Genomic DNA, 229198 nt, shown 5'->3' on the forward strand with positions numbered 1-229198 from the left:
CAAAGTTTTTCATCTCCTGAATCCGCAGTTTTTCACATCAATAATTTACAGGGCTCCAGGGAGATTACATTTACCCTTAGAGTACAGTGAGAAGGAATAAACTGAGCAAGGCAACCCCGTTTGATGCAGAGCACAACCACCCCCTACATAAAAACGTGCCACAATAGGTTGTCAGAGACCAAAGATGCTGGGCTAAAATTCTGTCATTACACATCAGAGCTAGGACCCAGCATACCCATGTAGTGAAGGAGTGAGAAGCACCACCTACAAGTACACGGTGCATCTTCCTGGGAGGAGGGGAGCCTGTCTACAGCACCCATTTAGTCCTACATAGACTGAAATAAACAAACAAACAAACAAAACAGACAGTTCATTTCCCTTTAGGAGACGGGGTGGTGATGTCTGTGTGTGATGATAACCATGTCCTGTTAGTAGGCAGTGTAGTATGACACCGGCTGGTAAAGAGAACCAGCTTCTGTTCTCAGATGTGCTGCTGGCTTACCTGGAGGCCACAGGGAAATCTCAAAGGAGGCTGTTTTCTTCCTTCATACTTTCAGTCCTTTTCTTTTTTAATTACTTTTCAGGGTAGGATTGTATCTCACTATGGGTTCAGCACAGCTCACCACCCAGTACTCAGTGTGCCAGACTAGGCAGGGCAACTGTTGACACAGCTGAATAGAAATTACACAGAAACCCAGCTGCATAGAGGGCAGATTTCCCAGGTAAACAGGACACAGAAAAACAAAAGTTTAGGCCTGAATTGAAAGAAGCCACCATAAACCATCAGTACAACCCTCTTAATTCCAAAAGAGAACAAGGTAACTAAATTCCTTTGCAGATCTAAACCTTCCCGATGTTTTGCAACTATCACACCATAGTCTTTTTGTTTCCCCAGAAAGCTTGTCTAGTATTTTAAACGTGTTGTTCTGGAGTTAAAAGTCCCTGCATCACCATGCTTGCAATACTGCAGAGCCAGGACCAAAGCCTTGGTACTGAGGAACACTACTGGGAACACCCTCCCTCAATGCCTGACAGACCTTCAGTAGAAAATGCAAAACTTTCAAATGTTTTCCCTCAAAATTTGCAACTAATTTAAACAATAAGGAAGAAACTATAAACTTAAGGCCATTAGTCGAGTGGAAAACTTAAATTCTTCCAGCTAGCATTGCTGTTGACAATCCCACATTTTAAACGTTACAACACAACAAAACACGGAAACAGAACATCTCCATCTCGATAATTGGGTACCACTGGCTCAAAGTTTAGGGGAAACTGTAGCTGGGCAACGTATTCCTAGAAACACATGTCACACTTAGCTGAAGATAGTGTTAGGTCTGCAGAAAAGGGCTGTCCTGATGCCCTGCAGATGGGATGTGGACTGTGAGCATACTGATGTGGCCTTTATATACTTGCCATAAAAAAATAAATGCAATTTGTTTAAAGTCAGAATAACAGAATTATCCCTGTGCCCATGAGACTCCAATTCTCTGCAGGTGCAGCACAGATTTAACATAATTGTTAAGACTATGCTTTCCAGAAATACTTTTACTCCTTTCAGTGGGAAGGCCTGAAAAGTCTTGTGCAGAAACGCTGAATTCTAAAAACATGCATTGGACAATCATGCACTCCTCTTTGTCTTCAGTTATGACAACACACACAGTAGTTCTTATGTGGAAAAGAATCACTCATTTTTCCCAGATAATTATAACTGATTATTTTATTTCACAAACTCAGCCTGAGCACCTGCATGTTTCCATAGAAACTGCACAAGACTTCAAGGGATTACTTCAGAATTCCACTGTGGTTTGGGTCTCCAAAGTTATTCAGATTTTCTGGGTAAAATCTGTTTCCTGATATAAATTGAAATTATCGCTACCACATATTTAATGAGCTATACCAGTCTGTTATCTTAAGAAACTGAAAACATTTTTGCAGTTTTCTACACAAAAACATGCAATATGGTGATCCTGTAATTAATTAGTGTTACAGCCATTAGGAACTCAGGACTGGAAGCAGCCCCAGATGTCTTGCAGGGGATCACACAAATGCAAGGGGCAGATGGGGGACTAATTCCCATAAATCCTTCTGGCCACCTCATCCCCAAAAGACCCCTTGGAAAAGAATAGGCAGGTGTAAGTACCTTCATGCACTCCAGTACATACATGCTCATTCATTTCACATGCATGTGCATCACCTCTCCCATCTGTGGGTATTAATGAAAAATGTAAAGCAGCAGATTTATTAGAATGGATAATAACTAAAATAAAAAAATGTGTACACTGGAAGCCTTAAATCTAGACAGTGCCCTGTCAGGCTGCTAGAAACGTGCAAGCCTCCCTCTGTGTATGTGCTTGTTATGTACAAATGCAAGCATGCAGATGAGACAGGATCTCCTCCCAAACCTTCTTTGCTACCTTTTTTCCAAGTCAGATCAGTTCCTCTACTTCCTTCCACCTGCATATCCTGTGCTGTGTTACCCCATTTGTTTGCTCTCTGCTATTCACAGTACTCACAGAGAAAAGAGGAATTTCTTCAATTCTCTGAAGGCCCTTGGTGCAGATGAACCCAGGACTGACTTCCTGCACTGATGTCTCTGCATTATTTGCCTGTGCTAAATAAAACAGATTCTGGTACAAGAAAGAAAAAGCGTGAAGGTGAAAAGAATGACAAATCTACGTGGAAAGATGGAAGGAAATAAAAATAATGTTTATGTCCTTTCTGACCATCTTTTTATTCATGCAAAGATGATTTCAGGTTCTGAAAGAAAAAGGAGAAAAAAACAAACAACAAAACACCACCTTACTTACCTCTCTAACCTCTGGAAATCCTGTTATCCATGTGCTTCACACAGCAACATTTCAGTCTGCTCTGTAGTATAAACAGGACTGCTTTCTGCCAGCTAGAAAGCTAGATGCACCTTTCTTGCCAATTTTAGATGAATACTATTTGCTGACATTTTTTCAAGAGTATAGAAAGTTGTTTTTTTCCTAATTCCTTCGAGAACAGGAAAGGAACAAGTACCACTCCCCTTCTTCACCAGCCCAGAACACCAATGTTAGAACCAGCAGTGCTCAGACATACAATGACTGAAAGATGCTCACTGTCTGAAAACTGTTCTGCTCCAGTAAAGGGTAACAGCTTAGAAATGAAAGGCGAATTTAGATGATGCATGAGAATTGCATGGCAGGCATCTGAAAGGTACTGCATACTAAACAAGAACCACACAGTGTTAAAGCATTGCCTCTGTTTGTAAGAAAAGAGGGAAGAAAAGGAAGTCCAGAAGTGAGGTTACTCATTAAATATATACAGGCAACATATCCATAGCTGCAGTCACTGGGAAGTAAACCACTTTTCTTTCTTAGATCGTCTGAGAGCAACGTTTGTCTGTGACTTGCACCCAACAGAACGCACCAAAGCCTGTTTAAAGACTGCTTTGCAGCTTTAGCCAGTGAGGCACCAGATTTCAAAGCTTGTATCACCTTTAATAAAAACACCGCCAGAGCTCCAAGTAAGTGATTTGCAGATATCTTAACCAGTGCATTCCTAAGTGCCTGAAATTTATCAGACTTTCTTCTGGCTTGGATGCTGGCTGTGAACTAGCAGTGCAGTAATACATTTCAGTAAAACCCAGCCTTGGAAAAATCACTAAGCTGAGATCATCTGACATCCATCTCTGAGACTGAGTGGCATCTACCCTTAAAGTTTCACTTGGAAAGCAAACAGAAGAAAAAGCATTCCTGCCTGCAAAACAAATCGTAACCTTTCTCCCAGTACAGGGACGTAAGACCCTGGTACATTGTGCATTCAGCAGACAATGACTGCAGCCAGCCCTACACGCAGTGGGTTTAATCTGGCGTGGCGTGTGACAATCAGGTGTATGGCTACACACCCCAGCAGGCTTCAGCCAGGCCTTACAGTCATGTGAGGGTGCCTTTGAAGACTGACAAGATTGGATACAGCTTTGAATCTGTCTCAGAGCAGATAAGCTTCTGCAGTCATAAAGCCTAACCCAGGCCTCATAAATGCTAACCTCTGTAGAAGTATTAACAGGAATTTTCTCATTATTGAACCTCAAAACTAAGGAAAATGTTGGCAAATGCAACAAATTGACCTTTAAGGCAATTTCTCTAGATAAAGTCTAGGTATGGGTGAGCCAGCTCTAGGGCAATCCAAACCACAACATTAAGGCATCACACTTGATTAAGGCTTATAGCACTACAAGCTATCTGGTATCCAGAAAAAAAAAAAAAGAAAGGAAAAAGTCTGCTCCTTGGTCCCTTCTCTGCACCCCAATAAATTTAATGCTTGTTCAAGGTAGGATATACACCACTTAGGGGAGTAAAAAAAAAAAAAAGGAAGCTCAGTGGGAACTGATGCATCTCCAGAGATCAGATGGTGCTGCAGCTATGCCTACAGCTCACCATTCTCCTATTTTGCAACATGCAAAAAAAGTTCCAAGCTCTGCTGGTCGGAACTTGGAAAAAGGATCCGACTGGTCTGCTGCAGTTCCACGTTTGTTACTCAGACTCCTAAGGAGCATACAAAGGTATGCAAACTCACCCCTCCCAACCTCCAACATGCAGAGGAAAGACATTTGTCCTTGCTAAGCCTCTCTTAGCAATCTAGTTTTCAGATTTGGCTCTCCTACTGTAACGAACAGCTTGTATGCATCTAACACATGCATGCGGTGAAGACATAAAAATAGACAGCCCGTTTCTGTGTAACAAAACCCAGACATCATCTTCCTCTTAAGCACAGCTATTGTGCTGAGCTTATCAGCTAGATGTTCCCCTTACATTTTCTCCCCATACTGTATTGCTATTTATATCCTGTCCAGAGAGGACAGATTAATACTAAGCATTTCTACAGGACCTCCCTCTGAAGAACCCTGGGTATATTTTACCATTTGAATCACGCTTTCAAAGGTTTCCATTGTACCATTACCTAGTAGCTGACAGTCACTACCTTGAGCAACTTGAAGCTTAATATACAAGACAGAAAAATGGGAAACAGGGAACTGAAGAAGACAGAAGGATCTCTGAAAGTGTACTGCAAAATTAGAGGAGATTCAGCAGACAGCAAGCACAATTAAGGCCCTGGAAAAGCAAAGACAGTGAATTGGTACCACAAAAAAAAAAAAAAAAAAGGAGTAAGAAGAGATGCAATACATAGAACAAATTGAATTATTTAGGAGACACTGTTCATGCTTTCTCACAGCAGTAGACCAAATTAATTTCAATTAAAAAATGGCAGGAAAGTAAAAACTGCAGTGAAAGAAAATGCTATTCACAGTACACACAATTAGTACTAAGATTCAAAGATTGTTTTGGATTTTTATAGACCTCCAAATTAATATCATACTGCAGATATAGACAGTAAATTCTTCACCAGCCACTAGCACAGGAGATTAAGATCCAGTGTTGAAAACAGGTTCCTGAACATTAGTTACTGAAGAATTCTTGCACCTTCTTCTGAAGGTGTCTGTTAGCTCTTATTCCTGGAGACATGTGCTGGACCGATCTCAAGCCAATCCAACTTATTTTGGTAAGTCCTATGTTTCCACTGAAGCAAACTACCTGGGATGATCGGCAAGACCAGCAACAGCAATGCTAGGAAGAAATCCTGTCACTCAACTCTCAATCACATGTAAAATCAAAGATATTTCATTACAAATCCCTGTACTGTAACGTTGCATTGGCCAGCACAGGAGTTTAAGCAAACCATTGTGGCCCATTACAGGCAACGGTTCTAGAACTTGACATTAACTATAAAATAGGTTCATGCCAAATAAATCTAAAATCTGGTGGTGTTCAAACAACTTCTTTTCAAGTAAAAAACAAAACAAAACAAAACACAACTGTCTGCACAAAGTTTATGGAGATAAAAAAGCTTTTTTTTTTTATTTTAAGTTGTAATTAATAAAACAAGGGAGAAAGAAAAGGGTGTTTTGAAGCCCTTGATTATTTTTTTTTTGAAAAACTTTATTGGTTTTATTTCCAACTCATTAACCCTCTTAATGATAAACCATGTAAATCATACTATTTTAGTGATTAGGTATTGTTTTAAATTTCTGATGCCAGCTAGAATGCCTTATTTCAGTAACAATTCACCATCTAGTTGCAATCAGAATGCATAATCCTTATCTAAAGATACATAGTCATCAACCCTACAGAAGACTGGTTTAAAAAGGATTGAAAACAACCTGAAAGTGTGGATTAGGAATAAATTCTTGTTGCTGAAGACCTGTAAAATTTCTTGAATTGCAAAGGCAGAAATGACAAGCAGCAAGAGACAGTCAGAGCTTGTTTGACCTGTTATTGGCGTACACTCCTCACATACCACTGAATTTATTCTTTCATATTCTCATTCTGTATCCATAAGACAACAATATTTGTCTCCTTGCAGTATGAAATTATGGGCACAGTTAATATTTTTTACTATGTATACAGCATCCAGTATGACTTAGCTAGTAGACACTGCTGAAATACACATTTGCGTGGTTAGTAGGGAGGAACAGAGGAAACCTCTCTATTCTGCAGTATACTAAAATTAGGTAATAGTTTTCGTCATAAGAAAAACTTAGTGTTCAAGCATATTTTTGTGTCATTCTTCTGTTCTTTTCAAAGCTTTTTGAAACACTTCAGAATTAGGCAAGGTACCCTCCTCAGGTCTGTTCAGAGTGGGCTGAATAAGGGTCATAAAGAACTGCTGTCTTATCTATGGTTTTCTATTGCAGAACTCATGGGATAAAACCAAAAATTTCTCCCATTCTTAAATCCTCCGCTGCCCCCTGGTGTCTTCTTCCTGCAGCTTCATACAGAAAGTTAACACCTCACATAGTTCTTTGCCAGAAAGGCTGTATTCCAGAGGAAAGTTACGCTGCAAAACAGTGGACCACACTTTTAGACACTTTTTTTTTTTTTGGCATGATTATAATAATTTCTAAAAAAGATAAAATTACTAAGCAAGCTTCATTCTAATAAGGTACTGAAGAACAAACAAAACCAAAATGTCCTATGCTGAACATTTCCAGACCAAATTACTCCAAATTAGCTGGAGTCCCAATAGACTAACCCGGACTGCACTGAAGATGACTTAAGAGTAAGCTGGGAAATAGCTGGTTTCCTCTTTTCTGAAAACTTCTGCAGACATGCTATTAAATTGCTGCTGATGCAAGCATATGTTTTCTTGGCTAAAGAACTGTTAAATGGGAAGCTTGAAGCAATGACAAACTATTTTCCATAACAGATGCACAAGATAGCCCTAAAAATAGAGGAAAAAAATATACAAGGCTGCATTGACAAGAGTGATAAAGAAACCCAAACATACTGGCTTATTTATGGACTTGCTATAATTTAAAAGATTGAGATGATGTTTGAAATACAGAAGAGCTGAAAACACAAAACTTCCATGTCACCAAGAGTATCATGGCTGAGAGAAGGAATGGCTGGAATAGACAGAACCTACCTAAGCCACAGAGTTTCACGTATTGGTACAGGATTATGCACATTGGATTCTGTAGGTTTCTTAAATGGTGCATTCTTTTTTTGATCCACATGTGGGATTACATGGCTATTTCTCTTTTGAGAGAAATACACATAAAATCTGGCATGTCAATCTTTAAAGACTGGAAAGGCTTTAAGTGTAGCTTGTTCTTTAACTGCACAACTTTCTTAGTGGAACTCTTATTGGATGGAAAGATTCATCAGGAATAACCCTACAAGATCTCAGGAGGTCCCCAAAGCTAACAACTACAGTAGAGGACCTGCTTCTTTAACCCACGGCTGTAAACTGACAAAAAGGGAGTGGTGGACTTCCCTCAAGAGGAAAAAATAAGGCAAGCATCCACCCTACTGTAAACAGAGCAAGGAGAGGAAGATAAAAAAACAGCTTGCTAAAATACTTGGCCCAAGAAGGTCACCTGACAAATAAAAGAATCTAAGCTTCACTGATGAGGAAATAAAGATAGGCTATGAACATAAAATAGGTCAAAATAGCAAACACCTAAGCATTATTAGAAATACCTGGTTCTGTCCAATTCTGAAGGTATGTTTGAATAGTTTATTCTGAACCTGCTCAAACTGGCATCTCCTCTGACACCTAGGGGCTTTGCATGACATTCCTTAGTAGAAACACAACCCTTGTTATCTTTTCAAGCAATTGTTATTTTTTGGATTAACGGGTGGAAAAGCATTTCTGACTAGCAGTAAAGTTTTGCATGCAACATTGTTCATTCTGTATTTGCTCAGCGTGTAGGGAAAAGCGGAATTGAAACTAATACTGCAAAAAGGAATATCCCTCCCTTCACTCATGTACAGATATGCTTGTAATACTCAATGGTATTCTCAAGTAACCTTAGGAACATAAAATATAAAACAGGAATTGAAAACAGCTAAACAGGAGACTGTTTTGGGAAACTTCATCTGAGAACATGAAAAAATTACAGTTCTGTGTATTAAAAACCAAACATTACTACCAAAAAAATCACAATGGCTCTAAACACATTTGCTTCACAAGGAAAATCCTAGAGTTCATCTTTCTATTGAGCACATCTTGTGACTTTAATAGGCAATAATCTTAAACAGGACAACAACCACACAAAGGAAATTGCTTTTTTTCATTGCTTTCTCTCCAACACTCCATCCACTGCAAACATTGCAAGCTCACCCCAAACTAAAATCAGGTTAAGAACTACAGCATTCAGAAGCAGCGGAAGCTCACACAACTATTCCATAGCTGCAAATGTCTGTCTTAGTCACAAGAACGTTCTCACATGAGTAACTGTGACTCAGCACTAACATAAATGCCAGAGAAAACAAGAAATGCATTTCAAGATGAATCTGAGTTACATAAAAAAGAAAAACCTGACCAACACAAAGGCTGTAGATGAAAGCAAATTCCTGGAGGTAGAAGCTACTCCAAACCCACAGTTTATACCCAGGAGACAGTGCCCCACTACAGAAGTTGAAAGTGCTTGAAAAGAATTCGAATTCCTCATGTGTAAAAGTGCTAGAAAGACTTCATTTGGATAATGAAAAGCATTAACAATTCCAGCCTTGTCTATGACAAGTTTGTTAGTGCAAGGCATCAGTGCAATTACATCTCAAGGGAATGCCAGCTGAGTAGAGATGGGAATTGCAAGCAGGCAGAGTTTTATCACCACAGGAGATTTCAGAGAAAGGAAATCTTTCATCCAAAAGCACTTCTGACACCTCTGTAGAACCTAGTAATTCGACACAAGAATCTCGAAAGTCATTCAACAAGAGACAAGCCTGGTTATGCCTTAAAGGTCCTCACATTAAAAGAAAAAACAATACAAAAGGAAAGTAGAGGAGCACACAAAGTCATTATCAAACTCCCGCTGTATAAAAGCCTTATGATACAATCTAGTTACATGAACAAGTACACAGAAACCAAATGGTTGTCTACAGCAGATGCACAGCACCTCGGAGCACTGACTAATGTTCAGAAAACCAAACCATTTAGGCAAGTTTACACAGTAAACAGTAATTAATCCATAGCACAGTTCAGTACAGGATTTGGTAAAACCTGACATCATAGATTAGCAACTAAAACATTAATTACAAATGTTAGTGCTCTTAGGGCTGTTCTACTGGTTGGAAATAAGGACTGCCTATAACATAGTATTGTTGAGCAGGCTCAAGAAAAGCCTTTATCATTTCTATTGTACCCCATTTTAATTATACCTGATAAGAGGCTACAAACACAGTATTTACACATTATTACTACACTATATTTTCTGAAAAGTACGGTTACGCATTTCAGAATGTCATTATGCATATGCAGAAAGAGTCACAACCAAGACTTTATTCATACTTTCTGATACAAATCTTAATTGTACACTCTTTGTAAAAATTTGAGTGTGGCCATTCTAATACACTGCAGAAAAAAAAATATCCTGCCATTATACTTGAACAATATCAGATTAAGTTTAAGTGATAACAGCCTACATTATTTTAATTCTACTTCCTACCAGAATTTGTACTTTATCTACAAGAGAACAATACTGCTGTCTTAAAGATGCTGAGCCACAAGTAACAAATTGCTAGGAAAACAATACATTTGCCCAGTTTCCTATTCTTTTCCTCCAGCATGAAGTATTATCCTGCGTTGGAAAGAAGAAAAACTATATGCAGTTCTCCGCACTCAGTGCAGCTTTTTCTAGTAAGAAAAAAGAAACCCAGGGATCACACACAGAATGACCATTTTACCTTGTAACTGTTCAGAAGAATGAATTTGAAAATTGTGTTCCAAGGACCTCACTTACTGAAAATTCCAAAGGAAGAAGTTACAGGTGGAGAACATGTAAAGGAATTTCTCCAAGGATGAGAATTCTTCCAGTTACTTCTCTTTCAATCTACTTTTCTTTATTGGCCAAACTTTTAACAGCTGTGCTCATCGGATCAGCTGCTGTTCGACTATAAAGCAGCATAGACCATTTTAAAACCCCAAACAACCAAATTGCTGAGGAAACTTTTAAGAAAGGGACCGTGACATTTAAGTGTCTAGATACGACGTGGAGGTACATGTGTGTTCATACTATAACACCTTGGGCAACGTAAGCTTATAAAGACTCCAGACATGTAAAGTGAATGAAAGAGGACAAGCTTTAGGTTGGGCTTTCAGCAGGTATGGCTCTAAACACCACTTGCTAAAGTGGCTAAATGCTCATTAGAGGTGCCTCATGCAAGTAAGTACTGAACTGCCTTTTGTACAGTATCAGCAGGAGGTGATAAATTCTCAAGATTAAAATATGCCATTTGTTGAACACCCGTTTTTCCTTTGCTACCACATCCAGGAGGTTTATTTAATTTATTTAAAGCACACAATGTTGGTCACATTGTTTCTAATGAAGTAGGTGGGAATTTTTGACCAACTTCAGTGGGAACAGAGATGAGCTGGTGCTTCTGAAAAATACAGATGTAAAAATATCCCCTTCTCCCCAGCCCCAAAACAAAGCCCAACTTTTAATTTAGGCATGTGTTTTGAAATAGGAAGACTTATTTTGTGCATCTATAAGATCATAAACCAGAATAAAATTTAATATTTATTAGAATTTCTTCCAGTAACAGCATTCGACATCTTAACAAACCAGGCTGTGAAATCTTAAAAAAATCTAGGATTACAAAAAAAGTTAAAATAAGTTGTTCCTTATATTTAATGTCAACAAAGGGGAAGATTTTCTATTTAAAAACAAATCTGTCATATAAACAGTATTATTTTAAGAAAACGTGATTAACATGATATGTTATTTTCAGAATGGATACACAGTGTATGAATACCAATCTGAATGGAATAGGGGGCAGAATACACTACCACCTCAGATATCTCAAAACAGGCTCTTTGAAGAAAGGGGAGGGAGGAGGATCTTTCTAGTGAAATAACTTAGATACCACGCAATGGACAAAAAACGCAGGAGTACAGAAGACATTACATGACACCCTCATTACAACACCCCCTCAAGTCTGGTTATACAGTAAATGAAGTTAGTAAAGTGCATCTTTTAAAGACTTGTCTAGTGAAATAGCTTTTCCAAATATAAAACACAACACAAGACGTGCAGTAACAGTTAATTCATAGTGTAAGTTTTTAAAAACTATCTTTAACTTTTCATTCACCAAAGAGGAAAAGTTTTAACTGCAGTAGTGTTCACATTATTCTTCAATAGGATGCATCCTCATGTGCTTTTGTTACTTGGCAAATCTTTAGATATCGAGCATGGCAAAATTATGCAGTTTAAGCAAGTGCTTCTCTCAATGTAATAATTCTTCAATGGCAGAACGGCCACATGCAGCACAACCATGTTAGATTTTGGGAAGCTTTGGTGCACTAACGACGGGATTGGTCTCTTGCAAATACCTTCTCCCTGCACTCTTATAGTCGTAGGTGCAGGTGTGAGCCTCTGCATAGCGGTGAGTTGCACAGAAGTTGTTTCCACATCTGAAGAATCAAGAATATTAGAAGTTACAAGCTTTTAGAAGCTTTTAACTCTCTGACATTCTGGGAACCCTTTGCCTTAACCATGTCTTGTTTCTTTGTCATAACTGCTTAGATTCCAATCATCCTTGACTGCTAACATTAACTGGTAATCAAAATGACATTGTCGTCACTGAATGCTGCAGTTTTAACCCAACAATCTCTTCAGCTTGTAAATTAAGCCATAGCAGTATACCAGGAATCAACTAGCAAGGATCACAAACACATAAATTAAGAATGATGGGCTCTCATTTATTTTCCTTCTTTTCTTTTTAAGGACCTCACACAACATCAGTAGGTAGACTTAGGAGGACAAAAACGTGGAACTAACATAATTGCATTAGGTGAAAGCCGCAATGCATTTCAATTAAAAAACACCACATCACTGAGACCACCAAAATAGATGTTTAGTTCACCATGATTTCTGCCTGGCATAAGCTCAGATTAGTAATTACCAATTTAGTCAGCTGTAAAGATGACAGATGGACTAACTATAGGGAACATAGCTTTCTATATGATCGGCTAAGCATGCATCATTCCAGAATCAGTTGCAAATTGAATGACTTAATATGATAATTTTGCTTTGACAGCTCACCAGCGAAGACTCTTAACAGGAAAAATGATACTATATATGCTGTACCTAATCCGAGCTTGGAAATCAATATTAGTGTCCTGTCGCCTGACGTACTTGACTATATTACTTCTTGACAGTAAAGCAATGACATCATCCAAAATCAGAATGCTCTTTAAACAGACTGAACATTACTTATCCACCTTAACATAACACACTATTAGACTGTACTTCTCTATCTGTCTGCGTTCACAATAAACTTCGCATCTGTTCCTGAGGCTTGTGTGCGTGGTAACAAATTTATTTTTCTTTGGTTCTTGGTCCTGTAATCACCAGTTCTCTCATATGACTGTATTCTCCATTTGGTTGATGTTCCATTCTAGTAAGAGGTCACATGGCTGGAGATGTACTTCATTTTTAACCTTAAGCAAGCTGCTTAGTTATTTCTAGAAGAGCTTATATCTATTTGCTCAGTAGAAAGTTTTATACTGTCCAAAACTGTTTCAAAAATAAAAACTGAAGAGTCTGTAAGAAGGTACTTCCTCACCCTGAAGGTCACCATCACAATTCCAAATCTCATCACGTTGTCTACAAACCATGACTTGGGGGAGCAGCACTCTCATATTCTGCTTTTGAGGTGCTTACTGAATTTTCACAAGAATTTGAACACAATCAATTTTCAAGTTGTAAAATAGAAATTTGTAAGAGGCAAACTGTGCAGATGTGTTACAGTAGGGTCAAATCAGAGGTAGATTTTGTTAAATTGTTAAAAAAAAGTTTTTCCTCAAGTTGTTAATAATTATTGTTGATAAACTTTTTGAAGAACATAAGTCTGTAGGAAGTTCTCCCCTCACCAGTCTTCTGTATTATATGATCACCAAAAAAAAGAACCATGACATGTTCATAATTTTCATTATTTCCTGATAACTTGCATTTCTTGATTTTCCTTGAAGAATGTACACCTCAACAGCAGAACAAGTACAACATTCCTGAGCTTTATTTCTTGCAGTTTTTGCTGAACTGAGAATTGCAAACAATTCTATCAACTTCTTTTGTAAATTCTCTTTTGATTTCCTATGTTCAAGGAGTATCATGCAGCCCAGAAAACCTTTTGGTTTACCCAGCTATCCATTTTAAACAACAGCTGGTTATATACTCAGCCTACCTGCACTCATAGCTGGTTGCCAATCCAGTTTTCTTGCCACAAAGAAAGCAATGCTTTGCAATTTTCTTTTTTGCTTGAACTGAGCCATTCACAGGTGGAAGATGGGTTGCTTCACCTGCTTTCAGAAGTAGAGAGACAGCAAAGACATTTTAATTTTATTTATTCCTGACCACAAACTAATTAAATGTTCTTTTGAAATCCAGATTCATTCTGCATTTCTTAGGATACTTCAGATGGGACCCCCAAGCCTAAACATTGAACAAAAACACAAAAGCCAGAACAGTGAACACACCTCAAGCCTATGAACTTTCGGAAAAGGCAGTGTAATGCAGGAGTCCAACGCATATTTTTGTAATATGTTAAAAGTTCACATAAGCAAAACGTTACAGAAGAAGTCAAACAACTCCTAATACTATTCTCAAATGCAAAAAAAAAAATAAAATACATAATGCAATCGGGAAAATATCCCACACAACAGCTTTCCAAAGAATCAACTGGACATTTAAGTATGCAGCATCTAGCATATGCAGTAACTAATAATTCAAGTTTATCAAATAAATAACAGTAACATTTTAAAACATTGCTGGTACTTCATAATTGCAACAAAAGTGCATTATTAGACTACAGATCTCCATTTAGCTTTGTGATTTCATAACACACTTTGTGGATGTTCCTTAGACTTCTGTACTTAGAAGCTTATTTTACTCTTTCTGTCCTATAATTCTTGGCTGTTGCTTCAGAACTGGTGAGCACAGAAAGAAAAAGCATCTTTCTTCCATCTGCAGAAGCAGCTCTTACTCATGCATGCTTACCATATGCTAGGATAATGAAAACGAGCAACAGTCTCTCAAACATTTTTCAGTACTTGAATCAATATATTGTCAGGATGCTGCTCAAAAAAATGACCTCATGAGCTGAGAAGTGGTCCTTGTGCCGTGCACCTTCATCCCAACAGTCATTTCTCAGCTGAGGTGCAGCAGCTGCATGCAACAATTGACACCAGGTAGTCACTACACATTGCAGTCCTATTTACCAACAGTGCTATCGTCCCACTGCTATCCGTTATAGAAATTTCCAGGCAACGTTTGTCAGTGCCATCTACTTCATCATCTAAAAGCATACTGTTCCAGAAGCATGTTAGCCCAGTTTGTGAGAAAGAGAGAGCTTGAAAGACAGTCCTCATGGTGAACCATACCTAAACAGAAAAACGCTACACCTGTTCTCTAATTTACAGTCCCCACAGCAGTTATAACAAGAAGTAGCTAATCAAGGCCTTAAGATAACAACCTGAATCTGTCCTTTGGCCAGTCATGTAAGTGATTACTACCAATAACCTTTCTCCCAAGAGCATGCATGATATTGAATCACAGAATCATTTACGTTGGAAAAGACCTCTGAGATCACCTAGTCCAACCATAAACCTAGCACTGCCCAGTCCACTACGTGTCTTTTAAATACCTTCAGGGACACTGACTCAACTACTCCCCTGGGCAGCCTGTTCCTGTCACAACCATTTCAGTGAAGACATTTTTCCTAATATCTAATCTAAACCTCCCATGGCGCATCTTGAGGCCATTTTCTCATCGCTTGTTGCTTGGGAGAAGAGTCTGATCCCCACCTCACTGTAGCCTCCTTTATGATAACTAGAGAGCGATAAGGTCTTCCCCGAGCCTCCTTTTCTCCTGGCCGAACAACCCCGGCTCCCTCTGCTAATCCTCACAGGACTGGTGTTCCAGGCCCTTCACCAGACACGCTCCAGCACCTCGATGTCCTTCTTGTAGCAAGGGGCCCAAAACTGAACACAGTACTCAAAGTGTGGCCTCACCAGAGCTGGGCACAGGGGAACAATCACTTCCCTGCTGGCCACACTGTTTCTGACACAAGCCAGGATGATGTCGGCCTTCCTGGCCACCTGAGCATACTGCTGGCTTGTATTCAGCCAGCTGTCGACCGATCCCCCCAGGTCCCTTTCCACTGGACATAATGACACCCACTTAGTCTTTCATGTGCCTGAAACCTTTCGGAAAATACACTTTTGTCTGACAAAATAGACCAGAGTAGTCTCTTCATTACAGTTCTATCCAAAATGGAGCTAGTGACAAAAAGGTAGGCTTCCCCATACTGCAGATGTGCCTGATGTGGGCATCACCTCTTTGGCCACGGAGAATTTATGGACAGATGTTTATTAATGTTGACTGCAGAAGATGTGGAAGCAAACCACTGCATTTACCAATTTAACATATGCATAGGGAGAAGATAAACACCACAGGATTCAGCAAGTACAGTTTTACCTACATAGGCATTTGTACACACCCAGGACAATTATTTTCTTGGCCAAGTATTTTTCCACAGAGAAGTCAGGAGATACAACCCTTGAATTGGTTTACACTCCTAAAGAGATAATATGGTCTAGGCTCACGACCATTCTTCTACCCCAGACATATAGCCTGGTTGCTTCAGCCTAGAGACCAACTCATATGGATTAAGAGTTTTCAAGTGCTCCTCTAGACAACTTTATTCCTCCTGAGAGAACTGATCACATAAGTTCATATTTAGGCAAATAATATCCTTTTTCAGTAGATGGTAAGCATTAAACACAATACAGTTAACAAGACTAGGGTAGAAAGAACAAAATTACAAAAAAAAAATCAGCATGATATCAACAGCCTTCAGTATCCATGTCCTCCCCGCTTTCCTTCGCGGAATTATTTTGCCAAGGCTGTAGTCCTAGAGCAAATGCTACCAATGAATGTAGTCTCTCTGGTTCTAGTATACTCAGAAGTATTCATAGAACTGGTCTTTTGGAAACTTCAGAGCAGTAAGTCATGTTTTAGTTCTAAAGACGACAAGCATTAAGTATTAAAAAAAATGCTAGGGAAGTCACAGCCATATCTACCCAAGATCAGAATGACATCTGTATATCAAATAATTGCTTAAAATGTTTAAGGGTATACCATGCTACAGAAGTGTAACACAGCAAGGACTTTCAAAGATGTATGCCTTACAAAAATATGATTCTTGCCCTCTAAATATGTAATAAATCAGGAATTATCAGTGTGTCGTCTTTAATTATTAAGTCACATTACTTACCTACTCTTTTCCCTACAGCTGCGTTAATTCCATTCATTCCAAGCGCATGAGCAGACTAAAAAAAAATTCCACAATGAAATTACTAGCAGATGGAAATTACATGAAAGATTAGGCAGTCTGATATCAGATTGTTTGAAACCAATGCTGTATCAATCAATATACCTACAAAAACAGTCCAAGACTTCCATATGAAGAAATTAAAATTCTACAATATAAAGCCTTACTCAAATTAATAGTCTCCTGTACTTCACAACATACAAAACAAAGTACATAAGAAATCTGAAGCTAGCAACATATGGTGCTAGTCACAGGGAAAACTTTAGATTAAGTGACAATTAGTGAGCAGCAGAATTAAGATGACACTTCAAACAGTCGTAATTTTATCTTTACAATAACTAATAATTTTAGTTGTGAACTAAACAACCACTTTAATTCTTAAGAAAAATTACTTCTAGGATCCATTTAGATAAGCATGCAGTTAATATACCAACAGGAATTCAGAAAACAGTTTTAGACTAGTAGAGATTTATGTATACACCCCACCCCATCTGCATTCCCTGAAAAGACACACAGACATACACAAAATACAGCTTTCATAATGCCAACACCAGAAGAGACAGGAAAACCCCAACTCCTTTGGGGGTATTAGTACTCACTAGAATATATTCAGCAGCTTCGTTTGGTGGAGTAGTTTTCCTAAAGCTTTCTTCCTGAAAATGCTGAAGATTTGTAGGTAGTACAATACCAGAAGTCCGAAACCTGCCTGTCCCACAGGAACTCTGTAAACTTTCCCTGTTTGCGCTTCGGGCCAGCGAAGCTAGAAATCCTAAGTTATTTACAGAACTCACAGGTTCTTTGGATGCCTTGTTAGTCACATCTGTGATGTCCCTAGCTTCTGCTTTAGCAGTTACATCAGGTCTCTTGCCAAGTGAATCTACTTTCATGCTATGAAATCTAGTAGTCCTAGAAAAAGAGGAATCTGCTAAACTACGGACTTCCAAAGATCGAAGCACATTTGGGGAGGCTGTAGATCTCAAGTTATCAGCCTCAAAGCATTTGGGTTGTGTTTGTGGTTTCAGAGAACTGTGATGTGCCACTTGTGCTGAATAACGAAGAGGTGACAAAACTGTATTTTTCCGAGGACTTAGTTCACGAGTACTGAGAAGTCCTGTCCCCATTGCTGCAGTGCTCAGCACTTTACTAATAGGTTTTCTATGCTGTTCTAAAACCTTAGATTCTTCATCTCCATCAGACAGTTCAAGTTCTGGGTTCACCTTTCCTATATCATATATCTCACTACACTGCTCTGTGGTGCTTGCTTCTGTTAACAAAGCGAAAGTATCTGCTTCAGATAAAAGTTTTTCTTCTGTTCCATACAGTTCTACATTTGTTAGATTCGGATACAAAACAGAATCCTCTTCATTTGCTGAGGTCACATTTTCAGACACTTTTTCCAAGTTTGCAGACAGAGATGAAACAGGAGTCAGAATACTATTTGTAGGTACTTTTGCATTTTCTAGTTCAACACGAGATATTTTCGGTGGTAACCTGATGCTACTAACCGAATGAGACCAAGAGGCACTCTGCCAAGTGTCATCTTCCTTAAGAAAGTCATTAGTTGTGGATGGCATTGTTCTACCAGCAGTGGCCAAAGAAGCCAAAGCTGAAAGTGCATTTTGGGAAGACTCCAAAGGATATGAATTCCCAGGAGGAGGTAGGCAGGACTGTCCAATATGGGGGAGCACTCTTAAAAACCGGTGACGAGCAGCAGCTGCTGAGCCACTAGATGGTCGAGGAGCTGTTGGAGGACGAGGTTTCACTTTGACAGTTTTTTTAGGCTATTAAAAAACAACAAGAAAAAAAAAACAGTTAGCATTTGAATTATGGAAACATTCAGAGTCCTTGCTGAAATCATATTCTCAGGAATTCTGACAGTATATGGCCAGAAATGACCACCAAACCATTCACTCTACTCCACCATGTATTGCTAACCACCAAAATTTCACACCACCATCAGAATATTAAAATCAAAGATTACAATCTGAAAAGGCTGTACATCATAGGGATTAGAAAATGGAAAGCAGAATGCCGAAGTTATCCAGAAGAGCTTAGGGTCTCAGCCAAGAACAACCATGAAAGAAAAAGCATAACATTTTCATCTAGCATCTAGGGAAGCGAGACAGACATTAAATAATTTTATTAATCCAGATCTCCTGAACACCATCTGTATGTTTTATCTGCTACACAATCTCATCCTTGTATTTAACGTTATAGGTCTTTTAGTTACAGTATTTCTAATCCCATTTAAAAATTAAGTTCCACTTAAGAGCAAGTCCAGAATTTCCATTTAAGAGAAACACTGTTTTGTACCAGAGGACTGATGCAAAATAACACTACTTAATGCATCAGAGGAAGAAGGAAAAAACAAACAAACAAACACACAAATCCAGGACCCATAGAGAATTCTTCGAATACTGACAGGTCAATCCAGGTAAAGCCTATGCCCCACAACAGAAGAACATAAATAAAATAGCATTCATCTTTCTTAAATGGATATTAAATCATATACCCTTTATCACTCTACTTCCCAAGACAGTAAAGCATCTGACCTGTTTTCTAGAAAAGCCAGTATTGGGAAAGTGCAAACTACTTGATTATAAAAGAATTGAAATCACAGCTTTACCTTTTTACTTAGATTCATGTTTTCCATCTTTGCCTTGAGCAGTTTCATTTTATTCATAGTAATTGAATTCTCAATAATCTGTTGGCCAGAAGGTGATGCCTCCGTCTCATCTTCATCATCGGCATATAAGTTATACACCGAACCACCACTGAAAATAATAAAAGAAAAATTGTTTTCACCCTCTAAGCAATTTAATTATGTTTTCAATGTAGAGTATTCTGACAACTAGAAAGTCAAATCCGTAGGTGATCTGTTGACAAAGCATTACGTAAAACTGTATGCAGAGACATTTCAAATCCATTTATTTTAGAAAATAAGCATTCCTTATTAGAGTGCTCACACAAAGTGCTGATGCTGAAACCAGAACATAGCCCCACTTCTGGGAAGTTGTTATACCATATACAGTTGGTTCACACTCACTATATATTTTTCCCACAGAGGGAATATCCAGTTCCACAAGTCTCCTGAAGGTATGGCCAAAGCTGTTAACAGTGTGATTCAGACAACAAGCTGATCAGTTTTCCAATTAACCAGACACTGGCATGGAAGGAAAGTCCAAATTTCTATCCATCCTGAGGGGTGTTCTCACCATAAATGGAAATGGAGGGGTCACCCATGTGGATGTGATATTCTATTTTCTCCTTTTCAAAATAAAAACAAAAAATAAAAAAGGATCAGTTTAGGTTTCCAAAAAGTCTCACACTTGGAAAAAAATTATACAGATTAGAATTGCTAGACCTAAGACAAAATATTTTAACTCAAGTAGTCACTGGAAATTTATAGCATCACATTGAAGTTTTGCATTCTGTTAGAATACAGAATGGAAAAAGACAATGTTTTAACGCCATTATCTGGATTGTTTTTCCTATGAAGCATTAATCACCAACACACATCCAACATTTGACAGAGAAATAAAAGAACCATTAGGAGTGTCTATTCACTACAAATTGATGCATTTTCAACACTGTATATAGAACATTTTAGAATGTTTTAATTCTTCCATTAGGCTGTCAACATCTAGAAATGGTGACAATCAGGCAATTCCCTTGTGTTCATACAAATGTCTTAGTAGATATGACAAAAGTTTCTTCTCTCCAAATAAGACCAAGGAAGAATTAAAGGTTGTGGGAAAGTCAGTACCAAAAAACTATTTTTCACTAATTAAAGCTGGCATCTTACCTTATTCTTGGAAATACTCTGCTGGCTTTAGTCAAGAGCCAGTGTTTTTGTACTGACACTCCCAATCCATTTCCTAAAATGTAGCAAAATTCAGAAGGCAACACAGCTGGGAGACAGATTTTTAAAAACAAGATGGCAGCAGAACAGTTCAGTCATTTCTTACCAGAAACTGAACAGCTCTGTATGGGAATGGTCAGTACAAATATTACATACCTCTCCTGGTAAAGAACCAACACTACAGAATTATTTCAGAATTTTAAATCTGCAAAGACTTCAGTTATCAACTCAAACACATTCTTTGAACTCCCCTTCATTCAAGAAAAGGATAGAAAGAAAAGGGATGCAACAGTCATGTCTCCTTTCTTCCCCTTTATGCAAAAAGAACTGTTACTCTTTTTCTTGCATTTTCTGACTAAATAAGAGAAAAAACACCAAAGAAGGGCTAATAAAGGAGGTTTTGCTTTAACATGATTGTAAAGTTATGAGAGTTGGGACAGGGATCTTTGCTCTTGATGATACTTATAGTCCATTTTTTAACTGACTTTGTCCACAGGTATCAATGTTCCTGAGATCTTGCTCGTAAAATGTGTGCTTCAAAGATGATCCATATCTTGTTAAAACACTTTTTTCTTGCCATCAGTGCTCTACCACAATTTCAGGTATTTTATTTTAACCCAGAGACAGTAATCATTGTATGTATTTACACCTTGTCAAGTTTTAACTGTTAACTCAATTGCAGGCAAAGTAAAATGATCTGGAGAACTATAAAACAAAACCATTTATAAATTGTAGTCACTGAATTCTGCTAATGTGAGACAAACTGACCTTGCTTTCTTTGCTTTCAAACGGGAGCAAGAAGAGTTACTTAAAACATTGCAAGCCTTGGACATGGAGAAAATGCGGATAGTCCCTACAACAGTACAACTCCTTTTCTTGCACCCGTACAAATATTACGTTCTTCAGGAGATTAAAAAACCTGACCAAAAGCTGCACTATAAAAACAGCCTAGTATTTCTCCAATAGATTTTATCAATTTTGGTAGCTTCAGTAAGAAACAGACTAGCAGTCTGTTTACTGTAACACGGTAGCATACGTGACAGTCATTCATTTGATTATATCAGTACTTCAATTCCGAGACAAGTTTGAGGTCTCAACTGCAACTTATCTAAGGTCTAGTTACGTCCAAGGGCCAGCTCTATTAGTAATCATTTAAGTATACATAAAAACAAGTGAAAAATAAAAACAGCTTTTCTGAAACTTCAGGCCAACCCTGTCAGGACTTTGCACTGCTTATCAGTTATCTTCCTGACTAAATATTTGGTCAAGCCATATCCATATGGAAAAGAAGATTTACCCCATGAACAGAGAAATCTATACAATACTAAATAAATATCTTAAGATGTAAAAGTTTTTTTTTATAGCTTTTTTTTTGATTTTCAAAAGTTTTTAATATCCCTATTGCCAAGTTGACTCTCTTATGTAAAGTTCTCTTTGAGAAGGGGCTAGAATTGCCTCAAGCACAAGGTCAGCATTACCTCACTTTACTGACACACACAAATAGACAACAGTTAGCATGACCACTGACCATAAAGTCCTACTGTACAGTTAGGCCACTCAGTTACAGCAATTTGGTAGCCCTTAGGCCACCATTCTTCCAAAATTCCAGATATTCTTTTGACAAAGTCAACACAGCATCCCCATCTTGATGAATAACAGTAAGATTAAAACCAACTTTACCTCAAAGATTCAGATAATGGTGTTAAAGTGCCATCTCCCCGGTCCACCACACGGAAGAAATTCAGCTGATCTCCTTCTCGATATACTAAGAAGGTGACTTGTTTGTTAGATGGCCCTTTCTCCCAGATCTCATCTCTACCAGGATCCATGTATTCAGCCATTTCCCTTACAGGGTCTTCTACAGGAACTACAGAGAAAAACAGAATAAGAACAAATTATTGCACCTTTGAAGTCCCATATTTCTGGCAAACCCCTCACATTTTCAGACCATGCCTAAAGTCAACTGTAGTTATGACACAAAAGCATTTTAACAGGCCTTTCCCCTGGAAAACAACAGCAATAAGATTCAACTTGAAATAGTCAGTTTCAATCATTCTTGCTGATCTGTAAGTGTCATTCTCTAGATTCAAGTTAGATGCTTAAATATGTACACACAAAACATCTGGCTCAGGTCTCTCTCTGCCAGTTTTGCAGCTCTACACTGCAGTAAACTGTTTATTAGCAAACGGAGACTAAGAAACAACAAAGAAGTCTTTGTAAATAAACTAGTTTAGAATATAACTACTAGTCCAATTGTTTTAATAATCCATCCTCTGAAAACTTCTTTCTGTTCAATCACCTAACTATAATTTATTCCGTTCCATAGGTACTCTAACTGTCCTACTCTCACCTCTTCTGACAGATACAAGAGGAAAAATGTAGCAGCACCTACCAAACCATACAGAGAAGTAACAGAAGACCTTACTATGACCACACATATTCTGGAGAGTGCTTGGGAGGTATTTTTACATCCCATATGCAGGAGGCTGGCTGAATTGGTGAATACAAATCTGGACTTTGGAATTAAAGTAGTCTGGCTCATCTTGAATGTTAAATTAGCTGTTCCTCCTTACCATCACATTACCACAATCTTTTCTTGTTCCATTAATGTATAGGATGCCACTTCACAAAAAGCTGTCCCACCAACACTGAGATGTGTGAAAGAAAGGAAGGAATAGACTAAGAAATCAGCTCAAGTTACTGAATAGCTGGCCCAGTAAGATCATCACAATATGCCTCTCCCTGATTTCCAAGAGCTGAAAGGAGAAATTCTTTCTATATTGGCGATTACAGAATACATCTTTAAGCATCTCTCTCAAGCTGTACTGTAGATAAATAGGATATGGGAAGTATGACACAAAACAGCTTGGAAGACTTCTAGTTCATTAAATATAAGGTACAATTATAGTTGCATAACCCAAAGATATCAAGTTAAGTAGAAGCAGTAACATAGGAGGCAGGCCAGCCCCTCCCACAAATAATTTTAAAACATTTTAGAGGTAAGTTTATTTCATGGTCAGAAGAATGGATCTAAAATAAAGTTACTGGAATCACTTTTTTTTTTTTTCCTGTAAAGAGCCTCATTTTGGGTAATTCTCTCACTGCAGAATAAAATAAAACATAATTTAGTTCAATCATTTTAATTTTACATGGAAACAAGTGTATCCCTGTATTCTTTTATTAGCACTAAGGACTCCTAACGGGATGTTTTTCAAGAAGAACAGCTAAACATTTTCAGAAAACTTTTCACAGCCGGAATTATCCTACTGTCAACTGCTGCTAGATGACAATCAGTCCTTTCATGGTACTGACTTCTCTTGAAGCAAAGATTAATGTAGTTCTCCTGCAATAATACAACTAAAAATTCTAATTCAGTTAAGCGTACAATTTAAATATGCCTTGTTTTACAAAATCTACCTGTGGTAAACTACACTGAGAGCAATATCACAACTGAGGCTTCATTCCATTAAAGCACTCAAACGTTAGGCACAACGTTTTGATTGTCTTTGAGAGCTCAGCTCAGTTTACAAGTGGATTTACCAACCTGAAAGTTACGCTGAGTGCTTTCCAAGTAAAAACACATCAAGGAGATTTCTTCACTTTCAGCTTTCACTTCTCAATGGATGATTCACTTAACCAAGACTAAATCAATGTCTGATTCTTACTAACTAAATTTTAAAATGTAATCATATGATGACATTAAAGGAGCATTTTTTTCAGAGGAAGGATTGCTGACGCTGTACATACGAAGATATTTCTTAAACTAAGGGCAAACAAAACGAAAGAGATGGTGCACTTGTTATGCTGAAGAAGAAAAGATGGTAAAAACATCCCTCTGTTTTTGTCAAGTATTTTCCAATTAATTTGGAACTGAACCTGCTTGTTTGAAATACTTAGCTGCAAGAAGCCATTTACAGTTATGTTACAAGAAAACCATAATTTTTAACCAAGTTAACACATACCTCTTCTAGTGTTAATAGGTCCACCTCGCATAGCCAGAACTAACTTCAGAGTGCAGCCTTCTGAAATGCTGTAAATAACAATAAATACATTTTTATAACATTTTCCATTGCCTATACTAACAATCATATAGAAACATTCATTGCAATTTTATTCTATACTTACTTATAATCATTCAAACAATAGTCATCCTTCAGTTCCATATTATTCCAGATTAAGTGCTGCTGAGAGACAGGAATACCTAAAGGGGGAAAAGAGATTAAAATTAGAGTTTGATGGGAGGGTTTTGGGGGAGTTTTGCTTTTGGAAGAAACAGGGGTATATAGAAAAGAAGCGAGAAAGGGGATCACAAGAGAAGGAATGAAGCAGGACAAGGACATGCACTTGGACAGCAGCCCTCAGTCATGATGTCCAACCTACTGAATAATTATTAAGAACAAAGTTAAGGTTTTCAGTAAGCTTGTGCTTGCACGTGGAGCTCAATCACTTGGCTCAGGAGGTCTGTAGAAGCATTCGGTTACTTCAGATTTATTGAATACCTGCTCTTTTCCAGACATGGGTCAAGGAAGGGTTGGTTTGTGTTCTTCCCATACAAACGTTAATCTGCACCTCAGTTTCTTGGTTTCTGACAGGAAAAATGGGATAAAATTTCTAACTACAGAGCTGCTGAATAATTTATCTGGCTGACATTCTGTGTTACGGTAAAGACAAGGACACATTAAGTAACTGGTGGCAGCTCAGTTAACAGCTCAGGTGTTGAAGGTGTTTTTATCACTGTTTGACTTGGAACCTGAAAGTTCACATGTACAATACAGTAAACTTCATACTAGACAACTTTTACTTGCTTTAAGTGTTCATTTAAGCCATCAGAATGCTTTATTGTTTATATCCAGTAATACTCATTTCCAGCTCAAGTTCTGGGACAGATTTAGAATGACTTTTGTTAAAAAGAGGCAAGCATACAAAATATTTGTTCCTTATTAAGGATCTACAGTCTACACAATGACTATTTGTTTCCTCTTGCCTATACAGTCAAGTAATTTAAATACAGACCTAACACACATTAAAGAGAATAAGCACAAGCAGGTAGAACCCAAGGTCTTCACACAGTTTTATTGAAATGCTGCCACCTTCCACATTTTGAATTGAGTACCAGCCAGGATAGTTATGAAAGGATCAGACATCTCTGACCACCAAAAAGCATGAAGGCTACTGAGAAGAAGAATAGCTTTTTCTGCCTTTGAAAAAAAAAATATAAATCTTCCCTTCAGCATCAAAAGGAAGTAAATTCTGTTTAGCCTACCTAGTGAAACCCAGGTAATTAAGATTTCACTGTGCATTCCTGAAAAAATTTAATTAAATTGGAATCTATAGAGGCCAAGAACTATTTGTTGAAAATGGTCTAAACACCACTCCACAGATTAAGCACCAAAAGTTATATTTTCCAAAAGGTTACATTAAAGTAATCACACACTTTCATCTTGGACAGTACAGTGTCAGATCGTGCCATTCACTGCTTAGTTGCATGCTCAGATACTTAAAAGGAGATGTAAGTAGCAGTACTACACGGACTTCTCAAAATATACCTGGGGAAAAGAGAATGCAAAGATCAGTCTTCCAGTTGTTTTGCCAAAAACCTCTCAGCTTCCCGAGGCTTGCAACAGCAAGAGGCCAGTTAAGTAGCCCCTTCTAACACTGGAGAAAGGGCACCAACGCCCATCACCAGCAAGGATGAAAAGGGGAAAAGGGGGCCAAATTCTGGTGAAAATCCAAGCAGATTCAACAGACAAGCAGGAAACCTGTTAAGTGGACACCCCTGTGGAAAACACAGATTGCATTTTGGTGCAACTACCAGAGTTTTTAGTAAGTTTTAGAGCAGATCACAATGTCCTTTTCTCACCGCAGCTAGCATCTAGATTTTGTCCTTTATGAATGACCGATACATTACCGCACTTTGACGGCAGTCAGAACGAGTCTCGCATTCTCCAAAGTACACAAGACTTTTATGAGGGGAATGTGTTCATATAGTAGACTAGCATAATAGCTGTTACCCTGCCAGCTATTGAATAACTGGTTATTGGTTATGTTTCAAGTCTGCAGCATAAGCAAAACAAGAACACGCTGGCAAGAGCCAGCAAGTCTGCAGTGAAGTTCTTTTCTTTGTTGTTTTGTAGTCCTCTGATTACAAACAGTCATTACTGTCTGCATTTGTTATGGTTTCAGCAGCCTCCAAGGAGCAATTTCCAATTACTTTGATAAACTGAGAGAGTCTATGTTAAAAAGGCTGCCTTGCAACTGGCAGTGCTGCAGTGAAGCATGGTTTTGTTCATCCAACAATGACAATGTAATTTTGATGAACAGATGAAAACACTATACTCTGGTGTAATGGGAAACAGATGAGTCTTTATTACTAATTCCATTTTATGCTGCTTTCTAAGAATTCTGTACTTATGCACAAATGAAACGGGATGTGCTTTACAGGTTCAAGTGCAAGAAAATATGCATCAGCTGTTCCTTTTCTGAATTATAGTAAGCCTTTCTTGAAGAGACATTTGCACAGGGGATCAGTACATGGAATTGGCAACCATAATGACAACTGCAAGATACTCATCTGCTATCCCCTCCTCCCTAAGCAGCACATGACTGTATCACTAGTCTGCTCTAAATTGGTCCAGAGCAGAAAGGAAAACGAGGCAAAAAGCTAAAGCTCAACGCTCGAATGGAAGGGGGCAAGCCAACTGATGCTGTGGGAGAAAAGAAGTTTCTTCAGGCTGTTAGCACATCTGCAGCCATTTCAATAGACAACACAACCTACTAAAATGGTGGCAAGGGGGGCAACACACCCTTAAGGTTCACTCCTTTGCTTTTCTTTCTGGCACACCAAGTAAGCTCATAGAAATGGATGTTGGTTGACACCCAGAGAAACCCACAGATTTCAGAGTAAGCTTGATTTTATGTTGTGGGTACAAGGTTACTATGTTTAAAAACACAAATATTTCAAAGTCAAAGTTCAAACTTGGTACTTATCTTTCATCTAGTGTTGAAATTGCTGGAGACTTTCTTAAACATTTACTTTGTGTTCCTGCTTACAGCCAGGCTGGGCCCACAGTCTTGATTTTGCCCCATTACCTAGCTACATTATGGAAGAGCTGCAAAGATTCCCAACAACTAACAGCAGCAGGTACTGGTTTTATAATTGTCAAAATCCCCAGATGCCACTTGCATGACAGTAACCTACATTAGCGTACATATTTCCTGGTATTATCTACAATTAATTTACAGATCAAAAAATTAATCACTACTAGGTGTGTGCTGTCTAAATGCTCCTTCCTAAAATTCAATATAATGTCTTTCTGAATGAAGAATACTAAACCTTGCCCAGCCCAGCAGCCACAAAGACTTGTGCAATGGAGGAAGCAAGAAGAGATCACTTGAGGGAGTGACCAAAGCATTTATTCTAAGTAAGAAGTAATTTCCTCTTCTAGTGAGCTCCTGTTATTTTTAACCTTGACTTCTATGTTATGTCTCAGACTCTCACAACACCTTGAAACCCAGGTAGCATCCAACCTACGATCATCAACACATGGCCACGATTTAAAATACTAAGTAGAGCCAAGGGAGCAAGCAGCACTGCTCACAATACCACATCCTGCTGCTGGCTGAGTATTCTGGCTTTTATGCCACCAGCAGAGACAAAGGGAGCTAGCTCTGCTCTAGCACACCACCTAAAAAGGCTCATTCAGTGAATGTGAGACTTGACGTGACAGGTAGCTCCGAAGTCATCATTGTAACAAACCAAAGTTTTGCTAACTGAGCGCTTACTTTGCATGGAATGTATCTGAGACAAATGCCTGCAGGGGATCCAAATACACACAATGGATCTGCTTTAACTCCAATTTACACGTTGATTTGCACTGAAGTTTCAGATGTGCTAGAACCCATAGATGCATTTTTACCCATATTCACCCGCTAAAACCAACTGGAATGAGACAGACAAAGGAGCTCTGTTTTAGTAGGATACCAATGTCTACTGCAGCGCTCTAAACAAACCCTTTCCCATCAGATCATTAAAGAGGTACTGAGAATGACAAATGTTATCAGAAGTATTGAAGATTCCTTACATGACACCCATACTATCCATTCTTATTGCTGTCCACAGCTATTGATATTCCAGTTGTTGACAGAGGTCACTTCTTCTAAGTTAGTTTTAGTATTAGCCTCCTACAATTAGAGGCGCTGATGACAACTGAACAAATCTGTTAACTTCTGATATGATTCAAAATTTTGTGCTTGGAGACGTTAGCAACACTAATCATTTTCCAGAACTTATTTTGCATGCTTTTCTACCATCCTCCTCGCACATATATCAGTCCATGGAGACAACACGCACGCTCAGGGCCCCGTAGTGTCTCCTAGCAGTGTACGTAGGAGGAATTCTGCAGGCAGATATGCCTGGGGAGGTTCACACCCCATGAATGTTGAAACGATACAATAATAATAAGTGAAAAATCGCTGCTGCAACAGGAACAGAAGTAAGCATTCCACTTCCCCTGCTAGACCACAACCACAAAATTACTTCAGGATTTTCCCTTCACATGGGTGATTCATTGTTTCAACTTGTACATTGCAGCAGAAACTTCAATACTGAGAAGCTGTTGTGTTTTTTGTTTGTTTTTTAAAATCATGCACTGGTAGCTTCAAATGCAACATAAAATGGATTTATCATAGCCTCTGTTCCCTTCACACTTACGCACACAACCAGTTTTTTTCTGCCTTCTCCCCTCCAAGTTATAGTGAATTATGACTTGGGAAGTTGCAGATCTTTTAACTATGTTCTGGAGTATTAAGTATTTCATCTGATTTCTAACAATTCAGTGGTAAGCACCAGCAAGCTCTTCTGTGTTTTAATGAAATTTACTTATTAATAATTAATTCAACACAGCAGGCAGCTAAGCCACTAACTGCTTTATCATCCTGAGAACTACAACGTGTAAACCAAATTCCTAATAAACAATGCTATAACCTTAGTACTGATCACATGTAATTATGATGCCTTTTTAAGCTAGGCTCACCCAGCCCCCAACAATAGGCTGTAGATATAGTTCAGTGTGCCAGTTTGCAGTCTCCTGTTTTGAACTACAAGAAATTCAAATTCTTCTCTCACATTTCCCACTGGTCTCTTCATGCATCCTTTCAGGCTCTTTCCTTTATCTGTATTGTCTATATAGACTGCCTTCTCCTGTACTCTATTGCCTATACTCCCTTTCAATTTACTTGTAGCATTGTATCACGTATCTGCTCACACCTCTCCTACTGTTCAATCAACCAGAGAAGAAAAAAACAACACCTTTCCTTGTCCTGTTCCACCTCTAGCCTCCAGGAGTTCCTCAACACGTTCTCTGACTCATGTTTAATTACAGCCTTGTCCACAGGAAACAAAAGCACGTCCACATGGCTATCCTAATGTAAACTCTGGTTATAGAATAGAGCAGAAGAGAATCATTTAGGTTGGACAAGACCTCTGAAATCACCTAGTCCAACCATAAACCTAACCCAGCACTTCCAAGTCCACCACTAAACCATGTCACTAAGCACATCTATGTGTCTTTTAAATACCTTCGGGGACACTGACTCAGCTACTCCCCTGGGCAGCCTGTTCCAATGCTTTACAACCCGCTTGGTGAAGAAAATTTCCCTAATATGTAACCTAAAACTCCTCTGGCGCAACCTGAGGCCATTTCCTCATCTTATCACTTGGTGCTTGGGAGAAGAGACTGATCCCGACCTCTCTGTAGCCTCCTTTAAGGTAACTACAGAGATAAGATCACCCCTGAGCCTCATTTTTCTCCAGCCTGAACAACCCCAGCTCCCTCAGCTGCTTCTCATCGGACTTGTTCTCCAGGCCCTTCACCAGACACACTCCAGCACCTCGACGTCCTTCTTGTATTGAGGAGCCCAAAACTGAACACAGTGCTCGAGGTGTTGCCTCATCAGAGCTGGGCACAGGGAAACAATCACTTCCCTGCAGGTTTCTGACACAAGCCAGGATGCTGTTGGCCTTCTTGGCCACCTGAGCACACTGCTGGCTCACATTCAGCCAGCTGTCGACCAATCCCCCCAGGTCCCTTTCCTCCAGGCAGCTTTCCAGCCACTCTTCCCCCAGTCTGTAGGGTTGTTGTGTCCCAGCAGGACCCAGCACTTGGCCTTGTTGAACCATGTAAAGTTAGCGTTACTTGCATATTGGAGCTTCTAGTATGTGATCTCTCTAGCAAAATATCACCCTTATTGTTGCAACTCTTATGTTTCAGCTCGTTAGCACAGATTTCCATAAAAGAAGGAGAATATCCTCAATTTAAGTCTAAAGCATCATATTTACATCTCCCAAAAGGTGGCTTCTACAGACAGAAGCATTATAAAACCCATGGACGAGCAGACTGAGTAAACAGGATCCCTTGTCTTGAAATAAGCAACTGTCAGCTCGCGCAGAGTTCTGTTAGGCTTACAAAGTGAGAAGATGCAATCATGTTCTTCCATGCAGGATGAGAAAGGGGTGACAGAAGACTAATCCAACACATATTTTCTGCTTTCATTAGCCAGATCAACAGACCAGACTCATAAACTAAAGGAGGTTATCGCTTTACAAGATGCCTGCCAAGTTCATCACACTAAGAGCAGTACTCAGCCAGACTCCTGCCAGCAACACATCAGCCACCTGAACAAGACTCAAATCAGGAACTTCAAGCTGTCTTGGTAGCTGGCCTGCACAGCAGTTGCTCTTGGGACTATGGTATCACGGACAATCCAAACTACCACAAACCAACGAACCTAAGAAGCGACAGCTACAGCACTAAGTTTTAAGTGTCCTCGGAGCTGCGGTAAAGACACACTGAGAGACTCAAGCTTATAACCTCTGTTTTGAGAGCCCTTGCTGGTTAACAAGCAAATTTTGTGTCACATAATCCACTGAACAACACAAAGATTACACGCCAAATAACATCAAGACAATTCATGATTTGTTATGAATTTCTTATGCTTTATCTAACTAACAACACACACAAAAAGAGGAAAAAATGGGAAAACACCCACTCCAATGAGCCTAAGATATGAGCTGATAGGAAAACAAAAGAAACAATAGCAAAAAAAAAAAAATCCATTTAAACCGAAGCCATAAAACGAGCACCTTGCTTATGCCTATTACTGAATGAGTCACTTAAATTTTCTGCTTTGATTTTAGGAATTATCATTTGTAGAACAAGACTTCCTCTAAAGTGGTAAAGTTTAAGCTCAAATAAAAGATAAGGGTACCTTCCAGTCTTTGAATTTTCGCTTTCACAGAAATAACTGTTTCAAAGGGAGAAACTCGCAGCTCGAAGCAGGTTCCCGTGAGCGTTTCGATGAAGAGCTCCATAGTTTCGTAGAAAGGAAGTTTGTAGTGAAACGGCCCCATGTTATCCTCGTTGAAAAAGGGAGGCTCCTTCTTGTTGGCCATCACAAAGGATTTACAACTTCCTCGCCAGCCGATCCGCCGGGAAACCGCGCTGCGCTTGCAGCCAGGGCAGCCCGGGGGACAGGTGCGGTGTGTCGCTGCTCATGGTTGGGCTCCTCCACCTACAACGGGACGGGCACAGCTCTAACAGCGCCCGGCCGCAGCCGTCCCGGTCCAACCGGGAAGGAAACCCGAGCAGCCGGCGGTCGGTCAGCCAGCACCTGGGTGGCGCCGGCCACCGGGCACCTCCCGGGCTGCGCCGCCAGGGCCGGGCCGCGAACAAAGGAGGGCAGCGGCCGCCCGCCCCCGCCGCCCCTCACCTCAGCTCGGCCTCTCCCCGGGCCCCGCCGCTCTCCCGGGGCAGCAGGGCGGGGCCCGCTCCCTGCCCACCTACCTGCGGCCGCCGCCGGGCCCTCGGAGGGGTGGCGGCCCGGCCCCTCTCCCCCCGCGCTGCTCGCCCGGCGGCTGCGCGCGGAGCGGCGCCGCCACGGACCCGCCGCCGCCGAGGGGTGGCAGCCGGCAGCCAGCAGCCCCCCGCCCCAACACCGCCCGCCCGCCGCCCGACAGCCCCCGCGCCGCCTGGGCGCAGCCTTTATGACCTCCCCCGGGCAGCTGCCGGCCAATGAGGAGGCCGCTCGGCGGCGGCTCGCCCAATCGGCTCCCTCCGGGGGCGGTGCTCCCGGTGCCGCCGGGGAGGGCGGGGCCGAGAGCGTTCGGGGCGCTTGTTGTGGTCGTTAAGGGGCGGGGCGGGCGCGGGAAGGGCCCGGATGCAGCGGCTCCGCTGGGGGCGGAGGGCACGTGACAGGGAGGCCGCAGAGGCTCCTGGGTAGTGTAGTCCCACGCCTCAGGGATGCCTCAGGGATGCCCCAGGCTGGGGGTAGGACAGGTTGGAGCTGGGCTGTGGCGCCAGGCTTCACGAAGGGTTCCTCTCCACTGAAGCCTCAAGCCCCTGCCGTGCGTGTTTTTACCTCCTACTCCACCTCCTCCTAGCCCCTGGGGTGTTCAGCTCGTGAGCATCAGGCTCTACCAGACTCGTGTCAATTATTAATGCAAAGGGAGCAAAAATAAAAAAGGAGGATGGAGAAAAGAAGAAGAATCCCCCATCTTTCTCCTTCCCCCCCCCCCCCCCCCCCGCTGTCGTTCAGTCTGCTTTAAGCACAAAAGAAAGGAGTAAAGAGGATGTCCAAACATATGCATGAGGCATGTATGAGGCATATGCAACAGATGCAGTGCCTATAAATAAATTGTGAGCGCTTTCACTGTAGGCACCCGTTTGCAGACATCTCCCCCCTTCTCCTCCAAGCTGCTACTCCCAGCTTACCCCCACTTAATGTGAGTCAGTACCAGGCCCACCTATGTTGCAAGTCGATACGTGATAGTTCTCTGTTCTTACCCCTTCCACCCTTTCCTTCTGCTTTACCCTCATTAATGCTAGATGCTCCGTCTGGTGTAGTTTCTGTGCCCTTGAAGTAAGGGCAGATGGAAGCAGGTGTCCCAGAACAAGGGCTTCAGTGACAGCAGGAATTGCTCTTAAAGAGATCCTCTGAGCACCTGCTTTAAACTCACAGCAAATAGAACAGGCTAAGAGCTAAGGTAGGACATTCCTATCATAAAAACAGCACACCTAGTTTAAAAGTTAGAAATTCAGGCAGTCACTACTAAAATTTATACATTCGCTCTGCTTGGACATGAAATATGGTTAATCACATCCTTTCCACAAGGATAATCTAGAAAATAAGGAAACCAAGAAGGTTAAGCCAAATACAGTAGAGAGTTAGAGAGCTTACACAAAATAACAAGTTCCTGTAAACAGCCTATGATGTGTTACAGATATGAAAGAAAAGCCGGCAGTAAGAGGTGATCCAAGCCTTTGCCACAAGTGAGCCGCTGCATTAAGGAATGCACATAAGCTTGTCAACGCTGAAGTGACAAGCATGCTCAGTATAGATGGACTGCTGGGGAAGTGTTATTTGCAAAGCTTTGACAAATCCAAGCAGGCTGAAGTCTCATTTAGTGGCTTACAACTTGAATAGAAGACAACGTTAGGTTTCTATTGTTCTCATAGAACACTAGGTACTCTTCTATAACACACAATGGCAGAGAAGTTTTAAGCATTTATTTTTATAGACCGTATTAGCTGCCGGTATGAAATAACTGGTCTCTACCTGGTATCAATTCCTGCTCCAAGTGCTTGATTAGATATATCTAAGAGCTATACCTAATAACAGACAGAATCCTGCCTTACGCTAACTTTAGCTCAGGAGACTGACAGCAGGCTTAGATAAAGCATGGCAGTAGTTTGGGTTATTTTCCAGGCACAATGTAGATGTCCTTAACAAGTAGTAAAGTAGAAAGCAAAACGTACAGACGGATCTAATTTAACAGACTCCATTTACTATTTAACAATATCAATGATTTTCTCTATAGCTCTGTTCAATAAAACAAACTATACTTTGTATAATAGATTACTTCGTCGCAGGTATTGCACAGGCTATATTCATCTGGCCACCATAGAAAAAAATAGCAGGTTACCATCCTTTTTTAATATATCATTAAGAGTAATTAAACCCAGTACAAGAGCATACTAACTATTTATAATGGGTAATCTGTCATTTACATATCCACAGCTCTCATTTCAGCTCTACTGGATTAGGGAATCCAGTGTATGAGACAGAGCATAAGGAAGGCCTCCTCTGTGCAACACATTCCTCTTGGCTACTGGCCTCCAAAGGCATTCAGTGGGTCATCAAATGTGCTCAGTGCCTTGCTTTCAGACTTCACTTCCGAGGCTGTCTGGGAAGATCTACTTTTGGGAGTGGGTATCTTGGTTTGGCTGCTAGAGAAGATATCATCTAGAGGGGAAGAAAAAAAAAAAAGATGCTTTTAATGGGAATTAACTGCTAAACAGAAGTAACATTGTACAGAAAAGTCCCCAGCACACAACAGGGACTGCCAAGGACATTCTGTGATAAACAAATGCTTTCCTGCTGCTTGCAATTCTACATCTATTTGTAAGGACATACGTGGGAGCTGTTAGCTGTAAGTCAAATCAAGAACATTTTTTCTTCTCGGTAAAGCAGAATAATACTTGTATTTTATAACGTCTGAACTCTCAGAAGCATTTGAGAAATACTAATAAATTAAACCTCCACAATAAGTTTCATCGTGCAAGTTCCAGATAACCTTCCACTTATCTAGAACATTGGTGTCTGAAGAACTTGAGAGACTCCAGGAGTAGCCAAGACTGGTGTCAAAGAAGATCACAAGAGAAAACCAGTACTTGCTAGGAGCTATTGTGGCATCTGCTAGCCATAAGAGAGAATCTTTAACCTATGGCAGAATAAAAACACAGCATACATCACTTGAGAATAGGGCACAGCTAAGATGCAAGGAGGCAGACTGCTCTGACTGCTATCCTGAAGGACAACAGGTAAGAGGAAACCCTCCAACATAGATACCCTGTATCAGCAGCAGAACCCATAGACCTGCAGTTCTTGCTGGGGCTAGGGCTGCTCGTATGTGGCTATACTCCTGGAAGAAGACAGTTTCTACAGTATAAACACTGAAGTGACTAGTGAGTCAGATACCTCACAGCAATTCACAAGGCTAGTCATGAATCCCTATTTAGAAAACACACCTTACACTGAGGTTCATAGCTATTTACTGGTCCAGAGGATGAATGCCAATATTCCAGGCTTCAACATATATCTTAACCATGAGCAGAGGCCAAGCAAGAAGTAGCCTATCACAGCACACTCACCTGTCTGTCCTCACTGCTTCTTCCTCTCCGGTACGTTTGCTGTTGTGCTTATCATAAAGGATTACACAGGAATAATCCAGGAAAGCATCTCAGCACAAGAGCAGTTTAGAACAGCAGTAAAATAAAGTAATCCCTTACTGGCATCATTCCAGAGCAAAAACCTATCACATGGATTAGATTCACAGCCAGCTGGGAAGTACAGTGAGTGACATCAGCAGTAAGAGGCATCACTCACATTTTATAACAAGGTTTAGGAAAGAGGAGAGAGAGTTTTGGTCATGGAAAACAGCATTTGTCAACGCACAAAAAAATGCTCAATCTCCATTTTTCTTGGACTGTCCCAGATGGGCAGTGATGGCTGTTGATTAAGCTGTTTGTGTCATCAGCCATAAGGTCACTGAGGAGGCTAGAATAAAGATGTGAAATACAAATTCCTCCTAATGTGCAACCACAAGGTTACCACAAATGTACCAAATAATGACACAAAGCTGCAGTAGGACAAAGAAAGCAAGCAGCTTGCCTCCTCCACCCTACCAAACTGCATCCAGCTATTTGCACTAGAAAGGATTTTCTAGGACAGCAACATTCAGCCTAAATAAAGTGCTACCACAATCCCTGAAGCAAATCCTTAACCTACATGGTAGGAAAGTGCCAGTTCTACTAGCCTACAGCCAAGAGAGCATCCTCACTATCAACTATCTTCCCTATGCTCCTGTTGGCCTTCTGAAACTCCATAGCTTTGGGCACTAAAAAGCTGCATACCTATAGCTGCACCACAAAACAGCCAATGTTCTAGAGGAAAACAAAGTCTATCAGATAACAAGATGCTGTAGCTGTTTGTAGGCATCAACATCACATGTAAGAGACAACAAGCTCTAGGACCAGAGTAGATGTCAAAAGCAGAAGCACAAACTGACTCTGTTGTGACTAATTTTCCAAGTTCCTTTCAAGTGACACTCTTGAATTGTTTTTCAACGTGAGGTTCTGATTTTTTGTGCAAAACTATTTAGAAGGGATAGCTGTTTCAGAAGTCCTTTTGTTTGATATAGGCTACATATAGCAAAAAAAACAGACAAATATTTTTGTTGATCCTATCCATATTTCAAATAACACTTACAGATTTGCAAGTAAGATATTTTTTATATCAATTCAGAAGATTTTTAAATCTCAATGTTTTCATTCTCTGGCAAGTTTTCTAACATCTTTAGAGACTTCAGCCAGGTCATTCCATCACGTTTGCGTGCTTAAGAGTAGCACAAGCAAAACTGTGATAAATCAGATTCAATCTGAATAGTCAGAACAGAATGAAGGACAGCTGACAGGAATCAAAGCTAGAGGTGAAGGGACTTCTTTTTCTTCCTGTTAGAGGAAAAGAAATAAGTGCAATCCCAAAGGAGAGCTGTAAATACGAAGACTCTGAGAACAGATGCAGTCAGGGATCAAATGACTTCTGATACCTCCACTGACAGAATAAGAAAGGAGCATGCTTTGCTTAATTTTGTATTACTGTATGTTGCTTTATCAACTAATTATACAGGGCAATCTTTGCTTTTAGGTGTAGAATATGCAAAAATGTTCTGGGTACACACAGACATAAACAAAATCTTATGGGCTCTAAGAAAGTCTGTACAATACTGAAGGGGGCTGAGGTAGGATGTGAGGAAAGATGCCGATCTCTTCACATCATTAGTGATTCATCTGAAAACAGGATACAAGAAGCTGTGCAAATTAAACAGAGAGCTTATCTCTTAGTGCTTTAACAGGATGAGATTAGTCTCTTACTCCAAAGGAGAAATTTTCTAATTCCCACAGATGAGAAAATCTCTACAGAAATTAAATTATTCCTCATTTCAAAAGAGGACTTTTATACGCTTTCCTAAAGCATTTAGATCCCGTGCTGTTTCTACAGATCTAAGAAGTTCTCATCCAGGGGTAAAATCCAAATATATCCAGAGACTTGAGAGCAGCTCATAGTTAAGGACAGCAAAGGGTTCTAAAACATCTCTGGAAAACACAACTCTGGACAGTATTATGAGATTAGTAACAAGACATGAGACACTTACCCATATCATCATCAAATATGGATTTTTGTTCCACCTTTTTCTTGGCGTTCCTTTCTTTTGGTTTTATGGTGAGATCCGCAAAGATATCAATGTTATCATCAAACAGGTTAGTCTCTGGCATCTTCTCTTTTGTTTTTGTCATTGGTTTAATTGCCTCAGTAGCAAATATATCATCCTTAGAGCAAAGTACAGAGAGATCATCAATACACACTACACTTCAAAAGAATAGTCATTACCTGTACACAGCAGCTAAGATGTTTAGAAGACTGACAGCATTGACAAACCTGAGAATTTTCAGTCCCTTGTCCCCACGGGCAAGTGCCCTAGTGTGGGATTGTGCACAGGTCAAGTACAATACAGAGATGCTTGTATCACCTCTCCAGTCTGCCAAATTCATTCCTCCTTTAAAGATCTATTTGAGCTAACGTGCATTGAACAGGCAAGTAACAAAAAGGAACAAAATACTTCACTACTTTGAAAATGGTCATAAACACAGGGATGTCATCACAGCACATTCATTGATGTATCTGCTCTGTGTTAAGAATCCACCTTTTAATCCACATTTGCTAATAAACAGATGAACATCCAAATAAAGGGTTTCTGTTGCCCAATATCAAAGTATAATTGACAACTTAACTTCACTCATTCTCCTGCACACCCCCAGTCCTACAACAGCCACCATTCAGAATATGTTTAAGTAGAAACTTCTGCATAAGACCCTGGGGATCAAAAAGGCCTACATGGCAGGCTTTCCACCCTACTCTTTCCAGCAAGCTTCAACCATTACCTCAAAGATGTCTTGTGCAGTAGGGTCAACAGCTTGCCGGACAGAAGATCTCAACTCCTTCTTTCCAGTTTTCTGACTGGTGAAAAGAGAATCTTCCTCCTCCTCCTCCAAAAAGGGTATAGGGCTGCTTTTCGATGATGATTTTTTCTGTACAGACTGGAAGAGATCATTGCTGTTCTGATTACCCAGAACAGACAGATCAGGCTTTTTCTCTCTGCCCTTAATGGGTACGTTAGCCACATTGTCTGGAATTTCCTTCTTCAGCTTTGACTGTGCACCTGTTCTGGATGCTGAGCTGCTTGCAAAAAGGTCTTCTGATTCAAATATATCATCTCCTTCATCTGTGGATTCTGGAGGAAGGATTTTGTTTGTCCCAGCAGAAAGAACGCTGCCATGAGCCGGTAGTGACAAGCCAGACAGAAAGCCATTTTCCTTGGACTCTCCTTCAGTAACAAGAGGCTCCTTTATGTTCTCTATTGGTGACTTCTGTTTTGGTAGTGAGAATTGCAGTTCTTTAGCACTGTTCACCTCCTCTCTCTCACCAGACTCTTGTGCAGCTAGACGGCGGGCCATTCTGCTAGGAGGTCTTCGTTTTCCTGTAACCTTGATCCTGGTCTGCAAGAAAAGAGCAGGGTTATATATAAAGGAAACAAACCAAAACAAACAAACAAACAAACAAAAAAACACCAATAACAATAAATTTATGAAAGAGACGTTAGGATTCACATTTTGTTCCCTTATAACATTTTCTGCCTTCATAACATCTCCAATTAACACAGTACCCATTTCATACTAGCACATGGAAACCAAATTAACTCCAAGTTTTGCTTAAAATGCTGGTTTAAGTAACTTCAGCAGCTACCTGTACACTTAAGCAAGTGTTCAGTTGTGAATTCTGAGCAAGGAATGATGAAACTAAATCATTATCTGCTCAGAGAGAGAAGCAGCAAGAACCATCATCATCTCAGCATTATCCACCCTCCCTATTTTGCAGGAAGGAATCTGGACATTCAAGCTCGGAGTAGCTTGCAGAAAGAAAATATTCAGAAAATAACTCAGGACTTTTGATTTGCTAGTCATTCCACAGCAGGTAGAACGGGGGTGCAAAAGCAATAGGACTTGAAAGAAGAGAGTAACAACACAGGTCAGCAAATCACACTAACCCTCTGACTTTAGGCACTACTTTAATCAGACACTTTGCTAATCCAGAAACTTCTGTGGTGCACAGTTAGTCTAGGTCATGACTAATTACATTTTCCATTTAATTTCATTGCTTTTTATGAAAACACATCCTCCTGCAAGTTTCCATTATAGCATCTATGATATACCACATGGGCACACAAGTAGTAAATATCAGTTCAACCTCATCTTCCCTGTTATTAACACCCAGACCAAGTCTTAACTGTATGATTCAAGATTTTTTTTAAAGAACCATTAAATCCTCAAGTAGAATGTCTCTTGCAGTCCATTAAGAAAAAGGTAGGAATAAAAAACAAGTGAGCCAGGAGACAGATCTACCATTTCAAAAGCTGTAACTTCTTTGTTTGTGGCTGGGCTTATTTTGTTTGTTTTTTGGTTTGCATGTTTTTTGTTTGTTTAGGGGGGTTGCATGGTATTTTTTTGTTGTTGTTTTGTTTTCTTTTGAGTTTTGTCTTTGAGGGGTTTTTTTGAACTTTTGTCTGAAAAAGAATTATGACTGACAGTTCAGGACAGCACGACATGTTTATCCACAGAGGGGATAAAGCTCAACCTCCAGTAGTAACATGTCCTTGACATCTTGCTACAGCAGCTGTCTATAATGTATTTTATAGTTAGCCTAGAGAAATGCCTTATGTTTTTCATGCTGGCACCCTTCAAGACAGTACAAGGTGTTAGACTAAAATACCTTCAACCTATAGGGAACAACAATGTGTTTGGGTGCTGTAAGCATGTGCCTTAAAAAGGGACTGAATTGGGCATATGTGTAAGTCCCTTACAGAGCTAAGAATGCTGTAAACTTGTGCTTTTCTTCATTGGCCTCGTACAGTGGATTAGATTTCCACACCTTTATTCAGATAGACTACACTGATAGCAGAATTTGCATGGCAAAACATAGGTTTCCGAAAGAGAACAGCCTGTTTTTAATCCCCTTTTCTATCCTGTTAAATACCAAGGTTACCTTATTGGCACTGTGCAAGGTATCCGCTTGCATAGGCTGATCAAAGCTTACACCCAGTTCCTCATTGTTTCCTGCAGCAGGGAAGGCTTCGCTGTTCTGTACATCGCTGGGTTCATTCAGTGGAGTGTCCAAAACTGGCAAGGGGGGCTTTATGTTGGAGACCTTAGGCATTGCACCAGGAAGTAAGGCTGCAGGGTTAATAGCTAAGTTAGCCTACAAAATAGAGAAAAAACATACAAACACACACAAAGAAATCATGTTAATATTGCTCAAGAGCAGGCATGGCTCCAGAGAAGCAGCAAGCGTGCTTAGGCATTCAAGTTCTACTCCTAAGAGTACCTGGCCTCTCTCTCACATCTACTCACTTCTGCATTTCCCATGTCATCTGTCTCACTAAATCTGTTGAGTGCTCAACACTATTATCCTGTATAAAGCTCCAAGAACAGCGTGGCCACTCTATATCAGGCAAAAATCTATGTGCCTCAGTATCCTGTGTGAGGAAAAGACTGGCTCTGACATTAGTGATACAGTAATATAGATAGTTATTAGATTTTTCATATCAGAGAGGGAAGCAACCAAAACTCAAAACCCCCAAAAGTCTCTGAACATACTTAAAGTAGTGCTGAGTAGATTAGCAGGCCAACAAGCAGCCCACCCTCTGCCCCCAAATAGAGTTAAATAGCATTGCTCATAGTCAGCTCTGAAAGGTGAGAAGGGGGAAATAATGTTAAACATGCAATACAGGAAAAAAAAGTAACAATATAGAACGTAATCTGAAAAAAAATTGCAAGAGTAAGGTAGGGAAGTAAAAAGATTTTGTTTCAGGGAGAGCCATCAGTAAGGCAAGGAAGATTTTTTAAAATTTTTTTTTTGAAAGTCAAAATGCCAATAAAGTAATTACTTGTAACTTTCCAATCCGAGATGAGGGCTCTTTGGTTTTAATGGGAACAGGACCTGTAGATTTCTGCACAAAATTACACTGGATTAAACAACAGCTGGACAAGTTAATATCAACATCTTCAACCAGATCACAGCTTACATTTTAATATATCTAAATAAAGGAACCAGCTCACTGCTTACCAGCTTCTTCTGGAATACCTTGTTATCGAGGCATCTCATTACATCCCAGTACCACAGCTACAGTCATTCAGTTTTCAACTTCTCAGTTCCCAACATCATAGCCCTATGTTCATTATGGCATCTTTGTTCCACCCTCTTTGAATCTGATATTATGCTTTACCATAGTAACTCTACAACTTCCATCTTCTCCATGTCATACATGACTCTTATCAAATCAAATTCTGACAGCCACTGTTCCTCCTTGCTTGTTCCCTCCCCTAAGATCCTCTGAGGCCATGCTGTCAGATCATGATATAATGAACTTGTCTTCTCTTTGTAACCAGCTATAATAGGGCCACAGACTTTAATGCAGCACACATAGAATCGAAGAGGGTTACAGAATAAAACCTCTTAGCTCACAAAGAAAACAGCTTCTGAGAAGGGAGTGCTCCTCTACAGAAGGCAGACCATCAGTACCAGAAATAAGACCAGCAGACTAAATGAGCAAGAGCAGCTTTGTGGTCTGAAGATTTGAATCAATTCTAGGACCTGGGGATAAACCAGATCAACAGAGGTATTTGTCCAGGGTTTGCTCGCTACAAGTGTCTGATCTAACTGGTTTTATGAGCTGGGCCATACTGCCATTGGTGTGACTGGTCACTGAGGGTTTGGACACTGTTTTGGGGGACTTGATAGCATGACAGAAGAACCCTGCTGCCTGAAATTATTCTCCGTTTAAATGCACATGGGATTTGGCTGAACCTTACACAGGTTCCTTACACAGGAACCTTACCAATAGCTACAAAAAAAGGCCTGACAAGTGTGGTTCTCCACGTCAAGGAGTACTTCACCAAAAGGGAAGACAGGCTTGCTCTGTGTTCCTCAACCCAGGAGGCAAAAAACAGCCACCCCCCTTCCCGGAAGATGAAAAGCTTGTTTCCTACAGCTGGAAATCAAACAAGCAGCTCTGATGAGACAAGACAGACTTGAGATCCAGACTGCCTCTCTGTGATATGCTGTTTCTGCAAGATTAAGAACAGGAGTAGGAGTCTCGTTTGCTCCTCATAAAGCCTCCAAGAAAAGATTCTCAACAGCCACAGATTTGTGCCATATGCCATAATCTCCTTTCTGAGGAAGCCTACCTGTACTTTAAAGATAACATTCACTCCATCAGACACTGGCAATTCAAAGAATGACTAAGTGATCAAATCACACATTTTTCTATCAAACTGCACCTGAAGCCTAGTTCTTCACCGCCCTGCACTTTGCCCTCATAAGCATGTGGGTAACGAATAAAAAACTGTCAACAGCATTTCAGCTTCTAGCAGTTAACTTAAATTTATGCTATCAACAGTGCTGCTGTCGATAAGCAGAGATAAGTATGGCCATGCATTACTGCATTTCTGCAGCTTTGTAGCCAGTGAATTCAGGCATTAGTTTTGATCTTTTCAGGAGACTTTAAAACATCTCCTTATCCTGCGCATATTGTTCAAGACACAAGATTTCAGTACTTGCCTCTGTAGTAACTGTCTTCAGAGCTTCATCTTGTTTGGCACTTAAAGCATCTTCCAAGGGAGGGCTCGAACTGGCTTTAACTGTTTTCTTCTCCACTGCTTTCTGAAAACATTAAGCGCACAAACCCACATGAATTGGTAAAAACCACAATCAGCAGAACAACGAAACAAGCAAAGATTTTTCCAATCTCATTTTCATTTGCAAAGAAAACTACCACCATCTTTTGAGTCTGCAATGCACAGGCATTGCTTTTTGGTCACAATAGCAAGGGCCTTCCACTCTACCATACTTTTAACCTACCCATGCCTTTGTTGTCTATACTAAAAAATAAAGTGAGTTTGGATATGCTTCTGAATGCATACATATGCTGTCCTCATAGACAGGACAGTGGGGAAAATAAAGGTACAAAGATAGCTAAGCAACACTGCTATTTTTATAGTTTCAAGCAAGCAGGCTCTGTACATAGCTGCCAAGCACTGATTAACTAAGACCACCCCTTTTACAGTCCTCAGAGAAACAGTTTCCAGGAAATATTGCCAGTTTTCCAGCCTAACTTTCAGCTAACAACCTGAAAATAGATTAAATTAAACTGTAAATACATTTAGAGTAGCAGTTTAGAACGCATGTTAGGACTTTGACCTCAAACCACCTGTAATGCAGCCCAGTTCATTACTGCAGCTGCTTGAACTCTAAAAACAATCCAGTGATCAAGAACATTTTAACACATTCATTACCTTAAATTAAACCAATCTGTAGACTTTAACAGCATAAGTTATCAAGTAAGGCTCAGTCATGCATGAATCACAGGGAAGAAAGTGAGACTTCAGTTGCTAATATTACAAGTTGGCAAGAATATCATTGGGTAGACAAACACAATGAAAGATGGAAAAGTAGAGATCTAGTTTTGTTCTGTAAATGGCCTGTTTCTAAAACCAGAGCATTTGCAGTAGTTACTGAATGTGGGTTCTTGCACTTAATAGACAAAACAGTAAAGATAGAAAGGAACAAATGAGCTCTCTACAGTCTGTATTCTTCAGGGTAGGAAAGTCAGCTTATTTTTTTCCCCAGAACAATGCTGCCAGGCAGCTATGGTTTAAGATCAACAATCTGCCACTGTACTAATGATCTGTGGTTCCTGTACTAGATATTCAATCATGATTTCTTATCCAAACTGTTATGCCTATTGAAAAGAAAAACATAATCATGACTATTCTTTCGCATTTAAAAGGTTATTTTGAAGTAACAGATGTTTCCCCTTGTTACCTTTATAAGGTTAGTAAACCCCCTTAGTTCTAAACTCTATCAGAAACTAACAAAAAATTAAGTCTACTCAAAGAGACCTCTCAGTGATATGTAAGTATGTGAATCTCAATAGTTTTTGCTGAAAGTGTAGCTATTCCTTGAAGAAGCTGGTCACAGGAAGATAGACCAGAATAAGGTTACAGCCCTTACCCATCTAAAAGGGTAACTACACAGTTAGTCCACTACAGTGCAAATTAAAACAGGTTCATCTGAACTACTATAGAAGTGGTTCAAGCTGCTTCTTATTGCAGTGACAAATCAGGTGTCATACAAATAGCGAATGCCTCAGGGAAGGAAGTGTAATTTTTTAATCTGTTTTCCACAGCTTGGTTGTGAAGCTATATCTGTAGGCAATCTGTAACCTGGAAAGGCAGATTTGAGTCTGGCCATCTGTGCTAGCTCTCCCACAAAGCATGCTGAGCCTAAAGAACCTCGTTGCCCTTTGGAGCAGAGAAGGTGTAAGCTGAAGTTCTACCACCTCACTACCTGTTAAACCAGTCAGACCCTGAGTAATACAAACATAACTCCACTACGATTTCTGCTCAGGTATATTCTCTAACACCTAAGCCCATCCCACTGTCATGCAAAGAGGAAAATAATCCACTCCTCACATCCCAATTTTGGGAGATTTGCTGCATCTATTTGTTACTTAGGTCTTCAGGGTCACAGGAGACATTTCTATTCTCTTAAAAAAGATTAATTCATTACATTTCTCGTGGAAACACACATGGAAAAAATCCCTTCTATACACGTCTTTCCAAAGTCTTTTACAAAAGTCATTTATAATAGAGGACCAGATACCGGAGGGTTTGTTTTAGCAGTACTGAAGAGATCATCTTCATCATCATCCCCAAAAAGCCCTCCTCCAGATGATGGTTTCAGGATACAGTTTGCAGACTGAAGAGAGAGATGATAAAAATAAATAAATAACAGTGTCACTGATCAAAAGCATGTCTCCTTCTGCCTGTGATGCCTGAACTGATTTTATCATTTGGCCGTCCCTGGAGATCAGGGACTTTTAAGTTACGTACAAACAAGCAACACTGGTTGCGTGTTGTAGGTTGCACACTTCAAAGACCATTTTTAAGTAGAAGGTTTAGAGGAGGGCTTTGAACTCACCACCGACTTCTTGGGGCTGGCAAAGAGGTCAACGTCTGGATCATTGTCCTTCTGAAGTTTGTGACTGAAAAGAAGCTCTTCATCTTGAAAGACTCCAGTGCTTTTGGGACGAGTGCTTTTCTTGGAAGGCTGAAAGGAAGAGAAAGGTCCGCACAATGAAAAAAACCCTCCCTACGGAGGGCATCTAGTTCATGGGTTTACTTGCCTAGTAGTAAGACAGGTTATAATTCACCCGAGGCTGCACTACAGCCTTAGCAACAAAAATACGTTAACTATCAGTTGCATTTCTCACTGACTAAATTTGCAAAACCTACAAAGTAAATACATGTATTAATAGTTCATTTTTATGAGAAGACATTAACCAAAATGTACCTGTCTGCTGACCTGAAAGCCAGCTTCTATTCCTTACTCATTACATGTCCCTAGGAGGAGGAAAAGTTTTTCAGTATGGTATCATGAGTGTACAGGAAGGTTTATATCTTAGCAAGACACTTTTGTGCCTTGAATTGTTCAGATGAAGGTGCAGGACAGAAGTGAAAAGAAGAGAATCTGGGTAATTATTTTTTCTGAGCTACCTTTAATAAAAGGAGAAGAAAGACAAAAGATAAAGCTGTTCTGGTTGACAGAGTTCCCATTCTCCTCCCTTTAAAGCAAAAGCACCCCCATCATGAAGAAAATGATATAACATCTGCCTTTCAACTTCGCTGCTGAGTGGTAGGGAAGGTTGACAGTCAAATAGAACACCCTATCAGCCCTCCATGATCTGGCAAGCCAATTGGTATCAGCTGCTATCTAAGCAGCTTCCAGCATATCATATTTGGTCCACTCTTCCTGTTCTACATTTTTTATAACTGCTCCATTCTCAGCCTTTCCATGCATCAGCTTTAACTTTACATCAAAAGCCAGGTCAAATTTTTAGAGACCTAGATGTGCTGTGTATGCCTAGACATATGTAGACCTGATACAGGTCTAGTAGCATCCATACACAAACACATGCTAGACTGAGACAAGCACTCAAAACAGTCACACCTTTCAGATTTCCCTGATAAAAAGATTAGGTTCCTAAATCATCTATTGTGGTTTTTGCATGATTATGCATTTCAGCACCTTAATCACTCCATGGATGTTAGATGCAGACTGCTGAATGCTTTCCAGGAAAGCTTTGAGAGATTTGGGATCATAGGGAAGCATAGGAATCATTTATCATCCAAGAATTTGGAAGTTTAAAATTTGAAAGAGATTGAACTTCACGACTTGCAGAGAAGGGAGGGTAAAAACAAAACCTTGCCTATAATAGGAGAGGTATAGAGGCAGATATATTATTTCTCTGTTCAAGAACGTCTCTAGACTCACCACACCAATTTCTTTCTGTGCATTTTTGGTGCCATCATCTTCCAGTCTCTCCTCTTCCTCCTCATCAAACAAGCTTAACACTTTCTTAGCTTGGGTCTTGACATCTTTCTCCAGAGCTGGTGGTGATGTTGCAAACAAATCTGAATTGCTCTCTGGCTCCAAAGATGTTGCTGCAAAAGGCTCCACCAAAATAAATAAATACATCAAGTTTTATTTAGTTCAGGTTTGCCCCCTCAAACCACTACTTTACTGTTTAAATGCCAGCAGTGGTCAGAGTTCTGTAATCTGGTATCATAGCAGACTACTAAATTCAATTCATTTTTCCTAAACAGACAGAATAGCTAAACGCAGATTACCAAGATAGATTTCAATATAAAGAACACGCTTTATGGCTCTGAAAGGAACAAAGGCTTCCTCCTGGTACCCTTAACACCACAGTGCTGTTGATAAGCAGCTTTCTGCATAAGGTTTCCTCCCCATCTATAAGTCAGGCTGTCTCTGCTCCACGAGGCTGCATACAACAGTTTTGATATTATCTATGAGGCACCGAGTTCACACAACTTGAGATTCCTTGGAGTAGGCAGCACTACCTGAACACTGAATGTGATCAGGAAAAACAAAGTGTGATAATAGCACCCTGGAAATCCATCAGCTGCTAATACTCCAACAATCACTCAGTAGGAGAATACCCAAGAGTAAGTTCTGCTGAAGCTTCTTCAATAATGCACTAAAATCTCATTTTGTAAACAATGGAACCCAGGAGAAACTCACGATCCCAAGAGACAGATTTCTACTGCTACCAAAACCATTTATAATTCACCAAACAGTATGCTCAAACAATAAAGTTACTGAGCTTTACAAAGCCTATGCATTAGTATAGGCTGCTTTTTGGAAAGGAGAGCTCTATGAATGTGAATAAAGATTGCCTTGTCCAGTATGGAGGGGGGAAAAAAAACAAACCCCAAATAGAAACTTCTCATGCATGCCAGCTGGAAAACAAATTTAAAAGTCATTTACTCAATTTTTGGTCAGTTTGATCAAGTAATTCTGCTAAAGAAAGATTGAATTACTCTCTCTTTAGCAATAGCAGACACAATCCAGAAAACTAATTCTGTCCTGAAGCAGCGCCACTGAACTTTGAAACTGAACCTTTGCCAAGCTTCATATTAATGTAAGAAAATCGCTTACTTTTTCCTTTGTATGCTGCCCTGCAACATCTGTTCCTCTAGACACGGGAACTGCTCCAGGCTCTTCTAAAGACCACAAGGTATCTTCTACTTGGTTAGACTTTGCCTTATCTGGCAGATCTTCCTTTTCCTCCTTTTCTTCGTCACTAAACAAAGGTGGTGCTTGTGCTGGTTTTACTTTCTCCTGCAAAATTAAGAGAACGTTATTGACACAAAATTGCTTGGTGTACAGGAAGCACTTATTGCTGTGGGATAGCAGACTCCCAGTGTGCTATCCGCAGGGGTCTATGTGGACACTGGTAACATGCTTGACATCTCTTACTTTGCTCCCATGGGGCTTTCTGATTTGTGACTTTTGATTTCTATTGCTATAGGCTCTTAAGACTGAATGAAGAGTGCCAGGAAGCAGCTGCAAGCTTAGAGCAGATGCTGTGGGAAACCCGTTTAATTACTGCACTGGTTCCTGAGACTTCCAGCAGCCAGACCATGGCTTGCCTGTTTTTTTTGTTTTGTTTTTTTTTCTATTCCCAAGCCTATGCTGAACCCAAACTGAAAAAGACAGGGCCTTTAATTATAATTATGTTCATGGCAACTGTTTTCCTGGTAACCAGAAAAGCAAAATTGGGGAGCAGGGGCACACAAGTTCAGGGAGTCCTACAGATACAGCTGAATTCAACTTCTGCAATTCCTACTTAATATTTCAAAGCACAACCAGACAGACAGCACACTGTGGGTTAAGCTGACAAGACAGAGGATAGCATAAGAGCCCTCCACAGAGGGTCAGTCAGCTTGGGCCAAGGTGGCACAAAGGATGAAATCCCAGCTTCGCAGTCAGCAGTAAGCCATTTGTTCCTGTTAGCGGTACCTTTCAGCTGAAAGCTCTTAACACACGCACACGCATTTAACATAAATTAAACAAGTGTAGGGTTGGTGATCAAGACAATTTTGAAATCTTTTAGGCTGATGTTAGAAATTTTACATGTATGAATTCAGCCTACCCTGATCCACTTCCAAGTTTGCTAGAACTACTATTGTCTAGAACAGTTTGGGTTTACATTATCTATCAAGGAAGATATCCTATGAAAACACTGTGCAAGTGTTCTGTATTATTTTTAAAAGAAAGAGAAGGTACCACTGTGGCCTTTGAAGCTGAAGGAAGCAGTGTTGATTGGGAACTGAAGAGTGACTCTCCATTAACAGCATCATCTTCAAACAGCAGTGATACCTTCTGTGGCTTTCTTTGGCTGCAGGTGAGGAAGAGAAAAGTTGAAGATCAATGCAAAAGTTTCAGGGCCCATGTACTGCATCTGTTTAAGTATAACTTCATTTGCAGGGTCTGGTCTCAGATCTAGGACTATGTTTCCTCACCATATCAACAATTGTACCACCACCCCTCTCATCCGCACAGCTTTCTTGTGAAGAGAAGGGAGTATCAAAAGGTATCAAAGGCAGGAAAATGGATTGCCCAGTGCAGTGGTAGGGAGGAAAGCAATCCATCATAGACATAAAAGCGGTGAAAGAGCCCGGCCCAGCCCACTCAAGCATCTCCACTTCCTCCTCAATAACACTAACAGGAGACAACACTCAATATGTCTGACTCTGTCAGGTTTTGAGGACAGTGTTGAATTGTTCTGAAAAAGCATTCCCGTTTCATCCCAAAGGATTTTCACCTCTCTTTAGTGATTGCAAATAAATCCTCCTCATCTTCTTCCTCAAAGAGGCTCGTCTTCTTCACAGCTTTAGCTTGACTGATGGTGCTAGCTGATTTTGTAGGTCCCTCTTTTCGGTTATCTTCTGAAGGAGGAAGTTTAGGAGGCTTGGAGATATTCCAGTGTTCCTGAAAAATAAGGAACATTTAAGTTTCTTTTGTCTTGGTCAAAGCCACTTTCACATCTTCTCTACAAACAGAAACAGTCAACATCTTGGCAGTCCTTGCATCTCTCTACCAGTTTCTTTTCCTGCCTTTGTGTTAGCTACTGACATTGTTCAGGCTTTGCAGAGGGCCCAGCCACCTTTTGGCATATAGTATTTGCCAGCACAACAGTGTACACATACTTTGCTATTATATTTAGTTCTTCAACTTTAGTTCAACTTCTTGAGAGTTGCTCTCAGGAAGTGAGATCAGTGCAAACTGCAGTCATACTACTCATGTGAGTAAATTCAGAGGCTTTCCAGACCATTTTTTAGTTATTAGTGCCTCTGATTTTCAATTAAGTCGTAGGACACCACTTAAGAGTGCTGGTCATTTATGTTTCATTTTTCCCATCCCCACACTTGAAAAAACAAACAAACAAACAAACACCCTGACTATCTAGAACTGTTAAACTTTCCTCACAGAAATTAAGGCAGTAAGTGGAAGCAAACCCACTTTTTCCTCTTTCAATATTTTAAAGTCAGGTTTGTTGGCAGCAGCCTCCTCCATTTATTATTGACCTTTCTATAAATTACATTGAAAATAATGATACTCTCTTCCACATAACTTCTGTTACCCAGATCCAGAGTTAATTTGAGCCAAGAATCAGCTTCCTTGGCTGCAAACAAGTCAGAGGAATGAGGTAGCCATGGCACATGAACACAATCAGAGTCTGGCTGTGGTTCCTATCTCAACAGTTTTATGCTTTGTCCATTAATAAAACCAAGTAACTCCTTTCACCCAAATCTCACTCTTCATTACCTCTTCATCACTGCTGAACAGTAAGCTGGAAGCTTTCTTGAGTGGCTCTGACTGTTTTGCTTTCTCTTCCAGAGGCTTTTCCTGTTGCTTCTTGGCAGGTACCACACCAAAGAGATCCTTAAAAGAAATTAAAAAACAAAGCCATGATGGAAAGCTCACTGAGAAGTCATTAGCATGCAAGACACTGTTGCCACCTACTTCTCATATGAAAGACAAACATCTTTTTCATGAACCCTTTCTGAAGGCTTTCTCAAGCACGTTAACAGTATATTGTAGTTAAGGGAATTCTGTGCACACAGCATTTGATAGACAGTTTCTACATCTATGCAGTGGTATGGAGAATGAATCCCATTTACAAGGATAGGCAATGGGCAAGCTGAACCACTACCACTGAGCAAGAACTGCAACTTTCACCTGAAGACATGCACGCCAATTATTATACAAATATCAGAATACACAAAAACAGATGCTGACTTTGCTACATAACACTCAGTTATGATTTGCCCCATTCAGCCTGAACATCAGTTCCATAGTGGAACCTTCCCGGCAGAGACAACTGCATTAGAAAGTGTTTCACTACCCTGCCAGTTACTTCTGCAAACAGCCCCTAGTCAGAAAGGAAGTGAGTTGGAAGCAGCCCCTTCCAGAACAGGAGACCATTAACTCAAGTTTGCAGACATTCCTGGTCTTACAGCTCTGAACATGGCTCCTGTTTGCCTCATGTTAAAACTATATAGTAACCTTAAGTCACCATGAAGGCTGCAGGTCCAGAGTTGAAATCTCTCTGGAGAGCGTTTGTGAGGGAGAAGAGGGTACAAAAGGTAAGGAAAACACACACTAATCCAGATTTGAAAAGCTTCTTGCACAAACTGTGCTCTCATCTCAGTCTCTACACTAGCAGCCACAATTTTTACATACTGAAAAGAAAGAAGAAAAAAAAAAAAAGCCACAACAAACAGGAAGCAAGAAGTCCCTATGTGGTTAGCTACCACAGGCCAGGATAAAGCAGCTTCTCCAAGTTCTTATCAGTTCTCTATATCTCAGTGCTCCTTAGCCACACAAGAGCGGCAGTATCCTTAGTGTTTAGGTCCAGAAACTATATGCAGTGACTAAAATACTAAGAACCCAAGAGAGTACTTGCTCAATTCTCCTCCTTGATGCTGTCCGCATGCACAGAACTGTTACACAATGTAAGATGACCAATTTGGTGCTCCAAATTTAGCATTTTTAAACACCTGTTTCCTGCTGCATTTGCAAGGCTGGTCAGGAGGATTCCCATACACAGACTGGATCAGGAAGTGGCACTTACCTCTTCATCATCATCAAATAAAGAGAGTGGAGTTTTTGTCATGGACTTGCTGGTGGGGAGAGATGGAGCTTTAGGCTTCACAGTTTTACTTGATGAAAACAAGTCCTAAACAAAAACATCACAAAGAAACATCACTTTGTAAAGCCATGCTATACACTTAAGAACTCTAAAAAGGACATTTACGTTCTTCCTTAAAAAAATGTTTAGTATTCCTGTGAAGTCAGGAAAGACTGTTTCTCAGGCATGCCAATGACCTAAAACTCCATGGGGATTTCCTTCAGCCTTGCAGATTAATTGCTAGCTGGAAGTCCAGGACACAAGGGTAAACACATGCAGTCTTTCATGATTCTTGCTCTTGACTTGCTGCTCCCCCTGCCCCCATCAGACTTTTAATTTATACCTGTTTGTACCACACAAGTTCAGGTTTCCAGTGTTGGGGAACAAAGCCTGTCAGATTTCACCCTTGGAGCAAAAGTGAACTTTCACAAAGACCAGGAATAGATGCACAGATGTCCTCAACCTTATGGGTAAACAAGGAGTCCCCTAGATACCAGTGAACTGAAGTTAGCGTGACCCAGATCCCAAGGATTTCTGTAGTGATTTAAGAGATACTCACTTCAGAATCCTCCTCATCAGAGAAGAGGCCCCTCTGTTTCCTTTGAGGTGCTTCAGATAAAGGCTTGAAGTCATCACCTGAAGACGGCTGACTCTTTAAGACAAAAAAAGAGAAACTCCATCTGCACGCATTTAAGGTCAGTAAGGACAGGCACCCTGTATGTCCCTTTCTACAGGATGGCATCCCAGCAGTCAAAGGGACACAAGCTTGCCATCCTAGAGCTCAAGTCCCATGTGCTATGTGAACAGCTCTTCCTCAGCCAGAACTATGCAAAGGTGAAAAGCAGATCTTGACATAGGCCTGCTCTCCCACCACCTTACTTCTCAGCAGAGAATGCATGCAGCAACTCATATCAGGCCACATTGTGCGTTAAAGGGAAAAATATTTTTTAAAGCCATATTCAGCAAAGAAAGAGGGCAGTTTCTGCCAACCATCATTTCCCTTATTAGCAGTGTGCAGCCCAAGCCTGCCACCAGCTATATTGCCATTAAAGTCAGAATGATTCCAGACCCAAACACTACTGTCAACAAGGCTGGAAGATAAAATAGCCCTTGCTTCCTGACAGTGCTGCTGAATCAGTTGTCATGCTCTCCCCCAGGAAAGCGAAGTGCCATGAGATCTGAGCAATGGCTATGGATGACCTCCCATCATTGCTCCTGCTCCACTGACCATGGATACTTTTGCAATGCACCAGAAACAGAAGCTGGCTTTGGGCCTTGTGCTCAAGTGCTTTTTATAAGGCTGCATGGAGAGAGTCCTACAGCAATTTGCATCACACACGCCTAGCTCTGTATACTTCTCAGTGTGGAGGGGAGAAGAGTCACTGTAGCTCATTATGTTCGTGTACTGCTTAGACAGTCAGCATGAACACATACAGTTTGTTACAGAAACAAAGAGCATTACCGCTTTTCTCAAGACACTGCTCTGAAAAGGAAAGTAGAGTGTGAATTAGGAAGGTCTTAAAATTCCATACATGTGTCCTCAGGACAGCATTTAAGGCTTTCTAAAACTTACAGTTTTCAGCTGAAAAGTAGCTTTTTGAACACTCAAAGTTTTGTATATGCTTCAGTAAAACTGTGACACCCACACTCCTATTCTAAAATATATACAAGCAACAGGTTACCAGTAAAGTTCCTGTCTGTGGTCTGTATAAGTGCAAACACAGTTTCTACACAGAACCATGACACCAAAGGTTCTTAAGTCAGGCTGGCTTTTTTTCCAGCCATGAACTTCATAAACTGTTTTTGTCATTGTTTTGTTCTTAAACTGAGACTTCTCATTTTGCTCTCACTTCAGTTCTGCTTTAACAATATTCTTCTAACCATTGTCCGCCCTGCAAACAACCTAAATAAACCCAAAATCTGAGAAGCAAAAGTCATTTATGGACACTTGAAGCACTTTGGTCACAGAAGACCCTATGAACATAGTTCTGCTTCACAAACATGGCATTTCGATATCATTTTACATGGAAAGATGACTTCAGCTGCAGTAATAACTTCTTCCTCAAACCCTGAGGATATGATCCATTTATATTCCATTACCTTTTTTGCCGTGACCGTCTCCCTGTGACTTTCTATTTCTTTAGTTGTGCTGGCAGCCCCAGGAGAAATGGCAGGTTTTTCTTTGAACAAGTCACCCTCATCATCATCATCAAATAGGTCAGCTGTAGACTTGACTGCATTAAGAGACAAAACAAAAAGGGAATGAATAGAACAGAATAGCCACTACTGAAAAAGAGGAGAGAGCAGTTGTAAAAGATACCATGCTCCCTTTTTAAAGCTGACCAATACCAGAGATCTTGAAGAGAAAAAAACTAGGCATGCTCTCAAAATCAAACATCATTTACCTGAGAGCACTAGTAACAGACAATGCAGTCAACATCCATTGAGCTGGAGTCAGCAGGCACCTCTAAATTCCTGAATGCAGTGTTTTGCATTAGCTTGGCACCTCTAAAGGCCTAGAGCCTGCTAACAAGTAGTGCTGAGCACAGGAGCTAAGCACTGAACTCATTGGGTTCCTATCAGTTTGAATTTTGATGACCCTTAATGTTTAACCTGCCACCGCACACATACAGAGGTACCTGGATCTGGAGGCTTTTTACTTGCTCCCCCAAAGAAGTCATCGTCATCATCATCAAACAGAACAACTTTCCCAGGCTGCTTAGTAGATTTCTCTGTACTCCTTGCTGCAGGTTTCTTGTTTTTTTCCACAGTTACAGGGGAACTAAAGACGTCACTCCCTCCTGCAGGTCAGATGGGAGAAAAAACACACACAATTATTACCAGAGTTACTGAAAAGCTTCCTAAGTGAAGCCAGGCTGATAGTTTCCATCACAGCAACTTTTGATGCATTCCTGCAACAATGTCTCATCAAAAAGCATTAACTAGAAATTTCATGGTAAAATCAAGTTGCAGACTGATGGCCTCTCTCTCACACTGCAAGCACTTCTTTCTAATACCTGCTTATCTCCCCTAAAACAACAGTCAGCTCCTGTGTTAAAAGTAGCAAACCCATCAGTCCCACTGTGTTTTCTACATGGAATTCCCAAACCAGAATAGTATTTAACAAACTAGTAAGCTGAACAAATAGAAGTGATAAGGTACCTGGGGAGAGGGAAGGTAGATGACTGAGCTCTTCCAAGGAGCAGATCTTGTCATGCAAAAATCACTGATACCACTACCACTGTTTGAGTTTGGTCCCAAGATTCCTGAATACTTTAGACAGATAGTCTGCAAACACTTTTAGCCTTTCTGGTAAAATAAGCAGTCTGGTTCTAAGTCATCTTTTTGCTCCTTATATATAGATACTTGGAAACAGTGAAGAAAAGAGACTAATTGAAAGCCTGGTAGAAAGAGTAGAACTGCTATCTGGTTAGAACTCTGCTGATTGCATGAATTTAGAATCACAGCAGCAGTTCATCATTTAAAAAAATAAATATCACAACTAGAAAATGCCACAGGATTTACAGGAATACAGTCAGGGAACCTGTCTAGATAGTTATTATACATTCTTCTGTTCCTAAACGGGTTGTTCACTGGGAGTGCGTTCATGAAGTGATTTTGAAGAGCAAATGAGCTGGTGACTTTAGCCTGTCTACAAGGTACTGAAAAGATGCGACAGAACACTTTGAATAAATGCTGCATAGAACTTAATGAACAGAACCTGATTAGAATGATGGCAAATTCACTGCTTATGCAATGGTACCTCCAAGAAAGAGCAAAGGATAAAGAAAATTGCTATTTGCTGTTTTGAGCTTTGCTATCAAGTCTTACAATTATGTAGAATGACCAGTGCTGACATGTACCTTTGATCTTGGAGTAAAAAGGCTGTATTTGCATATTTCCTACTCTAATGTGTGCTGAAGGCTCAGTTCGCTAAAGTTGTTTAGCTGTATTAAACCAGGCCTTTATTAATAACGGGAAAAATTAAAGCTGAGTTAACTCAGGCAAAGACCCTGCACAGAGACAGTAACTCAGTTAATTCAGAAAGACTGAGGACATGCTGCTTCTTTTCATGGCTCAGACTGAAGTTGTATATGCAACACACACCTTAGCCGTTTGTTGTTGTATTTTTTGTTATTTTTGTTTGTTTGTTTGATTGTTTTTGGAAAGCTCTAAGTTACAGATTTGCTCCTTCTCCATGTATGCAGATCCTCATAATCAAAATGGAAGAAACATGAGTGGTTTTATTTACTTGTGTCACAAAAAGAGGAACTTGAATACTGTATTTATAATCTCAGGGAATATGATCTAGTCTGAAATATCAAAATGCATTTCCTTCACAAAGTATAAAGGGAAGGTGTAACTGTGTACCGCAGATTTAAACAGTATATTACTAGTTAAAGCAACACACATCTTTAAGAGTAAGCTAGCATAGCAGCAGCTGTCAGCTTCCAAAGTTATCTCCCATCATTGACACCTACCTTCAGAGCTCCTACAGAATCTTGATTAAACAAAGCATGCTGCAAGTTAGGCTTAGCATGGTAGAAGCGCCTGTATTGGTCATTAAGCACATGATCAAGCAATGCAGTGTTGCTGTATTTTCGCAGCTTTCTTCTTTAAAAGCTCTCCAGTATGGTTTAAAGAAAAGAGCATTTTGTGCATGAAGGAATATGCTATTGAACAGGTCATACCTGGGAACAGAGACACTGCACCTGCTGGAACTTTCTTTAAGGACTTTGTAGAGGATGCTGAAATCATAGGAAGTACAATACAAATGGATGTACTTGCTTTACAATGTCAAAGCCTTTAGAACTCTACCACAGAAATAGGAATCTGAGAAGTCTTCTGAGCTCCAGTTTTTGCTCAGTGGCACAGAAGTCTTTAGACATTCTCCTTGAACCTCTTTCTTTTTGCAGATACATATAAGAACAGTCTAGCTTTCTATGGTCCATTAAAACTTGCCTATGAAACCAAAGCTTACAAATATGGAACACATCTACACACAGCAGTATTTACAAGGGTTGACATTCACATATTTGAAACTACTTCAACACAATGTGCCTAAACCAAAATGTCTTAGTCTCCAAAGCCATATATGAAATTTCAACTAATACAATGCTTCAACAAAAGCCACTGCAGTACAGAATGCATCAGATTCCTGAAGAATCTGGCTATATAGCTAATGTGAAACTTACGCATTCATCAAGCTGTGAGGATCAATCTTGACCCCACTCAAACCCACCACCAGACACTGCAAAGTACTCTTCAGCAACAGGAACCCATTGTATGCAGCTCTGCCAATACCAGCAAAGATCTCATTTTTAGCTCCAAAAGAACAGTTATGTGTAAAGGATCACAGTGAACAAATGTGTAAAATTCGAAGAAAACATAGCTGTTCTCTATCAAGATTGGGGAAGAGAGCTGCCAACAATTGCTACTTCAGACTTCCCAATTCAGAAAGAACAACACACTACCCGCTAGCTGTGATAAATCCCAGCATAGACAGGACTGCAGAGTTGGTTCTTACCTTCATTTATCATGACTTGTTCCTCTTGCTGTTTTGATTCTTCTCCTTGTGGTACCTCAGCAAAAAGATCACTCTAGTAATAGACAAAAATGAATCGTGAATTTGTCTGTTATAGAAGACAGATGTCAACTTTTCCACACAGAATATCCCCTTCTGAGCCAAGACAGAGGTAACCACCACTCCCTTCCCAATGGTATGTCTGCACATACATACTTAAACCCAGCTACTCAAGAGTTAACCTGAGCACAGACATTCAGAAAGGTAGCTTTTTCTAAAGTTGAATTTACACTGCAATTCACTCTGATTATCAGTCTGTTTACCAAAGAGAAAGAATGAACTTTCATTTGCACCTCTTCAAGGGCTTACACTAATTAAACTACAGCTGTTTAGGTCCTGGTTACATTTCCTCCAAGCTTTCCTATTAAGGCTTACATAGTAAGGTTTAAAGGAAGAATTCAGGTCAGAACACACATAAAAATACTCCTGAATTTCATGTGCATAAGATGAATGATTTATATTGTTGCCAATGAGTCTCCAAAACACTAATTTGGTGCAGATATATACGTTATAGCTCAAGAACATTGCAAGACCCTCGCATAAGAGTCTTTGAGGAGCAGCACACACAGGTCACTCCCCTTCGCTTCACAACCCAGGGTAGCAAACTCTTACAGCACACAGAACAGCAGTTAAACAGAAACAAACCCATTTTTAGTACATCCAAACCCAGAAGAAACCTGTGTCTGCCTTCTGGTTCAGTAAGGCCTCCTCCACTGCATAAGGTAAATGAAGATATGTTACCCTTCCTAGATGATTTTTCAGCTAACAGAAAAATACTATGTATATGTGGGCAGGCAACACTCAGAGACGTCTGCTTGGCTGTCCTGTATCTAGCAGGATAAGGAAAACTGCTTGATAATAAGTAAGCAATAGAGTTTAACGATACCTTCATCTGAATTTGCACTGACATAAAGCTGGCTAACAGTACCAGATTTTATTTTTTTTTAAAGCTGTTAGCTGCCACTTAAAAAGAAAGCCTGCTAGTTGTGTTTTGTTTTGTTTTGGTAATTTTCCTCCAAATAATGGCCACACCTGAGTGGAAAGCATTGCACAGAACTATCCTCTTCCCATCACACAACACCCTTGACCAGTGCATGTTGGATATATTCCAGCAGATTGGCACAGTAAGCTTTAAGTCAGGTGTACATGAGGTCTCCTCCCAAATTCAGTCCAATAGCCTCCTTGGCTCCAAGGAAAATATAATTTTTGTTCCTCTAGTTATAACTAGAAATATAACACCCTGCAAATGCAGTGATTTACCTACCATTTTGGACAAAGCTGAAGTGTTAGTAGTATCAGCTGCAATAATTTATTTTACACAGCTTTACAGTAAGATTCTTAAACCTTATTAATTTTAATATAAATCCTTTGTTTTAAGATGAACAAACCGTATGGTGTTCGGTTTACCTCCACAGACAGAAGTGAGGTACTGAGCATACTCTGCTGGAATCAGAACCACTCTAGCGTAATGCCAGGACAACATTTGAATTTCTATCAGCACCACTGCAGAAGAGAGGGCTTTGCGCCAAGAGAAACACAAGCATCTTACTTGTGTGGTTTTCTTTCTCCACTGGAAAGATAACACTGTCCTATTATGCCTGAATGTTACCAAGCAACAAAATGTTGCTTCGTCTCACTGCTGTCCAGAGATGGGGTTCTGAGGTTGTGTTTTTTTTGTAAGACACACACACATCGCTATTTCTATCCTCTCTTGCATTCTCACCTCATCATCATCGAAGAGACCTGTCCCACCACTGAAGAGTCCACCCCTTGAACCAAATGGTGTGAAGTCTTCATCTGTCAGCTTAGGAGGCTTGAAGATGTCATCATCATCATCTAGAAAGCACAAGAACCAAGAGCTGTGAATAATTTGAGGAAATGGGATAAAGGGACAGCCAAAACAAGAACTAGTATAATTCCAGCCCCTCCCTCTTGTAAAGATGATACATACAGAGAAGGTGCTGTAGATGGATCAGGTTGTACATGGTTACTCCACAATGCCCCATTTAAGAAACTCTCACTAGGCCTATTTCTGGCCCTGTTTGGCACATGCAGCACAACCTAGATTTGTGTACACACTCACCCTGAAGGATGTTCACTGATATCCCACCCAGTTTCTACTGCAGATAACACATTTTCTAAAGCAGTGTCTTACAATCCAGCCAATGACTGAAAAACAAGAGGAAATCCTACCATCTGATGGAACTCTAGCTTCCTTCTTCTCTTTTGGGATTTTCCTTGTTTTAGTCTCTGGTGACAGGGCTTTATGAAGAAAAGTTCAAAATAATGAAATGTTACTTGTAACCTGTGCTCAACCTATAGTAAAAAGAACCTTAAAAAAGTAATATAATCAAGCTGGATTATATGTCTTCACGTATGTATAATCAACCCACTGAAGCAGTTCTATAAGGTACAGATTCTAAAATACACACTTAAAATCATAATGGCATCGTTCTGGCAGACGCTATAGGTTCAACATGGTTGCCCACACACTGACTAGCATCACCCAAGACGGCAGAGAGCAATGCAGCATTACAGATGGTACAGCTCCCACACAGGGCATACAGAACCTTTGAGCACCTCAAATGGCTCCAGACATATGTCATGCCATGATTCAGTTACAAATCCATAAGTTTTATTCCCTCTCTCTCATCACTCAACAAGGTTATTTCAATAAACAGAAGACTTGCCTGTAACTCAGTAAGAAGCTACTCTGATAGCTTTTAGTACTCCAACATCCAAAATCCTAGCTAGACTGCTTGAACCAAGTAAGAACAATTACATATAGAGACCAAAAGACTGTAAAGACCACAGAGACCAAAAGACCGTAGAGACTATAAACACGAAAACACTACAGAGACCGTAGAGACCATATACACCAAAAAAAGACTATAGAGAATATAGAAAACAAAAGACTATAGAGACCACAGAGACCACAGAGACCAAGAGACGATAGACACCACAGAGGCCAAAAAAAAGACAATAGAGGCCAAATAAAAAGACCAAAGAAGAGACCAAAAAAAGAGATCAAAAAAGAGGCCAAATAAGGTCCAAAGAGACCAAAAGACTTTAGTGACTATAGAGACCAAAGACCACAGAGACTATTGACACCAAGAGACCACAGAGACTATAGAGACTATGGAGACCATGGAGACCATAAAAATACCATAGAGATCACAGAGTAGAAAGACCACAGAGACCATAGAGGCCAAAAAAGACCATAGAGACCAACAGGAGACCAAAAGCCTGTACAGACTGTAGAGACCATAGAGACCAAAAGCCTGTAGAGACCATAGAGACCAAAAAAACACTATAGAGACCATAGAGACCAAAAAAAGACTACAGAGACCACAGAGACCAAAAAAAGGCCATAGAGACCAAAAGAGTGTACAGACTGCAGAGACTATAGAGACCAAAGACCAAAGAGACAATAGACACCAAGAGACCACAGAGACTATAGAGACTATGGAGACCATGGAGACCATAAAAATACCATAGAGACCACAGAGTAGAAAGACCACAGAGACCACAGAGGCCATAGAGGCCAAAAAAGACCATAGAGACCAAAAAGAGACCAAAAGCCTGTACAGACTGTAGAGACCATAGAGACCAAAAGCCTGTAGACACCATAGAGACAAAAAAAACACTATAGAGACCAAAGAGACCAAAAAGAGACTACAGAGACCACAGAGACCAAAAAAAGGTCATAGAGACCAAAAGCCTGTACAGAATGCAGAGACTATAGAGACCAAAGACCACAGAGACTAGAGACACCAAGAGACCACAGAGACTATAGAGACTATGGAGACCATGGAGACCATAAAAATACCATAGAGATCACAGAGTAGAAAGACCACAGAGGCCATAGAGGCCAAAAAAGACCATAAAGACCAAAAGGAGACCAAAAGCCTGTACAGACTGCAGAGACCATAGAGACCAAAAGCCTGTAGAGACCATAGAGAAGAAAAGCCTGTAGAAACCATAGAGACCAAAAGCCTGTAGAGACCATAGAGACCAAAAAACCTCTATAGAGATGATAGAGACCAAAAAGAGACTACAGAGACCACAAAGACCAAAAAAAGGCCAGAGACCAAAAGCCTGTACAGACTGCAGAGACTATAGAGACCAAAGACCACAGAGACTATAGACACCAAGAGACCACAGAGACTATAGAGACTATAGAGACAATGGAGACCATGGAGACCATAAAAATACCATAGAGATCACAGAGTAGAAAGACCACAGAGACCATAGAGGCCAAAAAAGACCATAGAGACCATAGAGGCCAAAAAAGACCATAGAGACCAAAAGGAGACCAAAAGCCTGTACAGACTGTAGAGACCATAGAGACCAAAAGCCTGCAGAGACCATAGAGACCAGAAAACCACTATAGAGACCATAGAGACCAAAAAGAGACTAAAGAGACCACAGAGACCAAAAAAAGGCCATAGAGACCAAAAGAGTGTACAGACTGCAGAGACTATAGAGACCAAAGACCACAGAGACTATAGACACCAAGAGACCACAGAGACTATAGAGACTATAGAGACTATGGAGACCATGGAGACCATAAAAATACCATAGAGATCACAGAGGAGAAAGACCACAGAGACCATAGAGGCCAAAAAAGACCATAGAGACCAAAAGGAGACCAAAAGCCTGTACAGACTGTAGAGACCATAGAGACCAAAGACCACAGATACTATAGACACCAAGAGACCACAGAGACTACAGAGATTATGGAGAGCATGGAGACCATAAAAATACCATAGAGATCACAGAGTAGAAAGACCATAGAGACCATAGAAGCCAAAAAAGACCATAGAGACCAAAAGGAGACCAAAAGCCTGTACAGACTGTAGAGACCATAGAGACCAAAGACCACAGAGACTAGAGACACCAAGAGACCACAGAGACTATAGAGACTATGGAGACCATGGAGACCATAAAAATACCATAGAGATCTCAGAGTAGAAAGACCACAGAGACCATAGAGGCCAAAAAAGACCATAGAGACCAAAAGGAGACCAAAAGCCTGTACAGACTGTAGAGACCATAGAGACCAAAGACCACAGAGACTATATAGACTATAGAGACTATGGAGACCATGGAGACCATAAAAATACCATAGAGATCACAGAGTAGAAAGACCACAGAGACCATAGAGGCCAAAAAAGACCATAGAGGCCAAAAAAGACCATAGAGGCCAAAAGGAGACCAAAAGCCTGTACAGACTGTAGAGACCATAGAGACCAAAAGCCTGTAGAGACCATACAGACCAAAAAACCACTATAGAGACCACAGAGACCAAAAAGAGACTACAGAGACCACAGAGACCAAAAAAAGGCCATAGAGACCAAAAGCCTGTACAGACTGCAGAGACTATAGAGACCAAAGACCACAGAGACTAGAGACACCAAGAGACCACAGAGACTATAGAGACTATGGAGACCATGAAGACCATAAAAATACCATAGAGATCACAGAGTAGAAAGACCATAGAGACCATAGAGGCCAAAAAAGACCATAGAGACCAAAAGGAGACCAAAAGCCTGTACAGACTGTAGAGACCATAGAGACCAAAGACACCAACAGACCACAGAGACTATAGAGACTATACAGACTATGGAGACCATGGAGACCATCAAAATACCATAGAGATCACAGAGTAGAAAGACCACAGAGACCATAGAGGCCAAAAAAGACCATAGAGACCAAAAGGAGACCAAAAGCCTGTACAGACTGTAGAGACCATAGAGACCAAAGACCACAGAGACTAGAGACACCAAGAGACCACAGAGACTATAGAGACTATGGAGACCATGGAGACCATAAAATAACCATAGAGATCACAGAGTAGAAAGACCACAGAGACCATAGAGGCCAAAAAAGACCATAGAGGCCAAAAAAGACCATAGAGGCCAAAAGGAGACCAAAAGCCTGTACAGACTGTAGAGACCGTAGAGACCAAAAGCCTGTAGAGACCATACAGACGAAAAAAACACTATAGAGACCAAAGTACCAAAAAGAGACAACAGAGACCACAGAGACCAAAAAAAGGCCATAGAGACCAAAAGCCTGTACAGACTGCAGAGACTATAGAGACCAAAGACCACAGAGACTAGAGACACCAACAGACCACAGAGACTATAGAGACTATAGAGACTATGGAGAGCATGGAGACCATAAAAATACCATAGAGATCACAGAGTAGAAAGACCACAGAGACCATAGAGGCCAAAAAAGACCATAGAGACCAAAAGGAGACCAAAAGCCTGTACAGACTGTAGAGACTATAGAGACCAAAGACACCAACAGACCACAGAGACTATAGAGACTATACAGACTATGGAGACCATGGAGACCATCAAAATACCATAGAGATCACAGAGTAGAAAGACCACAGAGACCATAGAGGCCAAAAAAGACCATAGAGACCAAAAGGAGACCAAAAGCCTGTACAGACTGTAGAGACCATAGAGACCAAAGACCACAGAGACTAGAGACACCAAGAGACCACAGAGAATATAGAGACTATAGAGACTATGGAGACCATAAAAATACCATAGAGATCACAGAGTAGAAAGACCATAGAGACCATAGAGGCCAAAAAAGACCATAGAGACCAAAAGGAGACCAAAAGCCTGTACAGACTGTAGAGACCATAGAGAGCAAAGACCACAGAGACTATAGACACCAAGAGACCACAGAAACTATAGAGACTATAGAGACTATGGAGACCATAAAAATACCATAGAGATCACAGAGTAGAAAGACCACAGAGACCATAGAGACCAAAAGGAGACCAAAAGCCTGTACAGACTGTAGAGACCATAGAGACCAAAAGCCTGTAGAGACCATAGAGACAAAAAAAACACTATAGAGACCACAGAGACCAAAAAGAGACTACAGAGACCACAGAGACCAAAAAAAGGCCATAGAGACCAAAAGCCTGTACAGACTGCAGAGACTATAGAGACCAAAGACCACAGAGACTATAGACACCAAGAGACCACAGACACTATAGAGACTATGGAGACCAGAAAAATACCATAGAGATCACAGAGTAGAAAGACCACAGAGACCATAGAGGCCAAAAAAGACCATAGAGACCAAAAGGAGACCAAAAGCCTGTACAGACTGTAGAGACCATAGAGACCAAAGACCACAGAGACTATAGAGACTATGGAGACCATGGAGACCATAAAAATACCATAGAGATCACAGAGTAGAAAGACCACAGAGACCATAGAGGCCAAAAAAGACCACAGAGACGAAAAGGAGACCAAAAGCCTGTACAGACTGTAGAGACCATAGAGACCAAAAGCCTGTACACACCATAGAGACCAAAAAACCACTATAGAGACCACAGAGACCAAAAAGAGACTACAGAGACCACAGAGACGAAAAAAAGGCCATAGAGACCAAAAGCCTGTACAGACTGCAGAGACTATAGAGACCAAAGACCACAGAGACTAGAGACACCAAGAGACCACAGAGACTATAGAGACTATAGAGACTATGGAGAGCATGGAGACCATAAAAATACCATAGAGATCACAGAGTAGAAAGACCACAGAAGCCATAGAGGCCAAAAAAGACCATAGAGACCAAAAGGAGACCAAAAGCCTGTACAGACTGTAGAGACCATAGAGACCGAAAGCCTGTAGAGACCATAGAAACCAAAAGTCTGCAGAGACCACAGAGACCAAAAAACCACTATAGAGACCATAGAGACCAAAAAGAGACTACAGAGACCACAGAGACCAAAAAAAGGCCATAGAGACCAAAAGAGTGTACATACTGCAGAGACTATAGAGACCAAAGACCACAGAGACTATAGACACCAAGAGACCACAGAGACTGTAGAGACTATGGAGACCATGGAGACCATAAAATAACCATAGAGATCACAGAGTAGAAAGACCACAGAGACCATAGAGGCCAAAAAAGAGCATAGAGGCCAAAAAAGACCATAGAGGCCAAAAGGAGACCAAAAGCCTGTACAGACTGTAGAGACCATAGAGACCAAAAGCCTGTAGAGACCATACAGACCAAAAAACCACTATAGAGACCAAAGTACCAAAAAGAGACTACAGAGACCACAGAGACCAAAAAAAGGCCATAGAGACCAAAAGCCTGTACAGACTGTACAGACCATAGAGACCAAAGACCACAGAGACTAGAGACACCAAGAGACAACAGAGACTATAGAGACTATAGAGACTATAGAGACTATGGAGACTATGGAGACCATAAAAATACCATAGAGATCGTAGAGTAGAAAGACCACAGAAGCCATAGAGGCCAAAAAAGACCATAGAGACCAAAAGGAGACCAAAAGCCTGTACAGACTGTAGAGACCATAGAGACCGAAAGCCTGTAGAGACCATACAGACCAAAAAACCACTATAGAGACCAAAGTACCAAAAAGAGACTACAGAGACCACAGAGACCAAAAAAAGGCCATAGAGACCAAAAGAGTGTACATACTGCAGAGACTATAGAGACCAAAGACCACAGAGACTATAGACACCAAGAGACCACAGAGACTGTAGAGACTATGGAGACCATGGAGACCATAAAATAACCATAGAGATCACAGAGTAGAAAGACCACAGAGACCATAGAGGCCAAAAAAGAGCATAGAGGCCAAAAAAGACCATAGAGGCCAAAAGGAGACCAAAAGCCTGTACAGACTGTAGAGACCATAGAGACCAAAAGCCTGTAGAGACCATACAGACCAAAAAACCACTATAGAGACCAAAGTACCAAAAAGAGACTACAGAGACCACAGAGACCAAAAAAAGGCCATAGAGACCAAAAGCCTGTACAGACTGTACAGACCATAGAGACCAAAGACCACAGAGACTAGAGACACCAAGAGACCACAGAGACTATAGAGACTATAGAGACTATAGAGACTATGGAGACTATGGAGACCATAAAAATACCATAGAGATCGTAGAGTAGAAAGACCACAGAGACCATAGAGGCGAAAAAAGACCATAGAGACCAAAAGGAGACCAAAAGCCTGTACAGACTGTAGAGACCATAGAGACCAAAGACCACAGAGACTAGAGACACCAAGAGACCACAGAGACTATAGAGACTATAGAGACTATGGAGACCATGGAGACCATCAAAATACCATAGAGATCACAGAGTAGAAAGACCACAGAGACCATAGAGGCCAAAAACGACCATAGAGACCAAAAGGAGACCAAAAGCCTGTACAGACTGTAGAGACCATAGAGACCAAAAGCCTGTAGAGACCATAGAAACCAAAAAACAACTATAAAGACCATAGAGACCAAAAAGAGACTACAGAGACCACAGAGACCAAAAAAAGGCCATAGAGACCAAAAGCCTGTACAGAATGCAGAGACCATAGAGACCAAAGACCACAGAGACTAGAGACACCAAGAGACCACAGAGACTATAGAGACTATAGAGACTATGGAGACCATGGAGACCATAAAAATACCATAGAGATCACAGAGTAGAAAGACCACAGAGACCATAGAGGCCAAAAAAGACCATAGAGACCAAAAGGAGACCAAAAGCCTGTACAGACTGTAGAGACCATAGAGACCAAAGACCACAGAGACTAGAGACACCAAGAGACCACAGAGACTATAGAGACTATGGAGACCATAAAAATACCATAGAGATCACAGAGTAGAAAGACCATAGAGACCATAGAGGCCAAAAAAGACCATAGAGACCAAAAGGAGACCAAAAGCCTGTACAGACTGTAGAGACCATAGAGACCAAAAGCCTGTACACACCATAGAGACCAAAAAAGCACTATAGAGATCACAGAGACCAAAAAGAGACTACAGAGACCACAGAGACGAAAAAAAGGCCATAGAGACCAAAAGAGTGTACAGACTGCAGAGACTATAGAGACCACAGACACAATAGAGACTATAGAGACTATGGAGAGCATGGAGACCATAAAAATACCATAGAGATCACAGAGTAGAAAGACCACAGAGACCATAAAGGCCAAAAAAGACCACAGAGACCAAAAGGAGACCAAAAGCCTGTACAGACTGTAGAGACCATAGAGACCAAAGACCACAGAGACTAGAGACACCAAGAGACCACAGAGACTATAGAGACTATAGAGACTATGGAGACCATAAAAATACCATAGAGATCGTAGAGTAGAAAGACCACAGAGACCATAGAGGCGAAAAAAGACCATAGAGACCAAAAGGAGACCAAAAGCCTGTACAGACTGTAGAGACCATAGAGACCAAAGACCACAGAGACTAGAGACACCAAGAGACCACAGAGACTATAGAGACTATGGAGACCATGGAGACCATAAAATAACCATAGAGATCACAGAGTAGAAAGACCATAGAGACCATAGAGGCCAAAAAAGACCATAGAGACCAAAAGGAGACCAAAAGCCTGTACAGACTGTACAGACCATAGAGACCAAAGACCACAGAGACTAGAGACACCAAGAGACCACAGAGACTATAGAGACTATAGAGACTATGGAGACCATAAAAATACCATAGAGATCGTAGAGTAGAAAGACCACAGAGACCATAGAGGCGAAAAAAGACCATAGAGACCAAAAGGAGACCAAAAGCCTGTACAGACTGTAGAGACCATAGAGACCAAAGACCACAGAGACTAGAGACACCAAGAGACCACAGAGACTATAGAGACTATAGAGACTATGGAGACCATAAAAATACCATAGAGATCACAGAGCAGAAAGACCACGGAGACCATAGAGGCCAAAAAAGACCACAGAGACCAAAAGGAGACCAAAAGCCTGTACAGACTGTAGAGACCATAGAGACCAAAGACCACAGAGACTAGAGACACCAAGAGACCACAAAGACTATAGAGACTATAGAGACCATGGAGACCATAAAAATACCATAGAGATCACAGAGTAGAAAGACCATAGAGACCATAGAGGCCAAAAAAGACCATAGAGACCAAAAGGAGACCAAAAGCCTGTACAGACTGTACAGACCATAGAGACCAAAGACCACAGAGACTAGAGACACCAAGAGACCACAGAGACTATAGAGACTATAGAGACTATGGAGACCATAAAAATACCATAGAGATCACAGAGTAGAAAGACCACAGAGACCATAGAGGCGAAAAAAGACCATAGAGACCAAAAGGAGACCAAAAGCCTGTACAGACTGTAGAGACCATAGAGACCAAAGACCACAGAGACTATAGAGACTATGGAGACCATGGAGACCAAAAGCCTGTACAGACTGTAGAGACCATAGAGACCAAAGACCACAGAGACTATAGAGACTATGGAGACCATGGAGACCATAAAAATATCATAGAGATCACAGAGTAGAAAGACCACAGAGACCATAGAGGCCAAAAAAGACCATAGAGACCAAAAGCCTGTACAGACTGTAGAGACCATAGAGACCAAAGACCACAGAGACTATAGACACCAAGAGACCACAGAAACTATAGAGACTATAGAGACTATGGAGACCATAATAATACCATAGAGATCACAGAGTAGAAAGACCACAGAGACCATAGAGGCCAAAAAAGACCATAGAGACCAAAAGGAGACCAAAAGCCTGTACAGACTGTAGAGACCATAGAGACCAAAAGCCTGTAGACAACATAGAGACCAAAAAACCACTATAGAGACCATAGAGACCAAAAAGAGACTACAGAGACCACAGAGACTAAAAAAAGGCCATAGAGACCAAAAGAGTGTACAGACTGCAGAGACTATAGAGACCAAAGACCACAGAGACTATAGAGACTATGGAGACCATAAAAATACCATAGAGATCACAGAGGAGAAAGACCACAGAGACCATAGAGGCCAAAAAAGACCATAGAGACCAAAAGGAGACCAAAAGCCTGTACAGACTGTAGAGACCATAGAGACCAAAAGCGTGTAGAGACCATAGAGACAAAAAAAACACTATAGAGACCACAGAGACCAAAAAGAGACTACAGAGACCAAAAAAAGGCCATAGAGACCAAAAGCCTGTACAGACTGCAGAGACTATAGAGACCAAAGACCACAGAGACTATAGACACCAAGAGACCACAGACACTATAGAGACTATGGAGACCAGAAAAATACCATAGAGATCACAGAGTAGAAAGACCACAGAGACCATAGAGGCCAAAAAAGACCATAGAGACCAAAAGGAGACCAAAAGCCTGTACAGACTGTAGAGACCATAGAGACCAAAGACCACAGAGACTATAGAGACTATGGAGACCATGGAGACCATAAAAATACCATAGAGATCACAGAGTAGAAAGACCACAGAGACCATAGAGGCCAAAAAAGACCATAGAGACGAAAAGGAGACCAAAAGCCTGTACAGACTGTAGAGACCATAGAGACCAAAAGCCTGTAGAGACCATAGAGACCAAAAAAGCACTATAGAGACCACAGAGACCAAAAAGAGACTACAGAGACCACAGAGACGAAAAAAAGGCCATAGAGACCAAAAGCCTGTACAGACTGCAGAGACTATAGAGACCAAAGACCACAGAGACTAGAGACACCAAGAGACCACAGAGACTATAGAGACTATGGAGAGCATGGAGACCATAAAAATACCATAGAGATCACAGAGTAGAAAGACCACAGAAGCCATAGAGGCCAAAAAAGACCATAGAGACCAAAAGGAGACCAAAAGCCTGTACAGACTGTAGAGACCATAGAGACCGAAAGCCTGTAGAGACCATACAGACCAAAAAACCACTATAGAGACCAAAGTACCAAAAAGAGACTACAGAGACCACAGAGACCAAAAAAAGGCCATAGAGACCAAAAGAGTGTACATACTGCAGAGACTATAGAGACCAAAGACCACAGAGACTATAGACACCAAGAGACCACAGAGACTGTAGAGACTATGGAGACCATGGAGACCATAAAATAACCATAGAGATCACAGAGTAGAAAGACCACAGAGACCATAGAGGCCAAAAAAGAGCATAGAGGCCAAAAAAGACCATAGAGGCCAAAAGGAGACCAAAAGCCTGTACAGACTGTAGAGACCATAGAGACCAAAAGCCTGTAGAGACCATACAGACCAAAAAACCACTATAGAGACCAAAGTACCAAAAAGAGACTACAGAGACCACAGAGACCAAAAAAAGGCCATAGAGACCAAAAGCCTGTACAGACTGTACAGACCATAGAGACCAAAGACCACAGAGACTAGAGACACCAAGAGACCACAGAGACTATAGAGACTATGGAGACTATAGAGACTATGGAGACTATGGAGACCATAAAAATACCATAGAGATCGTAGAGTAGAAAGACCACAGAGACCATAGAGGCGAAAAAAGACCATAGAGACCAAAAGGAGACCAAAAGCCTGTACAGACTGTAGAGACCATAGAGACCAAAGACCACAGAGACTAGAGACACCAAGAGACCACAGAGACTATAGAGACTATAGAGACTATGGAGACCATGGAGACCATCAAAATACCATAGAGATCACAGAGTAGAAAGACCACAGAGACCATAGAGGCCAAAAACGACCATAGAGACCAAAAGGAGACCAAAAGCCTGTACAGACTGTAGAGACCATAGAGACCAAAAGCCTGTAGAGACCATAGAAACCAAAAAACAACTATAAAGACCATAGAGACCAAAAAGAGACTACAGAGACCACAGAGACCAAAAAAAGGCCATAGAGACCAAAAGCCTGTACAGAATGCAGAGACCATAGAGACCAAAGACCACAGAGACTAGAGACACCAAGAGACCACAGAGACTATAGAGACTATAGAGACTATGGAGACCATGGAGACCATAAAAATACCATAGAGATCACAGAGTAGAAAGACCACAGAGACCATAGAGGCCAAAAAAGACCATAGAGACCAAAAGGAGACCAAAAGCCTGTACAGACTGTAGAGACCATAGAGACCAAAGACCACAGAGACTAGAGACACCAAGAGACCACAGAGACTATAGAGACTATAGAGACTATGGAGACCATAAAAATACCATAGAGATCACAGAGTAGAAAGACCATAGAGACCATAGAGGCCAAAAAAGACCATAGAGACCAAAAGGAGACCAAAAGCCTGTACAGACTGTAGAGACCATAGAGAGCAAAGACCACAGAGACTATAGACACCAAGAGACCACAGAAACTATAGAGACTATAGAGACTATGGAGACCATAAAAATACCATAGAGATCACAGAGTAGAAAGACCACAGAGACCATAGAGGCCAAAAAAGACCATAGAGACCAAAAGGAGACCAAAAGCCTGTACAGACTGTAGAGACCATAGAGACCAAAGACCACAGAGACTATAGAGACTATAGAGACTATGGAGACCATGGAGACCATAAAAATACCATAGAGATCACAGAGTAGAAAGACCATAGAGACCATAGAGGCCAAAAAAGACCATAGAGACCAAAAGGAGACCAAAAGCCTGTACAGACTGTAGAGACCATAGAGACCAAAGACCACAGAGACTAGAGACACCAAGAGACCACAGAGACTATAGAGACTATAGAGACTATGGAGACCATAAAAATACCATAGAGATCGTAGAGTAGAAAGACCACAGAGACCATAGAGGCGAAAAAAGACCATAGAGACCAAAAGGAGACCAAAAGCCTGTACAGACTGTAGAGACCATAGAGACCAAAGACCACAGAGACTAGAGACACCAAGAGACCACAGAGACTATAGAGACTATAGAGACTATGGAGACCATAAAAATACCATAGAGATCACAGAGCAGAAAGACCACGGAGACCATAGAGGCCAAAAAAGACCACAGAGACCAAAAGGAGACCAAAAGCCTGTACAGACTGTAGAGACCATAGAGACCAAAGACCACAGAGACTAGAGACACCAAGAGACCACAAAGACTATAGAGACTATAGAGACCATGGAGACCATAAAAATACCATAGAGATCACAGAGTAGAAAGACCATAGAGACCATAGAGGCCAAAAAAGACCATAGAGACCAAAAGGAGACCAAAAGCCTGTACAGACTGTACAGACCATAGAGACCAAAGACCAGAGAGACTAGAGACACCAAGAGACCACAGAGACTATAGAGACTATAGAGACTATGGAGACCATAAAAATACCATAGAGATCACAGAGTAGAAAGACCACAGAGACCATAGAGGCGAAAAAAGACCATAGAGACCAAAAGGAGACCAAAAGCCTGTACAGACTGTAGAGACCATAGAGACCAAAGACCACAGAGACTATAGAGACTATGGAGACCATGGAGACCAAAAGCCTGTACAGACTGTAGAGACCATAGAGACCAAAGACCACAGAGACTATAGAGACTATGGAGACCATGGAGACCATAAAAATATCATAGAGATCACAGAGTAGAAAGACCACAGAGACCATAGAGGCCAAAAAAGACCATAGAGACCAAAAGCCTGTACAGACTGTAGAGACCATAGAGACCAAAGACCACAGAGACTATAGACACCAAGAGACCACAGAAACTATAGAGACTATAGAGACTATGGAGACCATAATAATACCATAGAGATCACAGAGTAGAAAGACCACAGAGACCATAGAGGCCAAAAAAGACCATAGAGACCAAAAGGAGACCAAAAGCCTGTACAGACTGTAGAGACCATAGAGACCAAAAGCCTGTAGACAACATAGAGACCAAAAAACCACTATAGAGACCATAGAGACCAAAAAGAGACTACAGAGACCACAGAGACTAAAAAAAGGCCATAGAGACCAAAAGAGTGTACAGACTGCAGAGACTATAGAGACCAAAGACCACAGAGACTATAGAGACTATGGAGACCATAAAAATACCATAGAGATCACAGAGGAGAAAGACCACAGAGACCATAGAGGCCAAAAAAGACCATAGAGACCAAAAGGAGACCAAAAGCCTGTACAGACTGTAGAGACCATAGAGACCAAAAGCGTGTAGAGACCATAGAGACAAAAAAAACACTATAGAGACCACAGAGACCAAAAAGAGACTACAGAGACCAAAAAAAGGCCATAGAGACCAAAAGCCTGTACAGACTGCAGAGACTATAGAGACCAAAGACCACAGAGACTATAGACACCAAGAGACCACAGACACTATAGAGACTATGGAGACCAGAAAAATACCATAGAGATCACAGAGTAGAAAGACCACAGAGACCATAGAGGCCAAAAAAGACCATAGAGACCAAAAGGAGACCAAAAGCCTGTACAGACTGTAGAGACCATAGAGACCAAAGACCACAGAGACTATAGAGACTATGGAGACCATGGAGACCATAAAAATACCATAGAGATCACAGAGTAGAAAGACCACAGAGACCATAGAGGCCAAAAAAGACCATAGAGACGAAAAGGAGACCAAAAGCCTGTACAGACTGTAGAGACCATAGAGACCAAAAGCCTGTAGAGACCATAGAGACCAAAAAAGCACTATAGAGACCACAGAGACCAAAAAGAGACTACAGAGACCACAGAGACGAAAAAAAGGCCATAGAGACCAAAAGCCTGTACAGACTGCAGAGACTATAGAGACCAAAGACCACAGAGACTAGAGACACCAAGAGACCACAGAGACTATAGAGACTATGGAGAGCATGGAGACCATAAAAATACCATAGAGATCACAGAGTAGAAAGACCACAGAAGCCATAGAGGCCAAAAAAGACCATAGAGACCAAAAGGAGACCAAAAGCCTGTACAGACTGTAGAGACCATAGAGACCGAAAGCCTGTAGAGACCATACAGACCAAAAAACCACTATAGAGACCAAAGTACCAAAAAGAGACTACAGAGACCACAGAGACCAAAAAAAGGCCATAGAGACCAAAAGAGTGTACATACTGCAGAGACTATAGAGACCAAAGACCACAGAGACTATAGACACCAAGAGACCACAGAGACTGTAGAGACTATGGAGACCATGGAGACCATAAAATAACCATAGAGATCACAGAGTAGAAAGACCACAGAGACCATAGAGGCCAAAAAAGAGCATAGAGGCCAAAAAAGACCATAGAGGCCAAAAGGAGACCAAAAGCCTGTACAGACTGTAGAGACCATAGAGACCAAAAGCCTGTAGAGACCATACAGACCAAAAAACCACTATAGAGACCAAAGTACCAAAAAGAGACTACAGAGACCACAGAGACCAAAAAAAGGCCATAGAGACCAAAAGCCTGTACAGACTGTACAGACCATAGAGACCAAAGACCACAGAGACTAGAGACACCAAGAGACCACAGAGACTATAGAGACTATAGAGACTATAGAGACTATGGAGACTATGGAGACCATAAAAATACCATAGAGATCGTAGAGTAGAAAGACCACAGAGACCATAGAGGCGAAAAAAGACCATAGAGACCAAAAGGAGACCAAAAGCCTGTACAGACTGTAGAGACCATAGAGACCAAAGACCACAGAGACTAGAGACACCAAGAGACCACAGAGACTATAGAGACTATAGAGACTATGGAGACCATGGAGACCATCAAAATACCATAGAGATCACAGAGTAGAAAGACCACAGAGACCATAGAGGCCAAAAACGACCATAGAGACCAAAAGGAGACCAAAAGCCTGTACAGACTGTAGAGACCATAGAGACCAAAAGCCTGTAGAGACCATAGAAACCAAAAAACAACTATAAAGACCATAGAGACCAAAAAGAGACTACAGAGACCACAGAGACCAAAAAAAGGCCATAGAGACCAAAAGCCTGTACAGAATGCAGAGACCATAGAGACCAAAGACCACAGAGACTAGAGACACCAAGAGACCACAGAGACTATAGAGACTATAGAGACTATGGAGACCATGGAGACCATAAAAATACCATAGAGATCACAGAGTAGAAAGACCACAGAGACCATAGAGGCCAAAAAAGACCATAGAGACCAAAAGGAGACCAAAAGCCTGTACAGACTGTAGAGACCATAGAGACCAAAGACCACAGAGACTAGAGACACCAAGAGACCACAGAGACTATAGAGACTATGGAGACCATAAAAATACCATAGAGATCACAGAGTAGAAAGACCATAGAGACCATAGAGGCCAAAAAAGACCATAGAGACCAAAAGGAGACCAAAAGCCTGTACAGACTGTAGAGACCATAGAGACCAAAAGCCTGTACACACCATAGAGACCAAAAAAGCACTATAGAGATCACAGAGACCAAAAAGAGACTACAGAGACCACAGAGACGAAAAAAAGGCCATAGAGACCAAAAGAGTGTACAGACTGCAGAGACTATAGAGACCACAGACACAATAGAGACTATAGAGACTATGGAGAGCATGGAGACCATAAAAATACCATAGAGATCACAGAGTAGAAAGACCACAGAGACCATAAAGGCCAAAAAAGACCACAGAGACCAAAAGGAGACCAAAAGCCTGTACAGACTGTAGAGACCATAGAGACCAAAGACCACAGAGACTAGAGACACCAAGAGACCACAGAGACTATAGAGACTATAGAGACTATGGAGACCATAAAAATACCATAGAGATCGTAGAGTAGAAAGACCACAGAGACCATAGAGGCGAAAAAAGACCATAGAGACCAAAAGGAGACCAAAAGCCTGTACAGACTGTAGAGACCATAGAGACCAAAGACCACAGAGACTAGAGACACCAAGAGACCACAGAGACTATAGAGACTATGGAGACCATGGAGACCATAAAATAACCATAGAGATCACAGAGTAGAAAGACCATAGAGACCATAGAGGCCAAAAAAGACCATAGAGACCAAAAGGAGACCAAAAGCCTGTACAGACTGTACAGACCATAGAGACCAAAGACCACAGAGACTAGAGACACCAAGAGACCACAGAGACTATAGAGACTATAGAGACTATGGAGACCATAAAAATACCATAGAGATCGTAGAGTAGAAAGACCACAGAGACCATAGAGGCGAAAAAAGACCATAGAGACCAAAAGGAGACCAAAAGCCTGTACAGACTGTAGAGACCATAGAGACCAAAGACCACAGAGACTAGAGACACCAAGAGACCACAGAGACTATAGAGACTATAGAGACTATGGAGACCATAAAAATACCATAGAGATCACAGAGCAGAAAGACCACGGAGACCATAGAGGCCAAAAAAGACCACAGAGACCAAAAGGAGACCAAAAGCCTGTACAGACTGTAGAGACCATAGAGACCAAAGACCACAGAGACTAGAGACACCAAGAGACCACAAAGACTATAGAGACTATAGAGACCATGGAGACCATAAAAATACCATAGAGATCACAGAGTAGAAAGACCATAGAGACCATAGAGGCCAAAAAAGACCATAGAGACCAAAAGGAGACCAAAAGCCTGTACAGACTGTACAGACCATAGAGACCAAAGACCACAGAGACTAGAGACACCAAGAGACCACAGAGACTATAGAGACTATAGAGACTATGGAGACCATAAAAATACCATAGAGATCACAGAGTAGAAAGACCACAGAGACCATAGAGGCGAAAAAAGACCATAGAGACCAAAAGGAGACCAAAAGCCTGTACAGACTGTAGAGACCATAGAGACCAAAGACCACAGAGACTATAGAGACTATGGAGACCATGGAGACCAAAAGCCTGTACAGACTGTAGAGACCATAGAGACCAAAGACCACAGAGACTATAGAGACTATGGAGACCATGGAGACCATAAAAATATCATAGAGATCACAGAGTAGAAAGACCACAGAGACCATAGAGGCCAAAAAAGACCATAGAGACCAAAAGCCTGTACAGACTGTAGAGACCATAGAGACCAAAGACCACAGAGACTATAGACACCAAGAGACCACAGAAACTATAGAGACTATAGAGACTATGGAGACCATAATAATACCATAGAGATCACAGAGTAGAAAGACCACAGAGACCATAGAGGCCAAAAAAGACCATAGAGACCAAAAGGAGACCAAAAGCCTGTACAGACTGTAGAGACCATAGAGACCAAAAGCCTGTAGACAACATAGAGACCAAAAAACCACTATAGAGACCATAGAGACCAAAAAGAGACTACAGAGACCACAGAGACTAAAAAAAGGCCATAGAGACCAAAAGAGTGTACAGACTGCAGAGACTATAGAGACCAAAGACCACAGAGACTATAGAGACTATGGAGACCATAAAAATACCATAGAGATCACAGAGGAGAAAGACCACAGAGACCATAGAGGCCAAAAAAGACCATAGAGACCAAAAGGAGACCAAAAGCCTGTACAGACTGTAGAGACCATAGAGACCAAAAGCGTGTAGAGACCATAGAGACAAAAAAAACACTATAGAGACCACAGAGACCAAAAAGAGACTACAGAGACCAAAAAAAGGCCATAGAGACCAAAAGCCTGTACAGACTGCAGAGACTATAGAGACCAAAGACCACAGAGACTATAGACACCAAGAGACCACAGACACTATAGAGACTATGGAGACCAGAAAAATACCATAGAGATCACAGAGTAGAAAGACCACAGAGACCATAGAGGCCAAAAAAGACCATAGAGACCAAAAGGAGACCAAAAGCCTGTACAGACTGTAGAGACCATAGAGACCAAAGACCACAGAGACTATAGAGACTATGGAGACCATGGAGACCATAAAAATACCATAGAGATCACAGAGTAGAAAGACCACAGAGACCATAGAGGCCAAAAAAGACCATAGAGACGAAAAGGAGACCAAAAGCCTGTACAGACTGTAGAGACCATAGAGACCAAAAGCCTGTAGAGACCATAGAGACCAAAAAAGCACTATAGAGACCACAGAGACCAAAAAGAGACTACAGAGACCACAGAGACGAAAAAAAGGCCATAGAGACCAAAAGCCTGTACAGACTGCAGAGACTATAGAGACCAAAGACCACAGAGACTAGAGACACCAAGAGACCACAGAGACTATAGAGACTATGGAGAGCATGGAGACCATAAAAATACCATAGAGATCACAGAGTAGAAAGACCACAGAAGCCATAGAGGCCAAAAAAGACCATAGAGACCAAAAGGAGACCAAAAGCCTGTACAGACTGTAGAGACCATAGAGACCGAAAGCCTGTAGAGACCATACAGACCAAAAAACCACTATAGAGACCAAAGTACCAAAAAGAGACTACAGAGACCACAGAGACCAAAAAAAGGCCATAGAGACCAAAAGAGTGTACATACTGCAGAGACTATAGAGACCAAAGACCACAGAGACTATAGACACCAAGAGACCACAGAGACTGTAGAGACTATGGAGACCATGGAGACCATAAAATAACCATAGAGATCACAGAGTAGAAAGACCACAGAGACCATAGAGGCCAAAAAAGAGCATAGAGGCCAAAAAAGACCATAGAGGCCAAAAGGAGACCAAAAGCCTGTACAGACTGTAGAGACCATAGAGACCAAAAGCCTGTAGAGACCATACAGACCAAAAAACCACTATAGAGACCAAAGTACCAAAAAGAGACTACAGAGACCACAGAGACCAAAAAAAGGCCATAGAGACCAAAAGCCTGTACAGACTGTACAGACCATAGAGACCAAAGACCACAGAGACTAGAGACACCAAGAGACCACAGAGACTATAGAGACTATAGAGACTATAGAGACTATGGAGACTATGGAGACCATAAAAATACCATAGAGATCGTAGAGTAGAAAGACCACAGAGACCATAGAGGCGAAAAAAGACCATAGAGACCAAAAGGAGACCAAAAGCCTGTACAGACTGTAGAGACCATAGAGACCAAAGACCACAGAGACTAGAGACACCAAGAGACCACAGAGACTATAGAGACTATAGAGACTATGGAGACCATGGAGACCATCAAAATACCATAGAGATCACAGAGTAGAAAGACCACAGAGACCATAGAGGCCAAAAACGACCATAGAGACCAAAAGGAGACCAAAAGCCTGTACAGACTGTAGAGACCATAGAGACCAAAAGCCTGTAGAGACCATAGAAACCAAAAAACAACTATAAAGACCATAGAGACCAAAAAGAGACTACAGAGACCACAGAGACCAAAAAAAGGCCATAGAGACCAAAAGCCTGTACAGAATGCAGAGACCATAGAGACCAAAGACCACAGAGACTAGAGACACCAAGAGACCACAGAGACTATAGAGACTATAGAGACTATGGAGACCATGGAGACCATAAAAATACCATAGAGATCACAGAGTAGAAAGACCACAGAGACCATAGAGGCCAAAAAAGACCATAGAGACCAAAAGGAGACCAAAAGCCTGTACAGACTGTAGAGACCATAGAGACCAAAGACCACAGAGACTAGAGACACCAAGAGACCACAGAGACTATAGAGACTATAGAGACTATGGAGACCATAAAAATACCATAGAGATCACAGAGTAGAAAGACCATAGAGACCATAGAGGCCAAAAAAGACCATAGAGACCAAAAGGAGACCAAAAGCCTGTACAGACTGTAGAGACCATAGAGAGCAAAGACCACAGAGACTATAGACACCAAGAGACCACAGAAACTATAGAGACTATAGAGACTATGGAGACCATAAAAATACCATAGAGATCACAGAGTAGAAAGACCACAGAGACCATAGAGGCCAAAAAAGACCATAGAGACCAAAAGGAGACCAAAAGCCTGTACAGACTGTAGAGACCATAGAGACCAAAGACCACAGAGACTATAGAGACTATAGAGACTATGGAGACCATGGAGACCATAAAAATACCATAGAGATCACAGAGTAGAAAGACCATAGAGACCATAGAGGCCAAAAAAGACCATAGAGACCAAAAGGAGACCAAAAGCCTGTACAGACTGTAGAGACCATAGAGACCAAAGACCACAGAGACTAGAGACACCAAGAGACCACAGAGACTATAGAGACTATAGAGACTATGGAGACCATAAAAATACCATAGAGATCGTAGAGTAGAAAGACCACAGAGACCATAGAGGCGAAAAAAGACCATAGAGACCAAAAGGAGACCAAAAGCCTGTACAGACTGTAGAGACCATAGAGACCAAAGACCACAGAGACTAGAGACACCAAGAGACCACAGAGACTATAGAGACTATAGAGACTATGGAGACCATAAAAATACCATAGAGATCACAGAGCAGAAAGACCACGGAGACCATAGAGGCCAAAAAAGACCACAGAGACCAAAAGGAGACCAAAAGCCTGTACAGACTGTAGAGACCATAGAGACCAAAGACCACAGAGACTAGAGACACCAAGAGACCACAAAGACTATAGAGACTATAGAGACCATGGAGACCATAAAAATACCATAGAGATCACAGAGTAGAAAGACCATAGAGACCATAGAGGCCAAAAAAGACCATAGAGACCAAAAGGAGACCAAAAGCCTGTACAGACTGTACAGACCATAGAGACCAAAGACCACAGAGACTAGAGACACCAAGAGACCACAGAGACTATAGAGACTATAGAGACTATGGAGACCATAAAAATACCATAGAGATCACAGAGTAGAAAGACCACAGAGACCATAGAGGCGAAAAAAGACCATAGAGACCAAAAGGAGACCAAAAGCCTGTACAGACTGTAGAGACCATAGAGACCAAAGACCACAGAGACTATAGAGACTATGGAGACCATGGAGACCAAAAGCCTGTACAGACTGTAGAGACCATAGAGACCAAAGACCACAGAGACTATAGAGACTATGGAGACCATGGAGACCATAAAAATATCATAGAGATCACAGAGTAGAAAGACCACAGAGACCATAGAGGCCAAAAAAGACCATAGAGACCAAAAGCCTGTACAGACTGTAGAGACCATAGAGACCAAAGACCACAGAGACTATAGACACCAAGAGACCACAGAAACTATAGAGACTATAGAGACTATGGAGACCATAATAATACCATAGAGATCACAGAGTAGAAAGACCACAGAGACCATAGAGGCCAAAAAAGACCATAGAGACCAAAAGGAGACCAAAAGCCTGTACAGACTGTAGAGACCATAGAGACCAAAAGCCTGTAGACAACATAGAGACCAAAAAACCACTATAGAGACCATAGAGACCAAAAAGAGACTACAGAGACCACAGAGACTAAAAAAAGGCCATAGAGACCAAAAGAGTGTACAGACTGCAGAGACTATAGAGACCAAAGACCACAGAGACTATAGAGACTATGGAGACCATAAAAATACCATAGAGATCACAGAGGAGAAAGACCACAGAGACCATAGAGGCCAAAAAAGACCATAGAGACCAAAAGGAGACCAAAAGCCTGTACAGACTGTAGAGACCATAGAGACCAAAAGCGTGTAGAGACCATAGAGACAAAAAAAACACTATAGAGACCACAGAGACCAAAAAGAGACTACAGAGACCAAAAAAAGGCCATAGAGACCAAAAGCCTGTACAGACTGCAGAGACTATAGAGACCAAAGACCACAGAGACTATAGACACCAAGAGACCACAGACACTATAGAGACTATGGAGACCAGAAAAATACCATAGAGATCACAGAGTAGAAAGACCACAGAGACCATAGAGGCCAAAAAAGACCATAGAGACCAAAAGGAGACCAAAAGCCTGTACAGACTGTAGAGACCATAGAGACCAAAGACCACAGAGACTATAGAGACTATGGAGACCATGGAGACCATAAAAATACCATAGAGATCACAGAGTAGAAAGACCACAGAGACCATAGAGGCCAAAAAAGACCATAGAGACGAAAAGGAGACCAAAAGCCTGTACAGACTGTAGAGACCATAGAGACCAAAAGCCTGTAGAGACCATAGAGACCAAAAAAGCACTATAGAGACCACAGAGACCAAAAAGAGACTACAGAGACCACAGAGACGAAAAAAAGGCCATAGAGACCAAAAGCCTGTACAGACTGCAGAGACTATAGAGACCAAAGACCACAGAGACTAGAGACACCAAGAGACCACAGAGACTATAGAGACTATGGAGAGCATGGAGACCATAAAAATACCATAGAGATCACAGAGTAGAAAGACCACAGAAGCCATAGAGGCCAAAAAAGACCATAGAGACCAAAAGGAGACCAAAAGCCTGTACAGACTGTAGAGACCATAGAGACCAAAAGCCTGTAGAGACCATACAGACCAAAAAACCACTATAGAGACCAAAGTACCAAAAAGAGACTACAGAGACCACAGAGACCAAAAAAAGGCCATAGAGACCAAAAGAGTGTACATACTGCAGAGACTATAGAGACCAAAGACCACAGAGACTATAGACACCAAGAGACCACAGAGACTGTAGAGACTATGGAGACCATGGAGACCATAAAATAACCATAGAGATCACAGAGTAGAAAGACCACAGAGACCATAGAGGCCAAAAAAGAGCATAGAGGCCAAAAAAGACCATAGAGGCCAAAAGGAGACCAAAAGCCTGTACAGACTGTAGAGACCATAGAGACCAAAAGCCTGTAGAGACCATACAGACCAAAAAACCACTATAGAGACCAAAGTACCAAAAAGAGACTACAGAGACCACAGAGACCAAAAAAAGGCCATAGAGACCAAAAGCCTGTACAGACTGTACAGACCATAGAGACCAAAGACCACAGAGACTAGAGACACCAAGAGACCACAGAGACTATAGAGACTATAGAGACTATAGAGACTATGGAGACTATGGAGACCATAAAAATACCATAGAGATCGTAGAGTAGAAAGACCACAGAGACCATAGAGGCGAAAAAAGACCATAGAGACCAAAAGGAGACCAAAAGCCTGTACAGACTGTAGAGACCATAGAGACCAAAGACCACAGAGACTAGAGACACCAAGAGACCACAGAGACTATAGAGACTATAGAGACTATGGAGACCATCAAAATACCATAGAGATCACAGAGTAGAAAGACCACAGAGACCATAGAGGCCAAAAACGACCATAGAGACCAAAAGGAGACCAAAAGCCTGTACAGACTGTAGAGACCATAGAGACCAAAAGCCTGTAGAGACCATAGAAACCAAAAAACAACTATAAAGACCATAGAGACCAAAAAGAGACTACAGAGACCACAGAGACCAAAAAAAGGCCATAGAGACCAAAAGCCTGTACAGAATGCAGAGACCATAGAGACCAAAGACCACAGAGACTAGAGACACCAAGAGACCACAGAGACTATAGAGACTATAGAGACTATGGAGACCATGGAGACCATAAAAATACCATAGAGATCACAGAGTAGAAAGACCACAGAGACCATAGAGGCCAAAAAAGACCATAGAGACCAAAAGGAGACCAAAAGCCTGTACAGACTGTAGAGACCATAGAGACCAAAGACCACAGAGACTAGAGACACCAAGAGACCACAGAGACTATAGAGACTATGGAGACCATAAAAATACCATAGAGATCACAGAGTAGAAAGACCATAGAGACCATAGAGGCCAAAAAAGACCATAGAGACCAAAAGGAGACCAAAAGCCTGTACAGACTGTAGAGACCATAGAGACCAAAAGCCTGTACACACCATAGAGACCAAAAAAGCACTATAGAGACCACAGAGACCAAAAAGAGACTACAGAGACCACAGAGACGAAAAAAAGGCCATAGAGACCAAAAGAGTGTACAGACTGCAGAGACTATAGAGACCACAGACACAATAGAGACTATAGAGACTATGGAGACCATGGAGACCATAAAAATACCATAGAGATCACAGAGTAGAAAGACCACAGAGACCATAAAGGCCAAAAAAGACCACAGAGACCAAAAGGAGACCAAAAGCCTGTACAGACTGTAGAGACCATAGAGACCAAAGACCACAGAGACTAGAGACACCAAGAGACCACAGAGACTATAGAGACTATAGAGACTATGGAGACCATAAAAATACCATAGAGATCACAGAGTAGAAAGACCATAGAGACCATAGAGGCCAAAAAAGACCATAGAGACCAAAAGGAGACCAAAAGCCTGTACAGACTGTAGAGACCATAGAGACCAAAAGCCTGTAGAGACCATAGAGACAAAAAAAACACTATAGAGACCACAGAAACCAGAAAGAGACTACAGAGACCACAGAGACCAAAAAAAGGCCATAGAGACCAAAAGCCTGTACAGACTGCAGAGAGTATAGAGACCAAAGACCACAGAGACTATAGACACCAAGAGACCACAGAGACTATAGAGACTATAGAGACTATGGAGAGCATGGAGACCATAAAAAAACCATAGAGATCACAGAGTAGAAAGACCACAGAGACCATAGAGGCCAAAAAAGACCATAGAGGCCAAAAAAGACCATAGAGGCCAAAAAAGACCATAGAGGCCAAAAGGAGACCAAAAGCCTGTACAGACTGTAGAGACCATAGAGACCAAAAGCCTGTAGAGACCATACAGACCAAAAAACCACTATAGAGACCACAGAGACCAAAAAAAGGCCATAGAGACCAAAAGCCTGTACAGAATGCAGACACTATAGAGACCAAAGACCACAGAGACTAGAGACACCAAGAGACCACAGAGACTATAGAGACTATGGAGACCATGGAGACCATAAAAATACCATAGAGATCACAGAGTAGAAAGACCATAGAGACCATAGAGGCCAAAAAAGACCATAGAGACCAAAAGGAGACCAAAAGCCTGTACAGACTGTAGAGACCATAGAGACCAAAGACACCAACAGACCACAGAGACTATAGAGACTATAAAGACTATGGAGACCATGGAGACCATCAAAATACCATAGAGATCACAGAGTAGAAAGACCACAGAGACCATAGAGGCCAAAAAAGACCATAGAGACCAAAAGGAGACCAAAAGCCTGTACAGACTGTACAGACCATAGAGACCAAAGACCACAGAGACTAGAGACACCAAGAGACCACAGAGACTATAGAGACTATGGAGACCATAAAAATACCATAGAGATCACAGAGTAGAAAGACCACAGAGACCATAGAGGCCAAAAAAGACCATAGAGACCAAAAGGAGACCAAAAGCCTGTACAGACTGTAGAGACCATAGAGACCAAAGACCACAGAGACTATAGACACCAAGAGACCACAGAAACTATAGAGACTATAGAGACTATGGAGACCATAAAAATACCATAGAGATCACAGAGTAGAAAGACCACAGAGACCATAGAGGCCAAAAAAGACCATAGAGACCAAAAGGAGACCAAAAGCCTGTACAGACTGTAGAGACCATAGAGACCAAAGACCACAGAGACTATAGAGACTATAGAGACTATGGAGACCATGGAGACCATCAAAATACCATAGAGATCACAGAGTAGAAAGACCATAGAGACCATAGAGGCCAAAAAAGACCATAGAGACCAAAAGGAGACCAAAAGCCTGTACAGATTGTAGAGACCATAGAGACCAAAAGCCTGTAGAGACCATAGAAACCAAAAAACAACTATAAAGACCATAGAGACCAAAAAGAGACTACAGAGACCACAGAGACCAAAAAAAGGCCATAGAGACCAAAAGCCTGTACAGAATGCAGAGACCATAGAGACCAAAGACCACAGAGACTAGAGACACCAAGAGACCACAGACACTATACAGACTATAGAGACTATGGAGACCATGGAGACCATAAAAATACCATAGAGATCACAGAGTAGAAAGACCATAGAGACCATAGAGGCCAAAAAAGACCACAGAGACCAAAAGGAGACCAAAAGCCTGTACAGACTGTAGAGACCATAGAGACCAAAGACCACAGAGACTAGAGACACCAAGAGACCACAAAGACTATAGAGACTATAGAGACCATGGAGACCATAAAAATACCATAGAGATCACAGAGTAGAAAGACCATAGAGACCATAGAGGCCAAAAAAGACCATAGAGACCAAAAGGAGACCAAAAGCCTGTACAGACTGTAGAGACCATAGAGACCAAAGACCACAGAGACTAGAGACACCAAGAGACCACAGAGACTATAGAGACTATGGAGACCATAAAAATACCATAGAGATCGTAGAGTAGAAAGACCACAGAGACCATAGAGGCGAAAAAAGACCATAGAGACCAAAAGGAGACCAAAAGCCTGTACAGACTGTAGAGACCATAGAGACCAAAGACCACAGAGACTAGAGACACCAAGAGACCACAGAGACTATAGAGACTATGGAGACCATGGAGACCATAAAATAACCATAGAGATCACAGAGTAGAAAGACCATAGAGACCATAGAGGCCAAAAAAGACCATAGAGACCAAAAGGAGACCAAAAGCCTGTACAGACTGTACAGACCATAGAGACCAAAGACCACAGAGACTAGAGACACCAAGAGACCACAGAGACTATAGAGACTATGGAGACCATGGAGACCATAAAATAACCATAGAGATCACAGAGTAGAAAGACCATAGAGACCATAGAGGCCAAAAAAGACCATAGAGACCAAAAGGAGACCAAAAGCCTGTACAGACTGTACAGACCATAGAGACCAAAGACCACAGAGACTAGAGACACCAAGAGACCACAGAGACTATAGAGACTATAGAGACTATGGAGACCATAAAAATACCATAGAGATCGTAGAGTAGAAAGACCACAGAGACCATAGAGGCGAAAAAAGACCATAGAGACCAAAAGGAGACCAAAAGCCTGTACAGACTGTAGAGACCACAGAGACCAAAGACCACAGACACTATAGAGACTATGGAGACCATGGAGACCAAAAGCCTGTACAGACTGTAGAGACCATAGAGACCAAAGACCACAGAGACTATAGAGACTATGGAGACCATGGAGACCATAAAAATATCATAGAGATCACAGAGTAGAAAGACCACAGAGACCATAGAGGCCAAAAAAGACCATAGAGACCAAAAGCCTGTACAGACTGTAGAGACCATAGAGACCAAAGACCACAGAGACTATAGAGACTATGGAGACCATGGAGACCAAAAGCCTGTACAGACTGTAGAGACCATAGAGACCAAAGACCACAGAGACTATAGAGACTATGGAGACCATGGAGACCATAAAAATATCATAGAGATCACAGAGTAGAAAGACCACAGAGACCATAGAGGCCATAGAGGCCAAAAAAGACCATAGAGACCAAAAGGAGACCAAAAGCCTGTACAGACTGTAGAGACCATAGAGACCAAAGACCACAGAGACTAGAGACACCAAGAGACCACAAAGACTATAGAGACTATAGAGACCATGGAGACCATAAAAATACCATAGAGATCACAGAGTAGAAAGACCATAGAGACCATAGAGGCCAAAAAAGACCATAGAGACCAAAAGGAGACCAAAAGCCTGTACAGACTGTAGAGACCATAGAGACCAAAGACCACAGAGACTATAGAGACTATGGAGACCATGGAGACGAAAAGCCTGTACAGACTGTAGAGACCATAGAGACCAAAGACCACAGAGACTAGAGACACTATGGAGACTATGGAGACCATAAAAATATCATAGAGATCACAGAGTAGAAAGACCACAGAGACCATAGAGGCCAAAAAAGACCATAGAGACCAAAAGCCTGTACAGACTGTACAGACCATAGAGACCAAAGACCACAGAGACTATAGAGACTATGGAGACCATTGAGACCAAAAGCCTGTACAGACTGTAGAGACCATAGAGACCAAAGACCACAGAGACTATAGAGACTATGGAGACCATGGAGACCATAAAAATATCATAGAGATCACAGAGTAGAAAGACCACAGAGACCATAGAGGCCATAGAGGCCAAAAAAGACCACTGAGACCAAAAGGAGACCAAAAGCCTGTACAGACTGTAGAGACCATAGAGACCAAAGACCACAGAGACTATAGACACCAAGAGACCACAGAGACTATAGAGACTATAGAGACTATGGAGACCATAAAAATACCATAGAGATCACAGAGTAGAAAGACCATAGAGACCATAGAGGCCAAAAAAGACCACAGAGACCAAAAGGAGACCAAAAGCCTGTACAGACTGTAGAGACCATAGAGACCAAAGACCACAGAGACTAGAGACACCAAGAGACCACAAAGACTATAGAGACTATAGAGACCATGGAGACCATAAAAATACCATAGAGATCACAGAGTAGAAAGACCATAGAGACCATAGAGGCCAAAAAAGACCATAGAGACCAAAAGGAGACCAAAAGCCTGTACAGACTGTAGAGACCATAGAGACCAAAGACCACAGAGACTAGAGACACCAAGAGACCACAGAGACTATAGAGACTATAGAGACTATGGAGACCATAAAAATACCATAGAGATCGTAGAGTAGAAAGACCACAGAGACCATAGAGGCGAAAAAAGACCATAGAGACCAAAAGGAGACCAAAAGCCTGTACAGACTGTAGAGACCATAGAGACCAAAGACCACAGAGACTAGAGACACCAAGAGACCACAGAGACTATAGAGACTATGGAGACCATGGAGACCATAAAATAACCATAGAGATCACAGAGTAGAAAGACCATAGAGACCATAGAGGCCAAAAAACACCATAGAGACCAAAAGGAGACCAAAAGCCTGTACAGACTCTAGAGACCATAGAGACCAAAAGCCTGTAGAGACCATAGAGACCAAAAAAACACTATAGAGACCACAGAGACCAAAAAAAGGCCATAGAGACCAAAAGCCTGTACAGACTGCAGAGACTATAGAGACCAAAGACCACAGAGACTATAGACACCAAGAGACCACAGACACTAGAGAGACTATGGAGACCATGGAGACCATAATAATACCATAGAGATCACAGAGTAGAAAGACCACAGAGACCATAGAGGCCAAAAAAGACCATAGAGACCAAAAGGAGACCAAAAGCCTGTACAGACTGTAGAGACCATAGAGACCAAAAGCCTGTAGACAACATAGAGACCAAAAAACCACTATAGAGACCATAGAGACCAAAAAGAGAGTACAGAGACCACAGAGACTAAAAAAAGGCCATAGAGACCAAAATAGTGTACAGACTGCAGAGACTATAGAGACCAAAGACCACAGAGACTATAGAGACTATGGAGACCATAAAAATACCATAGAGATCACAGAGGAGAAAGACCACAGAGACCATAGAGGCCAAAAAAGACCATAGAGACCAAAAGGAGACCAAAAGCCTGTACAGACTGTAGAGACCATAGAGACCAAAAGCGTGTAGAGACCATAGAGACAAAAAAAACACTATAGAGACCACAGAGACCAAAAAGAGACTACAGAGACCACAGAGACCAAAAAAAGGCCATAGAGACCAAAAGCCTGTACAGACTGCAGAGACTATAGAGACCAAAGACCACAGAGACTATAGACACCAAGAGACCACAGACACTATAGAGACTATGGAGACCAGAAAAATACCATAGAGATCACAGAGTAGAAAGACCACAGAGACCATAGAGGCCAAAAAAGACCATAGAGACCAAAAGGAGACCAAAAGCCTGTACAGACTGTAGAGACCATAGAGACCAAAGACCACAGAGACTATAGAGACTATGGAGACCATGGAGACCATAAAAATACCATAGAGATCACAGAGTAGAAAGACCACAGAGACCATAGAGGCCAAAAAAGACCATAGAGACGAAAAGGAGACCAAAAGCCTGTACAGACTGTAGAGACCATAGAGACCAAAAGCCTGTAGAGACCATAGAGACCAAAAAAGCACTATAGAGACCACAGAGACCAAAAAGAGACTACAGAGACCACAGAGACGAAAAAAAGGCCATAGAGACCAAAAGCCTGTACAGACTGCAGAGACTATAGAGACCAAAGACCACAGAGACTAGAGACACCAAGAGACCACAGAGACTGTAGAGACTATGGAGACCATGGAGACCATAAAATAACCATAGAGATCACAGAGTAGAAAGACCACAGAGACCATAGAGGCCAAAAAAGAGCATAGAGGCCAAAAAAGACCATAGAGGCCAAAAGGAGACCAAAAGCCTGTACAGACTGTAGAGACCATAGAGACCAAAAGCCTGTAGAGACCATACAGACCAAAAAACCACTATAGAGACCAAAGTACCAAAAAGAGACTACAGAGACCACAGAGACCAAAAAAAGGCCATAGAGACCAAAAGCCTGTACAGACTGTACAGACCATAGAGACCAAAGACCACAGAGACTAGAGACACCAAGAGACCACAGAGACTATAGAGACTATGGAGACTATGGAGACTATGGAGACCATAAAAATACCATAGAGATCGTAGAGTAGAAAGACCACAGAGACCATAGAGGCGAAAAAAGACCATAGAGACCAAAAGGAGACCAAAAGCCTGTACAGACGGTAGAGACCATAGAGACCAAAGACCACAGAGACTAGAGACACCAAGAGACCACAGAGACTATAGAGACTATAGAGACTATGGAGACCATCAAAATACCATAGAGATCACAGAGTAGAAAGACCACAGAGACCATAGAGGCCAAAAACGACCATAGAGACCAAAAGGAGACCAAAAGCCTGTACAGACTGTAGAGACCATAGAGACCAAAAGCCTGTAGAGACCATAGAAACCAAAAAACAACTATAAAGACCATAGAGACCAAAAAGAGACTACAGAGACCACAGAGACCAAAAAAAGGCCATAGAGACCAAAAGCCTGTACAGAATGCAGAGACCATAGAGACCAAAGACCACAGAGACTAGAGACACCAAGAGACCACAGAGACTATAGAGACTATAGAGACTATGGAGACCATGGAGACCATAAAAATACCATAGAGATCACAGAGTAGAAAGACCACAGAGACCATAGAGGCCAAAAAAGACCATAGAGACCAAAAGGAGACCAAAAGCCTGTACAGACTGTAGAGACCATAGAGACCAAAGACCACAGAGACTAGAGACACCAAGAGACCACAGAGACTATAGAGACTATGGAGACCATAAAAATACCATAGAGATCACAGAGTAGAGAGACCATAGAGACCATAGAGGCCAAAAAAGACCATAGAGACCAAAAGGAGACCAAAAGCCTGTACAGACTGTAGAGACCATAGAGACCAAAAGCCTGTACACACCATAGAGACCAAAAAAGCACTATAGAGACCACAGAGACCAAAAAGAGACTACAGAGACCACAGAGACGAAAAAAAGGCCATAGAGACCAAAAGAGTGTACAGACTGCAGAGACTATAGAGACCACAGACACAATAGAGACTATAGAGACTATGGAGACCATGGAGACCATAAAAATACCATAGAGATCACAGAGTAGAAAGACCACAGAGACCATAAAGGCCAAAAAAGACCACAGAGACCAAAAGGAGACCAAAAGCCTGTACAGACTGTAGAGACCATAGAGACCAAAGACCACAGAGACTAGAGACACCAAGAGACCACAGAGACTATAGAGACTATAGAGACTATGGAGACCATAAAAATACCATAGAGATCACAGAGTAGAAAGACCATAGAGACCATAGAGGCCAAAAAAGACCATAGAGACCAAAAGGAGACCAAAAGCCTGTACAGACTGTAGAGACCATAGAGACCAAAAGCCTGTAGAGACCATAGAGACAAAAAAAACACTATAGAGACCACAGAAACCAGAAAGAGACTACAGAGACCACAGAGACCAAAAAAAGGCCATAGAGACCAAAAGCCTGTACAGACTGCAGAGACTATAGAGACCAAAGACCACAGAGACTATAGACACCAAGAGACCACAGAGACTATAGAGACTATAGAGACTATGGAGAGCATGGAGACCATAAAAAAACCATAGAGATCACAGAGTAGAAAGACCACAGAGACCATAGAGGCAAAAAAGACCATAGAGGCCAAAAAAGACCATAGAGGCCAAAAAAGACCATAGAGGCCAAAAGGAGACCAAAAGCCTGTACAGACTGTAGAGACCATAGAGACCAAAAGCCTGTAGAGACCATACAGACCAAAAAACCACTATAGAGACCACAGAGACCAAAAAAAGGCCATAGAGACCAAAAGCCTGTACAGAATGCAGACACTATAGAGACCAAAGACCACAGAGACTAGAGACACCAAGAGACCACAGAGACTATAGAGACTATGGAGACCATGGAGACCATAAAAATACCATAGAGATCACAGAGTAGAAAGACCATAGAGACCATAGAGGCCAAAAAAGACCATAGAGACCAAAAGGAGACCAAAAGCCTGTACAGACTGTAGAGACCATAGAGACCAAAGACACCAACAGACCACAGAGACTATAGAGACTATAAAGACTATGGAGACCATGGAGACCATCAAAATACCATAGAGATCACAGAGTAGAAAGACCATAGAGACCATAGAGGCCAAAAAAGACCATAGAGACCAAAAGGAGACCAAAAGCCTGTACAGACTGTACAGACCATAGAGACCAAAGACCACAGAGACTAGAGACACCAAGAGACCACAGAGACTATAGAGACTATGGAGACCATAAAAATACCATAGAGATCACAGAGTAGAAAGACCACAGAGACCATAGAGGCCAAAAAAGACCATAGAGACCAAAAGGAGACCAAAAGCCTGTACAGACTGTAGAGACCATAGAGACCAAAGACCACAGAGACTATAGACACCAAGAGACCACAGAAACTATAGAGACTATAGAGACTATGGAGACCATAAAAATACCATAGAGATCACAGAGTAGAAAGACCACAGAGACCATAGAGGCCAAAAAAGACCATAGAGACCAAAAGGAGACCAAAAGCCTGTACAGACTGTAGAGACCATAGAGACCAAAGACCACAGAGACTATAGAGACTATAGAGACTATGGAGACCATGGAGACCATCAAAATACCATAGAGATCACAGAGTAGAAAGACCATAGAGACCATAGAGGCCAAAAAAGACCATAGAGACCAAAAGGAGACCAAAAGCCTGTACAGATTGTAGAGACCATAGAGACCAAAAGCCTGTAGAGACCATAGAAACCAAAAAACAACTATAAAGACCATAGAGACCAAAAAGAGACTACAGAGACCACAGAGACCAAAAAAAGGCCATAGAGACCAAAAGCCTGTACAGAATGCAGAGACCATAGAGACCAAAGACCACAGAGACTAGAGACACCAAGAGACCACAGACACTATACAGACTATAGAGACTATGGAGACCATGGAGACCATAAAAATACCATAGAGATCACAGAGTAGAAAGACCATAGAGACCATAGAGGCCAAAAAAGACCACAGAGACCAAAAGGAGACCAAAAGCCTGTACAGACTGTAGAGACCATAGAGACCAAAGACCACAGAGACTAGAGACACCAAGAGACCACAAAGACTATAGAGACTATAGAGACCATGGAGACCATAAAAATACCATAGAGATCACAGAGTAGAAAGACCATAGAGACCATAGAGGCCAAAAAAGACCATAGAGACCAAAAGGAGACCAAAAGCCTGTACAGACTGTAGAGACCATAGAGACCAAAGACCACAGAGACTAGAGACACCAAGAGACCACAGAGACTATAGAGACTATGGAGACCATAAAAATACCATAGAGATCGTAGAGTAGAAAGACCACAGAGACCATAGAGGCGAAAAAAGACCATAGAGACCAAAAGGAGACCAAAAGCCTGTACAGACTGTAGAGACCATAGAGACCAAAGACCACAGAGACTAGAGACACCAAGAGACCACAGAGACTATAGAGACTATGGAGACCATGGAGACCATAAAATAACCATAGAGATCACAGAGTAGAAAGACCATAGAGACCATAGAGGCCAAAAAAGACCATAGAGACCAAAAGGAGACCAAAAGCCTGTACAGACTGTACAGACCATAGAGACCAAAGACCACAGAGACTAGAGACACCAAGAGACCACAGAGACTATAGAGACTATGGAGACCATGGAGACCATAAAATAACCATAGAGATCACAGAGTAGAAAGACCATAGAGACCATAGAGGCCAAAAAAGACCATAGAGACCAAAAGGAGACCAAAAGCCTGTACAGACTGTACAGACCATAGAGACCAAAGACCACAGAGACTAGAGACACCAAGAGACCACAGAGACTATAGAGACTATAGAGACTATGGAGACCATAAAAATACCATAGAGATCGTAGAGTAGAAAGACCACAGAGACCATAGAGGCGAAAAAAGACCATAGAGACCAAAAGGAGACCAAAAGCCTGTACAGACTGTAGAGACCACAGAGACCAAAGACCACAGAGACTATAGAGACTATGGAGACCATGGAGACCAAAAGCCTGTACAGACTGTAGAGACCATAGAGACCAAAGACCACAGAGACTATAGAGACTATGGAGACCATGGAGACCATAAAAATATCATAGAGATCACAGAGTAGAAAGACCACAGAGACCATAGAGGCCAAAAAAGACCATAGAGACCAAAAGCCTGTACAGACTGTAGAGACCATAGAGACCAAAGACCACAGAGACTATAGAGACTATGGAGACCATGGAGACCAAAAGCCTGTACAGACTGTAGAGACCATAGAGACCAAAGACCACAGAGACTATAGAGACTATGGAGACCATGGAGACCATAAAAATATCATAGAGATCACAGAGTAGAAAGACCACAGAGACCATAGAGGCCATAGAGGCCAAAAAAGACCATAGAGACCAAAAGGAGACCAAAAGCCTGTACAGACTGTAGAGACCATAGAGACCAAAGACCACAGAGACTAGAGACACCAAGAGACCACAAAGACTATAGAGACTATAGAGACCATGGAGACCATAAAAATACCATAGAGATCACAGAGTAGAAAGACCATAGAGACCATAGAGGCCAAAAAAGACCATAGAGACCAAAAGGAGACCAAAAGCCTGTACAGACTGTAGAGACCACAGAGACCAAAGACCACAGAGACTATAGAGACTATGGAGACCATGGAGACGAAAAGCCTGTACAGACTGTAGAGACCATAGAGACCAAAGACCACAGAGACTAGAGACACTATGGAGACTATGGAGACCATAAAAATATCATAGAGATCACAGAGTAGAAAGACCACAGAGACCATAGAGGCCAAAAAAGACCATAGAGACCAAAAGCCTGTACAGACTGTACAGACCATAGAGACCAAAGACCACAGAGACTATAGAGACTATGGAGACCATTGAGACCAAAAGCCTGTACAGACTGTAGAGACCATAGAGACCAAAGACCACAGAGACTATAGAGACTATGGAGACCATGGAGACCATAAAAATATCATAGAGATCACAGAGTAGAAAGACCACAGAGACCATAGAGGCCATAGAGGCCAAAAAAGACCACTGAGACCAAAAGGAGACCAAAAGCCTGTACAGACTGTAGAGACCATAGAGACCAAAGACCACAGAGACTATAGACACCAAGAGACCACAGAGACTATAGAGACTATAGAGACTATGGAGACCATAAAAATACCATAGAGATCACAGAGTAGAAAGACCATAGAGACCATAGAGGCCAAAAAAGACCACAGAGACCAAAAGGAGACCAAAAGCCTGTACAGACTGTAGAGACCATAGAGACCAAAGACCACAGAGACTAGAGACACCAAGAGACCACAAAGACTATAGAGACTATAGAGACCATGGAGACCATAAAAATACCATAGAGATCACAGAGTAGAAAGACCATAGAGACCATAGAGGCCAAAAAAGACCATAGAGACCAAAAGGAGACCAAAAGCCTGTACAGACTGTAGAGACCATAGAGACCAAAGACCACAGAGACTAGAGACACCAAGAGACCACAGAGACTATAGAGACTATAGAGACTATGGAGACCATAAAAATACCATAGAGATCGTAGAGTAGAAAGACCACAGAGACCATAGAGGCGAAAAAAGACCATAGAGACCAAAAGGAGACCAAAAGCCTGTACAGACTGTAGAGACCATAGAGACCAAAGACCACAGAGACTAGAGACACCAAGAGACCACAGAGACTATAGAGACTATGGAGACCATGGAGACCATAAAATAACCATAGAGATCACAGAGTAGAAAGACCATAGAGACCATAGAGGCCAAAAAACACCATAGAGACCAAAAGGAGACCAAAAGCCTGTACAGACTCTAGAGACCATAGAGACCAAAAGCCTGTAGAGACCATAGAGACCAAAAAAACACTATAGAGACCACAGAGACCAAAAAAAGGCCATAGAGACCAAAAGCCTGTACAGACTGCAGAGACTATAGAGACCAAAGACCACAGAGACTATAGACACCAAGAGACCACAGACACTAGAGAGACTATGGAGACCATAAAAATACCATAGAGAAAACAGAGTAGAAAGACCATAGAGACCATAGAGGCCAAAAAACACCATAGAGACCAAAAGGAGACCAAAAGCCTGTACAGACTGTACAGACCATAGAGACCAAAGACACCAACAGACCACAGAGACTATAGAGACTATACAGACTATGGAGACCATGGAGACCATCAAAATACCATAGAGATCACAGAGTAGAAAGACCACAGAGACCATAGAGGCCAAAAAAGACCATAGAGACCAAAAGGAGACCAAAACCCTGTACAGACTGTAGAGACCATAGAGACCAAAGACCACAGAGACTAGAGACACCAAGAGACCACAGAGACTATAGAGACTATAGAGACTATGGAGACCATAAAAATACCATAGAGATCACAGAGTAGAAAGACCATAGAGACCATAGAGGCCAAAAAAGACCATAGAGACCAAAAGGAGACCAAAAGCCTGTACAGACTGTAGAGACCATAGAGAGCAAAGACCACAGAGACTAGAGACACCAAGAGACCACAGAAACTATAGAGACTATAGAGACTATGGAGACCATCAAAATACCATAGAGATCACAGAGTAGAAAGACCACAGAGACCATAGAGGCCAAAAAAGACCATAGAGACCAAAAGGAGACCAAAAGCCTGTACAGACTGTAGAGACCATAGAGACCAAAAGCCTGTAGACAACATAGAGACCAAAAAACCACTATAGAGACCATAGAGACCAAAAAGAGACTACAGAGACCACAGAGACTAAAAAAAGGCCATAGAGACCAAAAGAGTGTACAGACTGCAGAGACTATAGAGACCAAAGACCACAGAGACTATAGAGACTATGGAGACCATGGAGACCATAAAAATACCATAGAGATCACAGAGGAGAAAGACCACGGAGACCATAGAGGCCAAAAGGAGACCAAAAGCCTGTACAGACTGTACAGACCATAGAGACCAAAGACCACAGAGACTAGAGACACCAAGAGACCACAGAGACTATAGAGACTATAGAGACTATGGAGACCATAAAAATACCATAGAGATCGTATAGTAGAAAGACCACAGAGACCATAGAGGCGAAAAAAGACCATAGAGACCAAAAGGAGACCAAAAGCCTGTACAGACTGTAGAGACCATAGAGACCAAAGACCACAGAGACTAGAGACACCAAGAGACCACAGAGACTATAGAGACTATGGAGACCATGGAGACCATAAAATAACCATAGAGATCACAGAGTAGAAAGACCATAGAGACCATAGAGGCCAAAAAAGACCATAGAGACCAAAAGGAGACCAAAAGCCTGTACAGACTGTACAGACCATAGAGACCAAAGACCACAGAGACTAGAGACACCAAGAGACCACAGAGACTATAGAGACTATGGAGACTATGGAGACCATAAAAATACCATAGAGATCGTAGAGTAGAAAGACCACAGAGACCATAGAGGCGAAAAAAGACCATAGAGACCAAAAGGAGACCAAAAGCCTGTACAGACTGTAGAGACAAGAGAGACCAAAGACCACAGAGAATATAGAGACTATGGAGACCATGGAGACCATAAAAATATCATAGAGATCACAGAGTAGAAAGACCACAGAGACCATAGAGGCCAAAAAAGACCATAGAGACCAAAAGCCTGTACAGACTGTAGAGACCATAGAGACCAAAGACCACAGAGACTATAGAGACTATGGAGACCATTGAGACCAAAAGCCTGTACAGACTCTAGAGACCATAGAGACCAAAAGCCTGTAGAGACCATAGAGACCAAAAAAACACTATAGAGACCACAGAGACCAAAAAAAGGCCATAGAGACCAAAAGCCTGTACAGACTGCAGAGACTATAGAGACCAAAGACCACAGAGACTATAGACACCAAGAGACCACAGACACTAGAGAGACTATGGAGACCATGGAGACCATAAAAATACCATAGAGATCACAGAGTAGAAAGACCATAGAGACCATAGAGGCCAAAAAAGACCATAGAGACCAAAAGGAGACCAAAAGCCTGTACAGACTGTACAGACCATAGAGACCAAAGACACCAACAGACCACAGAGACTATAGAGACTATACAGACTATGGAGACCATGGAGACCATCAAAATACCATAGAGATCACAGAGTAGAAAGACCACAGAGACCATAGAGGCCAAAAAAGACCATAGAGACCAAAAGGAGACCAAAACCCTGTACAGACTGTAGAGACCATAGAGACCAAAGACCACAGAGACTAGAGACACCAAGAGACCACAGAGACTATAGAGACTATAGAGACTATGGAGACCATAAAAATACCATAGAGATCACAGAGTAGAAAGACCATAGAGACCATAGAGGCCAAAAAAGACCATAGAGACCAAAAGGAGACCAAAAGCCTGTACAGACTGTAGAGACCATAGAGACCAAAAGCCTGTAGACAACATAGAGACCAAAAAACCACTATAGAGACCATAGAGACCAAAAAGAGACTACAGAGACCACAGAGACTAAAAAAAGGCCATAGAGACCAAAAGAGTGTACAGACTGCAGAGACTATAGAGACCAAAGACCACAGAGACTATAGAGACTATGGAGACCATGGAGACCATAAAAATACCATAGAGATCACAGAGGAGAAAGACCACGGAGACCATAGAGGCCAAAAAAGACCATAGAGACGAAAAGGAGACCCAAAGCCTGTACAGACTGTAGAGACCATAGAGACCAAAAGCCTGTAGAGACCATACAGACCAAAAAAACACTATAGAGACCACAGAGACCAAAAAGAGACTACAGAGACCACAGAGACGAAAAAAAGGCCATAGAGACCAAAAGCCTGTACAGACTGCAGAGACTATAGAGACCAAAGACCACAGAGACTATAGACACCAAGAGACCACAGACACTAGAGAGACTATAGAGACTATGGAGACCATAAAAATACCATAGAGATCACAGAGTAGAAAGACCATAGAGACCATAGAGGCCAAAAAAGACCATAGAGACCAAAAGGAGACCAAAAGCCTGTACAGACTGTACAGACCATAGAGACCAAAGACACCAACAGACCACAGAGACTATAGAGACTATACAGACTATGGAGACCATGGAGACCATCAAAATACCATAGAGATCACAGAGTAGAAAGACCACAGAGACCATAGAGGCCAAAAAAGACCATAGAGACCAAAAGGAGACCAAAAGCCTGTACAGACTGTAGAGACCATAGAGACCAAAGACCACAGAGACTAGAGACACCAAGAGACCACAGAGACTATAGAGACTATAGAGACTATGGAGACCATAAAAATACCATAGAGATCGTAGAGTAGAAAGACCACAGAGACCATAGAGGCGAAAAAAGACCATAGAGACCAAAAGGAGACCAAAAGCCTGTACAGACTGTAGAGACCATAGAGACCAAAGACCACAGAGACTAGAGACACCAAGAGACCACAGAGACTATAGAGACTATGGAGACCATGGAGACCATAAAATAACCATAGAGATCACAGAGTAGAAAGACCATAGAGACCATAGAGGCCAAAAAACACCATAGAGACCAAAAGGAGACCAAAAGCCTGTACAGACTCTAGAGACCATAGAGACCAAAAGCCTGTAGAGACCATAGAGACCAAAAAAACACTATAGAGACCACAGAGACCAAAAAAAGGCCATAGAGACCAAAAGCCTGTACAGACTGCAGAGACTATAGAGACCAAAGACCACAGAGACTATAGACACCAAGAGACCACAGACACTAGAGAGACTATGGAGACCATGGAGACCATAAAAATACCATAGAGAAAACAGAGTAGAAAGACCATAGAGACCATAGAGGCCAAAAAACACCATAGAGACCAAAAGGAGACCAAAAGCCTGTACAGACTGTACAGACCATAGAGACCAAAGACACCAACAGACCACAGAGACTATAGAGACTATACAGACTATGGAGACCATGGAGACCATCAAAATACCATAGAGATCACAGAGTAGAAAGACCACAGAGACCATAGAGGCCAAAAAAGACCATAGAGACCAAAAGGAGACCAAAACCCTGTACAGACTGTAGAGACCATAGAGACCAAAGACCACAGAGACTAGAGACACCAAGAGACCACAGAGACTATAGAGACTATAGAGACTATGGAGACCATAAAAATACCATAGAGATCACAGAGTAGAAAGACCATAGAGACCATAGAGGCCAAAAAAGACCATAGAGACCAAAAGGAGACCAAAAGCCTGTACAGACTGTAGAGACCATAGAGAGCAAAGACCACAGAGACTAGAGACACCAAGAGACCACAGAAACTATAGAGACTATAGAGACTATGGAGACCATCAAAATACCATAGAGATCACAGAGTAGAAAGACCACAGAGACCATAGAGGCCAAAAAAGACCATAGAGACCAAAAGGAGACCAAAAGCCTGTACAGACTGTAGAGACCATAGAGACCAAAAGCCTGTAGACAACATAGAGACCAAAAAACCACTATAGAGACCATAGAGACCAAAAAGAGACTACAGAGACCACAGAGACTAAAAAAAGGCCATAGAGACCAAAAGAGTGTACAGACTGCAGAGACTATAGAGACCAAAGACCACAGAGACTATAGAGACTATGGAGACCATGGAGACCATAAAAATACCATAGAGATCACAGAGGAGAAAGACCACGGAGACCATAGAGGCCAAAAGGAGACCAAAAGCCTGTACAGACTGTACAGACCATAGAGACCAAAGACCACAGAGACTAGAGACACCAAGAGACCACAGAGACTATAGAGAATATAGAGACTATGGAGACCATAAAAATACCATAGAGATCGTATAGTAGAAAGACCACAGAGACCATAGAGGCGAAAAAAGACCATAGAGACCAAAAGGAGACCAAAAGCCTGTACAGACTGTAGAGACCATAGAGACCAAAGACCACAGAGACTAGAGACACCAAGAGACCACAGAGACTATAGAGACTATGGAGACCATGGAGACCATAAAATAACCTTAGAGATCACAGAGTAGAAAGACCATAGAGACCATAGAGGCCAAAAAAGACCATAGAGACCAAAAGGAGACCAAAAGCCTGTACAGACTGTACAGACCATAGAGACCAAAGACCACAGAGACTAGAGACACCAAGAGACCACAGAGACTATAGAGACTATAGAGACTATGGAGACCATAAAAATACCATAGAGATCGTAGAGTAGAAAGACCACAGAGACCATAGAGGCGAAAAAAGACCATAGAGACCAAAAGGAGACCAAAAGCCTGTACAGACTGTAGAGACGATAGAGACCAAAGACCACAGAGACTATAGAGACTATGGAGACCATGGAGACCAAAAGCCTGTACAGACTGTAGAGACCATAGAGACCAAAGACCACAGAGAATATAGAGACTATGGAGACCATGGAGACCATAAAAATATCATAGAGATCACAGAGTAGAAAGACCACAGAGACCATAGAGGCCAAAAAAGACCATAGAGACCAAAAGCCTGTACAGACTGTAGAGACCATAGAGACCAAAGACCACAGAGACTATAGAGACTATGGAGACCATAGAGACCAAAAGCCTGTACAGACTCTAGAGACCAAAAAAACACTATAGAGACCACAGAGACCAAAAAAAGGCCATAGAGACCAAAAGCCTGTACAGACTGCAGAGACTATAGAGACCAAAGACCACAGAGACTATAGACACCAAGAGACCACAGACACTAGAGAGACTATGGAGACCATGGAGACCATAAAAATACCATAGAGATCACAGAGTAGAAAGACCATAGAGACCATAGAGGCCAAAAAAGACCATAGAGACCAAAAGGAGACCAAAAGCCTGTACAGACTGTACAGACCATAGAGACCAAAGACACCAACAGACCACAGAGACTATAGAGACTATACAGACTATGGAGACCATGGAGACCATCAAAATACCATAGAGATCACAGAGTAGAAAGACCACAGAGACCATAGAGGCCAAAAAAGACCATAGAGACCAAAAGGAGACCAAAACCCTGTACAGACTGTAGAGACCATAGAGACCAAAGACCACAGAGACTAGAGACACCAAGAGACCACAGAGACTATAGAGACTATAGAGACTATGGAGACCATAAAAATACCATAGAGATCACAGAGTAGAAAGACCATAGAGACCATAGAGGCCAAAAAAGACCATAGAGACCAAAAGGAGACCAAAAGCCTGTACAGACTGTAGAGACCATAGAGAGCAAAGACCACAGAGACTAGAGACACCAAGAGACCACAGAAACTATAGAGACTATAGAGACTATGGAGACCATCAAAATACCATAGAGATCACAGAGTAGAAAGACCACAGAGACCATAGAGGCCAAAAAAGACCATAGAGAACAAAAGGAGACCAAAAGCCTGTACAGACTGTAGAGACCATAGAGACCAAAAGCCTGTAGACAACATAGAGACCAAAAAACCACTATAGAGACCATAGAGACCAAAAAGAGACTACAGAGACCACAGAGACTAAAAAAAGGCCATAGAGACCAAAAGAGTGTACAGACTGCAGAGACTATAGAGACCAAAGACCACAGAGACTATAGAGACTATGGAGACCATGGAGACCATAAAAATACCATAGAGATCACAGAGGAGAAAGACCACGGAGACCATAGAGGCCAAAAGGAGACCAAAAGCCTGTACAGACTGTACAGACCATAGAGACCAAAGACCACAGAGACTAGAGACACCAAGAGACCACAGAGACTATAGAGACTATAGAGACTATGGAGACCATAAAAATACCATAGAGATCGTATAGTAGAAAGACCACAGAGACCATAGAGGCGAAAAAAGACCATAGAGACCAAAAGGAGACCAAAAGCCTGTACAGACTGTAGAGACCATAGAGACCAAAGACCACAGAGACTAGAGACACCAAGAGACCACAGAGACTATAGAGACTATGGAGACCATGGAGACCATAAAATAACCATAGAGATCACAGAGTAGAAAGACCATAGAGACCATAGAGGCCAAAAAAGACCATAGAGACCAAAAGGAGACCAAAAGCCTGTACAGACTGTACAGACCATAGAGACCAAAGACCACAGAGACTAGAGACACCAAGAGACCACAGAGACTATAGAGACTATGGAGACTATGGAGACCATAAAAATACCATAGAGATCGTAGAGTAGAAAGACCACAGAGACCATAGAGGCGAAAAAAGACCATAGAGACCAAAAGGAGACCAAAAGCCTGTACAGACTGTAGAGACCATAGAGACCAAAGACCACAGAGACTATAGAGACTATGGAGACCATGGAGACCAAAAGCCTGTACAGACTGTAGAGACCATAGAGACCAAAGACCACAGAGAATATAGAGACTATGGAGACCATGGAGACCATAAAAATATCATTGAGATCACAGAGTAGAAAGACCACAGAGACCATAGAGGCCAAAAAAGACCATAGAGACCAAAAGCCTGTACAGACTGTAGAGACCATAGAGACCAAAGACCACAGAGACTATAGAGACTATGGAGACCATTGAGACCAAAAGCCTGTACAGACTCTAGAGACCATAGAGACCAAAAGCCTGTAGAGACCATAGAGACCAAAAAAACACTATAGAGACCACAGAGACCAAAAAAAGGCCATAGAGACCAAAAGCCTGTACAGACTGCAGAGACTATAGAGACCAAAGACCACAGAGACTATAGACACCAAGAGACCACAGACACTAGAGAGACTATGGAGACCATGGAGACCATAAAAATACCATAGAGATCACAGAGTAGAAAGACCATAGAGACCATAGAGGCCAAAAAAGACCATAGAGACCAAAAGGAGACCAAAAGCCTGTACAGACTGTACAGACCATAGAGACCAAAGACACCAACAGACCACAGAGACTATAGAGACTATACAGACTATGGAGACCATGGAGACCATCAAAATACCATAGAGATCACAGAGTAGAAAGACCACAGAGACCATAGAGGCCAAAAAAGACCATAGAGACCAAAAGGAGACCAAAAGCCTGTACAGACTGTAGAGACCATAGAGACCAAAGACCACAGAGACTAGAGACACCAAGAGACCACAGAGACTATAGAGACTATAGAGACTATGGAGACCATAAAAATACCATAGAGATCACAGAGTAGAAAGACCATAGAGACCATAGAGGCCAAAAAAGACCATAGAGACCAAAAGGAGACCAAAAGCCTGTACAGACTGTAGAGACCATAGAGAGCAAAGACCACAGAGACTAGAGACACCAAGAGACCACAGAAACTATAGAGACTATAGAGACTATGGAGACCATCAAAATACCATAGAGATCACAGAGTAGAAAGACCACAGAGACCATAGAGGCCAAAAAAGACCATAGAGAACAAAAGGAGACCAAAAGCCAGTACAGACTGTAGAGACCATAGAGACCAAAAGCCTGTAGACAACATAGAGACCAAAAAACCACTATAGAGACCATAGAGACCAAAAAGAGACTACAGAGACCACAGAGACTAAAAAAAGGCCATAGAGACCAAAAGAGTGTACAGACTGCAGAGACTATAGAGACCAAAGACCACAGAGACTATAGAGACTATGGAGACCATGGAGACCATAAAAATACCATAGAGATCACAGAGGAGAAAGACCACGGAGACCATAGAGGCCAAAAAAGACCATAGAGACGAAAAGGAGACCCAAAGCCTGTACAGACTGTAGAGACCATAGAGACCAAAAGCCTGTAGAGACCATACAGACCAAAAAAACACTATAGAGACCACAGAGACCAAAAAGAGACTACAGAGACCGCAGAGACCAAAAAAAGGCCATAGAGACCAAAAGCCTGTACAGACTGCAGAGACTATAGAGACCAAAGACCACAGAGACTATAGACACCAAGAGACCACAGAGACTATAGAGACTATAGAGACTATGGAGACCATAAAAATACCATAGAGATCACAGAGTAGAAAGACCACAGAGACCATAGAGGCCAAAAAAGACCATAGAGACCAAAAGCCTGTACAGACTGTAGAGACCATAGAGACCAAAGACCACAGAGACTATAGAGACAATGGAGACCATGGAGACCATAAAAATACCATAGAGATCACAGAGTAGAAAGACCACAGAGACCATAGAGGCCAAAAAAGACCATAGAGACCAAAAGGAGACCAAAAGCCTGTACAGACTGTAGAGACCATAGAGACCAAGGACCACAGAGACTAGAGACACCAAGAGACCACAGAGACTATAGAGACTATAGAGACTATGGAGACCATGGAGACCATCAAAATACCATAGAGATCACGGAGTAGAAAGACCACAGAGACCATAGAGGCCAAAAAAGACCATAGAGACCAAAAGGAGACCAAAAGCCTGTACAGACTGTAGAGACCATAGAGAGCAAAGACCACAGAGACTAGAGACACCAAGAGACCACAGAAACTATAGAGACTATAGAGACTATGGAGACCATCAAAATACCATAGAGATCACAGAGTAGAAAGACCACAGAGACCATAGAGGCCAAAAAAGACCATAGAGAACAAAAGGAGACCAAAAGCCTGTACAGACTGTAGAGACCATAGAGACCAAAGACCACAGAGACTATAGAGACTATGGAGACCATGGAGACCAAAAGCCTGTACAGACTGTAGAGACCATAGAGACCAAAGACCACAGAGAATATAGAGACTATGGAGACCATGGAGACCATAAAAATATCATTGAGATCACAGAGTAGAAAGACCACAGAGACCATAGAGGCCAAAAAAGACCATAGAGACCAAAAGCCTGTACAGACTGTAGAGACCATAGAGACCAAAGACCACAGAGACTATAGAGACTATGGAGACCATTGAGACCAAAAGCCTGTACAGACTCTAGAGACCATAGAGACCAAAAGCCTGTAGAGACCATAGAGACCAAAAAAACACTATAGAGACCACAGAGACCAAAAAAAGGCCATAGAGACCAAAAGCCTGTACAGACTGCAGAGACTATAGAGACCAAAGACCACAGAGACTATAGACACCAAGAGACCACAGACACTAGAGAGACTATGGAGACCATGGAGACCATAAAAATACCATAGAGATCACAGAGTAGAAAGACCATAGAGACCATAGAGGCCAAAAAAGACCATAGAGACCAAAAGGAGACCAAAAGCCTGTACAGACTGTACAGACCATAGAGACCAAAGACACCAACAGACCACAGAGACTATAGAGACTATACAGACTATGGAGACCATGGAGACCATCAAAATACCATAGAGATCACAGAGTAGAAAGACCACAGAGACCATAGAGGCCAAAAAAGACCATAGAGACCAAAAGGAGACCAAAAGCCTGTACAGACTGTAGAGACCATAGAGACCAAAGACCACAGAGACTAGAGACACCAAGAGACCACAGAGACTATAGAGACTATAGAGACTATGGAGACCATAAAAATACCATAGAGATCACAGAGTAGAAAGACCATAGAGACCATAGAGGCCAAAAAAGACCATAGAGACCAAAAGGAGACCAAAAGCCTGTACAGACTGTAGAGACCATAGAGAGCAAAGACCACAGAGACTAGAGACACCAAGAGACCACAGAAACTATAGAGACTATAGAGACTATGGAGACCATCAAAATACCATAGAGATCACAGAGTAGAAAGACCACAGAGACCATAGAGGCCAAAAAAGACCATAGAGAACAAAAGGAGACCAAAAGCCAGTACAGACTGTAGAGACCATAGAGACCAAAAGCCTGTAGACAACATAGAGACCAAAAAACCACTATAGAGACCATAGAGACCAAAAAGAGACTACAGAGACCACAGAGACTAAAAAAAGGCCATAGAGACCAAAAGAGTGTACAGACTGCAGAGACTATAGAGACCAAAGACCACAGAGACTATAGAGACTATGGAGACCATGGAGACCATAAAAATACCATAGAGATCACAGAGGAGAAAGACCACGGAGACCATAGAGGCCAAAAAAGACCATAGAGACGAAAAGGAGACCCAAAGCCTGTACAGACTGTAGAGACCATAGAGACCAAAAGCCTGTAGAGACCATACAGACCAAAAAAACACTATAGAGACCACAGAGACCAAAAAGAGACTACAGAGACCGCAGAGACCAAAAAAAGGCCATAGAGACCAAAAGCCTGTACAGACTGCAGAGACTATAGAGACCAAAGACCACAGAGACTATAGACACCAAGAGACCACAGAGACTATAGAGACTATAGAGACTATGGAGACCATAAAAATACCATAGAGATCACAGAGTAGAAAGACCACAGAGACCATAGAGGCCAAAAAAGACCATAGAGACCAAAAGCCTGTACAGACTGTAGAGACCATAGAGACCAAAGACCACAGAGACTATAGAGACAATGGAGACCATGGAGACCATAAAAATACCATAGAGATCACAGAGTAGAAAGACCACAGAGACCATAGAGGCCAAAAAAGACCATAGAGACCAAAAGGAGACCAAAAGCCTGTACAGACTGTAGAGACCATAGAGACCAAGGACCACAGAGACTAGAGACACCAAGAGACCACAGAGACTATAGAGACTATAGAGACTATGGAGACCATGGAGACCATCAAAATACCATAGAGATCACGGAGTAGAAAGACCACAGAGACCATAGAGGCCAAAAAAGACCATAGAGACCAAAAGGAGACCAAAAGCCTGTACAGACTGTAGAGACCATAGAGAGCAAAGACCACAGAGACTAGAGACACCAAGAGACCACAGAAACTATAGAGACTATAGAGACTATGGAGACCATCAAAATACCATAGAGATCACAGAGTAGAAAGACCACAGAGACCATAGAGGCCAAAAAAGACCATAGAGAACAAAAGGAGACCAAAAGCCTGTACAGACTGTAGAGACCATAGAGACCAAAAGCCTGTAGACAACATAGAGACCAAAAAAACACTATAGAGACCATAGAGACCAAAAAGAGACTACAGAGACCACAGAGACTAAAAAAAGGCCATAGAGACCAAAAGAGTGTACAGACTGCAGAGACTATAGAGACCAAAGACCACAGAGACTATAGAGACTATGGAGACCATGGAGACCATAAAAATACCATAGAGATCACAGAGGAGCAAGACCACGGAGACCATAGAGGCCAAAAAAGACCATAGAGACCAAAAGGAGACCAAAAGCCTGTACAGACTGTAGAGACCATAGAGACCAAAAGCCTGTAGAGACCATACAGACCAAAAAAACACTATAGAGACCACAGAGACCAAAAAGAGACTACAGAGACCACAGAGACCAAAAAAAGGCCATAGAGACCAAAAGCCTGTACAGACTGCAGAGACTATAGAGACCAAAGACCACAGAGACTATAGACACCAAGAGACCACAGAGACTATAGAGACTATAGAGACTATGGAGACCATAAAAATACCATAGAGATCACAGAGTAGAAAGACCACAGAGACCATAGAGGCCAAAAAAGACCATAGAGACCAAAAGCCTGTACAGACTGTAGAGACCATAGAGACCAAAGACCACAGAGACTATAGAGACTATGGAGACCATGGAGACCATAAAAATACCATAGAGATCACAGAGTAGAAAGACCACAGAGACCATAGAGGCCAAAAAAGACCATAGAGACCAAAAGGAGACCAAAAGCCTGTACAGACTGTAGAGACCATAGAGACCAAAGACCACAGAGACTAGAGACACCAAGAGACCACAGAGACTATAGAGACTATAGAGACTATGGAGACCATAAAAATACCATAGAGATCACAGAGTAGAAAGACCATAGAGACCATAGAGGCCAAAAAAGACCACAGAGACCAAAAGGAGACCAAAAGCCTGTACAGACTGTAGAGACCATAGAGACCAAAGACCACAGAGACTAGAGACACCAAGAGACCACAGAGACTAAAGAGACTATAGAGACTATGGAGACCATGGAGACCATCAAAATACCATAGAGATCACGGAGTAGAAAGACCACAGAGACCATAGAGGCCAAAAAAGACCATAGAGACCAAAAGGAGACCAAAAGCCTGTACAGACTGTAGAGACCATAGAGACCAAAGACCGCAGAGACTATAGAGACTATAGAGACTATGGAGACCATGGAGACCATAAAAATACCATAGAGATCACAGAGTAGAAAGACCATAGAGACCATAGAGACCAAAAAAGACCATAGAGACCAAAAGGAGACCAAAAGCCTGTACAGATTGTAGAGACCATAGAGACCAAAAGCCTGTAGAGACCATAGAAACCAAAAAACAACTATAAACACCACAGAGACCAAAAAGAGACTACAGAGACTACAGAGACCAAAAAAAGGCCATAGAGACCAAAAGCCTGTACAGAATGCAGAGACCATAAGAGACCAAAGACCACAGAGACTAGAGACACCAAGAGACCACAGACACTATAGAGACTATAGAGACTATGGAGACCATAAAAATACCATAGAGATCACAGCGTAGAAAGACCACAGAGACCATAGAGGCCAAAAAAGACCATAGAGACCAAAAGGAGACCAAAAGCCTGTACAGACTGTAGAGACCATAGATACCAAAGACCACAGAGACTAGAGACACCAAGAGACCACAGAGACCATAAAAATACCATAGAGATCACAGAGTAGAAAGACCATAGAGACCATAGAGGCCAAAAAAGACCATAGGGACCAAAAGGAGACCAAAAGCCTGTACAGACTGTAGAGACCATAGAGACCAAAGACCACAGAGACTAGAGACACCAAGAGACCACAAAGACTATAGAGACTATAGAGACCATGGAGACCATAAAAATACCATAGAGATCACAGAGTAGAAAGACCATAGAGACCATAGAGGCCAAAAAAGACCATAGAGACAAAAAGGAGACCAAAAGCCTGTACAGACTGTAGAGACCATAGAGACCAAAGACCACAGAGACTATAGAGACTATGGAGACCATTGAGACCAAAAGCCTGTACAGACTGTAGAGACCATAGAGACCAAAGACCACAGAGACTATAGAGACTATGGAGACCATGGAGACCATAAAAATATCATAGAGATCACAGAGTAGAAAGACCACAGAGACCATAGAGGCCATAGAGGCCAAAAAAGACCATAGAGACCAAAAGGAGACCAAAAGCCTGTACAGACTGTAGAGACCATAGAGACCAAAGACCACAGAGACTATAGACACCAAGAGACCACAGAGACTATAGAGACTATAGAGACTATGGAGACCATAAAAATACCATAGAGATCACAGAGTAGAAAGACCATAGAGACCATAGAGGCCAAAAAAGACCACAGAGACCAAAAGGAGACCAAAAGCCTGTACAGACTGTAGAGACCATAGAGACCAAAGACCACAGAGACTAGAGACACCAAGAGACCACAAAGACTATAGAGACTATAGAGACCATGGAGACCATAAAAATACCATAGAGATCACAGAGTAGAAAGACCATAGAGACCATAGAGGCCAAAAAAGACCATAGAGACCAAAAGGAGACCAAAAGCCTGTACAGACTGTAGAGACCATAGAGACCAAAGACCACAGAGACTAGAGACACCAAGAGACCACAGAGACTATAGAGACTATAGAGACTATGGAGACCATAAAAATACCATAGAGATCGTAGAGTAGAAAGACCACAGAGACCATAGAGGCGAAAAAAGACCATAGAGACCAAAAGGAGACCAAAAGCCTGTACAGACTGTAGAGACCATAGAGACCAAAGACCACAGAGACTAGAGACACCAAGAGACCACAGAGACTATAGAGACTATGGAGACCATGGAGACCATAAAATAACCATAGAGATCACAGAGTAGAAAGACCATAGAGACCATAGAGGCCAAAAAACACCATAGAGACCAAAAGGAGACCAAAAGCCTGTACAGACTCTAGAGACCATAGAGACCAAAAGCCTGTAGAGACCATAGAGACCAAAAAAACACTATAGAGACCACAGAGACCAAAAAAAGGCCATAGAGACCAAAAGCCTGTACAGACTGCAGAGACTATAGAGACCAAAGACCACAGAGACTATAGACACCAAGAGACCACAGACACTATAGAGACTATGGAGACCATGGAGACCATAAAAATACCATAGAGATCACAGAGTAGAAAGACCATAGAGACCATAGAGGCCAAAAAAGACCATAGAGACCAAAAGGAGACCAAAAGCCTGTACAGACTGTACAGACCATAGAGACCAAAGACACCAACAGACCACAGAGACTATAGAGACTATACAGACTATGGAGACCATGGAGACCATCAAAATACCATAGAGATCACAGAGTAGAAAGACCACAGAGACCATAGAGGCCAAAAAAGACCATAGAGACCAAAAGGAGACCAAAAGCCTGTACAGACTGTAGAGACCATAGAGACCAAAGACCACAGAGACTAGAGACACCAAGAGACCACAGAGACTATAGAGACTATAGAGACTATGGAGACCATAAAAATACCATAGAGATCACAGAGTAGAAAGACCACAGAGACCATAGAGGCCAAAAAAGACCATAGAGACCAAAAGGAGACCAAAAGCCTGTACAGACTGTAGAGACCATAGAGACCAAAAGCCTGTAGACAACATAGAGACCAAAAAACCACTATAGAGACCATAGAGACCAAAAAGAGACTACAGAGACCACAGAGACTAAAAAAAGGCCATAGAGACCAAAAGAGTGTACAGACTGCAGAGACTATAGAGACCAAAGACCACAGAGACTATAGAGACTATGGAGACCATGGAGACCATAAAAATACCATAGAGATCACAGAGCAGAAAGACCACGGAGACCATAGAGGCCAAAAAAGACCATAGAGACCAAAAGGAGACCAAAAGCCTGTACAGATTGTAGAGACCATAGAGACCAAAGACCACAGAGACTAGAGACACCAAGAGACCACAGAAACTATAGAGACTATAGAGACTATGGAGACCATAAAAATACCATAGAGATCACAGAGTAGAAAGACCACAGAGACCATAGAGGCCAAAAAAGACCATAGAGACCAAAAGGAGACCAAAAGCCTATACAGACTGTAGAGACCATAGAGACCAAAGACCACAGAGACTAGAGACACCAAGAGACCACAGAGACTATAGAGACTATAGAGACTATGGAGACCATAAAAATACCATAGAGATCGTAGAGTAGAAAGACCACAGAGACCATAGAGGCGAAAAAAGACCATAGAGACAAAAAGGAGACCAAAAGCCTGTACAGACTGTAGAGACCATAGAGACCAAAGACCACAGAGACTATAGAGACTATGGAGACCATGGAGACCAAAAGCCTGTACAGACTGTAGAGACCATAGAGACCAAAGACCACAGAGACTATAGAGACTATGGAGACCATGGAGACCATAAAAATATCATAGAGATCACAGAGTAGAAAGACCACAGAGACCATAGAGGCCATAGAGGCCAAAAAAGACCATAGAGACCAAAAGGAGACCAAAAGCCTGTACAGAGTGTAGAGACCATAGAGACCAAAGACCACAGAGACTATAGACACCAAGAGACCACAGAGACTATAGAGACTATAGAGACTATGGAGACCATAAAAATACCATAGAGATCACAGAGTAGAAAGACCATAGAGACCATAGAGGCCAAAAAAGACCACAGAGACCAAAAGGAGACCAAAAGCCTGTACAGACTGTAGAGACCATAGAGACCAAAGACCACAGAGACTAGAGACACCAAGAGACCACAAAGACTATAGAGACTATAGAGACCATGGAGACCATAAAAATACCATAGAGATCACAGAGTAGAAAGACCATAGAGACCATAGAGGCCAAAAAAGACCATAGAGACCAAAAGGAGACCAAAAGCCTGTACAGACTGTAGAGACCATAGAGACCAAAGACCACAGAGACTAGAGACACCAAGAGACCACAGAGACTATAGAGACTATAGAGACTATGGAGACCATAAAAATACCATAGAGATCGTAGAGTAGAAAGACCACAGAGACCATAGAGGCGAAAAAAGACCATAGAGACCAAAAGGAGACCAAAAGCCTGTACAGACTGTAGAGACCATAGAGACCAAAGACCACAGAGACTAGAGACACCAAGAGACCACAGAGACTATAGAGACTATGGAGACCATGGAGACCATAAAATAACCATAGAGATCACAGAGTAGAAAGACCATAGAGACCATAGAGGCCAAAAAACACCATAGAGACAAAAGGAGACCAAAAGCCTGTACAGACTCTAGAGACCATAGAGACCAAAAGCCTGTAGAGACCATAGAGACCAAAAAAACACTATAGAGACCACAGAGACCAAAAAAAGGCCATAGAGACCAAAAGCCTGTACAGACTGCAGAGACTATAGAGACCAAAGACCACAGAGACTATAGACACCAAGAGACCACAGAGACTATAGAGACTATAGAGACTATGGAGACCATAAAAATACCATAGAGATCACAGAGTAGAAAGACCACAGAGACCATAGAGGCCAAAAAAGACCATAGAGACCAAAAGCCTGTACAGACTGTAGAGACCATAGAGACCAAAGACCACAGAGACTATAGAGACTATGGAGACCATGGAGACCATAAAAATACCATAGAGATCACAGAGTAGAAAGACCACAGAGACCATAGAGGCCAAAAAAGACCATAGAGACCAAAAGGAGACCAAAAGCCTGTACAGACTGTAGAGACCATAGAGACCAAAGACCACAGAGACTAGAGACACCAAGAGACCACAGAGACTATAGAGACTATAGAGACTATGGAGACCATAAAAATACCATAGAGATCACAGAGTAGAAAGACCATAGAGACCATAGAGGCCAAAAAAGACCACAGAGACCAAAAGGAGACCAAAAGCCTGTACAGACTGTAGAGACCATAGAGACCAAAGACCACAGAGACTAGAGACACCAAGAGACCACAGAGACTAAAGAGACTATAGAGACTATGGAGACCATGGAGACCATCAAAATACCATAGAGATCACGGAGTAGAAAGACCACAGAGACCATAGAGGCCAAAAAAGACCATAGAGACCAAAAGGAGACCAAAAGCCTGTACAGACTGTAGAGACCATAGAGACCAAAGACCGCAGAGACTATAGAGACTATAGAGACTATGGAGACCATGGAGACCATAAAAATACCATAGAGATCACAGAGTAGAAAGACCATAGAGACCATAGAGACCAAAAAAGACCATAGAGACCAAAAGGAGACCAAAAGCCTGTACAGATTGTAGAGACCATAGAGACCAAAAGCCTGTAGAGACCATAGAAACCAAAAAACAACTATAAAGACCATAGAGACCAAAAAGAGACTACAGAGACTACAGAGACCAAAAAAAGGCCATAGAGACCAAAAGCCTGTACAGAATGCAGAGACCATAAGAGACCAAAGACCACAGAGACTAGAGACACCAAGAGACCACAGACACTATAGAGACTATAGAGACTATGGAGACCATGGAGACCATAAAAATACCATAGAGATCACAGCGTAGAAAGACCACAGAGACCATAGAGGCCAAAAAAGACCATAGAGACCAAAAGGAGACCAAAAGCCTGTACAGACTGTAGAGACCATAGATACCAAAGACCACAGAGACTAGAGACACCAAGAGACCACAGAGACCATAAAAATACCATAGAGATCACAGAGTAGAAAGACCATAGAGACCATAGAGGCCAAAAAAGACCATAGGGACCAAAAGGAGACCAAAAGCCTGTACAGACTGTAGAGACCATAGAGACCAAAGACCACAGAGACTAGAGACACCAAGAGACCACAAAGACTATAGAGACTATAGAGACCATGGAGACCATAAAAATACCATAGAGATCACAGAGTAGAAAGACCATAGAGACCATAGAGGCCAAAAAAGACCATAGAGACAAAAAGGAGACCAAAAGCCTGTACAGACTGTAGAGACCATAGAGACCAAAGACCACAGAGACTATAGAGACTATGGAGACCATTGAGACCAAAAGCCTGTACAGACTGTAGAGACCATAGAGACCAAAGACCACAGAGACTATAGAGACTATGGAGACCATGGAGACCATAAAAATATCATAGAGATCACAGAGTAGAAAGACCACAGAGACCATAGAGGCCATAGAGGCCAAAAAAGACCATAGAGACCAAAAGGAGACCAAAAGCCTGTACAGACTGTAGAGACCATAGAGACCAAAGACCACAGAGACTATAGACACCAAGAGACCACAGAGACTATAGAGACTATAGAGACTATGGAGACCATAAAAATACCATAGAGATCACAGAGTAGAAAGACCATAGAGACCATAGAGGCCAAAAAAGACCACAGAGACCAAAAGGAGACCAAAAGCCTGTACAGACTGTAGAGACCATAGAGACCAAAGACCACAGAGACTAGAGACACCAAGAGACCACAAAGACTATAGAGACTATAGAGACCATGGAGACCATAAAAATACCATAGAGATCACAGAGTAGAAAGACCATAGAGACCATAGAGGCCAAAAAAGACCATAGAGACCAAAAGGAGACCAAAAGCCTGTACAGACTGTAGAGACCATAGAGACCAAAGACCACAGAGACTATAGAGACTATGGAGACCATGGAGACCAAAAGCCTGTACAGACTGTAGAGACCATAGAGACCAAAGACCACAGAGACTATAGAGACTATGGAGACCATGGAGACCATAAAAATATCATAGAGATCACAGAGTAGAAAGACCACAGAGACCATAGAGGCCATAGAGGCCAAAAAAGACCATAGAGACCAAAAGGAGACCAAAAGCCTGTACAGACTGTAGAGAGCATAGAGACCAAAGACCACAGAGACTATAGACACCAAGAGACCACAGAGACTATAGAGACTATAGAGACTATGGAGACCATAAAAATACCATAGAGATCACAGAGTAGAAAGACCATAGAGACCATAGAGGCCAAAAAAGACCACAGAGACCAAAAGGAGACCAAAAGCCTGTACAGACTGTAGAGACCATAGAGACCAAAGACCACAGAGACTAGAGACACCAAGAGACCACAAAGACTATAGAGACTATAGAGACCATGGAGACCATAAAAATACCATAGAGATCACAGAGTAGAAAGACCATAGAGACCATAGAGGCCAAAAAAGACCATAGAGACCAAAAGGAGACCAAAAGCCTGTACAGACTGTAGAGACCATAGAGACCAAAGACCACAGAGACTAGAGACACCAAGAGACCACAGAGACTATAGAGACTATAGAGACTATGGAGACCATAAAAATACCATAGAGATCGTAGAGTAGAAAGACCACAGAGACCATAGAGGCGAAAAAAGACCATAGAGACCAAAAGGAGACCAAAAGCCTGTACAGACTGTAGAGACCATAGAGACCAAAGACCACAGAGACTAGAGACACCAAGAGACCACAGAGACTATAGAGACTATGGAGACCATGGAGACCATAAAATAACCATAGAGATCACAGAGTAGAAAGACCATAGAGACCATAGAGGCCAAAAAACACCATAGAGACAAAAGGAGACCAAAAGCCTGTACAGACTCTAGAGACCATAGAGACCAAAAGCCTGTAGAGACCATAGAGACCAAAAAAACACTATAGAGACCACAGAGACCAAAAAAAGGCCATAGAGACCAAAAGCCTGTACAGACTGCAGAGACTATAGAGACCAAAGACCACAGAGACTATAGACACCAAGAGACCACAGACACTATGGAGAACATGGAGACCATGGAGACCATAAAAATACCATAGAGATCACAGAGTAGAAAGACCATAGAGACCATAGAGGCCAAAAAAGACCATAGAGACCAAAAGGAGACCAAAAGCCTGTACAGACTGTACAGACCATAGAGACCAAAGACACCAACAGACCACAGAGACTATAGAGACTATACAGACTATGGAGACCATGGAGACCATCAAAATACCATAGAGATCACAGAGTAGAAAGACCACAGAGACCATAGAGGCCAAAAAAGACCATAGAGACCAAAAGGAGACCAAAACCCTGTACAGACTGTAGAGACCATAGAGACCAAAGACCACAGAGACTAGAGACACCAAGAGACCACAGAGACTATAGAGACTATAGAGACTATGGAGACCATAAAAATACCATAGAGATCACAGAGTAGAAAGACCACAGAGACCATAGAGGCCAAAAAAGACCATAGAGACCAAAAGGAGACCAAAAGCCTGTACAGACTGTAGAGACCATAGAGACCAAAAGCCTGTAGACAACATAGAGACCAAAAAACCACTATAGAGACCATAGAGACCAAAAAGAGACTACAGAGACCACAGAGACTAAAAAAAGGCCATAGAGACCAAAAGAGTGTACAGACTGCAGAGACTATAGAGACCAAAGACCACAGAGACTATAGAGACTATGGAGACCATGGAGACCATAAAAATACCATAGAGATCACAGAGCAGAACGACCACGGAGACCATAGAGGCCAAAAAAGACCATAGAGACCAAAAGGAGACCAAAAGCCTGTACAGACTGTAGAGACCATAGAGACCAAAAGCCTGTAGAGACCATACAGACCAAAAAACCACTATAGAGACCACAGAGACCAAAAAGAGACTACAGAGACCACAGAGACCAAAAAAAGGCCATAGAGACCAAAAGCCTGTACAGACTGCAGAGACTATAGAGACCGAAGACCACAGAGACTATAGACACCAAGAGACCACAGAGACTATAGAGACTATAGAGACTATGGAGACCATAAAAATACCATAGAGATCACAGAGTAGAAAGACCACAGAGACCATAGAGGCCAAAAAAGACCATAGAGACCAAAAGCCTGTACAGACTGTAGAGACCATAGAGACCAAAGACCACAGAGACTATAGAGACTATGGAGACCATGGAGACCATAAAAATACCATAGAGATCACAGAGTAGAAAGACCACAGAGACCATAGAGGCCATAGAGGCCAAAAAAGACCATAGAGACCAAAAGGAGACCAAAAGCCTGTAAAGACTGTAGAGACCATAGAGACCAAAGACCACAGAGACTAGAGACACCAAGAGACCACAGAAACTATAGAGACTATAGAGACTATGGAGACCATAAAAATACCATAGAGATCACAGAGTAGAAAGACCATAGAGACCATAGAGGCCAAAAAAGACCACAGAGACCAAAAGGAGACCAAAAGCCTGTACAGACTGTAGAGACCATAGAGACCAAAGACCACAGAGACTAGAGACACCAAGAGACCACAGAGACTATTAAGACTATAGAGACTATGGAGACCATGGAGACCATCAAAATACCATAGAGATGACGGAGTAGAAAGACCACAGAGACCATAGAGGCCAAAAAAGACCATAGAGACCAAAAGGAGACCAAAAGCCTGTACAGACTGTAGAGACCATAGAGACCAAAAGCCTGTAGACAACATAGAGACCAAAAAACCACTATAGAGACCATAGAGACCAAAAAGAGACTACAGAGACCACAGAGACTAAAAAAAGGCCATAGAGACCAAAAGAGTGTACAGACTGCAGAGACTATAGAGACCAAAGACCACAGAGACTATAGAGACTATGGAGACCATAAAAATACCATAGAGATCACAGAGGAGAAAGACCACAGAGACCATAGAGGCCAAAAAAGACCATAGAGACCAAAAGGAGACCAAAAGCCTGTACAGACTGTAGAGACCATAGAGACCAAAAGCGTGTAGAGACCATAGAGACAAAAAAAACACTATAGAGACCACAGAGACCAAAAAGAGACTACAGAGACCACAGAGACCAAAAAAAGGCCATAGAGACCAAAAGACTGTACAGACTGCAGAGACTATAGAGACCAAAGACCACAGAGACTATAGAGACTATGGAGACCATAAAAATACCATAGAGATCACAGAGTAGAAAGACCACAGAGACCATAGAGGCCAAAAAAGACCATAGAGACCAAAAGGAGACCAAAAGCCTGTACAGACTGTAGAGACCATAGAGACCAAAGACCACAGAGACTATAGAGACTATGGAGACCATGGAGACCATAAAAATATCATAGAGATCACAGAGTAGAAAGACCACAGAGACCATAGAGGCCAAAAAAGACCATAGAGACCAAAAGCCTGTACAGACTGTAGAGACCATAGAGACCAAAGACCACAGAGACTATAGAGACTATGGAGACCATGGAGACCATAAAAATACCATAGAGATCACAGAGTAGAAAGACCACAGAGACCATAAAGGCCATAGAGGTCAAAAAAGACCATAGAGACCAAAAGGAGACCAAAAGCCTGTACAGACTGTAGAGACCATAGGGACCAAAGACCACAGAGACTAGAGACACCAAGAGACCACAGAGACTATAGAGACTATGGAGACCATGGAGACCATAAAATAACCATAGAGATCACAGAGTAGAAAGACCATAGAGACCATAGAGGCCAAAAAACACCATAGAGACCAAAAGGAGACCAAAAGCCTGTACAGACTGTAGAGACCATAGAGACCAAAAGCCTGTAGACAACATAGAGACCAAAAAACCACTATAGAGACCATAGAGACCAAAAAGAGACTACAGAGACCACAGAGACTAAAAAAAGGCCATAGAGACCAAAAGAGTGTACAGACTGCAGAGACTATAGAGACCAAAGACCACAGAGACTATAGAGACTATGGAGACCATGGAGACCATAAAAATACCATAGAGATCACAGAGGAGAAAGACCACAGAGACCATAGAGGCCAAAAAAGACCATAGAGACCAAAAGGAGACCAAAAGCCTGTACAGACTGTAGAGACCATAGAGACCAAAAGCCTGTACACACCATAGAGACCAAAAAAGCACTATAGAGACCACAGAGACCAAAAAGAGACTACAGAGACCACAGAGACGAAGAAAAGGCCATAGAGACCAAAAGAGTGTACAGACTGCAGAGACTATAGAGACCACAGACACAAAAGAGACTATAGAGACTATGGAGACAATGGAGACCATAAAAATACCATAGAGATCACAGAGTAGAAAGACCACAGAGACCATAGAGGCCAAAAAAGACCATAGAGACCAAAAGGAGACCAAAAGCCTGTACAGACTGTAGAGACCATAGAGACCAAAGACCACAGAGACTATAGACACCAAGAGACCACAGAGACTATAGAGACTATAGAGACTATGGAGACCATAAAAATACCATAGAGATCACAGAGTAGAAAGACCATAGAGACCATAGAGGCCAAAAAAGACCATAGAGACCAAAAGGAGACCAAAAGCCTGTACAGACTGTAGAGACCATAGAGACCAAAAGCCTGTAGAGACCATAGAGACAAAAAAAACACTATAGAGACCACAGAAACCAGAAAGAGACTACAGAGACCACAGAGACCAAAAAAAGGCCATAGAGACCAAAAGCCTGTACAGACTGCAGAGACTATAGAGACCAAAGACCACAGAGACTATAGACACCAAGAGACCACAGAGACTATAGAGACTATAGAGACTGTGGAGAGCATGGAGACCATAAAATAACCATAGAGATCACAGAGTAGAAAGACCACAGAGACCATAGAGGCCAAAAAAGACCATAGAGGCCAAAAAAGACCACAGAGGCCAAAAGGAGACCAAAAGCCTGTACAGACTGTAGAGACCATAGAGACCAAAAGCCTGTAGAGACCATACAGACCAAAAAACCACTATCGAGACCACAGAGACCAAAAAGAGACTACAGAGACCACAGAGACCAAAAAAAGGCCATAGAGACCAAAAGCCTGTACAGACTGCAGAGACTATAGAGACCAAAGACCACAGAGACTAGAGACACCAAGAGACCACAGAGACTATAGAGACTATGGAGACCATGGACACCATAAAAATACCATAGAGATCACAGAGTAGGAAGACCATAAAGACGATAGAGGCCAAAAAAGACCATAGAGACCAAAAGGAGACCAAAAGCCTGTACAGACTGTAGAGACCATAGAGACCAAAGACACCAACAGACCACAGAGACTATAGACACTATACAGACTATGGAGACCATGGAGACCATCAAAATACCATAGAGATCACAGAGTAGAAAGACCACAGAGACCACAGAGGCCAAAAAAGACCATAGAGACCAAAAGGAGACCAAAAGCCTGTACAGACTGTAGAGACCATAGAGACCAAAGACCACAGAGACTATAGACACCAAGAGACCACAGAAACTATAGAGACTATAGAGACTATGGAAGCCATAAAAATACCATAGAGATCACAGAGTAGAAAGACCACAGAGACCATAGAGGCCAAAAAAGACCATAGAGACCAAAAGGAGACCAAAAGCCTGTACAGACTGTAGAGACCATAGAGACCAAAAGCCCGTAGACAACATAGAGACCAAAAAACAACTATAGAGACCATAGAGACCAAAAAGAGACTACAGAGACCACAGAGACTAAAAAAAGGCCATAGAGACCAAAAGAGTGTACAGACTGCAGAGACTATAGAGACCAAAGACCACAGAGACTATAGAGACTATGGAGACCATGGAGACCATAAAAATACCATAGAGATCACAGAGGAGAATGACCACAGAGACCATAGAGGCCAAAAATGACCATAGAGACGAAAAGGAGACCCAAAGCCTGTACAGACTGTAGAGACCATAGAGACCAAAAGCCTGTAGAGACCATAGACACCAAAAAACCACTATAGAGACCATAGACACCAAAAAACCACTATAGAGACCATAGGGACCAAAAAGAGACTACAGAGACCGCAGAGACCAAAAAAAGGCCATAGAGACCAAAAGAGTGTACAGAATGCAGAGACTATAGAGACCAAAGACCACAGAGACTAGAGACACCAAGAGACCACAGAGACTATAGAGACAATGGAGACCATGGAAACCATAAAAATACCATAGAGATCACAGAGTAGAAAGACCACAGAGACCATAGAGGCCAAAAGGAGACCAAAAGCCTGTACAGACTGTAGAGACCATAGAGACCAAAGACCGCAGAGACTATAGACACCAAGAGACCATAGAGACTATAGAGACTATAGAGACCATAAAAATACCATAGAGATCACAGAGTAGAAAGATCATAGAAACCATAGAGGCCAGAAAAGACCATAGAGACCAAAAAGAGACCAAAAGCCTTTACAGAATGCAGAGACCATAGAGACCAAAGACCACAGAGACTATAGACACCAAGAGACCATAGAGACTATAGAGACTATGGAGACCATGGAGACCATAAAAATACCATAGAGATCACAGAGTAGAAAGACCATAGAGACCATAGAGGCCAAAAAAGACCATAGAGACCAAAAGGAGACCAAAAGCATGTACAGACTGTACAGACCATAGAGCCCAAAGACCACAGAGACTATAGACACCAAGAGACCACAGACACTATAGAGACAATGGAGACCATAAAAATACCATAGAGATCACAGAGTAGAAAGACCACAGAGACCATAGAGGCCAAAAAAGACCATAGAGACCAAAAGGAGACCAAAAGCCTGTACAGACTGTACAGACCATAGATACCAAAGACCACAGAGACTAGAGACACCAAGAGACCACAAAGACTATAGAGACTATGGAGACCATAAAAATACCGTAGAGATCACAGAGTAGAAAGACCATAGAGACCATAGAGGCCAGAAAAGACCATAGAGACCAAAAAGAGACCAAAAGCCTGTACAGACTGTAGAGACCATAGAGACCAAAGACCACAGAGACTATAGACACCAAGAGACCATAGAGACTATAGAGACTATGGAGACAATGGAGACCATAAAAATACCATAGAGATCACAGAGTAGAAAGACCATAGAGACCATAGAGGCCAAAAAAGACCATAGAGACCAAAAGGAGACCAAAAGCATGTACAGACTGTAGAGACCATAGAGCCCAAAGACCACAGAGACTATAGACACCAAGAGACCACAGACACTATAGAGACAATGGAGACCATAAAAATACCATAGAGATCACAGAGTAGAAAGACCACAGAGACCATAGAGGCCAAAAAAGACCATAGAGACCAAAAGGAGACCAAAAGCCTGTACAGACTGTACAGACCATAGAGACCAAAGACCACAGAGACTATAGACACCAAGAGACCACAGAGACTATAGAGACTATAGAGACTATGGAGACCATAAAAATACCATAGAGATCACAGAGTAGAAAGACCACAGAGACCATAGAGGCCAAAAAAGACCATAGAGACCAAAAGGACACCAAAAGCCTGTACAGACCATAGAGACCAAAAGCCGGTAGAGACCATAGAGACCAAAAAAACACTATAGAGACCATAGAGACCAAAAAGAGACTACAGAGACCACAGAGACCAAAAAAAGGCAATAGAGACCAAAAGCCTGTACAGACTGCAGAGACAATAGAGAGCAAAGACCACAGAGACTAGAGACACCAATAGACCACAGAGACTATAGAGACTATAGAGACTATGGAGACCATAAAAATACCATAGAGATCACAGAGTAGAAAGACCATAGAGACCATAGAGGCCAAAAAAGACCATAGAGACCAAAAGGAGACCAAAAGCCTGTACAGACTGTACAGATCATAGAGACCAAAGACCACAGAGACTATAGACACCAAGAGACCACAGAGACTATAGAGACTATGGAGACCATGGAGACCATAAAAATACCATAGAGATCACAGAGTAGAAAGACCACAGAGACCATAGAGGCCAAAAAAGACCATAGAGACCAAAAGGAGACCAAAAGCCTGTACAGACTGTAGAGACCACAGAGACCAAAGACCACAGAGACTATAGACACCAAGAGACCACAGAGACTATAGAGACTATGGAGACCATGGAGACCATCAAAATACCATAGAGATCACAGAGTAGAAAGACCACAGAGACCATAGAGGCCAAAAAAGACCATAGAGACCAAAAGGAGACCAAAAGCCTGTACAGACTGTACAGACCATAGAGACCAAAGACCACAGAGACTATAGACACCAAGAGACCACAGAGACTATAGAGACTATGGAGACCATCAAAATACCATAGAGATCACAGAGTAGAAAGACCACAGAGACCATAGAGGCCAAAAAAGACCATAGAGACCAAAAAGAGACCAAAACCCTGTACAGACTGTAGAGACCATAGAGACCAAAGACCACAGAGACTACAGACACCAAGAGACCATAGAGACTATAGAGACTATGGAGACTATGGAGACCATCAAAATACCATAGAGATCACAGAGTAGAAAGACCATAGAGACCATAGAGGACAAAAAAGACCATAGAGACCAAAAGGAGACCAAAAGCCTGTACAGACTGTAGAGACCATCTAGAGCAAAGACCACAGAGACTAGAGACACCAAGAGACCACAGAGACTATAGAGACTATGGAGACTATGGAGACCATCAAAATACCATAGAGATCACAGAGTAGAAAGACCATAGAGACCATAGAGGACAAAAAAGACCATAGAGACCAAAAGGAGACCAAAAGCCTGTACAGACTGTAATGACCATAGATACCAAAGACCACAGAGACTAGAGACACCAAGAGGCCACAGAGACTATAGAGACCATGGAGACCATAAAAATACCATAGAGATCACAGAGTAGAAAGACCATAGAGACCATAGAGGCCAAAAAAGACCATAGAGACCAAAAGGAGACCAAAAGCCTGTACAGACCATAGAGACCAAAAGCCTGCAGAGACCATAGAGACCAAAAAAACACTATAGAGACCATAGAGACCAAAAAGAGACTACAGAGACCACAGAGACCAAAAAAAGGCTATAGAGACTAAAAGCCGGTACAGACTGCAGAGACTATAGAGACCAAAGACCACAGAGACTAGAGACACCAATAGACCATAGAGACTATAGAGACTATGGAGACTATGGAGACCATCAAAATACCATAGAGATCACAGAGTAGAAAGACCACAGAGACCATAGAGGCCAGAAAAGACCATAGACCAAAAAGAGACCAAAAGCCTGTACAGACTGTAGAGACCATAGAGACCAAAGACCACAGAGACTATAGACACCAAGAGACCACAGAGACTATAGAGACTATAGAGACTATGGAGACCATAAAAATACCATAGAGATCACAGAGTAGAAAGACCATAGAGACCATAGAGGCCAAAAAAGACCATAGAGACCAAAAGGAGGCCAAAAGCCTGTACAGACTGTAGAGACCATAGAGCCCAAAGACCACAGAGACTATAGACACCAACAGACCACAGAGACTATAGAGACTATAGAGACTATGGAAACCATGGAGACCATCAAAATACCATAGAGATCACAGAGTAGAAAGACCACAGAGACCATAGAGGCCATAGAGGCCAAAAAAGACCATAGAGACCAACAGGAGACCAAAAGCCTGTACAGACTGTAGAGACCATAGAGACCAAAAGACTGTAGAGACCATAGAGACCAAAAGCCTGCAGAAACCATAGAAACCAAAAGCCTGCAGAGACCATTGAGACCAAAAGCTTGTAGAGACCATAGAGACCAAAAAACCACTATAGAGACCATAGAAACCAAAAAGAGACTACAGAGACCACAGAGACCAAAAAAAGGCCATAGAGACCAAAAGCTTTACAGACTGCAGAGACTATAGAGACCAAAGACCACAGAGACTATAGACACCAAGAGACCACAGAGACTATAGAGACTATAGAGACTATGGAGACCATGGAGACCATAAAAATACGATAGAGATCACAGAGTAGAAAGAACACAGAGACCATGGAGGCCAAAAAAGACCATAGAGACCAAAAGGAGACCAAAAGCCTGTACAGACTGTAGAGACCATAGAGACCAAAGACCACAGAGACTAGAGACACCAAGAGACCACAGAGACCATAAAAATACCATAGAGATCACAGAGTAGAAAGACCATAGAGACCATAGAGGCCAAAAAAGACCATAGAGACCAAAAGGAGACCAAAAGCCTGTACAGACTGTAGAGACCATAGAGACCAAAGACCACAGAGACTAGAGACACCAAGAGACCACAAAGACTATAGAGACTATAGAGACCATGGAGACCATAAAAATACCATAGAGATCACAGAGTAGAAAGACCATAGAGACCATAGAGGCCAAAAAAGACCATAGAGACAAAAAGGAGACCAAAAGCCTGTACAGACTGTAGAGACCATAGAGACCAAAGACCACAGAGACTATAGAGACTATGGAGACCATTGAGACCAAAAGCCTGTACAGACTGTAGAGACCATAGAGACCAAAGACCACAGAGACTATAGAGACTATGGAGACCATGGAGACCATAAAAATATCATAGAGATCACAGAGTAGAGAGACCACAGAGACCATAGAGGCCATATAGGCCAAAAAAGACCATAGAGAGCAAAAGGAGACCAAAAGCCTGTACAGACTGTAGAGACCATAGAGACCAAAGACCACAGAGACTAGAGACACCAAGAGACCACAGAGACTATAGAGACTATAGAGACTATGGAGACCATAAAAATACCATAGAGATCACAGAGTAGAAAGACCATAGAGACCATAGAGGCCAAAAAAGACCACAGAGACCAAAAGGAGACCAAAAGCCTGTACAGACTGTAGAGACCATAGAGACCAAAGACCACAGAGACTAGAGACACCAAGAGACCACAAAGACTATAGAGACTATAGAGACCATGGAGACCATAAAAATACCATAGAGATCACAGAGTAGAAAGACCATAGAGACCATAGAGGCCAAAAAAGACCATAGAGACCAAAAGGAGACCAAAAGCCTGTACAGACTGTAGAGACCATAGAGACCAAAGACCACAGAGACTAGAGACACCAAGAGACCACAGAGACTATAGAGACTATAGAGACTATGGAGACCATAAAAATACCATAGAGATCGTAGAGTAGAAAGACCACAGAGACCATAGAGGCGAAAAAAGACCATAGAGACCAAAAGGAGACCAAAAGCCTGTACAGACTGTAGAGACCATAGAGACCAAAGACCACAGAGACTAGAGACACCAAGAGACCACAGAGACTATAGAGACTATGGAGACCATGGAGACCATAAAATAACCATAGAGATCACAGAGTAGAAAGACCATAGAGACCATAGAGGCCAAAAAACACCATAGAGACCAAAAGGAGACCAAAAGCCTGTACAGACTCTAGAGACCATAGAGACCAAAAGCCTGTAGAGACCATAGAGACCAAAAAAACACTATAGAGACCACAGAGACCAAAAAAAGGCCATAGAGACCAAAAGCCTGTACAGACTGCAGAGACTATAGAGACCAAAGACCACAGAGACTATAGACACCAAGAGACCACAGACACTATAGAGACTATGGAGACCATGGAGACCATAAAAATACCATAGAGATCACAGAGTAGAAAGACCATAGAGACCATAGAGGCCAAAAAAGACCATAGAGACCAAAAGGAGACCAAAAGCCTGTACAGACTGTACAGACCATAGAGACCAAGGACACCAACAGACCACAGAGACTATAGAGACTATACAGACTATGGAGACCATGGAGACCATCAAAATACCATAGAGATCACAGAGTAGAAAGACCACAGAGACCATAGAGGCCAAAAAAGACCATAGAGACCAAAAGGAGACCAAAACCCTGTACAGACTGTAGAGACCATAGAGACCAAAGACCACAGAGACTAGAGACACCAAGAGACCACAGAGACTATAGAGACTATGGAGACCATAAAAATACCATAGAGATCACAGAGTAGAAAGACCACAGAGACCATAGAGGCCAAAAAAGACCATAGAGACCAAAAGGAGACCAAAAGCCTGTACAGACTGTAGAGACCATAGAGACCAAAAGCCTGTAGACAACATAGAGACCAAAAAACCACTATAGAGACCATAGAGACCAAAAAGAGACTACAGAGACCACAGAGACTAAAAAAAGGCCATAGAGACCAAAAGAGTGTACAGACTGCAGAGACTGTAGAGACCAAAGACCACAGAGACTATAGAGACTATGGAGACCATGGAGACCATAAAAATACCATAGAGATCACAGAGCAGAAAGACCACGGAGACCATAGAGGCCAAAAAAGACCATAGAGACCAAAAGGAGACCAAAAGCCTGTACAGATTGTAGAGACCATAGAGACCAAAGACCACAGAGACTAGAGACACCAAGAGACCACAGAAACTATAGAGACTATAGAGACTATGGAGACCATAAAAATACCATAGAGATCACAGAGTAGAAAGACCACAGAGACCATAGAGGCGAAAAAAGACCATAGAGACCAAAAGGAGACCAAAAGCCTGTACAGACTGTAGAGACCATAGAGACCAAAGACCACAGAGACTAGAGACACCAAGAGACCACAGAGACTATAGAGACTATAGAGACTATGGAGACCATAAAAATACCATAGAGATCGTAGAGTAGAAAGACCACAGAGACCATAGAGGCGAAAAAAGACCATAGAGACAAAAAGGAGACCAAAAGCCTGTACAGACTGTAGAGACCATAGAGACCAAAGACCACAGAGACTATAGAGACTATGGAGACCATGGAGACCAAAAGCCTGTACAGACTGTAGAGACCATAGAGACCAAAGACCACAGAGACTATAGAGACTATGGAGACCATGGAGACCATAAAAATATCATAGAGATCACAGAGTAGAAAGACCACAGAGACCATAGAGGCCATAGAGGCCAAAAAAGACCATAGAGAGCAAAAGGAGACCAAAAGCCTGTACAGACTGTAGAGACCATAGAGACCAAAGACCACAGAGACTATAGACACCAAGAGACCACAGAGACTATAGAGACTATAGAGACTATGGAGACCATAAAAATACCATAGAGATCACAGAGTAGAAAGACCATAGAGACCATAGAGGCCAAAAAAGACCACAGAGACCAAAAGGAGACCAAAAGCCTGTACAGACTGTAGATACCATAGAGACCAAAGACCACAGAGACTAGAGACACCAAGAGACCACAAAGACTATAGAGACTATAGAGACCTTGGAGACCATAAAAATACCATAGAGATCACAGAGTAGAAAGACCATAGAGACCATAGAGGCCAAAAAAGACCATAGAGACCAAAAGGAGACCAAAAGCCTGTACAGACTGTAGAGACCATAGAGACCAAAGACCACAGAGACTAGAGACACCAAGAGACCACAGAGACTATAGAGACTATAGAGACTATGGAGACCATAAAAATACCATAGAGATCGTAGAGTAGAAAGACCACAGAGACCATAGAGGCGAAAAAAGACCATAGAGACCAAAAGGAGACCAAAAGCCTGTACAGACTGTAGAGACCATAGAGACCAAAGACCACAGAGACTAGAGACACCAAGAGACCACAGAGACTATAGAGACTATGGAGACCATGGAGACCATAAAATAACCATAGAGATCACAGAGTAGAAAGACCATAGAGACCATAGAGGCCAAAAAAGACCATAGAGACCAAAAGGAGACCAAAAGCCTGTACAGACTCTAGAGACCATAGAGACCAAAAGCCTGTAGAGACCATAGAGACCAAAAAAACACTATAGAGACCACAGAGACCAAAAAAAGGCCATAGAGACCAAAAGCCTGTACAGACTGCAGAGACTATAGAGACCAAAGACCACAGAGACTATAGACACCAAGAGACCACAGACACTATAGAGACTATGGAGACCATGGAGACCATAAAAATACCATAGAGATCACAGAGTAGAAAGACCATAGAGACCATAGAGGCCAAAAAAGACCATAGAGACCAAAAGGAGACCAAAAGCCTGTACAGACTGTACAGACCATAGAGACCAAAGACACCAACAGACCACAGAGACTATAGAGACTATACAGACTATGGAGACCATGGAGACCATCAAAATACCATAGAGATCACAGAGTAGAAAGACCACAGAGACCATAGAGGCCAAAAAAGACCATAGAGACCAAAAGGAGACCAAAACCCTGTACAGACTGTAGAGACCATAGAGACCAAAGACCACAGAGACTAGAGACACCAAGAGACCACAGAGACTATAGAGACTATAGAGACTATGGAGACCATAAAAATACCATAGAGATCACAGAGTAGAAAGACCACAGAGACCATAGAGGCCAAAAAAGACCATAGAGACCAAAAGGAGACCAAAAGCCTGTACAGACTGTAGAGACCATAGAGACCAAAAGCCTGTAGACAACATAGAGACCAAAAAACCACTATAGAGACCATAGAGACCAAAAAGAGACTACAGAGACCACAGAGACTAAAAAAAGGCCATAGAGACCAAAAGAGTGTACAGACTGCAGAGACTATAGAGACCAAAGACCACAGAGACTATAGAGACTATGGAGACCATGGAGACCATAAAAATACCATAGAGATCACAGAGCAGAAAGACCACGGAGACCATAGAGGCCAAAAAAGACCATAGAGACCAAAAGGAGACCAAAAGCCTGTACAGATTGTAGAGACCATAGAGACCAAAGACCACAGAGACTAGAGACACCAAGAGACCACAGAAACTATAGAGACTATAGAGACTATGGAGACCATAAAAATACCATAGAGATCACAGAGTAGAAAGACCACAGAGACCATAGAGGCCAAAAAAGACCATAGAAACCAAAAGGAGACCAAAACCCTGTACAGACTGTACAGACCATAGAGACCAAAGACCACAGAGACTAGAGACACCAAGAGACCACAGAGACTATAGAGACTATAGAGACTATGGAGACCATAAAAATACTATAGAGATCGTAGAGTAGAAAGACCACAGAGACCATAGAGGCGAAAAAAGACCATAGAGACAAAAAGGAGACCAAAAGCCTGTACAGACTGTAGAGACCATAGAGACCAAAGACCACAGAGACTATAGAGACTATGGAGACCATGGAGACCAAAAGCCTGTACAGACTGTAGAGACCATAGAGACCAAAGACCACAGAGACTATAGAGACTATGGAGACCATGGAGACCATAAAAATATCATAGAGATCACAGAGTAGAAAGACCACAGAGACCATAGAGGCCATAGAGGCCAAAAAAGACCATAGAGACCAAAAGGAGACCAAAAGCCTGTACAGACTGTAGAGACCATAGAGACCAAAGACCACAGAGACTATAGACACCAAGAGACCACAGAGACTATAGAGACTATAGAGACTATGGAGACCATAAAAATACCATAGAGATCACAGAGTAGAAAGACCATAGAGACCATAGAGGCCAAAAAAGACCACAGAGACCAAAAGGAGACCAAAAGCCTGTACAGACTGTAGAGACCATAGAGACCAAAGACCACAGAGACTAGAGACACCAAGAGACCACAAAGACTATAGAGACTATAGAGACCATGGAGACCATAAAAATACCATAGAGATCACAGAGTAGAAAGACCATAGAGACCATAGAGGCCAAAAAAGACCATAGAGACCAAAAGGAGACCAAAAGCCTGTACAGACTGTACAGACCATAGAGACCAAAGACCACAGAGACTAGAGACACCAAGAGACCACAGAGACTATAGAGACTATAGAGACTATGGAGACCATAAAAATACCATAGAGATCGTAGAGTAGAAAGACCACAGAGACCATAGAGGCGAAAAAAGACCATAGAGACCAAAAGGAGACCAAAAGCCTGTACAGACTGTAGAGACCATAGAGACCAAAGACCACAGAGACTAGAGACACCAAGAGACCACAGAGACTATAGAGACTATGGAGACCATGGAGACCATAAAATAACCATAGAGATCACAGAGTAGAAAGACCATAGAGACCATAGAGGCCAAAAAACACCATAGAGACCAAAAGGAGACCAAAAGCCTGTACAGAGTGTACAGACCATAGAGACCAAGGACACCAACAGACCACAGAGACTATAGAGACTATACAGACTATGGAGACCATGGAGACCATCAAAATACCATAGAGATCACAGAGTAGAAAGACCACAGAGACCATAGAGGCCAAAAAAGACCATAGAGACCAAAAGGAGACCAAAACCCTGTACAGACTGTAGAGACCATAGAGACCAAAGACCACAGAGACTAGAGACACCAAGAGACCACAGAGACTATAGAGACTATGGAGACCATAAAAATACCATAGAGATCACAGAGTAGAAAGACCACAGAGACCATAGAGGCCAAAAAAGACCATAGAGACCAAAAGGAGACCAAAAGCCTGTACAGACTGTAGAGACCATAGAGACCAAAAGCCTGTAGACAACATAGAGACCAAAAAACCACTATAGAGACCATAGAGACCAAAAAGAGACTACAGAGACCACAGAGACTAAAAAAAGGCCATAGAGACCAAAAGAGTGTACAGACTGCAGAGACCAAAGACCACAGAGACTATAGAGACTATGGAGACCATGGAGACCATAAAAATACCATAGAGATCACAGAGCAGAAAGACCACGGAGACCATAGAGGCCAAAAAAGACCATAGAGACCAAAAGGAGACCAAAAGCCTGTACAGATTGTAGAGACCATAGAGACCAAAGACCACAGAGACTAGAGACACCAAGAGACCACAGAAACTATAGAGACTATAGAGACTATGGAGACCATAAAAATACCATAGAGATCACAGAGTAGAAAGACCACAGAGACCATAGAGGCGAAAAAAGACCATAGAGACCAAAAGGAGACCAAAAGCCTGTACAGACTGTACAGACCATAGAGACCAAAGACCACAGAGACTAGAGACACCAAGAGACCACAGAGACTATAGAGACTATAGAGACTATGGAGACCATAAAAATACCATAGAGATCGTAGAGTAGAAAGACCACAGAGACCATAGAGGCGAAAAAAGACCATAGAGACAAAAAGGAGACCAAAAGCCTGTACAGACTGTAGAGACCATAGAGACCAAAGACCACAGAGACTATAGAGACTATGGAGACCATGGAGACCAAAAGCCTGTACAGACTGTAGAGACCATAGAGACCAAAGACCACAGAGACTATAGAGACTATGGAGACCATGGAGACCATAAAAATATCATAGAGATCACAGAGTAGAAAGACCACAGAGACCATAGAGGCCATAGAGGCCAAAAAAGACCATAGAGACCAAAAGGAGACCAAAAGCCTGTACAGACTGTAGAGACCATAGAGACCAAAGACCACAGAGACTATAGACACCAAGAGACCACAGAGACTATAGAGACTATAGAGACTATGGAGACCATAAAAATACCATAGAGATCACAGAGTAGAAAGACCATAGAGACCATAGAGGCCAAAAAAGACCACAGAGACCAAAAGGAGACCAAAAGCCTGTACAGACTGTAGAGACCATAGAGACCAAAGACCACAGAGACTAGAGACACCAAGAGACCACAAAGACTATAGAGACTATAGAGACCATGGAGACCATAAAAATACCATAGAGATCACAGAGTAGAAAGACCATAGAGACCATAGAGGCCAAAAAAGACCATAGAGACCAAAAGGAGACCAAAAGCCTGTACAGACTGTACAGACCATAGAGACCAAAGACCACAGAGACTAGAGACACCAAGAGACCACAGAGACTATAGAGACTATAGAGACTATGGAGACCATAAAAATACCATAGAGATCGTAGAGTAGAAAGACCACAGAGACCATAGAGGCGAAAAAAGACCATAGAGACCAAAAGGAGACCAAAAGCCTGTACAGACTGTAGAGACCATAGAGACCAAAGACCACAGAGACTAGAGACACCAAGAGACCACAGAGACTATAGAGACTATGGAGACCATGGAGACCATAAAATAACCATAGAGATCACAGAGTAGAAAGACCATAGAGACCATAGAGGCCAAAAAACACCATAGAGACCAAAAGGAGACCAAAAGCCTGTACAGAGTGTACAGACCATAGAGACCAAGGACACCAACAGACCACAGAGACTATAGAGACTATACAGACTATGGAGACCATGGAGACCATCAAAATACCATAGAGATCACAGAGTAGAAAGACCACAGAGACCATAGAGGCCAAAAAAGACCATAGAGACCAAAAGGAGACCAAAACCCTGTACAGACTGTAGAGACCATAGAGACCAAAGACCACAGAGACTAGAGACACCAAGAGACCACAGAGACTATAGAGACTATGGAGACCATAAAAATACCATAGAGATCACAGAGTAGAAAGACCACAGAGACCATAGAGGCCAAAAAAGACCATAGAGACCAAAAGGAGACCAAAAGCCTGTACAGACTGTAGAGACCATAGAGACCAAAAGCCTGTAGACAACATAGAGACCAAAAAACCACTATAGAGACCATAGAGACCAAAAAGAGACTACAGAGACCACAGAGACTAAAAAAAGGCCATAGAGACCAAAAGAGTGTACAGACTGCAGAGACTGTAGAGACCAAAGACCACAGAGACTATAGAGACTATGGAGACCATGGAGACCATAAAAATACCATAGAGATCACAGAGCAGAAAGACCACGGAGACCATAGAGGCCAAAAAAGACCATAGAGACCAAAAGGAGACCAAAAGCCTGTACAGATTGTAGAGACCATAGAGACCAAAGACCACAGAGACTAGAGACACCAAGAGACCACAGAAACTATAGAGACTATAGAGACTATGGAGACCATAAAAATACCATAGAGATCACAGAGTAGAAAGACCACAGAGACCATAGAGGCGAAAAAAGACCATAGAGACCAAAAGGAGACCAAAAGCCTGTACAGACTGTAGAGACCATAGAGACCAAAGACCACAGAGACTAGAGACACCAAGAGACCACAGAGACTATAGAGACTATAGAGACTATGGAGACCATAAAAATACCATAGAGATCGTAGAGTAGAAAGACCACAGAGACCATAGAGGCGAAAAAAGACCATAGAGACAAAAAGGAGACCAAAAGCCTGTACAGACTGTAGAGACCATAGAGACCAAAGACCACAGAGACTATAGAGACTATGGAGACCATGGAGACCAAAAGCCTGTACAGACTGTAGAGACCATAGAGACCAAAGACCACAGAGACTATAGAGACTATGGAGACCATGGAGACCATAAAAATATCATAGAGATCACAGAGTAGAAAGACCACAGAGACCATAGAGGCCATAGAGGCCAAAAAAGACCATAGAGAGCAAAAGGAGACCAAAAGCCTGTACAGACTGTAGAGACCATAGAGACCAAAGACCACAGAGACTATAGACACCAAGAGACCACAGAGACTATAGAGACTATAGAGACTATGGAGACCATAAAAATACCATAGAGATCACAGAGTAGAAAGACCATAGAGACCATAGAGGCCAAAAAAGACCACAGAGACCAAAAGGAGACCAAAAGCCTGTACAGACTGTAGATACCATAGAGACCAAAGACCACAGAGACTAGAGACACCAAGAGACCACAAAGACTATAGAGACTATAGAGACCTTGGAGACCATAAAAATACCATAGAGATCACAGAGTAGAAAGACCATAGAGACCATAGAGGCCAAAAAAGACCATAGAGACCAAAAGGAGACCAAAAGCCTGTACAGACTGTAGAGACCATAGAGACCAAAGACCACAGAGACTAGAGACACCAAGAGACCACAGAGACTATAGAGACTATAGAGACTATGGAGACCATAAAAATACCATAGAGATCGTAGAGTAGAAAGACCACAGAGACCATAGAGGCGAAAAAAGACCATAGAGACCAAAAGGAGACCAAAAGCCTGTACAGACTGTAGAGACCATAGAGACCAAAGACCACAGAGACTAGAGACACCAAGAGACCACAGAGACTATAGAGACTATGGAGACCATGGAGACCATAAAATAACCATAGAGATCACAGAGTAGAAAGACCATAGAGACCATAGAGGCCAAAAAACACCATAGAGACCAAAAGGAGACCAAAAGCCTGTACAGACTCTAGAGACCATAGAGACCAAAAGCCTGTAGAGACCATAGAGACCAAAAAAACACTATAGAGACCACAGAGACCAAAAAAAGGCCATAGAGACCAAAAGCCTGTACAGACTGCAGAGACTATAGAGACCAAAGACCACAGAGACTATAGACACCAAGAGACCACAGACACTATAGAGACTATGGAGACCATGGAGACCATAAAAATACCATAGAGATCACAGAGTAGAAAGACCATAGAGACCATAGAGGCCAAAAAAGACCATAGAGACCAAAAGGAGACCAAAAGCCTGTACAGACTGTACAGACCATAGAGACCAAAGACACCAACAGACCACAGAGACTATAGAGACTATACAGACTATGGAGACCATGGAGACCATCAAAATACCATAGAGATCACAGAGTAGAAAGACCACAGAGACCATAGAGGCCAAAAAAGACCATAGAGACCAAAAGGAGACCAAAACCCTGTACAGACTGTAGAGACCATAGAGACCAAAGACCACAGAGACTAGAGACACCAAGAGACCACAGAGACTATAGAGACTATAGAGACTATGGAGACCATAAAAATACCATAGAGATCACAGAGTAGAAAGACCACAGAGACCATAGAGGCCAAAAAAGACCATAGAGACCAAAAGGAGACCAAAAGCCTGTACAGACTGTAGAGACCATAGAGACCAAAAGCCTGTAGACAACATAGAGACCAAAAAACCACTATAGAGACCATAGAGACCAAAAAGAGACTACAGAGACCACAGAGACTAAAAAAAGGCCATAGAGACCAAAAGAGTGTACAGACTGCAGAGACTATAGAGACCAAAGACCACAGAGACTATAGAGACTATGGAGACCATGGAGACCATAAAAATACCATAGAGATCACAGAGCAGAAAGACCACGGAGACCATAGAGGCCAAAAAAGACCATAGAGACCAAAAGGAGACCAAAAGCCTGTACAGATTGTAGAGACCATAGAGACCAAAGACCACAGAGACTAGAGACACCAAGAGACCACAGAAACTATAGAGACTATAGAGACTATGGAGACCATAAAAATACCATAGAGATCACAGAGTAGAAAGACCACAGAGACCATAGAGGCCAAAAAAGACCATAGAGACCAAAAGGAGACCAAAACCCTGTACAGACTGTACAGACCATAGAGACCAAAGACCACAGAGACTAGAGACACCAAGAGACCACAGAGACTATAGAGACTATAGAGACTATGGAGACCATAAAAATACTATAGAGATCGTAGAGTAGAAAGACCACAGAGACCATAGAGGCGAAAAAAGACCATAGAGACAAAAAGGAGACCAAAAGCCTGTACAGACTGTAGAGACCATAGAGACCAAAGACCACAGAGACTATAGAGACTATGGAGACCATGGAGACCAAAAGCCTGTACAGACTGTAGAGACCATAGAGACCAAAGACCACAGAGACTATAGAGACTATGGAGACCATGGAGACCATAAAAATATCATAGAGATCACAGAGTAGAAAGACCACAGAGACCATAGAGGCCATAGAGGCCAAAAAAGACCATAGAGACCAAAAGGAGACCAAAAGCCTGTACAGACTGTAGAGACCATAGAGACCAAAGACCACAGAGACTATAGACACCAAGAGACCACAGAGACTATAGAGACTATAGAGACTATGGAGACCATAAAAATACCATAGAGATCACAGAGTAGAAAGACCATAGAGACCATAGAGGCCAAAAAAGACCACAGAGACCAAAAGGAGACCAAAAGCCTGTACAGACTGTAGAGACCATAGAGACCAAAGACCACAGAGACTAGAGACACCAAGAGACCACAAAGACTATAGAGACTATAGAGACCATGGAGACCATAAAAATACCATAGAGATCACAGAGTAGAAAGACCATAGAGACCATAGAGGCCAAAAAAGACCATAGAGACCAAAAGGAGACCAAAAGCCTGTACAGACTGTACAGACCATAGAGACCAAAGACCACAGAGACTAGAGACACCAAGAGACCACAGAGACTATAGAGACTATAGAGACTATGGAGACCATAAAAATACCATAGAGATCGTAGAGTAGAAAGACCACAGAGACCATAGAGGCGAAAAAAGACCATAGAGACCAAAAGGAGACCAAAAGCCTGTACAGACTGTAGAGACCATAGAGACCAAAGACCACAGAGACTAGAGACACCAAGAGACCACAGAGACTATAGAGACTATGGAGACCATGGAGACCATAAAATAACCATAGAGATCACAGAGTAGAAAGACCATAGAGACCATAGAGGCCAAAAAACACCATAGAGACCAAAAGGAGACCAAAAGCCTGTACAGACTCTAGAGACCATAGAGACCAAAAGCCTGTAGAGACCATAGAGACCAAAAAAACACTATAGAGACCACAGAGACCAAAAAAAGGCCATAGAGACCAAAAGCCTGTACAGACTGCAGAGACTATAGAGACCAAAGACCACAGAGACTATAGACACCAAGAGACCACAGACACTATAGAGACTATGGAGACCATGGAGACCATAAAAATACCATAGAGATCACAGAGTAGAAAGACCATAGAGACCATAGAGGCCAAAAAAGACCATAGAGACCAAAAGGAGACCAAAAGCCTGTACAGACTGTACAGACCATAGAGACCAAAGACACCAACAGACCACAGAGACTATAGAGACTATACAGACTATGGAGACCATGGAGACCATCAAAATACCATAGAGATCACAGAGTAGAAAGACCACAGAGACCATAGAGGCCAAAAAAGACCATAGAGACCAAAAGGAGACCAAAACCCTGTACAGACTGTAGAGACCATAGAGACCAAAGACCACAGAGACTAGAGACACCAAGAGACCACAGAGACTATAGAGACTATAGAGACTATGGAGACCATAAAAATACCATAGAGATCACAGAGTAGAAAGACCACAGAGACCATAGAGGCCAAAAAAGACCATAGAGACCAAAAGGAGACCAAAAGCCTGTACAGACTGTAGAGACCATAGAGACCAAAAGCCTGTAGACAACATAGAGACCAAAAAACCACTATAGAGACCATAGAGACCAAAAAGAGACTACAGAGACCACAGAGACTAAAAAAAGGCCATAGAGACCAAAAGAGTGTACAGACTGCAGAGACTATAGAGACCAAAGACCACAGAGACTATAGAGACTATGGAGACCATGGAGACCATAAAAATACCATAGAGATCACAGAGCAGAACGACCACGGAGACCATAGAGGCCAAAAAAGACCATAGAGACCAAAAGGAGACCAAAAGCCTGTACAGACTGTAGAGACCATAGAGACCAAAAGCCTGTAGAGACCATACAGACCAAAAAACCACTATAGAGACCACAGAGACCAAAAAGAGACTACAGAGACCACAGAGACCAAAAAAAGGCCATAGAGACCAAAAGCCTGTACAGACTGCAGAGACTATAGAGACCGAAGACCACAGAGACTATAGACACCAAGAGACCACAGAGACTATAGAGACTATAGAGACTATGGAGACCATAAAAATACCATAGAGATCACAGAGTAGAAAGACCACAGAGACCATAGAGGCCAAAAAAGACCATAGAGACCAAAAGCCTGTACAGACTGTAGAGACCATAGAGACCAAAGACCACAGAGACTATAGAGACTACGGAGACCATGGAGACCATAAAAATACCATAGAGATCACAGAGTAGAAAGACCACAGAGACCATAGAGGCCATAGAGGCCAAAAAAGACCATAGAGACCAAAAGGAGACCAAAAGCCTGTACAGACTGTAGAGACCATAGAGACCAAAGACCACAGAGACTATAGACACCAAGAGACCACAGAGACTATAGAGACTATAGAGACTATGGAGACCATAAAAATACCATAGAGATCACAGAGTAGAAAGACCATAGAGACCATAGAGGCCAAAAAAGACCACAGAGACCAAAAGGAGACCAAAAGCCTGTACAGACTGTAGAGACCATAGAGACCAAAGACCACAGAGACTAGAGACACCAAGAGACCACAGAGACTATTAAGACTATAGAGACTATGGAGACCATGGAGACCATCAAAATACCATAGAGATGACGGAGTAGAAAGACCACAGAGACCATAGAGGCCAAAAAAGACCATAGAGACCAAAAGGAGACCAAAAGCCTGTACAGACTGTAGAGACCATAGAGACCAAAGACCGCAGAGACTATAGAGACTATAGAGACTATGGAGACCATGGAGACCATAAAAATACCATAGAGATCACAGAGTAGAAAGACCATAGAGACCATAGAGGCCAAAAAAGACCATAGAGACCAAAAGGAGACCAAAAGCCTGTACAGACTGTAGAGATCATAGAGACCAAAAGCCTCTAGAGACCATAGAAACCAAAAAACAACTATAAAGACCATAGAGACCAAAAAGAGACTACAGAGACTACAGAGACCAAAAAAAGGCCATAGAGACCAAAAGCCTGTACAGAATGCAGAGACCATAGAGACCAAAGACCACAGAGACTAGAGACACCAAGAGACCACAGACACTATAGAGACTATAGAGACTATGGAGACCATGGAGACCATAAAAATACCATAGAGATCACAGCGTAGAAAGACCACAGAGACCATAGAGGCCAAAAAAGACCATAGAGACCAAAAGGAGACCAAAAGCCTGTACAGACTGTAGAGACCATAGAGACCAAAAGCCTGTAGACAACATAGAGACCAAAAAACCACTATAGAGACCATAGAGAACAAAAAGAGACTACAGAGACCACAGAGACGAAAAAAAGGCCATAGAGACCAAAAGCCTGTACAGACTGCAGAGACTATAGAGACCAAAGACCACAGAGACTATAGAGACTATGGAGACCATAAAAATACCATAGAGATCACAGAGTAGAAAGACCACAGAGACCATAGAGGCCAAAAAAGACCATAGAGACCAAAAGGAGACCAAAAGCCTGTACAGACTGTAGAGACCATAGAGACCAAAGACCACAGAGACTATAGAGACTATGGAGACCATGGAGACCATAAAAATATCATAGAGATCACAGAGTAGAAAGACCACAGAGACCATAGAGGCCAAAAAAGACCATAGAGACCAAAAGAGTGTACAGACTGCAGAGACCATAGAGACCAAAGACCACAGAGACTATAGAGACTATGGAGACCATGGAGACCATCAAAATACCATAGAGATCACAGAGTAGAAAGACCACAGAGACCATAAAGGCCATAGAGGTCAAAAAAGACCATAGAGACCAAAAGGAGACCAAAAGCCTGTACAGACTGTAGAGACCATAGAGACCAAAAGCCTGTAGACAACATAGAGACCAAAAAACCACTATAGAGACCATAGAGACCAAAAAGAGACTACAGAGACCACAGAGACTAAAAAAAGGCCATAGAGACCAAAAGAGTGTACAGACTGCAGAGACTATAGAGACCAAAGACCACAGAGACTATAGAGACTATGGAGACCATGGAGACCATAAAAATACCATAGAGATCACAGAGGAGAAAGACCACAGAGACCATAGAGGCCAAAAAAGACCATAGAGACGAAAAGGAGACCAAAAGCCTGTACAGACTGTAGAGACCATAGAGACCAAAAGCCTGTACACACCATAGAGACCAAAAAAGCACTATAGAGACCACAGAGACTAAAAAGAGACTACAGAGACCACAGAGACGAAAAAAAGGCCATAGAGACCAAAAGAGTGTACAGACTGCAGAGACTATAGAGACCACAGACACAAAAGAGACTATAGAGACTATGGAGACAATGGAGACCATAAAAATACCATAGAGATCACAGAGTAGAAAGACCACAGAGACCATAGAGGCCAATAAAGACCACAGAGACCAAAAGGAGACCAAAAGCCTGTACAGACTGTAGAGACCATAGAGACCAAAGACCACAGAGACTATAGACACCAAGAGACCACAGAGACTATAGAGACTATAGAGACTATGGAGACCATAAAAATACCATAGAGATCACAAAGTAGAAAGACCATAGAGACCATAGAGGCCAAAAAAGACCATAGAGGCCAAAAAAGACCATAGAGGCCAAAAGGAGACCAAAAGCCTGTACAGACTGTAGAGACCATAGAGACCAAAAGCCTGTAGAGACCATACAGACCAAAAAACCACTATAGAGACCACAGAGACCAAAAAGAGACTACAGAGACCACAGAGACCAAAAAAAGGCCATAGAGACCAAAAGCCTGTACAGACTGCAGAGACTATAGAGACCAAAGACCACAGAGACTAGAGACAACAAGAGACCACAGAGACTATAGAGACTATGGAGACCATGGACACCATAAAAATACCATAGAGATCACAGAGTAGGAAGACCACAGAGACCATAGAGGCCAAAAAAGACCATAGAGACCAAAAGGAGACCAAAATCCTGTACAGACTGTAGAGACCATAGAGACCAAAGACCACAGAGACTATAGACACCAAGAGACCACAGAAACTATAGAGACTATAGAGACTATGGAAGCCATAAAAATACCATAGAGATCACAGAGTAGAAAGACCACAGAGACCATAGAGGCCAAAAAAGACCATAGAGACCAAAAGGAGACCAAAAGCCTGTACAGACTGTAGAGACCATAGAGACCAAAAGCCCGTAGACAACATAGAGACCAAAAAACCACTATAGAGACCATAGAGACCAAAAAGAGACTACAGAGACCACAGAGACTAAAAAAAGGCCATAGAGACCAAAAGAGTGTACAGACTGCAGAGACTATAGAGACCAAAGACCACAGAGACTATAGAGACTATGGAGACCATGGAGACCATAAAAATACCATAGAGATCACAGAGGAGAAAGACCACAGAGACCATAGAGGCCAAAAATGACCATAGAGACGAAAAGGAGACCCAAAGCCTGTACAGACTGTAGAGACCATAGAGACCAAAAGCCTGTAGAGACCATAGACACCAAAAAACCACTATAGAGACCATAGACACCAAAAAACCACTATAGAGACCATAGAGACCAAAAAGAGACTACAGAGACCGCAGAGACCAAAAAAAGGCCATAGAGACCAAAAGAGTGTACAGAATGCAGAGACTATAGAGACCAAAGACCACAGAGACTAGAGACACCAAGAGACCACAGAGACTATAGAGACAATGGAGACCATGGAAACCATAAAAATACCATAGAGATCACAGAGTAGAAAGACCACAGAGACCATAGAGGCCAAAAGGAGACCAAAAGCCTGTACAGACTGTAGAGACCATAGAGACCAAAGACCGCAGAGACTATAGACACCAAGAGACCATAGAGACTATAGAGACTATAGAGACCATAAAAATACCATAGAGATCACAGAGTAGAAAGATCATAGAAACCATAGAGGCCAGAAAAGACCATAGAGACCAAAAAGAGACCAAAAGCCTGTACAGAATGCAGAGACCATAGAGACCAAAGACCACAGAGACTATAGACACCAAGAGACCATAGAGACTATAGAGACTATGGAGACCATGGAGACCATAAAAATACCATAGAGATCACAGAGTAGAAAGACCACAGAGACCATAGAGGCCAAAAAAGACCATAGAGACCAAAAGGAGACCAAAAGCCTGTACAGACTGTAGAGACCATAGAGCCCAAAGACCACAGAGACTATAGACACCAAGAGACCACAGAGACTATAGAGACTATAGAGACTATGGAGACCATAAAAATACCATAGAGATCACAGAGTAGAAAGACCACAGAGACCATAGAGGCCAAAAAAGACCATAGAGACCAAAAGGACACCAAAAGCCTGTACAGACCATAGAGACCAAAAGCCGGTAGAGACCATAGAGACCAAAAAAACACTATAGAGACCATAGAGACCAAAAAAAGGCAATAGAGACCAAAAGCCTGTACAGACTGCAGAGACAATAGAGAGCAAAGACCACAGAGACTAGAGACACCAATAGACCACAGAGACTATAGAGACTATAGAGACTATGGAGACCATAAAAATACCATAGAGATCACAGAGTAGAAAGACCATAGAGACCATAGAGGCCAAAAAAGACCATAGAGACCAAAAGGAGACCAAAAGCCTGTACAGACTGTACAGATCATAGAGACCAAAGACCACAGAGACTATAGACACCAAGAGACCACAGAGACTATAGAGACTATGGAGACCATGGAGACCATAAAAATACCATAGAGATCACAGAGTAGAAAGACCACAGAGACCATAGAGGCCAAAAAAGACCATAGAGACCAAAAGGAGACCAAAAGCCTGTACAGACTGTAGAGACCACAGAGACCAAAGACCACAGAGACTATAGACACCAAGAGACCACAGAGACTATAGAGACTATGGAGACCATGGAGACCATCAAAATACCATAGAGATCACAGAGTAGAAAGACCACAGAGACCATAGAGGCCAAAAAAGACCATAGAGACCAAAAGGAGACCAAAAGCCTGTACAGACTGTACAGACCATAGAGACCAAAGACCACAGAGACTATAGACACCAAGAGACCACAGAGACTATAGAGACTATGGAGACTATGGAGACCATCAAAATACCATAGAGATCACAGAGTAGAAAGACCACAGAGACCATAGAGGCCAAAAAAGACCATAGAGACCAAAAAGAGACCAAAAGCCTGTACAGACTGTAGAGACCATCTAGAGCAAAGACCACAGAGACTATAGACACCAAGAGACCATAGAGACTATAGAGACTATGGAGACCATCAAAATACCATAGAGATCACAGAGTAGAAAGACCATAGAGACCATAGAGGACAAAAAAGACCATAGAGACCAAAAGGAGACCAAAAGCCTGTACAGACTGTAGAGACCATCTAGAGCAAAGACCACAGAGACTAGAGACACCAAGAGACCACAGAGACTATAGAGACTATGGAGACTATGGAGACCATCAAAATACCATAGAGATCACAGAGTAGAAAGACCATAGAGACCATAGAGGACAAAAAAGACCATAGAGACCAAAAGGAGACCAAAAGCCTGTACAGACTGTAATGACCATAGATACCAAAGACCACAGAGACTAGAGACACCAAGAGGCCACAGAGACTATAGAGACCATGGAGACCATAAAAATACCATAGAGATCACAGAGTAGAAAGACCATAGAGACCATAGAGGCCAAAAAAGACCATAGAGACCAAAAGGAGACCAAAAGCCTGTACAGACCATAGAGACCAAAAGCCTGCAGAGACCATAGAGACCAAAAAAACACTATAGAGACCATAGAGACCAAAAAGAGACTACAGAGACCACAGAGACCAAAAAAAGGCTATAGAGACTAAAAGCCGGTACAGACTGCAGAGACTATAGAGACCAAAGACCACAGAGACTAGAGACACCAATAGACCATAGAGACTATAGAGACTATGGAGACTATGGAGACCATCAAAATACCATAGAGATCACAGAGTAGAAAGACCACAGAGACCATAGAGGCCAGAAAAGACCATAGACCAAAAAGAGACCAAAAGCCTGTACAGACTGTAGAGACCATAGAGACCAAAGACCACAGAGACTATAGACACCAAGAGACCACAGAGACTATAGAGACTATAGAGACTATGGAGACCATAAAAATACCATAGAGATCACAGAGTAGAAAGACCATAGAGACCATAGAGGCCAAAAAAGACCATAGAGACCAAAAGGAGGCCAAAAGCCTGTACAGACTGTAGAGACCATAGAGCCCAAAGACCACAGAGACTATAGACACCAACAGACCACAGAGACTATAGAGACTATAGAGACTATGGAAACCATGGAGACCATCAAAATACCATAGAGATCACAGAGTAGAAAGACCACAGAGACCATAGAGGCCATAGAGGCCAAAAAAGACCATAGAGACCAACAGGAGACCAAAAGCCTGTACAGACTGTAGAGACCATAGAGACCAAAAGCCTGTAGAGACCATAGAGACCAAAAGCCTGCAGAAACCATAGAAACCAAAAGCCTGCAGAGACCATTGAGACCAAAAGCTTGTAGAGACCATAGAGACCAAAAAACCACTATAGAGACCATAGAAACCAAAAAGAGACTACAGAGACCACAGAGACCAAAAAAAGGCCATAGAGACCAAAAGCTTTACAGACTGCAGAGACTATAGAGACCAAAGACCACAGAGACTATAGACACCAAGAGACCACAGAGACTATAGAGACTATAGAGACTATGGAGACCATGGAGACCATAAAAATACGATAGAGATCACAGAGTAGAAAGACCACAGAGACCATGGAGGCCAAAAAAGACCATAGAGACCAAAAGGAGACCAAAAGCCTGTACAGACTGTAGAGACCATAGAGACCAAAGACCACAGAGACTATAGACACCAAGAGACCACAGAGACTATAGAGACTATAGAGACTATGGAGACCATAAAAATACCATAGAGATCACAGAGTAGGAGACCATAGAAAACATAGAGGCCAAAAAAGACCATAGAGACCAAAAGGAGACCAAAAGCCTGAACAGTCCATAGAGACCAAAAGCCTGCAGAGACCATAGAGACCAAAAAAACACTATAGAGACCATAGAGACCAAAAAGAGACTACAGAGACCACAGAGACCAAAAAAAGGCTATAGAGACCAAAAGCCTGTACAGACTGCAGAGACTATAGAGACCAAAGACCACAGAGACTAGAGACACCAAGAGACCACAGAGACTATAGAGACTATAGAGACTATGGAGACCATAAAAATACCATAGAGATCACAGAGTAGAAAGACCACAGAGACCATAGAGGCCAGAAAAGACCATAGACCAAAAAGAGACCAAAAGCCTGTACAGACTGTAGAGACCATAGAGACCAAAGACCACAGAGACTAGAGACACCAAGAGACCACAGAGACTATAGAGACTATGGAGACTATGGAGACCATAAAAATACCATAGAGATCACAGAGTAGAAAGACCACAGAGACCATAGAGGCCAGAAAAGACCATAGACCAAAAAGAGACCAAAAGCCTGTACAGACTGTAGAGACCATAGAGACCAAAGACCACAGAGACTATAGACACCAAGAGACCATAGAGACTATAGAGACTATAGAGACTATGAAGACCATAAAAATACCATAGAGATCACAGAGTAGAAAGACCATAGAGACCATAGAGGCCAAAAAAGACCATAGAGACCAAAAGGAGGCCAAAAGCCTGTACAGACTGTAGAGACCATAGAGACCAAAGACCACAGAGACTAGAGACACCAAGAGACCACAGAGACTATAGAGACTATGGAGACCATGGAGACCATCAAAATACCATAGAGATCACAGAGTAGAAAGACCACAGAGACCATAGAGGCCATAGAGGCCAAAAAAGACCATAGAGACCAACAGGAGACCAAAAGCCTGTACAGACTGTAGAGACCATAGAGACCAAAAGCCTGTAGAGACCATAGAGACCAAAAGCCTGCAGAAACCATAGAAACCAAAAGCCTGCAGAGACCATTGAGACCAAAAGCTTGTAGAGACCATAGAGACCAAAAAACCACTATAGAGACCATAGAAACCAAAAAGAGACTACAGAGACCACAGAGACCAAAAAAAGGCCATAGAGACCAAAAGCTTTACAGACTGCAGAGACTATAGAGACCAAAGACCACAGAGACTATAGACACCAAGAGACCACAGAGACTATAGAGACTATAGAGACTATGGAGACCATGGAGACCATAAAAAAACCATAGAGATCACAGAGTAGAAAGACCACAGAGACCATGGAGGCCAAAAAAGACCATAGAGACCAAAAGGAGACCAAAAGCCTGTACAGACTGTAGAGACCATAGAGACCAAAGACCACAGAGACTATAGACACCAAGAGACCACAGAGACTATAGAGACTATAGAGACTATGGAGACCATCAAAATACCATAGAGATCACAGAGTAGGAAGACCATAGAGACCATAGAGGCCAAAAAAGACCATAGAGACCAAAAGGAGACCAAAAGCCTGTACAGACTGTAGAGACCATAGAGACCAAAGACCACAGAGACTAGAGACACCAACAGACCACAGAGACTATAGAGACTATAGAGACTATGGAGACCATGGAGACCATCAAAATACCATAGAGATCACAGAGTAGAAAGACCACAGAGACCATAGAGGCCAAAAAAGACCATAGAGACCAAAAGGAGACCAAAAGCCTGTACAGACTGTAGAGACCATAGAGACCGAAAGCCTGTAGAGACCATAGAGACCAAAAAACCACTATAGAGACCATAGAGATCAAAAAGCACTATGGAGACCATAGAGACCAAAAAGAGACCAAAAGCCTGTACAGACTGTAGAGACCATAGAGACCAAAGACCACAGAGACTATCGACACCAAGAGACCACAGAGACTATAGAGACTATAGAGACTATGGAGACCATAAAAATACCATAGAGATCACAGAGTAGAAAGACCATAGAGACCATAGAGGCCAAAAAAGACCATAGAGACCAAAAGGAGACCAAAAGCCTGTACAGACTATGGAGACCATTGAGACCAAAAGCCTGTAGACACCATAGAGACCAAAAAACCACTATAGAGACCATAGAGACCAAAAAGAGACTACAGAGACCACAGAGACCAAAAAAAGGCCATAGAGACCAAAAGCCTGTACAGAATGCAGAGACTATAGAGACAAAACACCACAGAGACTAGAAACACCAAGAGACCACAGAGACTATAGAGACTATAGAGACTATGGAGACCATGGAGACCATAAAAATACCATAGAGATCACAGAGTAGAATGACCACAGAGACCATAGAGGCCAAAAAAGACCATAGAGACCAAAAGGAGACCAAAAGCCTGTACAGACTGTAGAGACCATAGAGACCAAAGACCACAGAGACTATAGACACCAAGAGACCACAGAGACTATAGACACTATGGAGACCATGGAGACCATAAAAATACCATAGAGATCACAGAGTAGAAAGACCACAGAGACCATAGAGGCCAAAAAAGACCATAGAGACCAAAAGGAGACCAAAAGCCTGTACAGACTGTAGAGACCATAGAGACCAAAGACCACAGAGACTATAGACACCAAGAGACCACAGAGACTATAGAGACTATAGAGACTATGGAGACCATGGAGACCATAAAAATACCATAGAGATCACAGAGTAGAAAGACCACAGAGACCATAGAGGCCAAAAAAGACCATAGAGACCAAAAGGAGACCAAAAGCCTGTACAGACTGTAGAGACCATAGAGACCAAAGACCACAGAGACTATAGACACCAAGAGACCACAGAGACTATAGAGACTATAGAGACTATGGAGACCATAAAAATACCATAGAGATCACAGAGTAGAAAGACCATAGAGACCATACAGGCCAAAAAAGACCATAGAGACCAAAAGGAGACCAAAAGCCTGTACAGACTGTAGAGACCATAGAGACCAGAGACCACAGAGACTACAGACACCAACAGACCACAGAGACTATAGAGACTATAGAGACTATAGAGAATATGGAGACCATGGAGACCATAAAAATACCGTAGAGATCACAGAGTAGAAAGACCACAAAGGCCATAGAGGCCAAAAAAGACCATAGAGACCAAAAGGAGACCAAAAGCCTGTACAGACTGTAGAGACCACAGAGACCAAAAGCCTGTAGAGACCACAGAGACCAAAAGCCTGCAGAGACCACAGAGACCAAAAGCCTGCAGAGACCATAGAGACCAAAAAGAGATTACAGAGACCACAGAGACCAAAAAAAGGCCATAGAGACCAAAAGAGTGTACAGACTGCAGAGACTATAGAGACCAAAGACCACAGAAACTATAGACACCAAGAGACCACAGAGACTATAGAGACTATGGAGACCATTGAGACCATAAAAATACCATAGAGACCACAGAGTAGAAAGACCACAGAGACCATAGAGGCCAAAAAAGACCATAGAGACCAAAAGGAGACCAAAAGCCTATACAAACTGTAGAGACCATAGAGACCAAAAGCCTGCAGAGACCATACTGACCAAAAAACCACTATAGAGACCAAAGTACCAAAAAGAGACTACAGAGACCACAGAGACCAAAAAAAGGCCATAGAGACCAAAAGCCTGTACAGACTGCAGAGACTATAGAGACCAAAGACCACAGAGAATAGAGACAGCAAAAGACCACAGAGACTATAGAGACTATGGAGACCATGGAGACCATAAAAATACCATAGAGATCACAGAGTAGAAAGACCACAGAGACCATAGAGGCCAAAAAAGACCATAGAGACCAACAGGAGACCAAAAGCCTGTACAGACTGTAGAGACCATAGAGACCAAAGACCACAGAGACTATAGACACCAAGAGACCACAGAGACTATAGAGACTATAGAGACTATGGAGACCATAAAAATACCATAGAGATCACAGAGTAGAAAGACCATAGAGACCATAGAGGCCAAAAAAGACCATAGAGACCAAAAGGAGACCAAAAGCCTGTACAGATTGTAGAGACCAAAAGCCTGCAGAGACCATAGAGACCAAAAAAACACTATAGAGACCATAGAGACCAAAAAGAGACTACAGAGACCACAGAGACCAAAAAAAGGCCATAGAGACCAAAAGCCTGTACAGACTGCAGAGACTATAGAGACCAAAGACCACAGAGACTATAGAGACTATGGAGACCATGGAGACCATAAAAATACCATAGAGATCACAGAGTAGAAAGACCACAGAGACCATAGAGGCCAAAAAAGACCATAGAGACCAAAAGGAGACCAAAAGCCTGTACAGACTGTAGAGACCATAGAGAACAAAGACCACAGAAACTATAGACAACAAGAGACCACAGAGACTATAGAGACTATGGAGACCATGGAGACCATAAAAATACCATAGAGATCACAGAGTAGAAAGACCACAGAGACCATAGAGGCCAAAAAAGACCATAGAGACCAAAAGGAGACCAAAAGCCTGTACAGACTGTACAGACCATAGATACCAAAGACCACAGAGACTATAGACACCAAGAGACCACAGAGACTATAGACACTATGGAGACCATGGAGACCATAAAAATACCATAGAGATCACAGAGTAGAAAGACCACAGAGACCATAGAGGCCAAAAAAGACCATAGAGACCAAAAGGAGACCAAAAGCCTGTACAGACTGTAGAGACCATAGAGACCAAAAGCCTGCAGAGACCATAGAGACCAAAAAACCACTATAGAGACCATAGAGACCAAAAAGAGACTACAGAGACCACAGAGACCAAAAAAAGGCCATAGAGACCAAAAGCCTGTACAGAATGCAGAGACTATAGAGACAAAAGACCACAGAGACTAGAAACACCAAGAGACCACAGAGACTATAGAGACTATAGAGACTATGGAGACCATAAAAATACCATAGAGATCACAGAGTAGAAAGACCACAGAGACCATAGAGGCCAAAAAAGACCATAGAGACCAAAAGGAGACCAAAAGCCTGTACAGACTGTAGAGACCATAGATACCAAAGACCACAGAGACTATAGACACCAAGAGACCACAGAGACTATAGAGACTATAGAGACTATGGAGACCATGGAGACCATAAAAATACCATAGAGATCACAGAGTAGAAAGACCACAGAGACCATAGAGGCCAAAAAAGACCATAGAGACCAAAAGGAGACCAAAAGCCTGTACAGACTGTACAGACCATAGAGACCAAAGACCACAGAGACTATAGACACCAAGAGACCACAGAGACTATAGAGACTATGGAGACCATAAAAATACCATAGAGATCACAGAGTAGAAAGACCATAGAGACCATAGAGGCCAAAAAAGACCATAGAGACCAAAAGGAGACCAAAAGCCTGTACAGACTGTAGAGACCAAAAGCCTGCAGAGACCATAGAGACCAAAAAAACACTATAGAGACCATAGAGACCAAAAAGAGACTACAGAGACCACAGAGACCAAAAAAAGGCTATAGAGACCAAAAGCCTGTACAGACTGTAGAGACCATAGAGACCAAAAGCGTGTAGAGACCATAGAGACCAAAAGCCTGTAGAGACCATAGAGACCAAAAAACCACTATAGAGACCAAAAGGAGACCGAAAAGAGACTACAGAGACCACAGACACCAAAAAAAGGACATAGAGACCAAAAGCCTGTACAGAATGCAGAGACTATAGAGACCAAAGACCACAGAGACTATAGAGACCAAGAGACCACAGAGACTATAGAGACTATATAGACTATGGAGACCATGGAGACCATAAAAATACCATAGAGATCACAGAGTAGAAAGACCACAGAGACCATAGAGGCCAAAAAAGACCATAGAGACCAAAAGGAGACCAAAAGCCTGTACAGACTGTACAGACCATAGATACCAAAGACCACAGAGACTATAGACACCAAGAGACCACAGAGACTATAGAGACTATGGAGACCATGGAGACCATAAAAATACCATAGAGATCACAGAGTAGAAAGACCACAGAGACCATAGAGGCCAAAAAAAACCATAGAGACCAAAAGGAGACCAAAAGCCTGTACAGACTGTACAGACCATAGATACCAAAGACCACAGAGACTATAGACACCAAGAGACCACAGAGACTATAGAGACTATGGAGACCACGAAGACCATAAAAATACCATAGAGATCACAGAGTAGAAAGACCACAGAGACCATAGAGGCCAAAAAAAACCATAGAGACCAAAAGGAGACCAAAAGCCTGTACAGACTGTACAGACCATAGATACCAAAGACCACAGAGACTATAGACACCAAGAGACCACAGAGACTATAGAGACTATGGAGACCATGGAGACCATAAAAATACCATAGAGATCACAGAGTAGAAAGACCACAGAGACCATAGAGGCCATAGAGGCCAAAAAAGACCATAGCGACCAAAAGGAGACCAAAAGCCTGTACAGACTATAGAGACCATAGAGACCAAAAGCCTGCAGAGACCATAGAGACCAAAAGCCTGCAGAGACTATAGAGACCAAAAGCTTGTAGAGACCACAGAGACCAAAAAATCACTATAGAGACCATAGAGACCAAAAAGAGACTACAGAGACCACAGAGACCAAAAAAAGGCCATAGAGACCAAAAGAGTGTACAGACTGCAGAGACCATAGAGACTATAGACACCAAGAGACCACAGAGACTATAGAGACTATAGAGACTATGGAGACCATAAAAATAACATAGAGATCACAGAGTAGAAAGACCACAGAAACCATAGAGGCCAAAAAAGACCGTAGAGACCAAAAGGAGACCAAAAGCCTGTACAGACTGTAGAGACCATAGAGACCAAAAAAACACTACAGAGACCATAGAGACCAAAAAGAGACTACAGAGACCATAGAGACCAAAAAAACACTATAGAGACCATAGAGACCAAAAAGAGACTACAGAGACCACAGAGACCAAAAAAAGGCCATAGAGACCAAAAGCCTGTACAGACTGTAGAGACCAAAGACCACAGAGACTATAGACACCAAGAGACTACAGAGACTATAGACACTATGGAGACTATGGAGACCATGGAGACCATAAAAATACGATAGAGATCACAGAGTAGAAAGACCACAGAGACCATAGAGGCCATAGAGGCCAAAAAAGACCATAGCGACCAAAAGGAGACCAAAAGCCTGTACAGACTGTAGAGAACATAGAGACCAAAAGCCTGTAGAGACCATAGAGACCAAATGCCTGCAGAGACCATTGAGACCAAAAGCTTGTAGAGACCATAGAGACAAAAAAACCACTATAGAGACCATAGAGACCAAAAAGAGACTACAGAGACCAGAGACCAAAAAAAGGCTATAGAGACCAAAATCCTGTACAGACTGTAGAGACCATAGAGACCAAAAGCCTGCAGAGACCATAGAAACCAAAAGCCTGCAGAGACCATTGAGACCAAAAGCCTGCAGAGACCATTGAGACCAAAAGCTTGTAGAGACCATAGAGACCAAAAAAACACTACAGAGACCACAGAGACCAAAAAAAGGCCATAGAGACCAAAAGCCTGTACAGACTGTAGAGACCATAGAGACCAAAGACCACAGAGACTATAGACACCAAGAGACCACAGAGACTATAGACACTATGGAGACTATGGAGACCATGGAGACCATAAAAATACCATAGAGATCACAGAGTAGAAAGACCACAGAGACCATAGAGGCCAAAAAAGACCATAGAGACCAAAAGGAGACCAAAAGCCTGTACAGACTGTAGAGACCATAGAGACCAAAGACCACAGAGACTATAGAAACCAAGAGACCACAGAGACTATAGAGACTATAGAGACTATGGAGACCATCAAAATACCATAGAGATCACAGAGTAGGAAGACCATAGAGACCATAGAGGCCAAAAAAGACCATAGAGACCAAAAGGAGACCAAAAGCCTGTACAGACTGTAGAGACCATAGAGACGAAAGACCACAGAGACTATAGACACCAAGAGACCACAGAGACTATAGAGACTATAGAGACTATGGAGACCATGGAGACCATAAAAATACCATAGAGATCACAGAGTAGAAAGACCACAGAGACCAAAGAGGCCAAAAAAGACCATAGCGACCAAAAGGAGACCAAAAGCCGGTACAGACTGTAGAGACCATAGAGACCAAAAGCCTGTAGAGACCATAGAGACCAAAAGCCTGTAGAGACCATAGAGACCAAAAAACCACTATAGAGACCATAGAGATCAAAAAGCACTATGGAGACCATAGAGACCAAAAAGAGACTACAGAGACCACAGAGACCAAAAAAAGGCCATAGAGACCAAAAGCCTGTATAGAATGCAGAGACTATAGAGACCAAAGACCACAGAGACTATAGACACCAAGAGACCACAGAGACTATAGAGACTATGGAGACCATGGAGACCATAAAAATACCATAGAGATCACAGAGCAGAAAGACCATAGAGACAATAGAGGCCAAAAAAGACCATAGAGACCAAAAGAAGACCAGAAGCCTGTACAGACTGTAGAGACCATAGAGACCAAAGACCACAGAGACTACAAACACCAAGAGACCATAGAGACTATAGAGACTATAGAGACTATGGAGACCATAAAAATACCATACAGATCACAGAATAGAAAGACCATAGAGACCAAAAAAGACCATAGAGACCAAAAGGAGACCAAAAGCCTGTACAGACTGTAGAGACCATAGAGACCAAAGACCACAGAGACTATAGACACCAACAGACCACAGAGACTATAGAGACTATAGAGACTATGGAGAGCGTGGAGACCATAAAAATACCATAGAGATCACAGAGTAGAAAGACCACAGAAGCCATAGAGGCCAAAAAAGACCATAGAGACCAAAAGGAGACCAAAAGCCTGTACAGACTGTAGAGACCATAGAGACCGAAAGCCTCTAGAGACCACAGAGACCAAAAGCCTGCAGAGACCACAGAGACCAAAAAACCACTATAGAGACCATAGAGACCAAAAAGAGACTACAGAGACCAAAGACACCAAAAAAAGGCCATAGAGACCAAAAGCCTGTACAGACTGTAGAGACCATAGAGACCGAAAGCCTCTAGAGACCACAGAGACCAAAAGCCTGCAGAGACCACTGAGACCAAAAAACCACTATAGAGACCATAGAGACCAAAAAGAGACTACAGAGACCACAGAGACCAAAAAAAGGCCATAGAGACCAAAAGAGTGTACAGACTGCAGAGACCATAGAGACTATAGACACCAAGAGACCACAGAGACTATAGAGACTATAGAGACTATGGAGACCATGGAGACCATAAAAATACCATAGAGATCACAGAGTAGAAAGACCGCAGAGACCATAGAGGCCAAAAAAGACCATAGAGACCAAAAGGAGACCAAAAGCCTGTACAGACTGTAGAGACCATAGAGACCAAAGACAACAGAGACTATAGACACCAAGAGACCACAGACACTATAGAGACTATGGAGACCATGGAGACCATAAAAATACCATAGAGATCACAGAGTAGAAAGACCGCAGAGACCATAGAGGCCAAAAAAGACCATAGAGACCAAAAGGAGACCAAAAGCCTGTACAGACTGTAGAGACCATAGAGACCAAAGACAACAGAGACTATAGACACCAAGAGACCACAGAGACTATAGAGACTATGGAGACCATGGAGACCATGGAGACCATAAAAATACCATAGAGATCACAGAGTAGAAAGACCACAGAGACCATAGAGGCCAAAAAAGACCATAGAGACCAAAAGGAGACCAAAAGCCTGTACAGACTGTAGAGACCATAGAGACCAAAAGCCTGCAGAGACCATAGAGACCAAAAGCCTGCAGAGACCATTGAGACCAAAAGCCTGCAGAGACCACAGAGACCAAAAAAAGGCCATAGAGACCAAAAGAGTGTACAGACTGCAGAGACCATAGAGACCAAAGACCACAGAGACTATAGACACCAAGAGACCACAGAGACTATAGAGACTATAGAGACTATGGAGACCATGGAGACCATAAAAATACCATAGAGATCACAGAGTAGAAAGACCACAGAGACCATAGAGGCCAAAAAAGACCATAGAGACCAAAAGGAGACCAAAAGCCTGTACAGACTGTAGAGACCATAGAGACCAAAAGCCTGCAGAGACCATAGAGACCAAAAAAACACTATAGAGACCATAGAGACCAAAAAGAGACTACAGAGACCACAGAGACCAAAAAAAGGCCATAGAGAGCAAAAGCCTGTACAGACTGTAGAGACCATAGAGACCAAAGACCACAGAGACTATAGACACTATAGGGACTATAGAGACCATAAAAATACCATAGAGATCACAGAGTAGAAAGACCACAGAGACCATAGAGGCCAAAAAAGACCATAGAGACCAAAAGCCTGTACAGACTGTAGAGACCATAGAGACCAAAATCCTGCAGAGACCATAGAGACCAAAATCCTGTAGAGACCATAGAGAGCAAAAAACCACTATAGAGACCATAGAGACCAAAAAGAGACTACAGAGACCACAGAGACCAAAAAAAGGCCATAGAGACCAAAAGAGTGTACAGACTGCAGAGACTATAGAGACCAAAGACCACAGAGACTAGAGACACCAAGAGACCACAGAGACTATAGAGACTATGGAGACCATGGAGACCATAAAAATACCATAGAGATCACAGAGTGGAAAGACCACAGAGACCATAGAGGCCAAAAAAGACCATAGAGACCAAAAGGAGACCAAAAGCCTGTACAGACTGTAGAGACCATAGAGACCAAAAGCGTGTAGAGACCATAGAGACCAAAAGCCTGTAGAGACCATAGAGACCAAAAAACCACTATAGAGACCAAAAGGAGACCGAAAAGAGACTACAGAGACCACAGACACCAAAAAAAGGACATAGAGACCAAAAGCCTGTACAGAATGCAGAGACTATAGAGACCAAAGACCACAGAGACTATAGAGACCAAGAGACCACAGAGACTATAGAGACTATGGAGACCATGGAGACCATAAAAATACCATAGAGATCACAGAGTAGAAAGACCATAGAGACTATAGAGGCCAAAAAAGACCATAGAGACCAAAAGGAGACCAAAAGCCTGTACAGACTGTACAGACCATAGATACCAAAGACCACAGAGACTATAGACACCAAGAGACCACAGAGACTATAGAGACTATGGAGACCACGAAGACCATAAAAATACCATAGAGATCACAGAGTAGAAAGACCACAGAGACCATAGAGGCCAAAAAAGACCATAGAGACCAAAAGGAGACCAAAAGCCTGTACAGACTGTACAGACCATAGATACCAAAGACCACAGAGACTATAGACACCAAGAGACCACAGAGACTATAGAGACTATGGAGACCATGGAGACCATAAAAATACCATAGAGATCACAGAGTAGAAAGACCACAGAGACCATAGAGGCCATAGAGGCCAAAAAAGACCATAGCGACCAAAAGGAGACCAAAAGCCTGTACAGACTGTAGAGACCATAGAGACCAAAAGCCTGCAGAGACCATAGAGACCAAAAGCCTGCAGAGACCATAGAGACCAAAAGATTGCAGAGACCACAGAGACCAAAAAGAGACTACAGAGACCACAGAGACCAAAAAAAGGCCATAGAGACCAAAAGCCTGTACAGACTGTAGAGACCATAGAGACCGAAAGCCTCTAGAGACCACAGAGACCAAAAGCCTGCAGAGACCACTGAGACCAAAAAACCACTATAGAGACCATAGAGACCAAAAAGAGACTACAGAGACCACAGAGACCAAAAAAAGGCCATAGAGACCAAAAGAGTGTACAGACTGCAGAGACCATAGAGACTATAGACACCAAGAGACCACAGAGACTATAGAGACTATAGAGAATATGGAGACCATGGAGACCATAAAAATACCATAGAGATCACAGAGTAGAAAGACCGCAGAGACCATAGAGGCCAAAAAAGACCATAGAGACCAAAAGGAGACCAAAAGCCTGTACAGACTGTAGAGACCATAGAGACCAAAGAGAACAGAGACTATAGACACCAAGAGACCACAGAGACTATAGAGACTATGGAGACCATGGAGACCATAAAAATACCATAGAGATCACAGAGTAGAAAGACCGCAGAGACCATAGAGGCCAAAAAAGACCATAGAGACCAAAAGGAGACCAAAAGCCTGTACAGACTGTAGAGACCATAGAGACCAAAAGCCTGCAGAGACCATTGAGACCAAAAGATTGTAGAGACCACAGAGACCAAAAAAAGGCCATAGAGACCAAAAGAGTGTACAGACTGTAGAGACCATAGAGACCAAAGACCACAGAGACTATAGACACCAAGAGACCACAGAGACTATAGAGACTATAGAGACTATGGAGACCATAAAAATACCATAGAGATCACAGAGTAGAAAGACCACAGAGACCATAGAGGCCAAAAAAGACCATAGAGACCAAAAGGAGACCAAAAGCCTGTACAGACTGTAGACCATAGAGACCAAAAGCCTGTAGAGACCATAGAGACCAAAAGCCTGCAGAGACCATAGAAACCAAAAGCCTGCAGAGACCATTGAGACCAAAAGCTTGTAGAGACCATAGAGACCAATAAAACACTATAGAGACCATAGAGACCAAGAAGAGACTACAGAGACCACAGAGACCAAAAAAAGGCCATAGAGACCAAAAGCTTTACAGACCGCAGAGACTATAGAGACCAAAGACCACAGAGACTAGAGACACCAAGAGACCACAGAGACTATAGAGACTATAGAGGCTATGGAGACCATAAAAATACCATAGAGATCACAGACTAGAAAGACCACAGAAACCATAGAGGCCAAAAAAGACCATAGAGACCAAAAGGAGACCAAAAGCCTGTACAGACTGTAGAGACCATAGAGACCAAAAGCCTGCAGAGAGCATAGAGACCAAAAGCCTGCAGAGAGCATAGAGACCAAATGCCTGCAGAGACCATTGAGACCAAAAGCTTGTAGAGACCATAGAGACCAAAAAAACACTATAGAGACCATAGAGACCAAAAAGAGACTACAGAGACCAGAGACCAAAAAAAGGCTATAGAGACCAAAAGCCTGTACAGACTGTAGAGACCATAGAGACCAAAAGCCTGCAGAGACCATAGAGACCAAAAGCCTGCAGAGACCATAGAGACCAAAAGCTTGTAGAGACCATAGAGACCAAAAAAACACTACAGAGACCACAGAGACCAAAAAAAGGCCATAGAGACCAAAAGCCTGTACAGACTGCAGAGACTCTAGTCTCTCACAGAGACTAGAGACACCAAGAGACCACAGAGACTATAGAGACTATGGAGACCATGGAGACCATAAAAATACCATAGAGATCACAGAGTAGAAAGACCACAGAGACCATAGAGGCCAAAAAAGACCATAGAGACCAAAAGGAGACCAAAAGCCTGTACAGACTGTAGAGACCATAGAGACCAAAAGCCTGTAGAGACCATAGAGACCAAAAAAACACTATAGAGACCATAGAGACCAAAAAGAGACTACAGAGACCACAGAGACCAAAAAAAGGCCATAGAGACCAAAAGCCTGTACAGACTGTAGAGACCATAGAGACTATAGACACCAAGAGACCACAGAGACTATGGACACTATAGGGACTATAGAGACCATAAAAATACCATAGAGATCACAGAGTAGAAAGACCACAGAGACCATAGAGGCCAAAAAAGACCATAGAGACCAAAAGGAGACCAAAAGCCTGTACAGACTGTAGAGACCATAGAGACCAAAAGCGTGTAGAGACCATAGAGACCAAAAGCGTGTAGAGACCATAGAGACCAAAAGCCTGTAGAGACCATAGAGACCAAAAAACCACTATAGAGACCAAAAGGAGACCGAAAAGAGACTACAGAGACCACAGACACCAAAAAAAGGACATAGAGACCAAAAGCCTGTACAGAATGCAGAGACTATAGAGACCAAAGACCACAGAGACTATAGAGACCAAGAGACCACAGAGACTATAGAGACTATGGAGACCATGGAGACCATAAAAATACCATAGAGATCACAGAGTAGAAAGACCATAGAGACTATAGAGGCCAAAAAAGACCACAGAGACCAAAAGGAGACCAAAAGCCTGTACAGACTGTACAGACCATAGATACCAAAGACCACAGAGACTATAGACACCAAGAGACCACAGAGACTATAGAGACTATGGAGACCACGAAGACCATAAAAATACCATAGAGATCACAGAGTAGAAAGACCACAGAGACCATAGAGGCCATAGAGGCCAAAAAAGACCATAGCGACCAAAAGGAGACCAAAAGCCTGTACAGACTGTAGAGACCATAGAGACCAAAAGCCTGCAGAGACCATAGAGACCAAAAGCCTGCAGAGACCATAGAGACCAAAAGCCTGCAGAGACCACAGAGACCAAAAAATCACTATAGAGACCATAGAGACCAAAAAGAGACTACAGAGACCACAGAGACCAAAAAAAGGCCATAGAGACCAAAAGAGTGTACAGACTGCAGAGACCATAGAGACTATAGACACCAAGAGACCACAGAGACTATAGAGACCATAAAAATAACATAGAGATCACAGAGTAGAAAGACCACAGAAACCATAGAGGCCAAAAAAGACCGTAGAGACCAAAAGGAGACCAAAAGCCTGTACAGACTGTAGAGACCATAGAGACCAAAAGCCTGCAGAGACCATAGAGACCAAAAGCCTGCAGAGACCATAGAGACCAAAAGAACACTATAGAGACCATAGAGACCAAAAAGAGACTACAGAGACCACAGAGACCAAAAAAAGGCCATAGAGACCAAAAGCCTGTACAGACTGTAGAGACCAAAGACCACAGAGACTATAGACACCAAGAGACTACAGAGACTATAGACACTATGGAGACTATGGAGACCATGGAGACCATAAAAATACGATAGAGATCACAGAGTAGAAAGACCACAGAGACCATAGAGGCCATAGAGGCCAAAAAAGACCATAGCGACCAAAAGGAGACCAAAAGCCTGTACAGACTGTAGAAAACATAGAGACCAAAAGCCTGTAGAGACTATAGAGACCAAAAGCCTGCAGAGACCATTGAGACCAAAAGCTTGTAGAGACCATAGAGACAAAAAAAACACTATAGAGACCATAGAGACCAAAAAGAGACTACAGAGACCAGAGACCAAAAAAAGGCTATAGAGACCAAAATCCTGTACAGAATGTAGAGACCATAGAGACCAAAAGCCTGCAGAGACCATAGAAACCAAAAGCCTGCAGAGACCATTGAGACCAAAAGCCTGCAGAGACCATTGAGACCAAAAGCCTGCAGAGACCATTGAGACCAAAAGCTTGTAGAGACCATAGAGACCAAAAAAACACTACAGAGACCACAGAGACCAAAAAAAGGCCATAGAGACCAAAAGCCTGTACAGACTGTAGAGACCATAGAGACCAAAGACCACAGAGACTATAGACACCAAGAGACCACAGAGACTATAGACACTATGGAGACTATGGAGACCATGGAGACCATAAAAATACGATAGAGATCACAGAGTAGAAAGACCACAGAGACCATAGAGGCCAAAAAAGACCATAGAGACCAAAAGGAGACCAAAAGCCTGTACAGACTGTAGAGACCATAGAGACCAAAGACCACAGAGACTATAGAAACCAAGAGACCACAGAGACTATAGAGACTATGGAGACCATAAAAATACCATAGAGATCACAGAATAGAAAGACCATAGAGACCATAGAGGCCAAAAAAGACCATAGAGACCAAAAGGAGACCAAAAGCCTGTACAGACTGTAGAGACCATAGAGACCAAAGACCACAGAGACTATAGACACCAACAGACCACAGAGACTATAGAGACTATAGAGACTATGGAGAGCATGGAGACCATAAAAATACCATAGAGATCACAGAGTAGAAAGACCACAGAAGCCATAGAGGCCAAAAAAGACCATAGAGACCAAAAGGAGACCAAAAGCCTGTACAGACTGTAGAGACCATAGAGACCGAAAGCCTCTAGAGACCACAGAGACCAAAAGCCTGCAGAGACCACAGAGACCAAAAAACCACTATAGAGACCATAGAGACCAAAAAGAGACTACAGAGACCACAGAGACCAAAAAAAGGCCATAGAGACCAAAAGCCTGTACAGACTGTAGAGACCATAGAGACCGAAAGCCTCTAGAGACCACAGAGACCAAAAGCCTGCAGAGACCACTGAGACCAAAAAACCACTATAGAGACCATAGAGACCAAAAAGAGACTACAGACACCACAGAGACCAAAAAAAGGCCATAGAGACGAAAAGAGTGTACAGACTGCAGAGACCATAGAGACTATACACACCAAGAGACCACAGAGACTATAGAGACTATAGAGACTATGGAGACCATGGAGACCATAAAAATACCATAGAGATCACAGAGTAGAAAGACCGCAGAGACCATAGAGGCCAAAAAAGACCATAGAGACCAAAAGGAGACCAAAAGCCTGTACAGACTGTAGAGACCATAGAGACCAAAGACCACAGAGACTATAGACACCAAGAGACCACAGAGACTATAGAGACTATAGAGAATATGGAGACCATGGAGACCATAAAAATACCATAGAGATCACAGAGTAGAAAGACCGCAGAGACCATAGAGGCCAAAAAAGACCATAGAGACCAAAAGGAGACCAAAAGCCTGTACAGACTGTTGAGACCATAGAGACCAAAGACAACAGAGACTATAGACACCAAAAGCCTGCAGAGACCATTGAGACCAAAAGATTGTAGAGACCACAGAGACCAAAAAAAGGCCATAGAGACCAAAAGAGTGTACAGACTGCAGAGACCATAGAGACCAAAGACCACAGAGACTATAGACACCAAGAGACCACAGAGACTATAGAGACTATAGAGACTATGGAGACCATAAAAATACCATAGAGATCACAGAGTAGAAAGACCACAGAGACCATAGAGGCCAAAAAAGACCATAGAGACCAAAAAGAGACCAAAAGCCTGTACAGACTGTAGAGACCATAGAGACCAAAGACCACAGAGACTATAGACACCAAGAGACCACAGAGACTATAGAGACTATGGAGACCATGGAGACCATAAAAATACCATAGAGATCACAGAGTAGAAAGACCACAGAGACCATAAAGGCCATAGAGGCCAAAAAACACCATAGAGACCAAAAGGAGACCAAAAGCCTGTACAGACTGTAGACCATAGAGACCAAAAGCCTGTAGAGACCATAGAAACCAAAAGCCTGCAGAGACCATTGAGACCAAAAGCTTGTAGAGACCATAGAGACCAATAAAACACTATAGAGACCATAGAGACCAAGAAGAGACTACAGAGACCACAGAGACCAAAAAAAGGCCATAGAGACCAAAAGCTTTACAGACCGCAGAGACTATAGAGACCAAAGACCACAGAGACTATAGACACCAAGAGACCACAGAGACTATAGAGACTATAGAGACTATGGAGACCATAAAAATACCATAGAGATCACAGAGTAGAAAGACCACAGAAACCATAGAGGCCAAAAAAGACCATAGAGACCAAAAGGAGACCAAAAGCCTGTACAGACTGTAGAGAACATAGAGACCAAAAGCCTGCAGAGACCATAGAGACCAAAAGCCTGCAGAGACCATAGAGACCAAAAGCCTGCAGAGACCATTGAGACCAAAAGCTTGTAGAGACCATAGAGACCAAAAAAACACTATAGAGACCATAGAGACCAAAAAGAGACTACAGAGACCAGAGACCAAAAAAAGGCTATAGAGACCAAAAGCCTGTACAGACTGTAGAGACCATAGAGACCAAAAGCCTGCAGAGACCATAGAGACCAAAAGCCTGCAGAGACCATTGAGACCAAAAGCTTGTAGAGACCATAGAGACCAAAAAAACACTACAGAGACCACAGAGACCAAAAAAAGGCCATAGAGACCAAAAGCCTGTACAGACTGTAGAGACCAAAGACCACAGAGACTATAGACACCAAGAGACCACAGAGACTATAGACACTATGGAGACTATGGAGACCATGGAGACCATAAAAATACCATAGAGATCACATAATAGAAAGACCACAAAGACCATAGAGGCCATAGAGGCCAAAAAAGACCATAGAGACCAAAAGGAGACCAAAAGCCTGTACAGACTGTAGAGACCATAGAGACCAAAAGCCTGTAGACACCATAGAGACCAAAAAACAACTATAGAGACCACAGAGACCAAAAAGAGACTACAGAGACCACAGAGACCAAAAGCCTGTACAGAATGCAGAGATCATAGAGACCAAAGACCACAGAGACTATAGACACCAAGAGACCACAGAGACTATAGACACTATGGAGACTATGGAGACCATGGAGACCATAAAAATACCATAGAGATCACAGAGTAGAAAGACCACAGAGACCATAGAGGCCAAAAAAGACCATAGAGACCAAAAGGAGACCAAAAGCCTGTACAGACTGTAGAGACCATAGAGACCAAAGACCACAGAGACTATAGAAACCAAGAGACCACAGAGACTATAGAGACTATAGAGACTATGGAGACCATCAAAATACCATAGAGATCACAGAGTAGAAAGACCATAGAGGCCAAAAAAGACCATAGAGGCCAAAAGGAGACCAAAAGCCTGTACAGACTGTAGAGACCATAGAGACCAAAAGCCTGTAGAGACCATAGAGACCAAAAAACCACTATAGAGACCATAGAGATCAAAAAGCACTATGGAGACCATAGAGACCAAAAAGAGACTACAGAGACCACAGAGACCAAAAAAAGGCCATAGAGACTAAAAGCCTGTACAGAATGCAGAGACTATAGAGACCAAAGACCACAGAGACTAGAGACACCAAGAGACCACAGAGACTATAGAGACTATAGAGACTATGGAGAGCATAAAAATACCATAGAGATCGTAGAATAGAAAGACCACAGAGACCATGGAGGCCAAAAAAGACCATAGAGACCAAAAGGAGACCAAAAGCCTGTACAGACTGTAGAGACCATAGAGACCAAAGACCACAGAGACTAGAGACACCAAGAGACCACAGAGACTATAGAGACTATAGAGACTATAGAGACTATAGAGACTATAGAGACTATAGAGACTATAGAGACTATAGAGACTATAGAGACCATAAAAATACCATAGAGATCGTAGAGTAGAAAGACCATAGAGACCATAGAGGCCAAAAAGACCATAGAGACCAAAAGGAGACGAAAAGCCTGTACAGACTGTAGAGACCATAGAGACCAAAGACCACAGAGACTAGAGACACCAAGAGACCACAGAGACTATAGAGACTATGGAGAACATGGAGACCATAAAAATACCATAGAGATCACAGAGTAGAAAGACCACAGAGACCATAGAGGCCAAAAAAAACCATAGAGACCAAAAGGAGACCAAAAGCCTGTACAGACTGTAGAGACCATAGAGACCAAAAGCCTGTAGAGACCATACAGACCAAAAAAACACTATAGAGACCAAAGAGACCAAAAAGAGACTACAGAGACCACAGAGACGAAAAAAAGGCCATAGAGACCAAAAGAGTGTACAGACTGCAGAGACTATAGAGACCAAAGACCACAGAGAATAGAGACACCAAGAGACCACAGAGACTATAGAGACTATGGAGACCATGGAGACCATAAAAATACCATAGAGATCACAGAGTAGAAAGACCACAGAGACCAAAGAGGCCATAGAGGCCAAAAAAGACCATAGAGACCAAAAGGAGACCAAAAGCCTGTACAGACTGTAGAGACCATAGAGACCAAAAGCCTGTAGAGACCATACAGACCAAAAAACCACTATAGAGACTAAAGTACCAAAAAGAGACTACAAAGACCACAGAGACCAAAAAAAGGCCATAGAGACCAAAAGCCTGTACAGACTGCAGAGACTATAGAGACCAAAGACACCAAGAGACCACAGAGACTATAGAGACTATGGAGACCATGGAGACCATAAAAATACCATAGAGATCTCAGAGTAGAAAGACCACAGAGACCATAGAGACCATAGAGGCCAAAAAAGACCATAGAGACCAAAAGGAGACCAAAAGCCTGTACAGACTGTAGAGACCATAGAGACCAAAAAAACACTACAGAGACCATAGAGACCAAAAAGAGACTACAGAGACCACAGAGACCAAAAAAAGGCCATAGAGACCAAAAGCCTGTACAGACTGCAGAGACTATAGAGACCAAAGACCACAGAGACTATAGACACCAAGAGACAACAGAGACCACAGAGACTATAGAGACTATAGAGACTATAGAGACTATAGAGACTACAGAGACTACAGAGACCATAAAAATACCATAGAGATCACAGAGTAGAAAGACCACAGAGACCATAGAGGCCAAAAAAAGACCATAGAGACCAAAAGGAGACCAAAAGCCTGTACAGACTGTAGAGACCATAGAGACCAAAAAGAGACTACAGAGACCACAGAGACCAAAAAAAGGCCATAGAGACCAAAAGCCTGTACAGACTGTACAGACCATAGAGACCAAAGACCACAGAGACTATAGACACCAAGAGACCACAGAGACTATAGACACTATGGAGACTATGGAGACCATAAAAATACGATAGAGATCACAGAGTAGAAAGACCACAGAGACCATAGAGGCCACAGAGGCCAAAAAAGACCATAGCGACCAAAAGGAGACCAAAAGCCTGTACAGACTGTAGAGAACATAGAGACCAAAAGCCTGTAGAGACCATAGAGACCAAAAGCCTGCAGAGACCATTGAGACCAAAAGCTTGTAGAGACCATAGAGACCAAAAAAACACTATAGAGACCATAGAGAGCAAAAAAAGGCCATAGAGACCAAAAGCCTGTACAGACTGTAGAGACGATAGAGACCAAAAGCCTGCAGAGACCATAGAAACCAAAAGCCTGCAGAGACCATTGAGACCAAAAGCCTGCAGAGACCATTGAGACCAAAAGCCTGCAGAGACCATAGAGACCAAAAAAACACTACAGAGACCACAGAGACCAAAAAAAGGCCATAGAGACCAAAAGCCTGTACAGACTGTAGAGACCATAGAGACCAAAAGCCTGCAGAGACCATAGAAACCAAAAGCCTGCAGAGACCATTGAGACCAAAAGCCTGCAGAGACCATTGAGACCAAAAAAACACTACAGAGACCACAGAGACCAAAAAAAGGCCATAGAGACCAAAAGCCTGTACAGACTGTAGAGACCATAGAGACCAAAGACCACAGAGACTATAGACACCAAGAGACCACAGAGACTATAGACACTATGGAGACTATGGAGACCATAAAAATACCATAGAGATCACAGAGTAGAAAGACCACAGAGGCCATAGAGGCCAAAAAAGACCATAGAGACCAAAAGGAGACCAAAAGCCTGTACAGACTGTAGAGACCATAGAGACCAAAAGCCTGTAGAGACCATAGAGACCAAAAAACAACTATAGGGACCATAGAGATCAAAAAGCACTATGGAGACCATAGAGACCAAAAAGAGACTACAGAGACCACAGAGACCAAAAAAAGGCCATAGAGACTAAAAGCCTGTACAGAATGCAGAGACTATAGAGACCAAAGACCACAGAGACTAGAGACACCAAGAGACCACAGAGACTATAGAGACTATAGAGACTATGGAGAGCATAAAAATACCATAGAGATCGTAGAATAGAAAGACCACAGAGACCATGGAGGCCAAAAAAGACCATAGAGACCAAAAGGAGACCAAAAGCCTGTACAGACTGTAGAGACCATAGAGACCAAAGACCACAGAGACTAGAGACACCAAGAGACCACAGAGACCACAGAGACCACAGAGACTATAGAGACTATAGAGACTATAGAGACCATAAAAATACCATAGAGATCGTAGAGTAGAAAGACCATAGAGACCATAGAGGCCAAAAAGACCATAGAGACCAAAAGGAGACCAAAAGCCTGTACAGACTGTAGAGACCATAGAGACCAAAGACCACAGAGACTATAGACACCAAGAGACCACAGAGACTATAGAGACTATGGAGAACATGGAGACCATAAAAATACCATAGAGATCACAGAGTAGAAAGACCACAGAGACCATAGAGGCCAAAAAAGACCATAGAGACCAAAAGGAGACCAAAAGCCTGTACAGACTGTAGAGACCATAGAGACCAAAAGCCTGTAGAGACCATACAGACCAAAAAAACACTATAGAGACCACAGAGACCAAAAAGAGACTACAGAGACCACAGAGACGAAAAAAAGGCCATAGAGACCAAAAGAGTGTACAGACTGCAGAGACTATAGAGACCAAAGACCACAGAGACTACATAGACCAAAAGACTATAGAGACTACAGAGAATAAAAAACTGTAGAGACTATAGAGACCACAGAGACCAAAAAATATCATAGAGATCAGAGGCTAAAAGGAGACCATAGAGGCCAAAAGGAGACCATAGAGGCCATATACACCACATAGAGACCAAAAAAAGACTAGAGAGACCACAGAGACCGAAAAAAGGCCACAGAGACCATAAGACTGTACAGACTACAGAGACCATAGAGACCAAGAGAGTATAGAGACTACACAGTCCAAAAGACTATAGAGACTACAGAGACCAAAAAACTGTAGAGACTCTAAGGACCACAGAGACCAAAAGACTATAGAGAGTATAGAGATCAAAAGACTATAGAGACCAGAGAGACTATCAATACCAAGAGACCAAAAGACTATTGAGACCAAGAGACCACAGCGACCATAGAAAGTATAGAGATCAAAAGACCATAGAGACTATAGAGACCAAAAAAAGACTGCACAGAGACCGCACAAAGACTGCACAAAGCACATGTGGTCAAACATGCAGTTTTACATACCAGTGGAGAATCAGATTAGAGAGAAAACCTGTACTATAATATATGCACCTGGGGAGTGACCCTTCTCACCTGAAAGCAGTAAGTTTACCACTATAACTCTCAGTAGATTTGTGTTCATTCCTATAAGTAATGACCAAAATGTTTCTCAGAGCACAAAACCTTTATAATAGTGTCTTTAATTCCTCCTGTCAGGCTTTCACCCAATACATGCTCAAAAATAGATCTGTGTAATTTCAAATATTGTTACACAAAGTTTCCTGTCCAACACTCTCAGGAGTATCCCACTGTTTCACAATCATGTATCAAAACTTAAGAGTTAACTTACACGAACGGTCTTCATCCTCTTTGACCAGTACTTCTCCTTTGATTCGGGCTGCAAGCTCATCGGCAAATGATGTTGGTCTTTTCTTTTTCTGAGGAGTATGGAAAATAACAGCATATTCCTTATATGCAGTCCCATTACCAGTTTGATGCAATTGCAATTGTAAGTATTGTATTCTACAGCCTCAATTGTACAATTTCCTATCCACAATTTGATTGAAGCACTCACAAGAGGCAATGCAGCTTTCTATTAAGAAAGCAATTAGGAGATTATGTGTGAATCAAGGAAAAGCCATTTCTAGTCCTTTATGATAATAGTTTTTAATATCACCTCATTTTGGGAACATGACCAGCAAGAAGCATTTGCCACACACAAATGCAACAATTTCTTAATGACATTTAGAGACAGCTTTGATGCCAATTTAGGGTTCAAGAAGCAAAACTGGAACAATCACGTTGAAAGACCATACAGGATTCTTACAGGCCCTCTCTATAGGATCCCATCTCATGTAACCACAAGTTACTGTTATAATCACACCTTTCAGATTTTTCATGATAGAAGTAAAAAAATCTATTCCCACAAAGAGGCAACATTTACTTACAGTCCTCGTGCTTACCTCTGTGTCTCCATCCTCATCTTCCTCTTTTTCAGAGTCAAAGAGATCGCCACCATCATAATCATCTTCATCACTCATCTGTGCCGTCCTCTAAGAAAAAAAATAAATACGCTGTTGTGTTCTCCTGAAGTTGGCATACAAAAGCATAAACAAAAAAAAAATAATTAAAAATTCACCTGCTTCGATAAAATATTCAAAGCAAATTCACTGAAAGGATGGAAATATTCAGCCAGTTTGAGGTACCACGCAACTTTTTAGAGGTAAGAACAGAGTGCCTTTAGCTGTAAGTAACTTAATGTATTCTCTAGTACACTAGCTCTATGGTGCATCACCAAACATTTCTCAATCAGGATCAACTGAGGACAATAAGGCTGTCCTCACAAGGAGCGTACTCCTACCATACACAAGCCTGAACTGCTTTGTCTGCCCAGTTTCCCTTAGTTTACTAACTGTTCTCCACCAAAGACCTAGTAATTACGCCTTATATGTGGAGCACTGAGATTAGCTAGTAAAAAATTTTGCCATTTTGAGCTATTCCAAAGGTAGATAGCAGTATCTTAAATATAGTACTAAGTTACTAAGTACTTAAAAATACATCAGGCATACAAAGTTACCCTATGAAGACCAATACAACTTCAGGTAACTAACATCTGAGTGCTTTTGTAACATTGCTTTAACAATTTTAAAAAAGGGTTAGTTTTTGAAACACTGTTCTTTTGGCCCTCATCTTCTCAGCAGGTGGGTCCCCAGTATAAGTCTCTTTTTCACTGATACGTTTAACGTGGATAAGATTCCTTCCCCTAGCACCAACAGTTGAAGTCAGGCTTTAATTTCTAAACCTAAACGTTTATTTTTCTCTTTTCATCTGTTACCCAAATAGTCACACTTTCCAAATGCTTCATACTATTCTTATCTTTCATTTCACACCATACCCAGACTGCATTGTTCCTTACTACTTGCTTTGCAAGTTCAGAACTTTAATTAGACATAATAATTCCTCAGGAACCTAGTTTTCCTAGGGTTGATTCTTTCAACTCTCTTGGATCCAAAGTTATTGCTGAGGAAAACACACATCAGGCAATGCTATTGCACATACGCTTTTCATCTAATGATAGCTTGCAAGCATGTCTTTAACCCCAGTACAGGTTCAATTGCACAGTATAGTGCCACCTGGTCAGGACAACGTACCCATACAAAGTTATACAGACCAGGCTTAAACAAGCCTTTTAATAGTTAACTGTCTAGAGCTCTGATCTCCTCTTTATTACATTCTCAGTCTGTCTCAAGCAGTGAGTCTTTCAGGTGGTACCAAAGTGTATAACCATACCGTCTTTTGGTCATCTTCACTAGGGTTTCCAAATTCATCATCTGATTCCTGGAACATAAGAGACCAAAGACAAGCATCACACATTGCTTCATTCAGTGGCTAAGGGATAGGGCTCAGAAACTTTGGACTTGCTTAGGTTTAGGAATTCACATCTCCTCACTGCAAACACATGATTGTTTGCCCACCACTGACCATCTACATGAAAGGAGCTCAGTAAAGCCATCACTGAGTTAGCAAATAGAGCAAGCTCCATTTCAGTAACTCAAAAGGGATTAAATTTTAATTGAACAAAGATACCAAAACCAAATTCCTGAGGAAAAAGGGAGTGCTTCTACAACACAGGCATAAACCAGAAACATTCCAGCTAAGGCATACAAAATATCAGAACTTGTTATTCCAATGCAGTGGATTCATAAGGCAAAGCCTGGAGATGCATCACTGAAACCTGTTTAAATATATTCCTGTTAGTTTCCATTCCATTCTTTGTCACTGTAACTTACAACAAATTTGCCCTCCGTCAATTCAATTGTTCATTGCAAAAAGCTTCAAGCTGAAACTAAACTAGAATAAAAAATTTCAGTCTGAAATACTCTACTATAACAGCAGTTAGAGACAACACCACTTTGCTGCTCTTCTGAAAGGCTGCAGAGGAAATTATTGTGTAAGAATAGTAACAGAAAAATACATTTACAACTGACACAGGGAGCATACCTTGCAATACTGTCTTGATACCACACACAGAAAACCAAGGTAGGTAATGGCCTCGCAGGCAAACAAGGACTCATGAATATCTATTCAAAGTAGCTAGTACTCTGTTGCTTACCTCTTCATCCTTTTCTTCGCTGTCAATCACACTTCCACGATCACTATCTACTGATCCTTCTATTTTAAATGAAAACAGAGAAGTGAAGATCAGACGTGACATCTGCACACAGAGCTTGCTGGTCAGAAGGCATATCTACTGCAACTTTAAAGGCTTTGTGATGAGAACTAAAAACCAGGTAAAAAAAGAGTGGTTTGGAAGTGCTTTGTAGTCTGCTGAAATTCCAGCATTTTGTGTTTCCAATAATACACAGAGCACGAGGTACTGACAACTCACATATTTGGAAAGGTGGTTGTTACAGCATAGCGCATGTTTCGCCAGCTAACTGCAGTATGCATCTAAACATGCAAAAACACTATGCAGCATAACAAAAGCTATTCAATTAAAACCAAAGACCAAAGTCTTAAATTAGGAGCTAGTTACTCCCATAGAAATAAAAGGTCATTCCAGCACATACCTTCACTAGTCAGATCTCCAAGGCCAACATCATCTTGTTCCATGAACTGCTGAGAGCCAATCAAGTAAGGTAAAGGCCTGTCAATATAGAGATCCTAGAAAGAGACAACATGAAGTCTTTCTGATATCTAGGAACAGCTCTACATTGCTAATGAATCCTACAACCCTTATTTTAAGGCAAGGAAGATACAAACTAGATTCATGAGAATCCCACCAGACATACACTTCAAGTTGGGTGGGCCAACTGAGATTTATTCCTTTTAATGCTGTCAAAGAACATGGGCTACTTCTATCTGCATGGTCCCAGCACATTTTCTAGATGTGTTAACAACATAAAAATATCTTTGCAAATCCTACATCTAGGATTCTTCATTACTGGCAGTAAAAAATGACTACAAAGATACTGTTTGTACCTAAAGAGCATGACATTTAAAGGTGCCCTTCCACCCAGAACTCAGACTTTCATTTCCAAGTTCATCACTGTTGAAATAATTCCATAAAGTGAGACATTCTTTAAAGATAAACCCAACTACAAGACAAGCACGCTACACAAGAAAATAGCTCAGCAAGGAGCATTTCTGCTTTAGACATAGTCACCAAATCCTCTTTTTAGATAAAAAAAATATCAATTTTATATCCACACAGTGACACTGCTTGCAGAAGTGAAGAGCAAGTCCAATAAAACCAAGCACAAACGCAGTACTCCCAGCAAGAACAGGTCTCTCTACCTTTGGCTCAAGTATCAGTTCCACCCTTTCATTACTTTCTTCCTCTTCCGAGTCAGAGTTGCCTGCTTTGATGTCTAGCTGTTCAAAAGCACTGTCTAGAACTTGCAACCCATAATTCACTGCTTCTTGGATTTTGGGAATCAGATCAGCTTCTTTCTGTTCCCGTGTCCTTTCCTTTAACAACAAGAAAAAACACACTGTCATTGCATTTTATTCAAGACTCAATCTCACTGCAACACGTATGCAAAAATTTAACTTCAGATTAATGTGGAGAAAGCTTTTTCACTATATGCAGGAGAAAAAGACCTTCATGAGCTTCCCCCCCCCTTAATTCACCTTTATCAACCTGGTGAATTGAGACATTCTAAAGACCCACTCCAGCAAAGCACAATCCTATTTGGGCTTCCAGCTCACCAAGGGAACCTTTGTGGTATAACACACTAAGACTATAAGATATATAAAAAAGCTCTGAGTTTCTCTCCCTGGGAATTGTTGTTAGATTTTGCTTCCCTAGTTCACTACCTCTGAATCCAATACAGCCTGAGGCCTCAATTCTCTTGCTGAAAAAATATGCATAGCTGTTGAGAAATCAACACAAGTCTTGTCTACTAGATTACAATATTGAGTTTGGGTGGGCTCTAACAGGTTATCATAAGCTTCAATACTACTTTTCAATGTTATGCTTGAATGACATAAGCTTATGGAGTAGAAAGACTTCAAGGAGAAAGGAAACACTTTACTTTGTAAGCTCATAGAAGTAAATACTCATGGAAGCTTAAGTTAACTACCTGCTCTGTTTTGTCTCCAACATCAGCTTTGGGAATAGGCTCTTCCACTTCTTCATCATAGACTCGCTAAAAATTCAAGCACAAATAACTCAAGAACAACGTACTGCTGCAAGGGCTAAATCATGAGCACTGCCAACAAAATAAAATACACTGTTAATATGTGATTAAACTATACATTAATTCATGAAATATTAAAAAAAACAAAAACACATAGATGATGCCAGGCATCTTCATAGCTTCCTTCCTGCGTTGCAGTCATTATCAAGTTCCTATCATGCAGCCTTTCAAGCCAACTGAGGTGATTCAAGACTGCAAATGTCACTACAGTAGAAGAAGACAAGTTGAGCATTTAATCCCATTCACAGATTGACCTAAATATGTTTTAAAAAATACACACAACACTGTTTAACCCTCTTTTATTAAGCTGTTCCAGAAGCCTTCAAAAATCAAGACTAAATTTATTTATGGTCAGTCAGGTTTGGTCACCCAGCAGCTTTTCTCCTTTTTTTGTATCTTTCTCCCGTTCTTACAGAGAAAGGTCACATCCTCCCTCAGCCTTCAGTTTGTTCTGATGATTCCTCCATCCAGCACTTTTGGCACTCTCTTGTAGGAACAGCTACAAGGAGACACAGGGAAATAAAGAGTACCCCTTGAATCTCTCAAGCACAGATGGAAGTTATCCTCTTGGAAGAGACAGATCTCTTTCTATTGCTAAATTGAGAACTAGAAGTGAGGACCCATTTCTGTGCACTTAAATTTGGGCACAAACATTTTGAAGCACCCAAGACTTAAGACATTTGGTACAAACTGTTCTCAGTGAAGTCATTAACGCTGAACAGCAAAGGTAGGCCAGAAAAGACACTGCTGTACTGAGAAAAAAAAAAAAAAAAAAAAAAAAAAAGCCACCCACAACAGAAACCCAGATTTTCATTGCCTTGTCCTCTGCCAGCATCTTTCCAATAATGGCATCATGGCTTCAGAGGAGATACATGTGGCTTGCGAGGAATGCTGATCAAAACAAAATACTTGATAAAGGCCAATGATAGGGAAAAAAACAAAACCCACAAATGTGTAAAACTATTAAAGCTCTATATCTTAATTACACACTAGCTTTTAGCAATACAGTATCACAAGGGGCTTTCACATCTTTCTTGTAACCTTTCCAAAATAGCAACAATCACAAAATGGTACAATTCATTAACAGGCAGCTCTTCCTGACCAAATATTAATAGACAACCACCTGCAGACTAGCACCTTTAATTTTATGTTAAAAGCAGTTTGTGTAACAGCACTGAGCAAGCCTACAGCACTGTACAGCATTTTTTATATTTAGACAGACAACCGAGTGCAGCCAACGGCTACATTGACGCTACCTGTAAAGATACACCAAGAAATGGAAAGGAAATCCCAATCACCACATCACATGTAAACATGGCAAGTAATGCAGAAGAGGCAAAAGGGAATGCACACGTCTTGGACTGTGCATCACTCACAAAGGAGCTGGGAGGCCTTTTAAAACAAAGTGTTTATAAGCCACTCCATCTCTAAACCACCACTTGCCACAAAGCGAAAGCATTTTTACCCGTTGCAGCGCGGGGACCCACCAGGGTTTGAAGCACAAGCTCGGCGCCACACACCAACATACTCACGTTCTCTATGAACTGGGTGTTTGACAGCATGAGAAAGTCGTTGAAGACATTGTGGAGGCGGCAGTCCGCGGCTTTTGTTTCGCTGATCAGCCCGTCCACTTGCTTCTTGATCTCGTGCGTCCTGGAGATGGTTTGCTGCGAGAACTCTTGCAGGAAACGCAGCAGCTGCCGGGGACAGGGGAAGGCAGCGCTAGGGGCAGCTCCTTCTGCCCCCCAGCGCCACAGCCGGCTGCGATCGCGCCCTCACCGCCACGCACACGCCTGGCCCCGGCCCCGGCCCCGACCCCCGGCCCCGACCCCCGGCCCCGGCCCCGGCCCCGACCCCCGGCCCCGGCGCTCACCCCGGCGTCCGAGGCCAAGGACCAGCTCTGGCTGCCCTTACGGATCTCCTCCAGCGACCAGGGCCGCTCCCACACCGCCGCCGGCTCTGCCGCGTCCCGCGCCCCGTTCATCATCTGCGGGAGAAGGGCCGTGAGCCGAGGGGCCGAGGGGGGCCGCGGCCGCCACCTCCAGCCTCCCCGCCGCTCACCCTGACCGCGGGCCGGGCCGGGCCGGGCCCCTCCCCGCAGTCAGCTGAGCGCGGTCATGTGAGGCCCGGCGGGGCCCGGAGCCGCCGCCACAGCCGGGCGAGGCCTGCGTGAGGCCCGGCCGGGCCGGCAGGGGGCGCGGCGGCGCCGCGGGAGCAGGGCGCGGGGCAGGCGGCGGCAGGCAGCGGGCAGGCCGCAGGCCTCGGGGCGTGTGCCTGAGGGGAACAAACCGCCCTCCTCCGTGCCCGCTCTGTAATATAAACACACCACCGCTAGGCTGGCCCAAACCTTAGCATTTCAAGAATTTTAGTACACGTAATAAAGCAGAAAATCAAAAAAAAAAAAAAAAGTACAAGGAGACAAATGTTTGTTCGGGGTCGTTTCACAACAATGTCCTGAGCAAGGTTGTAAAAATGCTACACAGATGGGATTAATCTAAAATTGTTCTCCGGGCTCTTGATGTTTTGCCGCAGTTCCTTCCTCTGCAGCATTCCCAAAACCAGCAAAGCCTTTAGTTAGTTTCCATATTTATTGAAATGTGGGATTAAATCCAACACGTTCTTGGTTGTTAATGTGAAGTGTTTGTCTGCTTGGCACAGAACTGTGTGCGTTACAAAACGGGGGGTTTATACGCTCTGTGTGTCGTGATGCTGAAAAATGGGCATCTTACAATCGGGCAGCTTCAGGTCTGAGGACCTTGTGGATTAGGTTCCACTGGGAAAAAAGAAAGACAGCAACATGGAAGCTAAATGTTCCTTAGGGAAAATTGTTTCTCTGAGACACGTACACCGATCTCTGAGCAGATGGGGCTACAAAGAGCGCAATAAAAATCTGCCATTTAGAAGGTCCAACCTAAACATTATTGTCAGGCACCCAAAGAACATTGCAATCCCAAAATTCCTTTTGGAGAAAAATTTTGCCATATTCCTTGTAGAGGTTAAAGAGAAGATGACAACAAGAAAAATCACTCGCTGTTCTCCTCAGAACTTTACATATAAGTACCAATATTTACATTTATCATCAGGGATTGATCTGCATGATAAGAAACTGACCATGTAAGACTGCACAGATCTGAGCTGCCTGATACCCATGCTTACAGGCATGCGTGAGCTCTGTGGCATAGCTTGCTATTTCTATGTGATATTGAGATCTGTATCCGTATGCTTCAGATTCCCTAGGACCTTCCAGAGCAGGGCAGAGTGCTTCTGGAATTGGGCTGGGGGGCAAGCTCTTTCCTGCATGGTCACCAGGACAGAAGTTACAGCTCCTTGCCATTCTTGCAGTCCCACTGCTCTGTTTTGTGCATTTGCAGCAGTGTGACAAGTGCCAGACGTCTTCTGGTGGGGCTCTGAAAGGATGCAGTGGAAGTGTCTAAGGTGGGGTCAAACAGAATGTTACTGCAGTCCTTGTGAATTGCAAAGGTGGGCCAGAATACAGGGCACAAAAAGTTTGAAGAAAACATGCGCAAAACAGAGTTGAGAAACATAGCGCACACTGCAACTGCTGCTCTCTTCTCCTGGACATCCTTCCAGTTTCTGGTGAAGAACTGGCACAGTATAACGTGTTGCTATATTTACTCAGACATGAGATGCAAGAGGAAACAAACGTTCATGGACCTCTTCCCGGTCCTATTTCACTCTGTTTTCTGTAGTGAAGCTCCATGGCAGAAAAAGTCACTGACCATCCAGAAACTGCTTGTTAGCCTTGTCTCTAAACGTTTACTATCCCAGACTGCTGCCAGCTCATGAATCTTCTGGTTGGTTCTAGTAAAACAACGCTTAGGATTGAAGGCAATAGCAATGAAAGCTTGCTGTTCTGATCTAGAAGCTTGCTTACATACAGACTTGGCACCAGGAATATGAAATTACAGCTGTCTCTGGGGATTTCCCAAACTGAGCTGGAGACACAGATGTAAATATGTGTCTGGAGTTTGCCTCCTCAATATGATAATGAAATTAGCTGAGCTTAGACTGAGCAGTGGAGAGTTCATCCTGGCACACATTAGTATTCTGTGCTGTAGCAATCTGGACGCTTTTCTCCTGGCTTAGGTCCCTAAACTTCCTTCCTCTGGAAACTAAGGCATAGGCTGGGGAAAAAAAAGGGTGGGATAAGTATGAGAAATGGTTGGAGGTACTCAGACCAAAGAGCACAGTAAGACTCCTTAATCCACCAGTTTAAGTGTTGGTTATCCTAACCACAAAGCATGTTCTTTATGTTCACAAAGAAATATCTGCAAGCATCGGTACAAAAAGCAACTGCAATGCAAAGGAGAAAATCCAGTATTTACACTCTTGCACAAGCTGACAACTCGTTTTCAATACACAATGATTTCCACAGGCTTATGGAACTGCACAGGACGTTTTGCAGCTGTGGAAGGCTAAAGACAAGATGATGGAACCTTGAAAATCATTTGGAGGCCAGTGGCCTATACTTCATATGTATGACCACAGTTATTGCTTCTGCACAACTTCTACAGAGCTGAGGGCAAACATTTCCATTTGGAATGGATCCTGTCTACTCTCAGAGCAAGTAATAGGTTGCTTTGTCCAGAAAATATCCCAAAAGCAACATGGCCAGCTTTAAGGGAGGTACTGTGTATGTTGTATTTATTTGCTTCTAGACCATAAGCAACTCTTTTAAACACAGAATAATTTCTAAACCATATATGCTGACTATGAAATAAAATATATATGTATATTCTGAGTTGGTACAGGACTATTCAAAGGGTCATCTGATTTTTTTTTCTTTTATTTATTTTTCAACTCTTTGGATGAAGCATTTACTAAATTCATATTAGTGTTTGCTCATGATGAATTTACAGCTTATAGTAGACAAAGATTAAGGATCTTGATGTGAAATTTGATATCAATTTAAATATAATTTTCTCTTCTTGAGAATCCAGGGTAATGATATGCCATACAGCTAGCCTGGATTTTTTTATTTTTTTTTGTAGGTAAAACCTTTGGCATAAATACTGCTTTATGTTGCCTTAAATTTGAAATGCTAACAAAAGCTTAAACAGACACAGCATTTGGTTAATCTCACAAATGTTTACAAAGAAAAAAAAAAAAAAAGAATACCACAACCAGCTTTCCTAACACAAAGTAAATATGTTTTTTATACTTTCAGAACAGGATGCAAACAAAAGAAACATTTCATTTACAATAAGAAGATAAGCTCCTTTATCATTGTAGGAAAAAAAAAATGGTTCATGCATTGTTCTTTATTTTTCCTGCCACTCCTCATTCTTCTGCATATATTGTGTTGTGTAGGTTGGTACAGACAAGGATTGAGATGCAGCTGTCCAAGCCCTGCAATTACCAGAACTTGGGGCTGGCTACTGAAGTCAAGGCTGGAGGATGCCTTGGTGCCTGGCACACAGCGTAGAAAGGAGTGTCTATAGCTAGAAATAAGTACATGCACTGGACCTGCCTGAAGCCTTCTTCCTCCTCTCCTGATTAATGCATGACAGACCACACCACTTGTGTATCAGAGAATTTATCTCAGGGAATCCAAAACCAGCTGACCTTTCCTTTAAAATAATTAATTATAACCTGTGTGTCAGAAATTAGCAGACTGTGATTACCCATTACCTAAAAGACCTTGCTGCCAGATACTTAGTCAAATTAAATGGATTTTTCTTGTTGAAATGAGTTGTCATACAAGCAGGAAAAACAAAACACCAGCCAAAAACCAAACCAAACCAAAAAAAAAAAAAAAAACAAAAAAAACAGGGCTGATAAACCCATTTCAGGTAAATAGAAGTCCTAAAGAAGTAAAAAGAGAAGAACTGCTAGCCCTCTAAAAGAACTTGGGCTCAGACACACATGACTTTGCTGGCTCATCAATTATCGCATGTGGTTTTTGATGCTAAAAGTTGACCTCTCATGGCAAAACCATGGTCTTAGAAGGATGATCATTACCCTGGAATTCCCTCGCAGTAGGGCAGGATTGCCTAGTTTGAGGAGGAAGAGGGAAGGTGAGTATTGGGCTCCATCTCTGGGGTCCGAAGTCCTCTATAGTCAGGTAGTAAGCTCTGAAACTTGTAACCTCCGACATGCTTAAGCAAGCCACCCAAAGTAATGCATCAGGTCAATATTAGAATCAACAAATAATAATAATAATAATAATAAAAAGCTCTTAAATCATAGTCCCATGGCAGTCCTGTTTATTCTTTATCGAAAAATGGAAATATGAAACTCACATGAGTAGTGAAATATTTCTACCCTCCCACTTTTGTAAATAGGTCAAGAAATCATACTTCCCATATCAGTTGATATATCGTACCTGATAAAGCAACAAGGATGCAGGAAAACTGTGAGTTTATGTTCCCACCTTATGACCCTGTTTTGATCCAGCAAAGCCTTTACCAAGCATATGCTTGAGAACAAGGAGTGGCTTCACTGGAAACAATAAAATGACCCACATGTCTAAAGCCAGGGGCATACTGAAGTGCTTTGCTCGATTCAAGCCCTAAGATCTAATCTGAAGAATGCAGAAGTTAACAGGTGCTTTCCAGCCTTCTTCAGTGGACTTGGAACTTAGTTAAGCTAAAACTACTATTTCCAACGTATGTAAACTTTAGTTCTCTGTGTGACTTCTGTACAAATATTTGTCTGTATGGTACATATATCTTTGATGGAATCGGCAGTGAACATTGCAAAATCCTTGCTCTCCCATCAAGGATTAGCCCCCAACAAAGACAGATGTCCTCTGGTTGGGCAGAAGCTGAAAGTGAAAGCTTTGATGATAGGAAGTAAGAACATGCAGCTTACATTTAAAAAGAAAGGAAAGGAATATTGCTTTTTAAGTGAATTTGGATACATCAAAAATATACATACTTTGTAGCTGCTTTCAGCTTCTCGCCTAAGAGAATAAAGCTACAGGATAGTTTAGAAGCATACCAAAGAATTCATGCTAGGTTCTGTATATGCATATTCATATAAGCAACACTGCTATTAAAGGATCATTAAAGGGCTTTTTAATTGCTGTTAACAGATTGCTGTTGCAGTGTATGTATCAATCCTGGCACACAGGAATGGCACAACAGCAGCAAATCACCCTCTTTCCATCACGCCATATCAGCCTGGTAGGATTTCATACACCCCTGAAAGAAGGTGGATTCAGCTCCTTTGAACTGAATCCCTTCCACCTTGCTTTCCACTGTTGCTGCTGGCTTGTGTCTCTTGCTGCTCCAGCTCCCTTGAGTGGGCTGTCTGTTCTGGGAGACCTTCTTGTCCAGCCTCAGTTTGCCCAGGCAAAGGCAAGAGACGGTCTGAATACCTGCTGCTGGTCCACAACAGGCTGGATAAATACTGGGTCATACTGGGCTGCCTACTGGAAGGTCCCAGAGCAGTACTCGTAACATCTAGAAAAATAATACCATGATAGCTGGGCAGGATGAGCTTTTCAGGTATTTCTCCAAGTGTCAACACTTCTGAGAAAGTGCTGAGACATGAGAAGCTGAAAGAGACCAGACATGTTTAGCAGCATTCAACTGGGAAGCTAAGAAGGGTCCAAGTAGCAGTTGTCATACCAGCAAAGCCTTACAAATGTTTCCTGATTTTTAGTAGTCTTGGGCCGACCTTCAAGGCAGTTTTGTCTCTCTTCTTCCTGTATGACAACTGGTGAAAAGCAAATTAGCACCATATTACGGAAGCAATCATTCTTGCAAAAAGTGTGTTAAAATAATCTCACTAGAAATGTAGCAAGATCTAAGACTTGATGAAGAGACTGGGGAAACAATTCTCTTAAAGCAAGATCCTGAAACGGGAGGTACAAAGACACTCGGAGGAATGCCAGCCTACCAGCAGACAATGAGCAGCATGGCTGGCAGGGCTCCAACGTGTTTATCAAGAGCTCATTGACAGAAGAATAAGGTGTTCTGCCTAACAAGTGCCTTGAAAGCAAAAGCAGTCTTGCTTTGAGCTGTCTATGAAAAACCACAAAAGGACAGGCATAAAATTTCTTGTCAAGCCCAAGGTGACCTAGGGTTAGAAAAGCCTGAATGTGATAGGTGAAGGTAGGAATAATGTCATCTGGTGCAAGCCGTAGGTGGGTACACATGGTCAATAGTTCCTCTACACTTGTGTGATTCATCTATATCAAGTGATCTGGGTGAAAACAAATTCATTGTTGGTAGAGTTTGCAAACAATGCTTAATGAGTCAAATACTGATTAAAGTTGTGCTGATGGTGAAATAAACTGTGCTTGCTTAATTAATGCTTTAGAGATTCTTTACAGTTTGTAGAAATGGGAATTTTATATGAATATCAGTGGGTCTGAAAAGAGTTCAGGGATGGAAACCCAAAGTTTGGTACCTAGAAAATATCGTGCTTAAGATAGCAGTGGTGATACAGCAAAAGCACTATGTCTTTCCTTAATATCTGGGGTTATTTTCACAGCACAGGCAAATTTCCGTGTCTTTTTCTCTATTCAGTTTTAAGACGAGATACTGTCAAATTGGAAACTTCAGAAATGGGTTACAGGAATGAAAGGAAGTCAGGCCTGCACACCTGATGGCTAAAACCAGTGTACTCATCTGAGAGAAGTTATAAGCTGACTTGACAGCCTATAAGCACAGACAAAAGGAAGATTTTGATGATAAAAGACTATTACCAGGTATACAGGAAGCAAAGGATGAAAAATGAAAGTTATTCATTTTTTCTTAGCAACATAAACAGGATTTTCATGAAATGAAAGTTTTAAAACATGTAGTGATTATAGCAGAACAACAACAAAGAAGAGACAGGTGCGTAGTCTGTAAAATTGAATCCTTATGAACTTTTTGTGAATTATGTATTTTTTACTAAGTGATTATTAAACCCGCACAGACTTCAACTTCAGCATTTACTCTAAGGGGATTGTGGAATTATGATGTGATGTACTACAATTTTGTTGTTGTTTTTCCTGCTGAATTCCTTGGAATGAACACATCCAAAAGCTAAATTAATTATTAATAGTACTCAGAAATACACAGTACATGGAGGTATGTGAATGACAAATTCTCTTGCTACCACTCCAAAATATCTAAAACTCTGTGAATAGTTTGACTCTTACAACAAATAAGCCCCAAATTGTTTAGCTTATAGTATAGCCAAATTTTATTTACTATTCCAAACTTTCTAAATGTAATCTTAAAACCATAGGCTAAATTCCTTTATCTGGTGATCACTCTCATGTGGGAATTAATTTTCTATTGCTTGCTATCATCCATAGCAAAGTATTTATTTTTAAAACATAGGTAGGCCACAGCTTATTATTACTTTCTGAAAAGAGGTTGCAGGAGTAAGAGAAAGCAGAGTATTTGATCAGCACTCTAACATTTTTCACTTGTGAAAGCATTTTGCACATATGAAAGTGGTCACATACTCTTATCACAGTTACTCAAATCAAAGCCTGAACAGTCCCACAAGAGCAGCAGGTGGCTTTTGATTTATTAGAAAATACTTCTTTTAGTTGAGGAGAAAGAAATGTTGCAATTGATCCAGCTTTGATTAACATCTGAATGTTAAGAGGTTTTAATAGTGGTATTTCCAAGTACCTTTGGTTATCTTGCAGTACACACAGTAGCATTAAGTATGCATATCCTACGATCTGGCAAGAGATCTCTAAGCTATTAATTCCTTGTTTTCTAGTCTAAGCATGTTCCAGCCCACTGATAGAAGAAATGATTGGTGTGCATTCCTCCCACTCCTGAAAATTACACTGTACAGTTCTGCCTACAGCTTACCTAGCAATACTTGAATTTTATCAGAAGGACATTTTTTCTAATCATAATGCTTCCGAGTAATACTTGATTCTGGGCTCAACTCTTTACTCAGGTCGGTGCTGTACAGAATCAAACTTTGCCAGCTGGCAAAATTTCAGCAATTTCTTCAGAAATTTCAACATAAGTGCATTTGAGTTGAGTAAGCTATTTTTCTAGACTTAAATTGCTCAACATAAACGCACCATAAAACATTTGCTTTCAGGTTCCACAACAAAGCGCTTGCGGAGATCTTCTGGGGACGTGGAGCTCTTTGGGAGCCACACGTTACACAATGGTGAGTAAAGGCTTAGCTTTTTTTTAAAAAGGAAGGTACAGATCAATATATGTTTTAAAACCGCAAAAGAAGGATGTTTGAAAGGTTCACCTAATTATGCCTATATCTACATCCCTATTAGATATGGATGTATTCCATTAAAAACTGACAGAAGATGCAAAGAAAGACACATTTATGAAGATTACTGTGAATTTGGGTTTTGCTTTGTAATGATTTGGAAAAAAACAAAACAAAAAAAAAAACAAACAACTACATATATCTCTCTGGGTATTTCTCCTGCTGTTATCCTTTTCTCAGACTTGTTTGTGATAATATTCAGAATTTTGTAAGGTATAGATATGAAATAAAGCATAAAGCATAGCCTCTTTACAAGAAAATGTATAATACAGTGTACTCGTTCTCTTTTTCTCTTTTTTCTCTTATCAAGCCATGTCCTATTTCAGCTTTTCAAGCCTCCAAATCTGTTTGCAGAATCTGAATCAACAGTTAGGTATTGCTAAATAGATAGACAAAGCCCTATGGCCCAGTTATCCTCTAATTTGTGCTCACCTAGTCCCCAAAACTACAGACATCAATTACTGCCTCTGACGATAGTCTAGGGAATGGCATAAGTTTTAAAGAAGAGTTAGCAGTTTCTTCAATACATGTAGATTTGGAGATGAAGGAAGAAATTATCATCTACTTATTTCTCTGCTAAGCTTTTCTTAGGGCTTGTCTTGTCTGTAATCAGTTGGAAAAGATTTTGTTGGACAAGGTGATCTGGCACCTCATTTCACATTAATTCACCCAGTTGCAAAGGCCATTAAATCCAGTTCAGAAGATCTTGCTCTGCAAGATGACTGGTGGCATTCCCTTTTTAAGAGAGCAAACAAGCAAAAAGTATTCCCTGAGGTGCCTTGCTCTTGAAAACCCAGAGCAACGCAACCCTTATGTTGAACTAGAAATCCTTGGCATTACTGTGACAGTAATAACATCACCTATTTTTTAATAAAGGGTATTGTTTCTGGCACTGCTCATTGATATCTTCTGCGCTCAGCCTGATTATATGTGGGACCTTTACTGCTAGCTAACTGTTACTTAGCTGGTGTACCCGTTGGTTGTTCCAGAAAAAGGTCAGTTCAGAAGTGGTTACACAACACACACTTCCCCTTCTCTTTCTGTTCTGATCCAATAGAGGGTCCAGAACTTTGCTCTTTAGAGAGAGGAGTGCGCCCAGTTTCACCTAACTGACATTTCTTTGAATACCAAGATAAGGACAGATGTTGGAGCAAACTAAAGACAAAACATTCACAGAACACAGCCCAGGACAGCAAATGACAAATTGTAGTCAGTACTATAAAGACATAAGTACAGCACTCAGACCTCTGGTAGAAGTAGCCTGTGCAGCTGCAAACTTCTGCACCAGTTCAGAGGAAGCACCACCACCAGCATGCTCTGGACAACGAATATAAAGCAGGCAGCTTTAGTTAAATTGTTTAGTTAATAATAATCTCTCCTTAATAATTACTGTTATTTTCCCTTTAATTAAATTAAACTCATCTCAACCTGTGAGTTGTTCTTTACTTTACTTCTTCCCTTCCTCATCTAAGGAGGGGGAGTGAGAGAGCGGTTGTGGTGTTTAGCTGCCTAGCACGGTAAAACCACCACAAACGTACAACACAGGGATTCTGCCCCAAGGCACTAATTTGTGTCTCTTCCCTATCTGGCCACCTATTTCATGAAACTTACCAGAATCTAATTGGCTTTAAGACCCCAAATTTGCCAAAATTTTGGTGAAATTGCTGTGCTCAGAAGTGATGCTGGGATGCTACACAGACAGTGATTTACAGGAGAAATAGCTAAATCTGACTCAAAGGCAATAAATAAAGCACTAATAAGAATCTGACAGGGCTTTTAAGTCTGCGCTACTATGGAAGCTTTTGGTAATTTATAGAGCTTGGACTTTGACAGGGAGCGATGCTACAGACACATTTATATTACACCATTTTGTCTCTTCCCACACAAGGAAAATGCAGTGAAGTATCTAGAGTTCCCTTTTCCAACATTTTCGTGTGCACATAAGGTTGTTTCTAGCTATTGTTTTGAGAAGCTAAGTCACTGAACCTGAAACAAAGATAATCAAAGTCGAATTACATTCATATCATGTGCTCCATGTCTCTTTTACAGAAAAGCTTTCTCGCGTTCCTTCTTGCAATGGGCATCATTGTGACACTGGGTGATGCATACTGCTTTACAAAAATAAACAAGCCAGGGGAGTCTGACAAAGGTAAGAACAGGGAAAGTGCTCTCACTTGATAGTTTTTTGTTGGCTCAGCTCTATGCAGAACTGCTGGGAAGGGCCCAAAATATCGGGGAGGTGGAAGTTGTCAGAAAGACCTGAATAAGATGTTCCAGCACTAAGGTTCCAAAACTAGGGAAAAATGGAATTTTCACCTGGACTGGGTATAGTTGCAGCAATACTACTGCTATTGGTGGTGGGTTGCTAGTGCTATGCCAGCACACAGAGCTGCTGCTGGAGTTGAGGGCGTTTCTGATTGCAGTGTGGTACTAGATGGCAAACCTGGCTGTTTGGTTGCTCATTTTCACCCCAGGTCTATAACACTGAAACTGTCTCTAAGAAGAAGATACAAGTTCAGGCTCTCAAAATAGTCCAGGTAATAGCCAGGAGGACAAAATGACTTCTGTTTAATCATTATCAGGAAAAACATTTTCAGAAAATATACAGGCATTTTTAAACCTTTCATCTTTATTGTGGAGGCTTAAAGAACATCTTTTGTTTTGTTCCTGTGTTATGCAGGCTGTGTCCTGGATGGAAAAGTGTACCCATTTGGACATATCTCAAGGACAGATGATTGCTTCCGATGCACCTGCACCCAAAGCCAAATATCTTGCTGCTCCCTGTAAGTCTGAACTCACTGGCAGCATCATTGCCCATAGGAAGACCACAGGTTTTCATCTGCTGGGAATAAATGAGGCTCTAAAGGCACAAGAGAGCCTTTCCTCACCTCTCACAGAGGGATAAAAGCCACATACGGCTTCAGATGACTTGACTCCTTGGCTGTGGTTACCTTAGTTCACTTTCTCCTGACTGGGGGTGGACACAGGCCCTTCCAGGCACATCCAGTTGGTGCTTGCCTTTAATGCTGAGCCACTTGTGAGCCCCTCTTACACTGTAGTTAAGTAGAAAGGAGTTCATTCCACAAGCTGCTTAAGTGCAGATCTTCTAAAGAACTCATGATGATCTGAATCCCTTTTCAGAGATGCTTTTCTTCACTGAACATGCAGACATTAGAGTGGCATGGCTCTGCTCTGAAGTATCTCTTTCTAACATCCTCTTTTCCTCTTATCCCACCTTCTCAAAATACCAAAATGGCTAGATTATGATCATTGCCTTTTCTCAGGTGACACCCACTTTCAGGAAATGGAAACCACACTCTAAGCATACTGAAAATAATGAAAATTGATGGAAAAGAGATAAAACAAGCTGAGACCATGCTTATCTCACATTGTAGAGTGCTGTGCTAAAAGAATTCCCATACTGGTACATCTACAAGTCATTGCAGAAGGACATCTGCTGAGGTGCTGGAAGCTGTAGCTGTGGGTGCTCAAGCTAGCTAGGCTGGTCTAAGCCACAGTTTCAGAGATTTCTTACTCTGCACTAGTTCGGTAGTTCAATATATAGTCACCAAAGCACTGAATTATTGAATCTTTTATTGCTTTCAGTCTAACTTTTTTTTTTCTTTCTGTTTATCAACAATAGCTTTCATACTCCTGTTGGTTATGACAAAGAAAAATGTAAAATTGTTTTCAACAAGAGAAGCTGCAACTATGATGTTGTGGAGAAGAATGACCCCTCCAAGGAGTGCTTTGTCCACAGTCGTGTGGGTTAACAATGCACCTGCTCCAAGCCTACAGATGCTTTGCCATCAAAGATGCTCAAATACATGGCAGATCTTATGAAAGAGAGTAGTTCAGCAGCTCGCTTTTAATCTCCCAATTATTCTAATTCAGTAAACAAGGCACATAATCAGATACAAAGTCTTATTTCTGTCATTACTTGTTTTGGTATCACTGAGCTTTGTTGAATGCAATAAATGCAGATAAAACATCCAGAAATGCTTCATAACGATGGCTCTTTTTATGTAATAATCCTGGGGAACATCACCTTCTTTGACAGAGGAACGCATTTGTCTCAGTACTTCAATGCGCCATACACCAGTGCCCTGGCAGAAGCTGCGCTCACGCTTTGCAGCTTCTGTTCTTGCCAAGCATCAGAGCAGCCATATTAGCTCCCCAGGTGTCAAAATTTAGAGGGGAAGCACTGTTTGGGATATGCTCGGCCACAACTCCTACTCCAGGCACCAGGCCTTGGGAATGGAGGAGGACACTGGACCAGATTCCCTTCAGTATGCTCTCTCCTTCATGTCACAATCTCTGAGGGTAACTTTTCAATATCTTGTTAGTGACTGGCATAGCTGGATCCCACCTGCCAGACACTGAGAATCCACAGAGTTTGAAGAGAACCCAATGCCAGCATAATCTTAGCTGTCTCAAGGTATGCTCTTGGGATGCAGAGCCTGTGTCACATCTTTGCCAGAGCTGGACATGCAGATGAACTATCTACTGCCAAGATCCAGAAAACACCTTGCTAAATTAAACATACACTTTCCTACCACTACTACCAAAGCCAGAAGTGCAAGCCTTCAAACTACAGTGTAATTCTTTGGGTGGGAGTCACACTCAGCCAAGCTAACAAGCCTTTCTATTATGTAGTAGGCAAAGCACCAGTGATTACAAATCAAATAGAAAGCATCAGATTTTTGAGCCATTGTCTTCCTACTATATCTTCTTTCTTCTGGGGCAATGTCTGCTGAGTAGAGGGAGACACATTTCCCCCTGGCTCGTTGCCATATTTCAGCCAGACTTTGGACACAAGGAGATAGAAGAGGTTGCAGAGAGAAGCAACCAGTTTTCTTTCACAACCTGCTACTCCTCTGACAGTTAACTCCCGGATCAGCCCAAAGCCAGGTACTCACTTTCCAAGGCAACATCCTTTCCACCTGCCCTGCTCATTCTGGGGGGACCTAGTACCTAGGTCTGCTGCTGTGAGCATTCAACAATGGTCTGCTTCAGTTTGACAAACTACTTTCTGGTTCCAGTTCACAGGAACTGCAGCCAGGCCGGCCAGGGAGTAACAAGCTGTAAAATAAAATGGACCTTGTAGCTCGGACAGTACACACTGTGAGTTCCTAAGTCCCTAAAGCATTCATGAACTGCCCATGGAGGTCATTTGCACTGCTGCAGGAGTTTTGGCAAGACCCATGCTGCTAAAACGCATGACCTCTGAAAAATCACTGAGGATGACAGATCATTGCCCTTTTTCTCCCCCTTCCTCTCTCTCTCGCTTTTTTCTCCAGCAACATCACCACCCAATAGCAGCCACTATTCCTCTCCACAGCCCCCTCTGACTTGCTGCCAGGTGTCCTCCTCCAAGCTCCACTCCTGAAGCCTGTACACACTGCACTGCTTAATGGTTCTTGCCCACACTGCAAAGAGAGCTGGGTCAGCTCCTGGAGACGTGCTGAGCCACAGCTTCCTCATGGCATAGGGTTTTCTTCTACGAGCAGGTAGTTCGTTGCTAATAAGAACCAGGGATTTTCTTCCTGAATTCTTCCCACTAAAACAAGCGAATCTGTGCACCTAAATATGTTCACCACGCACATTTGCATTAGATCTAGACTTAGCATCCATCACATGCCCTTCAGATGGGAAAGCAGAGGGGAGTTAATCTTATTTTCCACTTCTGAGAAGGTATAAATTGTGTCTTCCCAGCTACTGCTCCATGTTCTATCTTCTGGAAGGAAAAATGGTAAACACTGCAGTCCTTGTTAATTCAAATACTCGGTCAGCCTGCAGGTGCTAGGACCAATTTGGTACTGGAGAATTTCCAAGATAGCAGAGAGGTGGAAACAACCTTCTGACTGACAGGGTAGGTTGCAAGGACAAGTTACAGACCAATGCAGCTGTGTGCTGGAGTCCTGTGTAACACATCAAGAATGTCTTTTCTGGGTTTTTAATGTAGCCGTTGGAACAACAAGAGTCTCTTCCTGTAAAACTCAAACTTGGACTTCTGCTGAATGACACTTACACTGGGCTGGAATTTGGGGAGGTAAATTCTTGTCTGCATGAATGGACAAACTAACACAAAACGAATGAGTGGCTGGGATTTGACAAGGGAAATAGCAAGAAAAACATGCTGCAAGGTGAGTTAATCCACTGTGTACCACAGTTTCACCAAGGGCAACCTTTTCCTGTATAGTGTAGGCAGTGCTGAGCATTGCTGCTTTCTGCCTTGCCACCATTTGCCCTCTGTACTGTAACAATAGCTTCATTTCTCTTGTTGCTTTTTCTTTTCTTCTTTATTTTTTCTTTTCTTACCATGAGAGCCTTACCCTCCCCAGACAGCAGGTGTTCTTCGGCCTCTGTTTCATTTGAACAGCTGTGCTATGCCATGACACTAGCTTCTGCTCCCCTGTCCTGCCTGTGATCCCATTGCCAAGGCCACCCCAAACCCAGTTTCCTGCTACATGCAAAGCTCCTGCCTGGGGCCTCCTAAATCCCTGTGTTTCTACAATCCAGAATTTTGGATTCTGCCTATCACTGGGGATAGAATTTCAGCCACTGATGGGCTTCTAACAGAATCTCCCACTCATTAATGGCCTACATCTGCCCACAAATAAGAGACCAGGCAACAATACCCCCCAAATATGCTGCTTCTGCACAGTCTCTTGTCTCCAGAACTGATTATTTAAAAAAAAAAAAAAAAAAAAAGTCTGTGGTTAAGCGGTGTATGGTTTGAAAATACACACGTCTTCCAGGGTAAGTGCACTGTTTAATGATACTTCACAGTCATGAAGAGTCTGTTGTGTTGTAAAAGTGAGCATTCTTAGGTAGGAAAGAGATCCTTGCTTGGCCTAAAATAAATTGTCACCTTATGTTCATTCAGCAGAGGTATTGGCTTCTCAAGAAAACCTGTGTCAAACTCTGCTGGCCGTTAATAAAATCAGATGGATTTGTGGAATGTTTTCTCTGGCGTTGCTTTTGGTAAATTGCCTATGAACATTGTTTTAAAGCTTTCTTATGGCTTCATTTGAGATACCTCTTTTTGGGAAAAACATCCAAGCAGTTTGCAAGCACTAGTATTACATTCTTAGCCTTTTAAAGTCCTCTGCACTGTGGGCTGGATATCAGTCAATAATTCCATGTTTCTGTAAAATTGCTTCCTGTGAAGTTGAAGAAAATGTGAGGGGCCAGAAATAGAGTTGGTTCAGCTTTTTCCAGCATGTACATTTGCATATGATTTTTTTTTTAAACTTGACCTTTACCCCTTGATTTAAGCATGTTATTCCTCAAGTTGCAGATGGAAGGCACTGTATGTGGCTGCTAGTACTTCGCATATCTTTGTTGTTTCATTATCCATTTCTCATCTTGCATTCCTTTATTATTCTCAGTGAAGTTCTTTATGCGAGGTAAAACATTCTCAGTGTATTTACAGCCATAACCATGGATAGATCTCAGTAGCTGCAAGCTTTGCAGAACAGACAGCAGGTTTTATGCAAAACCTGTTTCATAAGAAGTGGCAAGATGGTGAATGGAGACAGGGCTGGAAGAGATGATATCCCGAGTCATTGAGCACTGTTCTTTACCATTGCAAAATATGCATCATACTATCATTTTCATGAGCTTAGAGTAGTGTCCAAGTCCTACCCTTCCGGTGCTTCCCCTTTTCTTTCTCAAAGAGAGGGAAAACAATTCTTCTAGCACAAGTATGCTTTCACTGACTATTAAAATGCTTCCTATAAACAGCCATAGGCAGTGTGTGTGTGCTTCTTTACAGCAGTGTTTCCTGAGCTTCCTTCTTGCCTTTGGCTTCTTCACATCACTATGCAATGTATACTGTTATTATGAACTACATAGCCCAGGAGCAATTCTGGTGAAAATTGCCAGAAGAGCCACAACAGCCCTCTTTAGGTTACTCTTTTCTAGTTGTTGCCTACTGGAAACAGAGAGAATGTATACATGTATAGAATAGGAAATGGGATGAAGCAGGATTTTATACATTACAGTGGAAAACAGCAGAGAAAGAAAAAAGAAAACATCCAGACAGCTGAGATATCCCATGAGTTTGACTGAAGCACTCTGTGGCTACCCTCCCCACCCCAGACTGTTATGAGTCCATGCAGCAATAATATCCAAGCAATGAGTTTTTATCTTCATGGAATCAGTGACTAAGAGATTTAAAAAAAAAAAAAAAAAAAATGGAAACAAGCTCAAGTCTCTCAAAATAGAGCTGAAATATAGTGCAGGTAGAATATAAACAGAATTAACTAATTTTTCCCAAAATGGCCCTGGCCCTAAGATTGCTGAGTTATGTAACTTCAGTTTTATGCTGTCAATTAAACAGGAATATTTCCTTTCATTTGTGCATACATTACAGATGATGTTAAAGGTGGAAGGCTGCCTGAGTTTGGCACCATCTGGAAGACCAAAGGAGTACTTCCAAAATCAGTGTAGCCAGACTGGAATCTGCTGTTGCACCACATTAAGTTCCACCAAGCCAAATGCACCCATGGTAGGAATGGCAGCAACACTCCCACCTGCCTCCCTTCTCATAGCTGACTGCTTAGGTCACACCTCCATCAAAAATCTTTGCTTTTTCATGGACTTATGATCTTCATTTGCTTAATCAACTGCAGAGTTTGGATAACGATCTGTTTTATGGAAATACTGTGTTTTCTCATTTCTGGAATAAGCTTTTCTTTTATTTTCTGGTTTGCAGAAGATTTCTAAGATATTTTTGTTACCACATGGCTTGAAGTGAAAATTAGCTATGTAGGAAATACTGCATTTCCCATAAATTCAAGCTCTTTTTTTGGCTGACTATGCCACTCTTAACCATTCTGTTTTTCTGCTCCTGGACTTTTAACCTTGCTGCCATAGTATTTGTGATAATCTTCCCCAATGCTGCCCACACATCAGAGACAGAGGTAGCCTTCTTGCAAACACAGCCTGGGCTTTACTTTACTTTAGATCTTCTTGTCTTTATGTTCTTTACCTAGCACTGATCCTTTATTTTTGCGATCATGACAGGACAGGATTTTCTGGGCCAGATGAAGAATTACCATGCATTTTAAAACATGTGCCTTCGCAAGAGGGATCTTTGCTTTCCCACAGAACTAGACAGGAAATAATCCAGTGTTTCTCATCTCCCTGAAACTACGTTGAATTCAAACTGAAATTTGGCCCAGTGATGGGGACTCTGTTACATATGGAAGGAGAAAACGGTGTTCAAGTCAGGGAAGAAATGACGTTGTTGACTCCAGCTTAGGCCTTCCAGCTTGAACTGAGACTTCAGTTCAAATTTCTGCTCTGCCAGATACCATCCTGGTAAAGCCATTCACACCATCAGACTTTTGACTATGACATTTATACATCTTTGACAACGCCTAGAACAGGAGAGATCTGAGGGCACAGGTTTTGAGGTTTGTGTGTGTATAAGCCTCAGAGTTAACAAAAATGTTCCCACCAAGATAAAACTTTCTTCTAACAGATTTACTGTGTCAAAAGCTCACCATATTCTTTATTGCTGTTTAACTATACTTCTCCTTAAACAATTGCCTTGTTTTGCATGCATATGTGGAAGATATCATTCAACAGTTGTAAAGCCAACATGCACTACACCTAGCATTGTCCACTTAAGATCACCATGAATTTATTTGTAAAGTGGTGTTTACTTGTGATCTGTGAGCTGATATGCCTCACACTTCCTCTTGCTTTCTCCCTTCGAATGGCAGTGCCAGTCAACTTCACATATCCAGTGAGTAAAGCAGTGACTTGTCTTCCATAAGGAATACAGCACATAGTCTCTCCCCTGCAGAAAGCAGAGCATTCTAAAGAAAGTGAGGGTGGTACTGAAATGGTGTGCTAAGAAACAGGGTTCCTGGGCTGCTTTCTTTTTATCTTGAAGTTGTTCTTGGATATTAACTTTTTTTTTTTTTTTTTTTGGTTGTTTAAGAACTTTACTGCTCTGAAATAATGCTGTATTTCTCTGTTGACTGCCTACCACTGAAAAATACAGACAAAAGCAAGGGTGATGGGGGGTGCATTACGCTAGTTATCTCAGTGGTCATCAGTGACCTGTATCCAGAAACTCCAGGTGAGGAATGACCAACTAAAATAGCGAGATAGATCTTCAAGAAAGTCTCCAAGATTTCCCCCTCCCCCCCTTCCCTGGGGAAGGGACGGGATACTCTGTTCATCAGTGTGAGTGCAAAGAGGGCACAGAACTCGGTGGAACACGGATATATTCTTTGAATGTTTTTAAGAAGAAATAAACTGGTTGAGCAGACAACAGGAAATTTCAACAGAGCAGTATCTGCTGTAGATATCTGTTCGTGCCCCATGGCATCTATCCTCCTGCACACGAGCAGCATGAAGAAATGCAACATAGTATGGGCCATATACATGTCTGACAACCTCAGTAAGCATATATGAATGGACTATACACAGAATTTGCTATTCTGAGCAGTGTCAGAAACACAGCATGTTTTAAGGGTCACCTGAGGTGATCCTGCAAACTGAGGTGATCATGCAAAAAGCTTCTTCACTGTCCCTAGGCATTGCACAGGCTTAGACAGATCAGACCCTGCTGCATTCCAAAGAAAGCTGCTTGCAAGAGCCTCTCTCCATTCCTGGCATAGCTTGTGCCTAAAAATCAGGGAAGGGCCCTGCAATGGGGATGGCTGGGCAGTCCACACTTGTCTGAAAGGTTGACAGACTGCACACACCCATTGGTTGGATTTGTGTTTTTTGGAATTAAAGCAATAAACACATTCTCTGTCACTCAGCACCAAACCAGCAAGTTCAATGGGTCTTGGCTGTAACAGATTCCACGGGTTTCACTCCCACATACCTGCGTCACAATTTGCAATGGTGAGTTTTGTTCACACACAAAACCTGCTGCAGGACACACATCAAGCAAAATGTTGTGTGCAAGCTTCCACACTATGGAAGGAGAAAAAATATAAATGACTCACTAAGACTAACAGAATCAAGATGATATAATTTGATGGTCATTTCTTAGGAACTATCACAGAATACTTCCTCCTTTAACCTTTGTAACTCCCATAGCCTTCTCAGCCAAGGTCAAATAGTTACTTACCCACCATGTAGGAATTACAAAGTACAGGCAAGCAAATCAAGTACCTGCCCTCAGCCATCTCAGATGTAAGCAATTAGGTCAGGCAACATAGCGACAGGACAATGAAAGGAAGAATGTGAACTCTCTCCATCCTCACTGTAACCAACACAAAAGAAGGCCTTGGCCAAGGACCAGGATATATGTTTTTGTTAACCTACAGAGTCTTTTATTTCCTTCAATAGAACAATGCATCTGGTCTGGAATACCTCGTCTGAAAAACTATCCCAGACCACAATGACACTGTGAAATTGGTTTCATATATGTTTGTGACACATCTAAAGTGGATATTTGTACTCTGCTGATGCCAGGAAAGAAATTTCCAGTACCTATGCTCATGGACTAACATGTTCTGTTGATTTATTAATGATTAGAGCTCAAGGGCATTAACCATGTGGCTGTGGTACTAGTCATTTCAGGACAGTGCATACATCGATGTTGCCAAATCCAGCTTATTAATTATAAGCTGATTCTGGGCAGTTTTATCAAACCTAAGAATACCTGAAAACTCTGTAGGTCTTTTCTCCCATCCTGAAGAAAGATCTTGTAACTAAAGAAACACACACACTGGAAGAAAAAAAGGGGGGAGGTGGAGCGGGGAAGTTACAAAAACACTGTCTTCTCATGCTGCAATGAGAATTTACCCAGCCTACCAAGTTGAAAGCCAGCGAAGGCTGCCCCTATGAGTTGTCACACTGTGACATGCATTGCAATAATGCTGGCTTTCTCAAATGGACATCCTGAGTGAGCTCTCAACTCTGGAGTTTGGGTAGAAGTGGAGTAGTCACCCCAGCATGGAGTTAACCTCAACTGTCAAATCCACACAATGAGGCAAAAGAGTTAGGCAGCCAGAATAGCTGAAGTATTGCTAATTGTGTAGCCCTGTTAACAAGAAGCCTTCCCATTCCTATCAGAGCTACACAATCTGCAATACCTGAATGAACTAAACCAAAACTAAGCAAAAGAGATCTGTTCTTGACACCTTCGCTATCAAATTACTGATAGTGAAAAACTAAGAGTGTCTGTCCTGACACTGCCTACCGCACACACAGAGGGCCTCAGCACTTGGGTCTTCTAAATGATGGAAAAGTAAATACTGAAGAAAATGGTCATCTAGCACCCTTTTTTAAGGGCTCATAGATGCCAGCTACTCTTCACAGAAACCCATCTTTCCACATAATCCTTTCAACCACCACTCCTTTTCCACAAGAGCCTTCCTGCATCTGATGAACAAGAAAGATGAAAAATTGCTCAAAATTTGTCTCTTAAAATCTAGATGGTTCAAATTAAGCATGAAAATATTGGTGTGAGCAACAGCCACAACCACACAGTCCCTAATGGGTTTTTCAGTGCATTAAATATTCCTCTCAGGCTTGAAATTCCTTCTGAAGTACCTCCCATAGCTCCCTTCTAAATGTGGAGTGGAACAAAAGCCACACCTATTTCATCAGTGCCTTTCAGAACCAAACCTTCCTGAGTATAATTGGCTTATTTTAATAATCTCCACTGCATGAGGTCATTTTGCAGAAACCTTATTGGAGTTATTCATGTATGTTCAGTTTGCTCAAGAACTGGTATCAGATGTTTCCTCTCTATATAAGTTCTTGGACAAGATGAACTTCCTTCAGGCTGGTTCCTTACTGGAAACCTCATAATTCTACGAGAATGGTGAGTCCCTACATCTTACATCGTAAATGACAATGATATGTTGCCACAGATTTTAGAAGAGGTTCTGCTGGGTTTTTCTGAGTATTCAGAATTCTAAATGACTCAGAGAAAGTAGAAACTGTGTTTTAAGAACAAAAGTCAGACAGATAAGGACAGGCAGGTAAGAACCCCGGGTAAAAGATTCCAGGATTTACAAGGAGGGTGTCATCTAACAGGACTCCAGTTGAAAGTTTTTAATATAACCTTCTGTTTTCAATTCCAGTAATGTTTAGATGTAATCACTTTTCTGGCAGAAAGCAACTGTTTTGCCTCAACCTAGCGCTGGCCTTCATTTTCATGAAAAGTTTGGGTAACATACAAGTGTTTAGTTAAACTCAAAAAATGTTATCTTGATTTTTAGTCATTTTTCAGCTCAAATATAGCAGAGTTCTCCCCACAAAAAATAACTCATCTCTGTAAGTACTAGAATCTTCTTTTCTTCTTTCAAGAAATAAAAATATTTGAGTGAGATATGTTTAAAATCTTGATCCAACACCTACTGCTTAGTATGACTGCTCCCAGCTCTATAGTGTACTCATAGGCTTAGCAGACTGATACCTAGTACCTGATAACTAATACCATTCTAGCAGGGTTCTGCAAATCTGTACCAAAATACTGCTTTCTGGGGCCAGACCATAAACAACATCTACATCAGCAGCTTTCAGCTTATTTTTCTTTGAAATTGTTTCCTGTTTCAAGACTACCTGATCCCTTCTATGACAGAGTTTGGTCTACAGGGAAAGCTAGAAATGAGTACAGGTTGTGAACACAGAGGACATGTTAATATTTTGTACTTGACTTGCTTATGGTGACCAGATGCTCATACCTATGTGTCACTGCAAATGTTATGGAAACAATGATCACAAGGTTTGCATGATTTAAATAACTATTGTCTTTGTAGATTTCCTGTTCTCCAAAGAAGTCCCTTGTTTTCAGTGCTCAGATTGGTTTATTTTCTTTAACTTGTCCCTCCACCTCCACCAAACAAGCTGGTGATTTTTAACCTCACCTTTGCAAAATTGAATGCTTGTTTATCCCTCCTTCCATATCTAAGGTAAAACTTTTTTCTAAGAAGTCATCAGTTCTACTCTCTGACAGAGAGAGAGAAACATTGTTTACTTGTCTGTCTTTTCTCTTACCAAGATTTTAAACTCATCACAGATAATTCCATCCCAGAGTTCTTGCACTTATTTCTCTCATGCCCTCACTGAAAGCCATTCAAACATTTCAACCTAACATTGAAGGATGATGGACTAACTGCGGAATTTAAGCTAAACTTTGTCAACAGCTTTTTCTGAAAGTTTATAGAATATAGAATTATCTAGGTTGGAAGGGACACCTGAAGGTCATTTAGTCTAAACTCCTGCTTAAAACAGGGCCAAATCATGAAGGTTTAACTTTGAGTAAAGTTCTTTAGCTCATTCCTTCAATATTAGGTTGAAACATCCAATCAGTTCTTCAGACTCCAGTGAAGAAGATTTTTTTTTTTTTTTTAAACAAGCACGCAGTTAGTGGCAGAGACAGTTGATGATCAATCCTATGGAGAAAATAATTACAAGAAAAATGAATGTGGAGGAGGAAGGAGTAAAATACATTCCCTGTGCAGGTTACTTTCACAGACAGTGTCTGGATCTACCAATCCTGTATCAGGCAGTGCCTGATTTTAACACCTTGGAAAGACAGACTGTCTTCTCAAATGATGCTCTGCTTCATCTAAATGGCTTCTTGATTGTATGTTAAAGTGTATAAAATGCACAAGACAATTCGATTTTGGTTCAAAAGCACAATATATTTTCCTATCTCTAACAATAGTATTTACAACCAGGAAGTTTTAATATATACTTATGTATTCACAATAATTCTGCTTTCTTGTTAGAAAACCTTCTTGGCCTGCCTTCTTGTTCTTTCTGTTAGCGTGGAAGTGTCCAACGCTGCTTGCTACGTTGAACCGTTGAAGCCAGTGAATCCTGGTGATGAGATCAAAGGTAAGAAGTCAATTGTCCTCAACGTGACACACACTACCACAAGTACTGCCTGATTTGATTTGATTCAGCACATTTCATCACAATTTAGAAATAATTGGAAAGAGTGGAGAGGAACCACTGCAAAACGAGGAAAATGGGGTATGGAGAGTAACGGATTTATAATATGTTATAAAAGAGAAAAATTTGTCTAAGAAGCATGACACAGGCCAAATTACACATGGATTTTGCCTAGGGAAGTAGCATAGGCTTAGTTTATTCATCTGCATGAAGTCATACTTCTTGTTTTTACTACGATTGCTGCTACAAGAAAATAAGTGTTCAAAAGCAATACTCGATTATTTGGACACACAATTGTGGTTTAGCCCAGCAGGCAGCTAAGCATCACACAGCTGTTCACTCCCTTCCTGGGACAGGGGAAAGAATTGGGGGGGAAAAAATGTAAAAGCTCATGGATTGAGATAAAGAAAGTTTGATAAGTTTTGGAAGTTTGTTGTTCTGCTGAGAACAACAAGGAACAGAGCAGCTGAGGACATCCTTTTCCATGTTTTTATATAATAATAGTCCCACTACATTAATGGAAAAAGCCAGCAGATTTCCTATACGCTTTGTGCGGGCAATAGCATTGTTAGTGCAATGTGTTTGACACTAACAGATGCTTGTGTACTACATTTTCAGGCTGCTATGACTCAAAGGGAGAGCTGCATGAATTTGATTCCCAGTGGAAGACTGAGGACTGCTATGAGTGCTCCTGTTCAAGGGAGGGGATTGACTGCTGCACCATGTGAGTTCAGAGCAGCTGTGGGGTTTCATCTGCTGCCACAGCACAGCACAAAGCACTTCACTTCATGAAGGAGTCTCTGAGAAACTACCATGACTCTTCTCTCACTCCTTTCATATCACAAAGTAACGTATTAACCCAACATCATCACTAAGCATGCAAGAAGTTGCTCTAAAAAAACAAAACCCATGTTTAAAAAATAATCCTTTTTTTAAAAAAAAATAGTGAATTTTTCTTGGGGCTAAAGTTTCAGGTAAGATACTGATTCATGAGGAAACATTTAGCTGCTTAAGAATTTTCTACTGCTGCTAATCCAGGTCTTTCCCAAGCCACATATTGCCCCTCTTTTCTCTCTGAGGGACAGCCTAGGATACACTGGCTTGCCTGTAGTTTTTGCTGTAGTGACACCTAACCACTCATGCAATTCTTGTTCCATGTCATGGCTAGATAGAAAAGGCAATGGTATTGTTGATATTGGAGCAACAAATAAACACAAACATCCCTTGGTCATAAATCAGATCAGTAAGCTACAACTCTCTCTTCATCCTGTTTAAGCAGCAGGGTAAGTCACCTTTTATCTGGGAGATTCACATGAGCTCCCTTTTCTGCCCCTAAACACTGCCTCAGTATAGTGTCTTCATATTAGAAGTGTGTAGATACAACCTCAAATGGAAGCTGTTTTTTTCTAGGTCTCATCACCTCTTTCTTTTTCCAATGACAGCTATTCAACACCAGTTGGTTATGATAAAGAGAAATGTGTAAGCATTTTCAACAAGGAGACCTGCACTTATGAAGTAGTGGAGAAAAATGATCACTCAAAAACATGCCCAGTATATGAGATGGTGGGCTAACACAGAAGAGCTCTAGATTTGAGCGATATCTTTTTTTTTTTTTTTCTCCTCATTTCAAGGCTTCTTTTTCACAAATTCAAAAACACTGAAAAATGCAGCCATCAAGGGAAATCTACTCAAGAACTTGCTAAGTGATAAAATTGAATATGTATGCACAAAAGATTTCCTCTTTTCTCTGCCTTTCTCATCTCCATGGAGTTAGAACTTATACTTTCCTTGACATCTGAAATTAAAGCTGACTTTAAGTATCATCAGTAGCTGCTAATTTTAATTCTTCTCCTTTCACACTTCACTGTCAAGGAGTATGCTCTGCTATCTTCACACAGCTGTATCTTAAAGCTAAAAATAAAATCAGATGAAGCACCAAACATTCACATGACTTTTTTTTTTTTTGGAGAAAGAAAACCTGAAGAATTAACAGTCCAAAAGATATGGGACAGCAATGAAAAGCAGCTTAAAAGTCTTTCTGAACACTTTTCTAGGACAGTGTCTCATATGACGATCATTTATCCTACTTGTCTCCCTGAAGCCTGCCCAACCTATGGACTTCATGATCCAACACCTACCCTGTATTGTATGCCTACAACACAGCAAACCCAGTCCTCAGCCAATTCTCTGATTAATCTTTAAAAGATTCAACTTGAGCCCCATTCACAGGAGGAATCAGTCTTCTTACCAGGTTTGTCCTTGAAAGATGAAGTGGCCTTTACCTCAAACTTCAGCTCACTAATCACTTTAATTTTGCAAGTGCAGGCCACTGGTTTCCTGCCTGCCTCTTGCTCCTGCCTGCCTTACTCTGGCACCCAGATTGTGTTTTCCAACAATCTGGGCTCCAACTCACTGTGCTAGGTGGCTAGCCCCAGCTCTTCCGGCACCTGCCAAGGATACTGAAGTTGGGCCAGAACTACTTCAAAACCACACCTGCACTCTTACACATGCAATCTCAATTCAGCTACCACAAACCACATGCTTCTGTTTCTCAGGGAAACTTTAGCTGATAGTGTAATTGCAAGCAGTGATACCAGCTTCCCTCTTCTGTTTCTGCTTCCCACTCTCTCAGCTGCTTGGAAAGCTCAGGACTTCCCATACACAAAATAATCTATCAGCATTCAGTGGCATTGCTTGGAAGACACCAGCCCCAATAGCATGAGGGTCATGAGACAGTTTACCTCCCTTTATTCACCTGTGCTAAGAGAAAGCATATTTGAAGGCATTTTCTAATGACACTGTGTCCAGTACAGACTCCAACACTTGAGGTTTGAGTCTGGAGGACCCAGAAATGGATAACAAAAAAAACTACTGCACAATGGATATTGTAGGGTTACTCTTTGTAGTTTCATCCATAGGAGATGACACAGGAAAGATAGCAGCATGGACATCTTTCTGTCTGCAAGAGACCTCCAGATTCAGTTGTAAGGCATGTCCATAGAGAACATTAAGTTTTGAGTAAGCTGTGACCAAAGATTTAATTTCCTTTTAAAGGCTAATGACGTATGTACCCAAACTCCAGAAAAGCCAGCCTTACCAGTACTCCTACTGGATTCAAACTAATTTAACCATATTTTAAATGCATTCAAGCACCTTTCTCTAGCATCCGACAATTATTGTTTTATGTGGATCTACCCTGTCTACTATGCAAAAATAAGATTCACATCTAAACCAAAATATCTCCAGGGAGCTGTCTGTTCTCCTCTTTTCTGCTCAAAGCTTCAGCATGGGAAACAATAATGTTACTTATCACATCTAGTTTCAGAACACCAGAAGCACAGCAGAAACTTGGCTGCCTTCTCTAGCAAAGAACCTAGCTGAGGCAGGATGATAAAGCCTTCCAGACGGAGAGCATAAAACCTCTGCTCCTCCCACTTCTGCCAAGTCTGCCAAGTAATGTTTTTGACTTGCCATTTCTCTACTTCAATCCACATAGCTACAGTCCCCTACAAAGAACACATTCTCAGTCCCAGCCTTCAAGCTTTAGGTAATAACACCACTAGCTCCATGTAGAGTAAAGAAAACATTTGCATAGGAGTTTACCATTATCTTGACATGTAAAAATTTTAAAACAGATTGCAGAAGCTTGGGAGTCCAAGCATAGCCCCAGGCAGAATGAAGAGACTATGTCCTCTCTTCTATGCCCATTACCATCTCCCTATCTGTAAGAATGCAACACTTCCACTAGCCTTACTAGAAAAAGAAATGAAATTTCAGGTGGCTGATCCTGATCCCTCTAATCCCAGTAATTCTTTCTGAGGCAAGACTTTTAAATACCAATAAGACATTCTTGCCCTAAAGCCAAAATATCATGCTTACCCTACAAAATATATTTGAACCTAACAACAGAACACATATGCCATAATCTGGTGGAAATTTTCCAATTAAGGAGTGTTAATCACTTAAATCCTAATAGTTTTTACACCCATTTATTTATTGTTCCCATAAAGATTTTTACAAGCCTTAAAATTAAAATCCAGTTTAAACAATCATAAATAAGGAATGTACATATCTTATTTACATTACAAGCTAGAAATTTCCTGCTCACATTCTGCTTTGTGCTGCTTTTTTTTTAAATACTGTTAAGCATGTTCACTTTGGTTTTAATTAATGCTTCTGTTGGTATGCAGGAAAGTTTGCCTTGGCACCTTTTGAAGGCCTGAAAGTTTCTGTTCAAATCTATTGTTGTGCACATGTTTCACTAAGCCAAGCTGTGGTTTATTTTAGGGCAAACTAATGGGCTTTATAATAGTAATTTATATGAAACTCCAGAACACGCAAGTCATATGACCAATCTAAAACACTCAATAAGACTGGGTTACTTTAACATTTATCCCCCACTTCCAAATTCTTCAACATCTTGTTTCTTACAGCATGTAGTTCTCAGCCACTAACATGGGTTTTTACACATCAGGATTTCAGCGCTCTTGCATAATCATTACTTCATGTAGATCTCCATTATAGAACACTGATGAACTGCACTCCTTTACCACCGTGAAGAAGTCAGCCTCTAAGAACAGCCTCCTATGTTTCTAAGTCCAGAGAGGTCTCCCATTTCTATCTTAGCCCACGAAAGACAAAACAAATCTACCAAAGCAAGCAGTTTTGTTTTGCTGATAAAAGTAATGGCTCAGAAAACCTTTAGATATCTGAATTCAGATGGGTTTACTTGACCTCTTAAAGGCTTCTTTCTTCCCCTTATATCTCAGTTTTTTCTTCCTTTTTCTAGTATTCAGCTGTGTAAGGCAGGCTATTGAACAAGTTAATTCAAAGCAGTACTAGCATTATTCCCTAATATTAACAGCAAATGATAAAAAAAGTTAAATAAGAGATCAGTTCTGTAATATTGGGTTCTGAAAGGAACATTTGTGAGCGTAACACCTATAAATTCATTATCTACTTTGGCTACATTGTTTGCATCAAGCCTAGGTTTTTAGAATATAGTCTCTTTCTATCAGTCAATATTTCTCATCTTCCCTCACTCCCTTCTGAGTATCACTTGGAACTGGGGGACTCTTCCAACCCTCTTCAGTAGAAAGGGGTTAAAAACTTAGAACAATCAAAACTGTATCAGAAATGAAGAGTATCAAGCCAGTAACACTTTGCTTGGTGCCGCTCATTGGGAGCCAAGGACTTCAGAGGGTACCTAACTTTTCCAGCAAGTGTTGTGGGAAGTATCAACAACTTGGCAGAGTAGATTGAGCTAGCTACAACTCAGCTACATTAGTACAGCTGTTTATGTACAAAGGTGACAGATCCGAAATTTCATTTTTGTTCTCTTCTCTGCTAAAAAACAGTGAGTCACTAGATGGCATCCTAGTTCCGCAGCAGTGCTCCTATACTGGAAAGAAAGGCTGAACAAGCCAGATGTACAGATACCATGAAAACTTAGATCCTAATGCTGCTGGCAGACTGGAACTTCATTTGTTCTAGTGAGGTTTAGGAATGCAAGCATCTTTTTAGAAGTATTCGTAATCTATTAATAAACGGAAAAACTCCAAGGAGCTGTCATGGACAGGACTGAGTAAATTTAAGTAGGCCAGTCTGTCAGAATCCAAAAACTTAAAGCATCCTTGTTAGCGGAGAAGGAAAGCTCAATAATAACACTACAAAGTTTTATTCAGGTAGTAGATATATTAGCATCTCTAATTGTTACCAGAGGGGGAAAAAAAAAAAAAAAAGACTAAAGAGTTTGATGGGACTGATCCCATGCTTTAAAGCATGCAGTGACAGACTTCCTTCTTGCAGACCTCTTATCAAGAACTGCAGTTTTAGTATACTCATTTTTGACTGTACCATCCTTAGGCGATTAGACTCACTGGGGAAGGGTGGGTGGGGTGGGGGGTGAGGGGAATAGCCTACAGGAAGCTGCTCTGCTAGACAGACTGAGATCCTCACAGTCAGAACTATGGAGTACAAGTACAGCAAGCTCAATGACTTCTGTATTTCTACCTAGGTATCATCTAGTAGAGAGCTAGCACACTGTTAATGAGAATTTGTATTGCTTCAGCTTCTTTCCTGAAAGGATTTAATTCCTAAATCATTTGGGGCCACCTGCATCTACCCAAGATCCTAGGCACGTGCAACACAGAGGATGGAACATGTGAGGATGCAAGCACACAAAGTAGTTGGGCTTTGTTCCTAGTCAGTCAAGAGACCAAAACTTCCCTGGTTCTACCATATGCTTGGTAAGTGTAGGAAAGCTGACAAATACTGAAATAAGTACTGAAATGTTGGAAGTTGTCAAAATAAGGGATAGTGTTACGATATTACAGGTTCCTGCTCCAGCATCAGGAAGTCAGTTATAAGAAGGCCTCATTGCCTAGCATCAATGAGAAGAGGGGAGACTCAGTTTAGGAGTAATTTTCCTCCCTCAACATTAAGATTAGAGATCCATGCCTCAGTCAGGAGCAGTCTGGGAATGGAAATTATGTCTGGTAACATTAGAGAAAGATTAGAGAAAGAAGGAGCTCCTCAAAGTCCAGCTATTTGAGTGCTTTATGGCAGTGCCAGTACACAGTCCCTTGTCACATGTGGAACAAGTCACACCCAAGAGGTTTAAAGACTCTTCAGTCAAGGACATCTGCCCAGAGCTGCTGTTACTGGTTCCCACAGAGTTCAGGACCAGCTGCATCTAATCGCATTGACACCAGGACTTACTCTCAGCTCCCTGCAAAGCAGCCACATTTCAAGGGTATGGGCTGCTCTTGTCTTTGGGATGATTTATATGATCTGAAGAGAAACCAGAGTACTGCTCCCACCACTGGAGCCCCCTGGAAGGGGTGTGAGACACTCCTCTGTGTGAAGGCAAGCAGTGGTCAGATACCTACAGACTACAATGCTGAATAGACAGAGCTCTTGTTCACTGGGTCAGAGAGAGGTGGGTGGGAAATATTTAAGCTTGTTTTTCTCTTCCTTTTGCACTTTGATATCACTGGCACAAACAAGCTTTCCATGACAAACCAAGGCTAGAGTTAGTCCCTTGTATGGTCATACAGACTAGATTACACCAAAGATAGTAACAGATGCAATAAAAGCAACTCCATTCCTCCGGTAGTTTTTTCCTATCCAACAGGGAAACGGATGTTTATTTCAGCCAGTATCCATCCCTAAGCAGTGACCCATAAGCACTGTCATCTAAGCATTGCCAATAACCATAATGCCACATAACACCAACTTTTAGACATGCACACGTGCCTGTTCCAGCTGGAGTTCCCTGGGCTTTGACGTCCATTGTCCAGGAGAGGGGGAGAAATGAGCCACAAGTATAGCAAAACCAACAAATAAGAGGGAGCTGCTCTGGACTCAGACTCAGTGTTTATGTGAGGGCCAATTCCTGATGAAGGCAAGCTGAATCTTGGGATCTACACACACGTAGACTGAGGCCTAAATTCTCCCCTTACCAAGCCCAGAACTGAAGGAAGGAAAAAAGCCAGGTTTACCTCTCTTCAACAAAGTGGAGTTATTACATTATATTTATGTTATCTTGCTGATCAGTTTAAAGAGTCAGGCCTATTGCAAGAGCAGCAATTAGAAAACTCAATTCTTGCTTCAAAGAGCATTTGGACACACCGGCATGCTGGACAAAACAGAGTATGCTCATAGGCTGAACAACTGGAAGTAACTCAGTAAAAAAACAAACAAACAAACAAAAAAGCAACAAACAACACACTGTGCTTCACACATACACAAAAACCTTCTCTATCTGCCCCAGACTAATAGAGTTTTGAACTAATAGGGAGAACAAGTTAGAGCTAGAAAAATGTTCATTTTAAATTTCCTTTAGGGACAGGATTTGGGCAGCATACACATGCATAACCTGAAAGCATCAGGAAGTCAATCCTGAATCCTTGTTGCAGAGGGAAGATGGCACCACCTGGCACAAGGGGTGATCACTCCAGTGCTACTGCACTCAGATGAACAACGGAGTATATTCTCATAGACAAGGGCCACATCATAGAGGAGGAGCAGTCCTCAGCCAGGCAAGCTAAACTAAGCCATCCCTTAACAGAGGGACCCACAAAGGACACAGTACTACAGCCCTGAGAGGCACTGTTCACTGACACCTACACAATGGAGAACCCTTTCTGCTCCTTCATTACGTACTTGACCTGGAAAACCTTATTTGCCTCAAGAGAAGATTTCTGAGCAGGTCAGCACAAACATTAACAGAGAAACAGGTTCAGTCCCTACTCTGTTACAAATCCCATAAACACCTCTCTCAATGTTACAGACTTTCAGAAGTATTTGGTTTCTTCATTCTCAAGTCTACAATCAAAATGGCCTTAAGCTGCCTTTTTTTAAAAAAAAAAAAAAAAAAAAAAAGAAAATAACAACAGCAACAAATAATAAAAAATGGAAAAAGGCATAGAGCACACGAAACGTACACATCAGGTTAAGGAAATAGCACTACCAGGCACTTCTGGCAGCAATAGCTTTGATCACACTGCACTTGCCTATCAGAGAAACAACAGGAGTAATAAAACAGTTATTAACATCGTTACTTCTTTTCAAGAAATAAAAAAGTGAACTTATATTTTAAGTGAATCATTTAGAATGCACCATGCCCTTTGAGTCAGAAGCTACACTGTTGTTACCAATACTATACACCTTAACAGGGAACCATCAAGAAACAGTACAAGATTAAGAGTTACATTAGGGACAGGCCAGAAGTTTGAATATGATCCCATGTTTAAGGGTTTAATAGCGTAAGAGAAATTGCTGCTTCACTTGATTTCCTCTAAGAGTCAAAGTCATTTTGAACAAACCATTCTTTTCAGACTGAAGTTCGTTCATTTAAGGATTACAAAAGAAGTTTTTCCTTAAGACACTTCATTAGATACCACAACTATTTCCTAAAGCAGAACCACACAGAGTGTAATCTACCACAATCACAAGGTTAACATAAAAATACCAGCTGCGCTACAAGATCAGAAGTAAACTACTATAAAAGCTCTAAAACTTCTTTCTAAGTGCACAAAAACAAACAACTTACGTAAATTAAATCCTCTGTCACAGCAAGCAGCAGCCACTTTTCCCACACTCATTCCTTTCCTCTGGACCCCTCTAGAGAAGGCAGGTGCTCTGCCACTGTGCCTTTTATCCCTAAACCCTTTCCAGGGCAGCTTTGCTTCCTCCGTTTGTCAATCGGTGGAAGCTGATGTGTAACCAAGGTGTCTAATCAAGGAAAGGCTTGCTGAAAGACCCGTGCTAATAGAATTATTGCAACTCATTATGCTGGGAATCCCCTGGTAACTTTTAAAACTTGTTATGCCTGTGCTTCAGCTCAGCAAAGCAGTGGATTCCTACAGTCCCTGACACAGCTGCAGACAGTCTGGAATCTGTGCAAGTTTTCCTGGCTAATTTTGAGATGTAGCCTCACATACTGTGTATTGCAACAGTCTAATTGTGAAAGCCCAGAACACCTGCGGAAAAATGTCCTCATGATCTCCAGAAATAATGCTGCAAGATCCTAGCTGTTTCAGAGGCAGGGCATGCATAAGGTAGAAGAAAACTGGAACTCTTCTTCCTTTGCCTTACCCAGTCCTTAGCATCACTATTGTTGCTGTCAGGAATCAATGAGTAACCAGCATCCTGACTGTTACATTCAGTTCTGGAGCAAGGCAATCCACACACAGCTCATCTCACTTTTGCTGTCAAAAAGGTGCTATCTGTTCATGGTGATCTGTCTCTGCCTCCTCAGCCTGGCTTTGCTTCAGCAACTGAGAGATACAGCACTCTACAGCTAGGCCCTGCAGCTCACTAAGTATGGACAAAATAATGTGTCGCATATGAAATAATAGAAATTATAATAAATCAGTCTGAGAACAGTGGCCACGTCTCCACACCATTGCACTGTATGAATGACCTGTTCTGTACCAAGGGTGATCTCCTTGCAGCAGGTCAGGCGAACAATAGTGTGCGGCTGCCTTGCTTCACATGTGCCCTTTCGCCACTGCTTCTTGATGGCCTGCCAGCTCTGAAGGCATAGCTTTTGGGGGGTCAAATTCTTCCCATGACACCTGTGCCAATGTGGAGTAACTAGTGTATCTGCTGGAGTTTCTTAACATTTACACTGGCACAGTGGAGATCAAGATGCCGACGTCCGTCAGTGCACAAAACAAGCCTTTGCAGGCTTTTTGAGGTGACACCTTCTGATCGATGGTAGGAACAGGTTAGAGTGTCCACTGGAACCCTGGGTGCTCACATTTACATCACCTCCCTTTGCACTGACCATTGTTTCCTCGCTGTATATAAATAGACAACTGCCCCTCACTATGAGATGTGAACAGTCCTTGCAAGTATGGTAAGTCAGCAGCTTATATTCTCTCTCTCTATATGTTTGTGTGTTTATGTGTACATACAGTGGAAGTATTTTTCAAAACCACCTAGTTTTAAATAAAGCTTCCTGTTTCTTTTGTAGAAATTCTTGCTGGTCTTCTGCTTGATCCTTCTCTTCTCAGGGACTCTGTGTGATGCTCGCTGTTACTTTAGACCATCCAGCAAATACGGTAATGGCAAAAATACCTGACAACCCCGAAGCAGAGATTCAAAGCCTAATTATGTTAGAAATGTTGGAATAGTATAATGCATATTCTGTGTTGAAGAATGATCCAAACAGCTACACATTCAGGTACCAACCCATCTGGAAACATCTCTGGACAGAGAGACACTATCTGATGGATAGCTGAAGTTCTTGCCTACATGGCAAAAACCATATACTTTCAAGCAGCACTGACTAATCTGAGTGGGTACCTGACACTAAAATCAAAGCAAAAAATATACAACTGATTTTTAAATTCAGTTTAGCAGAACAAGTTGAAGCCTAATAAAAGCTGTGGAGGGAGGAGGAAGGAGAAACTACAGTCTAGACTTGGATGTTGAGCATGAGAAAGGGCAGAAAGCTCCTACCATAGCCATCAGCTAAAGCATTTCTCTAGCAGAATAGTGCTTCTTTTGTATGTGATTGCTACCACATTATAGTGACGTCATACACTCACACACTACAGAAGCAAAGACATTGTATGCTTTCTGCAGAGCATTGTGTCACATTCTTCCCTGGTGTGACTCTATGGAAATCAGTGCTTTGATTGCCAGTCCACAAACATAAGACTGTGGATTATGTCTATTAATATAGACATATATAGACGTATAATTAATATAATTAATATTAATATATAATTAATATATATAATTCATATTAATATAGACATATATAGACATATATAACAGTACTGACATACTGACTATTATTTTCTGCTGTGTGCATGTAGGGTGCCTTTCAAACAGAAACCTTTACGTTTTTGGTGCGGTGTGGAAGACTGAAGATTGTTACCAATGCAGGTGTAAGATGAATGCAATGATTTGCTGCAGCTTGTAAGTTCCCCCAGATTATTTTTTGGGTTTACTTATTTAGGAACTGGTTAAAATTTTCAGACTTGAAAAGACTCAATGACAGCATGTTCTGGAATTTCATACTCACTTCAACAAAATTCCTCTTTCCGTTTCTCAGTTAGCTCTAAATACGACCAAGCAGAATTATTCGCCAACCACACAGACTTTTTTGGGATATCATCCGGTCCTTCTTTTGATTCTGACACTGGGGTCATGGGCGTATGACAACTGGATGTATGAGTCTCTCTATCCTCATTTTTCTTCCTCCTTGTCTTCAGCAGCTTGTTTATAGATACCTAAACACATAACACAAATACATGTGGACTCCTGAAACTGTGCTCCAGACCAGTGCCTGCCTGCAAGCATTTAATCAGGCCAGTGCTGCTCCACACCCTTCCCTGTGCTGCTGAGCTCATCATTCCTGCTTAGCACAACAGGACACACGTGCTCTGCTCTGATCATTTGGTTTCTAAATCTTCTTGTGTGTTCCCATCTCATAGATAGCAGGTGGCACATCAAGGACAGACATCTTCCTGAGTATAATAGGGTGGACTGCTTATGTCTCCAAAAGGCTAAAAAAACTTTTTGGGGTGAAGGATAGAGTCCCATACGGGGTCTATGAGGAAGGATACAACTTGAGGAACCTGTGGTGGGGAATATTTCTGGCTTTTCTCAGCCATAAGACAAGGTGAGGTACCTCATCTGGGAGGTATTCATGCTAGGGTGATTCAGCACTCTTGAAATGGTTTGCTCTTCACAATAATGACAAAAAAGCCTTAGTTTGAAGGAGAAAGACAGAATTAATCCCCACTTCGTCTATATGCAAGAATTTATACCAATCCCTAACAGAATGACCAGTGAGAAATGCATTTGAAGACTTGAAGACACAAGTAAATCATTTCATCTGTGACCAGACAGGATCAGGGCTCTGTATTTCTCTTACTATAATTCTTACTGCTTACATTAATGGAGTCTACAAGACAAACCAAACCATAACGTATCTTCCCCAGATTGGCTGTGGTTCAATTAACACCCATATCTCAGTCCATACCCTAACTTCTGTTTTTTCTCTTTGCCTTTTTCAAATGACAGGGTTGTAATCCCCAAGAACTACGACAGAGCAAACTGTGTTGGTCTGTTCCACAAGAAAAGCTGTTCAATCAAAGTAGTGAAGAAGACAAACCCTGACATAAGCTGCAAAGTCTACAATGGAGTTGGTTAAGTCCATGTGATGTGTTTCTCCTCTTCTGCATGTCCCTGGAAGTTGAATATGTTTTGGATCTCTCATTTAGAGGAAATCATCAAAGCAACATGGTTTCAGAAGGAATGGGTTCACCTCATGCCTTTCCCAGTTCTAATTATGGCACGTCTGTCTGATTTCTGACACTAGGAGGTTTGTCTTATTATATAAACATTTGTAACAAAGCTTTACCATAGATAATTTTGTGACTTTATTCCTGTTGGGATCCAGAGTTAAATAAATTTCCACATATACCATATTACTTCTTTTCCTTCCAAGTAGTTACTAAGTGGTCTTGTTGAAAACAGAAGAATTCACGGTATCTATAAAAACATGGTTGCAAAGCTAATTATTGATTTAGAAATCACCTAGCAATTAGAGTAACATATATTACACAAAGCTGCCAGACAAAAAGATTCATTATGCTATTACACCCATTGACATTTCTCCCGAGGACTTGTACACTAGAACAGGATAAAACAAAGCAGAAAACAGCCCTTTGAAAGCCTCCCCCAACCTGGTGCCTTCTGTAGGTCAATCCATTAGTGCAGATGTACAAGGGAACATATTTTTCAGGAGATAACTGGTGTATTACAAAAATGGCAAGCTCATTCCTGGGAGTCCAACCTATTGCAAAGAAATGCCATATAAATAGCTCCGTAGCCTTCCATACTGGGGTAGAATTTCCTGCAATAATCTTGCTTGGACCAAAGTCCAGTGACAAACAACCCTGTGAAAGCTGTTTGTATAGAAAACCCAGACTATAAAATATGTTTGGAGAGTAGACTTTAGGCGCTACACTGTGCGTGGTACAAAGTCCATGAGACAGGTTTATATAAAAATATCCTATAAAACATATTTATACAATATAAAAAGCAATTATAACAAGAGCACTGTACAACTTTAAAGGCCCAGATAAATAATTTGAGTGAGTTTATTTAACGGTGACATCATGGTTGTTCTCTTCATGTCCTTTCTTCTATCTTGCTGAAGTGTATTACAAAAGAAATATTTCAGCTGATAGAAACACCAACATATTTTTCATAACTATTGTGGTCTATTTTTAAGTGCAGTGCACATACTAAGTAAAACAGCTTACCAGTTTTTAGAAGAAAATCCATCCATGGCTCCATCTACTACCAGAAAGTCATATAAGTGATTACCAGAAAGTCATTAAGGTGATTTGAGAAAGTAAGTAAAATGAGAAATACAATTGTACAATTGTAGCTCCTTAAATCTGTGGCCTTTGGGATTAACAACTCCTTCAGACAGTATCTCCCAGTGCCTTTTTGGGAATAAGGGAGCGGATATCATGGATCTGGCTATGCCCCTTCCAACCTCTAAGTAGCAGGACACTGGAGAGGCCCTCACTTTTCTACTTGCTGAGTGTGGATAAGAGGATTTCACCCATCTGTGGGAATTTCTGAGTACTCTGCTCTTGCTTTGTAAGCAAGGAAGAAAAGGCCACGAACAAGTCAAAGCTAAACCCAAGTCCATCTGCCTGATATCCTGTTTCCTACAGCATCCATGAGGGCAGGACTTGGAAACATTGTGAGCCTAGTCTAGTCTCACAACTGATGCCGAGGGAAACTTTGGGGAATTCATGACATCTCCCTGGGGAATATTCCTACTGGAAACTTAATTCCCAGCAAATCTCTATCAATCTGCTGCAGCAGATATCTTTCGGGTGATCCAGTTTATGACCCAATAGTCCAATTGGAGATCTGGCTAGCAGTTATTTGAATAGGAATAACAACTTTCCTCTCAGAAGCCTGAAGACCTAGAAAAGACTGAAGACCCAATATCTACATATTTCAGTGCACTAGATCCCATTGAGCATATTGAAACATTGTTTCAGTTCCTCATTTTTGTTTTCTTTTTCAGCTCTCTTGAAAAATGTGTTTCTGTGAGTCTTCACAGCACCTCTATTTTTGCAAACAAAATCCCTATCACGAATGTCCATGTATAGCTCTGGGTTTTGAGAAGGATCCATGCTCAGATCTTTACCCTGACCAACCTTCACTGGGTGCCTTTTTCATCGTCAGGCATGGAGCCCACAGCCAGTGTGCTGCTGTCATAGCCTAGCCCCAGATTTGTTGCCCATTGTCTCTTCTGTGCTAACAGTCTGGGGGAAATCAGGTTCACTAGCTCCCGCTGTTGAAGGAGGGGTATGAACAACGTGAAGAAGGATGAAAATGATTAAAATATCAATTCTTCCTCAGAGAGAGAGAGAGATTCTGACAAAACTAAGCAACCAAGCAAAACCAAACTTCTTCAAAATTCCTACAAAGATGCAATGTAGACCTGTTAAGCTTAGCATACAGATGGACTATGGTGCATTTTTTCCATAATACTTTTGTCATCAAATAGCCCATCCTATTCTTTGTGGACACTGTTTGCTGCCTATTTACCAGTGCCAGAGAGAGCAGGACTACAGATGATGGACCACAATTAGATTTCCTAAACGTACTGTAGGAGAATTCACCTCTGACATTCCTGGCTCAGAAGAGAGAAAGGCAGAGCCTCAGGGCTCCATCCAAGAAGGCTGATATGGCTGGAAGCCTGACACAAGAATGTTGGAGGACACCCTCGAAGCATCCAAGGTGCAGTCATAGTCCCAGTGCTATGTCAATCCCCTTTTCTCCAGGGAAACAGTTTACTGTACCCAGTGAATGTTTCTTGGTAGAGACTTTGCTATCACCATAACCTCTTGCAGAAATGAGTTATCTGGCCATCACAAAGAGGACCACGTCCCATGCACCTCCCTTGAAACAGGTTGTCTCTGTGGAGTCCAACTGTCTTAAATAAAACAAAGCAAAGCAAAGCAAAACAAAACACCTATAGAGAAAAGAGTTTGGTTCCCAAGTGCCTTCCCATAACAGGAGCACGTGCTGTGGACAGCAAATGGGCCCACGTGTTCTTATCGCTCTGTGGGTAGGAGGGCAGGCCTACGCCATGCCAGCCGCATTTTTACTCCATTTCCTATCAACAGTAAACAGAGGTTGGTCCATTGGTTGCTAGAGTCAATGTAAACCGACTGATAGGAACAGAAACAGCCAGTCTGACCAGCCCGTGACTTGCAGTAGCTGGACCTACCGCACTCCTGTGCAGCTTTGGAGCAGCAAGTATCCTGGATAAGAAGGAATTTCCATGCTTGGGCACCCTCTTACAAGTACTGCTTGTCAAAAAGCCTTAGCAGGCCAGGATCTGCGCAGACACTCTCCACAAATAACAGCTCAGTGGTCCCCATCGTATAGTACCAGATAGGACTCTAGAGCAGCCCCATTCACCTCACTAAAAATGGCCAGATCCTTGATACATCAGTTCATCCCAAAAATCTGTCAAGAGGAAAGACTCTGATGCCATAGGAAAATATCCATAGTCAGGTCATTTCCCAATCCGTGGGCTGCATAGGCCTGAGCAGCCTTTCAAGAAGTGTGCTGCAGCTGTTCTTCGTTGCCTGTAAGAAGAGAGCAGATGTTAATTTGCTGGTTGGAGGCTCTGCCCAAAGGTCTGAACTGAGAGAATAAATGTGACACAGTGTGTCTTTAACTGCTTGGGAGGTGTGGAGTTACCACTGGCAGACTACTTTCACAAGCTGAAGGGGACAGGAAGAACAGCACCATAAATCAAAATATTCCCCAGGAAAAGTACTGTCTGTTTCCTAGTGGTTTCCCTCCCCTTTCTTTAATGCTTTGAACAGCAGAGCAAATAAACATATGATAAATAAATTAAGGAAGGAACAGAAGTGAACAGGCCAGCTAAATAAATCATTTCTGCTTTTCTGGCTCCAGTAAGATAGGAAGCCTCAACTTCCTAAGGAGCTGGCAGGAGGCTGAGGATCTGCATGGGCTGCTGACTTCTCAGCTGGAAGCACAGGCTTCATGTCCCCTTCCTAGGAAGATCAGAAAGGTCATCTCCTGCTGAGGGGCCTGGGTAAAAGGGAAATGCTGTTTAAAGCTAACTGGTAAATAAAGCTCCTGAAAAAGAAGCTGGGAAGAATAAGTAACACAAAATAAACAACCGAGGCATGCACTGAAGAAAGAGGCACTAAGGACCACACTCTGGCTGATATCATTCATCACACAGGTTCTGGTTTTAAGCCTCTCAGCATCATAAGATACAAGAAATGCCAAAATATGCTAGAAAAACATCAAATATTTCTGTTTCTGCTTTATTTCTTTAATGAAGAAAGATGTCAGCTAAGAGCTTAATAGATGGGCACATCTCCTCTAGTAGCTGATACTAGAAAAAAATGAATACAGTACAAATAAATGACAATTTTCACAGTTAGTTTAGCTGATATGAGCTTGTAGTTATTTTTGATATTGAAATGTTTTATTTCTGTTGACATACTACATGCCTACAAATGAAAATACATATTTTCTACAACTACTTATCACACCTTTATAAGAGCCCCAGAACAGCAGTAGGTAGAGTAGACCTACCTTAGACTAGGTTAGTAGCTGACCATAGCTTAAAACACACTTAAAGACAAAAATTAGGTTGTTCTGGTATGGCCCTTGAAAATATTCTGTTTGTGTATTTTCTCAATGCAAGGTAAAAATTTGCAACTCTGATTTCTGACTTGGGTTTTCACAAGAAGGGGGGGGGGGGGAGAACAAAACAAACAAACAAAACAAGACAAAACAAACAAACAGAAACAATGAAAGCTAGTACTTTGGCAAATCCTTCTTTTCCTCCATTTCCAAATTTTTCAGTGCTCTCAGATTTCTGAGTTTTTTGCATGGGTAACAGTGCACATCTTCCCCTTCCACAAGCTGGATATTTAAAGACTTGAAGCCTGGATCATTCTAAAATAAAATTTCAATTCTGGTCTTTGGTGGACTGGGGGCAGGGAGGCTGGGGTGGGGAGAGGGGAAAAAAATGATACTGTCAACTTTTTTCTATATGTATGAGGATAAACTGTCTTTGAAACCCATAGAAATCTTGCCTCAGGAAGGAGAACAGAGTGAGGATTATTCCTGTACTTCATCCCTCTCCTTCCACTCACGTACATGCTTGTGTGCAGCATGGGTCCACATAGTGTTTCACATCGTTTCAGCTCTTTCCTGGAGCTGCATTTCATCTCACGTATCTGTAGAATTTCTACATTTCTGGAACAGCAGAGGGAGCCAGAACTTTTAAGTCAGACCAACACCATGAAACGGGATTCATTGGCTAAACTGAACAGAGGGAAGGGGGGGAGGGAGAGAACTACCATCCAAATTACCTACAGAAACAGCGAGTAGAGCGTCTCCTCTGGATTGCTAAAACACAGAAGATCTTGCTTTGCTGCTACAACAGTCCTCTCTTCTTCCAAGACAGAAATGGGCAGCAGCAGTCAGTTTCTCCATCAGTGAGAGGTAAGAGTTTCATAAAGTATTTATTTCAGCATTGTAAGAGCTCAGATTTTTTTATCAATTTTGATTGTCAAAAATTGTTCAACTGTCACTTGAGTGGCTGACAGATGATGCCATCATTATTAATTCCCTTTGTGCTCAGATCTTGCTCTGTTTTAGAGGACATTTTCTGGTCAGAAATCAGTCAGTTAACTAAGAATTCACCTGAAAATTTAACCTAGGATGTGAGGCATGAACTGTATATCAGAAATTTTTACAGTAGAGTTGCTGAGTACTTATTACACTAATATAATTTAAATAAACAAGTTTTAGAAGAATGTGAGAATATGAATTAAAACCAGTTTTGACATGATTGTTCATTCATTTAACTATAAGGGTAAACAGGAAAGAATGAAAAGCATTCAATTAGCATTTGAATTTTAAAATTGAGCCATTGGAACTGACAGAGATGTAAAGTTTAAATTCAGCAGAAGCTGTGGATTCAGAGGCTTTGCCCAGACTGAATTCCTAAAAGCAAAAGATTCTTACATAGTCCAGTTCCACAAAAAGTTGTGGATTTCTTGATGGTTTTAAACCCATACAGAAACAAGGGCAGAAATATGAAGTGAACTTGATCCAAAGTCCACTGGGATCAATGCGCTCTGAATTCAGTCACAAGGCAAGGAAAAACACTAATAAATACTTTGCTCTGTTTGCATATTTTTAAGCTCTTTCCCCAACTCTTGTCCACATCTCTTGTCAAGAGAGAGACTTGTCTCCTCCCCTAGACCTGTATAGCACCAAGCACAAAATGACCTATTCTCAATTAGTTTTTTCAACACCACCATAATAAACATTAATATCATTATTAATGGTAATAATTTAGCAAGGTTTATAAAAGTGAGGGAGGCCTTAATAAATACTTAACTTTATCATTCAGCTTTGATTAAGGTTGTGCAAACAATTGTTTTTATCAGTCAGTGCCTGAACCAAAACATTAAAAGTATAATTTTGAAAGGAAAGAAGACATTTTCAAATGCAATTAAAAAAAAAAAAAAAGTTATTTTGGTATGAATGTTACTTTTGTTTCATTGGAAATAAAATTTTAATCAACTTGTGAACTTCTCCTTTATTTATTTATTTATATATTTATTTATTTAAATAAACTAAAGGACTTGAGCTTGGTACAGGATATGGTGATACCAAACCTGGTATTTAACCTAGTAGAGTCGGTGATCCTCTGAGTTCTCTCTCCTCCATCCCATTCAGAAAACAAGCATTTGAATGGACATCTCTCAGCAACATGAAATGTTCATTTTCCATTGTTTTGTGATATGTCTTACTGGTTTTAGAGTTCCTACCTACACTATAACTTTTTTTAAATTACCCTGCCATTATTCTGTGGATTTGAGTTCAGAGAGTATGGGAACACAACTACCATGTGCCACCAAGCAGGTGACTATTTCTGACAGATTGATCCAGTCTTGTTTATCATGAAAGGTCCAACCCATGTACACTGGGACTTTTGCAAACTTTCAAGGTCAAAAAAGGAGATGGCAACTTCTTGGGAGATCTTTGAGGCTTGGGTGTGCTCCCTGACACCTTGCAGTGTGCCACAAAGACTTTCTGGTTATCATTAATCCCAAGACTTTTGGAACAGAATTTAACAAAGATGAAGATTAATAAAATGTTCACCACTACATTTTATTATATCAAATCCCTTACAGACTTTACATTGCTATGAACTTTCTGTACATACTCAGTGACAGGTTCCCTTTTCTAGTTAAGTGTTGCCTTCATGTGAGCCTATAACGAAATCTACCTGATTTTTAACCCCTCTCCAAGATATAAGGTTAAACAGGGCAATTCCATTTTACTGAGATAACACAACTGCAGACAAAAATGGGGTACCACTGTTAGTTACCACCATCTCCATTAATATCTGCAATATGGATTTCAAAGTTCTGGTAAGCCTTTCCACTGCACATTTGTTTCTACTTTATAGGAGACAGTCCATAGCTACTTTATTCGAGATAATATGCATAACTTTGTAAATAAGTAATACAACGACTTGGCTGTAAGAATCACTTCTCTCATGAAGACTTCTGGACTGAAAGCAGCAAATAGTGCTTGAGCTACTGATCAAGTTCTGAACTTGATAATTAATTCCTTCTGAGTACCAAATAATGACGCCAAACACTGCAAGTATATTTTTTTTCCTTCTGTCTATATCTAATGTAGAAATCAATCCACTCTGTCCATCACAGCTATATGGAGACTGACTTTTGATTGCAGGGAGGGGCTGATGCTGATTAGCTTTGCAAGAAGGACCTACTCCCAGTTAGCAACAGAACACAATGTTAGCAGTAGTGCCATGCTTCATCCTGCCTCCAGGAGAAGTTTTTATAGAGATTTAAATGGCATGTCTTCAAGTCCATGGGTCTTTCTAAAGGGCAGTCATGTATTAACTGCCTGGGATCACTTACTGTCTAGTAATCTCTCTTTAAAACCCACTGGGGAGTTCATTTTCTTCTCTGAGCCATTTCTGCAGAACTCCCATTCTTTTGATGATTTTTTCTTGGACATATAGGATATCCCTTTATGAGAAAACTTTCAAACTGAGTAATTATAGTTTTGTTGTTGTTGTTTTTTAATATAGCCTGAATTATATTTTTTACCTTTAGAGGGCTATGCTATTCAGTAAGGCAAATCCTTCATACCTTGGCTGCTCTATTTCCTTGCTTCCAACAGGATGATGAATGTTTGTAAAAGACAGAAATGGAGAATCTAACTTACAAAAAGATTAAATTGGAAAGTCCTTTTTCATTTTTTGCATACAGTCAAGTTGCTGCAAACTTTTGTCATGCCCACCTTTCTGAGATGCCCCTCTTGCTGCATCAGTTAGAAAACCTTGCTTTTGGAGCATGTTAGCTGTTATAACTGACCTCTTTCCTGAAGTTCAAAGGCTCTGAATATATATATTCATTCATATTTATACCCTTCCTTCTTTAAAAAACAAACAAACAAAAAAACTAACTCTTTCTCCAACTCCCTCTCCAAACTGATTTACGAGGTTTGTTACTCCTACAATCCAATTCAGTATTTCTTAGGTTCTGGAGAAAAAAATGTTGTCTTTGTAAATTTTTTTCCTGTATTTCAGTGGGTAATTGACAAACATTAAATACAGCAAGGGGAGCTAACACTCTTTTCCACGTGCATTGGTGATTTAGTTTATTAGCTAACATTTGACTGAATTGTCTAAACAGAGTAGGTCTGTATTGATTATTACTAGCTCTTAATTTAGACCAAACCAAATGGCAATCAAGCATTTTGAGATGACAAGCAATTTTGCAGCAACTGACTCTAAGAATCTGTCACTTAAGGATACTGTAACAGGACGCATAAGTCACCACAATACTTCTTTTTCCTGTTTTTCTATAAATGTTTTTTTACATCATGGTTGCCAGAACAAGAGATACAGAGAGCTCTGCATGTAGGTGATCTAGGCCCTGACTTTTCCAAATACACAAGGTTTGACAGGGAGTTTTAAGCCCTGCACATTGTACCAAAGATTTCCTTGAGACACTCAGGTCTCACCTCCCTGTGTCAGTCCCCTGGTCTGTGATAATGATAAGAGGGTGATGATTTCTTATATACCTGTGGGCAATACCATGAGAATGCATGACCAGGAAATATTTGCCAGTCACTTTGTGAGAGACACCACAGAACGCAAAATACTAAAGAGGGAATTCCTAAGCCAACAAAATGCATTGCAGAGCCTTCAGAGACATGGGAGTGCCATCTGCAACAAATGCACAGCCACTCTCTCCTTGGTGTTCCTCTTGGGAATGTGCCCTTTAAAGCTGTGGGATCTCGCTTCCACTTTTCAGGTTGCTCCAATACTTCATTTCCTTGTTTAAACTTTATTAGTTCTCCTTACTGACCCCTCAGCGTGTCCAAAGCTGTCTGGCACCCTTGAGAGGGCTTTCTCTGTGGGGCACAGATGTTTATAATAACAGCACACATTTTTCAAGCAACATGAGAACCATGTATTTGTTGTCTGGGATACTGTAGCTAAGGATACTGGGCTGGGACTGTAGTAAAAGGCCCATGTGTTCGCTTACAGCACAGTCTGTTTGTCCTGTCCAAATGCCAAGACCGAGCTCCTTCAACTGGTACCAAACCATATTGCAGGCTGCTGATCCCTCTGCTCTGTTCCGTATGCAGCATCTCCACTGGCCAGCAGTCACTAAAAACTAAGGGGCTGGATACTGGTTTTTCATTTGGTCACCATCTTCACACTGAGACAGATTCTCACTAACCCTCCGCGTATGCAACTATGCAATCTACACATCACCACTGCTGCTTTTAGCTTCAGAAAATTAATCAGCCTGTTCACAGGGCTTTAGTAACAGCACAAAAGTAAGTGGATAGGAAGAGTCACACCTATACCCACAATCTGGAAAAGATCCTTCATCCTTTTTAATTACAATTTAAACTGCTGAGAAAATAAAGGAGCAAGTGTAAGAAAAGCTTAGAATGTTTTACTCTGTCAACCATCTCTGACAGGTAGACACAGATAGATGACAGAAAGAAAGATAAATCAGCAAGCCTAAAAAAAAGGGGGGAGGGGGATTGCCTCTGCTAATTTTTGCTGATCAAACAGAACAACATCACAAAACACCTTTATATTTACTGTACACTATGCCTTTGTTGTCAGTTCTGGAGATGCAATGCTTCATAAAGAGAAAACCAAGGCAAACAAAAGAGGCTAGCATGGCAGGCGGAGACTTTTTTCTAGAGTGTTAGTTACCTTTATGCATGTAGTTGCTCAGCAGTTAATGCTACTCAAACAGTGATAAGCTCTCTATACCATTTTATTTATGTATTAATTTTCTGACCACTTGTTTTTCTGAAGCTCTGAGAAATTTATCACAACCTCACAAACTTGTTTGAGTAGCATTTTATTGCTGAGGAAAGGCTTGTGCAATGGGTAAATAGTGTCATTCCCTGTGTATTTATTTACTTTTCACATTACAAGCCTTCGTACAGCATGTAACTGCCTCTGACCTGAGAAGGGCAGGGTCAGATTTTTTCTTCTAATCCTGGACAAGGAAGATGTGGACTTGAAAGTCAGGATTATAGAGCTATGGCAAGGGGTAGTCACATTATTGTACCCCAATGCCTGGCTGAAGGGAAGGAGCTAGTAACAAAGACAAAAGGGGATATTATCCCCCATGTAGAGTGGGAAAGGGAGCTGGGAAGGACAGGTGGTACCAGGTGATCATGGCAGTCTCCCAGAAGCCTTCTGGTAGAGTCCAGGCATTCCTGTGGTGGAGATTTCCAAACACATACAGCCCCAATTAACTCTGTGCGGTTGGTTCCCCAAGCCCGCTGAAAATCTCAGCTCAGGGGTTGCAGCCACGGCTAAGCAGCAGGCCCAAATACCTATGCAGAAACAGCATCCAGTAGATAGCACATGCTGCTACAACACTTGAACTGTCCTAGATAACAAGTGAATAGTTCTGCTGAGGAAGGAAGCTTCTTGCAGGAAAGTAAGAGAAGTTGTCAAAACCACCCATTCTTAAAGCCAAAATCAGGAGATTGGAATATATCCCTGATAAGCCATGCGATGGCCACATTGGCCACCCAGAAGAAGGTACCAGTACCCTGTGGACACTGGGGTTCATCCAGAAAGGGAAAGCAGAGAATTTGGACCACAGTTCCCATGACCTATTGCAGCTGCACAGAAGCTGGAAAGTAATGAATTTTGAATTCCTTCAGACTCTTTCAAAATTGTCCCATGTTATCCTTCCTGAGGATATGAGCCTGAATTTTTGCATGGTGATCCTGTCTCAAGCAAACATGGTTTCTGGCTGCAATTATGATTTCAGTGCACAAATTAACTCACATTAAAATATGATGGTGTTAACTTTATGCAGTTAATGTGCCTTAGTTTTTGCATTGATGTTGAGCTTGACTGAAGGAAAATGCAGCCCTAACAAAGGGCCTTCCACTCAGTTTGGGATCAGAACTTCGCAAATCCAGAATCACACATGACTTTTATTCTCAGATGTGTTTTGATCCAACTTTCTACTACATTTGTCATGTTTAGGATACTGCATTGAGTTAAGTGATGAAGTGAAAATATTATTAAATCCCCAGGGTAACCTCATAACCAGCAAACACAGTTAATCTATTTCTATAGATTTCCACAGACTTCTATACCACACTCCAGCAAATTGTTCCATGTCATGATCTGATAAGCCATATGAAAAGGAGCTGAAGATACACGGAGTCATCAGAGTTTGCTTCTCTGTCCCACTGCCCTCCACTACCCTTTTGACTAGTCTTTTGTGGCATAACTAAGTAATCTTTTTCCTTTCCTTTGCAGGCATATCCAGACCTTCTGCAGCCAAACAGAACAGATACAACCTTTTTTAGAAGATAAAACCTTTTTAGCAGACCCAGACTGTATTTGATTATCGCCTTTTTGGATAAACATTTTGGGGTCCAGGATGAATAAGACAAGGTCTGTTCATGATGGTTTTCCTTTCCTGAACAGTAAGAACTTGAGCTCAAACCGAAGCTTCCCCTCACACCTTTCTAATCAGTGCAGGAATGTCACTGACCTCACTGTTTTTCTGGCCACCTCTTATAGCTTGGAGACAGTCCTAGGCATCGTGGGAAACATCTGCCTGATTGCTGTCATAGCCAGGCAGAAGGAAAAGACTAATGTCACCAACATCCTAATTTCCAACTTAATAATTTCAGACTTGTTTATGTGTCTTGTCTGCCTGCCTTCCACCATTGTTTACACCATGATGGACTACTGGATATTTGGGGAGGTCATGTGTAAAATGACCTCTTTCACTCAGTGCACATCTGTGACAGTGTCAATACTTTCCCTTGTCCTTATTGCTCTGGAAAGACACCAGCTCATCATAAACCCAACTGGCTGGAGGCCAAGTATCTCCCAAGCCTACCTAGGAATTGGAGTCATTTGGACTTTAGCATGTCTCATGTCCTTGCCGTTTTTGACCACGTCTGTCTTGTCTAATGATGTGTACCAGCAACTTTCACACATCATGAATTTTTCCAGTGACAAGGCCATATGCATTGACTCGTGGCCTTCTGAGCAACACAGACTTATCTACACCACCACCTTACTACTCTTGCAATACTGCATCCCACTGTTCTTCATTATACTTTGCTACCTGCGTATCTACTTACGCCTACAGAAAAGAAAAGACATGTTTGAGAAGAGCGAATACAGCAACCGAGCAGTTCAGCTGAGAAGGATAAATATTTTGTTAGCATCCATGGTTGCTGCTTTTGCTGTTTGCTGGTTACCACTGCATGTGTTCAACACCATTGTGGACTGGAATTACAAAATCATTTCACCTTGCCATCACAATCTGATCTTCTCATTGTGCCACCTGGTAGCCATGGCTTCCACCTGTGTCAACCCCGTTATCTATGGTTTCCTAAACAGCAACTTCAAAAAAGAAGTGAAGTCACTGATTCTGAGCTGCCAGCATAATTCAGTAACTGCATCTATGGAAGAATATGATCATTTACCTTTATCCACCATGCAGACTGAAATCTCCAAGGGCTCACTGATGTTGAACTGCAGACATAATTCTATTTAGCTAGCAGAAAACATTTCAGAGGGTTGCATTGACACCACACACCAACAGTACCTGTGAGTATAAAAAGCAACTGATGATGCTATAGCTGGGATGAAAACAGGAGCCCACTGATGCCTGATTTTTGGAAGAACAGGCAAAGGAAGTTCATAAACGTATACAGTAGTTCCTGTGGTGCCCAAGCTGTTCACATCATTGAGGCGGTACAGACGTTGAGAAGACTGGGCTGATGTATAGCAGGCTGCTCTACCAGCTCAGTAACTAAGCTGCGGCTGCACATAGACTGATGTGGGGTTCATCAGCTAAGCTCACATCTCCACCACGGCCGAGACAGAATCTCAGGCTTCCAATATCAGTTCTACAGGATGCCAAAAGCCACATTAGTGAAGGCTTCATTTTTCAGTATTAGTAAGATTTTTATGCACTGATGACACACCAGTGGAACAGAGATATGTAAATATATACATTTTTGTGCTTTACCAACTCTGACAGCTTGTTAGGTAACAGTAATGTATCAACAGATCTAGTTCACATCAAACTGGATGCCTGGAACTTCTCTCTCTCATCATACAGGCCTGGGAATAGCCACTTGGCAATCAATACCAAGTAGGGACACAGAACAACAATCCTATTACATAAAGAAGAAAGTTACTTATAGAGGAATAGTGGCAAACAAAAACATTACTCTGTGGATTAAACTCCTGAAGCACATAGACACGATGCAGAGCACTATTTTTAAGCAAATGAAAAACAGTTGCAGATCTATGTGGAAACATATCTGGTTGATTTTGCAATTCCTGCTGCTGCCGGTCACAGGGCTCCACAATGTTAAAAGTACACGCCATGATGATAAGAAGTGGCTGGATTACTGGAGCTGTTCCAGATCTCAATAGCAAGATCTCAATTCTGCTTCAGCAGCATAATACTAATTAGCTCCTTGGTACTTTAACTGCAGGGTGTCTCATTCAGAAAGTCTGAATGATTGTGGAAAACTGTTTGTGGAAGCCCTGTATTTTCTGAGTGCATACACTCCCAAAGAAATAAGCATACACATGGAGGTTTTCTGTTTCCTGTTAAAATAAAACCAGATATCAGACACCCGTCCCACTTGCTGGCATCAGCAACAAAGATGGAGCTGAAGCTCCGACAAATCAATAGAAGGTCAGTAAAAATAGCACAAGTGGAATCCAGGTGAGGTGGAAACACAAATCTTAAAGCCAAGCTACATGTAAATAAATAGTATTGTCTATTTTGTCTAATTGCTCTACTGAAGCAAGGGTCATGCTTTTTAAGATGTGTGGTATTTTTAGTCTTTGTCCACAAATTGTCTCAGTAACTGCTGAGAAACCAAGAAGTAGTTATGCCCAAGAAACCCATGCTGAGGAACAAAAATGAAATAAAATATATATATATATATATATAAATAAATTAGAAGACAACTGTATAAAAGAATATCAACATGTTAATTTAAGGTGCTGTAGGCTAATAGTAAAGAAATAGGGAACTATATTCTGTCCTGTGTTGTTAAACTAACCTTAGCAGAAGACTGGCTAAGTGACCAACTGAGGTCACTTCTAACCTGAATTATGTTACTCTAAGTAGTCATTACTTATTGTAGTCAATGGGATTGTGTGGAATTGAAGCTATCTAATGTACAGTTATGCAGAAAGCTTCCCTTAGGTGGAAGCTCTCCAATTAGATGACTGGTAAACCATTAGGTGAGCTTCCCATGCTGTGGTCTGACAAGCAATATGGACAAAGCATCTGAAAACAAGATCAAACTCTTACACCGTGGGGTAGCAAGAGCTATCAACAAAGATGAATTCATATCTGCAACTGGCAGAGATAGCAAGTAATCCCTTGCCATGAGCTGGGACACAGAAATCGGTGGCAAAGCTTCAGGTTTGGACATTGAATTCTTGCATGCAGAGGCTTAAGGAAGAAGCTGGTCTGACCCAGCCACCCTTCTAATTCTGGGCAGAACCTGTATATCTCAGTAAGAGTTCTTGTGTGATTTCCTTCTGCATCTTCTTCAGTTATCTGGCAAGACGGTTGCTCCTTTCACATGGACTTCTGCTTTCTTTTGTATTGTATTTTTTGTTGTTACTTGTTGCAGTATGAGAAGTAGTTTCTCTTGCTTTCTTTGTATTCAGTGTCATTTCTAGAGTGGACATTGATCCCATTAGAAACACAGAACAAGAGGACTCATTTTTATCTCAACCACAGTTTGAAGTTTCCTACTGTAACTGAAACCAGAGCTGACATAACCATGCAATGCTGAGTAGTAAAAATATATTAATTTATCCTAATAGATTTTATTTATACCAAAACTGTGTTGTATTATTTGAGAGCTTAAATACTGATTAAATTTTGTGGTGTTTTTATATTCAGGGTCCATTTCACCCAATTACTCATGTAATTCTGCCTGTTTCCTGCTCTTTTTTTTTGTAATTTCAACATTTAATTAAGTATTGTGCATGTCAAGTTATAGTAAGAATACCCTGCTAAACATGAACATAGAAGATTAGCTGATTTATAGTCT

General features: G+C 41.7%; 5 protein-coding genes and 1 long non-coding RNA gene across 16 annotated transcripts; 4 read left to right on the forward strand and 2 right to left on the reverse strand.

Annotated features, from left to right (window-relative positions):
• Positions 1-11055: 11055 nt before the first annotated feature.
• On the reverse strand, positions 11056-32916 carry ZFAND4 (zinc finger AN1-type containing 4). Of its 4 annotated transcripts, none has more exons than XM_072039553.1 (10): positions 32788-32916; positions 32008-32310; positions 24868-24943; positions 24705-24772; positions 22423-22609; positions 19507-19654; positions 17480-18661; positions 16824-16878; positions 13734-13851; positions 11056-11961 (listed from the first exon to the last, which is right to left on the reverse strand). In XM_072039553.1, exons 2-10 carry the CDS (start codon positions 32189-32191, stop codon positions 11826-11828), a joined length of 2154 nt encoding a protein of 717 aa, XP_071895654.1. In that variant the 5' UTR covers positions 32192-32310; positions 32788-32916; the 3' UTR covers positions 11056-11825. The 4 variants fall into 4 exon arrangements, 3 of the variants coding, with proteins under 3 accessions (XP_071895654.1, XP_027316572.1, XP_027316569.1); XM_027460771.3 differs by lacking the exon at positions 32788-32916 and adding an exon at positions 32583-32759 and having other exon boundaries at positions 13734-13848; XM_027460768.3 differs by lacking the exon at positions 32788-32916 and adding an exon at positions 32583-32759.
• A 1373-nt stretch (positions 32917-34289) lies between these two features.
• Positions 34290-178077, reverse strand: WASHC2C (WASH complex subunit 2C). Of its 8 annotated transcripts, none has more exons than XM_038180911.2 (32): positions 177923-178077; positions 177735-177848; positions 177394-177558; positions 175745-175810; positions 174957-175130; positions 174230-174323; positions 173773-173831; positions 172950-172997; positions 171623-171712; positions 171010-171097; positions 60309-60377; positions 59839-59951; positions 58059-58131; positions 57223-57279; positions 55171-55332; positions 54632-54765; positions 53994-54014; positions 53091-53183; positions 52475-52579; positions 51166-51282; positions 50162-50328; positions 49624-49735; positions 48493-48675; positions 47305-47484; positions 45952-46080; positions 45634-45729; positions 43531-43632; positions 41858-41920; positions 40957-41169; positions 38799-39413; positions 38012-38186; positions 34290-35040 (listed from the first exon to the last, which is right to left on the reverse strand). In XM_038180911.2, the coding sequence occupies exons 2-32, from the start codon at positions 177846-177848 to the stop codon at positions 34904-34906; spliced, it is 4014 nt and encodes a 1337-aa protein (XP_038036839.2). In that variant the 5' UTR covers positions 177923-178077; the 3' UTR covers positions 34290-34903. The 8 variants fall into 8 exon arrangements, with proteins under 8 accessions (XP_038036839.2, XP_071895647.1, XP_071895650.1 ...); XM_072039546.1 differs by having other exon boundaries at positions 47305-47488; positions 48491-48675; XM_072039549.1 differs by lacking the exon at positions 57223-57279 and having other exon boundaries at positions 47305-47488; positions 48491-48675.
• A 7730-nt stretch (positions 178078-185807) lies between these two features.
• Positions 185808-190081, forward strand: LOC101795539 (beta-microseminoprotein-like). Its single transcript, XM_005022213.5, has 4 exons — positions 185808-185965; positions 188132-188231; positions 188763-188865; positions 189726-190081. Exons 1-4 carry the CDS (start codon positions 185963-185965, stop codon positions 189853-189855), a joined length of 336 nt encoding a protein of 111 aa, XP_005022270.1. The 5' UTR covers positions 185808-185962; the 3' UTR covers positions 189856-190081.
• Positions 190082-198734: 8653 nt separating this feature from the next.
• LOC101795347 (beta-microseminoprotein) lies at positions 198735-202911 on the forward strand. Its single transcript, XM_005022212.6, has 4 exons — positions 198735-198890; positions 200806-200914; positions 201590-201695; positions 202414-202911. Exons 1-4 carry the CDS (start codon positions 198888-198890, stop codon positions 202541-202543), a joined length of 348 nt encoding a protein of 115 aa, XP_005022269.1. The 5' UTR covers positions 198735-198887; the 3' UTR covers positions 202544-202911.
• Positions 202912-211452: 8541 nt separating this feature from the next.
• LOC113844001 (uncharacterized) lies at positions 211453-213903 on the forward strand. The gene is made up of 3 exons (XR_005266838.2): positions 211453-211542; positions 212305-212407; positions 213518-213903. It is a non-coding gene; the product is annotated as an uncharacterized lncRNA (long non-coding RNA).
• Positions 213904-218897: 4994 nt separating this feature from the next.
• Positions 218898-226797, forward strand: NPY4R2 (neuropeptide Y receptor Y4-2). The gene is made up of 2 exons (XM_005022211.6): positions 218898-219031; positions 225402-226797. The coding sequence occupies exon 2, from the start codon at positions 225526-225528 to the stop codon at positions 226657-226659; it is 1134 nt and encodes a 377-aa protein (XP_005022268.1). The 5' UTR covers positions 218898-219031; positions 225402-225525; the 3' UTR covers positions 226660-226797.
• Positions 226798-229198: the final 2401 nt, after the last annotated feature.

This window comes from Anas platyrhynchos, chromosome 6 (genome assembly GCF_047663525.1).
Source record: "Anas platyrhynchos isolate ZD024472 breed Pekin duck chromosome 6, IASCAAS_PekinDuck_T2T, whole genome shotgun sequence".
Taxonomy (NCBI): domain Eukaryota; kingdom Metazoa; phylum Chordata; class Aves; order Anseriformes; family Anatidae; genus Anas; species Anas platyrhynchos.

What these genes read in the sequence shown, in the direction of transcription:
- ZFAND4 (XM_072039553.1), bottom strand. Translation starts at nt 32,191, where the DNA reads ATGGCCAACAAGAAGGAGCCTCCCTTTTTCAACGAGGATAACATGGGG. An exon ending in GAAAATTCAAAGACTGGAAG is followed by an intron (nt 24,944 to 32,007) that starts GTACCCTTATCT and finishes TTCCCCCTTTAG; the next exon opens with GTATTCCTGTCTCTCAGCAG. An exon ending in CCATTATCTGAATCTTTGAG is followed by an intron (nt 19,655 to 22,422) that starts GTAAAGTTGGTT and finishes TATTATTTTCAG; the next exon opens with TGGTGGTTCGGTGTATAACT.
- WASHC2C (XM_072039546.1), bottom strand. Translation starts at nt 177,848, where the DNA reads ATGATGAACGGGGCGCGGGACGCGGCAGAGCCGGCGGCGGTGTGGGAG. An exon ending in TGGAGATCTGACTAGTGAAG is followed by an intron (nt 173,832 to 174,229) that starts GTATGTGCTGGA and finishes CATTTAAAATAG; the next exon opens with AAGGATCAGTAGATAGTGAT. An exon ending in CTGCTAAAACAAACCCTCCG is followed by an intron (nt 43,633 to 45,633) that starts GTATCTGGTCCT and finishes TAATGTTTTCAG; the next exon opens with AAAGCAGTGGAGAAGAAAAC.
- LOC101795539 (XM_005022213.5), top strand. An exon ending in GCCAGGGGAGTCTGACAAAG is followed by an intron (nt 188,232 to 188,762) that starts GTAAGAACAGGG and finishes TGTGTTATGCAG; the next exon opens with GCTGTGTCCTGGATGGAAAA. An exon ending in CAAATATCTTGCTGCTCCCT is followed by an intron (nt 188,866 to 189,725) that starts GTAAGTCTGAAC and finishes TATCAACAATAG; the next exon opens with CTTTCATACTCCTGTTGGTT.
- LOC101795347 (XM_005022212.6), top strand. An exon ending in TCCTGGTGATGAGATCAAAG is followed by an intron (nt 200,915 to 201,589) that starts GTAAGAAGTCAA and finishes CTACATTTTCAG; the next exon opens with GCTGCTATGACTCAAAGGGA. An exon ending in GGGATTGACTGCTGCACCAT is followed by an intron (nt 201,696 to 202,413) that starts GTGAGTTCAGAG and finishes TTCCAATGACAG; the next exon opens with CTATTCAACACCAGTTGGTT.
- NPY4R2 (XM_005022211.6), top strand. Translation starts at nt 225,526, where the DNA reads ATGAATAAGACAAGGTCTGTTCATGATGGTTTTCCTTTCCTGAACAGT.